Source organism: Caretta caretta, chromosome 10 (genome assembly GCF_965140235.1).
Source record: "Caretta caretta isolate rCarCar2 chromosome 10, rCarCar1.hap1, whole genome shotgun sequence".
NCBI lineage: Eukaryota > Metazoa > Chordata > Testudines > Cheloniidae > Caretta > Caretta caretta.
Genome location: NC_134215.1, coordinates 16,221,442 through 16,425,143, shown reverse-complemented (window position 1 = coordinate 16,425,143; position 203,702 = coordinate 16,221,442). Strand labels below are relative to the sequence as shown.

Here is a 203,702-nt window from a genome sequence, read left to right as displayed (position 1 = left end):
TGGCAGTGTATACATTGCAAGCAGATGTCTGTTCAAAAGCAGCAAAGTTAACTTTATTGTCATTTGGAGTTTTGATTGTGAAGCTGTTTTATTCCTTGAGGGCAGAATAGGCTGAAGTCTTTGTAAATAGCAAAGGGAGAAAAAAATATCTGGTTTAAACAAAAAAAACCCTGCCACTGGCAAATGTCTAAACCTCTCACATCAAAAACTTTCCTTAAAGAGGCTAAACATAAACGATAGTCAAGTTAACAAAAAGAAAAGGAGTACTTGTGGCACCTTAGAGACTAACCAATTTATTTGAGCATGAGCTTTCATGAGCTACAGCTCACTTCATCGGATGCATACCGTGGAAACTGCAGAAGACATTATATACACACAGAGACCATGAAACAATACCTCCTCCCACCCCACTGTCCTGCTGGTAATAGCTTATCTAAAGTGATCATCAAGTTGGGCCATTTCCAGCACAAATCCAGGTTTTCTCACCCTCTGCCCCCCCCCTCCCAAACTCACTCTCCTGCTGGTAATAGCTGGTAATAGCTGTAGCTCACGAAAGCTCATGCTCAAATAAATTGGTTAGTCTCTAAGGTGCCACAAGTACTCCTTTTCTTTTTGCGAATACAGACTAACACGGCTATTACTCTGAAACAAAAAGATTGTTTAGCAATGCTTTTGTTATGGTCTTGTTAGAATTTTATAATGCTAAGCAGCATTGGATTTGATTGGTACTTGGCTAGAAAGCCTCCAGGAAGATCCTAAGATGCAGTGTGAAGTGCTAGTGTTGATTTTAGTGAGTGCTCTTCTTAACAATGAGTCAGGCTTGAACCCAAACATGATGTTAGGGAGTGCTGGAGATCTCTTAAAATGAGATCTAAAGTCAAGGTGCAAACTACTGGGGTCATTAAAGTTAGGGCACGTTCTGCAAGATTAAAGGTGTTAGCCCTGGTGCCACAGTCAGAGTTTAGTTTAAGCAGTTAGGTGGGCTCTCTCTAAATTCTCTTGCTGTTTCAATTAGATAGGTATTCTTCACTTTCATTCCTAAAATGCTGTCATCAGTAACATTGTATATAGCACCATAGCTGTGTATGATGGTACTAGACACGTAAAACAATCCCCGTCCCAAAGAGTTTACAGTCTAAGGCTCTGGACCTGCAAAGATTTATGCTCATACATGTAAGCCAAGAAGATTGTTGCCCCACCACTCCACATAGAGCAGCTTGTGGCCCCATTCCCACAATGTTGTCCCACCATTACTTGGAGAAGCAGTGATTGGGGCCCAGCCACCAATATATGAGGCATCTAGTTGGCTGGCAGGAGATCTGCTACCACTTCTCTTTGGGTAGGTTGGGGATTTCCCGATCATCAGATCATTATTCCCTGAGTTCAGACAGGCTGGGACCCCTACCAGAAGAGGGAGGAATCAGCCTCCACGCACTTAAGCAGAGGACTATGGGTGGGTGGAGGCTGATTCCTCCCTCTTCTGGTAGGGGTCCCAGCCTGTCTGAAGTCAGGGAATAATGATCTGATGATCAGGAAAGCCCCAACCTACCCAAGGAGAAGTGGTAGCAGATCTCCTGCCAGCCAACATCACCCCAGGGAGTTATGAGGGGGTGGCAGCAGCAAGGTCCCATGCCACTGGGGTAATAACAACTTGCTGACCTTAGTAAGATGAAAGGGGCAGCTCTTGCCTTGTAGAGCTCTTATTTCAGGCTATCTGCAAACCTAGTCATACATCACTGCATTGGTTAGGCACAGGCCTCATTTCCATGGGTTTTGTCACAGTTATGAAGGCTAGAAACTATTTTTGCATTGAAGCTTAGACTCTGTCACCATATGACTCCAGGAGCCAGGGCCCCAGGTACACATCTATAATGCTTATGCCTTAATTCAGTCCCTGATGAGTATCGTTAGTTCTATTTTACAGATGAGGAAACAAGGACCAATGAGAAAAGGACTTGCCAAAGGTGACACAGCAAGACAGAGTATAAGCTGGGAACAGAAACTAGGAATTCCAGCTCCCAGTCCTCCGTGCTCTATCCTAATAGGGTCCCACTGTATTCCCAGACCCAGGAATAGAACTCGGGAGTCCTGACTCCCAGATTCCTGTGCTTTTAACACACAAGATGCATCCCATAGTTGCAAGTAGAACCCAGGAGCCCTCCCTCCACAGCCTCCCCACTCTAATCACAAGATCATACTCCCATCCCAAGAGTCCTTATTAAAACAAAATCCTACAGGATTCCACAGTAACAACCCACTATAAAAGTATATTTTGAGCCATTACCAAAGGGAGGAGATGATAACAATGCAAATTTGAGGACCTTAAGCCTGATCTCATATTTAGCAGAGGTGGAATCTTTAATCTGAAGGCCCTTTTTGAAGAGGCCTGTGATGACCAATCCATTTTAAATGTGCCTTTTTCATGAGAATGTTCGCTGCACTTGTTTACTTTAGATTTCTGTATGCAGGAAGAACTTGCATTCCAATAGGGAATGGAAGCAAAATATAACTCCAAATCTCCTCCAAAAATATAAAAAAGTACCACTTCCTCCTTTAATTTTTACCATTGCAACAGCAGCTAGGAATTGCTGCAGATGAGGATCAAGCCCCAAAATTCTGGACCTTAACTGGAGCCACAAGAGGCAGTAAGTACAAGGAGTCTCTCTGGATTGATGTTAATCTTTTCTGAACCAGTGATTCACTGCGCGGTCTTGGGTAAGTCTTGAGTGACGTCTCTGTGCCATAGTCAACACCGAGCAGATGCCTCCTCAAAAAGCAAACACAACGTGTCAGTTGAGTTGCCCTGTGGGAACTAGTCAGAAGAACCTTGGTCATAACTGCACAACTGAGGCTAACATTCTCTGTTCCATAAGCAATTTGCTAAATCCTGAGAGGTCAGGACTCCTAGATGAGGTTCCTAATGAATTAAAATATGTGAATGTGTTTTGTGGGTGGGGAAGGGAGGCTGGGTTTTAGTGTAACCTCACACAAATCACGGTGATTGTGTTACTGGTATCATATTTGTATGTTCTTCTATGAGATGCCTTGTACTTAAAGTAAAATGGAGCCTCAGTAGCTTCAAGAGAAACATAGCGAGTTGGCTTCCCTTGCCCTAAACTGGTGGTGAGGCTGCAAGTAAAGCTGTTTAGTAGCTACAAGCCTAGAAGCTGAGGTGGAACTCAGTGTATTTTGGTGTGGATGAGCTGCAGTGGTGGATGGCTGTTATGAGGGCATGTTGGCTATTAAATGGTAGGGTAAAGCACAGAGGAATTTCTCCTCTTTTAGAAATTTTCCCTATGTTTCCACAAGCCATACACAGCTTGTTTGGTGCAGGAATGTCATCTTTTCAGGACACAGAGGCCTGGACCCCCTTGCCCAAAGCTCTCAAGAGCCTCTGTGATAGGCCCTTGTGGACCCTATTGTGTGAAGTAACAACAAAGGGTTTTTCCCTGTCTGAGCCCTTCTGGGATGTGATTCACCCAGTGTAGGTGAGGGAGATTTGTAGATGGGGAGATAAAGAAGGTGGGGATGCTTTTAAGGTAAAGTGATGGGAAGGGCTATTGGGGTGGGGTCTTCCTCAGAATCTGGGCTCAAACTGTGTTAATCTATGTGGTGCCCTAAATAACGTAGCTGCTTCTCCCCAAGGACACAATTTTCTTTGTTCAGCATTAGTCCTATAGACTATATATTACTCAGGACACTTAAAAACCTTTTCTTGTGCTCCTGGCTTTGTACTGGCCTAAATCAAAATACTTTCCACATGTACAACCACCTCCTGCAATCCTTCCATCTTTGCACTGGAAGATTTCAGGAGAACTGCGAATGCCGAAAGATAAATGCTGGAAACAGTAACATCTGAATTAAGTAATTAATATAGCAGACTAGATTCTGAATTTACTTACACAGGTTTTACATAAGTTTCACTACACTGATTTCAGTGGAGTTACTTCAGATTTAAACTGGTGCAACTGAGAGCAAAATCAGGTTCTGTGAGTTTAGCACTATCTGGATGCAGCAGGATCTGCCAAAATCCACTTGCAGAATTAAGCAGTGAGGAAAATATGTGCATATGCTAATTTGGGGATTATATCCCCTAGTGTGGGAAGAACATATCTTTTTCTTTTAGCTGATTAAATACAAATCAAATCAACACACATTCTCACACTCTGCTCTTTTTTATGACAGGAACTGTAGGTGTGCTTCATTCTCTAGGTTCTGTTATGGCTGCAATTATTTGCAGGTTTATCATTCTGCCTAGTTCCTCTTTCACTATAGGAAATAATATGACTGGAATTCTGTGAGCTGTGTTAATGCTATAAGGTATTGCCCCTTCCTTCAGTTTTAGCTGCAGTGGCTCACACTTCAGAAGGCCCATGCCCCCACATCTAGACAAAATAAGGGTTACTTGCATGATTGAAAGCTGTCTAATTACATTACTTATATATTTGCAAAAAGAAAAGGAGTACTTGTGGCACCTTAGAGACTAACCAATTTATTTGAGCATAAGCTTTTGTGAGCTACAGCTCACTTCATCGGATGCATACTGTGGAAAGTGTAGATCTTTTATACACACAAAGCATGAAAAAATACCTCCCCCCACCCCACTCTCCTGCTGGCAATAGCTTATCTAAAGTGATCACTCTCCTTACAATGTGTATGATAATCAAGTTGGGCCATTTCCAGCCCAAATCCAGGTTTTCTCACCCCCCCCCCCCACACACACACACAAACCCACTCTCCTGCTGGTAATAGCTTATCTAAAGTGATCACTCTCCTTACAATGTGTATGATAATCAAGGTGGGCCATTTCCAGCACAAATCCAGGGTTTAACAAGAACTTGGGGGGAGGGGGGGGCGTTAGGAAAAAACAAGGGGAAATAGGTTACCTTGCATAATGACTTAGCCGCTCCCAGTCTCTATTCAAGCCTAAGTTAATTGTATCCAATTTGCAAATGAATTCCAATTCAACAGTTTCTCGCTGGAGTCTGGATTTGAAGTTTTTTTGTTGAAGAATTGCAACTTTCATGTCTGTAACCGCGTGACCAGAGAGATTGAAGTGTTCTCCGACTGGTTTATGAATGTTATAATTCTTGACATCTGATTTGTATCCATTTATTCTTTTACGTAGAGACTGTCCAGTTTGACCAATGTACATGGCAGAGGGGCATTGCTGGCACATGATGGCATATATCACATTAGTGAATGTGCAGGTGAACGAGCCTCTGATAGTGTGGCTGATGTTATTAGGCCCTGTGATGGTGTCCCCTGAAAAGATACGTGGGCACAGTTGGCAATGGGCTTTGTTGCAAGGATAGGTTCCTGGGTTAGTGGTTCTGTTGTGTGGTATGTGGTTGCTGGTGAGCATTTGCTTCAGGTTGGGGGGCTGTCTGTAGGCAAGGACTGGCCTGTCTCCCAGGATTTGTGAGAGTGTTGGGTCATCCTTCAGGATAGGTTGTAGATCCTTAATAATGCGTTGGAGGGGTTTTAGTTGGGGGCTGAAGGTGACGGCTAGTGGCGTTCTGTTATTTTCTTTGTTAGGCCTGTCCTGTAGTAGGTGACTTCTGGGAACTCTTCTGGCTCTATCAGTCTGTTTCTTCACTTCCGCAGGTGGGTATTGTAGTTGTAAGAATGCTTGATAGAGATCTTGAGGTGTTTGTCTCTGTCTGAGGGGTTGGAGCAAATGGAGGTTGTATCGCAGAGCTTGGCTGTAGACAACAGATCGTGTGGTGTGGTCGGGGTGAAAGCTGGAGGCATGTAGGTAGGAATAGCGGTCAGTAGGTTTCCGGTATAGGGTGGTGTTTATGTGACCATCGTTTATTAGCACTGTAGTGTCCAGGAAGTGGATCTCTTGTGTGGACTGGACCAGGCTGAGGTTGATGGTGGGATGGAAATTGTTGAAATCATGGTGGAATTCCTCAAGGGCTTCTTTTCCATGGATCCAGATGATGAAGATGTCATCAATATAGCACAAGTAGAGTAGGGGCATTAGAGAACGAGAGCTGAGGAAGCGTTGTTCTAAGTCAGCTATAAAAATGTTGGCATACTGTGGGGCCATGCGGGTACCATAGCAGTGCCGCTGATCTGAAGGTATACATTGTCCCCAAATGTAAAATAGTTATGGGTAAGGACAAAGTCACAAAGTTCAGCCACCAGGTTAGCCGTGACATTATCGGGGATAGTGTTCTTGATGGCTTGTAGTCCATCTTTGTGTGGAATGTTGGTGTAGAGGGCTTCTACATCCATAGTGGCCAGGATGGTGTTATCAGGAAGATCACCGATGGATTATAGTTTCCTCAGGAAGTCAGTGGTGTCTCGAAGGTAGCTGGGAGTGCTGGTAACGTAGGGCCTGAGGAGGGAGTCTACATAGCCAGACAATCCTGCTGTCAGGGTGCCAATGCCTGAGATGATGGGGCGCCCAGGATTTCCAGGTTTATAGATCTTGGGTAGTAGATAGAATATCCCAGGTTGGGGTTCCAGGGGTGTGTCTGTGCGGATTTGATCTTGTGCTTTTTCAGGGAGTTTCTTGAGCAAATGCTGTAGTTTCTTTTGGTAACTCTCAGTGGGATCAGAGGGTAATGGCTTGTAGAAAGCGGTGTTGGGGATACAATTAACTTAGGCTTGAATAGAGACTGGGAGTGGCTAAGTCATTATTGCAAGGTAACCTATTTCCCCTTGTTTTTTCCTAACGCCCCCCCTCCTCAGACATTCTTGTTAAACCCTGGATTTGTGCTGGAAATGGCCCACCTTGATTATCATACACATTGTAAGGAGAGTGGTCACTTTAGATAAGCTATTGCCAGCAGGAGAGTGGGGTGGGGGGAGGTATTTTTTCATGCTTTGTGCGTATAAAAGATCTTCTACACTTTCCACAGTATGCATCCGATGAAGTGAGCTGTAGCTCACGAAAGCTTATGCTCAAATAAATTGGTTAGTCTCTAAGATGCCACAAGTACTCCTTTTCTTTTTGCGAATACAGACTAACACGGCTGTTACTCTGAAACCTGTCATTACTTATATACTGTCACTCTTGGTATAGTCCTGAGCTATCCCCTGATGCTCTGATTGCCTGGGTAGAATATTGAAGCACACGGTGGATGAGGTAATATATTTTATTGGACAAACTTCTATGGGGAATACAAAAAAAGTATTATTTTCTAATAGCCTGAAGTAACATCCCAAGTGATGGCTTTCTACCAAATCAGAAATGGACAACAATTCAAGGTCGACTAAATAAGACATCATCATTAATGTGAACCTCTTTATAGACAGGTTTCAGAGTAGCAGCCGTGTTAGTCTGTATCTGCAAAAAGAAAAGGATTACTTGTGACACCTTAGAGACTAACAAATTTATTTGAGCATAAGCTTTCATGAGCTACAGCTCATTTCATCGGATGCATGCAGTATTTTCCACTGCATGTATCCGATGAAGTGAGCTGGAGCTCACGAAAGCTTATGCTCAGATAAATTTGTTAGTCTCTAAGGTGCCACAAGTACTCCTTATCTCTTTATAGACAGACACCTGTTTGCAACACTTGTAGCGAGTACCTTGTCAAGCCAATAAATGTATTGAAATTGTTATAACCTGAAGAACTTCATGAGGAACCTACTATGACTTCATGATGGCCTTTCCATCCCTCAATAGGTGGGTTTAGTTTAAGAGAGGCAGGAGAATGGAAACTGAACAAAGCATTCTTTTGGCAGGATGGACCTGATGGTTGCAGGCTCTAAGTGAGGCAGGCACTGCTGTGTAAGGACTCTGGCGAAGTTAAAATGCGTAGGTTTTTGGCAATGTGGTCTGGTGCCATTCCCTTGGATACCCCTGAAACAACACTAGTGTTAGCTGTGGGATGGTGATTAAATAAACCCATGCTATCAAGTAAAAGCAGGGTATACTGAACAGCAGCCACAACTATGACCAGAAAGAGCCAAGAAGGAACAAGCTAGGTTACAGGCATGGGAGAAAGGAACAAAGGGGGCTTGAAGGGAGATAAAACTGGCAGAGCTGGCATGGATAAATAGGAGAGGGGTGATGTGGAAGGGAATGCAGAGCCAGTGAAGGGAGCCATGTGATCAGTGTGATTAGTGAGGAAAATGAGTTTGATAGCAAAATCGGAATAGATTGGAGCAAGGTGGTGTCAAGAAAGCCAAAGACCAACTGGTTACAACAGTCCCTTATCAGTTATGCAGCATTGCTGCATGCTGTTAAATATCTGCTGCATTCCCCCCTAGTGGTCCTACTAGGTAAAGTGATTCTGTGTGTAGTTTGTTTATAAAGCTCTTTGGGATCTGTCGGTAAGACATTATATACAGTACAACTTTCCACCAAGTATAGCACATTTCATATACACATTGCCCCATAAGTATTTTCAGAAATAAAATTCACAACTCCACAGATTGTATATGTTAAACTATAGAAAAATTGTTGTAAAGGTATGATATGGTTAAATTACAGTGTTCAGTTACAAAACTAATAACTGAGAGAAATAAGAAGCATAGGCAAAAGATTAAAGATACCTTAAGATCAGATTGTAAAATAGCTGATGAGGCAGAGCAGAACAGGAAGGCTGTTCTAGATGGTGGGAGATGCAGAGAAAGCGCTGTCACCAACAGTGGACAAGTTAGGGAAACCAAGAGAGCTGTTGTACAGTTGTAAACATATTTTGTTAAAAATAAGTTTAGAACCATAAAGCTGGAAGGTCTACGGATTAAGTCTTGAACTCACTGGCATCATAGGTTCAAAAAAGGCAGGGCTGACTTAACAGTTTTGTAATTCTGAGATAAAGTTCAGGTACATATTATTATCTGTGACAGGTTTCAGAGTGGTAGCTACATTAGTCTGTCTCAGCAAAAAGAACGAGGAGTACTTGTGGCACCTTAGAGACTAAGGTGCCACAAGTACTCCTCGTTCTTTTTATTATCTGCTTTTCAATGCTACTTTAAGAATTGAGTCTGCTCTGTGTAGGCATTAAAGATGTTGATGGCAACAGGGATATGTATGAAAAGATGGAAGGGGATGATGTCTTGCTTTCCTGCTCAAAGGAGGGGGCAGGGCCGTAACTGTGTATGTGGAAAGCTCTATACAACACACTCATGGGTTACCTAGGGAGGTAGTGGAATCTCCGTCCTTAGACGTTTAGTTGGGGTTGGTCCAGCTTTGAGCAGGAGGTTGTACTAGGTACCTCCTGAGGTCCCTTGCAACCCTAATCTTCTATGATTCTCATCTCATTTGGGCGAAGTGGGCAATGTGTTGCTTGGGTTCGGGAAGCACCCCTGTGCCTGTGGGGTAGGAGGGACGGATGGGTCTCTGTGAAGGAAGTAGAGGGAGTAGGTTTAAGTGTACAAAAACACATACACACAGCAGCTGCCACCACGCTCCATAAATAAGTGATCATGGGGGATATGCCCCCATCTGTCTGTGTGGGGGAGAGAGATGTCACTTTATTTACTTGTTTCCATAATTTAAGACCTAGGGGCCACCAAATGAAATTAATGGGTAGCAGGTTTAAAACAAATAAAAGGAAGTTCTTCTTCACTCAGTGCACAGTCAACCTGTGGAACTCCTTGCCTGAGAAGGTTGTGAAGGCTAGGACTATAAAAGGGCTTAAAAGAGAACTGGATAAATTCATGGAGGTTAAGTCCATTAATGGCTATTAGCCAGAATGGGTAAAGAATGGTGGCCCTAGCCTCTTTTTGTCAGAGGGTGGAGATGGATGTCAAGAGAGAGATCACTTGATCATTACCTGTTAGGTGCATTCCCTCTGGGGCACCTGGCATTGGCCACTGTCGGCAGACAGGATACTGGGCTGGATGGACCTTTGGTCTGACCCAGTGTGGCCGTTATTATGTTTCGGGGGGAGGGGGAAGGAGGAGAAAGGAAGGGTAGTTGATCTGTCTGAGCCTGTGGGTGAGTGACTTATGCCCTTTAGCAGTGGGTCTGCCTGGATGTGAGTGGCACATGCTCCCACCTGTTCGGGGGAGATGGCCTTTGAGTGGGGAAAGGGAGTGGACAGTGAAGCGGATCTGTCTGCCGCCGAGTGACCCATGCCCCCTTTCCAAGTGGGGTGGAGACACATGCCCTCTGTCTGCTGGGAGGGGCAGTCGGTCTGTCTGCCTGGCGTGGCACATGCCCCGAGGGAGGGGCGGTAGGGGAGTGCCATGTGCCCTCTGGGGGAGGGGTGGGTCTCTGAAGGGGGGAGTTCGCAGCCCTTCCCACCGGAAAGAAGGGGGGGGGAGTCACCGCCCCATTGTGCTCCGCTCTGGTTTGAAAGCCGCGCCCCGCCGTGCGCCCACGCCGCGCTGTGATTGGTCCAGAGGCAGGGAGGGGGCTGGTTCGTGCCAGGCCCCGGCGTGTCCCGGTAATGCGGTCCGGGCGGTTCCGCTGCCCCCGCTTTCTGAGTTCCACTCTCAGTGTGTGCGGGCCCTGAACGGGAGCTGGCTGGGCTGGGCGAGATCTGTGCTGCCGCCGCTACCGCCGCCACTATGGAGAGAGGAGGCGGTGGCTGCGGGAGGGGGTGACTCCGCGCACCTTCCCCCGATGAGACTGTGCCTGGCCTGGCTGGGCTGCTACACCCTGTCCCTGTGGGTGCTGAGGAGGAGGATGTGGTCTGGCCCTGCCAGGTACCTGAGGAGCCCTTTATCCAGGTCCCTCTACATGAATATGATGGGCAGCCACAGCCAGCCAGCCCCGGGCACCAAGGAGAACCACCAGGTACAGCCCCGAGAGGCAGCAGCTTGCCCCCCCCGCCCCCGCCACCCACCGGGGCAGGGGACTCCCCGCCCCCATCCGACCCCCGAGAGGCAGAACCTCTCCCCCTCAGGGGCAGGGGTTCCCCGCCCCCATCCGGCCCCCGAGAGGCAGCACCCCTCCCCCAAGGAACGGGGTCGGGGGGGACTCTGCTGAGAGCACCATGCACGGGGACTCTTGCCCCCATCCAGCCCCTTAGAAGCTGCCCACCCCCAGGGAACAGGGCTAGATGGGTGTGAGAGCACTGGTGGGGGAGGGAGCGGTGGGTGCATATGGGGGGGCACAGAGTATAACGGGGATGGGGGCACTGAGCACAGGGAAGTGCACGAGGGTAGGATCTGTGGGGCACAGAGTACAAGGAGTAAGACGCTTGTGGAGTGTAGTGAGAAGGACCCAGAGCAGAGAGTCCAGGCAAATGTCTGCTTGCGTGAAACAAAGGGAGTGGATAGCTGATTCTTATTGATTAGAAAGTTTGTGTTTGTTCTCTGTGTAAAAGATATTTAGGAAATTTTAGTACTGTATATAAGTTGAGAAAAGCAGCATAGAGAGGAAAAATGTTAGTGCAATATATGTGGATTTTACTAAATTGTACAGCGCACTTCAGTACAGTTGTAAACGTTAATTAAAATAATCTAGAATAGCAACATATGGATTGAAGATTAGCTCAAAGGTTGAAAATAAATAGTAACAATAAATAAAGTCTCAAGTTGCGGAAAGGTGTCTAAAAAGGATTCCTGAGGTCCTACCTCCATGCTAGAGGCTGGACTTGATAACTTCTCGAGGTCCCTTCCAGTCCTGCACTTTTGTGATTCATGGTTGTGATTCATGTTAGGATCTTTATTTCAATTCTTGATGATCTAGATAAGGGAGTAAACAGAACCTTAATGACAATTGCAGATGGTGTTAAATTTGGTGGGGTTACAAATAGGAAGACCAAGAAATGAAAACTAATATAACTGGGGCGAAATAATCTGAAATATAATGAGTGAGAAACTGGGCAGCAACAAAGTTTAGAGACACTTGGATTGATGGTGGACAACAAGCTAGATATGAGTTTGCAATATGATATGACTACAATGAAAACTTAATTCAGTTTTTGGGCTGCATAGGCATGTGTATTGGTCATTTCATGGAGGAAGAAGGGACTACACCTTTTCAGTCCAGCTCTTATGTGATATGACTGCACCTGGAATATACTGAAAACCTGGAGGGAGTTCAAGAAAGAGAAATACAAATTATCATGATACTGAAGGAATTGACTTACAGAGGAAAAACTGAGTATAATATACATATCTTGTTTTATTGGGGGAAATATAGTCTATAAATACTTGAAGGGTACAAACACAGAGGAGGGAGATTAATTACTTTGGACTTGCAGGATCAATGCCTTTGCACTGAGGTGGACACAAAGGTTTTGCAGGATCAGGGTCTTCGTGTGACTCATGAGTGTATAACTAGTCTGAGTGATAGGATGAGACTGAGGGATAAAATATAGGCTAAGTGTCAAAGGAAACTTCCTCACGGTGGAACAAAGGAGACTTTGGAAGCTCCGTAATTTGAGATGTTTAAAACTAATCTGGAAACAACAATAGATCAAGAACATGTGCGATAGGGAACAATTTGTCATTTGCAGATAGATGGATTGAATGAACTAATGGGTCTTTTCCATCTCTAACTTTTGGTCTGGGTTTTAGGATTTAGCATGGATTTATTGAATGTTTAGTAAGCCTCCTAAAGAAATTATGATGAATAAAAGCTGACTGATTTCCATGGGGCTTCTTGCGTGAATCAGTATGATGGGGTCCTAAGTACTATCTAAGGCCATGTCTACACTTACAAGCTTACAGCTGTACTGATACAGCTGTGCTGCTGTACAAGCAGTAGTGTAGCTGTGTGATGCTGACAAGAGAGCGCTCTCCCATTGACATAATAAAACCATCTCAACGAGCAGCGATCGCTATGTCGGTGGGAGAGTGTCTCCTGCCAACATAGCGCTGTGCGCACGAGTGCTTATGTTGGCAAAACTTACATTGCTCAGCAGTGTACCTCTGAATGACAAAAGTTTAGCTGATATAAGTGCTAGTGTAGACATGGCCTTACTTTTAAATTATACTGTTTGGCTTTTCATTCTTATGTAAAGTAGTTAACTCACCAGTCAGGTTTTGTTTTTGTTGTTAACAAGTTTTGTCAATAATAGTAATAGAGAGTTTTGAAAGTTTCTTTTGGTAATTATAGTTACTGGTTTTTTATTGTTCCATTACAAACCCTTATTTTTCAGTTGTTTATAAATCATTTGCAAAAACTTGATCCAGACTGGAACTCAGCTAACATTTCTGCTCATGTGCAAGCAGTTAAAAACAACAACTTTCAGTTGTTTTTTTCAGAGCTTTGTTAGAAACTTGCATAATGGTGTACAGTGTTGTCTTCTAGTATTGAAATATCTTCTTAGTTGGATGGAATAAGGAACTTGGACTTTTTTTTCCATACAAAATAGCCAAATTGTTGGTTTCTGATGTTTTATTGCTCCCCTACAGATCAAAGGTAATTTGAACTGCAGTGGTTCTGTATTGTAAGCTGATGATAATATGCTTTGGTCTTACCTCTGAATTTTTGGGTTCAAATGTTAGATAATTTTTCAAGGTAGCAGCTCTGCTAAGACCTTTACATTAATAGATATTAAAGTTTACTGTCAGCTGCATTCATATCCTGTGAAGCTGTCCATGATTGATCCCTTTAAGGAGCTGGTTGAAATGGAGAGTTATGGATTTTATTGCACCATACTTCGCATGGTCTCTTCTTCTATCCTTTTTCTTTAGAATAATGCTACAAGGCTTTAAGCTTACAAGAAGGACCTACCATGTTGTATTCTATGATGTGCAGTAATATGTCTGTGATATACTAGATCTCTCCATCGTCTAACTTGATGGCCCAAACTAACATTTCTATAGATAGGAGAAAGGCGAAAATAATACAAGCAGATAATTTTGCAAAAAAACCCTGTAGAATGAGGCTTTCTTTCTTTACAGTTGGTTACAATTTTCCATGTTGTTACCACCAAAGTGCTAGAGTAGATCAGCCGCTGATTGTTTTAATCACTGTCCTCTAATTTGTTCAGGGTAGGAGTTAAAAAGCTCTTGGCTTCGAACAATTTCTCCACAATCGAGCTCTCACTGTTTCTACCACTGCTGGAGCTACAATGGTGGTATCAACAGCAGAAAACTTTAAGAAAAAAAGCTTAGTGTAGATAAGAATTGAAGCTTCAAACCATGCTACCTGCAAACATATTTGAAAGAGCTATTTGAAACATGATTTTACTAGAACTGTACCTAGCTTATGAAACATTCTGAAGCTAGTGTAGAATTCGCTTCTGTGTGGAAAGACCCTAAAACACCTCTTTGCTCTGGGTTTTTGTTTTGATGGAGTCACTACTTGAGAAGCTGGACTATTTGCCTTGTTGCAGCTGTCTGCTCCCCTCTGCTTGCTGGCACTGTTATTGTGAGCCAGCAGGATATTGAAACATAAATCCTGTATCATTATTTGTATTACAGTAGTACCTAGAAGTCTCATTGTGTTAAACACTGTGCAAATATACATTAAGAGACAGTTCCTCTCTCAGCAAGTTAATGTAACGAACAAATGGTGAGGTGGGACAGGATATGTATGTGTTTTTGCATAGCATTGCTACCTTCACAATTTTAGGTGTTAGGACAGTTTGTATTTGTTTTTTGTTTCGTTTTAAAATAAACGTATCAGTGTCGGCTCTCCCAGCTGGCCACTTGCCTAATCATCATCAATTTGTGCTGCTGTGCAGGTTTTTTGTAAGACCCTATTTACACTACACATTTCAGCTTTTAAATGAGAGCCTTGCAAGATCCCATCTACACTACAAATAGAATCACATTATGGAATTCTGTTGCAACATGGCAGCCCTGACACAGTTCAGTTGCAATTTGGATAATTCAAGGCTTTAGCAGACTTTGGGGCATGGTTTGTAAGATCTTTGTGGCAGGAACTGTCTCTTTGTTCTGTTTGTACAGCGCCTAATACAGTGGGGTCCTGGTCCATGACTAGAGCTCTTAGGCACCATGATAACATAAAAAGTCCCTTCTACACTGTAATTTGCAATCCCCCTTTAATTGTGTTGTTATATCTCCCAACATGGTTATATTTTTAGTATAGACAGTGCACATCAGTATCCTATAATTTCACCACAGCAGAGCTAGTAAGCAAAACATAAATATGTGCAGTGATATTACAGTGTGTTTTTGCTTATAAAAATGGTATAGTGTTTGTTTCTCAGTGGTTTCCATATCAAATTTGCTCAGTTAACAAATAAAAAGATGCCTTTTCTAATTGCTGGTTCCTGCAGATTCAGTCTGAACTCTGAAAATCAAGCTAGGTTCTTTCCTTCTGATGCATTAGCAACAGTAGTAAAGATTCTGCATGCCAAATTACCTTTCTACATCTCTGCAACTACACTATCTTCAAATGAGGCCTTCAGTGACACCAGAGCAATGCCCTTTTTTTTCAGTGGTGCGGCACTGATGTAAATGATTGGAACTTAGGCCCTGTCTACACTGGCAAGTTTGTGCACAGTAATGCAGCTTTGAGCGCTGTAACTCCCGAAGTGTACACACTGCCAAGCCACTTAGTGCGCAGAAACTGCACAGATGCAGTGCTCTAAAAAAAACCACCCCGATGAGAGGCGTAGAACTTTCTGCACTGGGGATACAGTGCTGTGGTGTCAATGTAGACACTGTGGTGATTACAGCACTGCGATTGGCCTCTGGGAGGTGTCCCACAATGCCTATTCTCACCTCTCTGGCCATCGGTTTGAACTCTACTGCCCTGTCCTCAGGTGACCAACCATCAGCTCCCCATTCCTTTGCAAATTTGAAAGTCCCCTTCCTGTTTGCTCGGTGATGCGTGCAGTGGTCTCAGCACATCTTTCCAGGTGACCACGTCTGCTTCATGCACCAGGCGATCTCCTGCTTGGAGCAATGCCAAGCTGCTGGGCCTCATTGGTATTTGGAGAGAGGAGGCAGTGCGGTCCCAGCTGTGCTCCAGCCATTGGAATTATGATACCTATGGACAGATTTCTAGATGCATTATAGAAAGGGGCCATGACCAGGACACACTGCAGTGCAGGGTCAAAGCGAAGGAGCTGCGGAACGCCTACCACAAGGCGCGGGAGGCAAACAGCCATTCCAATGCTGTGCCCACGAGCTGCTGGTTCTACAAAAGCTGGACGCAATACTCGGTGGTGACTCCACCTCCACTGCAAAGGACCCTGTGGATACTTGGTTGGCTTGCGTGCCAGTCAAGAGTGGACCGAGCCAGGAGGAGGCAATTTTGGACGAAGAGGGGGAGGGGGATCCAGAAGCAGAGGATGACTCGGAGGCCAGAGATGCATGCAGTCAGGAGCTCTTTTCTACCCCGGAGGAGCCTAGCCAGTCACTGCAGTCGGATCTTGGTGAAGTGCAAACAGGAGAGGATGCCTCTGGTAAGTGGATCTGATGTTGGGAACTGTTGAAGCAGGTTGTTCGGAGCAGGAGAGTTGCAGGAAGCAGGCTTGTCTCCCACCTCATGTCTAGTCTGAGCGGTGGAACAAGCTGTTGATACACTCTCTCACATCACAGGAATCTCCCTCAGAGATCTCCAGAAAATTCTTTTGGAAATACTAGGCAATCCGTTGCCGCAGGTTCCTCAGCAGAGCTGCTTTGTTTCTTGCTCCATTAACGGTAACTTTCCTGTGCTACTTTGCCGTGATGGGTGGGGGAACCATTGCTGCACACAGCTAGCCACATAGGCGCCAGGGCAGAAGCCACAGGCTTGGAGAAGACCCTCCCTTGATTCCCTGCTCTACCTCAGCAGCGAGATATCTTCCATAATGATCACCTCCTGTGGAAAGTGTGGGGACAGGAATGATTATCAAGTCCCCCCTATGGTGCTGGCTCTCCCCAAGTGCTCAAGAGCCATGTGCCCAGTGTACAGCAGGGTCCGGGAACAGTGATTTACCCTGCCCCTGCAGCTACTCACCATTTGGGGGTCTTGTGGCTCATGTATGCTTGCCTGGGGTCAGCCAGTTAGTGACAGGTGTGTGAGTACTGGCTGTGTTTTAAAGCACTGAAACCATCTTTGTCTGTGTTGCAAACAATACTGTTTCTGTAAAATATTGCATTTAAACTTCACAGAGATGACATTGGGAGCACAGCCTCCCTCTTTGTTATCGGTGGCAGAACAGCTGCACAGAATTAGAAAGTGTCCAAGAAGAACTAAGGAGGACTTTATGCGTGAGGTTATGATGCACTCTGCCACCAAGAAAAAGGAATTGACGGAGTGGCAGGACAGCGAGAAGAGAGACCGAAAGGAGAACGTGGCACACCAGAAAGAAGCCACGCAGCGGCTCTTAACAGTTATGAAGCGCCAAGCAGACATGCTCTAGGCCATACTAGCTCTTCAAACCAAGCAGCTCTTCACCCGCCCTCACCTGCAGCCACTGTCGCAAAACTCCTCTTCCTCTCTCTCCTCTCCCCCCCCCCCCCCCATGGCCAACACACTCTTATCAACCTCCTGGCTCTACTCTCTACCCGCAGCATTCCACTCCTCCCTCCTCATAATCCAGCAGTGTGGACTCCCACGGCACTCAACACCCATCCCTCTGCAGTTTGGCCATGCTGAAGTACAGCACCTGCTGCATCGTACTCCAAAGGAGAAGGTTGGGTGTGATCCCTGGACATACACAAATCTGTAGCCGTCCCGGGACCCCTCCTCCTCTTGAGACCTTCCCTTCCCCCATCCTCCTCCCTGCTGATGATTTTTTTTCATTTGACTCTCTCCTCTGGTTATTGTTGTTCAATGAAGGAATTGTGTTTGTTTGAAAGCAATCTGTATTCTATTAAGTGAAAGCAAAAAGCACTGCAAAGCAACATACAATTATGTTAAGGCCCCTTCTTGCATCATGTGCACCAATCGCCTCCTAGCATTACAAGCACTGCAATCCAGAGCACAGCAACAAACATTAGTGGCTTTCAGCTTCAAATTGCAGCCTCAAAGCATCCCTCATCCTTATGGCCCTGCGCTGTGCCCCTCTAATAGGGCTGGTCTCTGGCTGTTCAAACTCAGCCTCCAGGCACTGAGCATCTGCAGTCCAGCCCTGAGTGAAGCTTTCACCCTTCTCTTCACAAATATTATGGAGCATAAGCATAGGAATATTGTCATCTGCCATGTCCAGCTTCTCATACAGGCATCACCAGCGGGCTTTTAAACGGCCAAATGCACACTCCACAGTCATTCTGCACTTGCTCAGCCTGTTGTTGAGCTGCTCCTTGCTGCTGTCAAGTCGCCCTGTGTATGGCTTCATGAGCCATGGCATTAAGGGGTAGGCGGGATCTGCTAGGATCGCAGTGGGCATTTCGACTTCCCCTACCATGATCTTCTGGTCAGGGAAGAAAGTTCCTGCTTGCAGCTTCTTGAACAGGCCAGTGTTCTGAAAGATGCTTGCATCATGCACCTTTCCGGACCAGCCTGTGTTAATGTCTGTGAAACACCCACGGTGATCCACAAGCTCCTGGAGAACCATTGAGAAATACCCCTTGTGATTAATATACTCGGTGGCTAGGTGGTCTGGTGCCAGAATTGGAATGTGCATGCCATCAATCACCCATCCGCAGTTAGGGAAGCCCATTTGTGCAAAACCATCCACAATGTCATGTACGTTGCCCAGAGTCACGGTCTTTCAGAGCAGGATGCGATTAATGGCCCTGCACGCTGCCGTCAACACGACTCCAACAGTCGACTTTCCCACTCCGAACTGGTTAGCGACTGATTGGTAGCAGTCTGGAGTAGCCAGCTTCCACGGTGCAATTGTCACACGCTTCTCCAGCCACAGGGCACCTATCATTCTCATGTCCTTGCGCCACAGGGCTGAGGCGAGCTCATCACACTGTCCCCTGAATGTGGCTTTCCTCATGTGAAAGTTCTGCAGCCACTGCTTGTCATCCCAGACATGCATCACAATGTGATCCCACCACTCAGTGCTTGTTTCCCGAGCCCAAGAGCAGCATTCCACTGTGGTCAGCACCTCCGTGAATGCCACAAGCAATCTCATGTTGTAGCTAGTATGCGTGGCGAGATCAATGTCACACTCCTCTTGCCTTTGTAGTTTAAGGAATAACTCCACTGCCACTTGTGATGTGTTGGTCAGTGCGAGCAGCATATTGGTCAACAGCTCGGGATCCATTCCTGCAGCCCGAAAGAGGCAGGGCAGAGCGCACAGTACACAAACCGTTGAAAGATGGCGCCAAATGTGGAAGGAAGCACAGGGATTGTTGGGATGCGAAGCAATGCATCACGGGGCATTGGGACAGTACCCAGGATGCCCTGTGGCCTCTTCCGCCTTCCCACAAGTCTTAGCGGCAAAAGAGAAGGAGGTGCTCTGTGGGATAGCTGCCCAGAGTGCACCACTCAGAATAGCGCCACAAGTGTGAACATGCTATTGCGCAGGCAGCTGTCAGTGTGAACACACAACAGCGGTTTTCCTTCGGCGCTGTAACTGCTGGCACTGTAACTTTGCAAGTGTAGATGTGCCCTTAGTAAACAATCTTGATGATGCACAAGATGGGGAAAAGTATCCTCAACTTTGATGATTAAATTAAATCAGCAGAAATTATTCCACACGCACACAAAATATCTGAGTCACTGTCACTGTCCCTTTTGAAAGACGTAGACCTGTACTTTGAATAAAAACTGGTAGGACTAATTACAGGCCATCTGCTGCTAGTAAGTTTCCTTCATTTTACCTTCATGACCCATGTTATTGAGAGACATCGTCTCTGTCATGTCATATTTCCATCAATCTCCCCCACTAAGGAATTTAATAAAGAAGCCAATCAACAATATAACATCAGAGCAAATTCAGAGCGATAACAGGGAATCCCTCAGTTTGCGTAATTTACTCCCATGTCTCTTATGCTAACATAAAATTCTGGCTTGCTTGCTTAGGCCTCACTCCTGTAGCCAGATCTGCACAGAGCCATGTTGACTTCTGCAGGGGACCACATTGGCACAAGTCTGCACTCTTGTTGATTGTTATTTCAGGATTGGGACCTTATCATTGTATCACCTTACCATGAAACTTGCATTCCCCCCCTTTCACATTACTTTTGGACTTGGGCAGTTGAATCTAAAAGCTTATCTACATTTGGAGGTTTTCAGGATTTGCTGTTTCTGATTAGGTACTCCTGATTAACAAGATGTGTGGATTCTCTTATTCCAGAATTAGTGCCCTATTCCAGAATTAGTTTAATCCACTTTGGATGTGAGTTGAACTAATTTGGAAAAAGACTCTTACTCTGGTATAAGACCATCCACACATTAGTTAATGAGGAATGAATAATTAATCCACTTTTAATTCACACCCTTTCTTATTCCAGATTAATTTTCATGTGTAAAAAGGCTGCAGCGTCCGTGCTGAAAGGCCAAAAGAGAACAGTGAAGTAAGAGGGTGTGAATTACACTTTATTCCAGCTCCTCAGTTTGCAAATTACATCAGTTTAGACATGTTGGTAAATGGGTAGATGTAGGTGCAAGAAAGACTTGCATCATTCTCAAATTTAGCTCATAATGGATAAGAACAGCAGAACTAATTCTGGACATTCTTGGGGTTATACTGTGCTCTTTTTTTTTGTCCCCCATCCCAAATAGAGTATTAAAGCAAACCCTGATCATGAAAAGGCTGAACGATTAAATTTGCTAGCTTTGTGATGGAAACTCTTTTGATATCTTCTTTGGATCTGGCAAATATGTGCCTACAAATTCTGATTGGTTGATGCCTCAGGAGGTTCTTAAAATTTCCCTCATCACAGTTTGGTGTATCAGCAGTTCTGAGGGTCTTAACAAAGATTTTCATACCAGTAATTGGCTTTGCTGAGGGTTTGCAGTAATTTTTAACAGGAAAATGGCTCTTTACCCCCAGAGACTTTAACCTCTTTAAAAGAGAGACCAAAGCAAAATTCCATCTGAAAACTGCTCATTCTTGGATCTATTTGTAGGCACATCCTGAATGGAAAGTTTAGCAGAAGAGCGGTTTGGTCACAGGGAATAATACTTAAAGTCACCGATTCCACAGGTTTTAGAGTTCCTAGATTAAGGGCTATCACCAGGCCTTGATTTTAATACAGTAGGAAGGTAAAGGTGGTCACCCTGATCAAAGTAAACAAGACCAAAATACGTAGAGCAATCTGTCCTAGTGGCCGTGTATTGTAAAGGTTCTGAGTTTGGCAAAATTGTTGCAACATCTGCATATTAAGGGGTGTGGGATTTAAGTGTGGTGCTGCAAGCTATGGAGGAGCAACCTTTTGAGCTTTTAGAATGCATTCCTGATTGTTGTCACCTCCGGGACAAGAGTTTCAAGCTTGGATCTGTATCCATAGAAGAGTAGAGTTTTATGTTTGCCAGGGGAAAATGGATTTAGAGACTTCTGCTGTAGTTGCACCAAATGTTCATTTTGTTTCTCATAAATTTCAGGATTTCTATATAGCTCTCCCAGTCTTGGGAAATTTTGGTTGTGGGGTTGAGTCTCTACATCTGGCCATTCCATTAGTAGGTTGTGCAAATTGTAAATGTGTGCCATCTTGTCCTTCCTAGTGGTATAACTACCCTTCCAGCCCACTGAGTCCTCTTTCTTGTAGAATGGAGTTCTTCTGTGCAGTCAGGGTTGAGCCATGAAATTGGGGCCCAAGAAAGAGCTGGGATAAAGCTGAGCAGGAGAGACTGAAAAGCACGCCTCCTTTGTTTAATCTCTCCCTGATGCTGCTCCCTTCCTCTGTCACTCCCATCTCCCCATTTTCCCTAGGCTTGTGCAACTGGAATCATGATCAGGCTGAACTGTGCTCTCTCTAGACATAATGCTGATCCTAATTGGCTGGAAGGTGGTGGTGGTGGTGATCAGTAAATGAGGTTCACTTTCACATCTGAGAGCACTGTCTTGCAGCGCTGCCTGTTCCTGCTGGCACAAGAAGCTGGATTTAGTTCAGCATTCAAACCCAGGGTTCCCTGGGTTTGGTGGTGCACTACCTCTAAACAACTGCTGTCTTGAGGTCTTTTATTAATGGTTCTACTTTGCTCATAGTAGGTCCTGGCTAGACTGTGCAAATGACCTATTTAGCAGGCCTTTATTTATTTATTTTATTTTATTGGCTACATTCATCTTAATTATTAACAGGGAAGTATGAGAAATAAGGTTTAGAGCAAAGACAGCATTGGAGGACTCAAGTAGGAATGGAGGACAAGAAGAATAATACAAAATAGCTAGTGTTTAGCAAGGATGGAATTGCATGGTGAGGTGTAAAGAGCCAGTGGATGTGTAGGTGATAAATATTTAATGGCATGGAAGAATGAGCAAAAGTAGTGGGGAAATAAATCAGTGATTGTTAATTTAATAGTGGAAGGCAAAAATCGAGAATACAGTCAGAGATGTCACTGAAGCAGAGAAGCAATGCCCTGGTTGCAACTAGAAATGTCTTATACAGTTTGTGTGGAAATGATTGTTGTTAAATAGCACATGATGAGAGGAGCTCTCCTATCCAGATTTCATTTGTCCACCAGGCTGAAAGGATAGTGCTGCCATTTACCTGATGCTAATGTTTGCTTTGCATGGCAAAACTTACCTATCTATTTAGTGTTTTTAATAGTGATGTCAGGAAGAAGCTGTATAGCATAGCAATAGTCATTTAGCAAGATTTGTGGACCAACTTGTTGGTACCAGAATAGCAGGAAACTGTCAGTTTTGCAAGGAGTGTTCAAAGGTAACATATAGAGTCAGTGGAGAGAGGAAGGGTATTGGCTTGCAATATAGATTAGATACTTTATTTTCTTTCCAGGGAAGGCATTGCAGGTGTTTTCCTGAATTCCGTTTGGTAGGAGGCCCCATGAAGGGCTGAATGATTGAGTTAGAAAATGGAAGTTACCCAGTGGAGTCTAATCATTCAGCTGTTTTTATAGAAGATACTTTGTGAAATAACTGTCCAGAGTACTATGTAAAATGCAGTTTTAAAGTATTATTTCTTCAAGATTAGTCTGCCTGCGTTTGATTACAATCCAAACCTAAATTCATCTTGAATTTATTAGTCTATAGAGTTCCTGTTATTTATAGAACAGCTTGATTTTTGGTCATATATGATTTTCATTATTTTTTTGAACTACTGTTTTTTATTGCTTAAGTTTTAAAATGTTGTTCCTTTCTTTCTCTGTAGTGGTACATGTGCAACACAGAGCAGTTGTGTGAATCTCTTCAACCTATCTTTGTCCAGAGTTACCTTGACCAGGGAACACAGATCTTCTTAAACAACAGCATTGAGAAATCAGGCTGGCTCTTTATCCAGCTCTATCACTCTTTCGTGTCCTCAGTTTTTAGCCTGTTTATGTCTAGGACATCTATCAATGGGTAAGTGAAAAGGTGGTACTAGTTCAGTTTTTTGTAAACGAAGATAGGATAAGAAAACTCTGGATTTGGATTACCAGGTGCTCCGTCCTGCCACTTGATGCCCCGCCATGCAGAGAGTAATCAGGTCTTTTCCAAGATACACTTAGCTTCATTTTCTTCATTCTGTCAAATGCATCTAAACTACCTTTATGTAAATTATTTGATCTATGTATTCAGTGACATTTTACTAATTTCAGTTAGGCTGTGATAAAAGAAAAATGTAAATATCTAGCAGGTCAGAAAAGCCTGTACCTTTTTAAATTATAAAGAATCCTACCTCCTATTTAAAAAAAAAATTGGCAAAAGAAGATCATGGGACTCTAAATTAGAACATAAGGGCTACTTTTTCTCCGTTTGCTCCCAAATTTACCATGGAGTAGGGGTGCCCTCCTCGTGCTTCAACAGTTATTTCCCCCCACTATTTTTACTTACCTTCCCGTCTCTAGAGAGCATATGTGGTGGTGACTATTCTAATTGAAGATGGTTGTATGAAACCATCTCTGCAGCACAACCCATGAGGATAGCTCCTGCATTTATTGGTGAGATTGCTGCAGAGCATTTGAAAATTCTTCTTCCACTTTCCTTTCAAGGCTGCGTGCATTGCCTCTGTAGTTCTACTGGGAATGGAGCAAGAGACAAGATACAGAAACCTAGCCTAGATTTCGTGCATAATACAATATGGAACAGTTACCACAGGGCCATGGGCTTAGACTCAAACCCCACTCTGGAAATCAGTCTTTTTGGGTGTCCACTAGGGCTCAGTGGGGGAAAAAAATTTTGTCCCATGAGAATTTTTGAGATTTAAAATAATTTTCCGCTCCTGAATCGGGACAAAAGTCAAAATCTCAAACTTTTATGAATTGATAGTGTAAAAAAACACCACCACGCAAAAACCTTCAGATCTAGTCAATTGAAACATTTTGTTTAAACTCATTTTGATTTCAACTTTATTATTTAACATTTATTAACTAACTTGATGATGAAACAAATTCAAACCGAAAAAGTGATGTTTTGATAATTTAATTTTATACACCACATGGGATGCTTGGAGGCCTAAAGCTATATTAAAGCTTTTGTGGTACACTTAAGCTTGTAAAATTGGTCAGCACAATATTCAGTGCTATCTTCTAACCCTTAAAACAGTGGTTTTCAAACTTTTGTACTTGTGACCCCTTTCACATAGCAACCCTCTGAATGCGACCCCCACCCTTTATAAATTAAACACTTTTTAATATATTTAACACCATTATAAATTCTGTCGGCAAAGCAGGGTTTGGGGCGGGGGCTGGCAGCTCGCAACCCCCCATGTAATAACCTCATGACCCCCCTCAGGGATCCCAACCCCCAGTTTGGGAACACGTGCTTTAAAATATAAAATCTATTTGTGTATCATTTTGTTTCTGGGCAGTCAAGGAACCCATCCCAAACAAGATGTCAAGCTTGACTGGTGGGTATCTTGGCTAGGACTGGGGGGAGAGAGAGTGAGTGAAGAGAAGCTTATTAAACAGGCAAGCTTGGCCAATATTATTCTGTTGGTCTCTTCCTTGATTGGCTTCAGATGGACATAAAATTACACAGTGTACCCAAATTCCAGATTCTGAAGGCTGTTCATTTGGTATCCTCATTTCTGCGGACCATACAAAAATTCCCTTACTATTACAATCTCTTCCCTTCCCCACCCCACTCCACCACAATCAGGCATATGTCCAAGTTCACCTCAGGTCTGATGCTTTGTGGAGAATGCATTTTATTATAGCTACATGCTTGACCTTTTTTTTTTTAAACTTCCCTTGTTTGGCTACACAGTATGATCTGAGAATAGTGTCTGGTTACTATGGCTAGAAAAATTATCTTTCACCTTATTTTCCAACCAGATGTTCATGTGAGCTTTCCTGTGGAGTTCTTAGTTACTTGTAGCTTTATATATAGGTCCCTTTGGTCTCCCCTTTTTCCTTTCTCCCCCATCTTTCTTTTTCTCGAACGCTTTCTAGTGCTTTGAATGACACCTCACAGTGACTTTAGGAACAATAGCCATGAGCCAATTATACAGTGTAGACTGATATAAATGTACTGCAAGAGGGCTCTGCTTATATGGGCTGTACTCTATATTTAACATCCTCCCCCCTTAGCCTCTGTGCTAGAAATTTAACTGATGGTTTCTTCTATTTCACTTAATTCAGTGTGTATCCATTACTAATAAATTCTACCTTTCCTGGGTGACTTCTTTCTCACCCCTCATCCTGTTACATCATCTTTGCTGCTTATTCTCTTTAGTTTCCCTGCCCTTGCTCTTGATCATAAATCTCTATACTGCTATGGCCTATTTGTACTAGTCATTGTCTTTCCTAAGTTTGACTTCATACCTCAAGGTAGACAGAAATAATATTCTTTATTCCCCCTTGCATCAGTTACTGACCAATTCTTTCTTCCCCATCTGCTGTCCTAACTCTTTCATCCTCTGAACTTCTGTCACAACAGCTGTAATCTTACAATATATACTCTTCAAACAGTCACAGGTGGAGATGTCATTGACATGATCTGTAGAGAATCCAGTTGTCACCTGCAGCCAATTCCTTAATGAATTGCTCATTTTCTATTCCACATCCTTTTCTGTCACATATAGGAGCTTCATCTAGCAGCCTCGACCACTGAAGTTGAGTCACTACATCATACAGTTCTAAAAATAATCCTTTTTCTCTCCCACTATTCCAAACATGTTACCCTGCCTGCTCTTCACATTTCTTCACAGGCTTCCTTTCCATTTCCACATAAAATTCTTCATGCTTTGTGCCTACCTACATCTCTGCTTTCACCTCCTATTTCCTCTTATCGGGTCCTTTAGGGCCAAATCCCACTTGCTGTGCTCACATGAGGTCAGTTGCCTGTTGAAGCCAGAGAGTCATCTCATGCAAGTACAAAGAGCAGGATTTGGGCTTTGTCTCTTCTTCCCGCTCTTGGCTTTGTCCCTTTTTTGTATGACTCTCTTCTCTTAGAACTGCGTCCCTCTTTCCAGGAACCAAATGACTTCCCTCTGCCCATCAGATTTCTTCGTAAAGCCCACACCAATGCTATCTGCATGCATTTGTTGTTTGATCTTTCAACCTGCGTATTGCATTTGTCTAAATTAGATTGCAAATTCCTCTGAGCAGGGACCTTATCTGTTACTTGTTTGAAATAATTTACAGAGTGCAATAGGAGCATCAAGAATTTAAAGTCTTCCCTGTTTAAGTTTGCACAAAATCAGACACTGCCATCTTTACATTTCAGGTTGCTGGGAAGAGGCTCAATGTTTGTATTTTCACCAGAACAATTTCAGAGACTACTCAAAATAAACCCAGAGTGGAAATCCCACAGACTTCTCGATTTAGGGGCTGGAGATGGAGAGGTCACTAAAGTCATGAGTCCTCACTTTGAAGAAATCTATGCCACTGAGTTGTCTGAAACTATGATATGGCAGCTTCAGAAAAAGAAATACAGGTATTGTACTACATAGGTTGACTTGATGTAATACTTGATGTGAAGGACGTAGCAACTGCCTTTAATATTTTATGACTATTATGTGTTCCATCTATTTTATTATTGTCTTGCTTGCTATATGATTTCAGGGGATGATAGTTGAGGCATGAGCTGACCTGCACATAGACAGGAAGGCAGACAAACACCATTTATCAATGCAGTGCAGAGAACAACGGCTTTAAAGTCTATCCTGACCCCCACGATGGGGTGCATAAGAGATGCAGGGTGACAAACAGGTTCAAGAGATATAGACTGGCAAAGAGCTTTGGAACCGATAAATGGACAGCTCTGAGACATGAGAGAGACAGGGATTTCGGGGAAACAGACTGAACCCCAATTCTGAGAAGTGGAAGTGTCTGGATAAGTGAGGCACATCTAAGCTTTAGGTGAGACAGTTATGCGTGTAGACTTTTTGTTGTTTTAAAGACTGTTGTGCTGTGTTTACTTTTGTTGTTGTGCTTTGTTTGTAGTGTTGAGATTAAACACTGTTTTGTTTTGAAAGTGTTGGTTTGTGGCACTGTAATCACAGCTCTTGAAAGGAAGTCTTGCAGGTAGCCGAATCCAGTCAGGCCTGCTGAGTAATCAGTTAGTGCACAAGGTACTATATCTCAGGAGCCAGTCTAAAGAATGGGGGAAGTGTGAGGTTCCACCCCAGAACAGGTGAATGCAAGAGGCCTAACACCTGAAGGGTCGCACTCTCAGAGACTGAGAGGAGACCAAGACGTAGCTACTGTGACACTTGAGCTTTGCTATTTCTCCAAATTGTATCAAATTTAATACCAGGGTAGCACATTTCTGTAAATATTTTTATGTAGTAATTCCAAAGAAGGTCCAAACTCAGATGTTTCTGTGGTGGGGTATATAAAGCTGTCCAGTGGTTGGCTGGGAGAAAGTTAATTCCCTCTTGCCTAGAGGAGTGGAAAGACCATATCTATAGGCATGGCTACACTTGGGTTTTAGTTCGTACGAACTCGAGTTAGTATGGATTGAAAAAGCTTGCATACACATGATGCAAATGCTTAAAGCGCACTAACCCCCTGTATGGTGTGAATTTTGCAGTCCTCTTGCAAAGTGTACAAAGTTTGTTGCAAATTGAGTTAATGTGGACTGTTTGTGTGGACGCCATGCTGCTGTGGAGTACTTTGGCAATCCTCCACCTGCTATCCCACTGCTTTGTGGGCATCTGTGATCCACCTGCCTGTTTACCTGTGTACCCTTTGCTGCTCTGGGGTCAAATTGACCAGATGTCCCCTCTCCTGTTTAAAAAACTTGACCAGGGCCAGAATTTGCTCATTTGCTGCTGGATTCAAATGTATCAGTATTAATGTGATATTATCCAGAAGCTGTACAACATTCCTCAAGCAGCTGCTTGTAACCATGATCTAGTCCTTGATCTCCTCACCATTTGAGGACAATCAGCAGTGCAAGTAGCTCTTGTGACAAGCCACAGCAATAAGAAACTCTTCAAGGAAATCTCCAAACAGATGGCCAAAAAGGGTCACAGCTGGAACGCCTTTCAGTGCCATATAAAAACCAAACACCTAAAGCAAATGTTACAAAGATAGAACAGAAAATCCAGTGCTGTCTCTTCAATCTTCCTCTTTCTTGAGGAGCCGGACAAGATTTTTAGTTGTCATGCCACTACGGAGCCCAACGCCTGCCCCCGGTATAGCAGCCTCTAAGCGACCACAGTGCTCTGTCAGCCTCTGGCAGACTTGCAAGTGATGCAGGAAAGACTTCTATCTAGAGGAGTACTAAATCTCCTCAGAAAAAACACAGCTCTAAGAGATCTGCAGTATTGGAGATCCCAAGCCAAGAGCACTAAATTGAAGTCCTCGAGCTCATCTAAATCACAAGGTACCCATTGATCAGTACCAAAGAAGCATGACCGAGGTTCTATGGGCTCTGCACCAAAGAAGTCAGTACTGCCTGCAGCATTTTTAATATCTTGACCAACAGAGCAGCAAATATTAGCACCATATGCGCTGCCCTCGGTGCTGCAGGCCTCTACATTCACAGTTCACCAGGTTCCTGTGCAACCTCGCCTGATGCTGCAGGAGTTCAGATTTTCCAGGGATTTGTTAATCTCCTGTAAATCTGAATGTCCTTTTATTGAACTCAGTTAGACTTCTGCTATCTTTGGTACCTTGCCTATCACCAGTACTGCCTAATACCGTTTTACTCATGTGTACAGAGAGACAAACCATCACTCCTCCTTCATCTCCTCCTCCATTAGACTTTGTAGATGAGAGCTCTTCAGACTCTCAAATATCTGTTCAGGGATCTTATGATTATCTGTCTAGACTAGACTCTCCTGAGCTTACTCCATCAAGGGATACTTCAAGGCTCACGAGGCCCCAACTTCCTCAGCATCCTCCTTGGTATGATGAATCCTGGATCCCTCCCCTGTTCCCATATGGCCTCTCAAATGACCACATTGGGATCCTGGGCTGCATGCTATAGTAAAGAACAAAATTGCCAGACACCTAGATGAACATAATTTGTTGGGGAAGAGTCAACATGGTTTTTGTAAAGGGAAATTATGCCTCACCAATCTACTAGATTTCTTTGAGGGGGTCAGCAAGCATGTGCACAAGGGGGATATAGTGTACATAGATTTTCAGAGAGCCTTTGACAAGATCCCTCACCAAAGACTCTTAAGCAAAGTAAGCTGTCATGGGATAAGAGGGGAAAGTCCTCTCATGGATTGGTAACTGGTTAAAAGATAGTAAACAAAGGGTAGGAATAAATTATCAGTTTTCAGAATGGAGAGAGGTAAATAGTGGTGTCCCCCAGGGGTCTGTACTGGAATCAGTCCTATTTAACATATTCATAAATGATCTGGAAAAAGGGAGTAAACAGTGATGTGGCAAAATTTGCAGATGATACAAAACTACTCAAGATAGTTAAGTCCCAAGCAGACTGCGAAGAGCTACAAAAGGATCTCTCAAAACTGGGTGACTGGGCAACAAAATGGCAGATGAAATTCAATGTTGATAAATGCTAAGTAATGCACATTGGAAAACATGATCCCAACTATACATATAAAACAATCGGGTCTAAATTAGCTGTTATCACTCAAGAAAGAGATCTTGGAGTCATTGTGGATAGTTCTGTGAAAACATCCACTCAATGTGCAGCAGCAGGCAAAAAAGCAAACAATGTTGAGAATCATTAAGAAAGGGATATATAATAAGACCAAAAATATCATATTGCCTCTATATAAATCCATGGTACAGCCACATCTTGTATACTGAGTGCAGATGTGGTCGCCCCATCTGAAAAGAGATATATTGGAATTGGAAAAGGGCAACAAAAATTATTAGGGGTATGGAATGGCTTCCATATGAGGAGCAATTAATAAGACTGACTTTTCAGCTGTGAAAAGAGATAACTAAGGGGGATGTGATAGAGGTCTATAAAATCATGACTGGTTGTGGAGAAAGTAAGGAAGGCGTGCCAATCTATAAAAAGGGAAATAAGAACAACCTGAGGAATTACATACTAGTCAGATTAATTTCTCTACCTGGAAAAATAACGGAGCAAATAATTAAGCAATTTGCAAACATCTAGAAGATAGTAGCGTGATAAATAATAGTCAGCATGGATTTGTCAAGAACAAATCGTGTCAAACCAGCCTCATAGCTTTCTTTGACAGGGTAACAAGCTTTGTGGCTGGGGGGGAAGTGGTAGACGTGGTACATCTAGACTTTCGTAAAGTTTTGATACTGTCTTCCGTGACCTCATCCACAAACTAGGGAAATGCAACGTTGATGGGGCTACTATAAGGTGGGTGCATAATTGATTGGAAAACCATTCCCAGAGAGTAGTTATCAGTGGTTCACAGTTATGCTGGAAGGGCATAACGAGTGGGGTCCTGCAGGGATCGGTTCTGGGTCCAGTTCTGTTCAATATCTTCTTCAATGATTTGGATAATGGCATAGAGAGTACACTTGTAAAGTTTGCGGACGATACCAAGCTGGGAGGGGTTGCGAGTGCTTTGGAGGATAGGATTAAAATTCAAAATGATGGACAAACTGGAGAAATGGTCTGAAGCAAATAGGATGAAATTCAATAAGGACAAATGCAAAGTACTCCATTTGGGAAGGAACAATCAGTTGCACAGATACAAAATGGGAAATGATTGCCTAGGAAGGAGTACTGCAGAAAGGGATCTGGGGGTCATAGTAGATCACAAGCTAAATATGAGTTAACAGTGTAATACTGTTGCAAAAAAAAAAAAAAAAAAGCAAACATCATTCTGGGATGTATTAGCAGGAGTATTGTAAGCAAGACATGAGAAGTAATTCTTCCACTCTACTCCACGCTGATTAGGCTCAACTGGAATATTGTGTCCAGTTCTGGGCTCCACATTTCAGGAAAGATGTGAACAAATTGGAGAAAGTCCAGAGAAGAGCAACAAAAATGATTAAAGGTCTAGAAAACATGACCTATGAGGGAAGATTGAAAAAATTGGATTTGTTTAATCTGGAGAAGAAGACTGAGAGGGGACATAACAGTTTTCAAGCACATAAAAGATTGTTACAAGGAGGAGGGAGAAGAATTGTTCTTCTTAACCTCTGAGGATTGGACAAGAAGCAATGGGCTTAAATTGCAGCAAGGGCAATTTAGGTTGGACATTAGGAAAAGCTTTGTAACTGTCAGAGTGATTAAGCACTGGGATAAATTGCCTTTTGGAGGTTGTGGAATCTCCATCATTGGGGATTTTTAAGAGCAGGTTGGACAAATCTGTCAAGGATGGTATAGATAATACTTAGTCCTGCCTTGAATGCAGGGGACTGGACTAGATGACCTCTTGAGGTCCCTTCCAGTTCTAAGATTCTAGGATTCTATGAAAATGAAGTATTTTTTCACACAATGCACAGTCAGTCTGTGGAATTCCTTGCCAGAGGATGCTGTGAAGGCCAAGACTATAAAAGGGTTCAAAAAAAGATAAGTTCATGGAGGATAGGTCCGTCAATGGCTATTAGCCAGGATGGGCAGATATGATGTCTCTAGTTTCTGTTAACCTCAAGCTGGGAATGGGCATCGTTGGATGGATCACTTGGTGTTTACCTGTTCTGTTCATTCCCTCTGGGGCACCTGGCATTGGCCACTGTTGGAAGACCGCATACTGGGCTGGATGGACCTTTGGTCTACTCCAATATGGCTGTTCTTATGTTCTTATACTGCCAGTAATTCTCCGAGATACCCAGTGCTTATGGGGAATGGCAGGGTCAGTACTCCCCAATATCCTCTCCCCACTTCAGGAGAAGTTTGAAGAGCAAGAGACGAGGGCTGGTGAGGTTGCTACTGCTCAGACAAATGTTTCCTCATCCTCCCTGAATGAAGCTGTTATGCCCCCTCTGTCTGCTGTGGACAACTTCAAACAGTCTCAAGACTTGATGAAGAAAGTGGCAGACACTCTTCAAATATTGCTGGAAGAATTCAAAGAGACACAGCTTAAGTTGTTGGACATTCTTTCTATACCATCTTTGGCCATGTGGTTCTCCACATAAATGAGGCATTGTTTGAATCTGCCAAGACAATTTAGCAGACTGTACTCTACCCCACTTCCCCCCGCCCCAACAAGAGGGCAGACAGAAAGTAGTATGTTCAGATGAGGGGTTCAGAATTGTTATTTTCCTACCCTACCCCTAACTCCTTGGTTGTGGAGGCAGCACCATTCAGAGGCTTCACATAAGGATCACAAGTGCTTAGATCATTAGAGCTATTCCTCTGCTGTCCTGCAGTGCAGAATTGGTAATTATCAGGTGATCTTGGAAAAATACAACTATCTTAGTTATATGAAATTTATTTCCTGTATTGAACACCTTTCACAAGAGCAATTTCAGGCCATTATTGTGGAATGACAGCTCCTAGCCAGAACAGCTTTATGGGTCTCTGTCGACACTGACACTGCTGCATCTCCACAGCTGTAGTTACGTGTCAAGCCTCATGGCTGCAGTCATCAGGATTTCTGCGTGAAGTCCAAAACACTGTAGAGGATCTCCCCTTTGATGGTCTTCAATTATTTAATGAATCCACAGGTGAGTGTGCATTCTCTGAAGGATTCCAGGGTGACCCTTCGTTCACTGGGCATATTGCATCAGGCAAACAAGAGGAGATTGTTAGTCTCAGACAGTTGAGATCCCACCCAGCTCAGTTTTCCATCTACTATAAGGCCTAGTAGCTGCCTAAAAAGAAACCCAGAAGGCAGAGGGAACAATTCTCAACAGCTGAATTTGAATCGATGCAACAGCCACCATCTACATAGTGCTTGTTTTGATGTCTCAGTCAAGAGCCTCAAACACCTCCATGATCTGGATTTGATGCTGAATTATCTTGCCCTTTCCTTCCTCCCACCTTTTGGGGATCATCTCTCCCTTTTTCACACCTCATGGGAGCAGATAACCTCCAACAGATGAGTTTTGGAGGTTATAACATCGGGCTACTCCATCCACTTCCACTCCATAGCCCCCTTGAACCCCACTTCTCCATCTCTTTTTTTTTTTTTCAGGGACACATCTCACAAACCTCTCCTGAGACAAGAGGTTCTCTCCTTCCTGCATAGGGGCTATGGGACCAGTACCCACTCAGTACACAGGAAGGGGATTCTATTCAAAGTACTTTCTGATTCCCAAAAAGAAGGGAGGGCATTTCTAGATCTCACAATACTGAATCCTTTGTCAAGATACAGAGGTTAAAGATGTTAACACTTGCAGCTATCACTCCGTCCATGAATCTGGGGGACTGTTTTGCAACCCTTTACCTTCAGGACACATACTTTCGTGTCACAATACATCTCTCTCAGAAGAGATGCCTACCTCTAGTGTCAGGACCACTATCAGTACTGAGTCTTGTCTTTCAGACACCCTACTACTACCAAAATATTTACAAAAATTATGGTATTAGTCACCACACAGCTTAACCAATGGGAAGTAATTATCTTCCTCATTTCAACAAACATCTCAAGTGGCATTCCTACATCAAAGTTCGAACCACTGCAAAGAAAGCTATGTCTCTCTTCTGCATGCTCATCCTTCAACTCAACACTGCACAGTCTTCCCTCTTCACTCTAAAGTTGATAGAGTTCATAGGGGCCACTCTCTATGCCAGGACTTCCGGAGCCTACCACCAAGAGGACAGGTTTCTCACTCTGACACACTAAATAGCATGAGTCCAAATGAGCCCACAGGTCACTGACAGATTGTGCCTGCAGCCCCTCTGGCACATGGCAGCATGTACCTTTGTCACATTGCACACAGACTGATATCTATGCTGCTTCCAAGCCTGGCTCAGGACAGCTCATATTCCCAACAGAGACAGTCTAAACAAGTTGTTTTCTATTCCTAGCTGTGTGCTAGTCTCTCTCAACTAATTGAAGAATCTGGACTACATGTGCTCAGGGGTTCACTTCGGTCTTCCTCCTCCCATTTTCACAATGGTTTTGGACGCATCCCTCCTGGGATGGGGAGCTCTTCTATGGGGCCACACTATCCAGGGAAGATGGTCTGCCCAGGAGTCTACCCTACATATCAACATTCTGAAGCTCAGAACAATATGATATACTTGCTAGCACTTCTTCTCCATGATAGGTCAATCGCTCCATATAATGACAGACAACAAGTTGAGTATGCACCACATAAATTGACAAAGGGGTGCTAGATTCCGCCCCCCCCCCACACACACACACTGCTCAAAGGCAATCAAGTTATGGAACTAATGCATAGCTCAATGTATCCTTATCTTGGCCTGGACTCCAAAACACTATTGCCAACTACGTCAGTAGACACTTCACCCAAGATCATGAGTGGGAACTCAATAGAGCCCAAGTAAGAAAAATCTGTCAGAGTATGGGTCTTCTGAACATAAATCTTTCAGCCACTGCTGCCAACAGGAAATGTGTGAATTCTGCCAAGGGGAGATCTTGGTTGCCATTAAATGGGGGATGCCTTTCTCCTCTCTTGGTCAAAGAGTCTCCTTATATGCCTTCCCTCCAACTCTGATCCTCAGAGTTCTAAACAAAACAGAACAGAACAAAGCCATAGTAATTTTGATTGCACCAACCTGGCCAAAACTAGTATGGTTTCCTTACCTCATTCACTTCTCATCCCAGCCAGCCATCAATCTCCTGCTGACATTCAGCCTTCTCCCTCAGGATTCGGGAAACGTTCATTATACCAACTTGGATGCTCTCCAGCTCAAGCCTTGGTACCTAGATAGGTCTCGGGATTAGAACTCCCTTGCTTCAGAGAGATTCAAGAAGTCTTTTCGAACAGCAGAAAGGAACTCACCAGGAAAATTTACCTTCAGAAATGGAAGAGATTTTACCACTGTTACGCCTACCTTTGCCCTGTCTCTTGTCGACTCACTCCTCTTGGAGGTCCTGGAATTCCTGTTCACTCTGAAGAAAGGAGGTATTTTGTTAAAGCTCCATTAAGGTCCACCTAGAGGCCATCACAACTTTTCATTCTCCTGTGGAAGGTTTTTTGGTATTTGCTCATTCTGCAACTTCGAGATTCATCGAAGAATTATCAAACCTCTTCCTAAATGTCAGAGAGCCCATCCCAGCCTGAGATTTGAACTTAGTTCTTAATTCTCTGATGAAAACTCCCTTTTAGCTGCTAGCTACGTGTACCTTTCTAAACCTTTCCATGAAAACAGCCCTTCTAGTGGCAATTACCTCCACTCAAAGAGTTGGTGAATTAGGGGCTTTGTTGGCTGATCTGCCTTATATGGTCTTCAAGGATAACGTATGCCTCCAACCACCCATGGTTCCTACCCAAAATAGTCTCCAATTTACATATCAGACTTTTCATCCACTGTTTTCCACTCTAAATCCCATCAGACTAGGGAGGATGCTGCCCTTCATACTTTAGACATTAGAGGGTGCTAGTTTACTATTTGGAGAGGACCTAGCCTATTAGAATTTCTCCAAGACTATTATTCTCTATCACAGAGAGCTAAAGTAACACCAGTGTCCACCTAGACTTTCTAAATTGGGTTTCTGGCTGCATCCTCTTCTGCTGTGCAGCTGCTAATGTGCCATGCCGACCTATATCCTCAGTATGGGCATGAGGATGGCTAGGGCACATGTGTGGACCAAACAAGCATTGCTGCTGAAAAAAACTGATCAAAGGCGCATGAGTACCTCAAGTGGAGCATCCATAGTGGGACACATCTCGAAGAACTCATTTACTGTACCAGGTAAGTAACCTCTTCTTCCTCAGTGTCGTCGTCATCGTCCTCATCCTTCTCCACCTGCTGGTGTTACTGCAGGTGCTGCTGTTGGCTTCCAAAACTGAAGCTACCTTGCTCTGAGAGTTCAGATAGAGCACAAACAGTTTCTGTGTGTTTTGCAAATTCCAGGTACTAGCAAAGTAATGCACTGCATTCTTGAATCCATGCTAGCTGACAGTGATTCAAAAATGGTGCTAGCCCACCCAGAAAGAGGGGAAGTATGGAATGGAAGAAGTAAAAGCATGGGATTTTTGGAGTTTGACACCCCCCCCCAAGTCCCAGAATTCCCCTGGTTTCTGCTATGCATCTCACAATGCTCAGCAAGAAAAATCCCAGAATGCACACAGTATACTGCATGCTTAATGCACATCCAGCTCCTGCTGTGTACACACAATGATGCAAATTAAAAGAGGGCAAAGCAACCCCATCTGCATGCTCTTAGTGTGGCTTACGTATTGCACACCAACCAGTGTATCCCCTCAGTGCGAACTAAGTCCCCCATGAAGACAAGCCCTATGTGCTCTCAGTATACTCCTTTTCTTTTTGCGGATACAGACTAACACAGCTGCTACTCTGAAACCTGTCAGTATAAAGAGAGTGTCTGATAAAGGTAAGGTCAGCCTCAGTGGTAGGGAATTATCTCCTTCTCCTAATTGCTATAGGCAGGCTGTGTACTGAGAACTCTGCACTCAGCCTGCAGTTGTTTAACTGTAACACTTTCCATCTCTCTCTCTCTCTTTAGAGTGCTCGGTATAAATGAATGGCAGAACACAGGATTCCAGTATGACGTTATCAGCTGCTTGAATTTGCTTGATCGCTGTGATCAGCCACTGACTGTATTAAAAGATATTAGAAGTGTATTGGAGCCAACTAGAGGCAGAGTCATTCTTGCACTAGTTTTGCCTTTTCATCCATATGTGGAAAATGGTAAGTAGATACAGATTAAAAGATACTTGGGATCATAGGGGAAAGGTGTTTTAGGTTATAGTGTTGTGAATTAATACTGTCTAAAATAACTTTATATTTATCAGACTTAAAATGTGCTGATCAATATCTCTTAATTGCATGTTCAAAATTCCTAGAATTGTACATAAAACATATACTGTAAGTAGATGGACGCACTTGGACTGAAACTGTTCACTGCCCCTCCCCACTCCTTTCACTACCATCAGTGAAAGACTGAGCAAATGTATGGGTCCTATACCATATCCTGAAGGCTCTCATACTTGAGCTCTGTTGGAGCAATGCGGGAAGCAAATTTCAGACAAGGGACCTCCACTGAATTCATGGTACAAGCAATCCCAGATATCTAGATCTAGATACTGTGAACAAGAGTACCTTAACTGATCTTTGCTGTGCAGTAGTGCATAGGGTGAGATGTCTCTTGGGTAGCTAGGATCAAACTATTTACAGCGCTATACTTCAGTGTCAGTGACTTCAGTTGCATCAAGAAATTCATCGGAGTGAGCAGTAATTAAAACAGTATTACTGATATATATAAATACCTGATCATGTTTGTTTTACTCTGTATTAAATGATCCAGTATATTTCTTTTGGAGTTCACGTTTGATCATTAACTTTTATCCCTTTGTCTAAGTTTTGGAGAAGAATCTGAGAGCACTTTTCAAATATATCTGGTTTTTCCCTCAATGAGTATCACGAGCATCATGGCCTAAATCTTTAAAAGTTACTAGTGGTTTTATGTGCCTTAGTTCTGGGGCTGATTTTTCAGAGGATGGGTGTTCAGCACTTCTAAAAATCCAGCCCCTGTTAGGAGTCCCAATCTGGATTTTTTTTTAATGAACGTATACAATGTTTCAAACATATCTGGATACAATTTCTTATTCTGTTTAATATGGAAAAGATTTTCTTCCTGTCCTAAATTTTCTATAAGATTCAAGGTAATAGTAAAATACAGTTCTGCCTGTGTAACAGTGTCTTTTATATTCTACATTGAAACAATATAAGCAAAGTCTGTGATATGCAGTGATTGTATATTATCTTGTTTCTTGTGTACCTTATAATTATACACTTAAGTTTAATTTCTCTGTTTTGCAATCACTGATCCATCCAGGACCTGCTTTCCTGTCTTTTTCTTTCCGAGTCCTGCATCATGTTAGGTAACAACAATATTGAAAAAAAATTAATGCAACTTTCTAGCAAAACAGATGGTGGAGAAACAGAGAGAGAAATCTGAGGAATCCACTTTTACTTTCTCATGGTTCAATCCCCTAGTATCTAGTGGAAGGAGAATTGGCTATTGGACTAATAAGCCACTAGGACTTGAAAACATGTTCTCTGCATATGGAACTTCAAGACATTTCTTGTTAGAATCTTCTGTATGGCATCTTGTAAACCAGAAAGAAGCTTTGCTTGTGCTGGTGATCAGTGGCAAACGAGACATTTTGTTTCAGACAGCTCCATTTCCCTTGCTTTGTTGTTGCTGCTTTTCTCTAATCTCAGATCAGATCACAATGCTTTCCCTGATGGTCTTGTGTGACCTGCAGGGTGGTGTGTCATGATAGCTTTGGTAAGCCCTTATCAGTGAAGGCTGCTCCAGTTATGCAGTGTCTATCTCAAGTTCCCAAACTTGATTCACAGCTTGTTCAGGGTAAGCCCCTGGCAGGCCGCGAGACACTTTGTTTACCTGAGCATCTGCAGGTACGGCCGCTCGCAGCTCCCAGTGGCCGTGGTTCGCCGTTCCCAGCCAATGGGAGCTGCAGGAAGCGGTGGGCCGGCCCGCACCACTTCCTGTAGCTCCCATTGGCCGGGAACAGCAAACCATGGCCACTGGGAGCTGCGAGCGGCTGTACCTGCAGATGCTCAGGTAAACAAAGTGTCTTGTGGCCCGCCAGGGGTTTACCCTGGACAAGCCGCGATCCAAGTTTGGGAACCCTTTGTTTATCTTGAAACACATCCAGCATGTTTGTTACCCACTGCTATAGACTGGCTATCAGCAGCACTTCGATATTCCAGTTTTGTCTATCTGAAAGTGGATATCTCCATTGGTGTATATGTACATCTGGATATTTTTAAAGAAGTAATTATCTGTCTCTAAGTTTTGAACATGCCTGGTTCTCAATATATTTTAATTGTATTAAAAGCAATTTCTGATGAGACATTGACCAATAGCAAATAAGTAAAGAGCACTGTTTTTGCTTGGGGGAATGGAGATGGTAATAGTGAAGCAGCCATTGCATTTGATTAATTTTGACCTTTATGTTCTAAAAGTTGAATTTGGTACCTTCAGATTATGCAAACTGCTAGGACAAAACCTGTTCCAAGTTGTTACAAACTTCTAACAAGAAATGCCTTCCTTCTTTTCAGCAATTAAATAACCACAAACCTCTTACTAAATCCAGATGAAAGAAGAATCTCTTATATATGTGGTTTCAGATAATCAAATCAGGCAAGCACCAGACAGGACCACTAGATTCTTAGGACTTTTGCAGAGTAGACAAAGAACAATGGCTTTAATGTAAAGCTGGTCCTTAAAATAGAATTAGACTTAAATTTCAATTTTAACTGTCTATTTTAAGAGGCAAAGTAACCATAAACTATATAATCACTTAAATGTCAATCCGATCCCCTGTCCCATCCTGGCCAGGTCAATATTTTGAATCATGTCATTGTACATGTTTAGTTGAGTTAAAATGTCAAACACAAAATAAGAATCTGACTTCCTTAATTGATGTGATTAACTTCATTTCATATAACATTATTGTACCATTTGATTCACTCAGATGTCTATGATTCTGTTTAAAGAGAGATGCCATTATGATAGACTGGGGTCACCACTATATGTAGTGGTGGTTCCCCACATTCCAAAGATTTTTTCATTCCATTTTGTAAATCTGGCTGTCCAGAACTCTGGACCCATACACAACTTTTTATAGAAAATTTTAAATCCATATCAGCAGAAGATACTCCACTAAAACTCTCCCCTTTGAACCGTCTAACCTACTCTCCAGTGCAAGACTGAGATGACATTGTATGTCATGCAAAAAGCTCTGTGTCAGACCAAGTAGTGTTCTAAATGTTGTAGTTAAGATATCAAAGCTTTTTATTATTTTACAAGATATGTTAAAAGAGCAAAGAATGAATTCACTATATGTACATTGTAAACAAGAACAAACACTCGGAACATGTGGAAGATCCTAGAAAGCATGTATTTCAATTACTGTACTAAAGAGTTTTAAACCCCTTTTAGAAAAGTCTTTTATTATTTTACAGATATGAGCTCTGATTCAGACCTCATATGTGTAAGCAAATGGGTCAGCCTATGTGTGGATCCAATGGCACGATTGGAGCCTGAAAATGGAATAATTTAACTATACTGTTAATGAGAATTATACTCTGCTATGCTTGACACAGCCTCTGTTTCCTTGTTCTTAATTTTTTTAAATGACCGAAACAAATGTTCTTATAAAACTATAAGAAACAAAAGAAATATTACTTTGTTCTTTCAAATGTTTCTGGAATTACAATGACATCTAGAGTCCAAAGTAGCTTATTCACAAGTTATTACCAAAGAGTTTGAGAGAAATACACCTTTGTTTTTATTTTCCAAAGTACATAAAACCTCACTAATTCACCCTAACACAAAGTTATTGTGGAGTTCAAAATTTTATGAATTGACAAGCAGAAATCTTACTAATAAGTTAATCATAGTGCATTACAAAACATACTCTGTTCATTTGTACTTTAATATTTATACTTCACTAGTAGGTATTTTGTAATGAGTGTTATAAAGAAATGCTTTCTTATCTAATTAATCTGTGAAACTCACTCCTATGTGTATCATTGAGGCAAAAAGCTTAGGGTTTAAAAAAGGATTTGATATTTATACAAATAAGAATAACTTTAGTTACTAGAATAAAAATGTATAAGATACCATGCTTGAAGAGAGAAGCAGCTAGCCATTAATTGCTTGGGATTAGGAAGAAAGTTTATTAGACATGTTGCTCTATATTTGTCCATTATGTAATGTGGATTTTTGTGCATTTTAAAACCTTCCTGTGAAATATTTGGTACTTGCCTATGTAGGCGACACTGGACTAGACAGATCTCTGCTTTGCTCCAGTCTGGCAGTTCCAGTGTTCTTAAGTTGCAAAATGTTAGATGAGGCCTCACTACGGGACACAATTAACTCTTTGCTGAAAGGATGGGTGAGACCAGCAGGTATCTTGTAAGATTCTTGAGGTGTGCAGATTAGCTAAGTGAGAACTGGTGAAGCGTGACTGTAGTCCAACAGTCTAAGTTATATCCAGTTCTGTGCAGATGCACAAAGGGAAGAAGGAGAGGGTTCATAGAATGCCCTTCATGTCCTTGTAGAGACTGGGTGTCATTCTAATGGGGAATGAGGCACTGCTTCTGGCTAGCACTTGGGGATACTGTCTGCATAACACATATACATATAAACATTGAAAGAAGAGCAGTCCTTGGATTGACATGTAGACTAAGCTACCTTCCTAACCTGCCATACGGTCCCTCTGGATCAGTTTTGACATTACATTAGTGTGTATGCTTTTATATTGCCTATTTTTTGTACCTGTTCTGCGTACAGCCAGCCAGATTCTCCTCTTACTCTGGTCTAAATCCTGAGTTACTATTGACATCAGTGGTAGTTATAGCTGATTTACACCAATGTGAGAGCAGAATTTGACCTCAAGGCATCATTTTCTTTTTGTGCCTATCACAAACCTTTCAGAAGCATTAAATTCACAAAAGAAATTAAAAAAAAAATTATGTGTAGAACTAACCCTAAATATGAAAATTTCCATGAAGTATTAGTAGTTCTTAATGGAAAATAAAGTCCTTTTACAATATTTTTATTTTTCAGAGGGAGAGGGCTTGGTAATGTTAAACATAGGACTGTAATAATTAATATTCACACTTTAGCTGGAATACTGTCATTTGTATTTGATGATCTATTTGCAAAACACTTTAAAAAAAAAAGCACTGCTCAGTGAGGATTCATATTTTTTTTAGCAAGGTACGACTCTTTCAGAAAATTAATTTTTGAAGTCTCAGACATGTTCAGTTGTATTTCACATAAAGGATCTTGAGTATGTGTGTACTTTGAATTTTATCATCTGTTTTGATAGATGGTGTCATCTGGTTCCAAACACTCCTGCAAAAAAAAAATATAAGTATATATTGTAAAAGGTTACAATGTTTGTGTAATAGTTGGCTTTCTAAAAAGATTTCCTCAGTGGGGCAAACTTCCTTTCCTTTGCTACTGCTGAAGAATACTTCCCCCTTCCTTCTGTCCGTTATCCAGATGCCTTCATACCTGTGGCATCTGCAGGATTCTTAACCTTTTTCGTTCACTGTTGACTACCCTGAATACAGCTCCCAGGGGAGCACAAAGAGTCAGCAGGACAGTCATGTTTACATTATGTGTATGCCCACATCTGCCAGGTCCTGGATTACATCAGTAGGGGTTTGATGGCTTTATGGAGGGCAGTTATAGAGGAAAACTGTCAGGGGTAAGAATATTAAAATACAGGCTTTATGGGAGGGCAAGTGTTTGACCTGTCAGTGCTGAATGCCTGTTTCATTTTTGTACTTCATCTGGGAAGTGTATGTTCTGCTCCCTGATTAGAATAAGAAAGGAGCTGTTTTGCTTGTGCAGTGTAGATTCAAGAGTAGTTTTCTTAACTTGAAAGTGGTGAGTTTTTCTACAATAGTTCTCCTGTAACTTACATGGCATATGCAAAATACACTATGATTTGGTTAAAAAATGTTGTTATAAATTTGGGAGGATGAAATAACTTTCATTCTGTGATACAAAACCATGAAGTATTCTGTATCTGTTGCGTATATTACAATAAGTGTTTTAGGAATGTTTGAGGTTTTTAAAAACTTTTTATTGTAACTTTTTGTAACTCTCCACTTGTAAAGCCATGTGCCTTCATTACCATGGGTCCAACTATTCAGCGCTCAGAGGGGGAGAGAAATTAAAATGCCTCCAAAAGTGAACTGCAATGTTTTTCTATACCTAAAATATGTCATGGCTTTAAAGACTGGCATCTCAGGCCTTCTCAGACATAAAATGAGTTCAAAATCCCTTTGGAAAGAGGGGTATCTCCACTCCGCAACAGTATGTAGATCCCAATTTAACCCTGCTGGGATGCACAGTATTGGACTTCTGAAACTTTTAGCATTGTAAGTATAGAAAAGCTATTGCTGGTTCAGGACTAAATCTTGCCAATCCTGACACTCAGACAGCGAAGAAGTCTAGTTCTGTAGAAAATGTAATATAGTTCTGAAATTTGCTTCTCCATTTTTTCCACATACAATGAACTACAGTAAATAGCCACAAGATTTTGGAAACCCCCTTTTCATGTTACTCATTACTCACAGGCTGATGATGGTCTTCAGCATATCTCTTCTTGTACAGTTCTTGTACAATTGCTCGACAAACTGTTCGCCCACTCGTATTTTTCTGCAGTGGTTAAAATGTGGTTAACAACAATTTTACATTAGAGACAGATTTGGAAAAATGCACTTGCCTCTATGATATATCTTTGCTAATTTCTTTTTTTTTTTTAACTTTTTAAAATTTAATCAAGGTGTCACCACAACTTCAAAACAGTAAGTTTCGTGGCCAAAGGGAGCCCTGGCTGTAGAACAGTAATGATTTCTCACTGTCGAGTTAAATTCCTTCTTTAACTTGTGGATTTTTTTTTTTTCCAAGAGGGTGTTGCAGTATATATTCTAAACAGGATTTAAGTATGGTGGAACCCATGTAAAGCCAAAGCCACCATCCAAGGGACCAGGAAAAATCAGTTGCATGGCAGAGGTTGGCTTTTTAACTATAGTTCAAACATGGTTTACTTGTAATCTCGATGTTACTGAAAAGCCATCACTTAAGACAAGAAGTTGCCTGTTGGAGGTGGCCCTTAGCTTAGTTCTCACTGTCCAATTAGCCAAAAAGGACCGATGAACAGAAACTTTAAAGCTTGGGGCAGAGGTCACTTGCTAGATCATCTGGGCATATCTTACTTAATCAGTTCCCTGCCATTATAGGGGACCTGGGCATTGGTGCATCTTGGTCTCTCCTGTTTTCTGCCTGTGGCACATAACAGCCTAGTCTCCTGAAGGATGTAATACTTTGATATAATTCTAGTTGTTGGGGTTGGTGTGGGAGTGGCTAGGTGGTGTTGGTGACCGTCTCATCTTTAAACTCCGACTCTAAATTCAGCAAATAGTTTTCTATAAATCTTCAGCACTGGAGCCCTTAATCACTTACATCTACAACTTCCAGCCCAGGTAACCCCTTTGTCTGAGCCTTCAGTTAGCCAATTTAATGTCCCCGGAAGTGTTCAAGGTTATATTTAAAAAACAAAAAATCTATGAATCAAAGACACCCAAGACAAGTTAAGTGAATATTAACATACATGGTGCTCTCCTTTCACATCTCCTTTCCTGGTTTTCTTTACCAGTTTGGATTTTGACTGCAAAACAAAAATCAACTTTATTTACATAGCCCTCCATGCCAAATAATAACTGAAGAGGTACTGTAGCAAAATGTATTGCCTGCTCATAACATTTAGGGATATCTCATTATTTATCGAGTTCATTTAAGGGTTCCAAATATTGATGATTGTTCTAAAAACAAAAACACACAAAAAACCACCACACTTTCTTAATAAAGACCAATGTCAGTGTCTTCAATAACTGGGTGCATTTTAAACATGCAAACCTCCTCTCTCTGGTTCTGGGGGAGCTTTTCCAAGTTTAGGATGCCCTGTAACCCTCCTCCAACTCCCTTTTCCATGCATCCTACAATATTTTGAATAGGACTTCATTATGTAAGTAAGAGTATTGCCTGAAATAATTTCATTGCACTTGGCATTTAGTGTTATATAAATTTCATTATTTGTTTATCAATGGACATTAATCCATGGAGCTTGCAACCTGTGTATTTGGTAGTAATGCTCTTTATTTGATAACTATTTTTCTTTCAAAATATTTGAATCTTATCATATTTTTGTATTTTTGATAGTCTGTCTCATTTACAAAGTGACTTCTGGCAATATATACCAAACTTGCTGTAAATTGTTCCAAGGATAGTTTGGTTTCTGCTGCTTTTCTCTTGAAACTCTCTCTAAAAAAAAAAAAAAATCGGTAAGTGATGTGTGTGAGATGTAATGAGTATCTAATCTGAATCTATGTGTGAGAGTCTGCAGATGCATATGAGATGTAATCATCAACCACAACCTTTGTAAAACTCGTTTGCTGTCTGTGATGCAAAAGTAATTAAAATCCATGATGACCCTTGGATCCTGAGGAAAACATTAAAGCTATTGAGAAGTCAGAATGAAAACAACCAAATAAGAAAAGTCAAAATTAAACCCACCTTATAGAATATAAAGATTGCAAGTATGGCAGTGCTGTATAGAAACAGCAAAGATGAGAGGACTATCATGGGGATGTATTCTTCAGTGCTGTACTTCTCAGACCCTTTAGTCATAATAAAAAATTGTTAGAATAATGGGAACCTGTTCTATTTTGATCATATTCTTAGTAAGAATAATATTTGTATTATAACCACTTTCATCTGAGGAACTCACTTGATAAGGGTCACTAGACTCAAACAGCTGGGGACTGGAGAGCCCTTGATTTGGGATTTTGTTTTCTTCCCACCATAGCCCTCTTCTGGTCTAAAATCTAACTTTTAAGTAACAAGTATGAAGAAGGCTCATGTGTTTGTTCAGACGTTAGCAGTGTGAGTGGTGGGGTGAATGCAGGGAGAGTATGGAACTCGGTTGGGGAGAGAGAGTCCATTAGTTAGGGTTTTGGTTTTTTTAACTTTTGTACATATTTCTAGAGCTTGTTATTGAAGCACATGTAACCAGAAATTTAGTTAATTAAGCCTCCTCATCCCTGTGAATATCTTTATCCCTGTTACATAGGTGGAGATACTAAAGACACCAAAGTAAAATGATTTGCTCAAGTTCACACAATGAATCAGTGGCAGAGAATCAGCCCAGAGTCCCAGAATCCTGCTCTGTCTGCTAGACACAGTCCCTCCTGAATATGGCAGTTTCTCAACAGAAGCCATTTACTTGTTTGTGACTATTACTGTTGGTGTATGATTTATTGTGTGCCAGTCCCAAAACCCTCCATGAAGCTTGACATGGAGTATTTGTATGTTCAGTTTTGACAGTTAACAAAAAGGAAAATACAGCATCCAATCTCCTGGATTACTATAGAACATCTCTGAAGGGTCACTTGCATTACATGATAGTACAGCATCTGGTTAGTAAACCATACAAAGTTGCTGATTTTTAGCTTTGTTAACAAAGTATCTCCCTAGTTGATCTTAATTCTGCACCTGGAACTCCAGTTCATGTCAGTTTGACTTTAACACACATACCCAGAGTATGACATTGGGTCTTATTTGCTGTTCAAATTGATAGATTACTGGAAACCTTGTTGATTTTACTATTAACGTACCATATTTTGCAAGTGTAAATAATTAGAAATATGTAGAAAACAAAATAATGTATTTTTTTACGATTGTTCATAGGAAGTAGTGACTGACCTCTTTTCACCAATATCGTTCCTCCCCCGGTTTGCTTGGATGTGTGTGTATCTGAATCTGAAAATGCTATTCCACAGATATAAATGGCACTGTCATTTACAGTCAGTTTGTTGATCTGAAGTAAAACATTATGATCGGACAGTGATTCAATCACTTGGAACTTCTCTATGCATTGAGGTGTACACAAAGCCTCATGTGTAAAATCATTATAGCGAAACCATAGCATTTGAGGGGAGCCATGACATCCGGAAGCAGAGAAACTGCATGTTACATTCACAGTGCTGACACTGTCGTCTACTTCCTTAAATTGGTGTTGTTTTACGGTAACTTTGCAGGTATCTACAACATGACCTGTTGAGAATAAACACATACTTGATTGAGAGAGGATTTAAGAGTAAGGGATGTTGCAAATTAAATATGTGACCTTGAATTTAGAAAGGGGGGAAGAGAGAGAAAGCGGTGATATTTCCACCGTGGGACCTCTTTCGGTTGTTTTCATTAAGTTTCTTCTTAGAAGATTGCCTCATGGGCTAAATACTATTTGAACTTTATTCATTATTTTTCATATACATAGGAAAATATGAATGTGATTGCTAACTGATCATGGGTTTCACACGTCAGCAGTGCCACTTGCTGATACTGACATTTTAAAATTAAGCAATATACAGAAAAAAGAAGGCAAGGGAAGGTTAAACACGAAAGAGAACTTCAATTAAGGAACTGAATCACCAGCAAATTACAAGTTTTGTTTACTATAACTGTTATGACAAATGCATTTTTTTACCAAGACCTTATAGAAATAAATAACTTTAATAAACTTAAATATGACAAAATAATTATATCAAAGTAATGGTTAAATACCTAAAATTTAGATAATTGGAATGGAGACTCTAGAAATGAGAGATTGCTAAACCAACATTTTTTATTTTGTTTTACTTTCAAGAAAGTATTTAGCAAACAAATTACAAAACAAAAAATAAGTTGAAGTGGACTCATCTTTGATCAGATTTGGATTATTACAAATTATGTATTGTATGTAATCAATACAATAAAAATGTAAAGTTAGGGTAGCATAGAATGTTACTACTTAATATTGTCTGGATTAGGGTAACCAGATGTCCTGATTTTATAGGGACAGTCCCAATATTTGGGGCTTTTTCTTATATAGGGGCCTATTACTCCCCACCCCCGGTCCTGATTTTTTCACACTTGCTGTCTGGTCACCCTAGTCTGGATACTTGTGTGACTCTTCATCTTTGTACTGTCCGAGCTCCTGGTGGACCAAATGCAGGCAGGTTGAGTTCATAGGGGTTCCACAGGAACAGAGAGAGGGCATTCTCTTTCTTTTTTTTCTGTGCCACAAAGCAGCAGCAGAGCCACCCCATGGTCACAACTGTTTCCTTGAGGCTGCAGTAGCCCTAGCAGCTGCTGCACTCCCACTCTGTGAAAGGTACTGATTGGCTGGTACAGTATATCCACCAAGTAGCTAATCTCTCTGTCCCTGCCCTAAGCCCACTGTTCACTGGGTTGGAGGATGCCCCTATGGAGCAGAACTCTGTGACTTGCAGCTGATGCAGACACCATGTGCTGGATTCCCAGAAACTTCCTCTTACCAACTCCGTAGAGCATACCTGCAGCCATTTTGCTGCATCTGGGGTCTGCTATACAAGAGGCAGAGGATTTGGACTGATGGTCATAGGTTATGAGGGCATTTTGTATAATCCTTTGGAAGAACAATCTTTCATTAATATTCATTTGATTAGGAAACTTTATGAAGACAGCAGAAATTAGCTAACTCCAAAGCAGAATTTTTTCCTGCCCCTCTTATCTTACAGACTTGTTCCAAATGAGAACACTGCATTTTCAATCTTATTTGTAAGAAATACATATGAATCTTTTAAAACAGGTGAAGAAGACAGTAAATTGGGGGGGAAAAAAAAGTCTTACCAACATAGTATAGAATCCAGTTGAATTCCAACAGTAGCACGACTTTGCATTTATTGAAAGTTGCCATTTCTTTGTGTGTTTGTCCAGAAATGTTTCTGCTCAAAAAAAGAGGAAGTTAATTAGGAAACTTTAGGAGTTACATAATGCTCTAAATTTCATGCTCAGACACTTCCTACTTGCATATATTTACAGGAATTAAACATTGTGTTCAGTAAATTTCTTAAAGATACAGTATGTATTTAAAACATAATCAATTACATTTTTCAGTTAGATGGGATTGGTAAAAATCTATTTTTTTTGACAGCGAGTTGTTTTTTTTTTTTTTAATTTTAAAACTACTACATTGCTCGATTGCTTCTGATGATTTCATTGGCTATAACAAATGACAACTTTATTTTTTATTATATAAAATTATCCAGAACTCCATTTCTTCTTTGAGAGGACCCTAAACAAATAATCCTTCTCTTCTCACTTATCAAAATGGCCCTTGAATGAACAGAAGTTCTGTAGATGCTGTTCCACAGGACCCACTTAGGATTTCTTTCCTAGTTTGGTGTGGAGTCTCTTGAGGTGGATTTTTGGGGGGAGGGGCTAAGGGATTGATTTTGGTTTTTAGCTAGTAGTATGACCACAGTATTCCTGAAGAATTCATAACAAATTATGGTTGTTAGCGTCTGGCTTTATTTATTATAACTAATTGAAGCCAGTTCCAGCACGGAAGTATGACAGATAAGTATGAGAAGGCATTTTAATGTTAGCCAAGATTTTAGAGTTTCTCAGACTACATCTGCCAAATTTGAGTTTCACTAGATGATCTTACTATTGTTAGTCAAATAGTTATTTGGTCAAGTGGGCCTGCACATAGAACTATTAGTAGAGGATTTAAAAAAATCTGAGCTTTGTGGGTGGCAACCCTCTCTATACTCAAACAAGACCCCTGAATATTGTGGTCTTCAGGTAGACCTGGAAAATGCTCTACCCACCATGTGTTGGGTAATATGGATCATAAAGTCCGAAATGGAATGTAAGCAGCATAGCATGCTTTCTTTAAGAGACTGCCATACATTGAAAAGGATCCTTTTAAAATTTAAATACAATTGTTTTGTTTTCTCAGTAGGTGGCAAGTGGGAAAAACCCTCAGAAGTTTTGGAAATCAAGGGGCAGACTTGGGAAGAACAGGTGAATAGCCTGCCAGAAGTTTTCAGAAAAGCTGGTTTTGCCATAGAGGCTTTCACCAGACTGCCATACTTATGTGAAGGTGATATGTATAATGACTACTATGTATTAGATGATGCTGTCTTCGTCCTCAAGCCCATGTAAGCGTATACGAAGTAGAAGTCTCCAGAGTCAAACCCAAGAAGCAGCCTCTGATAGAGGTGTCTGATTTATGATTACTTAATGGGAGGGAATTTTGGGATTGCCATTCTAAATAAATATCATGTAAGAATTTTAAAGGCCAAAATACTAATGTATTTCTTTGTAGTATCTTTAAAAAGGACAGTTTTTTTAAAACAGACTCTTCAGTTGAGAATTTTTACCAACTCTTAGCCCAACAATGCAGTCTGCATTCCAACATTAATGGAAGATATTTTTTATACTTAACTGCAGTAGGGATCATAACCAGACAAAAGCAGTAGTTATGATGATACATGAACCGATACACAGTATGGATTGTTCTTTAAGATATCAAGTGAAAATTGGCAATACAGCTGTCCATTCAGTTCAGAACATTGTTGAATATAGAGTTGGAATGGATATTCTTCCATGTTAAGAAGTTATTTTATCTCTGACTGTCATTCTTCAACACATCTTTTTAATCATGCTAATAAACTTTTTTTGAGATGACCTTTGCATTAATTTTTGTGTTCATTTATGTAAACATAGCCATGCTTGTTTGCACAAACTGTTAGGTATATAGAGAAAAGAACCTTGTAGCAGTACAACTGAATTCATTTAAAAGCATTTAACTATTGTGTAGAAGACTAATATAATCAAATATTAAAAAATCATTTTTGGAGGGGTTCTTCCATGTTCCTCTCTCATAAATCCTCCTTGCTTTTGCACACACCAATTTCCAGCGAAGGAGGGTTAGTCAGGACTTATGAAAGCTGTTCCTTAAACTGATGGATATGACAGACTTCCACAGGTTGAGCAAATTTTCTCCAAAGAATTCCAACTTAAGAACTAAGGTAGGAATTTTCACCTGAGATCCTCCATCACCACTTCCATATACACACACTTATGCTAGGATAATTACCTTCCCTGCAACATTGTTATGGTGTCTGTTTGGAGTCTTCCATATGCTTGATTGAACATTTAGTTTAAATTAAACAGTTTAATCTTCCCCTTCCAGGGAGTTTCACTGAAATTTTAATTTAATCTGCCCAAGAAGGGATCAGCTCCAGCTTTTTTTTTTTTTTTTTTTTTTTTTTTTTACATAGAAGCTCTTCCCAGTAGCTGTCTTTGACATGCTGGCTGTATGAATTGGAAGAGTCTCTGAACTAGATCGTGGCATGTAGACATAGCTTCTTGATAAGGGAAGTGTAGATATCCAGCCACCCTGGCAAGAGCTCTGGAAAGCACTGTACCTGCAGTAGCAATAATGCTTCCCTGAGGCTAAGGAGCACTGGAGGGGCATAGCTGGTGTGGCACCCCTGAGGAAGGTGTAGTACCCACTGTCCCTGGCCGCTTGTGCTGACCAGGGTGGGACCATGGCTCTTCTCCCTATCCCCGCTGGAGAAGATAGTGACACCAGCTCTATAAAGTCTTTCCACTTCAAAGCTGAGATGTTCAACACTACCTAGGGATTTTCATTAAGAGAAATTGGGTGTCTAAATTTTTCAGGTAGCTCACAAAATCTCAGTCTAAAGGTACAAGGACTGACACCGACATCACTGACACTGCAGACGATAGAAGTGGCTCCTTGCAGCCAGGCAGGGTCTGGGTACAGTCTTGTCCTATGTCACTATTGGATCTAATGCAGGCCACAGTTTGAAGATGCCTATTCTGCCAGCTTCCTCTTTGTTCTCAAGCATTGTGTGTTTTGGATTTCTACAGTTCAGGTTGATTTTACATTAAACTTATTTATAAATAAAGTTAGTTACTTTAGCAATAAAAGGATTTTGAAGTTTCAAGCCATTAAAACTGACTCACCCAACATCTGCCATCTCAGGCTTCACACCCTACCTGGGGAAAGCTGAAATAAAAGCTAAGCTGTTTTAATTGATTTAGGACCAAATTTTTTAAGGAAGTTAGGTGCCTAACGATGCAGAATTTTGACATGTAACTCCTACAGGTACCTATCTGCACCTTGAGGTGCCTAAACACCTTTTAAAATCTGGCCCTAGAAACTGGTTCCTGGTGGCCACAGATCATCTTAACTGCACAAGGCAAAATCTCACTTACAGTAGAACCTCATTTATCCAAACATCTGATTTGAAAGCCCCGATTTGCTGAAACTGGATTATGTTGCCCTGATATCATTTATGTGGGAAAGAATAGTTTGGATAATGAACTATATAGATTGTACTCATTAATATTCCTAATCATCTGGAATCTGATTGACATATAGGAAGACTATATATTGAGTTGTAAAAACAACAAGGCATCCTTGTGGCACATTAGAGACTAACAAATTTATTTGGGCATAAGCTTTTGTGGGCTAGAACCCACTTCATCAGATGCATGAAGTGGAAAATATAGGAACAGGCATAAATTACATGAAAGGATGGGGGTTGCCTTACCAAGTTTGAGGTCCATCTAATGAGATAAATCAATTAACAGCAGGATACCAAGGGAGGAAAAATAACTTTTGAAGTGGTAATGAGTGGCCCATTACAAACAGTTGACAAGAAGGTGTGAGAAATAGTAGGGAGAAATTAGTATTGGGGAAATTAGGTTTAGGCTTTGTAATGACCCAACCACTCCCAGTCTTTATTCAGACCTAATCTGATGGTATCCAGTTTGAGTTGTATAATACTAATTTTAATAAACCTGATACAATACCCCTCAAATATTTAATTGTATCAAAAGGAAACTTTTGTTTCTAAGGTACATGGGACTTCTGGCTCTGACTGGTAGCTGCACTGTAATATAGTATAATATAGTAAAAACAGATTTGTCTGTTTTTCAGAGCCATGTTTTCATTGCTGGTTGAGACCAGAACTGCCACATCAGAATGCCTCAGAGGAGGATTATCTGAGCTTTGTTTGAAATGCTAGTTAAGTAGAGTTGTTTTTTTTTTCAAATATGAAAAATTGCAGTTTAAAGTATATTGTGTGTTAGGAAAAGAGCTAGTGGAGGATTGCACAGTTCAGAGGCTGGATAATGAGAGGCAGCAGCCTTTCACCTCCTAGGTCATTATTTAATGGTTCTAGAACTATAGTAATCTTACTTCTTGAACATCTAATTTTGAGAGCAGCATTGGTGAAAAATGTGACCTCTCAAATAAGGCAATTAAAAGTTCTCACTAACTTGGCACAATTCTTGACTATAATAAAAGGTGAACAAAAAGGCTAGCCATCTACTAAGCCAAGTTCAGGCATTTAGGATTTTGTATTTCATTGCAGCAATTAGCTGCTTCCCCAACACCAAATACAGATAGAGCAGCTGCATACCTTCTGCTGCAAATGGTGTGTCTAACTCTTGTGAGAGAACACAGAGCTCAGAACTCCGATATTAGCAAGTAAGTAAAAGAACGAGTAGAACCTCAGAGTTAGGAACACCTGGAGAATGGAGGTTGTTCCTAACTCTGAATTAAACGTTATGGTTGTTCTTTCAAAAGAGGACAAATGAACATTGACCTAATACAGCTTTGAAACTTGATTATGCAGAAGAAAAATGCTGCTGTTAACCATCTTAATTTAAATGAAAAAGGCACAGAAATCGTTTCCTTACCTTGTCAAATCTTTTTTTAAACTTTCCCTTTTTTGTTAGTTTACCTTTAACACAGTACTACACAGTATTTGCCTTTTCCCCCCTCTTTTCTCCGCTGCTGTCTGATTTGTACTTCCGTTCCAAATGAGATGGGTGGTTAGATCAGTTCCTAACTCTGGTGCTCATTACGCTGAGGTTCTACTGTACTGACTTATCTAGTGTCTTTTGTTGTTGGTTTTTAAGTCTAAACAAACTCAATTAGCGATTGGGAATCTTAAGCAGTTTCTAGACATTTCAGGCCACCTTTGTAATCTTTATGTAATTGTTCATTACCTTCACTTTTGTACCTTCCGTGTTGGAAAGGTTTCATTATACAACCTTAATGGCTATTAATTTTTTCCATGGAGTAGCAAATGTTTTGTAACAGTAATGAAGTCTTTTGTAAGGCTCTGGCTACGCCACACAGCATTTAGCTTTTAGCAAAGCATCTGCTGTTTAAATTTTGGCAGAGTAAAGGGGGTTGTGTACATTTTGGGGTGCGAATATTGGTAAAGTTAAAACTAGCAAGCTGCTTTTATATATATTAATGATGTGAAAGTGTCGCCCTTAACGTGTAATAAACAAACAGGGAGGCGCTCGGCTTCTAAATCGCTTCTAAATCGGGACAAAAGGCACTGTATAATAGATTATCATTCTGTCTACCTCTTCATTTTTGGTTCGTGTTCAAATAAGGGTTTTTATTGAATGGTTTGGGGAGCAAATTAAAACGGGTTAGAACAAGAGAAAAAGCTGTGAACGGGAAAAAGCAGCCCAGCCGCCGCTGAGTAGCCCGAGGTCCCCCGCTCCGAGGAACAGCGGAGGGCCCCGGTGCAGGTCACGGACACGGCGAGCCGGGCAGGGCTCAGCCCGCAGCAGCTCCCCTGCGAGGGAGCCGGCGCCAGCCCCCGGCCCGCCAGGCTGCAGCAGAGCGCCCTGGCTCCCGCCATCTCTGGGAGGCCGCCGCCTCCCTGCCCTCCTGGGCGAGCCCCGCGTCCGTGCCCTCCCCGGGGGGCGCCCAGTGCGGCGGAGCCGCCCGCCGCAGTAGCAGGTCAAGGAGCCAGCGGAGGCTGCCAGGGGATCCCCTGGGAGAGACCCATTGGCGCCAACTCCCTCCCTCCTCCGCCAGCCCCTCGCCCCTCCGTTCCCGTCCCCACTCAGCCTCCCGTCTCCACCCTCCTCCGCCGTCCAGCCCACGTCCCGCCCTCGCGCCACGCTCCTTTCCGAGGCGCCCCCGCCAGAGGGGCCGGTCAGCCGGGGCTGGCACTGGGGCCCTCAGCGCGGGAGGGAAGCCAGGACGTTGGAAGTTCCTCGGCTGGCGACGGCGACCCGGTGCTACTGGGATCCTCTGGTGCGGGAGGTGGGGAAAGTTCGTAGCGACGCGTTGAGGGGTGAGGGAGCGTCTTCACATACGGGAACATGCCCAGGTTTGGGGCACCTGTCTCCGGTTGTGTTCAGGCTGGGATTCTGGCTAAAGTCCAGTTGGGTAACCGTATTCGGCCGTCCTTAATGATAATTAATAATCATCCCCTCTCAGATCAGTCAGATAAGCAAGGTGTTTCTTCAGTTTCATCCCCACCCTGCTGGGTGGTGCGGCCATGCACTGTTTAGATGCCGGTCTGTTCCCGGCTGGGTCCTGTAGTGATCCCTCTATATAGTAGCTGCCGCTGGTAATAGTTTGCAAAGATTGCTGAACCGTTTGGATGAGTGATTCTCAAGTAGGGGTAGGTGTACCACTGCGGGCTTGCAGCGGAGGTCTTCTGGGGGTCCATCAGCACATCTAGATGTTTGCCTAGTTTTACAAGCTACATAAAAAGCACTAGCAAAGTCAGTACAAACTAAACTTTCATACTGACAATGACTTGTTTACACTGCTCTATATACTGTACACTGAAATGTAAGTGCAATATTAGTATTCCAGTTGATTTAGTTTATAATTATATGGTAAAAATGAGAAAGTAAGCAATTTTTCAGTAATGTGCTGTGACACTTGTATTTTTATGTTTGACTTTGGAAGCAAGTAGTTTTTAAGTGTTAAAGGACTAGTCTGGAAAGATTCAGAGCCGCTGGTTTGGAGAATTTGGATGAAAGGTGTTATCATTGTGTTTCTGTATCAGTAATCATGCCTGTGAGTATTGAGAATAGCTATCTGAGGTAACACTGACCTAACACAAAGCAATTAGGCTTCAGTAGGGCACTGAGTCAAATAATACTGTGATAAAAAGTCAGGAATGTCTCTACACTGCCATTTGGAATAAAAAGGGCAAATAAAGACAATGGCAGGTCCCTGTAACAAAATCATGAAAAAGAAGCATTCTAGATCTGAAGACAAAACACATTCTGCAGCTTTCTTGCATGTCATCCCTTGGAAGGCGGGAATGGCATAGCCATAAAATAAAAAAACTGCTTACAATTTAAGATGAACTCTTTTTGACTGATTTTTGTTTGATAGTTTCAGTGTTTAGCAGAACACTACAAAACTGTCATTAAATAAGGCCATTTAATGGCAGTGTTTTCTCATGCAACTGTTAGTTGTCCAGTTCAGTTCAGCCTCCTTATAGGTTTACTGAACATGCTTTAATTAAAACAAAATCATACACATCAGATCAAGTTAGTTTGAACGACTAAATCAGGATTGAGAAAGGTGGTGGAATGATTTGTTAAACTGTGCAGTGTAATTCTAAACCTTACTGCCAAATTAATAGGGCAAATGCAGAAACTAACACAAGAAAGTTCATTGTCTGGGAAATTGGATACGTTTGAATGAGACAGGTGCCCTGTAGAACTCCGAATGGAATAGCTGAAAGGGAAGTGCACAGAGCTTTTTAGTCTGTGCAGAATGAACAGGACTCATGAGACTGCAACTTCTCAAAACCAAATGTTTAAAATCTTTCATCATCCAAAAGTTTGGTTCATTGTTAATTTTATAATCCGTGTTACAGAGTTAATAGAGGCATTTGTAGAAGGCAACTGGAAACTTGTTATGGTAACAGAATATTATAAATCTTTGCACATACACACTATATAAAGAAATGAAAATGTAGAAGCATGCAATTTAGTAAAGAGATAAACATCTAATTTCAGAATCCGAATACCATTTGCAACAGTGAATTTAACGCAGAAGAAAAGACAATGTGTCCAAATTCTGTTATAATAAAAATGGACAGGGTGATTGAACGTGCATGCAGCTAAAATGTCACCCTATAGCACTAACCAGAAACAAGGCAGGCAAACCCACACAATGATCTCTCGCAAAGTTAGGTGCCGGATGGTCCAGTGTGCATGATCATCTGTATTATTACTTTTAAAATAATGAACGGATCTTTATTTTAAGATTCAATCTATAGGAGAGGGCACCATTTAATATCTCAAACAGAGTTATGTTTTTCATTCATTCTTTTCTTTTAGCTATTGGGAAGATCAAGTTAGTGCTTGGGCTAGGTGCCAGATTGAGAGTCCTGGAGAAGAAAATCCTCTGATTCTCCAGAGAACAGGCTTCCCCACATTGCTCAATGAATATGTTCCTACTTTGATCTGGAGGTACTATGTGTGTAGGCGAGAGGATAGTTCAGTCACTGTTCCCTTTCACTCCTTGGTCTTGGTGTTGAGATTGCTGATGAGGGTGCTAATTGTTGTGATGTGGATAAATGTCCCTTGGGAACTGGACTAAGATCAGCAAACCAATTTCACATAGGATGATTTTTGGGTCACTATCAGTCTTGGCTGCATTAGGAACCAGTGCTATAGCAGGGAAAGTCTATTTTCCATTACCTGGCCCCTGAGCCACTTGGTCTTTCAAATAATCTTTGTGGCATGGAGCCCTGTGCCTTGGGGATAGTGTACGCATAGCAAAGTATGTACATTTTGCTCAGTGTATCCCAACTGGTGGTGAATAAATGGGTTCCCACCCTTTCCCCACAAGGGTCCTGGCCCGTGCCTAGGGCTCCTAGGCACTAGCATAATACAAATCATCATCATTATCCAGAGACTCAGAATCAGTGTGTGACAGTGAAGTTGCATGTTTCCGTTTGCATAGACACCATTTCCAGAAGCTTGTTACCTAACTTACCTGTCAAGCAGAGCCCTGTGGTAGCTAAGATGTTCCCCTAGTTATGATGCAAGCTAACCCTCCTGCTAGAAGACTGATGACATTGGATGTCTGAGGAAAGGAAAGCACCTGCCTCCTCATACTTGCAGCAACGGTCTCCCTGTGATCCGTGAACCGCGCCCTGCCCTGCCTGGAGCATCTCTTACTGGAATGGGATCAGCAAGTGCTGTGAAGGGCTTCCATACTGGGGGATTGTGTGAATACAAAGATCCTGTGGGGATATTGGAGTAACCATCAGGACAGTCCAACTTTCTAATGCTAGCAACAGGCTTAGGCTCTTTTTATACATTTTTATTGCTCATTTTGTTCTAGGGAAGTGTTATAGAACTGATACATTCTCATTTTTATTTGGGAGCCTAATTACATCAATATGCCTCTCTTTACTTTTCCATAGCTTTAAAAAGAATAAATAAAAATATTACATAATTTCAAAGAAAGATGCATATTTCCTTTTTACTAAACTGGGTTAATCCTTTAGCTGGAATATTGTTTATAATGTATACCACAGAGAGTAAAATTAAAAGAACTGCCGAATACAAGGGAAGTAAGACGGACTGTGCACACATCAAGTTTGGGGGATATTATTATTATTTTTATTTTATTTATTATTATGCTGTAGAGAAGTCTAAACTAAAATCCGTGGTCCAAACAGTCCTGAATCTCAGAGAAGTTATGATCTCAATCTGAATTTTGCATCGCAGAGCCATCTTTAATTTATAGCTGAATCTTTAGGATAAATATTGTCTTTTGACATTGTCTTTTTATTTTCTTTTGCAATCCAAATATCTTCTGACTCTAATAAACAGTAGAAGAAATGTCCAAAAATCTGAAGATATGTTTCTTATTGATATTAATGAATCATGCAGGGACTACAAGTGGTCAGAAGTCTGATAAAGGTAAGATCAGAAATCTTGTGTAGAGGAAAGAGTGTTTTGTGTATTGAAAATGCTATATGTAGTAAAATAGATTAAGTACAATTGAGAAATATGGGGTCTGTTTCTCTGCTGGCATAACTCATGAGTTATACTAGCTGAGAATTTGGCCAAATAAATAAATAAATAAAAGTTTTGTTTAAAAGCAAAGACCTTTCATTAAGCAACTTTTATTAGCACTATACATCCGCTGTAGGTACATTTGATCAAAGCAGCTTTTCTTTAAATTAGCTTACTTATGATGCATTTATTTTATGTTTATACTTTCTTATTTTAAAAGGCTGTTGAATCAAATTTTAGTAATTGGATAATCTCTTACAGATTTGCCTCCATTATTACAAAAAGCTGCGGTGAGTATTTTTATTTTATCCATCTTCCAAAATTCTGTAATATAATCTAAAAATGTTTGTGTTATTACATGTATTTGTTGTTTATGCCCTTTAGGAGGAAGTAATAGCAGGAAAATATCTGCATGGTAATGTATAGAACTGTCCCTACCTATGTGTTGAAAACATTTTCAAATATCATGCAACATATTAATTCTTTTTGCTTTATTTTCTTGTTTAGCTTTCCTTGATATACTCCATTTTCAGGGGTAATGTATGACATCCTGTACTGTAGATAGTATATGTGTATGCACTAGAATAGAACATTATGGAAAAAAAGTGTAATCAAAGGATATATATTTAGTGTTCACGAACATTAACGTATTATGTACAGAAAATACACTATTGGCTCTGTGACCTGCATTATTACAGGCTCTGCGTACAGAATTCTAAACCACCAAATCATTGAATAGGTGCATCTAGTTGTTATGATTCAGAACTACAATTAAAATTGTTAATTCCTCTTAACAAGTATAAAACAATTTCTCATGCCAAAACAGAAATATACATGGAATGAGGCTGGGAATAAATACATGCTACATTACTGTATTTCAAAACCTTTTTGGTAGTTATCTTTGTTCTTTTTTTTCCACTGTAATCATGGGTTTAAGTGTAAATCTGTTTTGGCAAAAAGATTAACTAAATCCTTGCATCACTGTCTTATTGGTAATAGTACTTGTTTGTCGTATTTATTTTCTCTTGTAAGCAAAAGTAGTTTATTATTTTACCTGTATTTTACTTTTTTTTTTCTGCTGTAGCACTAATGTATGGACAACAGATATGCCTAAAAAAATCATGGCATATTTCCATGCTCAGAATGTTATATTTACTATTAGCAGCCTACAGGTTAGTACCCTTTTAAGAGCCCAAACTTTCTTACTAAAGAGAGAGGGAGAAAATATTAAGAAAACTAGCGTCTGTTGTCTAAGTTGAAACCTTAAATTATAGAGTTGACCAATAAGTCTGCATAATACTGCAGGTCAGTATTAAATTGAGGATAGAGTACTTTGCTTTATAGCCTTCAGAAGTTTGCAAAGAACTAAGACACGAATAATAAAGAAAAGGGTCCTTTTGCTCCTCTTTTGGAGGCAAGGCAGGGCCTGAATGTTTGCACTGTGGGCTTGCATGCGCTGTTTGGTATGGTAACTGCTAGCCAAGTAACTTAGCCACACCATGTTTCTCCATAAAACAGATGATTTCCCTACCCATACTTCAGGCCTGGCTGTGCTTTGCATTACTTCTACGGAATGTGGGATGCTAGATTTCCTACAAAACTCTCTCTCCTTTCAAGACTTCACCGAACTCTGTTTTGTTTAGGAAAAAAAAAACTTCTTGTGGCAGCATAAGTAGTGCAGGAAGTTCACACCATTCGTTATCCACAGTCATTACAAATGATGGTGGCCAAGTTCAGACTTGGAGCAATGTCATCAGCATCAGTGGAGCTGCACCATTTACACCAGATCTGCATTTGGCCCCCCTGTATAATAAAAAACATCTAATGTCCAATTTGCATTCTTAACCTTCTCAAAAAGCCCATGGCCATTCAGAAGCACATGAATCAGTGTCCCATGACTCCATTTCATCATCATAGCTCTTCCAAAACTATAGAGAGTTACATTAAGGTTTTGCTTTTAATTTTATTTTTTTAGGCTTTCATGGAGAGCTATGATATGAGTTTGAAGTAGTCTTAGATGACTGTGAAAAGTCACAGGCATAAGGGTTATTGATTTTAAGTAGAAATAAAAGGATATGAATTAAAGTAGAAATAAAAGTTACAAAAAAGATTTAATGCGTAAGGTAATCATCAGTGTAGGGAGCATTTAGAGATCCTGAGCTGATGTCAATAGAGCTATGTAGATCTACATCAGATGAAGTTCTGGTTAAAGTTGTATCTGGAGTTAAGCCTTCAGCTGATTATATTGATATTAAATATTTAGGAATCTATTCTAGGAATTATTAGTAAATCAATTGGCTAACTGTGAAGCAGTTTGTACATATTGGGTATGAAGGATACAGTATTTTAAGGATTTATATTGCACACAGAGCCAGCTGTATTCCAGTAACAGGTACAGGAAAAATGGCTTTAGTAATATTCAGTCATAATATATCATTAGCAACTGAAAAGATAATCATGTCACTCATATTGCTCTGTTTATAAGGAAGGCTTCTCCCATCTGTTTCTAATTATTTTAAAATCAATTTATACTGATTAGCTTCATTAACACTTCCAAGCAGTGTAGTCAGCCTTAGAGATTGCAAATACCTTCTGCTCCAGGAAGTCTAAGCATGGTAAAATGTATTTTGTTTGAAATGCGGATCGTTTTCCACCCTAAGCAAAGAAAACAACAAAAAAATTACAACTTCAAACTAGTTTTGAAATAGTCTTGTTGGAATTCAGTGTAGTATTAATTCTTACTCCAGTCCAGGGAAGAGTAAAGGTGAGATGCCAGTGCTAATCACACTTATAATGGTTTCTCTTAATGTTATCTGTTCCCTCTGAGTTCCAAAACACATAGGACTTTGTACACTAATGGTGGGGTGTGATGTGCCTCATTGACTGAGGACCTGGCATGTACTTTCCCTCCCATCCAGTTGCATGTTTCTTTTGGTTTTGCATTATTATTATTAATAGTGCTCAGTATTCTTAATCTTCAAAATGATTTAAGGGATTAATCATCTCAGCCCACTGTAAAGTAGATAAGTATTATTATTGCCTTTTTTTTACAAATGGAGAAACTGAAGCGTAGATGTAAAATGACTTACACACTGGCACAGAGGGAGTCATCGTCGGACCCAGGGTTAGAATTTGTGAGTTCCTATCCTTTCAGCCTGGAGCGTTTAAATAGAGAGTTTCCGGGAGTAAAAGATTAAGGGAGGGGGTGTGGGGGTGTGTATATGTATATTATTATTCCCCTCCTGTCTGCAGATGTCTATAAAAAACTACCTGGAGAACCTTTTATACCAGCCCAAACAGCTGCTGTCAGATTTTCAACAGATTAATCATCAGCAGTTTCAAACTGCAGTGAAATATCTCTTCAGGAGCAAAAAGAACCATTTTGTAAGTCACTTTGCACTCACTGTGTGAAAAGTAAGAGCTGCCTTTTGATGTTTAAATAGAAATGGAAAGAAGGCCAGACTGGGGGGGGTTTTGTGAATGTTTCACGCTGTAACACAGCAGACATGGATTAGATTCCCAGGTGTGGTGTTTGACATCCTTTGTTGATTGGGTGTGGGAATATGAGAACAGTGCACTAAACAATTGTGTAGGGGACAGAGCACTCTCTTCTACCAATATAGGACCTGATACTGTAATTTGATCCATGCAAGAGACCCTTACGCCCACACAGAGTCTTGTTGAAATCAGTGGGGTTTCACATGGGCATTTGGGGTCCACCCACATGTATCATTTTGCAGGACTAGGGCCATTACATGGTGTTTATGGATAGGGAAGAGAGGGTCTTCCGTGATGGGAGGAAAGGCCTGCAACATAGGAGGACATGGACATGGGGGAGAGCAAACCAGGAGAAATGGAGGATACTCCCCTGGAGACATGTGATGAGTGCCTGAATAATACAAGAGTAATAGTAATAGAATGAAATTTAATAGTGAGAAGTGTAAGGTCATGCATTTAGGGATTAATAACAAGAATTTTAGTTATAAGCTAGGGACACATCAATTAGAAGTAACGGAGGAGGAAAAGGACCTTGGAGTATTGGTTGATCATAGGATGACTATGAGCTGCCAATGTGATATGGCCATGAAAAAAGCTAATGCGGTCTTGGGATGTATCAGGAGAGGTATTTCCAGTAGGGATAAGGAGGTTTTAGTACCGTTCTACAAGGCACTGGTGAGACCTCACCTGGAATACTGTGTGCAGTTCTGGTCTCCCATGTTTAAGAAGGATGAATTCAAACTGGAACAAGTACAGAAAAGGGCTACTAGGATGATCCAAGGAATGGAAAACTTGTCTTATGAAAGGAGACTCAAGGAGCTTGGCTTGTTTAGCCTAACTAAAAGAAGGGTGAGGGGAGATACGATTGCTCTCTATAAATATATCAGAGGGATAAATACAGGAGAGGGAGAGGAATTATTTAAGCTCAGTACCAATGTGGACACAAGAACAAATGGATATAAACTGGCCACCAGGAAATTTAGACTAGAAATTAGATGAAGGTTTTTAACCATCAGAGGAGTGAAGTTTTGGAATAGCCTTCCAAGGGAAGCAGTGGGGGCAAAAGATCTATCTGGCTTTAAGATTAAACTCGATAAGTTTATGGAGGAGATGGTATGATGGGATAACATGATTTTGGTAATTAAATATTCATGGTAAATAGGCCCAATGGCCTGTGATGGGATATTAGATGGGGTGGGATCCCAGTTATCCAGGAAAGAATTTTCTGTAGTATTTGGCTGATGAACCTTGCCCATATGCTCAGGGTTTAGCTGATCGCCATATTTGGGGTCGGGAAGGAATTTTCCTCCAGGGCAGATTGGAAGAGGCCCTCAAGGTTTTTCGCCTTCCTCTGTAGCATGTGGCACGGGTCACTTGCTGGAGGATTCTCTGCTCCTTGAAGTCTTTAAACTATGATTTGAGGACTTCAATAGCACAGATATAGGTGTGAGGTTTTTTGCAGGAGTGGTGGGTGAAATTCTGTGGCCTGCGTTGTGCAGGAGGTCAGACTAGATGATCATAATGGTCCCTTCTGACCTAAATATCTATGAATCTATAAGACATCAGTGTATTGTAGAGTCTGTTTTATTCAGACAGAGACAGTTGCGATTCAGATTGCATTGTCAGAGCGCACAGGTAAGTGCCTAGAACACTTCGGGAGCTATGTAAATAATACTAATCAGAGCTGTAAATGGCATTTTCTCACATGGTATTCACAGGTACCTCCAGGACTGATCGTGATGCCAAATCACCATCCCTAGAACTAGTACTCAAACATCAGTCCTGAAAGTGCTGTCTTTGAACCACAGACATTTCAGCTGGAAAATGACCTATTAGTTCTAGTCCATCCCTCTATCAATATATTTTTAAGTGTTTGTCCAGTCTTCTGAAGGACGTATGTTTGGGTAGACATTGCAAGAAATATGGCATGTGGAAAAGATCCATTCTGGGGGGCAGGAAGGGTAAGGTGATTATCTATCTGCATACATACATACTTTATGCACAGGTTGCCACAAATCTTCACATTTTCCCTCATATCCAGGCAAATATTCCGTAATCTCCATTAATTAAATTAATGATGAAAGTAAATATATTCTCTTAACTCTTGGATACCTGCAGGAATTGGGAAATATTGTTATTGATCTGGACAGGATTAGGGAGAGAATTTTCCAAAGCCCAGGAGGAAATAGGACTTTGTTCCTTGTTACATTGGAGAAATGCTTTCCAGCTTTGAGCTCTATGGAATGTGTGGATATACTAAGCCAAGTTCTGCGGGTGTCGTCAGTGAGCTATCTCCAACCTGATGTCATTAGAAGCCTCCCTAAAGATCTTCCACAAGACACTTTCAGAAACTTGTAAGCCATTTATTTCCCAATGAAAACAATCATTTCTATTGTCTTCTGATTAAATATACTTTTTTTAAAAAAGAGTTTGATATAGGGGCTCTATACTGGCATCAAGATACAATTTTCTATTTAGTTTTCATTCATTCTGATGCTATAAATGCATGTTTGCTAATCTATACCATTAAAAGAAATTCCACTTATCAGTTAATTTGCATGTGCCATTTTATCATTTAGATCAGCAGTATTCAAGGACCTCTATGACAAGACAACGGCAAATGCACAAAGTACTGTGTATGACTGGATGAAGCAGATTCTGCAAAAATCCTGTATCACCAATGGTATGTTGAACATTAAAAGGAGGACTTGCTTATCTCTCTAAAAACATGGCCAGGAAAGGGTTAATCTTTCCTAGTGAACTTTTTTCCTCATTATGAATAGTGCTGTGTTAAGGGTAGCCCTCTTAAATACTGTACATCTCTCCAGATTACAGTAAACATATGTCCTTTGCTAGAACTGCACTGCAGATAAAATTATAAAATATGCTTATTCTTAAAGGTGAACTCCACCCTTGTGCAGAGGGCCATACACAAGGACTGTGTGCCCCTTTGGTCCTGTTTCTAAGGCTTATATGGGATTTAAGTGGTGTATTATCCTAGTGCAGGCTCTCTGCACAGAGGTGAAGTTCACTGTGGTACCCTGTTTAGACTAGGAAAATAGGTGATCTTTGAAAATGTTAGCTACCATGTTTTTAAACACAACAGGAGGCTATGAGGGTTCTACCATTGGGGCACTGGCTCATTCAGAGAAATTACAAAATTAAAAGCAAAGTAAAATAAATGTACCTCCTTCCCAATTTTATATGCCTTTCGCAGCTGTTTATCTCCTGTGGATGAGGTGCTTATTCCAGGGCCCAACAGTACAGCACACATTCCACTAGGGGGCACCAAAGCAACAGCAACAAGACATCAGGAAGGCGCTTACACTTCATTAACCACATTAGCAGCCCTTTAGTAGTAATAGTTCGGGTGACCAGATGTCCCGATTTTAAAGGGACAGTCCTGATTTTTGGGTCTTTTTCTTATATAGGCTCCTATTTCCCCCCAGCCCCGTCCCAATTTTTCACATTTGCTGTCTGGTCACCCGAGTAATAGTAGCAATTTGCTCTTCCAGGGTTTGATCCTCTTCCCATTGAAATCAATGGCAAAATGCCCAGTGACTTCAGTGGAGTAGGATCAAGCTCCTGTGCAATCTTCCATCTAAAGATATCAGAGTAATCTGTAAATATTGACAATGAATGAGCCTCAGACACCCCTGAGAAATAGGTAGGTATTAACACCAGGGGTGAAAGTACCTTAAAGGACTTACTGGTATGCAAGGCAGCTGGGCTCCTGGGGAAGGTGGGGTGGTGGCTCTGGGCCCTCGGAAGGGGCAGAGCCTCGGGCGGAAGGGGCGGGGCTGGGGCCAGACTCACCCAGCCAGCCCTTCAGCGCTGCCCAGCCTGCGCTGCTCAGGGCTCTCTCGGCTGCCATGGTAGCGGCAGTGGTGGCTGGGAGAAATTTAAAGGGCCCAAGGCTCCGGCCGCTGCCAGGAGCCCTGGGCCCTTTTAAACCGCCAGGCCCTGGGGTAACTGCCCCCCCCGCCCATCAGTTGGTGGCCCTGCCAGTACAGTGCTAATAGCACTGCCATGGCAGCGCTTTAACGTCAGCTGTGTACCAGCCTGTACTGGCGGCCTCTTTCTTACCGGCACGCCGTACTGGCTTACTTTCACCTCTGATTAGCACCATTTTACAGATTGAGAAACAGAGGTATATTACTTGCCCACAGCAAGTCTGAGCCAGAGTTGTAAAGAGTCTAGATCTTCTGACTTCCAGATTTGTGCGTTAAATACAAACACATCCTCCCTTAATTAACAAGTGACTATACAGCCAAGAAGTAACTGAAAGTTACAGTGCCCCACCTAAGAGTTCTAGCATTGGCAAATGGTCTTGGTTGTCATGGTCTCTTGCTTGCTCCCGTGACCATTATGGATTAGGAACAGTATGAAGACAACAGGAAGCAGGGAGCTTTCACACCCATCTGCAGTATCCCCTCCTTCCACTGCAACTCAGCAATGCAAGAATCTTGAAACATACCACATATCTATGTTATGTAGTAGGCTGCCTTCCCAACATTTTTTCTAGTTTTTGTTACAGATATTTCCTCATTTGTATATTTGTTGTGCCTGTGGAAAGGCAGAGAGCTATTTCATAACAGCATGTCTTCCTGCCCAATTGTGCCAAGGTCATAGGATCAACATGAGATGACGCGTTGTTTTAATGTTTCAAAAATGTCTCTCTAGACTAGAGATTTGTTTCTAAGTAACTCAGCTAATTCTCATTTCTTTCCTATTAAAAATACCAACCTCTCAAAAGATGAAAAACTCTGGTGGCTTTTACAAAAACAGGTGCTGATGTGTTTTATATTTTCTGCCTGCTTTTTAAAGAACAAAAAAAGGTTCCAGGGACCCTAAACTCCAGTATTGCCAAAAGCAAGTTTCCTCTTCTATTAAACGGTGCAGTCAGGATCTTAACATTGTGAAAATTCCTTCCCCCTCTCTTTCCTCTTCTCTCTCTCCCTTCCTGTCTCTTAATGTGCTTGGTCGTGGGAGATAGTATGGTTTAATGATGAAAGCAAGTGACTGGACACAAGGACTTTTGGAGTCTATTCTGAACTCTTTCACCATGTCAGCCATCATAAGGCAGTCACTTAAGAGCTGTGTTTTCAAAAATGCCCACTAATTTTGGATGCCTCAGTTTGAGAAACCTGTGGCCTGATTTTTCAGAGATGTTGAAAACTTCCTCAAGTGTATTCATTACTATTAATAGAAATCAACTAGGGTTGTGGGAGATCAGTATCTCTGCAGATCAGGCCCTAGAAGTGTCAAGCTGAGCACGCAAATATTGAGTCACCCAAAATTCATAGCCACTTTTAGAAAATTTAAGCCTTAGCTACTCTGTGCCTCAGTTTTTCCAGTTGTTAAATGGGGATAATTATTTCCCAGGGCTGTGGTGATTGTTTATTTGTAAAACATTTTGAGGTCCTTGGATTATGCTATATAAATGCAAATGATTGTTCTTCTTATAATACAGTATTGTATTTCTTCAGCCTTTATCCTAATTTATGGCTGTACTAAATATTTTTTACTTTCTCTGAGGTTAATATCAGTTCAGTTAACAATGAGAGTGTTCTGTATAGTCATAGCGTATAATCAGTCGTTTAAAGGGACCTTGTCAGGTTAATAATATACAGCTATAAAGTGCTTTACCTATGTTACCAAATAACACATCTGATTATGAAACTGAATTTCAGAAAAACTGCTACTTCAGACTGCTTTTTACTTTTCCATTTTGTTCAGTTTAGGCAGTACAGACAGATGAGTCATTTTCACTTTCTGATTCTCATTATTAGCACGAAGCTGCAATAGATGGGTGCACAAACCTCAGTGGAAAGTTTTAAAAGCAAACAAAGCTGATTTATTGACATTTAAAATATTAATGAATATACTTCTATTATAGTGTTTGTAAAATGTTGGTTATAACTCATCTCCTCTCCACCATTTATGGATTTAAACTATCTGACATTGTCCATTTTTAAAAGCAGGACCTAGTAGTGTTATGATTTTAGAGATCCTTTGATTATCCAGCAATGAAGATGTATAGAGTATAATGTTTGTGTAATCACAATGACATTCTTTACATTTGAATGAGTATTTTTGTATAAAACAGAGTTAAATGATTCATCCTCCTGGGTCAGTGCAGAAAATCTATGGATTTTGGGAAGATATATGGTCCATCTTCCATTAGAAGAAATTATGAAAATTAGTCTGAATGAGGTAAGTAGAAAAATGTGTTCGGATGTATCAGTTATCCAATGATGTGATGCACAGCTAGAATGATCACAAGCACAAACTTAAAAATGAAAGATTAATGTGTATTAAAATTACTTAGTTGCAAACTAAATCCGAATGTTCAGTTGATCATTTGTTAATGAACCACTCCACTGCCTCTTTTAAAATTGAAAAATGTACAACATTCATAAGTACTTAATAAGATGCGTATTCTTGTCGTTGTCTCTTTCCCACAATCTATCTGCATCAAAACTTCCATGAGCTGCACCAGGAGCTCTTCAGATGAGGCAGGATCAGGCCCATATTAGATTGCAAATTATTTAGGTGTGACACAGAACTACTGGTCTTTGCCTTCTTAAACTTTGTATTATCCAAATTGCTCTTTGTGCCATCTGTGTAATCTGAATGGAGGCAGATGATTGTTTATAGTATCCAACATGTATATTAATGTCTTTAGTTTGTATAGATTCCTGATAATATGCTTTTGTTTGTACTAATTAGATGAGACTATTCATAAGCTATGATAATGCAACAAAGCAGCTGGATACAGTGTATGACATCACACCAGAACTCGCGCAAGCTTTTCTAGAAAGAATAAACTCATCGGGATTTGATCTGAGAAACACTTCAACTATCTACAGGCAAGCAAGACTTACTTTCATTTTTAGCTGTCTTTGAAAATGCTTTTCTGGAGCAAAGTGGAGCGAAGGGAAGGGAGAGACTGGATGCCGCATGGGATTGTTAGAACATCATAGTCTTTTGCTTCTAGGTTGCTGGTTGAAAACTGCCACTGGTTAGTAATAACCAAGAGTTGTTGCCCTCTGATGAATTTTTGAAGGTGCTTCTAAAATAACCTGATGGTCTTACTCCAGCTTCCTTGTGGACAGGTGTCCATGTTATTAGTAGCACCCAAGAATCGGGGTTCCATTGTGCTAGGCATCATATAGACAAATAACATACGATATTCCCTGCCTGAGAGAGTTTGCAACCTATATGTCAGGCATAATTTCACAGGTGGATAAAAAAGTGTGTGTGTGTGGTGGGGGGGTAGGTTACGAGGATGAAGTTACAATAAAACAAATTAGTTTTTACCAGAAAAGAAGACTCAGCTAGTCACCTGCCTAACCATTGCCTGATGATATCAATCTGTAGGCATTATGGCAGAATAGATAGCCACCACCACCACCACCACAAGTGTCATTAATTGATACCCACATTACCAGTTGCAGCAGAGAGGCCAAGGAGGAAATAGGTTAAAAGAATGCTCTAGCCTCCCCACTTTAGTGAGCCCTCAGAGGCATAGGTGCTGACTCTGTGGGTGCTCCAAAAAAATAGTGGGTGCTCAGCACCCACCGGCAGCCCTGCAGACCAGCTTCTCCCCCACGCCCCCTAGCACCTCCTGCCTGCCTTGGATTAGCGGCTTACAGGAGGTGCAGGGGAGGAGTGAGGGTGGGGCGCACTTGGGGGAGGGGGTAGTGGAGAGGTGGAGCAGGGGTTGAGCACCCCACAGCAACTCATAAAGACAGCCTGTGCCCTCAGTATAGCAGTGAGTCACATTTGCATGTCTTGTTGACCATCTTGTGGCTGTTTTGTTGGTAAACAGAGGACCTCCATCTTCAAGTCTGTCAAACCAGCACTAAACTCACTTTAACAATAATAGCAATACGAAAGAAAACGAACCTTTCTCTTGAATACTCAGTGTGAACCACCTGCAAGAACATTTTGTTCCTTTACATTTATATTACATTTTGTCACATAAATGATCCTAGTTAGTCCCAAAACACCACTATCTGGCATTGTTTGCAGCACCCTGAGGCATTTCCTTGGACTTTTCAAATTTATAAAGAATGGGCTTTATGGCTCCAATTCTTTTCTCCTTACACCAGTGGGGCTCTATTCACTTCAGTGGAGTTATCCTGAATTACACTGGTGGTAAGTGAGAGGAGAACCAGGCCCACCATGTATATTTCTGTGTCAAGAATGAGGAAAAGAAACCTCACAAATAGTTTTACTACCCATACAAGGTGCCAACTTCTTACAAACTGGAGGAATGTCATGCTCCAAAGTCCTTAATATATTCCATTTTTACAACACCCTTATTTTATTTTACACATTTTAACTCTATTAATAATTTAAAATGCTCTTTTAAGAAGTAGCATTATTTATTGCTGCTAATCCCAAGGGAGATTAGGAGCCTTTGGTGGCTATGCAGTAATGCATCAGATGGTAACTGTTATACAAATGCAGTTATAGATACTTTGTCGATTTTCCTGTTAATCTGATGATGATGTCCCATGACTTCTGTTGGGCCACTAAAACAGTGGGTTGTTACATTGCTAAACAATTTGCTGTTGAGGGACTAGAGGAAGTAAAAACCGTCTGAACCCATCTACACTACAGACTTTTACCAAGTTTGTGACTAGGGTGCAGCATAGGTAGCAGCTGGTTCAGTTCATGTCCATAAACCACATAGTTTAGACACCAATCCTGGTGGGCTCATGTTCTGCGTATTGATCCTGTCTGTGAGCAGGGCTGTGGCATGAATATCAAGCTGTAACTGAACTCTCCTGTGGTTCCAGCCCTATGTAAATGGGATTGCTAACAGGTTGGAAGATTAAATATAGGGGCAAGGCCAATATTATAGCCTTTTTTGTTCATTTGATGTCTAATCATTGATTATAAGTGCAGTAGAAGTAGAAAATGCTCATCAGAGAGAGCTGATATTTTACCATTACTATGATATGACCATCAGGTCAACTGTGTTCATGTGGCTGATGCACAACGGTCCTGTCAACCTGACAGCTGAAATCATGCATTCAACAAATGCCACTGGAAAAGGCTGTTCATAGCATGTTTTTCCTAACCAGTGTGGACAGCTTTTTTTCCTTCTATATTATGAAACTCTGCTATAAACTTAATCAGAAGGGTGCTGAGTGAAATAGTCTGTAGGGAAGCTTTGTAAAACAGTTAAGAAAAATATCCCTCTTTATCACAGTTACAGAAAACATACCACATCCCTGCTTGTAGTAACTGTGTTTGAACTTTATTGTGTTCTTAACATAGTTTCAGTTGCCGGGTCGACTAAGACAGAAGGATATTAGGCATGTAATCCTCAGCCATACACACAATTGTGTGCTCTGCCCATGCTAGGAAACAAAGGCACATTTGACATAGCATGTCAAATATCCTCCGCCTCCCCCGCCTCTGAAAATGGTTGTCTTGTGAGGGTAAATAGTACAACAGAGCATTGTAAATGGCTACAGTCATTCTGTTGGGTATCAACTGGATTTTCTTACAACTGCTGTTGAACAAATCTACGTCCAGTGGGGCAGCCACATAACTCTGGCTGTGTGGTGGATAGGGAGCTATGCTAGATGTGAAACATGGTAGATTTTTATTTATTTAGATTTAAAATTATAAAATAAAACCTATCCAAGACTCTAGATGCCCAGCACATTAATTAATTATACAATACAGTGAAATCCCAGCAGCATTAAATTAATAATTCCAACAGGAACTCAGCCTATCAGACACCTACAGAGACTCCTATTCACCCCTTCATCCTTTCTAAAGTGGGGATTATACCCAAAATCCTTCCAAAGGGAGCAGATTCCAAAACTGGAGTCCTTCAACTGAGAGAATCCTGCTACGACGTATTGAGTCATTAACCTAAGTTCTGACAGCAAGTGTTTCCCAACTGATTTTAACAGAGTACAAGAGAGTGTAGGTCTCAGACCATTCAGAGCTATAAAGATTGTAATTCAAGGTGTTGGTGACAACTAGAAGTGATCAGGAAGCTAGTTAAAGACTTTGAGCACAGGAGCTGGATTCATGTATTTGCAGTTAGCTAACTCATTTCTGGTCTCCCATACAGGTTAGGCTTGTTGGTTTGTTTTTATGATAATATGGAACAAATGGATGCCATTGTGGCACAGGTTTTACTTCATCAAATGATGAAATGCAATCAACTGAGAGGCTTCCAGGCTGATGTTTATAAGGTGCGTATTTGTTCACTCTTGCATGAACTATCCCAGCTAATATGTTTCCCACCCTCCCCTAGCTAGGATAAATTTCATCTTTAGAATCCAACAAGAAAAGAGTGACAAATCACTGACCTCCAAGAAATACATAGAAAAGTACTTGAATAAGTAATGCAAAAGATAAAAGCCCACTGACGCTTTTAACAGCATTTAGTCCTCTTAGCCTGTTTCCTCACTCTTCATATTTATTTGCCATCTGTGGGTCTACTTCAGGATTTTTGTGAAGTGGGTTCTTGCTAAATGCTTGCTTCTGGTGCTGATGGTTAGTCAAACAACCCCTGATAATGTTTAGGTAACAATGGAAATTAACTGTTGGCAAGCTTCCCTGCTCTTAAATACAATTCATGCTCTGCATCTGCCTTTTCTTGGTGTAGCTCAAAGCTCAACTCCTAGACATTGCCATGCAAAACCAGACCTTGAATGATACCCTTGGGTCTCTGTCAGACGCGGTGATTGGATTGACTTCAAGTCAGCTGGACTCTTTGTCACCTGAAGCCGTGCATAATGCTATTTCAACATTAAACCAAGTCTCTGGATGGGCAAAAAGCCAAATTATGATTTTATCCAGCAAATACCTCACTTACGAAAAGGTACATTTGGGTTTTTCTGATACAACTTTATCACATTTGATAAAAACGAAGTGCAGCAACCTTTTTTTCAACTGCAACTGTTGATTTTGAAAAGTTTGGAATCCAGAGTTTTACTCTGTAATTTATTTTCAGTGCAAGATTTCTGTAATTCTGTCATTGACAGAGCTGATCAGAAAATTCTGTTTAAACAGTGTTTTAACACACAATAGGAAAATATAGTGCCTAAGATACCACTTGATATAGGAAGAATGTGCATTTTTAGTACACAATTTTACTTTCAGTTCTGAGTTGCTGCCACAATTAGCTGAACTTTAAGAAATGTTAAAACTATTACTGGAGGCTCTCCATTCCAAAGAGTAGGATGTTGAAAGATGAATTTTAGCCAAGAAACGTATATTGCACATCTAGTATTAATGGTTCTGAAATTTTACTTTAAAGATTTCTGCTATATGTGGATTTGTAAACTCCCCCTTTTGTTTCCTCTGCTCTCTGGATAGGTTTTATCATTTTATAATATTAGTCAAATGGGTTCTTTGGTGACTGGAATTAGTACTCCATCATTCTACAACATGAATCCAAAGGAGCTCTCTCAAGTTATTAGAGGCACCTTATCCCAGTATGCTTCTGATTTATCACCTGCACAACAACAAGGTATCCTCACTAAGGTAATAATAAATTCTTAATCCCCCTCTCCATCTACACCAAAGCACAATGACCTTGTATGCAGAACATGATTTTTTCTAAATACTGTCAATTACATGTGGATTTTGGCTTAATTGTTGGCTGAAATAATTACCTCCTATTTGTATTCTGTTTTCCTCTCAAACGCCAAACACACTTAAAAAGTTTATGTACTTTACTCTCTGTCATTCAGTACATGTTAATTTTGAGTAATGAAGTAACTCTTTACCTGCAGTCTCTTAAGGAATATTACATTGAATTGAAAGAATTTAGTCAAATCCTATGAATCTGGAAATAAACTCTAAGTCCCATGTCTTTTTTCCTCTTTATTAGATGCTTGCATCTAGAGAGCTTTCTTCAGCAGTCACAGATATACAAGGAGCATTTTTTAAAGAAGTATGTCTTTCTGATTTATGGAAGGAAACCGGTTTTAACTCTTCAATAGTAAAAGAAAAAGAATTACGAAAGAGCCAGGTATTGAGTAGTTATCGTATTTCCATTTCAGCTGTGATTGATGCCTTTATAAATACAAAAAACAGATTTCCTCTAAAACACAGTGAAACACTTCAAAGGCAATTTTTTTAATTTTTAAAGGGGCTCCTCTCTTGATGGATCCCAGGCCACGTTTCCCCAATACCAAAAAAGTTGTCATTACTGTTGTTTTCCCTTCCTACTCCATTTTCAGAGGTGTGTTCTGATGCTTACTGGAGAATGGGAAGAGAGTAGAGATGGAAAAGCATATATTCAGAATGAAATTGGAGAATATGGGTAGAAGGAAAGAATCAATCCAAATATGCTTTGAGGACACTCACAACCAAAGGTCTCACTGACCTGGTCAGCATTATAAGGAATTTTTATATAAGGATAAACTGTTCTTTAATATAATAGGCACACAGCTTGTCAAGATTCTGCCACATATTTCTTCTTTCTGCACGTTGTGTAATTGCCACTTGCATTTGAAATCAATCCTGTGGTCTATACATAGAGGTATCATGATCACTGTCTAACCTACATGCCATCACTTAAGTCAGTGATAATGACTATTCCTGTGAATAGGGGTTGCAGGGCTGGGGCCTCACAATCATGTTTAATGCCTTTAAAATTCATAAGAAAGATACTACAGTATTTCATTGAGCTATCATTCAAATTACCCAGGATGCACTGTCATGTATTTTTAATTTCAGGCCTTGTTTCTGTATGAATTATTGTCTAAGAAAACAACAGCTCCTGCTGACCTCTTAAGGTATGGATACTAGTCTCACTGTTTCACACCCAGGTTAAATGCATTTGAAGCCTCATTTTATCATCAGGTGGCAATGAAGCAAACAGTCTTCTATAACTCTCAAAATATTTTACTTTATATAGCACCTTTCATCTCATGGGACCCCAAGCCCCTTCATCTTTCTCATAAAGAGGAGCCCTTAAGCTCAAAACATATATGAAAAGACCCCCAAAGATCTTGATCAACACTTTTTAGTTTAGGCTCAGCTCTGCTTTCCGATGGCTTTAATGATTCGTTATCAGAGAAGGCCATAAAGAGGCAGGGGGTGGGGAGGGGAGATGAAATGAAGAGGACACAAAGAGGCGGGGGGGAGCGGGAGCGGGAGGTAAAATGAAGAGGAGGGCACAAGGAGGTGGGGAGGAATGAAGAGGTGTCCAGAAGAGGTTCTTTCTTGGGATTTGGTCTGTAGAGTGAAAGAGATGAAGATCCTCTGCCCTGAAGCATGCTAACAAATTCATGAGATCATGCAATGTTCTCTCTATCAGTATAGGGCAGTTGGTGAAAGGAGTAACGTGCCAGCAGATTGAGAGTATGAACACCGACTCTTTTCTAAATAATTTCAGATTCTTTGAAAAGAATCTCCAGTTGCTTTCTCCATATCAGGTAAAATTGGAATCATAATAGTGTGTGTATATTTTTCTATATACATAATCTAATACACAAACTGTAGGGTGATTAGGGCAGGGTGAATTCATAATTTTTTTTCAGGGAATTTCAAATCTTCTGTGTGAACTGTCCATTAACAGATTCAAATTTCACTATTTCATTTGCTGTTCAAGAATTAATTGCAGAATAATTTCTGCAGTTCATTCTTGATTTGGAGCTAATTCATGAATAATCTATTTGAAACTCATACAAACCCTGATATGCACCCAAACATGGGCCTTTTCATCTCTGGCACACAGGAAGAGGAAGCTACAAACAACTTTGCAGAAATTGTGTACATGAAAAAACTCTCTGAAGATAAGCATAATCCTACATATGCTCATTTTTAAAATGTAATAAACACCATATCTGCATTCTTCCTCGGAATTCATAAGTGCCTAAGATTCTAAATATTTTGTTTTCAGGTTAACTGTTTGGCTTGGAAATTTTGGAAAACCTCCAACACATCTATCCCTCCCTTCCTCTTATCAGTGCTTCCGTAAGTTCTTCTTGTAGTATACATGGCAGTATGTTCCATTTAATCCTCAACAGCTTTTTTTACTTAACCATTTAGTGCCAGAAAAGTGTATGACTCAAGCAAATGATAGTTTTATACGTAAGTCCTGATTCCAGCCAAATCAGTATCAACCAAAAGTTGTTACCATTTGATGTGTGTTAAGGGATTTGTGTGAAACAAGTCAATTTTAATCCCTAGTTCCATTCACTTCATGAGAACCATAACACTTGGAATTTATTGGTACATGGAGGACTGTTATAAAGACTAAATTGCCTTCTCACCCTTTTGAAGTGGTCTCTCTCCAGGCAGGACTGAGGCACATTGACAGGGTATTGTGTGGACAGCTTGCACTCTACCTGCTCTATGGATGAACAGAGGACTTAATTCTCTAGGCCTTTCAGTTCATCACCTTTCATAGTTGCTAAATTCACTTACATTTGTTTGTTTATTTTTTGTTTAAAGATACAGACATTTTGTGATGCCTAACTTACCAAGTAGAGCTGTTGGGGGGTGGAGGAGTTTAGTATGCCTCATGGAAAAATTTGAAAAACGAATTTTTTAATTTCATTTGAAATTTTCAGTGAAATGGAATTTTGTGACAAATTTAAAAAAAAAAGATTTTTTAATTTTTCAAAACATATCTGTTTGTCCTGCTGGGAAAACTCTCTCTCTCTCTCTGGGGGGCGGGGGAAGAGCAGGGTGAAAAAATCAGTGGTTCATTTCTCCCTTCCTTCCTCCCATCCATGAAATTTGTAATGAAGAACTAAAATTTCTGACTTAAATGTAAGTCATTCCTTTTGATTGAAAGAGGGTTTTCTATCAGGGGAAAAAAACTTTTGATGGAAATGTTTGAATAAACTCTGGTACCAGGAATGTCTGACAGAGACCCCCTTATGCTGCATCTTCTTCTATTCCATCAGAAACTGCTGGTATACTCTGATGCTCTTGGCTTCAAAGGACTGCTCATTCAGAGAACAGAAACATTTGGAGAGCATGGCTGGTATAGCTTTGGGATTGGATTCAATTCTAAAAGGCTGTCTGCCACTCAGATGGAAAACCACATAACTTTGGTTTCATTTGGCAGCCCTTCTTAGACCATTATAAAAGAGTGACATGTTCCAAAAATTCTTATCAGTAATCCACCCACTGCATCTTGACTCATTAGAGAGATGAGAAATGCTCGCCTCCATTGTACGTTTTTGAAGCTATATTTACTTTATAGTCCTCTAAAAGGTGCCAGCTGGAGGATTTATTGTTTTTGTGTTAACAGTTTACAGGAGTATTTCCGCCCCCCCATAAAATATTCTGTTCACTTAGCTGTGTTGGCCATGCCTGCATTGGTAGTGCTGTCAAGCTCTGCCACATACTTGCATTTTATTTTATAAAATAAATTAAAAACTACCTTTGAGGAGTTCACTTGCAAAGGGTGACTTTGGAATGTATTCTGACTTTATCACAATGGTCGTTATGTAGTAAAGCTTCTTAGTGAGCCCAGTTGTCTAGATAGCACAGCACATTGCCATATGGGAAATCAAAACTGGATGATGTTTGGTCCTTTGCTCCAGCATAGGGAGAGACTGGGAGCACAGCAGATTAGTGGTTCTCAAACTTGTCTCTGTGGCCTGTCAGTGGTCAGCAATTTGAGTCTCTAGCGGTGTCACGCACTACTCCTGACAGGGTGATTGTGGTAGGCTTGCATTGCTCTCCAGCAATCCCTCTGCCAACCCAGGAGTCTTTTCAGAGCCTGCACCTATTCTTTTACACTATATAATGAGTAACCAGTAAAGAGAGCTGCCAGTGTGGAAACCTTCTATAACCTTTATGTTCATGCATTTGTCTTACCCATTTCTAAATAAAATAAAAATGGGGAGGAGACAAGTCCTTTGACAACAGCAGCGCTCGTTCCTCTTGCAATACAGTATGTCTACACTGCAACACCTGCCGCTGGCCAATGCCAGCTGACTCAGGCTTGCATGGCTCTGGCCTCAAGGCTGTTTCATTGCAGTGTAAACGTTCCAGGGCTCAGTTTGCAACCGAAGCTCTGGGACCCTCCCACCTTGCAGGGTTTTAAAGCCTGCGCTCCAACCTGAGCCTGCACATCTACACCAGGGTTACGAATGGATGCTTTGGCTGGCAAGTCAACCACAACACCTGGTGCTTGGATCCTGGCTCACACTCCAGTCAGAGATGTCATTTGGTTGGGCCTTTTTTCCTTAGACAGGGCAGGGTTGTGGTCATTTCATCTCACTGTGCTGATTTGTTGCAGTTGATTTCAAGAGCTAATGAAAAGCCAAGAAAGTGAGAGATATTATAGGAGAAAATAAGGGAGCAGAAAGTAACACAAAGGGAAGGGAAACCGAACAGGATATTTTATGCACCCCTGCAGTGCAGGTAATTAGGTATCTCCACTGATGGACTGAGGACTGGGTTCCGGAATCTCAGATGAGAAACAAAGTTCCTAAAACAAGAACAAGGCCTGCTGGCCTTCCTTTCATGAAGAAAGTCTTCTGATCTGGGGTGCTCTTTCTGTCCTGGGATTGGGGAAGATGTGAAGTACTGAGATGGGTAGAGATGAGAGTGTGGACATAATCCCTGTCCCAGAAAGCACACAATCTAGATTTGACATGACAATAAGTGAGGGTCAAGCAGACCTGATGAAAAGAGAGGGAGAGGGAAGGACAAGGCTGACCAGGAAAAGCTCACATGGTGACTTTGATGTACACCTTGAGTTAACAGTATATTATTTCCCCCCCCCCACACACACACACTTCATTTCTTGTAGGTAAGAAGGCATATTTGAGTTTTGGGGAGGTATTTTTTTAAAGAAAGTTAATGTTCACAGACAGTAACTGCTTAACCTGTGTCTGACTTTGAGGAGAGGCTTCCAAAATACCTACAGGGATTAATTTACATTTTGGAATAATGACCTGCAAAAGTTCAGCTCAGGATAAGATACTGGCATATAGGAACATGCACACACCTACTTTTCGGTTGTGATCTTCCCTGTGTTACTGATGTAACCCCTCAAATGTAAGTTTTATAATGAGAGAGTGGTCCAAGCTACAATGTTCAAATTGGGATCCAAACTTCCCCAAAGTTCAAGAGCGCTCAAATCCAGGAGTTTGGTTTGGCCCATTCTAGAGAACTGGACCAACCACCAAGTACAGATGCGGTCTGAACTTCCCCAATGTTCTGGAGAGCTCCTATCCAGGGGTCTAGTTCAAATTCCTCTCTAGATATAATCAAAATATCTCAAAGAACCTACAACACCACTTCATAGAACCCCTTTACAGAGAAGGACATGAACAGTGCTGCTTGAATGTGGTAATAAGTTTATAATTGTGGGCCAAATTCAGAAGCCACATGTAAGTTAGACCAGTGGTTCTCAACCAGGGATCCGGGGCCCCCCGGGAGAGCAGGTTTTAGGGAGTCTGCAAAGCAGGGCTGGCATTAGACTTGCTGGGGCCCAGGGCTGAAAGCCGAAGCCCAGGGCTCTGAGCCCCGCCACTTGGGGATGAAGCCTGAGCAACTTAGCTTCGCGGGGACCCCCTATGGCATGAGGTCCCAGACAGTTGCCCTGCTTACTACCCTCTAGCACAAGTCCTAGCTTTTATATGCAGAAAAACAGTTGTGGCACAGGTGGGACATAGAGTTTTTATAGCATGTTGTGGGGGTGCTTCAGAAAGAAGAAGGTTGAGAACCCCTGAGTTCAACTCCCTTAAACTCAGATTGCCTCAGAGCTGCTTATGCCCACTCTGGCATTGTTTAAGGGAAGATAAGTTGACTTACATGCTGAAGAGCTGGAAGAAGGCGTAAGCATAGGTACTGGAAGTAGGGGTGCTGGGGTTGCTGCCGCACCCTCTGGCTTGAAGTGGTTTCCATTATATACAGGGTTTACAGTTTGGTTCAATGGCTCTGAGCACCCCCACCATAAAAATTGTTCCAGCTCCCTCTGTGTAAGTGGAGACTACTTTAACTTACACCTTTTTCTAGCTCCTCAGTATGTAAGTTATGACAATTTACCCGTCTCTGAATGTGGCCCTCTCACTTCACATGCAGTACTAGGTTGAGCTGAAATCCAGCTTTACAAACTAAGTGTTGTTGTTTTTTTGTAACTCCTTCTCCAGTGCTCAGTATCTGGAATCCATTTCAGGCACTTTGTGTGTCCCTTTCCTGATAAGTCTGGGGAAGACTGAACTGGATCTTATGATTCTAGACTCGCACAAAAAGAATACAGTCCTACAGAAAGTACAGGAGTGTCTGGTAAGCGTGATACTTTTCTTTTGGGTGGGGAAAAAGTGCAACAAAACAAAAGCCACTTCTGCAATTACCATAAATTGGGATGGTTTCTGCCTCACAAGGTAAAATAAGTGCTACTTTAACATTGCATAGGAAGTTCTGCTTTGTGGCTTTGTCAGATTTGTGTTTTCACTGTAACACAGTACTTGCAATTTCGTATTGTGCTTGATCTTATAATCCATGGACTCTACAGAAATAACCATATTGAGACATGGCTGGGACACATGGTATGGCCAAACCATGTTACAGTATGGCTTGTTCCTGTCTATGGCCTTGTCTGTACTGGCATCTTTCAGGAAATCGCTCAGTGGTGCAGCTTTATCCGTGGTAGCAGTGGTGGTAGAGCTAGAGTAGACATGGCTTAGGGATGGTCCTCTAGACCTCAGAGTTAGACAATACAGTGGTATAGACACTAGCAGCTCGTCGAGGCTAGTGCTCCCATCGTTGCTAGCACTTAGGGAGCTGCATTGGTGTTAGCCATATGGTGGGAGACTTCTTGGAAATTCTCTGCATTAGATGCTAAGTGGATAGAAAATACGTGTTATAACCATGTTAGAGAACCATATCTTATCCTAGGCTTTCTACCAGGGTTTAAACATTGTTATCTATAACAAGGTCTCATTATTTCCTTGTGCTCTTCCATTGGTTTGTATCCACCTGTTTTCTCTTGTCTTATACTTAGATTGCAAGCTGTTTGGTGCAGGGACTGTCTTTTTTTCTGTGTTTGTACAGTGCCTAGCACAATGGGGTCCTGGGCCATGCCTAGGGCTTCCTAGACCCTACCATAATACAAATAATTTTGAATAGTAATAATAACATAACGTTATTTTTTTTTTCATCCACATGGGTAGGAACAGGATATATGTTATAATAAGGCTAGGCCACAACTGTTCCATAACCACATTTACACATGCTTAGCTTTGTAGTGTAGTCAGGATCTTTCTGATTCACACATGAGTAAGGACTGCAGAATTGGGTCCGTGTCTACACATGCTGAAAAAAAGAGGCATTTATATTTAAGGAGTAAGCGAAATTGCCATTTAGAAATTCCAGTCGAGCCAAGCATTAGGGCTCCACTTTAGTCTTAGGACCAAGCTAGTGCAAAATATGTGTGATGATCTGGACCATCAAGCCCCATAGCAGACTGTAGATACTGGCTTAGCAGGCTGCCAGTTCGTTCAGAACAAAGGTCAGATGGCTGCGAAGGGCCAAAAATTCCTGCAACTCCCTGATTTTGCAGTTGTTTTCGGTACAGCTCAGGGGGATTATTGCTCATGCTTTTTTATGGGTTAAAGCTGTTTAGCTCAGCAAATAAAATTTAAAGCAAAATAAAGCCTATATTTCCTGCTTGTTCCTCTCTGTTGTAGCTAGTACTGTATTTCTTATAAGCATATCAGTATCTATTCAGCTGTGTTCTCTTCTAGACTGTATGAATTCTTATGTTCTCTGCTTCCCAATGATGTTTATTCTTCTCCATCCAAGATATAAACATTTCTTAAAAGCTATATTCAATCCCTGCGTGACCAAAGTGATTTCATGAGAAGCCATTGCCGCATGCATTGAGTTGGTGAGGACAGCATAGACCTGGAAAGTTTTTACACCAAGAAACACATCCTGTTTCTCTAACTTTTGCTGATCCTGAGCAGCTGTACCAGGCACAGGGCATTCCCGAGGAGAGGGAAATGGATGGTCTTTTCTCCCAGGCTGCAAAGTTGCATCAGTACTGTTCTGTGACTGCTGCTGTAAACCTTGAGGCTGTAACAGTCCTGCTGCTATTGCATCTGAGCTGGATGGGGGAAATTGGCTGGTTGATCCGTATAGCAGCAGATGCTCATCCCCTCACACAGTACTTCTCTGCACCATAAACCTCAATGCAATGGCATGCAGGGAAAGACCCTGCAGAGGAAGGCTCTTTGGCACCCAGGGTTTGTGCCCACCCATTCCTGCACAGACTCCAGGAAACCCTGCTACCTGGTCTCCACATGGCAGAGCTTCACCAGTTCTGCTGCATCGAGGGTGCTCAGTGGATATGGAGGAGGGGGCAGGATTTTGCTCTAATTGAGATCTGTGTGTGTTGTTTTGCTTGGTTCAGTATTTAAAGGACAACATTGTATGTAAAGATACAACAAAACATCTTAAACTTTGCCAGATGTCTGTTGTCATTTGTTAGTAATGGAAAAGAGTGCAAAGCAACCCTGAGAGAAGCCATAGATTAACCCAGTGGTTCTCAACCAGGGGCACGTGTATCCCTGGTGGTACACAGAGGTCTTCCAGGAGGTACATCGACTCATCTAGATCAGTGGTCACCGACTGGTCGATCCTGGAGACTCTCCCACTCCATCGTGATCTCTGGCTGTTAGAAGACCAGTGGTGCAGTCGGGCTGCCCCTAAGGCAGGCTCCCTGCCCGCCCTGGCCCCATGCCACTCCCGGAAGCAGCCAGCATGCCACCGCGGCCCCAGGGGAGGGGAGCCAGGGGTCTCCATATGCTGCTCCTGCCTGCAAGCATCACCCCTGCAGCTCCCATTGGCCGGGAACGGGGAACTGTGGCCAATGGGAGCTGTGGGGGTGGTGCCTGCAGAGAGGAGCAGCGCACGGAGCCACATGCTCCCCCAGGGGGCCGCAGGCCCCTTCTGGGAGTGGCGTGTGGCTGGGCCAGGCCAGGAAGGGAAACCTGCCTTTGCATCACTTCACTGCCAACCAGGAGCCGCCCAAGGTAAGTGCCACCCAGCGGGACCCTGCACCCCAACCCTGAGCCTCTCCCGGAGCCAGCACCCCATACCCCCTCCTGCCTCAGGCTCAGCCCAGAGCCCCCTCCTGCACCCAAACTCCCTCCCAGAGCTTGCACCCTGCACCCCTTCCTGCACCCCAACCCACTGTCCCTGGCTCAGCCTGGAGCCCCCTCCCACACTCCGAACCCCTCAGCCCCAGCCCAGAGCCTGCACCCCCTCCCGCACCCCAACCCCCTGCCCCAGCCCGGTGAAAGTGAGTGAGGGTGGGGGAGAGTGAGCGACAGAGACAGGGGGATGGAGTGAGCGGGGCAGGGCTTTGGGGAAGGGGCAGGGTAGATCCTGGGTTGCACTTAAATTCATAAAGTGATCTTGTGTGTAGACCACTGATCTAGATATTTGCCTATTTTTACAACAAGCTACATAAAAAGCACTAGCAAAGTCAGTACAAACTAAAATTTCACACAATGACTTGGTTATACTGTTCTATATACTATACACTGAAATGTAAGAACAATATTCTATTCAATTTGATTATTTTTTTTAATTATATGATAAAAATGAGAGAGTAAGCAAATTTTCAGTAATAGTATGCTGTGAAACTTTTGTGTTTTTATGTCTGATTTTGTAAGCAAGTAGTTTTTAAGTGAGGTGAAACTTGGGCGGAACACAAGACAAATCAGACTCCTGAAAGGCATACAGTAGTCTGGAAAAGTTGAGAGCCACTGGATTAACCCACCTGCGCATCTGCCATTGTTTTGTGAGCAAGCAGTTACTGAAACTCCCAGGCTGAACATACTGTGGTACTGTTGGGCTGTGCAGTACAATACCTGATATTAACTCTACCAGCGAGGTAAACACATCAACTGTGGCCTCTTTGTTTCAGAACGGTTCCATCAGTGATGAATACGATGTGGACATACTTGGAAATCTAATCTGCCATTTACCTCCGGCAATTATACGTGATGGAATATCCCTGCGGGCCATGGCAATAGCCCTTCACCAATTCAGATTCTGCCAACGGCTCAGCCATGAACAGAAGACTGAAATTAAATACAGATTTACTGAGTTATATGGGTAAGATATTAGACATGCAGTTTTGCTTTTGCTGGGGTTAATCCATATAAAAACTCGCCATTTGCTTTGTCCAAACCAACCTGCATTTAAAAAATCCTAACCCTATGTACTTGTCTGACCTTGCAAGGCCCTACACTCAATTGATGGCATTTCTCTGTTTGGCTGTAACATGATAACTTTTGAATGATGCATCAGTTCCAACATTTCAGAGATTGTTCTAGAAACCAATGGGCAGAACCCTACTCATTTTTGGGGGAAGTGGAAAATTGGAAGGGGGAAAATGGAAGAGAGGCCCTGCCTTCTGTTCATCAGAGCCCCAGCTTCAAGCACCTCTGGAATTGTGAGGATCACAATTGGTTGATGGCACCAGTTAATGTCTTCTTGCACAATATCCCTGCTCATCTCTGCTTATCCTCCCAATAGCGTTGAACATGTTGACACTGAATGACTTGCCTCCTGGACATAAAGAAGAGAAATAAGAAGGGTGGGAAAAGGAGGGGGGCACACAGAGCCCCACGAATGGGAGGGGAGCACAGGGCTCCTGGCATGGATGGAATGGGGTTTCACACAGAGCCCCTGACATGGAGCGGGAGTGGGGGACAGACAGATTCCTTGGCAGGGAGAGAATGGAAGACCCTAGTATGGGAGGAAGGAGGGAATCAGAGTGCACAGAGTCAGCCTCTGGCATTGGGGGAGAAGGGGGAACCTTGGAATAGGGGGAGGAGAGAATGGGGGGGCATGCAGAGCTCCTGGTATGAGTGAGGGGTGGGGAGGCTGCAGCAAGTCCCTTATGCCAAATAGAAGGAAAAAGGGGATCAGGAGGGTAGTACACAGGAAGCTTGGGGCAGGGGAGTAGTGGGATGCAAGGGGAGCCCCAAGTGTGTGCAATCAGCACAGTTTAAAGAAGCAACAAAGTGTGAGCCCCACTAATGTTAATTCATAGCTGTCATACTAGAAGACTAATTTGAACCTAACTCATATATCAGTTATACAAAGAAAACTATCCCAAATCCCCACTTTACAGGAATACACAATTTCTCTCTTGTTGCCTCTCGTTCCCTTTAGAAGAATCTCATGTTTGAAGGCAGAGCCTGAAAACAAAGTCATTGCTCCTTAGTCATCACTTAGCTAAGCTGTGCTTGCAGTCTTTTCCCCTTACATTCAGTCACTTGAGTCTGTTGATTATTTTTTGTTGCTCCTCTTTGAATTTCCTCCAAGATGTCAGTATTTTTCTAGTAATGAAGTGCTTGGAACTTGAATATATTAAAGAAAGTATTAAAAATTACTTTATTTTTCAAATGTAAGTTGAATGTCAGTTTTACTGAACACTAGGTTTTTTTTTAGCTTTTGTAATGTATATGGGCCTGATGCTCAGAGGAGACGAGCACCCACAACTGCCACTGAAGTCAAAGGAAGTGGCAGGTGCTCGTCATCTCTTAAAATCAGGCCTGTGTACCTTTAGGGGCCAATCCTGCAAATATTTAAGCATGTGAGTAAAGTTACTCAAGTAGTTAATTATTTGGAGGATTGGGTCCTTAGTGTAATTTCTGTGGGACAGGGACTGTGTCTATTTTTGTTTTATAAAGTTCCTAACTCAATTTTGGTGCTGTGTACTGTGATAGACTGTTATAATGAAAAAGAACAGAGGTTTTAAAAGGAGAGAGACTCATCCTTCATCAGATATTATGGTAATAGGCATGCAATAAATACTAAGAGAGATGTATGAAGAGGGGGGAAAGCACTCTCTGATTAAGGAGGGAGAGACAGCTTTGTAGATTCACCATAAATCAAGGAATTCCAGGAAAATGTGATCGGATGTTAAAACCCAAAAAGTCACTTTGGTAAATAGGCATCTATCTTTGCGACTGTACACAGTATAAGATACACATGCAGATTTAGTACTATTATGAGTCAGGATGGTATTGCAGTCATTTGGTATTTTGTGTATAATTTTCCAAAAAAATTTCTCAGCACCCCAAAGAACTGGACGGCTCAAACAACACAGGATATTGGACCATTCGTAGCTCTTTTGTCAAAAGATGAATTAACTGTCCTTGCTGAAAAGGTATCTTCTTATTTTAATTTCTAGAAGATCATTTTAAAGCTTTGCTATAGTAAATGTTGTAATTCAATTTAAAATATGTGCATTCTAGTACTTAGTGGGTGTTTAATTCTACTTGCAAGGAACCTTGTAAATATTTTTGCCCAGTCCTGCATTCCTTACTTGGTCAAAACTCCTGGGATTTAGCACATAATGTAAAGAGTTATCTGTACTTGTACATAGATAAGTGCACACTGTTATATAGGAAGAGATTATATGTTTATGGATCTGTACACAGCCTGTACACATTCATGCTTTCAAAGCTTCAGACAGTGCAATGTTCCCTGTTCCCCCATCATGCTATCCAAATGTGAAGAGTCACCTTGCTTGGATTAAAACTCTTCCTAACTCATTATTAACAGTGGGCACATACTGTGAACTATATATAGTGTAGTATTAACCATGTTGGTCCCAGGATAGAAGAGAGACATGGTGGGTGAGGTAATATCTTTTATTGAACCAACTTCTGTTGGTGAGAGAAATTTGTCCTATAAAAGATATTACCTCACCCACCTTGTGAGTTATATAGGTAGATGACAAGTTTGAAATCAGCAAGAAGTGTTACTGAAAACTTCTAGCTTGTGGTTCATGCCGGTCATGGGACCATGTAACAGGAGCCTCCTGCAAATCATGCTCCCTCTATCTGCGAGGAGCCAATTTACAGTCCTTTCCCCTGAACACCTGTAACAAAAGACGAGGGTGCTGAGTTGTGGTTAACCCCTTGTTCGCTGGAGCCTAAGCAGTGCTCCTGCCCCTTGTCACATCCTAACTGCTTTGTTTCAAATGGGAGGGAGTTCTGAAAATGTCTTATTGCTTTTATCTCCCCTCTTTAAGTTCCCAAATACAATTTTACAAATAGCAAAGATGGCTTGGCCAGCGTCTCCACCTGAAGAGTTTCTATCTGCTATATTTGAACCTATTCGCAACTCCATTAATAGCATTAGAGCATCTGACCCCACAACTGGTGAGTATGTCACAGGTACCTGTCCAATGTCAATGTGTTGGATTGACAGTCGTGACATTTTTGACTATGCTGCTGCAACCTGAATGGTCTCTTTGTTTTGCTTTGTTGTCAAATGCGTTTTGAGAGGCAGTGTGACAAAAAGCAAAATGCCAAGTATTTTAAAGAGGTTCAGTCTTTTAGAAACATTAGAGCAAAGACTTTCACCATTAACATGCTTATCTTTTTTAATGATCAACTAATGAAATGCTTTACTTCATTAAAAATACACTTCTAAACAAGTGCTGAAACATGTCTGGTTGAATACAGATTTTGCATTTTAGAATTATTTTGCTTGACTTGTAGTATAAGTGAAAGTTTCATGAATAGAAAGACAGCAGAGAGCCAAAATGTTGAGCCAAAAGATACTGTCCAGTTAACATACACTGATGTCTGATAAAGGATTAACTCAGCTGTTCTAAATGTGACATCAGTGTACTGTGGTCTGTCTAAACAGACTATATTGGTTGCTACAGGTTAAAATAAATTTTAGGAAAAACACAATTGTTTGCTTATCAGAAACTCTTGTGCCAAATGAAGTCTATCCCATGTATTTATTTCACATACTTTGATTATGTGTGAGTCTATAACTACATTGTAACCTCTGGCAATTTAAAAGATCACGTGCAATGACCTAGGGAGAATATTTAAACTATGTAGTCTAATGGACTGAAAGACATACCTGCTCTTGCTATGGGTAGATTTTCAAAGGCATACATGTGGATTAGGCACCCAATGTTTTCATTGTGAGTTGGATGCCTACCTGCCTTTTGCATCTTCGAAAGCTTCACCCTGGGTTCTTTGTTTAATATAGTATAGGCCCCTATCTTTCATGGAGCTCTGTGCTCGATACCTTTAGATCTGCTTGGACCCCCACTCAAATCCAGTGGAGTGATTCCAGATTTATGATGGTGTATCTGAGATCAGAATTTGGCCCTTATCATACTATATTTATATACAAAGGAGGAACAATAAATGTAGTTTTGGAGTGATGTATTCTTGCCTCAGTTCAGCAAAACAATAATAATACCTAGCTCTTATTTAGCACTTTTCATCAGTAGAGCTCAAAAAAAGTTTACAAGAGGTCAATATCATTATCTCCATTTTACAGATGGGGAAACTGAGGCACAAAGCGGTTGAGTGGCTCGCCTGAGGTTACCCAGCAGGCCAGTAGCAGAGTCAGAAACAGAACCTAATGCAGAACTGAGTCCAGTGCTCTAGGGTACACTGCCTCCCCCCATCCACTCCACTGACTTCAGTGGAGTCACTCCAGATTTACACTGGCGTAACAAAGCAAAATCTATTTTAGTTTAGGTAGTCTAAACACTACAGGTACCAAAACACTACTGTGTAGTGTGGATGAAATTCACCCCTCCCTGCACAGGTAGTGATTTATGGCATAAAACGAGCTTAAAGTAACCCAGCGAGTGGCCACAAGTCTGCAGTGCAGCTTGCCTTTATGTCATTTAGAACATAGTTTTCAGGCTACTGGGTCACAGCACCTGTACTGAAGTACCTGTAGTGTTTTGGGATTACCTAAACTAGAAGATTGAGGGAAGATATGATTGCTGTCTATAAATACATCAGAGGGATAAATACCAGGGAGGGAGAGGAGTTAAGCGCCAGTGTGGACATAAGAACAAATGGCTATAAACTGGCCATCAACAAGTTTAGGCTCAAAATTAGTTGAAGGTTTTTAACTATCAGAGGAGTGAAGTTCTGGAACAGCCTTCCAAAGGGAGCAATGGAGGACAAAAAACCTAGCTGGCTTAAAGACTGAGCTTGATAAGTTTATGGAGTGGATGGTCTGATGGGACTGCTACGACTGCCAGTAGCAAATATCCCCAGCTGCTGGTGATAGGACACTAGATGGGGGGAAAGCTCTGAGTTACTACAGAGAATTCTTTCCCAGGTGTCTGGCTGCTGGGTCTTGCCCACATGCTCAGGGTCTAACTGATCACTGTATTTGGGGCTGGGAAGGAATTTTCCCCGGGGTCAGACTGGCTGAGACCCTGGGGGGTTTTTGCCTTTCTCTGCAGCATGAGGCACAGGTCATTTGCAGGTTTAAACTAGTATAAATGGTGAATTCTCTGTAACTTGAAGTCTTTAAACTATGATTTGAGGACTTCCGTAACTCAGCCAAAGGTTAGGCGTCTATTACAGAAGTGGATGGGTGAGGTTCTGTGGCCTGCGAGGTTCAGGAGTTCAGACTAGATGATCACGATGGTCCCCCCTTCTGACCTTAAAGTCTATGAGTAACATGGATCTAGAAGCCACTCTGGCTCACCCCAGTGGCCCCCTCTGCATTCAGGGGCAACGAGCAGCCAATGCAGAACCCCCCAGTGCTGCCACGCTCCCCACCGAAGACCATCATGGTGCTCCAGTGCCGTGGAGGCCTTTCATTCTTCAACAAATATGAATAATTTGGCTGGGGGAGAGCCTTGAAGTGTAGAGTTTGTGCTGTCATCAGACACACACAAGAAAGAAAGACTGAATTAATTTTAATGAAGTTCTGCAACATAATCACACACAGTTTATAGAGAGCTCACGTAGCAAGTTTCAGCCAGAAGTGAAGTTTTATGGCTGTCATCAGGTCAGCTGCCTCACTAATGTACCCTTGTGGTCTGAGGTTGTTCTGCAGGCACCTTGCGTCTGTTTCCCCCTTCAAGAGGATTCTTAAACACACACAAACTCCTATTAAATTCAGCACACTCCTTCCTGCGGCTGTATTTATTAACATAACATTTCAAAATAAAAGTTCTCCAGTCCCCATCAAGCTTCTGCTCCAATCTTCCTGCTGGGTGCCTTGCTGGAGCCAGGGCCGGCTCTAGGGTTTTTGCCATCCCAAACTCCGAAAGCACAACTGCCCAAGCAAAAAAAAAGGGGGGGGGGCGGGGGCGTGGACAGAATGCTGCCCAAGCAACAAAAAAACCGGATGGCCGGAATGCCGCCCCTAGAATGGTGCCACCCCAAGCACGTGTTTGCTTTGCTGGTGCCTAGAGCCGGTCCTGGCTGGAGCCTTCTTGCTCCCAGCTACAACTGACTCTGCTTGTTTTTCTCTGAGCATCCCTCCTCTTGCAGATTCCTACTGCTCTTTAGAGGACTCAGGTGTGTCTACTTTGTAACTAGGGTTGGTTGGCCCCAGGCCTCTAGCCATTAACGGGGGAAGCCACCCTGTTACAGTGACTGACTTCTAAATCCCTGAAAAACAGGATTATTATGAAAACACCTTCAGGATTGCAGTGGTCTAATGTTGCTCCTCAAACTTCATGCTAATTGGCCCAGTGTTTGCCTTTCAAAATATCCAGTTGCGGATTTGTCATAACAACAGTCATGCTTAGGACTGTAGTTTTTTTTCAATCTCTATTTCTCAGTAATATTATTTAAAATAAAAGTGAGTGTCCTATGACATTTTTTACAGAGGGGAGAGCCGAGGCAAAGAGATTAAGTGATTTACCCCAGGTTTCACAGTGAAGCAACGGCAGTGCTGGGAATAAAAGCTAGGTCTCCTGGCTCAGCGTCATGAAATACTATTGTGTATGTTCAGATCTAAGCATTTTCACATATCTGCCCCATTCATGCTTGATCAGTGTGAAATCTGATTACAGCAACAACAAGAATGAATCAGCATCAAACACAGGAAATGCTGCCAGGATTGTAATGAATACTGCCATCTGCAAACTTGCCAGCGGAGCTGGTGTGTTACAAGAAATGAACTCCTTAAGGCTTTTTTTCCCAAGAACCAAAAACATTAGGTTTTCATGACAAGGGCATGGAACTGTATTGTCTCTGCGTGGGCAACATTTACATAAGAAAAACTGACCTTTTGCAGTGGAGGAAAGTGAAACAATCTAGCTTTACAAGAGGCCAGTTTCTATATGGACAAAGGGAAAGCAGTAATGTCTCCTGGTACAGAAGTCAAACAGCTTTTCCGTTTGCCTACAGATTCATCCTTCTCAGGGTTCTACCCACTGCCGCAGTTTTATTTGATTCAAATAAATCTGTCCTCTGCTTCCTTCTAAAGTACAAAGTTATTTTGTACGTCCTTGCTTTAATTTGTTTAGCTCTGGAAGCTCAGCTCAGAGGCAGCATCTGTGGAGTTCTGCTTTTTACTGGTGATGGCCAAATCTGAAGACATTCAGAGATTGTTTGGTTTAGATAATGACTGAACAATCGTTTGCTAAATTAGGGACAGGAGAGTGGCTAATAAGAGACCATGTTAAGATGCTAGGCTCTCCCTTGCATCAGTATCGGGGATATTAAGCCTATAGAGCAGGGGTGGCCAACCTGAGCCTGAGAAGGGCCCAGAATTTACCAATGTACATTGTCAAAGAGCCACAGTAATACTTCAGCAGCCCCCACATCAGCTCCGCCCTGCCCCTCCAGCTCCCAGTGCCTCCCACCCTCTGGCAGCCCTGCTGATCAGCGCCTCCCGCTTCCTCCCCGCACCTCCCGATCAGCTGTTTCGTGGCATGCAGGAGGTTCTGGGGCGGGGGGCCCCAGGAGAGGAGCAAGGGCGCATAGCAGGCTCGGGGAGGGGGCGGGGCATGTGGCAGAGCCAGGGGTTGAGTAATGAGCCTCCCGCCCCCCCGGGCACATTGGAAAGTTGGCGCCTGTACAAGGAGCCGCATATTAACTTCTGAAAAGCCACATGTGGCTCCGGAGCCACAGGTTGGCCACCCCTGCTATAGAGACCTGAGTTTGTCAAAATGCACAATAAAAAAAGAAGCAGAATCTGCCCTTATATCAGATATTTAACCAATACAATTTGGCAGACCAAACATTTCTATTGTAAATAAGCATCCCTTTCTGCATTTTCCTAATTCTTGGCACTTTAACAACATGCTTGACATGAGTATTGCATTTCTCTCACATTTAAGTTCTGGAAACCAATCTACTTGCCTTGTTTAAATGTCAGGCAACGCTTACAGTCATACATCTCTGACCGTGTCTTTCAAACTGAAGAGGCCTGCTACTCGTATGTAATAGCTAATGAGCTGGACTTCACCAAGTCTTGTTTGAACAAAGATAGGCAGGTTTATTCAGCTGAAATTTGTGTGGGAACAAAAGTACAATACAGCTATATGGAAACTTAAACTGAGGCCAAACTAAGGAACTTAATTGAGTTCTGACTCAAGCAAGACTCCCACTGAGGTCAATGGAAGACTTTATCTCAGTATTTGACTCTTAATAATGTAGGGTGCCATTTTTTTGAGCAGTGCTTAGGACAGTTAGATGCTCTTTCTAGCTGCTGCATGCAAATTACATTTTATTAAGATACCTTTATATGGTAACAGTTTTAAAATGTGTTTGCTCCTCCTTTCCTTTCCAGCATGTGCTGCCTTACAGGGTCAGAGCAAATGTTTACCTAAATTTAGGTAAACACTAATTTTGTAGCAAGAACATTAATTGCACTTGTACTTTTAAAAATGCATTTTTATTTCATTGCAAAAATATTTTATGCTTAAGTTAACGTCAAGATTGTTCTGGGTCCAGTTAATACATAATACATCAACATCATAACGAGAGAGCAAAAGTCTTTGCTGCTTTGCATTTTTGTTAGTTTTCTTCAAGGAAAGAAGTCATCCTTTCAGTCTGTGTTTTGATTTCTTCCCAGACTGCACAGGAATCACAGCTCCCTCTTCAGATGAGATTATTAAATTAGCAGAAGCAAATGCCTTTTGGTCAGTTCAGGAACTGCAGTGCCTGGATACAGATACTTTTACCAAAAATGTGGAATTCCTTGGGACTGTGATGAGTTTCAACAGATCCCAGCTTATTGTCTTGAAGGAGAAAGCTAAGCAGGTAGCTATTATGTCTGTGAAAGAAACATAAATACATAATTTAATTTACTATTATTAAAATGTGCATTTCTAAAGCCACCATTGCTGTAATAATCTCTATTGCTGCAGTAATATCCATTGCTTATTGGGGAAATAATCTAAGATTAGTCATAAAATAATATGCTCCATTGTTTTAGAGCAGAGGTGGGCAAACTACGGCCTGTGGGCCACATCCGGCCCACGGGACCGTCCTGCCCGGCCTCTGAGCTTCTGGCCCAGGAGGCTGTCCCCCCGCCACCGCACGGCGCAATGCTCTGGGTGGAAGGGCTGCAGACCCTGGCATGACCCGGTGCTCTATGCTGCGTGGCTGCCTGCCCTGGTGCAGCCGTGCTGCCCACCACTGGTGTTCCAGGCCGTGCGGTAAGGGGGCAGGGAATGGGGGGGGGGTTTGGATAAAGGGCTGGGGAGTTTGGGGGGTGGTCGGGGCAGGATAGGGACACTCTTTCAACAGATGTGTGACACTACCACCAAGGGTGGACACAGCCAGGGAATGCATGCTCCGGGGTTCCCTTTCAACAAGACCCCCCCCCATCAGTGACTATTGCAACAGATGCCTCCCTGATAGGTTGGGGCGCCCACTTGTGTCACCACAATGTTCAAGACAAGTGGTCTGCTACGGAAACCCGGCTACATATCCGTCTCCTGGAACTCCGCATGGTACACAATGCTTGCCGACATTTCCTCCCACTCAGACGAGAAACCTCAATCTCTGTTCTCACCGACGATGTGGTGTGCATGTTTTACATCAATTGCCAAGGAGGAGCCAGGTCTCATTCGCTATGCGTAGAAGTCATGAATTTATGGAACTTCTGCGTCCATAACAATATAAACATCACAGCTTCATACCTACCAGGGTGCTAAAACACTACAGCCGACAACCTCAGCAGGCACTTCTCACAGGAACACGAGTGGGAAATCCATGACCGTGTTCTCTACACAATATTCCAAAAATGGGGTCACCCAGTAATCGACCTTTTCACCTCGGCAACAAATCACTAATGTCCACTATTTTGCTCCAGGGCAGGCCTGGCACTGGGATCGTTAGGGGATGCTTTCCTCATCCCGTGGAACGTGTCACTCATGTATGCCTTCCCGCCGATACCACTGATTCCACGGGTCATCCACAAGATACGACTCGACAGAGCATACATCATTCTCATTGTCTCCACATGGCCCAGACAGACTTGGTTTCCGTACCTCTTACGTCTGTGCTCCACAACCGCTGCCTTTCTGGACGGACCTTCTGTCCCAGAACGAGGGCCTGATGCTCCATCCAGACCCAGCGAAACTCCATCTCAAAGCGTGGTTCCTCTCTGGCTCCAACTTGGGGAAAGTAAAACAGGTATTACTAAATAACCGTCCCCTCACCACTAGAAATACTTACTGCCACAAGTGGAAAAGATTCTCCCTTTGGTGTCACTAAAAACAGCTGGACGCGACCAAGGCGCCTCTCTCTATGATCCTAGACTACCTACTAGAACGGAAGGAAATGGGGTTAGCCATAAGCTCTATTAAAGTACCCCTGGCTGCCATCACAGCCCTCCACAAACAGATAGAAGGGGCTTCAATATTCACTCACCTGATTACACGGCACTTTCTAGCAGGTATACAGAACATGTACCCAGAAGTACACCAACCTGCATCACCATGGGATCTCAATCTTGTGCTCAAATGTCTCACAAGACCTCCCTTCGAACCTCTAGCAACCTGCTCGCTCCTTCATATGTCAATGAAGGTTGCGTTCCTAGTGGCAATCACGTCTGCCAGACGTTTCAGTGAAATAGGAGCATTGATAGCTGAATCACCATACACTGTATTTACCAAAGACAAAATCACGTTACGTCCTCACCCAAAATTCTTGCCCAAAGTGGCTACAAATTTTCGTATTAATCAAACCATACACTTACCTGCCTTCTATCCCAAGCCACATAACGACTCTCGAGAAGCAACATTGCACATGCTAGATGTCAGACTGGCTGTAGCCTTTTACTTGGACAGAACTAAACCATTTTGCAAGTCACCGAGACTATTTGTCTCTACATCAGAGCACTCCAAGGGCTCTACAATATCGACCCAGAGACTCTCCAAATGGGTCTCTACCTGTATTCAGACTTGCTACCACCTGCATCACAAAGAACTCCCTGTGAGCATCAGATCCCACTCGAAGCGATCCATGGCGACATCGATTGCATTTTTGAACAATGTCCCCTTAATAGATATTTGTAGAGCTGCAACCTGGACATCAGAGCACACTTTTACAAAGCATTATGCTATCACCCAAGGCCTTGTCTCAGACTCTATCGTTGGCCTTACAGTGCTCTCATCACACACTTATACATAACTCCGAACCCCTACCACCTTTGGTGGGGTACTGTTCTACAAGCACCTAGAGTGGAGCACCCACAGGGACACCACTCGAAGAAGAAGAAGTTACTCACCTTGTGAAGTAATGATGGTTCTTCGAGATGTGTGTTCCTGTGGGTGCTGCACTACCCACCCTCCTCCCCTCTACTTCGGAGTTCACACAGCCAAGCTCTGCGGTAGAGAAGGAACAGAGGGGACGGTCGGGGAGCGCGTGCTGCATGAGGTGCCAACGGCTGCACCAGACGACTCCGGTGCGTGTCCTTTCCCCGACTGAGTACTGCTGTGAGAAATCTCCGATCTCTAGCGCAGGGACGCACCGACACCTAGAGTGGAGCACGCACAGGGACACACATCTTGAAGAACCATCATTACAGCACAAGGTGAGTAACTTCTTCAGTTTTCCAAATAAATATTGGCATTAATACTGAGGGATGGGAGGACAGAAAAAAAAAAGCAACAAAGAGAGACAAAAATGTTTACAAAACTATTATTATCTCTAATCCTAAAGAAATAAAACTTTTCTTTTTAGTTTACTATTGGTGACTTATGCTTGATATTAGGGGCTTCACTGTAAATTCCAAAACTCCTAGTTAGCATGGGGGGATGGGAATGCTTGGTACTCATGGGGGGCAGTGATGGGCAGGCGGTGCGGGGTGCTCTGTGTGGGAGGGAGTGCCCAGTATCTGTGGCGGGGGAAGTGGGTTAGGGGTGCCTGCTACTCACCACAATGTAGCAGTGACCAAGTCTTCCCTCCTTGCGAGCCTGTTGCTGCAGCAGTCAAGCAGTCTCAGCTGCCAGGACCCAGCTCGCTGTCCCTCTCCCTCCCTCCCTGTCCCTCTTACTGTGAAGCAGCAGCCACAAACTGTCCTCAAGCAGGTCAGAAGACTCTGTGAGAGGGAGACCAGGTCACCATCTCTCCTTCTGGAGCAGGGAGCCACATCTGGAGAGTTCCAGCACTTCCAAAATTCGGATGAAAATCAGTAAAATCAGAATAATGGCTTTTTTAAAACCCAGGAATTTGAGGAAAAAAGATTTAAAAACAAACAAACAAACAAAAACAAAGGGAAAATCATACCCGCTTATTCAACCAATTTATACTTATTAACCAGAAGTCATCTTGTGTGACAATGTAAGTATTTTTAGATCAACTGAGCGTCACCACCCTAGAAATATGAAGGGCTCAATTCTCTGCACTGTCCAACCTCTGCTTACACAGTGAAGAATGGGATTAGCAGACCACACAATCCAGCCCATAGAGTTTTATTTTGTTAATTATTACTTTAAAATCAGAAGTAGAGACAATGGAGCATGTAAGTGAGTGTTCGTTATGAACTAATAGATGCTGTATGTTAATTTATTTTAAAGGTTTGGGGTGCATTGCCGGGCTGGAAGAGTTACCATATCGTTTCCCTTGGACGTATTGCCCTAGCTCTTAGTGAGCGTGAAATAGAGGCACTGGATTTAAGTTCTGTTGACACCGTTGCGGCACTTAGTCAACAAACAGAATGGACTCTTGTCCAGGTAAATATTTTATTAAATTTACTGCTGGTGAAAAGGCATGGGATGAATGACCCTCCAAGACCTGAAATCACCTACAGAACAAATACAGCTCCCCATGCTGCCCTTCCAGTTTTTCTCAGCCAGGATCTCCAGTGCCACCTCTAAGGGTGAGAAGGTAGTCAAATGTTCATGCCTACTTGGTCCTAAGCCTCTCTGGTGAGAGGACCAAGGAGGGTGGCAATATGTACCAATTATGATAATGTTCACTATGCTCTGACCACTTGCCCATTAGGGATTAGAATGAGACCATCAGCTCATTTCACCCAGGTCTCTGAATAGACACAAACTGGTAAAAACAATTAGTCCTTATTGACCAAGGCTGGATTCTGTATTGCTACTACCACCACCCTAAATTATTCCTGGGGGAATTTGGTGCCAATGCGCAATGCAGAATTTTGCAGAAATTAATGCGCGTGCAGAATTTCCTTTCCCCCACAGAAATGGGCTGCAGTGCTGCTAGCCACCACTAGGGGTTGATGGACCCGGCAGAACCCAGCTTGTACACAGAAGATGCTGCTGGGGAGAGGGGGAGGGAGCTAGAAGGTTCATGGCAGCTGCAATTCCCAGCATGCCCTGGCCCCTAAGGGAAGGAGAGGACAACACACAGGAAACTCCATACAAGCCTGGGACCAAGCATCAGGCTGTTTCCCCCTCTGGATCCCTGGGCTCGGGGGAGGGGATGGGGATGGCTGGGCTGGGGGCAGCCACGGCTGTGCTCTGAGGAGGGGGAGGGGGTTTGGGTATCTGGGCAAGGAGGGGCCCTGCAGCTGGGCTCAGGGTGGAGGGGAGGAGGAAATGCGGCAGAGAAACAGGAACTGAGTTGTCATATGGGTTTCTTTAACTCTCTACTCCTGGGGGAATTTGTGTATCCGTATTGCTACGGACATACTTGCTGACAGGTATTTTGAAATAAATGAAACAGGTGTGATTATGTAGTGTTATTTTGACAAATAAAATTTGCAGAATTTTAAAATATTATGTGCAGAATTTTTAATTTTTTGGCACAGAATGCCCCCAGGAGTATTAAATACATCCAGACACTTGTACAGATGAGCTGTTATTTACAGATTATTCCATTCAGATGCTCGAGTACTCACTCTGTTCTCTCAGTATGCCTGAATAACTCCCATTAATGCCAGTAGGATTTACATAGTGAATAAAAGAAGATTAAAATCCTTTATTTGCATATGCAACTAGCAGCAAATTTCTGTCCATGTGGTCTTGCCATCACTTCTCTTCAGCGTATGACATTAGGTTGATGATAGCTAGCACTGGCTCAGTGTCAGAAATCTATGTAACAGATGTTTATGCTGAAGAGGCACTATAAGGAAACAGAAGGAACTGGAGTGTTTTAACACAGTACTTCACTTTTGATATTTCCTGTTGTATTTTAATAAATGATACTGATTAAGCATAGGTTAGCATCTACATAAGACATTTAAACAGTACAGGAAGGCTCTAATTTTGCAATGCTTCATACTGACCGTTTATGGAAGAGAAAAAATTATCTATGATTTAGCTCTTTTCAGTTAAGTTGAAATTGGGAAGTTTTGTTAGATCAGAGGTGGGCAAACTACAGCCTGCGGGCCACATCCAGCCCAAGGTACCGTCCTGCCTGGCCCTTGAGTTCCTGGCTGTGGAGGCTAGCCCCCCGCAGCCTCAGCTCGCCGTGCCCCCAGCGCTCTGGGCAGTGGGGCTGCAAGCTCCTGCCCAGGCAGCGCGGCTACGGGAGCCACCGGTGTAGTATATTAAATTGCTCCCCTTAGGAATGTGCTGCTTACTTATGGCTGCCAGTCCTGGTGCTCTGAGCCGCATGGTAAGGGGGCGGGGAGCAGGGAGGTTGGATAAGGGGCAGGGGATCCTGGGGGGCAGTCAGTGGACAAGGAGCAGGGGGTGGTTGGATAGGCATGGGAGTCCCAGGGGGCCTGTCAGGGGCAGGGGTGTGGATAGGCATCGAGGCAGTCAGGGGACAGGGAGCAGGAGAGTTGGATAGGGGGTAGGGTTCCAGGAGGCAGTTGTGGTGGGGGGTCCTGGGAGGAGGCGGTCAGGGGACAAGGAGTGGGGGGGGGTTGGATGGGTTGGGGGTTCTGAGGGAGGCAGTCAGGGGGTGGGGGCCAGGCTGTTTGGGGAGGCACAGCCATCCCTACCCGGCCCTCCACAGTTTCGGAACCCTGATGTGACCCTCAGGCCAAAAAGTTTGCCCACCCCTGTGTTAGATGCTTCAATAGCTGATTATTCTGGTAAAGTGTTCATTTGTGGCCCAGTCATGGGAGGTGCCAAGTCTTTCGTAAGAGGTGCTATATGCCTTCAAGTCACATTGATTGTACTGGTAGGCAGTGGCGCTCAGCACTTCTCAGGAGGCACTGTGCCCATAAGTGGCACTGACGTTGCTCCCACTGAAGACCATGGCAAAATTCCCATTGACTTCAGCAGGAGTAGGCTCAGGCTCAGTTTAGTAAAATTACAGATCAGTTCGTAACAGCTGATATCAGTAGCAGCTTCCAGTTGTAGACCCCTATTTTACAGTTATAACTGTTCTTCATCTCATTGCCTCTGCAGGCTAAATCCATTTTACAAGGGTTTCTTGAACACTCTGGTCAGACAGTCTATGGGCTGAAAAGCTTTGATTTAGCAGGATTAGGAGCTAATCTGTGTGCTCTGAACACCACAGACATCAAGACCATAAAGGCTACAGAATTCAGGTAGAAATACTTTATTACCAAAATTAAATACAGTTTTATTTTTAAGTCTCTGCTAGTGGTGAAATTTGTCTCCCCTCAAGGATTTCCAGAAGCACTATGTCTAAAGAGCTCTTTTCCAACACTTCAAAAGCTTTTGGGCATTCTGTAATCTTTGGGAAGCTGTCAAACCATAGCCACTGAACTGTGCTCTGTTAACGTTTTCTCTGAGGCCACCTCCATTAACGAAAGCCATGTACCCAGAAAAATCTGCTTGAAGGGCCATTTGGAATAGGCAACTTTGCCACCTTCAGTGACCCTGTCATAAATATAAAGGGAAGGGTAAACCCCTTTGAAATCCCTCCTGGCCAGGGGAAAGCTCCTCTCACCTGTAAAGGGTTAAGAAGCTAAAGGTAACCTCGCTGGCACCTGACCAAAATGACCAATGAGGAGACAAGATACTTTCAAAAGCTGGGAGGAGGGAGAGAAACAAAGGGTCTGTGTCTGTCTGTATGCTGCTCTTGCTAGGGACAGAACAGGAATGGAGTCTTAGAACTTTTAGTAAGTAATCTAGCTAGGTATGTGTTAGATTATGATTTCTTTAAATGGCTGAGAAAAGAATTGTGCTGAATAGAATAACTATTTCTGTCTGTGTATCTTTTTTGTAACTTAAGGTTTTGCCTAGAGGGGTTCTCTATGTTTTTGAATCTAATTACCCTGTAAGATATCTACCATCCTGATTTTACAGGGGGGATTTCTTTATTTCTATTTACTTCTATTTTTTATTAAAAGTCTTCTTGTAAAAAACTGAATGCTTTTTCATTGTTCTCAGATCCAAGGGTTTGGGTCTGTGGTCACCTATGCAAATTGGTGAGGCTTTTTATCCAACATTTCCCAGGAAAGGGGGGGTGCAAGTGTTGGGAGGATTGTTCATTGTTCTTAAGATCCAAGGGTCTGGGTCTGTAGTCACCTAGGCAAATTGGTGAGGCTTTTTACCAAACCTTGTCCAGGAAGTGGGGTGCAAGGTTTTGGGAAGTATTTTGGGGGGAAAGACGCGTCCAAACAGCTCTTCCCCAGTAACCAGTATTAGTTTGGTGGTGGTAGCGGCCAGTCCAAGGACAACGGGGGGAATATTTTGTACCTTGGGGAAGTTTTGACCTAAGCTGGTAAAGATAAGCTTAGGAGGTTTTTTTCATGCAGGTCCCCACATCTGTACCCTAGAGTTCAGAGTGGGGGAGGAACCTTGACAGACCCTTTAAAATACTCCCAGATATTTAATTGTAAATTTGTTCAGCCCTTAGGCTAGAAAACACCTGGATCAAGCAACTGATTTTCAGTGGAGCCTTGAGTGGCTGTTTAAGACAGATTCCACTGTGATCCATTGTAGCTATTGAAGTGAGAAACTCAAATTTGTTGCTTAAAGCATTGTAGATTTTTTTTTTTTTAAGGCTGACCGTTCTAACTTCTTTGCAATGTGTTCATCTATATTTGGGCCTGAAACTGTGTTTACAACTCTGTTGGCATAGATTAAGCATATTTCAAACATTTTAAATGTAGGGTGTAATGACAGTATGTCATGCTAACCCCATTGCCCTTTTGCAGTGCTGTGATTGCAAGAGTTGGCTTGTTGCCATGTAGCACTCCTGTTCTGGAAGAGTTTAAGAAGGTGGCAGAATCTGTATTTGGAATTGCTGCACAGTGGAACAGTTCTATTATACATGAGATTGGTACCATAGCAGGTAATGAGACCAAGTTCTATCAGTGACATTTCTGAAACACCATCTTTAAAAGCATTACAGGACAGGTTCACCCCATATTGTGCTTCTCTGCACTGGCAGGGACAGGACAGGAGTCACCCCTCCGGGGAAAGACAGGCAGCATTTCCATTAACATCCTTCCCCCACCAAAGAAAAACACTGTTAGTCTCCACAGGGTGCTCTGACTTTCCACTGCTGGGGGACCTCTGCCAGAATCTGCACCAGCTTCTGCTGGGGCAGACTGGAGTGAATTTGGCATTGTACATACTTCAGAGAGCTAACCTGGCTAAGCAGGGCTGAGTCAAATTGAAATTTCAGGGCCACCCCTCTGGAGGGACTATTCTTCCTTTCACCGTTAAGTTCTTGATCTTCCTTCTAAGTGAGGTGCCTACCAGCTTTCCAGCATACAGTTATCCAGCAGAGCATTGCACTGCCCACAGCTGCTCTGTCTCTCCATTTACAGGGTCCCAGAATCCTACCTTAGGGTTCAGTCCTGCAAGGGACTGAATGTCTCATCTGAAGTCAGCAGGAGTTGAGGGTGTTCAGCCTCTGGAGGACTGGGCCCTTGATCTGCTCCCTGCATGTTCATGGAACCCATTTTTAGAGAGCAGGCATGCCAAGTCAATATTAAAGTTCTTCTGCTTACTCCAAGAATGTGGTCAGTTTAATAGTGACATGTTGTATGGCACTAATATGATGTATGTGTGTTCCAGGGATAGCCTTCTGCAAAAGCAGAAGCTTCCCTTTATTGGTGAACAGAGTCCACATTGTGTTTTGTATTTAGGATTTCAGGGAGAGGGAGGTTACTGTCTAATTTTGTATTGCAAAGAATACTACTAATGGACTTCAGTCATAGTATATTTGTTTCTTATGTGCTACAGTTGTCTGTAAGCTGGTTGGTGGTGGTGGTTACTATGAAAGAAAGCAGGAAAAGGAATTGTGTATTTGTCTTTACTTATAACTTAATTACCTCTTATGTCTGTTAAACTTGAGCATTCATTCAAGTGCACAAAAGGGTCTCTTTTTCTGTTTAATTTCAGAGTGTTGATTTCCTCATGTTTTACTGGAACAGAGTTCAGAGACAAATATTGGCCAAATAATGTATTAATGTAAATTAGTCAAAACATAACATAATGAAAAGGATGTGTGAACTAAGCTCTATTCCTATTTTGTCTTAAAAGCTGGTTTAAATGAGAGAGAGTTTACAGCTCTTGACAAAGATGTGATGCCATATTTCCAGCCAGCAGCCATAAGACACATACCTGATGAAGTTTTCAAAGTAAGTGCTCGGTTACTGAAGAAGTCATATTCCATCACTTTTACTCTATTATAAACAAACTGCAATACTAATTTATGCTTCAATTTGGGTTTCTACAGGACCCTTTCTGGCTTGATTATTAAGTGAGAGGCAGTTAAGTGTATGAAGCATTAACTCGCAGCTATCTCATCTATATTTGTGATGCACATAAAATGTCAAACCGTTTATTTTATTTATGCTCAGTGCAAAATGTGTCCCAAGGGAAAACGCATTAAGAAAGTGTTCTAAAATTGCAGCCTGAGTACATAGGGGCAGATGGCTTAGAGTAAGGTCTGTGTCTCTAGTGATATTCTGTTGAGGTCTTCCTTTTCTTCTCTTTTATTAAGGACAGTGAACGCATTCATCCATACTATCACAGCTACAAGCAACCCCCTTGGTCGTATTTGGGCTTTTTTGTTAACCCTAAATTCTGATAACATTCTCCTATGCAGCATTTCTGAAAGACACAGACAGACAGACGGGGGAAGGCTGAATTCAGAATTGGTACAAGCAGCTACACTCTGATTTCATTGGAATTCATCCTGCTTATGTCAGCTCTGAATATGGCCCAGAGACTAGCACATGGATTTTGAAGTCTCTGACCCAGACGTTGTTTGACGTGGAGAGAAGATTAAAATTCTGCCCAACCACCTCTGGTTCAGACACTCATGAGGTCAGTCACTCAATGTAGTGATGGATAGATGAGCCAGACAACTTAACTGTCAGCTTCCATAAAAGGAGAAACTCCTTGACCACAAGCTGCAAAAAAGTGTTCTATACTGCACCTTTGACAGCTCCAATAAGTCTGCAGCCTCACTGTGTCACACTTTTCAGTGCTCGGGAAAATCCACAAAGCAGAGGGTTGAAGGTATCCTTTAGAGATTCTCAACAGAAATTCAGCAGATGTACACAAGAAGAGAGAGAGAGGGACATGTGATGAAATTTCTAGATCGACATAGTTCTTTACACAAAAAATACAGAATCCTTACCCAGAAGAGCTTAATGCTCTTCTTTAGCAATTCGAAGTGGCATTTATTTTTACTGTGGCTTTGTGTAGCTACAGTTTTATCTTAAGGCATTCTACATGAAAAAGTAATACCAGTTTAACTAAAGGTATTGATTATATGCAGATTTATCACTTTGTGGAAACTTAGTTTCGTTTGAGGGGTTTATTTTAAAATTTACTGGCACTTCTATGCAGAGGTTTGCACCAATTTAATTAAGTAGGTTCAAACCTACTTAACCTTTATTTAAACAAATGCAACTGGCTTATGTAGACAAAGTCTCAGACAGACAATTATAATTAATATGGAATGGAATTTTGATCTGTCACCTGGCCTACTTTTAAACTAAAATGTGGCCCTTTATTAAAATTAAACCTGGATGCATAGCTGCTGCAGCAAAAAGAGCTTGCTCCATGGTGGAGCTAAACATTGAATGTTATTATAATCAAGGCAATACAGGATGCATTGTAGATGCCTGTTTTACAAATTGGTTTAATCACCACGTACTGAAAGATAATCATAACCATACAGTAATTATCTTGTTCCATTTTTAAAACAAGACAATGTGACCACAGTTGGAAGATTTTCAATCTAGAAGGAAAGATCCAGGGGTGGAACAACGGCATCTTTTCATCTTGCTGCTGTATAGAAAGTGGAATCCTGTGTCTATATCACAGGCAGGCAAGAATGGTGAAGGTTTGGAAGATGATGCAAGAGGAAAGAAAAAAATAGTTTGGCAGTCGTAGGGCATAGATCCCCCCCAAAAGCAACTAAAGCTGAGACTCCAATATCAGAGGGTTGGCAAATGCACTGGTAGCACAGAAAGTGTCTCCAGAACCTAGGTACTGTTGCAACCAAAGGAGAAGGCTGAAAGCTAGATGAGTGGCCAGTCAGGTAAACAGATATGCAGATATTTAAAAAGAATAAAACAATACTGAGCATTTTTCCAGCAATACAGAGTGTGGCTATTTTCCTCACTCTAAGTACAAGGCAGTCTGGACCTCTGATTCATTACTTGTGTAATGCAGCGGACATCCTAAAGCAGGGGTTTTTGTTTTTTTTAACTTATTCCTCAAGGTGCTGTCCCCAGAACAAATAGCAAACTTTGGCCCTGAAAATGCAGCCATGGTTACTGAATCGCAGAGAAACCTTCTGAATGCATTACAGCTACAGAGTCTTCAGCTGGCACTAGATGGCGCAAGGACAGGTGTCCAAGATACACAAACTAATGCAAGCACCATTCAGTCAACACATACACCAGCCTCAAATTGTGAGTAGAACACTTTGGAGCTGATCCTGAGAGATAATGAGCATCAACATATCCCTCTGAGGTCAGTAGGGATTGCAGAGGCTCAACACCCATCAGGCACAGGCCCTTGTTTTGGAGTTGTACTATAATGAAAATTCTGGGCAACATGTTTGAACATGGGTGCCTAAAATCAAACACCTAAATAAGTAGCCTGATTTCCCGCCCCTCCCTCTCCCCCACCCCGAGATGCCAAGTACACACTACTCCAGCCAACTAAAATGGGAGCTTTGGGTAATCAGCTGTTGGAGGAGGGGGAGCTTTGGGTAATCAGCTGTTGGGGGAGGGGGCGGAAGGGGAAATGGACCATTTCTTCAGTTTTATAAGTTTACATATAGATGCTTAACTTTATGCACTTATATTCGGAAATATTGGCCTCCACTTTTATAGTTATAAAAGGCAGAGTAGCATTTAGTTACCAGGTTTCAGAGTAACAGCCGTATTCGCAAAAAGAAAAGGAGTACTTGTGGCACCTTAGAGACTAACCAATTTATTTGAGCATGAGCTTTCGTGAGCTACAGCTCACTTCATCGGATGCATACCGTGGAAACTGCAGCAGACTTTATATACACACAGAGAATATGAAACAATACCTCCTCCCACCCCACTGTCCTGCTGGTAATAGCTTATCTAAAGTGATCATCAAGTTGGGCCATTTCCAGCACAAATCCAGGTTTTCTCACCCTCCACCCCCCCCCCCACACACAAACTCACTCTCCTGCTGGTAATAGCCCGTCCAAAGTGACAACTCTTTGGATGGGCTATTACCAGCAGGAGAGTGAGTTTGTGTGTGTGTGGGGGGGGGGGGGGGGATGGAGGGTGAGAAAACCTGGATTTGTGCTGGAAATGGCCCAACTTGATGATCACTTTAGATAAGCTATTACCAGCAGGACAGTGGGGTGGGAGGAGGTATTGTTTCATATTCTCTGTGTGTATATAAAGTCTGCTGCAGTTTCCACGGTATGCATCCGATGAAGTGAGCTGTAGCTCACGAAAGCTCATGCTCAAATAAATTGGTTAGTCTCTAAGGTGCCACAAGTACTCCTTTTCTATTTAGTTACCAGAAACCAAGCCAAGCAGACATGACAGTTATTGTCAGTATTGAAGTGGTCGCCAATCTTTTTAAGCACAAGATCACTTTCTGAATTTAACTGCAACCCAGGATCTACCCTGCCCCTTCCCTGAGGCCCCGCCCCGCTCACTCCAGCCCCCATTGTTTGCTCTCCCCCATCTTCACTTACTTTCACTGGGCTGGGGCAGGGGGTTGGGGTGCATGATGAGATGTGGCCTCTGGGCTGGGGGGTTCAGTGTGTGGGAGAGGGCTCTGGGCTGAGCCTGGGGCAGGGGGTTGGGGTGCAGGCTCCAGGAAGGGGCTCAGGGCTGGGGGTTGGGGTGCCAGGAGTGGGTGAGGGGTGCAGGCTTCTGCCGGGCAGCACTTACCACGATTGGTGGTGCAGTGGGGCTAAAGCAGGCTGCCTGCCCTGGCCCCACACCGCTCCCAGAAGTAGCCAGTAGTAAGTCCCTGTGACCCCAGGAGGGAGTGGGGCAGCATGTGGCTCTGTGTGCTGCCCCTCCCTGCAGGCACCACCCCCGTAGTTCCTATTGGCCGTAGTTCCCTGTTCCCGGCCAATGGTAGCTGCAGGGGCAGTACCTGCAGGCAGGAGCAGCGTGCGGAGACCCCGTCTCCCCTCCCCTGGGGCTATGGGGGCATGCTGGCCATTTCTGGGAGCGGCATGGGGCCTGGGCAGGCAGGGAGCCTGCCTTAGCCCTGCTGCGCCGCCAGACTTTTAGTAGCCAGAGACCGCGATCGACCAGTTGATCACGATCTACTGGTTGGTGACCACTGGCTTAAACTCTGGGAAACTGGTCCATGTGCATTACCAGGTTTTTTATTTCACCCCCTTACAGTCCCCAGTTGCTCTCACACAAACGAGTGGAAAGCAGTATTTCCATCTTCTCTTATATTGCAAGAGTAAATCTTACCCTGTCTCCATCACTGAAGAGCAGTAGTGTGGGCTAGGATTCTGTAGACACAATCAGGGTGATGCAACACATGAATTTCACCAGCAACAGGAGCCAATAGAGGGACAGCACGGGGTGGTGTTAGCAGTCAAACTCAGCTGGCCGTGTCACACCATGCTAACAAATGGGAACCACTAGCTGGTGTAAAATACAGTCCACAGACAGCGTCATTTCCCTCTCTGATTCCTTCTCATACCCCCTCCCTGAAAGATTTAAACTCAAAGCATGCCTTCCATGCACTGTAGACAGTTGCTCTCTCTTAGCCTCCCCTAAAAAGACACTGAGTCCCAGTGTGCAGAGATCACATGGGTAAGGTTGTCCTGCAGAGCTGGAAGTGAGGAAGGGATGATGCCTGTTGCTTTAGTGTCCCTCCTTCAAGGAGAGTTTGGGCCATTGCGGTAGCATTTCCCGTTTCTGTCCCCTGCATAGGGAAAAAGCCATCCAGGATATGAGCTTCAGTGACTGGATTATTAATCCTCAGTATTGAAAGTTAATTGATCAAAGTTTTAGCAATGCTCACAAACATCTTTCAGTTTGTCGTAGGTTGCATTTACACAAGCTGGTGCAGTGGGGTGTAAATTACATCTCCAGCCCAGATCTCTGCACTCCTGAGGGAAGTCACCCCAAGAGAGGGCAGGTACTGCTCTTATTGCCACTACTCACCCTCCCCAGTGAGGAACAGTAGCTGTTATCAGGGCGTGGGGGTTCACATGAGCGCTGCAGGGAGGTAAGAGCTGCTAGGTTGCTTTTGTTGTCTCAGGAATTGAACTTCTTAGACCCAATAAAATTATTCTCAGCACCACTGCCTCACCTGTGCAATCTGCTCCCTCTGTAGTTCTACCAGAGGCAGGAGTTTCCTGATGATCCCAACATGGCATAAAGCTCACCTACTTACTCAGGCTTTTCATTCATTTATTGCTATAACAAAAATGTAGTAGGAGCTACCCATTTGAGACTCTTCTCTGTTGGATGTGTGGATATTAAATTGAATCTTCTAGCTGCCATAGCAAGGGGAGCCTTCTGAGCAACTGAATATTCAGATTCTTGCAGTTTGCTTCACTGTGGGTGTGGGTTGGGGTTTTTCTGCTTGTTTAAGTGTTTGTCATTCTGTTTTAGTAGGTGAAGTTGGGAAAGTAAGACAGCACTGTACACATTCCAGATGACACTAAGACATAATGCTTTGTACTTTCCAGGTGCTCACTTTTCCAGTGGCTTCAGTATTTCGCTGTGTGCTCTGTACATCCTTTGTCCCACTTCCTGAAGTGTGATTGTTAAACTTACTGTAAGCATGATCCTTTCACTTAAACATTATTGGATAGTACATTTGTGACTGGTATTAAATGAGGATTGATATAATAAGCATCACAGAAAGTTGGTGGAATGACGATAATCAATGGGACACCGTAATACAGGATACAACATATAGAGGAATGACAGAGTAGGTCATGCTGGTGGGGTAATGGCATTACATGTGAAAGAAAGCATAGAGTCAAAATTAGTGAACATCTTAAATGAATCAAACTGTACCATAGAATCTCTATGGATAGAAATTACATGTTTGAATAATCAAAGTGTAGCAGTGGATATATATTGCCAACCACCTGACCAGGGCGGCAACAGTGATTATGAAATGGTCAGGGAGAGTAGAGAGCCTACAAAACTCTGAGAATCATTATTCTGAGAAAACTCAATAATAAATGGGAGATTTCAACTATCCCCATATTTACTGGGTACGTCCCCTCAGGACGTGATGCAAAGAGAAAATTTCTAGATACCCTTAATGACTGTTTCTTGGAGAAGCTAATTCTGGAATCCACAAGGGGAGAGACAATTCTTGATTTAGTTTTAAGTAGTGCATAATGTCTGGTCCAAGAGGTGAATATAGCTGAAGTGCTCAGTGAGAGTGACTGTAATGTAATTAACTGTAACAGCCTGGTAGGAGGGAAATAGCAAAGAATCCACCACAGTAGCATTTAACTTAAAAAATGGAAACTACACAAAAATAAGGAAGGTAATTAAATGGAAATTAAAAGGAAGTCACAAAAGTGAAATACCTGCAACCTGCATGGAAACTTTTTAAAAACCACCATCAGAGAGGCTCAAACTAAATGTATACCCCAAATTAAAAAAAAACACAGTAAGAGGATCAAAAAAATGCCACCATGGCTAAACAAGTAAAAGAGGCAGTTGGAGACAAAAAGGCATCCTTAAAAATTGAAAGTCAAATCCTACTGAGGAATTTAGAAAGGAACATAATCTCTCGCAAGTCAAGTGTAAAAGTATAATTAGGCAGGCCAAAAAAAGAATTTGAAGAGCAACCAGCAAAAGACACAAAAACTAACAGAAAAAAAAAAAAAAGTACATAGGAAGCCTGCCAAACAGCCTCTGATCAGTGGGTCAACCGGACGATAAAGGTGCTAAAAGGGCATTCAAGGAAGACAAGGGCTCTTGCAGAGAAGCTAAATCAGAGATGGGCAAACTACGCCCTGCAGGCCACATCCAGCCCGCAGGACCCTCCTGCCCAGCCAGCTCGCCCCCAGCCCCTCTCCTGCTGTTCTCCCTCCCCCGCAGCCTCAGCTCACTGCGCCACCGGCACAATGCTCTGGGCGGTGGGGCTGTGAGCTCCTGCCGGGCAGCGCAGCTGCAGAGCCGCGGCCTGACCCGGTGCTCTGTGCTGCACAGTGGCATGGCTGGCTCCAGCCGGGTGGCACGGCTGCCTCTCCTGGTGCTCTGGGCGGTGCGGTAAGGGGACGGGGGGTTGGATAGAATGCAGGGGAGTTTAGGGTGGTGACCAGGGGGCGGGGTGGTCAGAGGGCAGGGAACAGGGGGGTTGAATGGGAGCAGGGGTCCCGGGGGCGGTCGGGGCGGGGGGTCCGGGAGCGGTCAGGGGATGGAGGGGTTGGATGGGGCAAGAGTCAGGGAACAGAGGGGTTGGATGGGACAGGAGACCCGGAGGAGCCATTGGGGGCGAGAAGCAGGGGGGGTCAGATGGGGGTGCGGGCTGGGCCACGCCTGGCTGTTTGGGGAGGCACAGCCTCCATATAATTTTGGAAATCCGATGTGGCCCTCAGGCCAAAAAGCTTGCCCGCCCCTGAGCTAAATTAATACTTTGCATTGGTCTTCACTGAAGAGGATGTGAGGGAAATTCCCATTCCTGAGCCATTCTTTTTAAGAGACAAATCTGAATAACAGTCCCAGATTGAGGTGTCAGTAGAAGGCATCTTTGGAACAAATTGATAAATTAAACCGTTGTAAGTCACTACGACCAGATGGTAATTTATCCAAGAGTGCAGAAGGAACTCAAATATGAAATTGCATAAGTACCAACTGTGGTATGCAACCTATCATTTAAATCTGCCTCTGTACCAGAGAACTGGAGGATAGCTAATGTGATGCTGATTTTTTAAAAAGGCTCCATAGGTGATTGTGGCAGCTGCATGCTGGTAAGCCTGACTTCAGTATCAGGCAAATTGGTTGAAACTATAGCAAAGAACTAAATTATCAGACACAGATAAACACAATATGTTGGGAAAGATTCAACATGGCTTTTGTAAAAGGAAATCATGTCTCACTAATATATTAGAATACTTTGAGAGCATCAACAAATGTGAACAAGGTTGATCCAGTGATATAGTGTACTTGGACTTTCAGAAAGCCTTTGACAAGGTCCCTCACCAAAGGCTCTGAAGCAAAGTAAGCAGTCATGGGATGGGTGGGAAAGGGTCCTCTCATGGATCAATAACTGGTTAAAAAATAGGAAACAAAGGGTAGGAATAAATAGTCAGTTTTCACAGTGGAGAAACGTAAATAACGGAGTCCCACAAAGATCTGTATTGGGACCAGTGCTGTTCAACGTATTCGTACATGATTTGGAAAAAGGGGTCAACAAGGAGGTAGTAAACTTTGCAGACAAATACAATACAACACAAAATTACTCAAGATAGTTAAGTCCAAAGATGACTGCAAAGAGATATCACAAAATTGGGTCACTAGGCAAGAAAATGGCTTAAGAAATTCAGTGTTGATAAATGCAAAGTAATGCACATTGGAAAACATAATCCCAACGGTGAATACAAAATGATGGGGTCTAAATTAGCTGTCACCACTCAAGAAAGATCTTGGAGTTACTGTGGATAGCTCTCTAAAAATATCCATCCACTGTGCAGTGACTGTCAAAAAAGCTAGTAGAATGTTATAAACCATAAGGAAAGGCATTGATAATAAGACACAAAATATAATGCCACTATATAAATCCATGGAACAACCACACCTTGAACAAATGCACATGGATTTGGTTACCCCATGTCAAAAAAGATTCTTAGAATTGGAAGTAGTACAGAAAAGGTGCAACAAAAATTATTAGGGTTTGGAATGGCTTCCATATGAAGAGAGATTGAAGAGACTGGGACTGTTCAGCTAGGAAAGAGACAAATGAGGGGGGATACGATAGAGGTCTGTAAAATCATGAATGGCGTGGAGAAAGTGAATAAGGAAGTGTCATTTACCAGGAATCATCCCATGAAATTAATAGGCAGCAGGTTTAAAACAAACATAAGAAAGTACTTCTTTACACAATGCACAGTCACCTATGAAACTCATTGCCAGGGGATGTTGTGAAGGCTATAACTGGGTTCAAAGAAAGAATTAGACAAGTTCATGGAAGACAGCCATTGATGGACTTATTAGCCAAGATGGTCAGGAACGCAACCCCAGGCTGTGACTGCCAGAAGCTGGAACTGGACAACAGGATGGATCACTCAATAATTGCCTGTTCTGTTCAGTCCCTCTGAAGCATCTGGCACAAGCCATTGTTGGAAGAGAGGATATTGGGCTAAGTGGACCATTAGTCTGAGCCAACATGGCCATTCTGATGTTCTTAATTTAGTCATTTGAAGAGTGGGAGAATGACAAAAAATTATTTGTAGAAGGATGAGCATATCAATAGGGAGGTTTGGGGCTTTGTGGGGGGGGCAGTTGGTTTTTTTGACACTGCACAGCCTTGTGCATTCAATATATGGCTCTTTGAAGCAGAGACAGAAGTTAAACATGGCAGTAATCGTTTATCTGGGAAGTGGGAGGGGGGTAAAGAATAAAGTTCCTGAATACTATTACTAATTATTGTGATTACTTGTGTCTTAGAGGTAGATTAGTTTAGTATCAAAAAGCATTTTCTTACTCCCATTACTGTAAATATGACCTTTGATCGGATGAATACTTAAGATCTCTCTCACATATACACACACACTCAAGTAATTTGTAAATTAGCAGCAGGCACTATTATCCTAAAGTTAATTTGCTTATATTATAGATATATCATTTGATTTCCACTGCTGCTTTCATATCCTGCCACACAAACTCCTGTTTTAAGCATTAGTGATAACATTCATTGGTTTTTCCATATTGTTATTGAACCAGAACAGTGACAGACTAAAATTCAGAGTTGTAGTTTAGCAAATACCTGCCCGATTGTCCCATTGTTTAAAAATGCTAACATTCTGTAGCACTAATTTGCTTTTTTGTTTGTTTTCCAGAAGCCTAGAACTCACATGGGAGTTGATAGAACAGATCATTTAGAAAGCCAATCAAGCTATGAAAATTCAGTGGATAAAGAGCTGCAGCTCAGCAAGAATTATGGAGGCTGAGTCTCTCTGGGATGCTTGAGCATAATAGTGTCTTAAAAAGCAACAAACTGATCCAGCACACAATTTCATGATACAAGTATAGAAAGCAGCTGCTATTTTGCTGCCATAGATTAAAGAGTTTTAGGATTCCTCCAATCCTTTCATGATAAGTTGGTGTCTCATGAAAAGACCAGTGAAGGCTTCAGATTTATACACCTTACAGAGGAGCCTCACTGACTCAGGAGACGGATACAGCGATATAGATTGTTAGGCAGCCAGTGTGCTGTGGCCATGGCTTTACATATTGACCAGTTCAGTCTCATTGCTTCCTTGTACTTCCCTGTCTGCCTTAGCCATTTATTGTTTCTTCTTCTATTTTGATTGTAAGCTCTTCAGGGAAGGGATTGTCCTTGTACAGTGCCATGGGACCCTAGTTGTTACCACAATATAGAGTCTTTTGTCTTTAGGCTGCTGTTTGAATCCTCTCCACATAAGTAGTGACAGGCTGTTACCATTCAATGGCTGAGAATTGAATGGGCCATGGAGACTCCGCTATCCTCATCCCTAGAAGTGCCACTCCTGCCTAAGGTTGAAGCATATGGCTGGGGCAGCATAGAGTAAACTTGCTCTGCTGCTTCTCATGCTGTAGTTCTTGTGGGAATAAAGAACTTCAGTTCTCAGAAGAGGCACGCTAGTGCTTCCCAGTACACTAAGTTCACACTTCTTAAAAAAAATTAATCCAGAAAACATTGTGTTTTATCAACATATAGATTGTGTCCAGTATTTAAAATAGGAAGATTTTCATGGCAAGTCCTAATATTTTAAACAGTGACAGATAAATAAACAATCCTTTACCTCTTGCTTTGCATAATTGTTATGGATTCTTGTCAGCAACACAAGCAAAAGACAAACATTCATTTTGCAATTGCAAAAGTTTGTGGAAAAAGAAGACAGTGTTCTGTTTAAGTACATTTAAATAGAGATAGGACAATACAGTCTAGAAAATACTGTTATTCCTGTTAGATTGTAGTATAATAAATCATATTTCAAATATTTGTTCATGTCTTTGTTTTTTTATTTTTTCAAATGTGACAGTGTTATGGGCAGTCTTATGTCCTTTGGTATTGCTTTATGAACATATCTACCATTGTGAAAGGTTATCTCACATCTACTTCTCTGCTGCAGAAGTTAAGATGTCAGTTATCCCATTGCATTCATTTTCTGTATGAAAGAAGATTGTTGCATTTATTTAAATATAAAGGATCTTGTTTTTTAATCAACCCCAGAAATGCACTTAAATTGTGTCAGTGGATCAACTACTATATTTAAAGATTCAGCTGTTTAGTCTTATTAAAAACTCCTGTCTCAATTAGATGTGAAAGCACTAAAAGTTTGAGCTCCACAGTTTACCCGAGTGGAATTCCACTTGCATGTCAATTAAATTGCAGAAGAAAATGTTTTTATATTCAAGATGACAGTCGGCACTTCCATTTAGAGGTAATAAGTCACAGAAAGAGTAGCCGCACTACGAACCTCAAATACCTATAGTACTAGTGAAGGACGCGGTTCCTCTGCCCAGGTGCCTGGGCATGATTCTGCTTCCAATTACATCAGAAGTTGTTCAGCCTTTAACTTTAATCAGAGTGGAACTGGGCTCTTTGTTTTGTACAGTCTGTGGAGTAAACTTAAATGCAAATGGTTTTAAAACCTTAAGATCCTTGATTCATTTTTGTGAAGTTAGTCAGTAGTTGATACCTTTGGTATTACAGTAAACACTTGGGCATATACATTTTAATAGTAACAAAATTAGGTAGAGTAGTAGTACCAACTATGTAGATACAGCAATATCTATCTCAAGGGAAGGTCATGAGGCATAATTTTTGTTTGTAAAGTAATATGAGCACTTTGGATGAAAGGCTCTGGAGAAATGCAAGTTTTTATTCCCCAGTGTACCCCTTTTAGAGAACACTACTGTAGAACAGGTCTTCAACAATGGAATTCATAGGAGTTTCCATTCAACACGCTAGTAACTTAATTACTGAGTGTGGTGTCCTTTTGGCTTGTGACTAACGTGTGATGATTCCAAGTGTGCTTGTTGACTTGGTGTCTGAGAATATCCTCTGCTGTGAACATCAAACGAAGTGTCACCATCACACTTGTATATGTACAGCCAATCTACCACACACTAGAAGCTACACTATAAAGCAGTGAGAGTGAGGTTTTATGTATTAAGCTGAGAAAGAAGGAATTTTCTCTATAGCAATCCCTTCCTTTAAGTTGTCACTGTCATTTACACAGCACCCAATACACTTAAAGACATAAAAAACAAGAAACATAAGAACGCCCATACTGGGCCAGACCAAAGGTCCATCTAGCCCAGTATCCATTCTTCTGACAGTGGCCAATGCCAGGTGCTTCAGAGGGAATGAACAGAACAGGTAATCATCCAGTGCTCCATCCCTTGTTGCCCATTCCCAGCTTCTGGCAAACAGAGGCTAGGGACACCATGCCTGCCCATCCTGGCTAACGGCTCAAACTACATAGCTCATGAAGTCATTGTACAATAATACATACTTTGAGGAAGCATGAGGACTGCATTGTCAAGACGGGTGCTTCTCCCTTCTCATTACTATACCTAAAATCAACCAGTGCTCAAATAAATTCTAATGAGAATCATGTATTTCACACAGCCAGTGTACTCATGCTTCTAGGCAGTCCTTAAGCTTTACAGTTCATTTTGCAAGATAAAAATGGCCTGTGGCAACAAAACCATGGGCCACATTCTGATGTTTTACACTGATGTAAAGTCAGCGTACCTCCAGCCATAAGATCAGCATCTGACGCTGAATGCTGCTGCTTCTTTGAGTAGTGCCCCTGTGCATGCTCCATTCTAGGTGTCGGTGCGCCAGAGATTTTAGGTAGCAGTGCTCGGTCGGGGCTCGCGCGCGCAGCAGCTGTCTCACGGTGCTGGTGGTGGCTCGTGTAGCGCGCGTACGACCCGACCCCTCAGTTCCTTCTCTGCCCTCCTCGGCTGCAGACAGAGCTTAGTGGCAGTGCTGCCTCTTCGAACATCTCTAGAAAAGAAAATCGTTTACATCGTAATTTTAGCTTCTTAGCTCTTAGGTAGTTTGATTAGACTTTACTTAGCCAGTTATTTAAAAAAAAATCTCTTTCCCGTCAGTTTTAGTTTAGCAGTAGAAATAGAGTTTTCTTTTAATCAATTTCTATATTTTTCTTCACATTTCCTTTCCCAGTTGCGGGAAACGTCATCAGACACAATGCCAGGCTCACCCAGTTTTAAGAGATGCTGTGGCCATTGTTCATACGGCTGTGTCTGCCACATCCATTGAGGCCTGTAGAGCTGTGCAGGCTATTATTTGTCCCCCGGTCATGACAGCCTTGAGCTGGGGATGTTTGTCTTCAGGAAGATCCCCTAAGAGTTCCTGCAGTTTGCCATAATTAGAGAAGTCATCATTTGACTGCAGCCGAGGACAGTAGAGAAGGAACTGAGGAGTCGGGTCGTGCACGCACTACAAGAGGCGCCAACAACACCGTGAGACAGCTGCTGCGCACACATGCTCTGACCAAGCGCTGCTACTTAAAATCTCCCATCTCCGGCGCAGGGACGCACCGACACCTAAAGTGGAGCACCCACAGGGACACACATCTCAAAGAACCATTGTTACTGCACAAGGTGAGTAACTTCTTCTTTCCACTATTGAGTATTCTTGTAAAAGAGGACACGCCCATATAAGTAAAATAGTTAAATCCAGGATGTTAACAGGTAGAAAATCCCTTTTCGCTTAACCACCATTTTAATATTTTGCATGAAAGAAGTTAAACCCCATTGCTGATTGTGAGGTCTGTGATTTATTAAACCACGCTTAATGTCATGGCTTCTTAAACTCTGGTTTCATGGTAAAAAAAAGTTTGAAGTGGGGAGAGAGAAGGAATGGTTCAGTGGTTGGGATGCTAGCCTGGAACATGAGACCCAAATTCAATTCCCTTGCTCCTCCATAGATAGGGCCCTACCAAATTCACAGCCATGAAAAACATGTCACAGACCGTGAAATCTGGTCTTTTGTGGGCTTTTACCTTATACTATACAGGTTTCATGGGGGAGACCAGTGTTTCTCAAATTGGGGGTCCTGACCCAAAAAGGAGTTGCAGGGGGATCACAAGGTTATTTTAGGGGAGTAACAGTATTGCCACCCTCACTTCTGCGCTGACTTCAGAGCTGGGCAGCCGGAGAGCAATGGCTGTTGTCCAAACACCCAGCTCTAAAGGCAGCGCCCCACCAGCAGCAGCGCAGAAATATCATCCCAGGCCACCCTTACTTCTGCGCTGCTGCTGGCGGCGGCTCTGCCTTCAGAGCTGGGCTCCCGACCAGCAGCTGCCGCTCTCCAGCTGCTCAGCTCTGAAGGCAGCCCCGCCGCCAGCAACAACACAGAAGTAAGGGTAGCAGTACCACAACCTCCCCGACAATAACCTTATGAACCCCACCCCCAACTCCTTTTTGGGTCAGGATCCCTACAGTTACAACACCATGACATTTCAGATTTAAATAGATGAAATCATGAAATTTATCATTTTTAAAATCCTATGACCATGAAATTCACCAAAATGCACTGTGAATTTGGTAGGGCCCTAATCATGAACTTCTTCTGAGACCTTGGACAAGTCACTTGCTGCTCTGCCTCAGTCCTCCTTCTGTAAAATGAGGAGAATATCACTGTCTACCTCACAAGGATGTTGTGCTGGTAAATGCACTCTCTCAGATATTATGGAGCACACAGCAAGCAGCAATAAAAATGGGAATGTTGGTTGCGCTGAGGTCTGACCTAGTCAGCAAACAGCGCCAGCGAGCTTTTAAATGCCCAAAGGCATGTTCTACCACCATTCTGCACTTGCTCAGCCTATAGTTGAACTGCTCCTTACTACTGTCCAGGCTGCCTGTGTACGGCTTCATGAGCCAAGGGAGCAAGGGGTAGGCTGGGTCCCCAAGGATAACTATTGGCATTTCAACATCCTCAATGGTAATTTTCTGGTCTGGGAAGTAAGTCCCTTCTTGCAGCAGCTCGAACAGCCTGGAGTTCCTAAAGATGCGAGCGTCATGCACCTTTCCATGTTGATGTCGGTGAAATGTCCCTTGTGATCCATCAGCGCTTACAGCACCATTGAGAAGTACCCCTTCCGGTTTACATACTGGTTGGCAAGGTGGTCTAGTGCTAAGATAGGGATATGAGTTCTGTCTATTGCCTCACCACAGTTAGGGAAACTCATTACAGCAAAGCCATCCACTATGACCTGCACATTTCCCAGAGTCACTACCCTTGATAACTGAATGTCAATGATTGCATTGGCTACTTGGATCACAGCAACCCCCACAGTAGATTTGCCCACTCCAAATTGATTCCCAACTGACCGGTAGTAGTCAGGCGTAGCAAGCTTCCACAGGGCTATCGCCACTCACTTCTCAGCTATCAGGGCAGCTCTCATCTTGGTATTCCTGTGCTTCAGGGTGGGGGAAAGCAACTCACAGAGTTCCAGAAAAGTGGCCTTATGCATGCGAAAGTTTCACAGCCACTGTGAATCATCCCATACCTGCAACACTATGCGGTCCCACCAGTCTGGGCTTGTTTGCCGGGCCCCAGCCCCACCGCCACCATGATGTCCCTGTGCTTTCAGGAACGTCTGTGTCAATGTCCTCATCAAAATTGTCCTCATGCTGGCGTCTCTTAGCCCAGTTCTACATATACTCCAGGATGATGCGCGAGATGTTTAAAATGCTCACAACAGCAGTGGTGAGCTAAGCAGGCTCCATACTTGCCGTGGTATGGCGTCTGCAGGAGAGCAGAGTTGCAGCAGAAGCGGTGGATGATGACAGATGGCACGAGAATAGATATTTATACAGAACGACAAGAGGACCTGTGAGGTGGATTCATGGCACCAGGAAAGCAGAGTTGCAGCGGAAGCGGTGGATGATGACAGTTAGCAGTCATACTGCACCATCTGCTGACAGCAGCACCCAGATCACAACAGCAGCGGTGATGGTGAGCTGAGCGGGCTGCATGCTTGCCGTGGTATGGCATCTGCACAGAAAAAAGGTGCGAAACGATTGTCTGCCGTTGCTTTCACGGAGGGAGGGGCAACTGACGACATGTATCCAAAACCACCCGCGACAATGTTTTTGCCCCATCAAGCATTGGGAACTTACCCCAGAATTCCAATGGGTGGCAGAGACTGCGGGAACTGTGGGATAGCTACCCACAGTGCACTGCTCCATAAGTCGATGCTAGCCAGGGTAGTGAGGACGCACTCAGCCGACTTTATGCGCTTAGTGTGGACATACACAATTGACTGTTTAAAATCGATTTCTAAAAAATCGACTTCTATAAAATCGACCTAATTTCGTAATGTGGACATACCCAAGCAGAGCTTCTAACCAAACCCACTCAGGCCCAACAATGTCTTTAAGCTTTCTTCAGAAAGAGAGGCTCTCTTGTGGATCAGCATATACAGCCTCCATTGAAATACAGTATAGAGATGGCCAGCAAACTTTCCCAAGAACAAGGTAAGTATTTTGTACCCTCCAAGTGCTCATAGCTCTATTTTATTATGTCAAGTGTCCTGTCTGTCATGAATGACTTTAGTATCTCTACTCAGCCCCTACACAGTTAAATCAAGGGTCTTATCTCAAGTATTCCAGTTGACCCCAACTGCCTTACTGGAAATCAGGGACAACAGCTGGCTTGCACCATGTAAGGCTTTATCAAAGTTAACACCTGATCCTTTAATTGTACCAGGAAGCCGATAAATCATTGCAGTTGTCAGAACAAATCTGTTTCCTTACTTTAGCAAACAGGCAATATACATCTGTCTATGTGCTTGCCCCCCTCTTTTTGACCATCAGCTGTACTTCAGTTTCAGTCTGTTTTTGTAATCCCAGTTAATGACGATTTTCTTCTTCTCGTGATTCAGTCCTGTTGTGCAGGGCTCACAATCAGAATGATTGTGCAGTTATGTACTAAATGCAGGAGCATTTCTTGGTTGGCTAGCAATGGCAGCATGCCACATTTACCTTCAAGATTTTAGCGGGTATTTATTAACCTTAAAACCTTTATTTTAACAGCATCTCACTTATATTCTGAAGTCTCTTTGGGGTTTTTAATTTTATTTTTTTACTGCCAGAGGAAAAGTGGAGAACAGAAGAACTAAATAGGGCTTCTCATTTTCGGTTTTAACTGATAAACCCTAATACCCCTGAAACAAAACACACACACACCAAAAAAAACAGAAAACCTCTCCTGTGTTTATCCTGTAAACACCAGAAAAACCACCAGAAATGGTTACGTGTATCTAAGTCCTTGTCTACACAGAGCAGTAATGTGGACTTCAGGATATGATTTCTAAAGTGCGTTAACTGGTCTGTGTAGAGTAGACCCTGCTGGTGCACACTAAAGGTTCCCTAGTGCACTTTAACACACTGCTGTTTCAAACAGCACTATGATGTTAAAGTGCACTAGGGAAAGTTACAAAGAGATTACTCATTACAGTAGTTTAAGTTGTAAATGAGTAATTATATACATTACTCTTTACGGCGTATACAAAGAAAGCCCTGGGAAAAACAATTTCTGGACATCTACACGCAACTCAAAAATTGTAGAAAATAAATCCTGAAAAATTAAATTAATAAACCCTGAAAAAACAGAAGCACTAAACATAAGCTTTCACAAATAGCCATGGGACACTTTTTTTGGAGGTACAATCCTCCACAGAATTTTCTGTTAGATAAATACAATTTTTATTTGTAATGTGGTTAAGATTAAATGTTGCTTCAGTTATGGGTTGGTGCAAAAGTTCAAGCTGCCCCTGGTCATCTTTAATTTGGGTTTTGGTGTATTTGAATATTTATCAGATGTCAAAAAAAGTGGGTTAGACACAAGCTCTCCATACATACTGCATGAACTGAGAATATTTGACAGTTAGAGGAAGGATGTAAGTTCTGTGTCCTTGATACATTTATTATCTGTTCCAGCTGTGCCTCCAGTTCCAGTTGTACATTTAAGTACTTTTATTTTACTCATAGCTTTAGAGGCATTTGAACAGAGAATTATCAATACCTAGAATGCCAGATACCATACAATTAATCCTGGATCAAGCAGCTTCTCCAGGGATCAACAAGATCTGGTTGCTCAACTAAGTATCATTCTAAGAAAGAAAGAAAATTGTACTTACTAGACCTGATTCTCTTAACATCAGTGTAAAACAGGTGTAGGGTGCCACTGCAGACACCGATGGTCTAACTTACATTGTTTTTCTATGGAATGGTTGCTATCACTTAGCATGATTGCTGTAGTCCCATTTGCATGGGAATTTCAATGTGTTTCTTCAAATATTAGATTTGAGTAACCAACACCAGACTTGTGCCCTCAAATGTGGTCCTACTTGCTGCCATCTACACAAACATATTTGATGGTGCCTAAAAGTTACTTGACCACCTATTTAGGATGGCTGCCCAAATCCAATAGCTTTCCAAACACTTCTAAGCCCATCTTTCCTGAGGCATTTTACAGGAAGGGAGGGGCTAAAGATATCAAGGAATTTGTCAAGGGCTGTAATGCTGGACTTGAGAGTTTTGGTATTTAGAGCATGACAACAGTCTTATTTGTCTTGATAATGCATCTTTGAAAATATGTAATAATGTTCCTGTCACAACATGGGTGCTTCTTATAATAAAGGATAATAAACTCAATTATAATTTGACATGAAATCATCATTCTACTTACACTCAGGTGCTAAGTAAACCCTTTAAAGAGTTTAACTACAATTTATTCAGGATAAACATGGAAAAGGCAAAAAGTTGCAGTTAGAATCGTTTCACTATTTTTCAAGTGACATAATACAAATATGACAGGTTTCAGAGTAACAGCCGTGTTAGTCTGTATTCGCAAAAAGAAAAGGAGTACTTGTGGCACCTTAGAAACTAACCAATTTATTTGAGCATAAGCTTTCGTGAGCATCCAATGAAGAGAGCTGTAGCTCACAAAAGCTTATGCTCAGATAAATTGGTTAGTCTCTAAGGTGCCACAAGTACTCCTTTTCTTTTTTTGAAAATACAAATATTTTGCTTGAAGAATTTTCTGACTTTTCTCAAGCATGGCAACCCTTTTGTAACAGATATCAGCTTTCTACAATAATAAAGAAGTTATGTTATTTTCTCAGGGTGAGTGTACTGGAGTGCAAAATATGTTTCTTGAAAAACTTCCATGAGTTTAGGACTTAAAAAAAAAAATTAGCTGGGAGAACCTACTTCCTATTTCTCAGTAGTCTTTTGACAACTTACTCATATGAAAGCGTCCCTAGATTACTTTGCCTAAAGGAACAGTTGTCCCCTGCCTGACTGCCTTTTCACAGCAAGAGCTGGAAAGAGTGAAAGTACTACTTTGGAGTAGATGTATCTTTGATCTGGATATTGGGCACGTACATGCTGATGAATGTCATAAGAGCCTAGGTAGGACCTTTCTTCAGGTTTAGGATTTCATTTCTTCCAAAACACTAGGTGAAAGTTTGCAATGTTAAATGTTGCAGGTGACAATATCACTAGTCTACTTGAAAGGCATATAAAAGGTTTCTGAGTTTTCTCTTCCTTGCACCATTAAACTAGAATCAAACCCCAACTTTATCTTTAAGAAGAAAACAAACATCACTATGCAAATACTTATCAAGTACACCATACATCATATTAGAAGTCAGAATATGGACATTTGAACAAGTTTTCTAGAAAGTGAGGAAAGCTGCCCCCATCCCATTTGTACAAATAGAGCTTTTTAAAAAGAGATTCCTATCTACATATGTTGTCCAACTGTCTGGTAATTACATCACCCCAGCATGACTGGCTTGGTCTTTGCCAAGAATGTGCGAGACTAGACACAATAAGGACAAAGCACTAGGAAGCCTACTTCAATCTAAGCATATGTATAAAGCACCCATGACTGTGGTATCCAATATTGTAAAGCACTTTGAAGATGAAAGAGTTATTAGTGCAGGGAACAATCCTGCATTGGCAGGGGATGATGTTAGATGCCCTAAAAGGTCTTTTCCACTTCCAGTTATGATTTCATGAAACCCTATATCAGGGGTTCTCACCCTTTTATTTTCTGACCCTCCCCCTCCCCCGCTATAAAAACTCCAGGGACCAGCTGTGCCACAACTGGTTTTCTGCATACAAAAGCCAGGGCCGGCATTAGGGGGTAGCAAGCAGGGCACCTGTCCAGGGCTCCACACTACAGGGGGCGCTGTGAAGTTAAGTTGCTCAAGTTTCAGCTTCAACCCTGGGTGGCAGGGCTCAGGGCCCTGAGCTGCAGTCCTATGTGGTGGGGCTTTGGCTTTCTGCCCTGGGTCCTAGCAAGTCTAACGCCGGTCATGCTTGTCGGACCCTCTGAAACCTGCTTGTAGCCCCCCCCCAGTCCCCAGGGGTGCCCCAGACCCCTGGTTGACAACCACTGCCCTAGATGATTATTCACCAGTTTCTACAAGGGCAAGATTATCCCCATGTGTTTTCCTCTCAAACCAGGCAAATCATTTTGAGGAGCCTTTTATTCCTTGACTTCTGATCCTACTGCTCTGCCCCCCTTCCGTTTAAGCTTAGTCTTCACCATTCTGAGGAAGTAAGATTTAGGTTTGGAATAGCAAATATTCACATCAAAAACACAATTCTGGGGCTATAGTCATCCAAATGCAGATGGGCAACATAACATGTTGCCAGCCACAGCTTAAATTTTGAGTACTCACAAGCTGTTAATGAATGAACTACAGCCCCAGAAATATTCACAAAAATTATGCAAAATAATTGTGATTAATAAGTGCAAGAGTCAGTCTGCTCCTGGACAGTTTGTAAACAAAAGCAAAAATCATTGTTATCTGCTGTGAATTATTTGTCCACCTCTATTGTCATGCTGAGTCTAGCCTATAGGAGAGAGGCCTAATATTGCTTCAAGTAAGTGTAATACCTAAATCTTAAAAACACTTTTCATCAGTAGATCTCAAAGTACTTCACAAACTTTAATGTTTTTATTGTCACAACAATAAAAGGTGATGTAGGGAAGTGCTATTATCTTCATTTTACAGCTTGGGAACACTTATAGGGAATGTCTACACTGCAAAAGAAGGTGTGTTCCTCACTCTGGATAGTTAGCTAACTCAGGTAAAAATAGCAGTGATGACACAGCAACTTGGCTTTTACCTCAGGTTAGCAGCTTGAGTTCAACCTTTGGGGAGCCTGAGGTTGCTATTTTAACCCAAGTTAGCTGATGTGGGTTAGCTAACTGAGTTAAGAACATGTTTTTTTCTGGGGCAAGGACAATGCAGACATGCCCAAAGAGGAACAAATGACTGGCCCAAGGTCACACACAAGTCTGTGGTGGGGCAGAGAACTGAACAGTCTCCCACGTCCTCGGCTAGTGCCCTAACCACTGGACCAAGATTAATTATGACCTCTCTACTTTGGAACGTCTTCCCTGCCACAGAGTTCCCAATGTAAGTGGCTAACAGATCAAGCCTTACACAAGGGTAATAGCCTTACCCCGCTGCAGGGAGTGCTAGTGACTATGACAAATGCTGCACTTGCAATTAAACTGACTTGCACGACTCCGGACCCTAAAAATCAGCATGAAGCTAGTCAGCCCCAAGTCAAAGGAAACCTACTCCAAGCAAGTCAGCTAGTCCAGTGATGTGCCCCATACACAGAGCGAGACAGATGAGTGCCGGAGTGCCCCAATGGGGGCAGGCACTTTCTGAAACACAGGGAAAGAAAGGCACAGTCCCTGGCCCAAGACCAGCATGTCTTGTCCAGCACCCCTGGGGATGGGGACAGTCTTCTGCAAAAGCTCTTTCCCCCCCCTTACCTGCACCCCGGGGCGCTCAAGCACAGCCCCGAGCTAGTGTTTGGCAGAGCTAGTCATGCCCGGAGTGCAGATTAAGCTGCTGGCTGAGGGGGTGGGGGGCGGCAGGCAGAGGACACAGGTGTGTGAGGGCTGTTTTGGGGGAGCGGGTTACCTCGTGCACCCGGCTCCTTACTGCTCGGCCAGAGCTACTGCTGGGCTTGAGTGACGCGTCTGGAGGGGCCCCACTAACAGCGCGCCGAGGGGGCTGGGGCCTGGGGCCTGGGGCCTGCTGCTCACGGGGCGCGCGCGCCGCGCAGGGGCCTGGGGACCCAGGGGAGTGCGAGCGCGCTCAGCCCCCGGGGCGGGGGCGGGGAGGGGGCGTGTCCCTCGCGGTGGGTGGGGTGGGGCCTCCCGCTCCGGTTTCCCAGGGTGCACTGGGCGCGCTGGCTGTCTGGCCACGTCTCTGGGCCACGTCGTTCGGTGTCCGCTGAGCTCTCGCCATCTTCGGTCCCCGGCTCCGGGCGCCCCCTGCCTCCGCCATGAACATCTTCCGCCTCACCGGGGACCTGTCCCACCTGGCGGCCATCATCATCCTGCTGCTCAAGATCTGGAAGACCCGCTCCTGCGCCGGTGCGTGCCCGCGGGGCCTGATACGTCCTGGGCGGACCGGACCGGACCGGACTGACCAGAGCCGACCCCAGGGAGCGGGGACTGATCCTCCCTGGGCGGAACAGACCGACCCGAGAGGGAGCGGGGCCTGATGTTCCCTGGGAGGACCCGACCGACCCTGCGCGGGGGAGCGGGGCCTGATCCTCCGCTGCGGGGAGGGGGACGGAGGGAACTAGACCGACCGGGGGGGGGGGGTCGTGGATCGATCTCGCGGTCTCCTCTCAGCCCCTTCTGTGGGGAAACCCGCTTTTCCACAGGGGCCTCTGCCCTCCCCTCCTGGTGTGGGGCAACACCCCGCTCCCCCCAGGAGTTGCCTCAGTTGCCGGGGATGGGGCAGCGAGGGGGTTTTGGCCCTCACGCCCCTGGGGCACTGAGATGAGGAGCGGTGCCTTTGCTAGGGATGGGAGGAGGGGGGATTTCTTCTCGGGGGGCGTATTTGTCTGCTGGAGAGAGAGCCCTGACAGGTCTTCATGGGGTACTCACAAAATCCCCAGCAGCAGGGTGAAGGGGGAGTTTTCTCTGAAGAGCTGTCCCGCGTGTAGACAACATGCAGACTTCCCCTTCCCAAATGTGGGAGGCTTGGGTTGATGTGAATCAGGGAGACACTCGTCCTTGCCTTTCCTCCCCCGAAAAACACCCTAGGACTGGGCTAGCTCTAAATAAGGGCGATGCGCTTCCGTTGCCGCCTCGTGTGACAGCTCTGATCATGTTAAAGATTTAGTGGCTTTAAGCAGTTGCAGTTATTCATGCTTCAGCCCCTGACGCGCTGCAGAAAGCACCAGTACTTTCCTCCATCCTACAGTTGTGAAGCTCATTCCTTATGTAACTGCCCAGTGGAAAGCGAATGAATGGGGGGCTGGTTTGGAGGAGGAAGGAATGAGTCTCCTGGAAGGCAGGCAAGTGTCACTTTGCACAACTAAATCAGACTTGCGGAGATAAGATTAGTTTCTTAATTTTAAGCGAGCTGTACTCATTCTCTAGCAGTGTCCAGCGTAAATTTTTCTCTGTCTGTGTATGCTTTCTTTCTTGCAACACAGATCTAATTTTCGAAGGGCAGGCTTTGGTGTTGATGTTTGGAGTAGCTGACATTGCAGTTTGCAAATCCTGAATTTTCTCTTGCAGTCTTTGTATTTTAGATCTAATCACACTAATCTGCACTCTTTATTCCTTTTTCAAATGGCGTTACGTTGCCATCCTATTAGATTCGAGGGTTTGGAGCGGTCTCTCACTTATATTGCCAACTGCAATAGAAAATTGGAAGCGAATGACTGAATCCGGGCTTGAGAATAGGCTCTCAATTGGGATTCCTGGCCTAGTCTGACGTGGCAGCTAACTGAAGGTGTGGTGGATTGAGCTGCTAGGAAGAGGGATGATGTTGAATTCTAGCTGTATGGTGTCAGCTTTTCAGAACCACTGTTCTCATGCGTCTGTAATTTAGCTGTGTCGATTCACTATCACTGCATTGGGGAAAGGCATGATTCCTATTGTACATGTATTAGTGCTTTGTCTAGTCAAGTCTTAACTCTCTGCTGCTACAGAGTGGGGCTTCCCTGGACTGGTGTGTGTTTAAGTAGGGGGAACCCCAGTGTGTGGAGGGATCCCATGGATGATGATTTAAAAAAAAATTGCTAAGGGTCATGATGGATTGTTCATCACTTGAAGTTTTTAAATCAAGATTGGATGTTTTTCTAATAAGATATGCTCTAGGAATCATTTTGGGGACAGTTGTACAGGAGGTCAGACTAAATTATCACCATGGAATATGTATCCATAGAGAAAAGTGATGAGGCTTCTACTATTTCACTCAGTGAACAGTAGAGCTATCTGGAAATAGCTTTGGAAGCAGTTTTCTACCATTGAACATTGTTCCAGAAAGCTAGAACTACTGCTGCTCCAGTAATTCAATCTAGGTGGTTCATATACGTGTATTAAATAATCTGCCCAGTCAGCAGCTATATGTAATACCAATTCTCCAAGAAGCCTGGCCTTCAACTGGAGCTTCTTTTGGCCCTCTGTGAGAGCAGGTATTCCTGTAACTAGTCCTTGCTGTCACTTGTTGGCAGGAAGCATTGCCTAGGTACTAATTTTATAGCGAAGCAGGAATGGCTAAGATGTTGGACTAACAAAGTACAATTGGAGAGTTATTGTAAATTTAGAGCCCCTGAGGATGGGGAAATAAAATGACTTAAGGTACAGGTAGTATGTTGTGAAGCATCTATAAGCCACGCTCCCCAAATTAAAAAACATTTAATACCCTGTGCAGGTAGGTTATAGAGCTTTTCTTTAGCAGTCTATAAACAAGCAAGCTAGATGTGGAAAGGTGAAGAATATGGAAATACTGATATTTTGTGTCAGCTACAGTCACTATTCATTTGGTAGTTTGGGGAAACTGTTTTTTAAAGTTACCAATTTTGAGGTACAGTATTTGTCACAATACAAAAGTAACTTGTTTTCTAACAATCTTTATTAGGATATCTAGCAGTGAACTTAGGATGTAGATAGAACAGCAGTTCAGAACTATTTATAAAGAGCCCTACAGGTTAATGTTACTTAAAATATAATCCTTACCAGTAGAGTTTACAGTCAAAGAGCCCAATTCTACAAATCCTTCTTGATGTGAGTCATACAAATAAGAGTTTTGGAGTACTGGGCCCAATGTCAAGAAACAAATGCAGAGAAAAGCTTATGGTTTGGGAGTTTAAAAAGACTTCCAACCCAGGCATATGAGATGCTGAAGAAGGGCTATATTGAAACCAGTGACTAAGATGAAAGGTTGTATTTTCTACTGCTTGAGTGGTTAAGGTGCTGACCTGATATCCAGAAGATCCCAGTTCAATTCCCTGCTCCACCGGACTACTTATGTGATCTTTTTGGAATACTGGGGTACTTATTATATCAGCAAACAGATAATATAAAATAGAATGTAGTCCCATCTCCCTAGGTGCTTAATGATCAAAATGCTATCAATTCCCCAAAGTCACTTTTTCGAGAGTTAGTAGGTTTTTGGAAACAAATAAACTTTTACCTTTGTCTCCAGTAAGTTATAGAGTTGTAACATCTCTCCTGGGGGCTGCTTTTTCTAGCACTAAGCAGTGAAATAGCCTGTGTTTTATAGGGCCCAAGACTCCTTCCACTCCCAGAATGCCCTTCTAAAAGGAAATTAATTGCCTACTTTTCCTTAGCTCTTTTAGTAGGAAAAATCTGCTTTATGCTCTTATCTATTCCTCTTTGTGAGATGGAGATAAATTTACCAGGGTTTATATTCTTAAAGAAAAGTCAGGTGGACTAGGGGAAGGAATTCAGATCCTTCTTTTCTCTTCTCTCAGGGCTCTAGCCTCTGAACCCTAACAACAGTGAGTAAGAATAAATTCACCGTGGTCTTCAGAGGCTCATCCCTTCTGAGGTTCATTTGGGTGCAAGTGATCATGTAATGATAGATTTGACGATTCTAAGGGAAGGAAGGAAGGAATGAGAGCACTAGAATAAGGACAATGGACTTCAAAAAAGGAGACTTTAGCAAACTCTGAGAACTGGTAAGGTCATGTGGGGAGAATATCTGAGGGAAAAAGGAGTTCAAGAGAGCTGGCAGTTTTGCAAGGAGACAGTATTGAAGGCTCAATTGCAAACTATCCCAATGTGAAGGAAAGATAGGAAGAGGCCAATATGGCTCCATCAGGAGCTCTTTAATGACCTGAAAATCAAAAAGGAATCCTACAAAAAGTTGAAACATGGACAAGTTGCAAGGATGCGTACAAAAGAAAAACAAAAGAATGTACAGACAAAATGAGAAAAGCTAAGATACAAAATGAGTTACACCTAGTAAGGGATATAAAAGGTGATAAGTTCTTTAAATACATTATGAGCAAGAGAAAGATGAAGGAAAGTGTAGGTCCTCTGTTTAGTGGGGAAGGAGAGCTAATAACTGGTGACATCATGAAAACTCAGGTGTTTAATGCCTATTTTGCTTCAGTTTTCACTAAAAAGGTTAATGGTGGCCAGATACTCAATGCAGTTAATATTAAACAAGAAAGGGGAAGGAATGCAAGCCAAAATAGGGAAAGACCAAGGTCAAGAATGTTTAAATATGTTAAAAATATTCAACTCGGCAGGGCTCCATGAAATTCATCCTAGGGCACATAAGGAATGAACTGAAGCAATCTTGAAATTGTTATCAGTTATCTTTAAAAACTCTTGGAGGACTGGTAAGGTCCCAGAGGCCTGGAGAAAGGCAAAGATAGTATCTATCTTTAAAAAGGGAAAACAGAGCACACAGGGAATTATAGACCAATCAGCCTGACTTTGATACTTGGAAAGATACTGGAACAAATTATTAAACAATCCGTTTTTAAGTACCTAGAGATTAATAGGGTATAAGGCATAGCCAGCATGGATTTGTCAAGTCATGGCAAACCATGGCAAAATTTCCTTCTTTGGCAGGGTTACTGGCCTAGTGGATGTGGGAAGCAGTAGATGTGCTATATCTCGATTTTAGTAAGGCTTTTGACACAGTCCCACATGACATGCTTATAAGCAAACCAGGGAAATGCTGTCTAGATGAAATTCCTATAAGGAGGGTGCACAACTGGTAGAAAGACTACTGAAAAAGTAGTTTTAAGTGGCTTGCTGTCAAATGGGGAGCGTGTATCTAGTGGGGTCCTGCAGGAATCAGTCTTGGATCTGGTGCTAATCAATATTTTCATTAATGACTCGGATATTGGAATGGTCGGTGCACTTATAAAATTTGCAGATGACACCAAAATGGGAGGGATTGCAAGCTTTTTGAAGGACAGGATTAGAATTCAAAATGACCCTGACAAATTGTTGAATTGGTCTGAATTCAAAAAGATGAAATTGAGTAAAGACAAGCGCAAAGTACTTCACCTAGAAAGGAAAAATCAATAGATAACTACAAAATGGGGAACAACTAGCTACGTGGTAGTACTGTTGACAAGGATCTGGAGGTCATAATAGATCATAAACTTAATATGAATCAGTAATGTGATACAGTTGCAAAAACAGTGTAGTATCATTCTCGGGTGTATTAACAGGACTGTCCTATGTAGGAAATGGGAGGTGATTTTCCCGCTCTACTCAGCAGTGTTGATGCTTCAGCCGGAGTACTGTGTCCAGTTCTGGGCACCACACTTTAGGAAAGATGTGGACAAATTGGAGAGAGTCCAGAGGAGAGCACCAAGAATGGTAAATCGTTCAGGAAAATGTGACCTACAAGGAAAGGTTTAAAAAAAACCTAGGCATGTTTAGTCTTGAGGAAAAAAAGACTGAGGGCTGTTGTAAAGAAGATGGTGATCAGTTGTTCTCCATGTCCACTGAAGGTAGGACAAGAAATAATGAGCTTAATCTGTAGCAAAGGAGATGTAGGTTAGATATTAGGAAAAACTTTCTAACTATAAGGGTAGTTAAGACCAAGAAAAGGCTTCCAGGGGAAGTTGTGGAATCTCCATCATTAGAGATTTTTAAGAACAGGGTAGATAAACACCTGTGAGGCATGGTTTAAGTTTTATTTAATCCTGCCTCAGCACAGGGGGTTGGACATGATGACTTCTCAAGGTCCTTTCCAGCCCTACATTTCAATGATTCTATGATTTTTCCCTTTGGGAGTTTGTCATATCAGTATGTGTTATATTCTAAGAATTCTGTAAATATCAGTTTACACAAATTTGTCTGTAAGGCCATTCCAGAAGCACATCACCCATTATAATGGTACCAGATAACACTTCAGCAGTCACTGATGAATACCCAACTGTCATCTTGAGGGCTTTATGCTATTACTTACAAAGCTTGTTTATTAGAGCTGTTTGTAACGTAATACCAAACATGCATGCACCCTATGATTGTCTCAGATTTTAAGGAAGGGTGTGAGCAAACCGACGGATGGTTTAACTGTGTGCCCCCAAAGTAAGGAGAAAATTAGAAATAATTAAACAAAAGCCCCAAAATGAGTGATTCCCAAACTGTAGTTTATGGTCCATGGAGAGCTGGCAAGTCATAGTGTTGATTACTCTTTTCTGTCTGTGTGTGTCCAAGGTCTGTGTTCCAAGAAGAGCTTGAAGTCCTGAAAAAGCAGCTGGAAATGAGGGGGAGACAGCTTATGTACCTCTACTCTGAGCCAGTGATTCCTAAGAGAACACTGGAGGGATTGAGGCCACAAAGAAGAGGTAGTTTGTGATAGGAAAGGGGAGACCACAAGACAATCTCTTTATATGAGAAGTGGATCACACTGTCCGTGTTTGAGAACCCCTGCCTTAAATTGTTCTGGAAATGTTAGATTAAGTTAGAGGAAGGAGTCCAAGGGGATAGCAAATTAATTCAGGTAGTGCTGCTCATTAGAGCTTTGGCAGAAAAACAATCCAGATTTTGGATCGCCAAACTGGCTATTTCAGCTTTTGAATTAAGGCTTCAGAAAAATATTTACCACACCAAACAGCAACACAGAAATAATTACTAGGAATCTTTGTGTTGAATTCCATACAGGAAGTTGCTGCTGACCTTATTTAATATCATTATAAATTTCCTTTTTATGACATGAAAGTCAATATAACATGCTAAATGTGCTTCCATGAACTATACTCCTGGAGGAATTCTATGCCACTGCGCAGGCACAGAATTCATGTCCTCTGTAGATTTTTTTTTTTCCTCTGCAGAATATAGATTCTGCTGGAGAGGCACTGCAGTTACACTTCTGCCTACAAGGGGCTGCTGTGGCACCAGAAGAGAGGGCAGCCAGCAGAGAGGGAGAGGAAAGAGGCTGCAGTCCTCACTGTGGGGACAGGTGAGGAGGCAGGGACAGACAGTGTGGCACGTGGGGTTTCTGGGGTTCAGAAGGGTTAGTGGTGTGGGATAGATGGGCGCAGGCTAAGGAGCTAGTGAGGTGACTGTATTGAGCTAAATGGGAGGAGGGCTGCAGGGCCACATGGGGACAGAGAAGGGAAGCTCCCAGGGTGCAGGGGGTAGAGGGCTGCAGGGACAGAAGGGGGTGGGGCGCAGGGACACATGGGGACAGGGCAGATGTGCATGACTGAATGGGAGGGGCTAGAGGTCAGTCTGAGTCTGCATAGAGGATGCTCCCTAACAGTCGCCCCCCCACACACACACTCAAAAATGTGCCATACTTCTCCCACCCACATCCAGCAGCCTTCCAGCTTCCCTCCCAGGCTCCTTCCGTCTCCCTCAATTCCTCCACTACCCCTCACTCCTCCAAGCCTTTGCACTGCTTCTGAGGGATGTGGGAAATACATTTCTGGATTGTAGTTTAAATGTATTACTTAGAGTTCTGTATTAATATGCCTAGTAAGAAATCTGTTTGTCAAAACAAAAAAAATCCACATTTCCTGTATTTTTTTTCTGTCTATATTGTTACAGACATACTTGCTGACAGATATTTTGAAATAAATTGCCAAAATAATTGAAACTGGCGTGATTATATTGTGTTATTTTGACAAATAATTTTGCAGAATTTTTAATTTTTTGGCACAGAATTTCCCAGGAGTAAAACTGTCATGTACAGATTGTTTTCTGTAATCCATTTCAAATTAGATTGTTTGTTCTGCAAATTAATTTATGAAATTGATTTGGTCTTCTGCAATATCCCTTGCCAAGTGTTAAAGATAACCTGTAATTGCACGGGCTATCAAACTACATGATGTATATACCCTAAATGAGCAGGGTAAGTGGGGCATTATGCACATTTTTAATATAAAATGGACCTTTTTTCATCTGGTAGGTCCTGGAATCAATACCTTCCATGGGACCAGCTGCTACACTGTGCTGATGACTTCACACTCATCACTGAACCTTACTAGAGGCTATAGCCAACTTATATGGGAAAGACAAGTCCAAATTTTCTCCAAAAAATGCCATTTTAGAAAGATTTTTAAAAAACAAAACAAAACCCTACAGCGGTTTGGAGGTGGTTATTTTGGGTTTGTTTGTTTGTTTGTTGCAAATCTTGACTTTTCACAGTAGGCTGATTCAAGTCTACAGTAGGTTCTGTACCTGGTCCGATGCCAGGTATCCTTGGCTGGTCTGGACTTCAGGGGCCAAATAAATGGATTTACTTTTATATTCAAAATATTCTAAATGCCCATTTTTGCGGGAAACTTTACTCAAAGCATTTCCTCCCTGCATGGAGAGCATCATGGTTGAACTTTCTCTGTATTTTTTAAGGGCCTGATCCTAAAAGCCATTACTAGGAAATTAATTTCATGGACCTTAATAAAGAGGAGTAAAGATTTGCAGTGCCAAGTTTTAACTTTTATAGCAAGTCATAAAACAGGACAGATCTATAAATGCTAGATATTTCTTACCCTCTGTCTCTGAGCCTTTAACAGATTAATCTGTTTAGCTAAAATATTGGGTAAACTACTTTCACCCAAAACAATCAGAAATGAGGATAGTCATATGGTCAGAGAAACATAGAGCAGGTAGTGTCACTGCTCACATCAGAGTATCAGATCAGAATGGTAATATCAGGCAAGGACACTAAAGTACCTGAGTATTTTCAAAAGAACCTGAGACTTACTGTCTTCAGTGGAACTACTCACAGTGCCTGAAGTGAAGCACATGCAAGGTCTTTGCAGGATTGGCTTTACAAGCCTAAATCCCATTTTTAAAATAAGATTTAGGCAATTAGGTCACTTAAGTCCTTTCATAAATGTTACTGTATGTACTGTTAAGCACACTTTCTGACTATTCTATATAAAATTTATTTGCCTAATCATGTGGAGCAATTCAACTGTAAGATTAGATTGCCATATTCACTATTAAAATAGCTTTAATTCCTTTCAAGTCACTAAGCAACTGGTGTTTGTGTGCTCCTCTGATCCCTGAAATATGCAGTATCTCTTGTTTACATGCTCTATCCTTGCATCTTTGGAGCTATCCAGTATGTAGCTAATGTATAGGGGGGCATGTGACAACACTGGTTACAATACAAAGCTAATTCTTACTAGTATAACTGAGCTCTGCTATATATAAGCTACTAGTGGTGATACTGAACAGATGGCATAACCTCCAAAAGTATGATCTGCAAACTGTATGGCTTCTAATAACTTTAACTAAATCTTGTATCATGCTGGCACCTTTTCCACTGCATAGTTTAGTGATGCCAGTGCACGTTAGTTTGATATCACTAACATGCACAAGCTCCTGACGCTGTTGGTGCTTCTCTTAGTTCTGAGAAGTCAGTCTCTGTCCTCATTGTGTAGGGAAATCCAGTTGTGCAGGGAAATCCACTCCTGCACTTTCACCATTTACTTCTACACCTTTATCAGCAAACATTGTCCTTTGATATATATAATAATTATTTCATTTATTGCTTTAGGTATTTCTGGGAAAAGCCAGCTTCTCTTTGCTCTGGTCTTCACTACCCGTTATCTGGATCTCTTCACTTCATTCATTTCATTGTATAACACATCTATGAAGGTACAGTATACTGCATAAGTGAGAAAGGCTAGTCATTGTTTTGCCCAGACAATTCCCTCAACATAAGCCTCTTGTGGTAGGTGATGGTCTACTGCATTGGTAACTTAAAGGACAAAGGAGCTTCAGACAAAGTATATGGAAACTTGCACTCCGTACAAATACTCTTTCCCACCAAAGAAACCTTCTATAAGCTGTTAATATGAGGAAATACGACATCTAGATCAGATGAAGCTGCAACTATAGAAAAGGAGTAATTTGTTAAAAGCTATGTAATAAACTGGACTTTTCATCCTGGTATTTGGAGCTTTATGAACATCAGTTAACACAACATTGTAAGATAAACCATATATTGTTTTTACAAACATGTAAATTGACTTACCCAAGGTTGCTCAAGAAGTTAACAGCAGAGTCAGGAACACACTCCCGGAATCTCAAGTCCCAGTCCAACACTTTAACCAGCAGTAGCTTATATTTCTTCAAATTTCATGTTCACTTTGATGTGTGGACTCTGGACATTGATGGAGTCATGTTTTGTTACTCTGGGCATATTTGAATATATTTATCATGTAAATTTTGCCTTTTTTTACAAATGTTATTTTCTGCATAGAGTCTGACAAAGCAGTGGAACAAAGCATACTATGTATGATATTATGGCTAGTCTGTGATGAAAAAGGAAAAAGAAATAGAAATCAACAGTTCAGGGCCCCTAGCCATGTGCTCTTTCTCCAGGCTATGTGTCTTTTAAAGTGTTAGATCGGTTCTGTTGAGTAAGCATGATGCTATAGCTACATGACAGAGCATACGTGAGGATCAGACCTGTGTTTCAGATCGCTTTCTAATATCCATGTGCATGCTGCACTGTAATTTTCAACCATTCATAACTTCATATTTTTCAGAAGTCCCAAAGCACATAGTAGTAATGGATTATGCATATGTGCAATTTTAAGTTTAAATGTTTGGCAGTTTTTAGTATCCCCTTCACAATTTTTCTACAAGAGGGAAAATGTATTTTTCCTTCCAATCCTGTCCACTCAAACATCTGAAAGAGTTTTGCTGAAACTTCCTTTAGTCCCCATTAGCCAGAAGTAAGGTATGGAAAAATGTAGAACTAAAGGTGAAATATGAAAATAGAGAGTTATAGTGGAAACTGCCTTACATCCTGTCTGACAGAAGTCAGCAGGTTATAACTTGCATAATTATTTAGGTTAAAAATGTAGAACCAAAAGTTATTGGCTTTTGAATTAGTACTCTACCAAGAGGAGCAAAACACCATTCACTCCTTGTATTCTTTTGCAGTGTCATATAGACAAACAGTAAGCTTGGGTTTTTTATAAACAGTAATGTATTTTTCTTTGTTAGGGACTGCACAATCATATTTATGTTCTGTTTTTTTTCTTATTAGCTTATCTACGTCGCTTGCTCATATGCCACTGTATACCTGATCTACATGAAATTTAAGGCTACCTACGATGGAAACCATGATACATTCCGAGTGGAGTTTCTGGTGGTTCCTGTTGGTGGACTCTCGTTTCTTGTCAATCATGACTTCTCCCCTCTAGAGGTTGGTTGAGGTTATTTCTGGTATTTTAAGTTTGTTGGTTTTCTGTAATAATGTAAAGATGATGTAATTTTATTTAAAATATGCTTTCAACAGTTAGAAATGTTTCAATATGAAAAAATATTTTGAGGGTGTATTGGACATAAGAGACGCTTCTAAAAAGCCCATTCGTAAAATACATCCTATGACAGATATGGTGGTCTTGCACCCTTAACACACCTTTAAACTCTCTGAACTTCAGTCAGAATGTGGTGTGTATAAAGAATACAGGTTATGGCACTTTAAAGACTGAATGTAGTGCTCAAATTGATGGTCACTTCATTATTTTATAAAACAGAAGCATATATTGTTCCCCTCATGCTCATGGCTGTGATATTAATCCAGCAGTATCATTTGTCTTATGTTTTGGGGCATTTTTCAAGCTTACCAGACTGGCAGCAGGTGAGAATTTGGTGCCATCTGGTAAAACCAAAAACAATTACAAAAATTCTGAAATTTTGCATCATTATACTGTATTGCAAACTTTCTAGAGTATTTGCAGGAATTGTAGCCACACTAGAAATACAGTAAATTTGTTTATCATTTCTGAAGCATTTATTTTCTGTGCCCATTATAGTATAAAATATACCTTCCTGTGTATATTTTAATTGGAGTGAAGTTGAATTTTTCTAGACCATAGAGTTGGCAGATTTCATTAAGGAAAGTGTCTTAATATTATCTTGATGGCCTTCATTGCAACATTTTGTTTTTAAATCTTTCTTTTTTTCTGTTGACTAGTGAGCTTTCAGCCAGTGTTAAAATACTCTATTATTTTGATTTACATTGATGTTGCAAAACTTTAGGCTGGATGCTCTTTCCATTTAGGCATAAAATGGAATTTTACCTTTTTGTCTGCTTTTATCTGGTGAGCACACAACAATTGTAGATTGATAATTGCTTTCCTCAGTTTATAAGGTAAATGGATAAGAATTATCTTCTAGTCAACTGACATTTTTTTCTCTCCTTTTTTTTTTTTTAAACTTCTTTCACAATTAGGGCCTTGCCCTGCAACAAGTGAAGTCTGTGGAAGTTTTGCCACTGTCTTCAGTTTGTGCAGGATTAGGCCCTAATTGTGTGGTGGTGGTGATGAAAGAAAATAGGAGGAACTTACTCTCAATTTACTAGCCTAAGAGTCTTTGTTTAAAAGCTGATCCAGAGAGATGAAAAATGGCCTCAACAATTTGAAGACTCTCAGGGTATGTGTACACTGCAAAGTTGTCGACAAAACTTCTGTCTTTCACGGGTACTTAAAAAAGCATCCCACCCCTACCCCCCACACGCATGCGCAAAACAAAAGTTTTGCCGACACAAGTGGCAGTGTGAACGCAGGAGTGCTCTTCTGCCGACAAAGCTAACACCGCTCGCGGGGCTGGAAGTATTTTGTCAGCAAAAGTGCTGACAAAGTTCAAACAAGGAGTGTTTACACACACTGACTTTTAGGGACAAGGCTATGTCAACACAGCCTTGTCGCTAAAAGCTGCATGGTGTAGAAAGCCCTCAGCATCTCACAGAATCAAGTCTCTTAAATGGATTTCAGGGTGCTGCAAATCTTTAAGTGAAAGGCACATACTAGGAAACGTTGACTTCATCTGCAAACTACTGCTGCAAGCTCATTAGGTAGTTGATTCAGAGATTCTCTTGTCTACAGTCACTTTGGCTGTGACTCATCTCGGGAACAAGTGTATGCAGTTTTCCTACTTGGCCTGATTGGAGAAGGTTTTGTCTGGATTTGTGACAAGGAGGACTCGTCAAATTACTGTATTCATAAAATTGTTAGAGGGTAAAAGCTGAGGTCAAACCAAACATTTTTCTTACCCATAGGAATGGAGAAAAATTAGTGGTATTGAATGTACCTGCCTTTTTTCTTTCAGATCTTGTGGACCTTCTCCATCTATCTTGAATCAGTTGCTATCCTCCCCCAGCTTTTTATGATTAGTAAAACTGGAGAAGCAGAGACCATCACCACTCACTATCTTTTCTTCTTGGGCCTGTATCGTGCCTTGTACCTAATCAATTGGATTTGGCGCTACTATTTTGAAGGATTCTTTGACCTCATAGCTGTTGTTGCTGGTGTGGTCCAGACCATTCTTTACTGCGACTTCTTCTATTTGTATGTTACAAAAGGTAAGTAGTACAGGAACTGGCAGCATCAGGTTGTATTATAATACCCTGTAGTGTCAGGCATGGTTAAATTGACTTTTTTCTACTGATTCTCTGTACTGAGGTCACGAACTTGTTAATATTATGTGTAAATTATTACAGTACATTCTTTGGTAGTTCTGGGCCTTTTGATGGCCTGTCTGCACTACAGGTGGGACCGTGGTTCTGATTAGCCCCTCTGACATAGCTCAAACTAATGTAATTCAGTGTATCCACATTGCACTTTGTTCCAAAAAAAAAAAAAGTCATCCCTGCTTCCTGAACCCTGTAGAATCAGCACAGCTCTTCCACACTTTTTAAACTGGTAGTACAAGTCCCAAGGAGTGTCTTTCAAGATGGAGAACACCTCCTGAACAAATAAGATTTGAGTGTATTTTATGTTGATCCAAGAAACCATCAGCCCTGTAGAATCTGTTCTGCCCCTCCTCGTATTTCCCCCCATTGTGTCACCCCAAAGTTGCATAATCGTGAATCTTATTACTTTGGTCAGGCCCACTCTGTTAGATCACCACTACTGGTTCATTGATGTTAGCATACCATAGCCTGGCAAAATTCATGATGCTAGAATTTAAGAATTCCCATGTATACACAAGGGGGAAGATTGGAACAGTCTATTCCTTCCATATACTCTCCCCGGGAATTTAATGGCAGGGCGATGAGTGTTAGGAGGACCTGATTATAGAGCATTCCTTACAAAGAAGTGATTCTGTCGAATAAATTGTGTTCCTTCACATACTTCAACAATGTGTCCATGGATACATCTATGTGTTTAGTAACTTTTCTCTTTTTTCCCTAGTACTAAAAGGAAAGAAGCTCAGTTTGCCAGCGTAAGTGCCAAAAATCATCACCAGCATCTGTCCTTCTGGATGCTTGGACAGAACAATCCTTACCACAAGCAAAGGCGAAGATGCTTGAGACAGATAGTCAGAAATACAACTCTCTTTTTAGCACAGATAGTCATCAGTGGCTCTGTAAGAACAGAGGAAAAACAACCAGCGGATTTCTGTTTGATGCATCTTGCCTCTATCTTTTTTATTACTATGTATAAAGATTTTTTACATAAAGAAACTTATACTGTATTAATAAATTCAGTGTGTAGTTTCAATTTGAATAGTTCCAAAAGTGAGGTTTTGTGAGGTTGTTTGACCAGAAATAAGTACAAATGATTTTTTTTTTTAAATTTTCAAGGATTCTTTCAAATTACTGATTTATTTCAGTGCACACACACGTGTGCTGTCTGATGGATGGTAATCATTATTCTTCCCCTTCATTTCAATTTTCATTCCACTATATTTATTTTTTTTCCAAAAGGTGAATTATATCTGTCAACTTAAATCTGAACCCACTGATATTTGATGTGAATTTCTTGTGACCAGTATGCTATGCCATGTGCTGATAGGGAGTTTCCTATGAAAACATGTCAATGCCATTAAGGCTGACAGTCATGTTTTGTTAGTTTTCTCTCTTTTTGGTTCCTTCCCTTTTAAAAACAGGCTGTTAAAGGATGTTAGGGAGTCCATTCTTGTGGCCACCAGGGTGCGTGCCCTCTGTGTCTTTGATCTGTTGTCTTGGAAGGCAATCCTAGTGATAAAGTATTTGGTGGCAATGCAGGTTAGAGAGGGTAAGGTGCTTGGCTGTGTGGTTTAGTGATAAACATTTCTATTGTGTTCTTTATTCAGGAAAAGGTGGTTAAACTGTTTTGGATGTAGAGCCCTACTTTCATTAGTAGTAATATTGTTGCAGCTATAAGGATGAATAACCCATGGTAGTTGTCAATTGCAGTAATCTGTAGGTGACCATTTTAAATGTCTTCAGTTTTTTAATGAATACTTTACAAGTAATGGCCATGTTCAGCTTCAAGTGGTTTTTGATGTGTCACTTTTGGACAATTAGTATGATTTTTATAAACTTGTTTGAAAATCAGCAGCACCAATTACCATTCTTTATATTCTTTACATGATTCCCTTTTTTACTGAGCTGTTGCATGATTTATCCTGTGTTACCATCCTCAATAAACATTTTATGAAATGGTGTAAATTGTATCTTTGTTCTTAAATTACGGCTTTGTATCATCCTGTGTCTGGATGAACAGTTGTAGTAACAGATGGTTGTTTAAATTAATTTCATTGTTGCTGTACTGGTGTTTGTGGGGAAATAGATATATTCTCTTTAAATACAGAAACATCTGTTAAGATTATTTTGTAAAACATTCATATTAAAAGTGGAAATAAATCTGTTGCTGCACTAGATTGAATTTAGAAATGTGACAGAGAAGATGAGTGGATCAAATACAGGGGGTGTGGATTGTCTACTGTTTGAATACTGTATTGGGTGAGTGGATCAAATACAGGGGGTGTGGATTGTCTACTGTTTGAATACTGTATTGGGACTCAGGAGAGCTAGGTTCAGTTCTTGCCTCATATTTTGTGTATGAACTTGGATAAGTGACTTAATGTACTCTGTGCCTTAGCTCTGCATCTGTAAAATGGTGATAATACTTTCTCCCTCACAAGGGCGGTATTAGGATAAAATCCAGTAATGATTGTGAGGCGTTCAGATACTACAGTAATGAGTGCCAAATAAGTACCTGGATAGATTTCATATTATTAATTACTACTGACCTTGCATTTGGTTAAATTGTATTTGTCTGTTATGGGTCCCTTTATTTCCCTCACCCATATTCCACCTAACTTCAAATGTAAATGAGATTGTTTTTCAGTTACAAGTCCAACTACTGGAGGCACTTCTGTATTCTCACACCCATCCAACAATTTTGTGACTTGCTTTTCCCATATCCTTTTTTTTTATTTCTGCCCGTATTTTGTATGTTTCTCTCCACCTTTAATATCGTCCCCAATTCCCCATTTGTTCCCTAATGTTTCCATCTCACCTGTCTTCCATACCTTTTGCAAACCTGCTGTCTCTGACCCATACCTTTGGGGAAAGGTTTGTTTGTTCCTCATGGAAGTTAAGACTGGTTTTGATCCTAGTTGTAGCCCATAAACCGAACATAAATTTTACATGTGGGTATCTCCCTTTCTGAGGTGGCCACTTCTGTAAGCAGAAAGACTCTCTGCTAAGGTCTGTACAGGAATTCTGTTTTTTCAATACATATCTAGCTTTGGGTGAGGTGAACATGGAATGTTATTGAACACACAAAAATTACATTAAAAGGACATTATTAAGGTCTCCTTTCTCTTGCAACCCCTGCCTCATTAATTACACACTTCCAACTTTGCAACAAATGAAGTAGGGGTCCTACAGACAGGTTTCTTCACTATATGACCCTAATTCATCTCCAGAGTAGCTCCATTCTGTGAACTGAATGAGGCAGGGATCTTGTGGAAAAATAATCATAATTACATAATCATACTATCATAAATGTATATCCACAAGGGGGCTTAATTAAGGTTGCACAGGCACCCTTAATTCTGGCATTTCCTAACTTTTGAGTCCTTGAATTTTATGTGCAGTCTTAATGTTCTTTTAACATCATTTGTGTGTGTGTGTGTGTGTGTAATTTCGTATCTTATTAAAAAACAAACTTATCATGTGTCATCCTAATGTATGTCTACATTGTACTGTAAACCTGAGTCTGTAGGACTCAGGCTTGTGGACTCGGTGTCTCTGAGCCCATGCTGCATTGTAAACCTGGGTTTGCAATTGCTGGACCAGCAGAGCCATGCTAACATGTCCAGACTACACTACGCAGATGTTCTGACTCAGGTCTATGGCTTGAGTTGCATCCGGACTGGAAAATGACAGGGCTTGGACCCAAGTCACAGTGGAACTCAGTCTGACACAGCTATGTCACTTTCCAAGGGTACCCAAGAACCAAGATTGTGAGGTACCTTGCCACTACTTGCCCCTAGTGTGACAGCGTCTTGGCTCTGCTTGCTTTGGATTGAGTCCCTGAAACCAACAGCCTGGAGCAGCATCAGCACTGCTTTCCAAGCCTCCGCAGACCTCAATCTCTCTGTACAGGTACTGACAGGCACACACCATCCCCAGATACTTGGAGCATTCCCTGCAGAGTCCAGCCCATTATCCATGGGATACTCACAGAATTACCAGGCCCACTTGTTCCAAAGGAACAGGATACCCCTTGCTTGTAAGATTCAACTCATGACCAGCACTTTGCTTAATACCACAGCACTGAGATATATTCGTAGTGAAAACAAGAATAAATGTATCAAAGATGAGAGATAGGGGAGATAATGGGTAAGGATATTGGAAACAAATGGTTACACAGAAAACAAAATTGTAACATGCTTTCCAAAGACTAAATCTAACAAACAGGTTAACCACCTGTCTAAAGCTATTTGTCATTCAAAGTCCTCTTCAGCATTTTCAGCCAAGCTTGGCTGAGACCCTGCTTTCATGAATGGAGGTGGAGGATGCCAGGATGTCGGCTTGCCTGTTAGAAATAGCCCCAAAGTTCGTTGTCTTTACTCAGAGACAGGATAACATCCATGGCTTTTTCCCCCCCTTCAGTTTCTGTGTTCCTTTCCTGTTGAGTTCACATCAATTCATTACCATTTGACTTTATATGTAAATAGGCATCCATTGTGTTAGCTTACAATGCTTAATTTACAGCCTGACAGAAATACACCTTTCTTACCTCCGAGCTCAAGGAACCAGCCTATGGTATGTCACCTTTTGCTGACCTGCTTTTAATTTACATGCTTAAAACCATAATCCTCTAGTACAGATTAATAACTCCTTACATAGTACACATACATACGTTTTCACAATTATATTGATGACTAGTGTCACTGGCTTTCAGTTGAGAGCTCACACAACTTTTTCTGGTGAACCAGAACATACACACCAGAATCAGGAGATTCTTCGAACCCCTTTGTATCTTGTCAGGTGGCAGTGAGAAGTTACCGGGTCCCACCTGGCTAGGTCCTGGGTACTGGCCAACCCAAGTCAGCCTGATTTGTGTGTGGACTGAAGGGGGCTTAGGCTCACACCTGAGTCAGTGCATTGTAGACATAGGCCTGACACCCAGCCCTACGTTTCTATGAGTCGATGACTAGATGGCCAGTAAAGGGTTTAAACTGAGCCTGCTCTGCACACGGACGAGGGTGACCGTTTACACGGGGCAATATCACCTGCTCACGCCAGTGTGGGAGGGACACACAAGACCCCACGCTGTAGTGGCGTGTAGGGTGATGGCATGGTGCTGTGAGGTGATGTGATATGTGGTTGTCACAGTGCCATACGGGGCAGAACACGGCCAGCTGGTACATCTGCCAGGGTGGCAGCATCGTGGGGAACAGCCAAGTGCCCGGTGCCCAGCCTGCTGCCTCCACCGCCGGGGGAGCGCCTGTCAGCACGGGAGAGCTCTGCGCATGCGCCTCGGCGCCAGGAAGGGGTGGGAGAGTGGGAGCTTTGAGACACACAAACCGATGCGGGAGGAGAGGGGACTCCGAGCCGTGAGTCTTTTGCACATGCGCTTAGCCGCTCGAAGACTGGGGATCGCCGAAGCCCTGCGCATGCGTCCCATCCTGAAACGGAAGGGGGAAGCGTCTAGCCGGGCGAGTCCTTCTCCTGCTCTGGTGGGAAAGGGTGAATGTGTGCACTGCGCGAAGGGCTTACGCTGCGTGGTTGCGTCATGACGTTGTGTTGTTTTTACGTAATCCTCTTGGGACTGGTGTAACGTTCTGTCCGCGGAGAGCAGGGAGCGACGTCTCGGTGCGGGGTTGGGGGCGTGGTAGGGAAGTGTGGGGACGGAAGGCGGGCAGCCCGGCTGGGGCTGGGTATTGAAGGGTTAAGGGGTGGGGGCTGGCCTGAGGGAAGGGGGGGCAGCCCTTCTGGGGCAGGGGCTGGTTTGGGGCAGGGAAAGGGGGCAGATGGGTAGTGTGTGGGCAGAGAGAAGTAATCTGAGGTATGGTGGCTCGTTTGGGGAGGAGGCGGGCTCCCTGCTTTAGTGAGGGTAAGGTGTGTCTGTGTGTGTCATCAGTACCTTTGCTTACTGGTAGGGTCCCCAAGATGCCTGGAATGGTGATATTTGGGAGACGCTGGGCTATCGCTAGTGATGACTTTGTTTTTCCAGGAGCCTTTGAACTTTTCATCAGAATGATCTGGTAAGAGCCACCCCATCCTCACTTCCCACCACCCTCCAACGTGGGGAGGACCATGCCGCTGGGAGATGTTAGAGGCATCTGGCAGCTGAGAGATGTTAGAGGGATCTGGCCTGCCGTGGAAGGTGCACTGTACATTTGTGGTGCCCTATTATTATTGTTGTAGAACCCAGTATGCCATTATGCTAGGTGTTGTACAAACAGAACAAAAAGACGTTCCCTGCCCCGAAAAGCTTACAGTGTATAAGATAAGAGACAACAGATAGATAGATAGATAGATACAGACTCACTCAAGTGTTCCGCCTGCAGCCATTCCCTCCTGGTGACAGCAAGCTGAAGGCAAAACTGATCAGCTGCTGATTAACTATTGACAAGTGATTTCTAGTCCTCTATAAAGGATAATGCAAATGTTAGGATTATTTTAATTGTTTATTTTAAATGTGTGTTAACTTTCATTCTAATTGGAGTAGTCCTTGGGCTCCTTAGGAAATTGCTGTTATGTATCTGTAGATTACCTTGTTGCTTTTTATAACATGCTTAGGAAGCTGCTGATTTGGTTTGTTTGTTAGGAATATTTGATTAGATGGGATGTGAGACTATCTGGTTCATTTGGCATTTTATTGCATGGAAGTGAGAGGGGAAATTGAGGGGGTTTTCCTATCATGTATGGACAACTTGGGTTTTCATTTCGAGAACGAGACATGAAATGTAATTTTTGTATGCTGTGCTAAATTAATACCGTACTACACAGTAATCACTTGCTACCACTTCAAGGTGTGGCTGCATCACTTAAACTGATAAACTTCATCCATCATTGAAGTACTCTGGGATCCATCTGAATGAAAGGTGCTATAAAAAAAGGAGGATATTTTTGAACTTGTAGTCTCTATTGTGGTTACTGCACTATACTTAATTGGGGTCTTTACATTCTGTGAGTTTCTTTGTGGGAATATGCCCCTTTTGTGAATTATTTTTAAGTGAAGATGGGGAATTTTTTATGACTGAATCAGCTTTGTGGTGAAGTATGTTTCTTCCTAGCCGTGACAACTTATGGTACTGTTTTTCTGCAGGTGGATTGGAATTCTTGTTTTGTACTCCATTCACAAAGGGAGATTTAATTGTACTGGAGGGGGATTATTGCACAGCTATCTGCTTGTCCTCCTCATTCTCCTGGCTGCCATAATATGCGCTGTATCTGCTATTGTGTATATCAGTATGCAAGGTAAATACTTAGTCTGCAATATCTGATGCTTATTGTAGTAGGATCTATATATTTTATTTAGATTTGACATTAAAATAGAACAGCTTTACAAACATTCTGTGTGCTCTGACAGTAATAAAGTTTATAATAACCATTTTTCAGCATTACTACTACTAATACAAATAAATTAAACTCTTCCAGCCTTCAGTAATCAAATAGAGGTAACAGTTTACCACAGCCTGGAGATAATTTAAAATAGAGGGACTCCAGAATATCCTCTCACAACCCAAATCAGATTCAGCAATTTACTAGTTCACTAATAAATAATCTGGAAAGATGCACTATTTTTAACACCTCTGACAGACTTCCAGGAGAAGCTATGCAGAATCCATCTGCTCCATAATGGTACTTGTAAACATAGCCTTATATAGTCACATTTGGTGCCACATATCAAAAGTGTATCAGATACAGTAGGCTGTTAAGGAAAAGTATATAGAAAAGTGGTCCACACAAATTATATAGTGACTTCTTAATACAATAATTATGTAAACAGGAAGAGTTTCAGTTTGAGGAAGAGAGGCAAACTAATATGATATGGGAGCATATGCACAGATACCTTATCATGGGACAGAGAGGTACCCGTAATGGTGGTCCCTTTGTATATCATGTTCTGTTCTGGGAGCCTCATTACCAGAAAGACTGACCCTCCTAATATCTGTCTTACGTACTTGTATGCCCCCATTAGGGTAGTATTTGAGCACTTCACAATCTCTGGTGTATTTATCCTCACAACACCCCAGTATTATCCCCATTTTACAGAGAGGTTGTGACTTAGAAAGTCTATTGTGGAGCAGGGACTTGGGCATGGGTCTCCCAAGTCCTAGGCTAGTGCCCCAACCATTGGACCATCCAAAAGTGATCATAGAAAAACAGCTAAAATATTTAGGGATCTGGAGGGATTGATCCGATGAGAGATTAAAGATCAATGTAGGTACCTTGCCCAAACTACAAGTTTTGGAAAGATTGGGGGTATAACTATATATAAATATATGTATGTTAACATCAAGGAGGGAGAAGGATTGTTCAGCATAATTAAAGGGCATATAACTAGGGCAGATAAATTAAGGAAAAACTGAGACTGGATCTCTGGGAGATCTAACAGTGAGTTGTTTTTCATTGGGAGAATTATCTCTGAAGGGAAATGGTGGAAGCCCTGTTACTTGGTGTCTCTAAAACTAAAGTGAAGAAAACTCTAGTAAATGTGCAATAAAGGAAACTAGAAGATGGACTAGATAATCTAGTAAATCTCTTGTATATCTGGAGTCAATTGATACTCTTACATTATTCCCCTCCCCCCCAAATAAAAACAATTCAAGCACTTTCAAACAGTAACAATGAAATAATCCGTTGTTAGTTAAATTACGTGCCTGGATCAAGTGGGTGGACAGAAGTTTGTTAGGCTGAGTTATATGCATCACCATCTGAGGCACTGAAATGTTCAATTAATTATGCTATCATCTGCTTGACAATATCTGCAACATTAGAGTGTACATTGTAATTCACAACGCCATTTTTATTTTGTTGGGTGACAAGTTTGTTAGTAACATCTCTGTAGTTGATAATCTCACTGTATAAAAAGTATTTATAAATTGAGCTGAATGGCATCACCGCCCTTCTGTGAACTACTTGTGACTCTCAGAAAATACAGTAAGGTTTCTAGTATTTCAGATCTGGATAGCTTTGGTTCTCTTCATCGGACAAATGCCGCTTTTCTATTTTGATGAGATCCTTCTTCTAGAACACAACTTCATTTAAAAAAAAAAAACAACACCCAGACTCTGTTAATCTTATTCTTAAAATAGTGAGACAAGGCTGAATGGTGGATTGGTGGTAGTACCCCAAACTGTGACACGAATGTGTGCATTTTGGGTCCCATGCTTATGCAGGGTGAGTGTATCACAGACAAATGATTAGAGGAGGAAGGGGACTGGGTTAGAACATAAGCTAACTCTAAAAAGATTTTTGGGTTGGTCTTGTAGAATACTGTTTGACTGCTCTTTTGCCCAAAAAGATGGAGTGTTGCAGTCAGAGCCATCTGAGCAGAGCGTGGGGGATGCTCATGAGCCTGCTTGTATCATCTTTCAGAGTACCAGCTGTGTTAGTCTGTATTCGCAAAAAGAAAAGGAGGACTTGTGGCACCTTAAAGACTAACAAATTTATTTGAGCATAAGCTTTCGTGAGCTACAGCTCACTTCATCAGATGCATCTTGTGTTCTTGTATATAACTGCCTTATTAATAAGCCCAAACCTATTGAGCAAAGTAAGCTGTATGGTGGTCGTGGTTTTGTTGTAGCTAAAGTGCCTTTGAGAAAAGACTGTGAATAAAGATCAGTGATTGAAACTCTGAGATTGATCTCTATTCAGTTGACTGGACAAACCTGTAAATCTTTAAAGGTGCAACTGCAAATAGAAATCCTTGTTCTATTCCAGTATAATATGTAGAAAAAAAAAATGCTTGCCAGAAATGTAAGGAATTCTGAACTAAAACAGCAAAGCTCACAACCAGAGTAGCAAAGAACTGTAGGCAGGCCTTACTTTTTGTGGAGTTTTGGGTTTGTTATGGGCTCGCTACCACTTAACTGAAGTCAATAGCAGAAATCTTATTGCCTAAAGCAGTGGTCACCAACCAGTCGATCATGATCGACTGGTCGATCCTAGAGACTCTCCCAGTTGATTGTGATCTCCAGTGGTGTAGCAGGGCTGTGTTAAGGCAGACTTGCTCCCTGCCTGCCCTGGCCCGAGACAGCTACTGGAAGTGGTCAGCGTGCCCCCGCAGCCCCGAGGATGGGGGTGGGCAGGGATCTCCCTCCGCGCAGTGCTCCTGCCTGCAAGCACCACCCCTGCAGCTCCGATTGTCCGGGAATGGGGATCTCTGGCCAATGAGAGCTGCGGGGAGGAGCCTGCAAAGAGGGGCAGAGCCATGTGCCCCCACCCCAGGGGCCGCAGGGATGTGCTGGCCCCTTTCGGGCACGGAGTGGGGCCGGGGTAGGCAGGGAGCCTGTCTTAGCCTTGCTGCACCGCCGACCAGGAGATGCTCAAGGTAAGCGCCACCCAGCAGGAGGCTGCACCCCAGTCCTGAGTCCCCTCCCGGAGCCGACACCCCAAACCCTCTTTGCAGTCCGAACCCACTCCTGCACCCCAAACCCCTGCCCCAGCCCTGACCCGACCCCTCTCTCAGAGCCAGCACCCCCATCCTGCACCCCAACACTCTGCCTATATGAATAGGCTAAGGCTGAAATGTATCTTCTGGGAAATGAGATATGTGTAACAACAGATACAAAAATTCCTCTGGGAAAGCAGAAATGATTTTAATATTTCCAGTTTTAAACAATTAAAAATGCTAAAGATGTTCACCATTCAGTTCTAAGACACTTTATGGTCTACAGCTTCACTTCTTTGAAACTTCTCTGTAAAAAATCTTTGTTTGTTGGGATTTTTATATACTTGATTAAATTTCACACGGCACCATAGCATAAAAATACTGATGTGATTTTTTTTATGATACTTTATGTACATAAGATATATTTGTAAGTGACTTTTTACTTAAATTCCATCTGTAATTTCAGGAACAATTTCTAACCCTGGGCCAAGGAAATCTCTTCCTAAATTGCTTTATACTCGGCTAGGTCTTTATATCCCAGAATTGGTCTGGGCAGTTGTGGGAGCTATCTGGGTCTCTGACACCGATGTACGTTGTGAAAGGACTGTGGTAAATGCCGTATTTGGGACAGTTGTTGCAAGGTAAAGATGCCAACAGAAAACTAAGCTAAGCTTATATTATGAATTTATATTTTAAGTATCCAGTGAAGATTTTTTCTGACCGCTCACAACTTGGATATTTGTTTTAAATTACTGGAAGTTCTTAAAGAAGGATTTTTGTAGTGTGTGAATATATTAAGACTAGAATAAACTGATTTTTTCATTGTGCTTTTCTAATTACCTGAGAGATGTTGTGGCATTTTCCCTTACAAAGCAGGGGATGGAGTGAAGGCTATGAGGAGTAAAGATGAGAAGGGGTCAAAAAGACAGACAAAGATGGATGATAGGACAGATGTGAAGGGGGTGGGGGAAGAGAGACAGAGGAGTAGGGATAGATGCCTGAAGAGACTGATAATGGCATATGGGGCCTTCCCCAACTTAGCTATTTCAAAACAGTTTTCAGTCCATGGTGATTGCAGTAGAGGTTTAGTGTGTTATGTGAAATGAGTTGGCAGTCTCAATCCTGTTCCTAGTGGATTGGTGACCCTATTACAAAGCCATCATCAGTACCAGTAAGTGAGTGCCATAATAAACTGTTTTCTTTTTTACCTGACAAGAACTATAGCTGCATGCTCTTGTATACAGTACTGTACAAGTACATGGTTCAACAAGCCTTTCCTCCCACACCCTTCTGTTTTGCAGCTGGGTTATCATCATCTTTACCGTCATTGCAGTTGTAATTGTCTTTGATCCACTTGGGGGGAAAAAGACACTGTACCTGGCTGATGATATAAATCGCAACTTGGAAAGCAGTCAATCAGGCCAATTGTTTTATAATGTCAAGAAGACCGCAACCAGAGTCTGGGAGACGAGAATCAGGTTACTGTGTTGTTGTATTATGCAAGATGATGATCACCGAGTGGCTTTTACAAGTATTGCAGAGCTTTTCCGCATCTACTTCTCAGTAAGATGAAAGATTTGTTTGTTTGTTCTTTTCATTCCATTTGACTAAACACTGAACCCCCAATACTGCAGCATTTTCAGATGTGGCTCTTGCCTTTAGGTCAGTGAGAGTTCAGCTGTGCCATTTACTTGAGAATCAGGCTTTTGATACCTATCAGCTCTATTCTGAAACTTATACCATGCTGTCCTTCTCTTAACATGGGTTCCTTTGCCCTCTGGGGGGAAGGGATTGGGAAAATTGCACAGACTAACAAATTCTGAACTTAAAACTTGGAAAAGCTGTATGCTCAAGTAACCACTGTTTTCAAACTGCTTTAGTTTAACACACTTGGCACTTCACAGACATAGAAGCCAGATGGGCAATAGCTTTGCAACAGTGAATTTGCCTCCACTTTTTCACCAATATTTTGGTCACAAACTTGCTTTCCAGTAATATCATGCTTGCTTGCATTTAAAAAATAATTGGTCCCATCACTGTTTTCCTTGTACAAACATATTCACTGTCTTAACTAAAAGAAAAGCCCCACTCCACTGGAGTTTTCTCATGCTCCTCTAAGAATGCCTAGTGGTATTAACTGAGTTTAGGATCTTGTCTATATTGGGAGTTTAGATTTCCCGGTAAGGCTATTGGGCTGTAGTTCAGCCAGTGAAGTTCTTTTTCTCTTCTACTTGGGCAATTCCCTAATCAGGGGAATGAGGTTGATTTTTCTTAACCTTGGTATGTGATGATCCAGAGTTTACCATTTTTTCCCTTGCCCATAGTAGGGAATGGTACAAACAGCAAACAATTTAGCTACATTAATTTATTGAGTTTATGAAGAGGTAATGTTAGCATTAACAGTGTGTTAAGGCAGTTCTCCCATCCTGAACTATACCAAACTGTCCCATACAAAAAGCTACTCTTGGATGCTATAGAAAGCTCATTACAAGTTAAGGTCTGCATAGTATTGGTTGAGCTGGGACTTAACTGCCAGCACAGTGTGCGACTATGTGGGAGAGCAGAGTTCATCGGTGACCGTACGATCTCTTTTCATACTCAAGGTTGGTGGGAGACATTCTTATCCATTAAAGTGGTGTCTGTGCATACTGCTCTTTGATTGCCTCTTAGTCAGTGGGTTGTAGGATGATAGAGGGAGCCTTGATAAGCAGAATTGTCATCCTGGGCAACTGAATTAAAACCTCCCCACCTATGTACCTGGACCTTTCCTCTGTAAACCCTCCTTCACTTATGCGTGGTAGAAAAAGGAAGTGCCCGCATCCTGATTTTGCTGAGTCTTCCCATTGCCGTCAAACTTAAAAATCCCAGTTCTCATGGCTAATAGAAGGGGAATCCTTCTGCCAATATTTCTAATTATTTCTCCGGATCTAGCTTGTTTATTTTGCCAGTCTCATTTCCATAAGTTGCTAAGAGCCTTCCAATGATCACTGTTGACCTAGGGTCAATTTGAACCAATAATCTTGTGATGAAAAGATCAATTACCATACTCCCTGGCCTTCTAATCTGTTTTCTTTACAGATGGAATAATCTTCATGGCACCCTAAAAACCCAATCCTGTGAGGGGCTGAGTGTTCTCATTTCACACCAGCTTCATTTGTGACTGCAGTGCTCATCACTTTGCAGGATCGAGCTCTAAATGTATTTACAGAATTGTTAAAGAGCTGTAAGCAAATGCTATGTGGCTTACCGTAGGTTCAGAGCAGGAGTATTTGCTAGTGACATATCACCAATAACAGCATGGGCACTCCTTCAGACTTGCATAATAGCTGTTGAGGGAGGTACAAGTTTTTTTTTTTCTAAGTTGCTTGTGACAATTATGAGTCATGTTCAGATCATGTTTTGCTTTAGGGCTCCACAGGCCTTTTAAAGAAGATCCTTTTAACTTTCTTTGTGACATTGGAATTTATGTATGTAGCTTTTATTTGCAGAAAGTTTTTAAAGATGCAACATTGAGTGCATTGGAGGGGATGTGAATGTTTCACAAGCACACCCTTGCCTTCTGATGTAAATCTATTTACTATAGAACTGCAAAAGAAAATCACTTTTTTTAAATTTTTCAGTGGATTGCGTGTGATGTTGTGGGTTTATTTTTAAAGAATTTTTTCCATTTCCTTTGGCAGGACACTGATATGGTGCCAACTGACATAGCAGCAGGCTTGACTCTGCTCCATCAAGAGCAAGATAAAGTGGAAAACTGCCCAAAAGACCCTGAAGAAGTCCTGTGTCATTCCTCACTATCCCATGTGGTAAGATATGCTACAAAAATCAGCTTTGTGATACAGCCTGTTAAAGGGACAGTGTCTTGTCAAACTGAACTAAAATGCAAGTTTTATAAAAATTAGCTTTGACAAAATCTAAGGCTCATAGTTTCCAGTATTTTAAGTTCAAATAGGAAATTTTGTAATCCAATAAAAATTCTCTTATGAAGTTTGCAATCAAAACATTGCAGTATTATACTAATACGTGGAGAACCTGAAAGTAACAATGACTGGAAAGTGATTATAAACTAAAAACCTCCCAAAATGTTACCAAGTGTATTACAAAACTGGGCTATAAGGGTGGGATTTTCAAAAGCATCCAAGTAATTTAGGAGAACAAGTCGCATTGAAAAACAATGGGAGTTGTGTTCCTTAGGCACTTTCAAAAATTCTACCCCACAATCATGTTTTCATTTATATTAATAAATATGAAATTTTGAAATGGGAAGTAGGTAAATGTGTGAAAATTATAGGCTTTTTTATATCACCATGAAGAATATGCACAAAAACAAATAAGATGACATTCCAGTGCTATGAACAGGATAAGAAGCAGAAACAGTAATTGTTTAATGCTTGCTGATCAGGAGTGACACTTCATTTCAGGATCTTCCACCAGTCTCTTAAATGGCTTAAAATGAGAAAAATCTCTTGTAAATTATTTTGTACCTTTTGTAATCTTTAATTTCTCACCTAATGCACCGTTTTAACCAAAGTAGATGATTCCACTTCAGTTAAAACAGTTTAAGTGCACTCCACATACTAGATAATTCCTTTTGAATTCAACTGATGGTGAGTCCTGTGCAAAGAAAAAAAGCTCTTGTGAGAATGGTCTGTTACATAATCTGTAGCCTTCCCTCCACCTATAGCCCTTAGGATGAACATTTAATTTTCAGTACCATGTTTATCAGTGCATAGTAAAGTATAGAAACATGGTACTGTTAATGAACAATAACTTTAAATAATAATTAGAATTTTTCAAGATTCCAGCTTTATTATTAACAAATACACCCTAAACTTTTTCTAAATAAGAAAATTGAGTATGCGTAAGTGTGAACTCCTTCCTCTCAGTTTTCTGTGTCACTTACCTGGGGCTTACAGTGAAAAGGTAAAAGAATAAACTTAATTGCGTGACTTCTTGGGCCTATGGGGAGATCTAGGCCCTTAATGTTACAGTAGCATGTATGCATCTGCATTCTTTATCCTGGGCTTGCCTTACATGTACAACTGGTGATTTTTTTTTTTCCCCCTCCAGACTGATGATTTGGATATTGAATTAGAAAATGCTGCTCACTACATGCAGTTTGCTGCAGCTGCTTATGGATGGCCTTACTACATATACACTAACCCATTTACTGCACTCTGTAAGCTTAATGGTGACTGGTAGGTTGGTATAAGATCTTAAAAGTGCATAGTTTTGTTTTTTAATTATTTGGTTTTTCATATCAGTACAAATCACTTAAATAGCAGTTCTCTTATTTCATCAATTTCTATGTATTAATAGGTATACGTGAGCTTGACTGCTAGAGTTGTCTTTCACAAATTGAGTAAAAGGAAATCAACCTTCAAAATACTACTTCCAATTTTGGAAGGGTAGACAAGCTGTTTTCTTTGGCCAAACTTACACCACCATACGCTGAACTTAATGGCATTTCTGTGTTTGGCTATAACACAAGAAGTTTTTGAACACTGCACGTGATCAATTACAAATGTTCAAAGAATGTTCATGGGCATCAGTGACCAGAACCCTATTGATTTTGGATAGAATTGGACAACTGAAAGGGGGAATGGGAGACATATAAAGCAACAGTTTTAAGCACCTCTGTAATTGTCTATACAATCAAACAGTTGGTTAATGGCACCCATTAATGCCTTCTAGCATAAAACTACCTCTGTCTCATCTCTGCCTGTCCTACCAGAGTTTAACATGTTTGCACCTTGAATGACTGGTCTGGGGGAATTGGGGCATGAGAGAATGGGAGTGTGCACACAGCCCCTGGCATTGGAGACAGAATGGTGAGAAGACACATAGGGCCCCTGGTGTGGAATGAAAATTGAGGGACCTTGGTATGAGTGGAGTGGGGAGCACCCAAGACCACTAGCATGGAGAATACGGGGGGGAGACAGAACCTAGTGAGGCAGAGATTGGGGTATCCTGGTGTGGGTAGAGGGGGGCACACAGAGCTCCAGCACTGGGAAGATGGGGTGTATGGAGGGAAAAAGATGCACACACAACTCCTAGTCTGGCGGGAATGGGGGTGCACACAGAGCTGCTGGCATAGGGGGAATATGGGGAAATTTCAGGGAGTACCTGAAATAAAGAGGGACAGGAGGGTAGCACACAGGGCCTTGTGGGGTGGAGTGGAGGGGATGCAAGGAACCCCTGGTGCTTGCAGTGAGCTCAGCCTATGCAAGCTACAAAGAGTGTGACCCAATAGTCACAAGAAAACAAAGAAGCAAAAGATTGCAAACAGTGTAAAGAGTTACTGGTCTTCATTCTGCCAAGTCAGTGTTAGTATCTGAAAAGGCATTTGATTGAGTTGAATGGACATTCCTCAAAACAGGGTCATGGGGTGTTGGAATCAAACTAAACCGAAAAAGATGGATTGAGGCCTTATATGCTTCTGCTTAGACAAGCATGTGTATAAATGGAAGAACATTGTTTTCTCTATTTAGGGGAATCAGACAATATTACCCTCCTAGACCTCTTTGTCTTACAGTGGAACCAGTTGCTTCTATATAAGGAATGAGTCAGTTGTTAAAGACCCTGATCCTGAAATTCTCTCTGTATAGGCAGTCCTCCCCCAAGTTAACAGGCCTCTGCACAGGCGGCCATCTGCACTGAGACAGGGGCAGGATCAAAATCTAACATAAGTCAATCTCACCATAAACTAGCTTTGTATGTTAATGTTCTATTTAACCTAATGTAACACAAGTGTGTCAAAATTAAGAAAAAGAAATAAACAAATTTGGAAATTATACTAAATGAAAACCTTTCCTCTGTCAAACTTTGGCAGCTTTGAAGTTGACCCAGTAAAAGTTATTATCTAACCCACCATGTCTCCAATATTCTGTGATCATCACAGCTACAATAATATTGCAAACTTTGGCAGCTAATATTAAGAAGGCAAGCATGATCTTATATACTATTGCTCTGTTTAAATAGTCGCCTCCATTATTTGTGACATTAGGAGTGAATATTCCATCCAGCTTTGATTGCCATGACGTTAATTATCTTCCTGAGATGTCACAATTTACAGTAATAAAGACTTGGGAGAAATTGAATTTATAATTTTATAGCTGAAATTGTGGCTGGGGTCAAATTAACTCTCTCCTTAGAATTGTTTTTGGACTTGAAATTTTTCCTCAATTGTATAATTTCTATCTGGATGTTTTTTAAAAAAAAAAAAAATCTTCGGAATTGCCTTGTTTACTCTGCTAAAAGATTTATAGCAATGGTGTATTAGCCAGTCTTTATAGTATAAACACCCAGTGTGCTCCCAGTAGAAACCCTGCTGTGAATGTAATTGAGCTCTTTTTCTGAGAGGAAATGTAACTAGCTGGAACTGGCAAGTTCACTTTTCTTTCCCATGTTTCCTTAGTTGCAGAAACAGCCCAACGGATTCTGATATGGTTGGCAGTGATCGTCTTAACTTTCACTTTGGATCCATCCTAAAAATAACAGGGCTACAGTACAGAGATTTCGTTCATATCAGCTTTCATAACAAGGTAAACAATCTGGACAAACATTCAACAAGAGAATTCTCAGTAATTTCTTGAGTTCAGTTAGAAACCAGGAAGAGGATGCTTTCCTCTCCTCACCCTCCACTGTTACATAATGGAAGCCCCAACCAACCCAAAATGTTTTAAAAAGTATTTTAAAAAAAAAACAAAACCAACCCTAATACACAAGTGCTTGTTTAGATAACAGTAACACAAACATTGACTTTTTTTAAATACTGATAGTCTTCACAACACATAGCAACAGCTCTCGTGTAACCTTGTACAAGAATAAGAGAAATCCTAATGATAACATACAATAGATTTTAAAAAATCCTGAGTTCCGTAAGGAAAGTTTATATGCCTAAATAGAATTTCATGATGTCATGTTCATTCCTTTCCAGGAAACTACAGTAAATCTTTACTGTTCTTAAAAATTTGGTATCTTCACTAAACACACAATTTTTTTTACCCTTTAGATTTTCGAGATCCCATTTTTTGTTGCTTTGGATCACAAAAAGGAGGCTATTGTGGTTGCAGTGAGAGGAACCTTGTCTTTTGAGGTATCATCTCTGTTGTGTAACACTGGCTCTGGAGATGGGTATGTCCTAATGGTTTGGAGGAGACAGTACACTTCTCTGTAGTGGCTAGACGAAATAGTGCTACAGTGACACAATGAATTTTAAAATAACCCAACAGTTGAGTCAGCAATGAGATAGGGGAAGTAGATAATCTTCTTAAGTCATAAGCCTGTCTGGTTTTGGATGCCTGGATGCCATTTTAAGAGGCAAGTGGGAGAAGGGCACAGGTAATTTTGTGTCAATATGGTGTGAGGTGTATGTACAGTGTACATTCCAGCTTTTGCATAGTAGCTTTGATCAGAGTATTGTGTATATATACAGTAGCTGTAAATGGCACTTTGTAATGGGTTTCTAGGTGTGTGTAAGTAAGAAAGATTCATACTTCCCTTTTTTTTATGTGCAATTACTTGCAGAATCGAAGTTTGCTTGAGGATATTACTGTAGTAAAGACAGTGTAAAGGCTGTGAAAATTCCCATAATAGATGTCTGTAGCATAAGGGGTCTGTCTCGTTATTTACTTGCAGGATCTCCTCACTGATCTGTCAGCAGAGTGTGAAGACCTGGTGCTCGAAGACGTTCTGGAAAATGGTTTTGTACATAAGGCATGTGTCGTCTTTAACCATTTGAAGTGATTTATTCAATGAAAAAAATCAAATTAACAATCCTATATTTCTTCAGTTAAATGGAATTAGCGGGTTTTTTTGGTGAGACGGAGTAGATCAGCTATCTGGGTGGCTTGTTGGCAGTGTTCTTCTCTGCAATGCAAGAGAAGTTTTTAATTTGTAGTCATGGTGTTTTGCTTGCCTCTTGTATCCCTTTAAATTTAAAAAAAAAGAAAAGAAAAAATGTAAATGTGCAGTATACTCAGGTGCCACTATTGGGCAATACATATGTCAATAGAGCATTGAAACAGTTAACTAGGTTATCACACATTTTTGCAGTCAGTACTCTGAACACTGCATTTAAAGGGATATGGGTATTGCATTTCCCACTGGACACTACTTTTGTCTCTTAACTTAGAATACTGTCTTCTAGGGGATAACTCAAGCAGCAAATTACATCTACAGAAGGCTAATAAATGATGGCATTTTAAACCAGGCTTTCACCATTGCTCCTGTAAGTCATGACTTCCAAATTATTCAATTTTGCTAGCAGTGTTTCTGACAAAACACTTTAGTTACATTGGAAATCAAAGTGGAGCAAGCTGTCTCTCTTTTAACCTCACCATATAACTCTCTTTTTGTTTTTGTCTTTAGGAATATAAACTAGTTGTAGTTGGTCACAGTTTAGGTGGTGGAACAGCTTCCATATTGGCCATCATGCTCAGAAACTCCTTCCCAACATTAAGATGTTATGCCTTTTCTCCTCCAGGAGGATTGTTAAGGTAAATACAATACTTGGTTTTAAGTGAAAGATACAGAAATTATTAAGATACTTACCCAAATTCATCCCTGGTATGACTGAGTAGAGTTGCTTCAGAGATGGATTTGGCTCATATTTTGACAGAAGAAGCTGTAGTGGTTTTAAGTTTTAATATATTAAATAGGGCTGTCAAGCGATTAATCGTGATTAATCGCACGATTTTTAAAAAATTGATCACACGATTAAACAATAATAGAATACCATTTATTTAAATATTTTTGGATATTTTCTACATTTTCAAATATATTGATTTCAATTAAAGAACAGAATACAATGTACAGTGCTCACTTTATATTTATTTTTGATTACAAGTACTTGCACTGTAAAAAAGCAAAAGAAATAGTATTTTTAATTCACTTAATACAAGTACTATAGTGCAATCTCTTTATCATGAAAGTTTAACTTACAAATGTAGAATTATGTACAAAAATAATTGCATTCAAAAATAAAACCATGTAAAGCTTTAGAGCCTGCAGATCCACTCAGTCCTACTTCTTGTTCAGCCAATTGCTCAGACAAACAAGTTTGTTTACATTTACAGGAGATATTGCTGCCTGCTTCTTGTTTACAATATCACCTGAAAATGAAGACAGGCATTCTCATGGCACTGTTGTAGCTGGCATCGCAAGGCATCGCAAGATATTTACATGCCAGATGTGCTAAAGATTCATATGTCCCTTCATGCTTCAACTACCATTCCAGAGGACATGCGTCCATCCTGATGACAGGTTCTGCTCGATAACAATCCAAAGTAGTGGGGACCAATGCATATTCATTTTTATTATCTGAGTCAGATGCCACCAGCAGAAGGTTGATTTTCTTTTTTGGTGGTTCAGGTTCTATAGTTTCCTTGTTGGGAGTGTTGCTCTTTTAAGACTTTTGAAAGCATTATCTCCTGTAAATGTAAACAAACTTGTTTGTCTTAGTGATTGGCTGAACAAGAAGTAAGACTAAGTGGACTTGTAGGCTCTGAAGTTTTATATTGTTTTGTTTTTGAGTGCAGTTATGTAACATGCACTTTCATGACACAGAGATTGCACTACAGTACTTGTATAAGGTGAATTAAACAAAAGAAATAGTATTTTTCATCTTTTACAGTGCAAATATTTCTAATCAAGAATAATATACACTTAGAATTCTGGGTTGTAATTGAAATCAATCTAATTAATTCTGGGTTGTAATTGAAATGTATAAAAAATATGAAAATGTAGAAAAACATCCGAAATATTTAATGAATTTCAATTGGTATTCTATTGTTTAACAGTGCAATTAAAACTGCAATTAATCGTGATTTTTTTGAGTTAATCATGTAAGTTAACTTCAATTAATTGACAGCCCTAATATTAAAGAAATTTGAACAGGCTTATCTTGTTCTGACTGTGGGGTTTTGCATTTGTAGATGATGACTGAGACTTGTTCACAGCTTATTTATAAAATAAAGTTTTCCAGCAAAGTTGTAATTGTCTGACATTGTTCCTGAGTAGCCTTTAAAGAATGAAATACTGTTAATTCTGTTAACAAATACACTGTTAATACTGAAAGTAAGTGCTTCAAACCAAAATCCTTAACTAATCTTGGCCTGTTCAACATAGAATCATAGAAATTTAGGATTGTAAGGGACCACAAGAAGTCATCTAGTCCATCTATTTATTAGCATGTGTAAGGGGGTTCGATATAACCTGCTCTTGAATTTAGTCTTAAAAGCCTAGTTCCAGAAAAAAGTCCAGTAAAATAACTGAACGTTTTTATTGCAACACATTATTATATTATACAAATAACATAGGTCATACCAAAAACTAAAATATGTATATATATATTTTTTTTATTTTTAAGCAAATCACTTGCAGACTACTCTAAATGCTTCATTGTGTCAGTCATTGTTGGAAAGGACCTTGTTGCAAGGTGAGGATGTGACTTGAGATGGTCAATTACATTTTATTCAGAGATGGTTATTCTCCAGCAGTTGGCCTAAGAAGCATTTTTCACTTTGTTTTGTATGTTAAACAGGTTAAGTATGCCCAGCATGGAAGACCTGAAGAGAAGGATAGTGAGAATAGTTGCTAATTGTAACAGACCGAAGGTAACAAAACACACCATGAACAATAAAAGCAAAGGGAATTGTCAAGTAGTTTTGATACAACATTTAGTGTGATGGTGGCTTGTTTTGTGTTAAGAAACGGGTTCCAAAGCACAAATTGAACAGAAATGTTTGTTAATTTTTAATTTAGTGACAACATAGGTAAATGGTGTTGTCTTATTTAAACCTTTCCCTGCTGTGTTGGAAACCCTTGTGGTTGAGCGTAAGACCTGAGAGCTGAAATAGGGTATGTAATTCAGGCTAGTTTGCTGCTCAAGGGAAATGCAAAAAATAAACCAAATAGCATAAATGGTGACAAATAATACAATTTTTAAATAGTTTTAGTAAATTGTTATTACTTACAAAAATAGGGGATTTGTTTAAAATATCTTTATTTTCAGTCTCATTTTTAAGGCAAAAATCTCAAATTTTTATTGCCTAGTTTTTGGTTTTAGTATTAGTGAGAAAAAACACTATAGGCTACAGTCAAGTTCACATATGTTTCAGGAGGCCTAGTGGTGGATCTCCAGTAGGGCAGCATTGTTTATTTGCCATCCCAATTTGTTGCTGTGTTAGGAACTAGAAGTATGCAGAGGCTGTGCAAAGTGTCAGTAGTGGGACAGTGTGCCCCTGGTGTTGCTCAGCAATGATCCCTGCAGCTGATTAAGGACTGATTGATAGATCAACGACTGAGCACTCCAGTTTGGCTCACTAGGCTAAGTTTGGCCCTGTCTTCTGGGACCAAAAGGGAGTGGGAATTTTGTAGAAGGGACTTCTCCCCATCACCAGGGAAGGCTTTGGCTGTACAATCAGTCCTTACTATTCATTGAAGAAACACAGGCAAAGTTCCAAAAGAAGGTATGCTTGCATCCTTAGAGCAGTAGTCATTAGAGAAGGATCGCACGCTGGATGGGGCTTTAGGGTGGCCCTCTTGGAGGACTGGAACAATAAATTGTCAGGAAGATGACTTCCTTGTGGTGTGAGAAGGAGTAGGTTAAAAACTGCCATCCATCGATGCCTAGAGTTAAACCCTAGATCCTTCATGGGTTTTTCCAAGATTTGTGTGTACTTCCAGGATTAGCGACCCTGTGGAGGCCCTCTGTGGAGAGTTAAACTTAAAGAAGCTGATAGGCAGCTAGAGATGGTGGATGTGGGGATTCAAGCTGGATAGGAGAAGTATACCAAAAAAAATGTAATTGTCAGAGTTGTAGACATTTGCCTCTGAATTGGCCCTTCTTAACTAATTAATATCCACTCAGTCCACAAAAAAGTCTCTCTAATGTGGAGAAACTTGGGTATAGAGATCTTGAAGTGTGTGTGTGTGTAAAATTAAATTACACTACTTTGAAAATAAACATCAACATTTCATGTTCTGCTTCTTTCTCTCTGAACTCAGTACCAGATCCTGCTGTATGGGTGTTGGTATGAAGTGTTCGGAGGAGATCCAGATAACTTCCCAACTGAGTTAGATGGTAGAAATCAAGATGCCCTAACCCAGCCTCTTCTAGCTGAACAGAGTTTAATGATGCATCGGTCACCTTCCTACAATGCCCTTGAGGATGAATCTCCTTTAAATTCTCCACCTCAGTATCCTCATCTTTATCTCCCAGGAAAAATCATCCATATTGTAGAAGAAGCCAGCTCAAGAAGGTAAATGATCAGCATTATGCTTCACTGAATTATTAAATTGAAGCTTCTCTTCGTCACCTTGGGAGCAGAGGCAAGAGCTCTGCTCTCATCTTCTCCTACACGTATTCATGCCCTTTATATATTGTATCCAATCTTCTCTGGCGTTCCCGGTTTCTTTTACCTACTTCTGAGTCAGTGCTTCGTTTCACCCTCACCCCCAACACTGGGAACAACCTCCTCTCTTTGTCCCCTCCACTGAATACAGCTGCAATGTCATAAGACAGTAATGACCAAAACCCATTCTGTGTTGAATGTGTTCTACTCATTTACACCTTTAAACAGTAAACTAGCCAGGAGAGGTACTTGTTACGTGTTTGGTGCAGGCCACATACTGTACAGCTCTATATAAGGCATCACAAAGTATTTAGGTGCTGCACAAATGTTACAATAGAACAGAATCTAACTCAGGATAAGAAGAATGTGGGGAATAGGATTAGCTCTCAGATTAGCTTACTTCTGATCTCACTGAAGTTGGTTTACCATTGATATAAACAGGAGCACACTAGGCCAATACAGAGTGTTTTTTGAAAAGCCCACTTTCTTCTAATTATGTAAAATATTTAGTAGTAGCTGAGTAAAGCTTTGTTTATATCCTTTAATAATCTGCAAAGGTTTTAAATATATGACCAATATGCTTTCTAAGGCCAATGTGGATTTCCAAGATTTGCACTGTATCGTGGACACAGATCAATATTCATGTGATAGTCTAAATGTTTGAGGCTTTATTGAAATATTTGTCTTTTTTAGGTGGTGTTCTTCTGATGTTAAATATACTGCAAGATGGTCAAAAGAAACAGCCTTTAGCAATATTTTAATAAGTCCCAAGATGATAACGGATCACATGCCAGATGTTGTGCTCAAAGCCTTGAACAGCTTGACTGAGGAAAAAGCATCTTGTATTACCTGTCAAATAGAAGGAGACTTTCACACCAACATCGTATAACTATAGCTCTAAGAGAATAGCTCTGGTTTTTTTTCTGTAAGCTTCAAGTATTCTAGGAGCCTTTAACCTCAGACTTAAGTGGTGGTGTGGGTTTTTTTTTTGTTTTTAACATGCCTAAAATAGAAACTGGAGAGGCATTGTCTTGGTCACTGTCATAATGCAAAATGCATTTTACTCTGCAGAGGTAAACATTACTGGCTAAGTGTAAGAAAATGGTTAAAATGAATGTATTCAGAATTTTGACAGAAGCAGATATGACCTTTCTGGAAATGGAACAGTAAGATGAGTCTTAGCCAGTTACATGTAAACTACTGTACCTTTCCATTTTACAGCTGGAAGGATTCAGATAAACTGAGAACAATTCATGGTATCATTTATTTCATGACAGTTTTCTTATAGTGGCTCTTGGTTTTAAAAATGCTGCTTAGATACATGTGCAATATTTTTTTATCTGTTTACATTTTCAATCCTAAAGGACTTACTTTATGCATTTTTAATTCTAGAATATAGGAATAATCCTTTAAGAACTTATTTTAGAATTTGACATGAGAACCGTTGTACCCTTTCTACACTAGATCCAGCCTGAGACGAATGACCCTCTGACTCTTTCCAACAATTCATAGGAAGATAATTGAGCTAGAGCAGAGGAACCATGACACAAATTCTAATTCCAGCTCTGTCATAGACTTGCTATATTACCTTGCATATGTCACTTAACTTCCATTGTGCCTCAGTTTCACAACTGTAAAATGAGGGTATTACCCATCTTAGCAAAGTACTGAGATTCTTGGGTGAAAGGTGCTATGTAAAAGCACAGAATTAATATTTATTAGAAATGGACACTCCCAGTAGGAAGTTTCATTAAAGGAAATTGGGTAGTAAATGATGGTGCAGTTGCAAATCTAGTGCAAAGAGAGAGGGTTAAAAAAATAAATGAACTTTTGTATTTAAAGAGCTGGTATTGATTGCATTAGTTACCTTCTGAAAATATCTCCATGTGCATTGGGACAAATCCACAACTGTTTTGAAGTTTTATGAAGATCAGGGTGATGATGCTTTCTGGCCTAGCCAATGGTTTAGAGCAGTCCCTTAAATGTGGGAGAAGCAGGGGCTTGAATTCATGTCTTCCACAATCTTCCAGGGGTTCTCAAATAGGATCAGAACCCCTCAGGGGGTCATGAGCTGTCAGGCTCCACCCCAAACCCTGCTTTGCTTCTAGCATTTATAATGGTGTTAAATATATAAAAAGTGTTTTTAATTTATAGAAGGGTCACCTGCCCAGCCACCCAGAGCATGGCACAGTATGCTGAGCCTGAGGGGGAAAAGCAGGGGAGGGGCCAGGTAGGAGGGTCCCACAGGCTGTAGTTTGCCCACCTGTTTTAAATGCAAGATAAGTATGATGCAGTGTTGGCTGACTCTTAAAAGCCCCTCCCCCTCAGTCTCACTGGTGTGTTGTCTATAATGTCATATCAGCTGTAATTAATAAAATTAAGTATATAAAGTAGGAGTGATTAGCAGACAGGAATAGAGGAAGAACTGAAAGTTGTTGCAACAAGGTAAATGAAGAGCAAAGAAAGGAAATGGGAGATAGCAGTGGTCACAAACAGTCCTCCCAGTAAGTGATGCTGAATGTGACTAAACAAAGAATGATAAAAGCTATTCTTGATTTTTGTGCAGGCTCCCCATTAATGGTGAGATGCACTGTTTCAAGAAAGGGGGGAGGTAGTCCTAGAGTTATACTCCAGCCTATAATTAAACTGAAATTCAGGCATCTCCACAAAGGAGTCTGAAAGCATGGTTCAGGGGAAAAGATGGTTGTCCTATACAAGTCCCAGTTTTCAAATCACTGAAGCATTAAATTGCCACCACTGGGAGCTAGAGACAGTAGTAGCTAGTTAGTTTTTTTTAATCACATCTGAAACAGGGATCAAAGCAAGGTAAGAAGAATACAATTTTATTTGAAGGACCAAATTATGGCATCCTACAACATGCAAGGAAAACTGTCAAGGCCAGCAAACTTCTCTCAGCACCGTTCTTGGGCTAGTGACCAGAGAAGTAGTGTTTTTTTTAAAAATCCCTAACCCCATGACATCTAGCAACCTGTAATTCATTTGTTTTGAAGAGCATGTACTTACATATTACTGAGACAGCCAGTTCCAAACCACTACCCCTCTGCTATAAATAGCAAGCACACACACTTTGCAATAAAGATTTAAGAACATTTAGACAAAAATTCAAGCATTACCAATGACATGATTCAAGAATTTATTAAGTCATACATGCAAAACATACTGCTAACTGCATTAGCAAAAGATCAATGGAAAAACTTCACAATTTTGCAACTTGATTTTTAAATTTTGCTCTAGTGGTTGAAAGGGTATAGTTCAACATTGTATTCTTGCCAGTTTAGGATGTACAGAACATTGTTAGCACTAAGTTACAGAACTTCACAGACCCAAGTTATTACCAGATAAATCATTGTGATGCACATGTAGGTGAGCTAAAGGACAATTGTCAGCATTAGTCATGTTAGTGTTGGGGTACCTGGCAAAGTAATGTTTGAGAAGGTTCAGAGCTTAAGGAGGTCAAAAGTATAAAAATTACTAAAACTTGTAAAGCTGTTTCACATGATTTTTACACCTAATGACTAGAAGACTAAAGAAAGCTCCTCAGAAAGCACGTAACTTACTGGATCAGAAGTAACAGGAAAATAAGGATATGCGTAAACTTTCTAATCTACAAAAAGCACAAAATGCTAATATATCAGAAAGGTTTTAAAATACAAGTTATATTGCTCAAGAAGAAGAAATTCTACAAGAAAAGCATTTACTAAATATAACATCTGTGGGAATGGACCAGTTCAAAGTTGTTTGAAAGTTGTGCCCTACTTGAAAATTAATTCAAAAAAAACTTACCTATAAACACCAACCACTTTTTCACCTACTGCATATTTGTGACAAGTTGATTTTACCTGTGACAAAAATCTATTCAGCTTAACCACTCAGTTGACAATGTAGTGTAAATTGGTCTGTACAGTGTCAAAATACTGTCTGGCAATATCACTTGATCAAACCAGGTGTGTTTCACCTACCCATCACAATACAATGCTGTCAAGAGGAGTACATATACTTCAGTAAGAATATTTATTTTTAATCACAGCAGCAAGAACTACATTGTAACTGAGCCCTTACCAGGGATAAAGCATTTTTTACTGTGACTAAGGTTGTCAGTCATATAGTCAATTACCTTAATCATTTAGGTTGGATATACAATGCTATGCAACAACCACAGGTTGAGAAAATGTTTACATTAGACTGCAACATTTTCCTAAGGATACTGTACTGTTACATAGTTGTGAAAAACTAGAGTGTTTTGCATTTCCTACAGACATTAGAGTTTTCTTAAAGACAAGAGTCTTAAAAATAGTTTAGGGCTTAGTGCTCATAGCACAACAACACAACTTAATTCAGCAGATAGTTTGGCAACACTTGATTAATCTGAGCAAGAATAGGACTTTAAAAATAAGGCTTTACATAGGTTTGTCATTTTTTAGGATTTCACTTGTAGTAGAATTTGAAAAGCAGTTCTCATACTTTAAACAAATGAAACCATGAAATTGTTGATTGGTTCAAAAATTTTATGGAAGAGAACTAATTTATAACAGAAAAACTTGGCATTGAATGTGAATGCTCCCTTGTTCTGAGCAAAGCACACTAGGTTCGGAGTGGGGGTGGGGCAGGGTAACATTTACAGCAGACGACATTTTCTCTTCCTCTTCTTTACAGGAGGGGGGCAGAGAACTGCTCGAATAGCTTCATCGAATACTGTCTTGAGGCCTCGCTGTGTAAGTGCTGAGCATTCTAGGTATTTCACTGCACCTGCAGAAAGCCAGAAGGTTTGAAGTTACAAAACAATTCTCTACATTGTGCCAAAGACACGCTTGTTTCTGTTTTTGGCAGTCGGTCAGTTAAAAGTATCTCCTCTTAAAATTAAAGTCTCCTCCTATACAATGAATTTCAGGTAGAGTCAATGTAATTCAGTAAAAATCATACCAATCTCTTTTGCCATGGCAAGGCCTTGTGGATAGGTGATTGGAGTCAATTTCTTTTCCTTCAGCTTTTCAATAGTGTCTTTATCATCTCTAAGATCAAGTTTGGTACCCACTAGAATGATGGGAGTGTTAGGGCAATGGTGTCGCACCTCAGGATACCACTGCAAAAAAAGGATGCAAGTTTGTACTTGTCTAGCAACTGTCATATAAGACCCACAGAGCACTTTACAAATCATTAGACTCACAACATTCCAGTAAGGTAGGTAGAAATGTGGGGCAAAGAAATTAAAGATGAGATTCCCCCAAAATATGCCTTCTCTAACCACAAGACAAGTGACAGTCACTCTGTCCAGACCAATGGTTCTCAACTTATTACCTGGGACCCCGGGCTCACCCATGGCCTTTAGCACACAGCTGAGCTGGGCCACAGCTGTGTGCTAATTGGGCCTCATGCAGCCAGCTGGTCCAGACAGTAGTCAATACTCAGTGGAAATGCCCTTTGTTCACTGGTTTGACAGGAGTATGGAAACTTTTCGGGCAATTTAACAGTTAGCAGAAAAATTTCAGTTAAAGTTCAGCTGGGCTCAGAAGTATAATTACAAGCAGAGATACCCCAGAATAGGTGGGTGGGTGGGTGGAAGAAATACCCTCCCATGTCTTTCAATAAACTGTAAATTGTAAAATCAATACGTGCCCAAATTGAAATATATCCCCTTGTTCAAGATTCATTGAATATTAAGCATAACAAAGATAAAGGGGATCACCCCAAGGCAGCTACATTTTGGCTTTGTGAACCTGAGCCAACAAGCATGGCATCCAGCATTTAACATCAGAGAGAGACTTAACTCCTTTCTTATCCAGGACAGTTGACTTCTGCAGGCTGAAAAATCCTGTTGTGGCTTTGCAAAACAAGGAGAAGAGAATACATTCATGATAATAGACCATCTGCGACAGCTCTCCATCATGCAGAATGGATCATTTCTCCTTGCCAATGGAAATGTGACAGGACTAAAATAAGGTTCTGAAATGCCAACTGATTTTCTGGTTAGTCAGCAGGCAAAGTGCAGAGCCTAGATCAAGTCTTCAATGGCCACCAAATTTTGCCTACGCACTTTTCCAAATTCTTTGCTATCAGATGTGCCTTTAAAAGCTCCCTATACCACCTGATATCTTAAAACAGGTTTATAAGATTCGTGTATTCCATTTAACCGACTTACATTTTATCATTTTCCTAACTGTATCTGTTTTGTCAATTACTTTTTTCCTTACCATCTCACATCAAAGAAAAAGATTCTAGTTTCAACTGTAGCAGGTGCACTGCACTGCTAAAAGGAACTTTTAAGATTAAGCAACTGACATGGCCGAAAGCAGCAAAATTCTGGATTTCTCCTTTACAGGTAAAGTAGCATTGTTTAATCAGAGAGACAAGGTGGGCAAGGTAATATCTTTTATTGGACCAACTTCTGTTGGTGAAGGAGACAAGCTTTTGAGCTGCATAGAGCTCTTCTTCAGGTCATAAACTTGCAGAGACCTGAAGAGGAAGGAGCTCTGTGCAGCTCAAAAGCTTGTCTCCTTCACCAACAGAAGCTGGTCCAATAAAAGATATTACCTCGCCCACCTTGTGTCTCTAATATACTGGGACCTACATGGCTACAACACTGCAAACATTGTCAGTCATGTAATTTAAATGACACCTGCTAAACTCCAACATTACTGATGTCTTCACACAAGAATTTCATAGAACATGTGAACCCAGTTTTTCCTTTAATTCCTACTGTAAAGCAAAGGATACAGGCTGTGCCCTAAGAAACAGTACAGTGATTAGTCTCTCCAAGGAAAGAAGGGGACACTAGCCTACACTTACCTTAGCACGAACATTTTCAAAGGATGCGGGACTCACAAGGGAAAAGCAAATTAAGAAGACATCCTACAAAACAAATGTTGAGTTAGCCCAGTACAGTAACCACTGGAGAACAAACGGTATCTTCTTTAATATAAAATAGGTTTCTATTCAGCTACTGCAGGCATCTAGTCAGTAACTGCTAGAATAGTTGTGCTAGCAGTATGTTAGCATTTCAAAATTTTACTCCCAGCACCTCAACTCTTGCTAAGCTATTCAGATACTGAAAAAATAGTAGAACCCTGGAGGAGCCCATCACATTTTGATGAAAGGAGAAATAGAATTTTGTGGATAACAGTAAGAGAAGAGTCACTAGAATTGCAGTCTCCTGTCTCCCTTTCAGCTTAGACACAATGAAAGGCCAAGTGATTTAAGATTTAAATAACATCCTGCACTAATGTGCTAGGTGTGTGCTTAAGTGTTACTGCTCCATTACTTCTGAAAGCAAAATCATACCAGTTCAGGGGAGATTTTCTGGTCTGAGGGAATGGGTGCAACGTGGAGTATGGCTCTGAGAAATCACGTCAGCTGGCCAGCTTTAAATGACTACTTTATGTAAAATATCCTTAAACCATTTAAGCAGACATTTTCTTGCATCCAGTACACAATTTGCAGATTATTACTGTTGTGCACAGATTAAATGAATCCTGTGTGAGTTCTGAATCTATTATATAGAATGTTAATATGAAACACTGTAGGGTTTCCCTCCTCCCTCCCAGCTAGGATCAGGCATGTAAAAAAATTCAGAGTGCAAACCAATCTTACTAGCCTACTCCATTCCTTAGTGATTGGACCAGAGAAGAAAGACCTTTTAAAAAGTCATCCCCTTGCCTTTCAGTTGAGGGAGGGATGAATTTTATTGCAAGGAAGAGACTGAGTGGAAAAAAAAAATCATTGAGGGAAAGATAGAAGAGATGGGAAATAATAAGATTAATGTGCAAATGCAACAAAATACAAATGTCAAAGGCTTCATATCCTGATTGCTTCTAACCTATTTTGAGAAAGTGTTTAAATTTGGTTAACTAGAAGATTCATTTCTAAATCTGGTCATCTGAAGATTACTGCAATCTTCCTACATAAATCTGACACCTGAACAAAGTATTACTCAAAGCTCCAGCTTTCCTTGACCCACTTTTCATATTGGAGTAAATACAAATAAAAACACAAGTTTATTAAGGAATCAAAGGCATTTCAGAATGTTAGTTGATTGTACGGCATTTCAAGGCTTTCTGTTAGGTTTGCTTCTGACATCTGCACTGCTAAGCACTTGCAACCCAGTCCTTCATGCATCACCCCAGCAAGTTTCCCCAGCCATGACACCAGAAGAAGAAAGATGGGCAATATCACATAATATGATACTATGGCCACTACTTAATTTTTCCAGTTCTGCAAGTTTATGGCAAATCTCTAGTTCTGCATGTTGTGCAGGTTCACTTCACCCCTTTACTAATTCCGGGTAATCAAAATGTTTGCGTGTACAGGAAGTTCTATGGGTTATTTGCAACTTTCAGGTTACCCTTCTGTATTAAAAATCTAATCCAAAACACAGGAGGAAAACACATTTTAACTTTAAGAAAAACTTTACTCTTTAGAAAAGCATTGATTTAAAGAGGTATGATAGTAGTGAGTACTCAGACCTATAAAGTAATAATACTGTCCCAAGAGTTAAACTTTAAGTACAAGGGAACAACTATTGTTTAATAAAATAGGGGCCAATTTATCACTGTATTATTGTGAGAAAAACAAGGCAACAGAACTTGGAACTTAAGTTTATTGAAAGTTTTACATACGGCAATAGGTTGATCTTTCAGACTGGAAGTTAAATTGTTATCATTGGTTCCTCCAACCTAACAACAGTATGAGACAAATTAAGTTTAGGAGTAACTTTAATGTAAAAAGTTTGCTATTACCTGACCATTTCTTCTCAGCATTACTATTCTCACCAATCCTCACAACACAGCTTTCCCTCTCAAAAGGCTATCTTCCTTGGAAGTCACCAGACATCTAGAAAAACCCACTAGAACTATTTCTTCTAAAGCTGTAGATTTAGCTACCTATATTGATAAAGATGACTAGGAACAGCAAACACTCCTAAGCATGCTCATCTCTTTTAAAAAAAAAAGTTAAACCACACTTGAGTGGACAAGAGTCACACAGTAAAAAATTAGATAAGAAGTTTTCCTCTCATTCATGTGTCACGTTTACCAATCCGCAAAGATTTTCCATACAGTGAGAACAGAATACATTAAAGAAGTGAAGTTTAAAGTGTGAATTAGTGTCAAAACATTGCAAAGCCATGTGAGAAGGAAGTTATTACTACATCAACTTGGGTGCAGAACAAATATCAACTTCTAACACCAGGTCTTTATCAACTCACATTTCTTTATTTACTATAACTGATCTGTTGATTGAGTGCCCAGCAGGTTGAACAAACATTTTGTCCCCCTGTACATAGGTTTAGCACATGACAGTTCAATACACTTTAAAGTTCTACCTTTTCCCACAATTTGGTGGGTTCCCAATGAGCCATTCTTCACCCTGTGATGCCTTTTAGAATAGTGGTTCTCAACCTTTCCAGACTACAGTATCCCTTTCAGGAGTCTGATTTGTCTTGTGTACCCCAAGTTTCACCTCACTTAAAAACTACTTGTTTACAAAATCAGACAAAAGTGTTACAGCACGCTATTACTGAAAAATTGCTTACTTTCTCATTTTTACCATACAATTATAAAATAAATCAATTGGAATATAAATATTCTACTTACATTTCAGTGAGCAGTATAAATTAATCATTGTCTGTATGAAATTTTAGTTTGTACTGACCTCGCTAGTGCTTTTTATGTAGCCTGTTGTAAAACTAGGCAAATATCTAGATGAGTTGATGTACATCCTGGAAAATCTCCGTGTACCACTAGTGGTACATGTACCCCTGGTTGAGAACCACCATGTTAGAAGAAAAGAGATGTTGTTAAGGTGCTGAGAGTCTCCTAAACAAGCCTGGGAGTTTCCTTTGTTTTAAATATCCCACTACTGCTCCTGCATACGAGAGAGTGCAGAGATAACTGCTGGATTTTCTTCCTCGCAGAAGCAGAGATCTCTGGAAGTTTTGTAGGGACCACCTGTAGTTGACAGGTTTGTATCAGTCTCTGGTCTCATGGTTGAGAAGAAAGCCTTATTGTGAGGACTAGTGACCATAGCGTATGAATGAAAACTGAATTAAGACGAATGAACTACAAAAATTTAAGTTAGAGTTCACTGAGTGAAATCCATCTTATTCCACAGAGAAATGAAATTATATAAGAAATGAAGTAGTTTTGCATTTTAATATTTGAGAACATGAAATATAGTTTCAGACCATTTATAATGGCTAGTAATTACTCTGAGAAAGCTGCAATAACTCTAAGTTTACCACTTTCTTCTAGCTGAAGGACAGTTCTATCAGATAAAGTCTAGCTCAAAAGAAGACCACCGAGTTTGACAGAAAATAGCTTTAGGAAACTAGTATCTAAAGAGATTAGCTGAGCTGTGGTGGCAGCTGCACTTGAGAGACTAGAGCAGACTATGTCATCTTCCATATACAGAAGGAACAAGGCACGGTCTATGCAGGTTCAGGATTTAACTAGTTACAAGCAACAAAACACAAATACATTTCTTCTGATGTTATCATCGAAATTACAAGTGTATCATAAATACTCTTGGCCTGAAATAATTTAAGAGCTCTAACATACCCCATGTCAACCCCAAGAAGAGAGAGTGTGGCTCTTTCACATTTAATACCAAATCAAATGAAGCTGAATGACATCAAGTGCTTAGCAATGAGTGTCAGACTGGAGCCAAACAGCATGCCCAAAAACCAGATCTTGCTTTTGGCAGGGACTCTAACCTTAATCAACAGACTTTCTATTAAGACTACTCAATTCATCAAAATTTATTTTTCAATTAAATATTCTAGTCAATTGTGGGTCTCCAATTGCACATAAAGCCAGCATGCCTCAGTGTATGAAAAATAAGTGCGTGTGAAGGTTTCGACATCTCTTCAATTGCAGACAGATACAAGACCCAAGTATTATGGCTGCAGCATTCAGATGGAACTTGCCAGAGTTCAATTTTACCATTAAATTTGATATCTTAATATGATGAAGTGTTAAAAATCTTAGCATGATTCAAGAAAGAAGCAATCAGACATTTATAGGGCTATTTAGGCTATATATATGCTTTCAAATATCTCATAGTATAAGTCTTACTGTTTGTGGATAGGATAATGGACGTAATCGGTCATAGTCTTCTTGTCCAGCTGTATCCCACAAACCTAGGTTGACTGGTTTTCCATCAACCATTACATTAGCAGAGTAGTTGTCAAAGCTACAGAATTAAAAAAAAGATTAGTTCAAGTCTTTTCTGTGAATAATAGCAAGCCAATAAATTTATCTTTTACAGTAATCTACAAAGGCTAAGATCTTCTGTAAAATCCTAGTCACAAAGATTACAGATGGAAAAAGTCAAACTCTAATCCATCTGTCCCAGTATAAATTGATTAGTGGGCATAGTGGAAGTGAGCTGATAAAAATGTACGATAAATAAATACTACATGGATACCACCACATATCACAGACACCAAATATAAAAGTAAACCCAAGAAGCCAAAAATACTCTTAAATAAATCTAGATGCTGAGTTAAGCTTTTATTAAGAGAAAACTAAATGGTGATGTTTTCAACTGATGTACACAATTAAAAACCACCACCACTAACAGTGGCTAGTATACAGACTTTGACATAAATTAGTTCATAAGGTTTTATTGATATACTTACACAGTGGGTATGTATTCTCCAGGAAATGCATTGGTTGTGTAACTGATGAGTAGACATGTTTTACCTACAGCACTGTAAAAGAGAACGTATATTCATGGTTAAGTGCTCTCTCTTATATGCAAGGGAGAATAAACAGCCCTTCAACAGAAACCATTTCATTTTGCCATTTGAAGTGAGATTAAGCTGAAACTTGAATTGTCAGTGCTCAAAGTTCTGTGACTGTGGTTTTCCAATAGTAAACACATCAGTCAGAAGATAAACTTAAGCTTCAGTGGCAGACAGAGCCAAATAATGTAAGATCTCCTAAAATATGAAGGGTCAATAAAAAGTTACCAGACTTTGTTTGGATTTTAGCTACAAAAAAAGTCATATGTCTTAACCAGAAAACCAATTTCTGCTGTCAAATGACCAATTTTACTCCCTGAACAGTACTGATATACCTATCATTAGCACAAGTTCTTGAAATTTATAAAACTGAAAGGAATCTCTCCCCCCACCCTTAATTCAACTTAAAGTTGTTATTCCTTTTACAAGACTCAACTTTATTTTCCTTACACCAGTTAACTTTTAAGAAACTATTGCCAATTTCTTCTCAAAATGCCACATTATAGGGGTTGAGGAAACAGGAGTAGCAGTCCTCACCAACATCTGCTAAAATGGCAGAATGAGATCCTGTATGCATTATCACTTCCTTAGAAACCCACAGACATATCATGGAAAACTCATGTAGAGCTAATTCTATCCTAACATTAAATCCAACTTATGCAAAGATTCTCCCACAAAAAAACCCAAACTCCTCCAGATAATTGGGGAGAAAGCCTATGTTCTGGATTTCTTTGAAGACCTGATAGCCAGCTCCCTTCTCCCCAGCGTTACCTAAACTCAAATATTAAGGCAGGTAGCTTTGTTACCTTTGGTAACAGGTTCAATTAACAAGGGTTGGGATAATTAAGGTTTGACTACATAACTTTTTTTCTGAGAGAGAGAAACAGACTAAAATTTCATAAAAATTAGGTTTCTAATGCTTAAGAGTTCATCTGGTCCTGATACTTGTTCCTCATTTGAAGAGTATCCTCCTTTGATATTATAACGTTTTCCAGAGGATCACTTCTGCAATTATTAGCTGCTGCAAAGAAGATAATGTCATCAAGGGATTATGTTCTTCCTGATGCTTACTCCTCACTTGAACAGATGAACTTCTATTCAAAAGGTAAAGTATTTTCAGGCAGATGTTTTATCACCAAATACTGATTGTCCAAAATAGATGCATCAGCAGCATTTTAATCCTTGCTGTACTTACAAGTATAACCTTCCATTACGCTATGACTCATGCAATTCTTATACTCTCTCTCTCTCACATGGTTAAGAAACTCATTGAAGTCAGGTTATCTGCTGTGAAGTCTTACCTTAGTACTTAGTTGTTACACAAAGAAATCCTAGCAACTAATCAAATGTCCTTTAGCTTTTGCATGAGGAAAAATATTACTGCAAGGCTTACAAAAGGATTTTTGTCAAGGGCTTTAATATACATAGGCTTTCTGGCTTTAAAACATTATGAGTTAACACCTGTGGCAGTTTTATCGTATTTACTATCACCACAATGACTACATATTTTGTCTGGTTTGTGAAAGCATCTAGTTACTTTAATGTGGATTTCCTCTTTCCTTTCCAAAGGTAAAAAGACCTTGTTTGAATATTTTTATAATCTTTGCAACAGCCAATACCTACTAATCATCTCTAGTGATTCAACAATGAAAGCAGGTTAGGTGGACCCTGTGCTCTGTCAGAGCTACAAGTTACTGTGTACATTGCAACTCTGCCTGCAACAGGTTCCTCCAATACACTTTCTTAATCAATTCAACAATACTTTGTTTGCTTGACAAGCTATTCAATTGTTCTTAATGACCGATAAAACTAGACTCTTAAGCAAGGCCGTTGTGATCTGCCCATGCTAGTGCCTATCTGGGAATCTATCCCACATGTCCATATGTAATTCTTAACTGTTTCTGACTCAGGGCTTGTCTACACTGGCAATTTACAGCACAGCAACTTTCTTGTTCAGGGGTGTGAAAAGACTCCCCCCCAAGCACAGCAAGTTTCAGCACTGGCAGCTGCGCCCCTCGTAACCACACAAACCATGTTAAAGTGCTGCCACAGCAGTGCTTTACCATTGCCAGTGTAGACGAGCCCTCAGTGGCGGGCTGGCACACAGCATAATGCTCAATATGCTGTAGCTTTTTGTCCCACCTAATGAAGTTTTTTCTCATCACTCAAGATATAAACTCTTATAATTTGATTATATAAATTGTTCACACTAATTTTGAAGCAGTAAGGAAAGTCTAAATTTCAACTCTCTTCTGTTATATTAGCTGCAATTTCCTCCTGAAATTTGCACTGTATTTTGTGCTCAGATACACCTCTAATTTATGGCATTAAATTCTGTACTTAGTAAGCCTCAGTTTTGCATATTTTACTGTAGTAGATGTCTTTCTGGTGGCTTTAAGATGTATGCAAAAAAGTGGCCTAGCAAATTCTCAATCAGGAACACATGGGAAACTGGGATTTGCTTCAGGATCTGGAAGTTAATGAGATTGGACCAGGGATGGATGATCCCTGGGCAGCCAGTAAATGCTTACTTCAAGGATTCACTCCAGTGGCATATTGAAATGAAGCAGAAACAGCTGCAGTTTATCATTATGAAAACAGAGGCAGTAAAGTTGCACCTTCATGGCAGTCCTAAAAGTTTAGCATTCCCAGCATATAACAGAGAAATGACGAGGTGTATTTAAATAAAAGGAAAGAGGAGTAAAGTCTAGTCAGTTTAGCTCAGGACTAGGAGCCAGAGTCTCCCAAATTCTAATCCCAGCTGTAAAACAGTGCCCTTGAGCAAATCACAGACCCTTTTGCAGTTTTCCCAACCTGTGAAATAGGGATAATTACTTACCTCACAGGGTTGTTGTGAGGAATAATGTTTGCAAAGTGATTTTAAGGTGAACATCACTCTAAATATTATAAATCTTTCTACACAAATTGGGAGTTTCCAGGAGTCTTGAAGTAAACCAGCATTCTCTGAAAACAGGAGCCTGTTGTATTGTTTTAATATCATTAAACCAATTGAGTATTCTTAGACTTCATACCTGTAAGAGTCTGAGTCCAGGATATTAACACTTCCAAAAGGGAAATTGTAAAGAGTATGTATGGACCTAGGCCTTTCAGAGTGCCACAGAATAGGAATAGAATAGGTCCAGATTATAAATAAGTCATCAAAGCTTTAAACCTTAGAAGTTCTGGAGCACCAAAGTCCCACATTCTATGGGAGGCTTCTTTAGGACCTGGAGGCAATACTGTTAAGATTCCAGAGCATGTTTCACCTGATGCCCCATTCTCAATAGGTCCCATAAGACATCAATAAGTATAAACAATTTGAATATAAAATTTAAGACCACTGGTTTGATAGGTATTGAAAAGTAAGAATATTCCACTCATTATTTGCAACAGTGAATGAAGAGCAATTTTCGGCCCTCACATCTTCCTTTCCAGCTCACTGTGCAGTGGGAATAGTGAGTCTGCTGTGGGTTATTCAGAGCATCCCAGGAAGGTGGTGGTGAAAGGTTTCATTCCAGGCTTAAAAGAATTAAAAGAACTGCCTGGTGCTACAAAGCCACACAACAATCAGGCTAAGTCATTAAATCAACAAGAAAAAACAAGTTCAAAAGCCCTGTGTTTCAGACTTGTTCCATTCTAGGTTTCCTGCATCTCTAGCCTCTTGGCTCTCTGCCCTATGAATCAGATGTGTATGGTTCCCAACTCAGAAATAAAACTTTAATGCCTACCTTTGCTATGGTAACCTACATTACATTTATTCCTCATCTCCTGTTTCAATATTATGTTAATACACTTCATTTGAAAAGTGCTTAGAGTCTGAATGAAGGCAACTCTTCTAGGGAAGAGCTGTAATCATATAGTGAGTGGAAATCCCTTACACACAGAAACTTTAGATTAAGATGCATTAATAGAATGACTAATCGGGGGGAAATGACTAATCTGAAAATGGTCAACAAAATTTCTAGCAACTATTTAACCATGGCTTTCCAATCCTATCAACGGTAGTTAGTAGCATCAGGCTGTAATAGGAAATATAGTCTGTAAATCATGGAAAGTTTTAAAATTAATTTGAGAGAATACAGGCAGACAGGAGACTGCATAATTCTGGTTTCACTGTGTTCCACAGAGCATATTACCCCAAGTTTCCCAAGACTGCACTGAACCCCTATTTGCTTCCAGGTGCAATTCAAGGTGTTGACTGATCTATAAAACTTTACATGGTTTGGATCCTGGAAACCCAAGAATATCTACACTAGCAATTTTTGGGAAGTCTTGCACAACACTAGATTTGGTTTGAGCAGGGTTAGATGGCACTGTGGTGAAAATGCTGGCAGACAGTCTACATTAATATTCCCTCCAATTTTAACACCACTGGATCTGCGTAGGCAGTAGTATGACAACTGGAGATTTTCCAAAATTTTACAGTTGAGAACACGGCGCTTGTTTGCAACAATGGCAATGGAGGCCAATTGGGGCACTTGGGTTAACAGTTTCCTTAACTTAGATGTCCAAGAATTGGTAGAATCCTCCTGGAAAGGCTTTTTCCCTGTGGAATGTATTTCTCCCACTAGTCCACCTGAACCAGAGTATGGACCTTCAGTACACAGTGTAAGGCCCATCTCTTCTCTCCTCTCAGAATTCATATAATTTAAATAGTAGATGAAACTCTTCTAGCATTGACACTGGTCAAAAGCTGTGTACTTGTTTTGTGAGTTTAACACTACTCAGAGCCGAGAGGCTCTGTGATGGGAGCTTTTATTTGAAATAATCAAATATCTTATTCTACCAGTTCTGAGAACTAAATCCTAAATTTCGTTCCCAAAAGGCACTATTCTAGATGAACCAGAATTCTACCCAGTTTTAATTTTTAAATTCAGAAGCGTGTTGTAACAGCAGCTCCCCAAATTCCAACCCCCAATAGCCTCTCTAGCAGCCCCAAAGTTGACAGACAGACTGCTATGGGAAAGGTTGAAGTGTTCAGCAAAATGAAAATTAAAGAACCACCATACTACAGGAATGCTTCACTACTGGAAACAATTTGGAATATTTGCACTGAACTAGAACAAGCCAATTGTCTTTGTTTTAAAGGGATATTGCCAAGTTAATATTTTTTTAAATTTCCTTTGTTCTATTGATACCTTAGATCAACTGAAAGGTTTACTTCTCACTATTTATTTTGTTTACTTTCTGCACTTCATTGAGCTTGGACAATGAAGCTACAATTGGCTTTTATGCACTAGAACAATGCTGCCATACTGATATAAATCCAAGCAAAAAACTGAACCTTTTTGCAGTTAAGTTTGTACTACTTGTTTTTTAAAATCTTGTGTCTGAGAGGAATACTGTATTGTTTATTCTTACGTATAGCGCCCTAAACACTTCAGTAGGAAAAACATTATTTTTAAGTATATAACAAGAACTATAAGTTTGTGGTCTAATCTACCTGATATTTTACTAAATTCAAGGGTTAGTAATTTGCAAGATGAAACTCAAAGTCAACTTTCCACCCGGGAGAATTTTTTTACAGCTAAATCTCAGAAGACAGTTTACAATAGAAAAGCTAACCATTAACTATTGAATCAAATATGTCACAGCTTTGATTTATACTAAATATCGACTTCGAGTCAATGAAAATCTTTGTGTTAAGGAAAGCAATTTCAACTGTATTCACTAAAGGGAAGCCACTGCTTCAGTTGTAAGTATATATTAAGGATGACAAAAACCTTTACAGTACAATGAGAGGTCTGGCTGTTTCTGTGGTGCCTAGTAATCAGTTTGTTTCCACTGCAGAACTGTCCCCTCTCATTAGATGAAACCGCTCAGGATTCCATAACAATAAGCAGTTGTTTAGATGCTTCAGTTAGGGAAGTATCTAAACAAGCCTGAATGAAAGCAAAATACTCTGCTAAAAATAACTGGTATCAATGCTTTTGTACCAAATTCTCATCTTCAATAAGAATTCCTTATAAAGAATATCGAAGTAAGTAGCAGAAAAGTGTTGCACATTATACAATCTTATTTCTCTGCATAATAAAATAATTCACAAAGCAACAGTTGCCATCTATCACTCCGAAACCATCTTCATTGTAAAGATGGATACAAGGCCAAAAATATGAGCGCAAAAACATCATGTACGTAGATACTGCTGTGCTTTTCTAACCAACTGTGTGACCAATAAATATCAGTTCAGGCATAATGCTAAAGACAAACAGTTCATAAATGTTGAAATTTAGTAGTAGCAATGACACATGTACATTTATATATCCTTGTTTGTTTTTTCTAGCAGAATTTGGCAAAGAATACACAAATTAATATGTTTATGTAAGCAAATCAGGATCTCAGGCTTCCATATATATTTTTAAATCATTTTTAGATATTTCTTCTAGATCGGGGTGCCCAACCTGTGGCTCCATAGCCACATGCAGCTCTTCAGAAATTAACGTGAGGCTCCTTGTATGGGCACCGACTCTGGGGCTGGAGCTACAGGCACCCACTTTCCAATGTGCCAGGGGGTGCTCACTGCTCAACCCCTGGCTCTGCCCGCACTCCACCCCTTCTCACCCCCTCCCTTGAGCCGGCAGTACCCTTGTTTCTCCCCGCTGTCCCCCAGAACCTCTTGCACATCACGAAACAGCTGATCGGGAGGTGCGGGGAGGCGCTGATTGGCAGGCTACCCATGGGTGGGAGGCACTGGGAGCCAGGGCGGGGTGGGGGGAGGAGCTGAAGGGATGCTGCTGATGTATTACTGTGGCTCTTTGGCAATGTACATTGGTAAATTCTGGCTCCTTCTCAGGCTCAGGTTGGCCACCCCTGTTCTAGATCACCTGATAAGCTGGTACTTTAAAAAAAAAAGCAGCTAGTTAAATGTCAAAACACAGAATTAGGTAATGAAATATGGAAAAAATGCAACCATGGATTTAAAGAGTTATCAAAATGGGAACACACAGATCAAGACCCCATTCAGACAGAGAAGTTTCTGAAGCACCTGCATTAAGAAAGGCAAACAAATTGAATGTCAGCCCTTCGCTCAATAGCATATATAAAATTTAAGCTAATTACACCATTTTAGTTTTCAAGAAAATGAAGAGAAGAAAAATAATTCTGAAAATGGTTGCAGTGGGATTATACTTATATAGGACCACTTTATTTCTTTTTAGTAAGTTGTATACTTTTTGTTGAATGAGCCACCACATACAACATGGTTTCCTTCTATTCAACATTCTAAAGTGTTTTTCAAAACATGGAAAACAGCATTTAAATTTATTAGCAGCAACACTAGGTCTGGCAAAATTTGTTTAAATGCAATTTGCTATGTTAAGCTAGTGAGATTTTTATAAAAGGAAAACTTTTTCCACTGAATGCACCCGATGAAGTGAGCTGTAGCTCATGAAAGCTTATGTTCAAACAAATTGGTTAGTCTCTAAGGTGCCACAAGTACTCCCTTTCTTTTTGCGAATACAGACTAACACGGCTGCTACTCTGAAACCCGTTTGTAAAATGTGTAATATGAACAACTGATTTATTTATTAACCATTCATATTCTACACAATCACAATTTAAGTATTGGTACGATTAGCTTGTAAATTAACAACACATTGTGAAGAGTTTGTATATAAATGTGTTATACTTGTTTGCTCTTTATTCATCAAATTTTAAAAGTGAATAGGAAAAAAATTGCTAAGAACATAAGAGCTGCCATCCTTGGTCAGACCAATAGTCCATCTAGTCCAGTATCCTGTCTCCAACAGTGGCAAGGACCACAGCTTCAGAGAGAATGTACAGAGTAGAGCAATTCTGGAGTGATACACTCCTGTTTTCTTGCAGTCAGAGGTTAAGGGTAGCTCCAAGCATGGGTTGCACCCCTGAACCATCTTGGCTCACAGCCACTGATAGACCAATCCTTCATGAATGTATCTTACTCTTTTTTGAACCCAGGTAGATTTCATTCGTTCAGAATATTTAATGGAAAAAATATTCATTTTAATAAAATATTTTAGACAAAGAATTAAGATGTTGATTTAAAAATCAAAGTTACAGTACAGACCCATTTACGCGCGGATGTCGAGAGTCAAGGCGTCACGACCGTGTGTTAATGGACCGCGGGTTAAGAGGTCCATGCTGAAAAAAGCATCTGATTCGCTTAGAAAAACACACTTATTTTCTGCTCTTTCTGGCTCACTTTTTTTCTTCTCTTATGAAGTCTGTCATTCGCCGCAAATGAAATGCATTTGCGGCCGATTCATCGGCTTTCTCCAGAAATCGATACCTGCGCTATGCCATGACGCTTTTTAAAACGACTTATAAACCCCTTGCAGGCTTGGAATGATTCCATCCCAAGTTAAATTTCCAAATTTTGTCACTTGGGCTTGAAGAATTGGCCCACTTAGCGGCATTCATTTCAGCCTTTCCTGAGCAAAACACATGCACATGGCTTTGTCTATTGTGGGTTTTGCTGAATGGCGCACACGTTCTCGCTTAAGCCCCGTGGCAGAATCGACATTTTGTACAAAGCCATTCAGTTTAGATTCATTTTTTAGCCATTCTCAGAGAGTAGATTCGGCAATCCCAATATCTTCTGAAATTTTGGCCTGGGTTTCTCCGCTATTTACTCGATTTATTGCAGCTAGCTTTTCTTCTACAGTGTAGGAATGCTGACGCTTGCCCTCTGCCAAGATATTAGGCCTACGGTTAAAGTTTTCTAATGTAGTACATATATTACTATATAATATATAGTAGTTATACCTCTCTCTCTCAAGACTAAGCGTGCTTGATACGTCTTTACCAATATCGGTAAAGACGTACAACACATTTCTGCTCCGCGCTTCCTGTTGATTTCTAGGACAGTGAGTTAGTGAGCAAATCTGTAGTGCTACATAGAAAGTTCCTGTACCGCGTGTTAACGAGTCTTGCGTGTTAAATAGGTAGCACTGGGAGGCATGGCGCTACCGGGCATTAAGTGGATTCGTGCGTAAACGGGTCTGTACTGTAATTTACTCTTTCATTATAAAGAAAATGAGTACTTGTGGCACCTTAGAGACTAACAAATTTATTTGAGCATAAGCTTTCGTGAGCTACAGCTCACTTCAGCATCCAATGAAGTGAGCTGTAGCTCACGAAAGCTTATGCTCAAATAAATTTGTTAGTCTCTAAGGTGCCACAAGTACTCATTTTCTTTTTGCGAATACAGACTAACATGGGTGCCACTCTGAAATCTTTCATTATATTAATTTAAGCTAAGTGAAAGAATGATCTGTTGTTACTCCTACCAGTGCCAATGAATTACAGCACTATAAGACAGGTTTCAGAGTAACAGCTCATGCTCAAATAAATAAAGCTCATGCTCAAATAAATTGGTTAGTCTCTAAGGTGCCACAAGCACTATAAGAGTCTGTTAAACGTGTCAATACATCATTCTTGTGTAGCACAAGCAATAAGAGCAAGGCAGGTATCTCACATGAATTTTGAAATTCAACATTTGTTAAAAGTTATTTTAAATGTTAACAAAAACTGATCATTCCCAACATGATGAAAACCACATTAAATGACACAGGGCTGAGGGTGACTTCTTCTAGCTGTACTTACGCTCCTCAGTCTATCTACACTGGGTTGCTGTGATGTCCAATTATGCTTAGACTACACTGGGATTTTTGTTTCAATGAAAAAATCAAACTGCATAAAACAAGTCTTGTTTTCCAGCTGGCCTGTGATGCTCCATGAGCTCTGACATCTAGTAAGAAAAAAATGCTTCCAAGATGCTGGGAAGAGCTTCTCTTTATGAAGCCTATTCAACATCATTCAGCACTAAAACACACAATACACACCTTCAAACATGTTCTTTACAAAGGGAGACAGCAGCTATGCATAAACTCGGGCTCAATCCCGTTACAAATAATAACCAAAAGTTATTTCTATTATAATAGCAGGGCATGCAACGTACCATAGGTGTAACACAGTTCTTTACAGACAATGAATATATGACATGTTGATAATTTTTTGCATTACAATAGCACCTACAGGCTTCAGTTAGGACCAGGACCCTACCTTACTAGCTACAAACATAGTAAAGTACAGTTCTTGCCCTGCAGAGATCGCAATCTACTTTCAGTTTATAATCTAAATCAGCAGTTCTCAAACTTCATCAACCTGAGGATTCCCCACTTTGATTTAAAATATTTCAGGGACCCCCCCAAGCCTCCCCATTCAGCCCTAGGCCCCGCCCCCCACACCATCCCTTCCCCAAGGCCTCACCCCTTCTCACCCCCTGTTCACTCCATCCCCCCTCCCTCCATTGCTCACTCTCCCCCACCCTCACTCACTTTCACCAGGCTGGGGCAGAGGTCTGGGGTGCAGGAGGAGGTACAGTGCGGGTGGGGGAAAGGGCTCTGGGAAGGAGTTTGAATACGGGGTCTGGGCTGGGGCAGGAGGTTGGGGTGCAGGAGGGGGTGAGGGCTCCATCTGGGAGGCGTTTATCTTGGGCAGCTCCCAAAAGCTACCAGCACATCTCTCTGACAGCAGCTCCTACTCAGAGGGGTGAGAGGGTCTCCACACACTGCCCTTGTCCACAGGCACCGCCCCTGCAGCTCCCATTGGCTGCAGTTCCCAGCCAATGAGAGCTGTGGAGTTGGTGCTCAGAGAGCACACAGAGACCCATGCTCCATCCCCCCCACCCCGGGGTCACAGGGATGTGCCAGCTGCTTCCAGCAGCGGCACGGGGCCAGGGCAGGTAGGGAGCCTGCCTTAGCTCTGTTGCACCCCTGGACTTTTAGCGCCTAAAATTTCCCCATTTGGCTTCAATAGCCTCTGTGAGATAGGGGAAGGGGAGGATTTGATCAGCAGGGCCCGTGGACCTCCTGGAGTACCCTTGGGGACCCCCAAGGGTCTGCAGACCCCAGTTTGAGAAAAGCTGATCTAAATTTTAATCTTTGGCTGTAAAAGCACAGAACTACTACTGGCAGTGTTTATCACTACTATAATTAAGTCCTTTTAAAGAGATGTTAGAGATAAAAGTATAAGTTTTACATTCAGTTACTTTAACAGTACCTTTACTATATAACTTTAAAGTAGGAAAGAACTGTTCATACATGTAATAACTAATTAGGGAGTAGAGAAAACAGTTGTGTCCACTGCTAAACTAATTGTGGTTTAGAAGCAGTCAGAAATAAGGGAATAGCCCTACAATAACTTGGGGAAGTGGCCACCTCTTTGACAGCATCAAACTGGAGTGCACACCCTCGCACACTAACATATAGGGAAGGCCACTATTTTTGTAAGCATGAATACTGTGTATCAAGTCACCACCCAATCATCCACCTTTGGGATACCTGTCCGTTCACCACATAAACCCAGAGTTCTAGAGCACCCACCATTCACCAACATCCACATGGGAGCCTTGAACACCCTAATTTCCTAGCAATACCAAAGCCGTCCCCTTATCCCATATCTCCCACCCCCCATTTGTCAATAGGAATGGGAGGACCACTACCCCTTCACACATACCATCCCCTGGTGGGTCTCCTTCTACACCAATACAGATCTCCCAACATGCACCCACAACCCTGAAATAACCTGCCGCGGCCAACACTCATACAGAGTACTACACTCACACAATTGGGGGGGGGGGGGGCTTTGTATCAATGTCATCCAGCACTAGCGTGGGGATCCATCAATTTCTTGCATATTTATTTGCAACAACACCTACTTCACAATACCCTGTACACGATGCCCTTCCCACCAGGGAGCCCTGAGGAATTGGGCTGGGTGTGGAAAGTTCGGGGGGGGGGGGGGAGAAAGAGTAGTGGGCCCCCATGGAGCGGGTGGAACGAGGCCCGCCCCGGCCACCCCTCAGGGGGAACAGGGCCCCAGGAGTGTGGGGGAGGAAAAGAGGGCCCCGCCCCGGCCACCCCACGGGTGGGGACCCCTAGGAACGGGGGAGAGGAGAGAGGCCCGCCCCAGCCACCCCACGGGGAAGACGGACCCCCAAGGACCAGGTGGGAGGAAAGAGGGCCCCGCCCCGGCCACCCCACGGGTGGGGACCCCTGGGCACGGGGGAGAGGAGAGAGGCCCGCCCCGGCCACCCCACGCGGAAAGACCCCCGGGGAGCGGAGGGTGTGGTCAGGTCCCAGCCGGGGAAGGAGTAGCAGCGCTCTGGGCTTACCCGTCTCCCACCACCACACACTTGATGGCCTGCATCGGGGCTGCTACGGGGCCGAGTCTCTGCGGCTCCTGCTGCTACCTTGGCGGGAAGGTCCGTGAGGCTAAGGGCCCGCGGGTCCGCGCCGGCGTCTGGCCGCCTCCGCCCTCAGTGCCTGGAAGCGGGGACGAGGCAGCGGCCACCACCCAAGGCGGGGAGAGCAGAGCGCTGCAAGGAAACAGGAAGCTCCCGCTCCGCTCACATCCGCCTTGCCGCGCTCGGCACCAGCTGCCCCGCCTTCGGAACCGCTCGACTACCCCCGCCCTGTCAGCGACGCGGCTTCGGAACCATTCGGAAAAGCTCGGGGTCTCTCTCCCGAGCGCTGCCGCAACTTCGTTAGTGTTCGGCAACACGTGATTCACAGCGGGCTTGGCTTCGGCCATCTTCGGCACTGCTCGGTGTCCCTTCCCTTACCTCAGACTAGGAGCGGCCGCCATGTTTGTGCCACTAACCTAGTCAGGGAACGGGGGGGAGGGGAAGAACTCGTCTCTTGCTCTTGCCTCAGCCTCCTCATGAGCACAGAAGGCCTCAGTGTGACCACTGGTATTTGTCCAGTCGTAGTGCAACATGGGGTCCTGCTATGGGACCCTCTCTGGGTGAGACAGTCACCGTGTCAGGGCATCATAGCTCCGCTAGGGTTGCCAGTTTTTGTTGGATGTATTCCTGGAGATTTCGTCACATGACATAATCTTTCATTAAAGATTAATCTTTAATTCCTGGAGATTCCAGGCCAATCCTGGAGGCTTTGGCAACCCTAATCTCACCATGAGGCCTACACACTTGCACACACACCTCTATTACAAGGGAGTCTTTTCCATCATGCTTCTTGTAATGTGATGTGGTGTCATATCCTGACATAGCGCAACAAGTCACCACCCTCCCTGTCATGAAAGCCCTAGGGCAGGGGTCCCCAACGCGGTGCCCGCAGGTGCAATGGCACCCGCCGGGGCAGTTGTATGCACCCCCAGGACACCACACGGCCACCTGAGAACCGCCCGCCGAAATGCCTCTGAGAAGCGTTGCCGTTTCCCGGCGGCAAGGCTTCTTTCCGCTGCCGCTTCTCAACGGCTTTTTGGCGGCGGGGTGTTTGGCGCCCGCCACAGTCTGTTGGGAATAGGAATGTGCTATTCCCACAGAAAGGTTGGGGACCACTGCCCTAGGGGAATCCCTTTATCAGGTGGGTTATTGCTAGGGTTGCCAACCCTCCAGGATTGGTCTGGAGTCTCCCATAATTGGCATCGATCTCCCAGTGACTATTGAAAGCAATCCGGAACATTTTAATAGGATATTTTAAGACAATGACATTACATCATGTTGGGGAAAAATGTCTCCCAGAATCGCTTCAGTCAGAGTTGGCAACCCTAGTCATTGCGCCTCAATGTGAGGTGACTGTCATGTCAAAACTGCACCTCATGAACAAAAAGCAACCTCATGACATTACATCATGATGCTGTGACATTGATTTATGTCACAACATAACATCACACCACAAAGTCACATGAGACATTATCACGTTACATTTTTCTCCTTTTATACATCTGTTAAGAGTTGAGTTAAAAGGCTGTTAACAAAAAATATACAAACGAAAATCCCAAGCATTTTAAACAGTCTGACTACAAAGCCTTTCCCCTCTCAATTGCTTTGGTTTCAGTCTCTTGCAATAACATCATCCTTTTAGCTCTCCAGTGCTCCAGAGGGACCTTCAGCAATAACAGGGAAGTCAAATCCTGATGGACCTGATTCTCCATTGCCCTACAGCCCCTTCCAGCCATTTCAGCAGATGGAGAAGTCACAAAAGGACAGAAGTGTGGCCAGAGTGCTACCGTTCTCCAGCTATTCTTAGCTGCTGCAACAGCCTCTAGAGGCTATAGGGGCAGCTGAGCATAAATTAGCACAGATCTCAGGCTACTAGTGTTAAGCAGGCCTGTGGATAGTCCCAGAACATGGGACTAGCAGAAGTGCAAAGATCATGTACAGCCACCTTTGCTCTCCTCCCCCACTTCCTGTGCTGAGTGTAGCTCATCCAGAATGAATAATTAGATCCAATGTCTAATGTGAAAAACAGAAACAACAAATGTAAAGAATCTAAACACAACAACTTTTAAAGTCTTCTTTATATATTTAATAATAATAAAAATACAAACTCTACTTTTCCTTTGCACGTTTACCTTTATTCTTTTTGTTTACTCCTGTGATTAGATTGTAATTTTATTTTCTTCACAGTTATGTTTATGGCACCTGACTGCCATGACAAAACATGAAATGACTTCAATAGGATAAAAAGACAAGGAAAGAGGTTGCCATGGAGAAAGCATTTGCTTTAGCGCAAATTATTATTATGGTCCTGTCAGAAGGCAACCCAAATCTTTATCCACATGTTCTTTTCAAAGTCTCTCCACCGGATTATTTGAGGATCAATTTTTTTTTAATGACATCTACAAATAAATAAGTTAAAACTAATTTAAGGCATTTTTAAATTTTGTTATTAATTTATTTTAAATGTGTAGTCTGATATTTATATCACAAAAATTTTAGATATATATTTAACTTAAGCCATTAAAACAATCATTCAGTATTGGATGGATTCCATATAATTTAATCAAGAACAATTGATCCATTCCATCTTTTTAGCATGTATTTGTAAAATTTTATTGTATCAATGTGATAAGATGGAATCATCTGGAATGAATGGAAACTCTGCATTTGGAATCATAGCTGAATATCTCCCTTAACCTAATTATCCTATGAATACTGTATAAGGCAGATCCTTTCTGGGTTTTTTTTTATGTTCCTTTGGGTACATTAGGGATTGTTTGTTACTGAATTGTAATATCTCTTTACCCATGTTATTTATTTTATTTTTATTCTTTATTCTTCTATTTTTATTTTTCTAAAATGCAAAAAGCTTTTTAAATATAGAAATAAATAATTTATAGAGTGCTGTACATTTACACAGTTCTTTGTAGACAAGTTTTTTGTCCTGAGGATGAGAAGAGTGAGGGACGGGCCAAGGGGACAGATTGAAGGGTTAGAACCTGACAATACGCTCAAAACCTCAGAATCAGATGACAGGATGAAGGAGGTGAAGACAGTGTGGAGGAGAGAGAAGTTTTAAATGAATGAATTAACAAACATAAAAGTACCTGATAATCTGCGAATGTGGACATTTACAGTAATATGTATAGAATGTGTAGTTACAAACTGTCAAGGTTCCTCCCCCACTCTGAACTCTAGGGTACAGATGTGGGGACCTGCATGAAAAACCTCCTAAGCTTATCTTTACCAGCTTAGGTCAAAACTTCCCCAAGGTACAAAATATTACACCCGTTATCCTTGGAATGGCCGCTACCACCACCAAACTAATACTGGTTACTGGGGAAGAGCTGTTTGGACGCGTCTTTCCCCCCAAAATACTTCCCAAAACCTTGCACCCCACTTCCTGGACAAGGTTTGGTAAAAAGCCTCACCAATTTGCCTAGGTGACTACAGACCCCGACCCTTGGATCTTAAGAACAATCCTCCCAACACTTGCACCCCCCCTTTCCTGGGAAATGTTGGATAAAAAGCCTCACCAATTTGCATAGGTGACCACAGACCCAAACCCTTGGATCTGAGAACAATGAAAAAGCATTCAGTTTTTACAAGAAGACTTTTAATAAAAAATAGAAGTAAATAGAAATAAAGAAATCCCCCCTGTAAAATCAGGATGGTAGATATCTTACAGGGTAATTAGATTCAAAAACATAGAGAACCCCTCTAGGCAAAACCTTAAGTTACAAAAAAGATGCACAGACAGAAATAGTTATTCTATTCAGCACAATGCTTTTCTCAGCCATTTAAAGGAATCATAATCTAACACATACCTAGCTAGATTACTTACTAAAAGTTCTAAGACTCCATTCCTGTTCTGTCTCTGGCAAGAGCAGCATACAGATAGACCCAGACCCTTTGTTCCTCTCCCTCCTCCCAGCTTTTGAAAGTATCTTGTCTCCTCATTGGTCATTTTGGTCAGGTGCCAGCGAGGTTACCTTTAGCTTCTTAACCCTTTACAGGTGAGAGGAGTTTCCCCTGGCCAGGAGGGATTTCAAAGGGGTTTACCCTTCCCTTTATATTTATGACACGCCCCCCAAATCTCAGCTAGGGTGAAACACTGGCTGGGATTTCTTCCTGGAGCTCTAGGAAAAACAGAGTTAATAAGACACATGCATCTCTAAATACTACCAAGTACATAAAGACTAACAATATTTTCCACATCTCAAGGACGATTTTAACCAGTTGATTCTGGGAAACTTTCACGGGAGAGTGCATCAGCCACTTTGTTAGAAGCTCCTGAGATGTGTTGGATATCGAAATCAAAATCTTGGAGAGCTAAACTCCACCGAAGAAGTTTTTTGTTAGTTTCCTTGACGGTGTGAAGCCACTTCAGTGCAGCATGGTTGGTTTGCAGGTGGAAACGCCGTCCCCAAACATATGGGCGTAGCTTTTCCAGAGCGTAGACAATGGCGTAACATTCTTTTTCAGTGACTGACCAGTTGCTTTCCCTCTCAGACAGTTTTTTGCTGAGAAACACTACAGGGTGGAATTCTTGATCAGGTCCTTTCTGCATTAAAACTGCTCCCACACCACGCTCAGATGCATCTGTGGTTACTAGGAACGGTTTGTCAAAGTCTGGGGCCCTTAGTACAGGGTCAGACATGAGTGTCGCTTTAAGCTTGTTAAAGGCCTTCTGACACTTTCCGGTCCACTGAACAGCATTTGGCTGTTTCTTTTTGGTTAGGTCTGTCAGTGGGGCAGCGATTTGGCTGTAGTGCGGTACAAATCGTCTGTAATAACCAGCCAAGCCTAAGAAGGATTGAACCTGTTTCTTTGACTTTGGGACAGGCCACTTTTGGATAGCATCCACTTTGGCCTGTAGGGGGCTGATAGTTCCTTGACCCACCTGGTGTCCAAGGTAAGTCACTCTGTTTAGGCCTATTTGACACTTCTTAGCCTTAACAGTTAGTCCTGCCTCTCTTATGCGCTCAAGGACTTTTTGTAGATGTTCCAGGTGGTCTGCCCAGGAATCCGAAAATATGGCCACATCGTCAAGGTAGGCGACTGCATATTCTCCTAATCCCGCTAGGAGACCATCTACAAGTCTTTGGAAAGTGGCGGGTGCATTTCGCAGCCCGAAAGGGAGTACATTAAATTCATACAGCCCGAGATGTGTGATGAAGGCTGACCTTTCCTTGGCAGATTCATCTAGCGGTACCTGCCAGTACCCCTTGGTTAAGTCCAAGGTAGAGATGAACTGGGCCCGTCCCAGTTTCTCTAATAGTTCATCTGTGCGTGGCATTGGATAGTTGTCTGGGCGAGTTACAGCATTTAGCTTACGGTAGTCCACGCAAAAACGTATTTCCCCATCTGGTTTGGGAACTAGAACCACTGGAGATGCCCATGCGCTTTCAGAGGGGCGGATTACACCCATCTGTAACATATCCTGGATCTCCCGTTCTATAGCAGTTTTAGCTTGAGGAGACACCCGGTAAGGTTGAACCCTAATTGGGTGAGCATTACCTGTGTCAATGGAGTGGTATGCCCGTTCAGTCAGTCCTGGGGTGGCTGAGAACGTTGGCGCGTAGCTAGTGCGCAGCTCCTGGATCTGCTGTCGCTGCATACGCCCAAGGGTCATGGAGAGGTTCACCTCTTCCACACCACCAGCACATTTCCCTTCGTAGTAAACACCTTCAGGCCACTCAGCATCGTCTTCTCCCTGGGCTGTAAACTGACAAACCTTTAATTCTCTGGAATAAAAGGGCTTTAGAGAATTAATATGGTACACCTTAGGCTTCCGGTTGGAGGTGGGGAATGCTATGAGATAATTAACAGCTCCCAGGCGCTCCTGGACCATGAATGGCCCTTCCCACGATGCTTCCATTTTATGGGCCTGGAGCGCCTTTAAGACCATGACCTGGTCTCCTACTTTGAAGGAACGCTCTCTGGCATGTTTATCATACCAGGCTTTTTGCTCTTTTTGAGCATCCTGTAAGTTTTCTCTAGCAAGGGCTAAAGAGGTTCGGAGGGTGTTTTGTAGGTTGGTTACGAAGTCCAGAATGTTAGTTCCTGGAGAAGGTGTAAATCCCTCCCATTGCTGCTTCACCAACTGCAATGGCCCCTTAACCTCACGGCCATATACAAGTTCAAATGGGGAAAACCCTAAACTGGGATGTGGTACAGCTCTGTAGGCAAAGAGCAACTGCTGCAACACTAGGTCCCAATCATTGGAGTGCTCATTTACAAATTTACGTATCATGGCCCCCAAAGTTCCATTAAACTTCTCCACCATGCCATTTGTTTGATGGTGGTAAGGAGTGGCAACCAAGTGATTTACCCCATGAGCTTCCCAAAGGTTTTTCATAGTTCCTGCCAGGAAATTAGTCCCTGCATCTGTGAGGATGTCGGAGGGCCAACCTACCCTGGCAAAAATGTCTGCTAGTGCCTGGCACACACTTTTAGCCCTGGTGTTGCTTAGAGCTACTGCTTCCGGCCATCGGGTGGCAAAATCCATGAAAGTCAGTATGTACTGCTTTCCTCTGGGTGTCTTTTTCGGAAAAGGACCCAGAATATCCACAGCTACTCGCTGAAATGGAACTTCAATGATGGGGAGTGGCTGGAGAGGGGCTTTGACCTGGTCTTGGGGTTTTCCCACTCTTTGGCACACCTCACAAGACTGGACATAGGTAGAAACATCCTTGCCCATTCCCTCCCAGTGGAATGACCCCCCCAAACGGTCTTTGGTCCTGTTCACCCCAGCATGGCCACTAGGGTGATCATGGGCTAAGCTCAAGAGCTTGGCCCGGTATTTAGTTGGAACTACCAACTGTCTCTGAGGATGCCAGTCTTCCTGGTGTCCACCAGAAAGAGTTTCCTTGTATAAAAGTCCTCTTTCTACAACAAACCTGGATCAATTAGAAGAGCTGAGAGGCGGTGGGTTGCTCCGTGCTGCCGTCCAAGCTCTCTGGAGGCTTTCATCTGCTTCCTGTTCGGTCTGGAACTGTTCCCTTGATGCTGGAGACATCAGTTCCTCATGGGATTGTGGACCTAGGCTTGGTCCCTCTGGAAGCGATATAGGGGATGGAGCTGTTTCTGTTGACTGTGAACCGCTCTCCGCTGGTGCACTATGTTGGGATTCAGGCTCCGGCTGAGCCTCTTGTGTAGGGTTATCGGCTGCTGCCAGTTCAGGTTCGGTGGGGCCTTCTGGTGTTGAGGTTGCAAGTACTGGATTCAGTGCTGACACGGGGTCTGGTGTTGGTTGTTCGGCTGGTTCCGGTTCTAGGACTGGTTCCGTCTGGGTCTCTGGGACTGGATCCACTACTGCTGTTGCAGACATTGGCCTGGGGTCCGGGTCCATCACCTCTGACTGGGTCCTGATAGAAGTTTCCGGAACAGAGCTAGGCCTCACGGCTTGGTTAGCCTGGCTGCGGGTGACCATTCCCACCCTCTTGGCCTGCTTCACATGATTGGCCAAGTCCTCCCCCAACAGCATGGGGATGGGATAATCATCATAGACTGCAAAAGTCCACATTCCTGACCAGCCCTTGTACTGGACAGGTAACTTGGCTGTAGGCAAATTGAAAGAGTTGGACTTGATGGGTTGAATCGTCACTTGGATCTCTGGGTTGATTAAATTGGGGTCCACTAAGGAAGCATGGATAGCTGACACTTGTGCTCCGGTGTCCCTCCACGCGGTGACCTTCTTCCCGCCCACACTCACAGTTTCCCTCCGCTCCAAGGGTATCTGGGAGGTATCTGGGCCTGTGGACCTCTGGTGTGATTCCGGTGCAATGAACTGTAATCTGTTGGGGTTCTTGGGGCAGTTGGCCTTTACATGCCCCAGCTCGTTACACTTAAAACATCGTCCAGCTGACGGGTCACTGGGGCGAGGAGGGTTGCTGGAGAACGGGGTGGTGGGACGATAAGGGGTCTGGAGGGTTCTTTGGGAGGTAGGTGGGGCTTTGGGCGGCCCCCGGTAATAAGGTGTGGTCTGAGGTGGTCCCTTCTGGTCTCCGCTCCAACTGCGACCAGTTTTCTTCTTCTCTGCCACCTCCACCCATCTGGCTCCAATCTCTCCTGCCTCAATTACAGTTTTGGGTTTCCCATCTAGGATGTATCTTTCTATTTCCTCAGGAACACCCTCTAAGAATTGTTCCATTTGCATTAGGAAGGGCACATCTACTGGAGATTCACCACTTGCTCCTGATATCCAGGCATCCCAATGTTTCACAATGTGGTAGGCATGTCGGGTAAATGACACGTCTGGTTTCCACCTTAGGGCTCTGAACCTCCGACGAGACTACTCGGGTGTTATCCCCATTCTGACTCTTGCCTTGGATTTAAACAGTTCATACTTGTTCATGTGTTCTTTAGGCATTTCAGCTGCCACCTCAGCTAAAGGTCCACTGAGCTGCGGCCTCAGCTCTACCATGTATTGGTCAGTAGAGATGTTGTACCCAAGGCAGGCCCTCTCGAAGTTTTCTAGGAAGGCCTCAGTATCATCGCCTGCCTTGTAGGTGGGGAACTTTCTGGGATGGGAAGTGGTACCTGGAGAAGGATTGCTAGGGTTTGTTGGTATATTCTGCTGGGCCTTTATCTTCTCCATCTCCTCCACATACTTCCTCTCTTTTTCCTTCTCCTCCAGTTCTTTGTCCCTCGCTTCCATAGCTCTCCTGTGAGCAGCTGCTTGGTGTTGTTCTGCTTCTCTCGCTGCCTCCCTTTCTTGTTCCTTCTTCAGCTGCATGAGTTCTATCTGTCTTTCATGTTCCCTTTGTCTTTCCTCAGCCTGAAATTTGGCTAATTCCAGCTGTAGTCGAGCTGAGGATTTGGTCATTCTAACCTCTCTGTTTTTAACTAACTTTACACCCGAGGTTTAGAAATAAACAAACAAAACTTGGCTGTAAAATTTTGCTGTGCTGCAATAGAATACCTATTCTCTGATAGTGATTGTCAGCCTACAGAAAAAGACAATTCCCTTGTCTCTGCTCTGGGCCCAAATTAAAGCAAAAAACCTCCAACTACTTGGAAACCTGCTTACCCAGCCCAAAGAAAAAGCAAATGGGTAGAACACACACCCCCTATTTACTTTTAGGAAGAAAAGAAAAAAAAAACCTCTGGATTGGAAGATTTCCCTGCAGGAGTTATGTACCCTGCCTCCAGGCAAAAAAAACCTGCAATTCACAAGATAATCCCCTTTTGTCTCTGCTTGGCCACAAAGCAGAGAGAAACCAAGCTGCTTTCAGTTTCAAAGCTGCTTTCTGGACTTTCTTTCCAAAGAAAAAAAAATTTCCTTTTTAAAATCTGTATTTCTAGTTCAAAAAATCTCAACTGGATCTCAAATGATTTCAGGTTAATCCCACCACTGTGCCACCATGTCAAGGTTCCTCCCCCACTCTGAACTCTAGGGTACAGATGTGGGGACCTGCATGAAAAACCTCCTAAGCTTATCTTTACCAGCTTAGGTCAAAACTTCCCCAAGGTACAAAATATTACACCCGTTATCCTTGGAATGGCCGCTACCACCACCAAACTAATACTGGTTACTGGGGAAGAGCTGTTTGGACGCGTCTTTCCCCCCAAAATACTTCCCAAAACCTTGCACCCCACTTCCTGGACAAGGTTTGGTAAAAAGCCTCACCAATTTGCCTAGGTGACTACAGACCCCGACCCTTGGATCTTAAGAACAATCCTCCCAACACTTGCACCCCCCCTTTCCTGGGAAATGTTGGATAAAAAGCCTCACCAATTTGCATAGGTGACCACAGACCCAAACCCTTGGATCTGAGAACAATGAAAAAGCATTCAGTTTTTACAAGAAGACTTTTAATAAAAAATAGAAGTAAATAGAAATAAAGAAATCCCCCCTGTAAAATCAGGATGGTAGATATCTTACAGGGTAATTAGATTCAAAAACATAGAGAACCCCTCTAGGCAAAACCTTAAGTTACAAAAAAGATGCACAGACAGAAATAGTTATTCTATTCAGCACAATGCTTTTCTCAGCCATTTAAAGGAATCATAATCTAACACATACCTAGCTAGATTACTTACTAAAAGTTCTAAGACTCCATTCCTGTTCTGTCTCTGGCAAGAGCAGCATACAGATAGACCCAGACCCTTTGTTCCTCTCCCTCCTCCCAGCTTTTGAAAGTATCTTGTCTCCTCATTGGTCATTTTGGTCAGGTGCCAGGGAGGTTACCTTTAGCTTCTTAACCCTTTACAGGTGAGAGGAGTTTCCCCTGGCCAGGAGGGATTTCAAAGGGGTTTACCCTTCCCTTTATATTTATGACACAAACATAGTATTGTACATATAGTAGTTATGTGAAAAAGTAATGGTGGTACTGTGAATCCTTAAAATCCCTCCAGCATTCTGATAATATCATGAACCATATGCCTGAGGCTTGTCTCAGAGCCTTAATATTGATTTATAATCCGGTAACCGTCTCTCCTCATCCGTTACATTTTTCAAAAATATTAAAAAGAAATTCTTAGACATGAAGAGGAAGTTGTTCAAAATGTTTCAGGTACTGTGTGAATTTCTATTGTGCCGGCACTACACAGCATGATTATGTGGGCAGGGAGCGGCAGGATAATCATACTGATGCAATACTGGAAAGTTTTACACATTATGACAGAGTATCAGGATTATGGAGATAATTTGCATTTTGATTGCATCTTTAATCCAAGAATCTCCCCATGCTTTCATGCAAATTAGTTAATTAATAAAGCCATCCCAGGTCAAGTCCTAAGTATATACATTTTTAACTCAATTGTATTTATTTATTTTACAAAAATAGTTTAAAGAATTTTCTCTCACTGGAGTAGCAAAAAAATTGAATTTGTAGGTACTTTTCAGTCACATGATAGTTAAAACAAATGGCTTGCTTAAATACAGTGCAATTAGGACTTAATTCTGTGTTCGTTGAAGTCAATATCAAAACCCGCATTGACTTTAATGGGGCAAGGTCAGGGCCTTGTTCCTCATAGAAAGAAATATGTGATCACAAGACTAGGTGTTCAGGAATCTATTCCTGGGTTCTAGTTCAGGCTATGATATTGGCTTCCTCAGTGGCCTAGGACAAGTCACCAGCCTCTCTGCCTCAGTTTTCCCAAGCTCTGGCAGCGGGGCTCGAGCGGTGCTTTAAAGGACCCGGGGCTCCCCACAGTGGCCGGAGCCCCTGGTCCTTTAAATCACCGCCAGAGCCCTGCCGGAGCCCTGCCACCTGAGCCCTGCTGCTGGAGCCCCAGGGTAGTGGCAGCAGGGCTCCGGCGGTGATTTAAAGTGCCAGGGGCTCCAGCTGCTGCGGGGAGCCCCGGGTCCTTTAAAGCACCGCCCGAGCCCCGCTGCCGGAGCTTGGGAAAACTGAGGCAGAGAGGCTGGTGACTTGTCCTAGGCCACTGAGGAAGCCAATATCATAGCATAGGTTCCTGAACACCTAGTCATTTTAGTTCCCCTTTTCTAATGCCAGTATATCTGTTTTTGAGATGAGGGGACCACATCTGTACGCAGTATTCAAGATGTGGGTGTACCATGGATTATATAAGGGCAACAAGATATTCTCTGTCTTATTCTCTAACCCTTTTTAAATGATTCCTAACATCCAGTTTGCTTTTTTGACTGTCGCTGCACACTGCGTGGACGTTTTCACGATGACTCCAAAATCTTTCTCCTGATTAGTTGTAGCTAAATTAACCCCCATCATATTGTATGTATAGTTGGGGTTATTTTTTCCAATGTGCATTGCTTTACATTTATCCACATTACATTTCATTTGCCATTTTGTTGCCCAATCACTTAGTTTTGTGAGATCTTTTTGAAGTTCTTCACAGTCTATTTTGGTCTTAACTATCTTGAGCGGTTTAGTATCATCTGCAAACTGCCACCTCACTGTTTACCCCTTTCTCCAGATCATTTATGAATAAGTTGAATAGGATTGGTCCTAGGACTGACCCTTGGGGAACACCTCTAGTTACCCCTCTCCATTCTGAAAATTTACCATTTATTCCTACCCTTTGTTCCCTGTCTTTTAACCAGTTCTCAATCCATGAAAGAATCTTCCCTCTTATCCCATGACAATTTAACTCTGAGGAAGGAAGTCACAACATCAACAAACAGGCTACACGATCCATTAACCAGTCTCCCTGCACCTTCCTGCTGGTAAGAAGCCACGTATCAGCAACACCACCATCTGGCTCCTTGGCTGTGGTTCCAACTTGTATTTCATAAGAGCCCAGATGACTATGAGAGCTGAAGCATTTGTTAACTTCCTATTACTTTAAAGATCTTACTTTCTCCTTTTTCTGTTTTGGAGTTGTGTTTTTATTATCTGGAAGACATCCCAGCCTTTTATCCTTTAAGTTTAGGATGTGAAAGTGTGGCTCTGTATGTGTGTGTGCGTATGAGCACAGGAAATGTCCCCATGAGGAAAGAACCAGAAAGCAAGTTGCCCAGGTTTTAACAAGCCTAACCTCTGCTGTATACCATACTTGCTCCATATTTTGTGTAAGTTATTCTAATTTATTTTTGTTACCATAGAGCCTTGGAGCCCTAGTCAGGGACCAGGTCCCCACTGTGGTAGGCATGGTACAAACACAGAACAAAAGGACAGTTACTGCCCCAAAGATCTTACAATCTAAATATAACACAAGAGACAACAGATGGTGTGATGGGATATAAAGTCCTTACTATTACTGAGAGGGTTATAATTAGCCCCTCTGCTGGCACCTGGAGATTGTGTAAAGTAGGTCAATTAGCAGGTTCACTTGGAAAGAAGTCAGATTTCCTTAGAAGGAGTGAGAATGATCAGGGTTAAAGAGAAGACCTAGGAGCAAGTGTTGTTTTCTTGCTGAAACTGAGCTGATAGAAGTCAGGAGAGAGGAGAATTAGAAAAAGTAATAGGAAGTGAGTTAACTTAGCTCCTGGAGTGGGTCTCAAAATTGGGATAGGATTTCAGGGATGTAGACTTGGGGTGTTGGTAGTGGGGATGCTGAGAGCCATTGAACTAAACTGTAAATCTTGTATATGATGGAAATGACTTCAAGCCAGGGGGTGTGGCAGCACTCTCAGCACCCCTAGTTCCTGCACCTATAGTTGGTATTCAGCTAAGGAGTAGTGTACTGGAGAGACTTGTGAAGGAATAAAGCTCAAGTCTGGGGAAGGTGATAGGGGTGTAAGCTTATATTTTTGGCTTAGAAGTTCTTGGAGAACTCTAAGGAGGAATCCAGTAAGCTATGTCCCTGAAGGAAGGGAAGCCTGAGATCTTGGAGAGTCTGAAAAGAATGCAGGCACACATGAACCGTGGAAGGGGCTATTGGAGAAGCCTCTAGTTGACCAAGTTAAGAAGCAGCGCAGGTAAGAAGTAGCAGGACTGAACAGACAGACTTTGCCTACTTGTTATAGGGTCCTTGGGCTAGAACCCAGAGAAAAGGGAAGGCCTAGTTTCTTCTACTGGCCACTGGAAGAGATGATGTAAAGACCCTGCAGTTTGGGGATGGAAAGACAACTGAGTTGGGACTTGCCTCAAAGATTCAGCTTGAGGCTGCAAGACTACTGGTTTTTGGACTTTCTGTCCCCTCTGAAAAGAGGAAACAAATAGTGAACTGACTGGAGGACTGCTGCAGGGTTGGAGTACCTGTCTGCGGGATGCTAGTTTGAGAGAGCTACATTATGCCTTGCTTTGAGACGATATACCAGCAATGAGTACATTTTCCTACAGATAGATAAATACAAGAAAACAATACAACAACCTTGGTCAGCAAGATAGGCTGCTAGTGTGTTGACACCACAGCCTAACTTTTGTCAATTTTTTTTTAGAAATCATAGAAGAGGTGATTTTATTTTGTTTTAAGGAGTGGTTTGAAGGAAAATAATGAAGTAGCTTTGAGGATGTTTATGGGGTGCTCCTTCTGAGAATGACGGGCAGCAAGGGAAAAAGCACATTTAACAAGTGAGTGATGGAGGTTTTGGCATCATTGAATCAGAAGTGGGAGTCAGCATTTTGATACTGAATGAGAGAAGATGGATAAGGTAAGGATAAACTGTGGAGGGTCTGGAAAGTGGAGACAAGCAGCTTATGTTTGATGTGAAAAGAGGGGAAATGACATGCTCAAACAGATGGACTAGGAAAACTAACTTTCCTAAGAAATATAAAGCTGTCATTGGTAAACTGTCAAACAAGAGTTGCCAGACTTCTGCTTCTCAGTGTTCTGTTAAGATCTACATCAGTGCTTCTCAAGCTATCTGATGTGGGTGACCAGCCATTTTTTTTCCCCAATGTGCGTGCAGACTGGCAGCCGATGGCGCGCAGACCGGCACTGGTTCGTGGACCACCACTTTGAGTAGCACTGGTCTACATTATATCTGCAGGATAGTGTGTGGTCAGCAGGGAGATAAAGAGCTAGCTAACATGCAAAAATTTAAACTAGAGGAAGCTTTGATTGGCTTTGAGGTTGTAATTTAGACACTTACCCAATAATTTGTTTTCAGCCTCCAAATATTTAACCTGCTCCAAGTCCTGGTTTGACAGTCTGATAAAGTTATTTAGTTGGGGTTTAGAAACAAATGGACAGCCACCTCCTTAGATTCCTTTTTTGGATTTATAAGGATTAATGTGATTTGATAGATTCCAATATTGATAACCTGTTAGTTTGAACTTGACAAATGTATTGTTGAATTCATAGTTTAGTAGTGATGCTGTCTTGATCTTTTGGTTTAATAGTCTTAATAAAATGTATAAATGATGGTCATAATGCTTTCAGTAAGCAATATGGGCTATTGAGAATCTGGGCAGATATCAACCTAAAAGTTTAACTGGCTTCCCTAAATTAACCTTTAGTTTGCACACTGCAGTACAATTAAATAACTGAAAACTTAAGTATCTTGGGGCAGCAGGAAACAATGAACTTGATAGACTTGGGAGACTCGAAGTATTGCGTCAATCAATGGTTCTCAACCAGGGATCTGGGGCCCCCCTGGGGAGCCACGAGCAGGTTTCAGGGGGGCTACCAAGAAGGGCCAGCATTAGACTCCCTGGGGTCCAGGGTAGAAAGCCAAAGCCCCACTGCATGGAGTTGAAGCCCAGGGCCCTGAGCCCCACCACCCGGGGCTGAAGCCGAAGCCTGAGCAATATAGCTTAATGGGGGGGGGGGGGGCTGCGGCATGGGGTCCCAGGCAATTGTGCTGCTTGCTACCCCAACCATGGCCCTGGCTTTTATATGCAGAAAACCAGTTATGGTGCCACAGCCTGACTGTGGAGTTTTTACAGCATTTGGGGGGAGGGGCTCAGAGAAAAAGGTTGAGAACCCCAGTGCTAAATCACATTTTTAATTAGTTGATGTCGAGGTTGTGTCTAGGACTACACAGGAGGTGGGTGGCTAAGAGAGAAGGAGTTTCCCCTCACTTTAGCCCCAGCACAAAAGCTAGGCACTATTTCAGCCTTGTCTTCTAGTACACAAGAACAGGAACTCTAGTGCCAATGGGGCACTTAAAATACATATGTGGAGAGGACAATGACATGATCTCACTCCTTGCAGGCAAAGGCTATGCATACTGGATCCTACAAAAATATGTAGCAGAAATAATGAATATACTGTCAGTCTAGGGTTGCCAGGTGTCTGTTTTTTCACCAGAATGCCTGGTTGAAAAGGGACCTTGGTGGCTCCGGTCAGCACCACTGACCAGGCTGTTAAAAGTCTAGTTGGCGGGGCCGGTAGGCTCCCTACCTGGCTCCGGGCAGGTCCCCAGAAGTGATGACATGTTCCTTGGCTCCTAGGTGGAGGTGTGGCCAGGGGGGCTGTGTGTGCTGCGCTTGCCCCGAGCACTGGCTTTGCAGCTCCCATTGGCTAGGAATCGTGGTCAATGGGAGCTGTGGGGGTGACACCTGGCCTGGCTGTCCCTGTGCCTAGGAACTGAGGGACATGTCGCTGCTTCCAGGGAGCCTTCTGAGGTAAGTACCACCTGGAGTCTGCACGCCTTACCCTCTCCCGCACTGAAACTCCCTTCTGAGCTCCCTCCCGCATCCAAACTCTGTCCCAGATCCTGCACCCCAACCCCCTTCCCAGCCCTGAGCCCCATCCTGCACTCTGAACCCCTCATTTCTGGCCCTGCCCTGGAGCCTGCATCCCCAACCCAGAGCCCATACTCCAACCCCCTGTCTCAGCCCAGAGCTGCCTCCCATACTGCAAACCCCACTGCTCCAGCCTGGAGCCCCCTCCTACACCCCAAACCCTTCATCCCTGCTCCACTCCAGAGCTGGCACCCCAGCATGGAGCCCCCTCCTTTCTGGCCCCACCTTGGAGCCTGCACCCCCAGCTGGAGCCCTCACCCTCACCCCCACCCATACCCCAACCCCTAGCCCAGTGAAAATGAGCAAGGGAGTGGGGGAGGGGGATGGAGTAGCAGGGGCAGGGCCGCAGAGAAGGGGCAGAGTGCGGACAGGGCCTAGGGGAAGAGGCGGGGCAAGGGTGTTCGGTTTTGTGCAATTAGAAAGTTGGTAAGTAACCCTAGCTTTCACTGCTTACAGAAGTGCCCATCCTTGGGCCTAGTCCAGTGACTGATCCAGTTGCTGGCTTAGACCAGTCCAGGTTATGTTCCATGCTGCCCCATCTAGTTCTGTGCCAATGCCAGTCACAGGTCAGACCAGAGGATTCTGCTCACCACCTGAAGAAGCTGCTTCTAATACTTTACCTGTAACAACATGGAACAGCTAAAAAAGTCTAAGGGCTGCCTGCCTGCAGTCATGTAATTCAGAAAGGGTCTAGACTTTTTCCACTGGGGAAGAGAAGTGCAAAGGGAAAGGTCTGTGGGTCCCTGCCTGTCTGTGCCTGCCTGAAAGGACTTGGGGCTGACACTGAGTTTTTCCTGGGCTTAGGATCCCCTTTTTCTTTGTTTCGTAGACAGTAACTTTGCCACAACTTAGCCTACATATTTCCCCCTCTGGCAATAAAGGCTAGTACTTTGTTTCCTGCATTGGGCTCATACTGATTGCCGTTACAGATGCATGCAGAGATGTTACCTAGGTGCTCTCCCCTACACTGAAAACATTGACTGGCCAAAACAGTGTTATGAACAAAAGTGTAGATCAACCTGGGAATATATTCAGTCCTCTTGGGATTGCTATATATCTGTGCATTAAAACAACTGAGTGGCAATAAAATATTTTTACAGTGCTACTGGAAGATTTTAATGTTAGTCATATAAACAATTACAATTTCAGACTAATACTGTTTTTAACGTGGGGAGCCTTAAATGCAACTTTTATTATGATTTAAATGGTCCCAAAATAAATATGGGAAAGGAGTGTACGCAGAAGACAATTAGAAAAAGATTTCAGAGGCCTGATTTTTCATCTAATACCAGCGTTTATAACAATGAAACCTAATAGAGTTGCACCGGTTTCCCAGAGGGGTTGTGAGAAACTTTTTTGCAAAGTATCTTGAAAATCCACAGATGAATGGTACTTCAACACTGTACTATTAAAGCTGAAATAAAGCTTTGACTAAAGCACAACGAACAACTTTTCTCTGG

The 203,702-nt window shown here is 42.0% G+C and overlaps 6 protein-coding genes and 2 long non-coding RNA genes across 16 annotated transcripts; 4 read left to right on the top strand and 4 right to left on the bottom strand.

The window, feature by feature from the left end:
- The first annotated feature begins 10,381 nt into the window (after nucleotides 1-10,381).
- On the top strand, nucleotides 10,382-50,334 carry METTL9 (methyltransferase 9, His-X-His N1(pi)-histidine). 2 transcript variants are annotated; one of them, XM_048867162.2, is made up of 5 exons: nucleotides 10,382-10,708; nucleotides 22,999-23,189; nucleotides 26,496-26,705; nucleotides 36,730-36,914; nucleotides 49,604-50,334. In XM_048867162.2, the coding sequence occupies exons 1-5, from the start codon at nucleotides 10,535-10,537 to the stop codon at nucleotides 49,807-49,809; spliced, it is 966 nt and encodes a 321-aa protein (XP_048723119.1). In that variant the 5' UTR covers nucleotides 10,382-10,534; the 3' UTR covers nucleotides 49,810-50,334. The 2 variants fall into 2 exon arrangements, with proteins under 2 accessions (XP_048723119.1, XP_048723121.1); XM_048867164.2 differs by having other exon boundaries at nucleotides 10,384-10,617.
- On the bottom strand, nucleotides 41,957-53,819 carry IGSF6 (immunoglobulin superfamily member 6). Of its 2 annotated transcripts, XM_048867167.2 has the most exons (7): nucleotides 53,386-53,819; nucleotides 48,490-48,584; nucleotides 46,543-46,893; nucleotides 45,355-45,458; nucleotides 44,393-44,449; nucleotides 43,354-43,437; nucleotides 41,957-42,120 (listed from the first exon to the last, which is right to left on the bottom strand). In XM_048867167.2, exons 2-7 carry the CDS (start codon nucleotides 48,554-48,556, stop codon nucleotides 42,079-42,081), a joined length of 705 nt encoding a protein of 234 aa, XP_048723124.1. In that variant the 5' UTR covers nucleotides 48,557-48,584; nucleotides 53,386-53,819; the 3' UTR covers nucleotides 41,957-42,078. The 2 variants fall into 2 exon arrangements, with proteins under 2 accessions (XP_048723124.1, XP_048723123.1); XM_048867166.2 differs by lacking the exon at nucleotides 53,386-53,819 and having other exon boundaries at nucleotides 48,490-48,587.
- An 814-nt stretch (nucleotides 53,820-54,633) lies between these two features.
- On the top strand, nucleotides 54,634-113,693 carry OTOA (otoancorin). The gene is made up of 30 exons (XM_048867116.2): nucleotides 54,634-54,760; nucleotides 58,315-58,404; nucleotides 58,762-58,790; nucleotides 58,885-58,915; nucleotides 59,008-59,035; nucleotides 59,585-59,672; nucleotides 61,753-61,884; nucleotides 64,117-64,352; nucleotides 64,578-64,681; nucleotides 68,108-68,214; nucleotides 68,731-68,870; nucleotides 72,104-72,227; nucleotides 72,644-72,859; nucleotides 73,357-73,524; nucleotides 73,874-74,014; nucleotides 74,725-74,783; nucleotides 75,308-75,425; nucleotides 75,893-75,966; nucleotides 80,112-80,247; nucleotides 83,897-84,087; nucleotides 86,059-86,152; nucleotides 87,023-87,152; nucleotides 92,806-92,993; nucleotides 96,761-96,916; nucleotides 99,515-99,657; nucleotides 101,236-101,372; nucleotides 102,572-102,669; nucleotides 104,769-104,961; nucleotides 108,213-108,301; nucleotides 112,551-113,693. The coding sequence occupies exons 2-29, from the start codon at nucleotides 58,323-58,325 to the stop codon at nucleotides 108,278-108,280; spliced, it is 3,411 nt and encodes a 1,136-aa protein (XP_048723073.2). The 5' UTR covers nucleotides 54,634-54,760; nucleotides 58,315-58,322; the 3' UTR covers nucleotides 108,281-108,301; nucleotides 112,551-113,693.
- On the bottom strand, nucleotides 92,604-126,038 carry LOC142073326 (uncharacterized). 3 transcript variants are annotated; one of them, XR_012670141.1, is made up of 3 exons: nucleotides 125,678-126,038; nucleotides 94,229-94,354; nucleotides 92,604-93,006 (listed from the first exon to the last, which is right to left on the bottom strand). It is a non-coding gene; the product is annotated as an uncharacterized LOC142073326 (long non-coding RNA). The 3 variants fall into 3 exon arrangements; XR_012670140.1 differs by lacking the exon at nucleotides 125,678-126,038 and adding an exon at nucleotides 95,470-96,745; XR_012670139.1 differs by lacking the exon at nucleotides 125,678-126,038 and having other exon boundaries at nucleotides 94,229-95,455.
- Nucleotides 114,839-124,876, bottom strand: LOC125643880 (uncharacterized). Its single transcript, XR_007358858.2, has 2 exons — nucleotides 124,698-124,876; nucleotides 114,839-118,732 (listed from the first exon to the last, which is right to left on the bottom strand). It is a non-coding gene; the product is annotated as an uncharacterized LOC125643880 (long non-coding RNA).
- Nucleotides 124,941-139,351, top strand: KDELR2 (KDEL endoplasmic reticulum protein retention receptor 2). The gene is made up of 5 exons (XM_048866970.2): nucleotides 124,941-125,155; nucleotides 134,535-134,635; nucleotides 136,038-136,196; nucleotides 138,104-138,356; nucleotides 139,189-139,351. Exons 1-5 carry the CDS (start codon nucleotides 125,065-125,067, stop codon nucleotides 139,221-139,223), a joined length of 639 nt encoding a protein of 212 aa, XP_048722927.1. The 5' UTR covers nucleotides 124,941-125,064; the 3' UTR covers nucleotides 139,224-139,351.
- A 4,587-nt stretch (nucleotides 139,352-143,938) lies between these two features.
- DAGLB (diacylglycerol lipase beta) lies at nucleotides 143,939-164,041 on the top strand. Of its 5 annotated transcripts, none has more exons than XM_048866023.2 (16): nucleotides 143,939-143,956; nucleotides 144,380-144,484; nucleotides 145,552-145,703; nucleotides 149,309-149,483; nucleotides 150,144-150,405; nucleotides 152,523-152,648; nucleotides 153,913-154,040; nucleotides 156,260-156,386; nucleotides 156,857-156,940; nucleotides 157,483-157,560; nucleotides 157,994-158,074; nucleotides 158,215-158,342; nucleotides 160,214-160,282; nucleotides 160,388-160,460; nucleotides 161,854-162,107; nucleotides 162,894-164,041. In XM_048866023.2, exons 2-16 carry the CDS (start codon nucleotides 144,390-144,392, stop codon nucleotides 163,087-163,089), a joined length of 2,028 nt encoding a protein of 675 aa, XP_048721980.1. In that variant the 5' UTR covers nucleotides 143,939-143,956; nucleotides 144,380-144,389; the 3' UTR covers nucleotides 163,090-164,041. The 5 variants fall into 5 exon arrangements, with proteins under 5 accessions (XP_048721980.1, XP_048721979.1, XP_048721978.1 ...); XM_048866022.2 differs by lacking the exon at nucleotides 143,939-143,956 and adding an exon at nucleotides 143,982-144,111; XM_048866021.2 differs by lacking the exon at nucleotides 143,939-143,956 and adding an exon at nucleotides 143,983-144,092.
- A 1,299-nt stretch (nucleotides 164,042-165,340) lies between these two features.
- On the bottom strand, nucleotides 165,341-186,357 carry RAC1 (Rac family small GTPase 1). Its single transcript, XM_048866025.2, has 6 exons — nucleotides 186,110-186,357; nucleotides 173,851-173,922; nucleotides 173,285-173,402; nucleotides 169,005-169,067; nucleotides 167,142-167,301; nucleotides 165,341-166,967 (listed from the first exon to the last, which is right to left on the bottom strand). Exons 1-6 carry the CDS (start codon nucleotides 186,142-186,144, stop codon nucleotides 166,837-166,839), a joined length of 579 nt encoding a protein of 192 aa, XP_048721982.1. The 5' UTR covers nucleotides 186,145-186,357; the 3' UTR covers nucleotides 165,341-166,836.
- Between the last annotated feature and the right edge of the window lie 17,345 nt (nucleotides 186,358-203,702).

Coding starts and splice junctions, on each gene's coding strand:
- METTL9 (XM_048867162.2), top strand. CDS start 10,535: ATGAGACTGTGCCTGGCCTGGCTGGGCTGCTACACCCTGTCCCTGTGG. Junction 23,190..26,495: donor TCTAGGACATCTATCAATGG/GTAAGTGAAAAG, acceptor TTTACATTTCAG/GTTGCTGGGAAGAGGCTCAA. Junction 26,706..36,729: donor CTTCAGAAAAAGAAATACAG/GTATTGTACTAC, acceptor CTCTCTCTTTAG/AGTGCTCGGTATAAATGAAT.
- IGSF6 (XM_048867167.2), bottom strand. CDS start 48,556: ATGGCAACTTTCAATAAATGCAAAGTCGTGCTACTGTTGGAATTCAAC. Junction 45,459..46,542: donor AACGATATTGGTGAAAAGAG/GTCAGTCACTAC, acceptor TTATGACTAAAG/GGTCTGAGAAGTACAGCACT. Junction 44,450..45,354: donor CAATCTTTATATTCTATAAG/GTGGGTTTAATT, acceptor TTTGTTTTGCAG/TCAAAATCCAAACTGGTAAA.
- OTOA (XM_048867116.2), top strand. CDS start 58,323: ATGTCCAAAAATCTGAAGATATGTTTCTTATTGATATTAATGAATCAT. Junction 75,426..75,892: donor AGTTGCTTTCTCCATATCAG/GTAAAATTGGAA, acceptor TTTTGTTTTCAG/GTTAACTGTTTGGCTTGGAA. Junction 99,658..101,235: donor ATAAAGGCTACAGAATTCAG/GTAGAAATACTT, acceptor GCCCTTTTGCAG/TGCTGTGATTGCAAGAGTTG.
- KDELR2 (XM_048866970.2), top strand. CDS start 125,065: ATGAACATCTTCCGCCTCACCGGGGACCTGTCCCACCTGGCGGCCATC. Junction 125,156..134,534: donor GAAGACCCGCTCCTGCGCCG/GTGCGTGCCCGC, acceptor TTATTGCTTTAG/GTATTTCTGGGAAAAGCCAG. Junction 138,357..139,188: donor CTATTTGTATGTTACAAAAG/GTAAGTAGTACA, acceptor TTTTTTCCCTAG/TACTAAAAGGAAAGAAGCTC.
- DAGLB (XM_048866020.2), top strand. CDS start 144,288: ATGGTGGCTCGTTTGGGGAGGAGGCGGGCTCCCTGCTTTAGTGAGGGT. Junction 149,484..150,143: donor TTTGGGACAGTTGTTGCAAG/GTAAAGATGCCA, acceptor TCTGTTTTGCAG/CTGGGTTATCATCATCTTTA. Junction 160,461..161,853: donor CTAATTGTAACAGACCGAAG/GTAACAAAACAC, acceptor CTCTGAACTCAG/TACCAGATCCTGCTGTATGG.
- RAC1 (XM_048866025.2), bottom strand. CDS start 186,144: ATGCAGGCCATCAAGTGTGTGGTGGTGGGAGACGG. Junction 173,403..173,850: donor GGAGAATACATACCCACTGT/GTAAGTATATCA, acceptor TTAATTCTGTAG/CTTTGACAACTACTCTGCTA. Junction 166,968..167,141: donor TGCCATGGCAAAAGAGATTG/GTATGATTTTTA, acceptor GGCTTTCTGCAG/GTGCAGTGAAATACCTAGAA.